General features: G+C 40.1%; 3 protein-coding genes and 1 long non-coding RNA gene across 12 annotated transcripts in view; 2 read left to right on the forward strand and 2 right to left on the reverse strand.

Moving 5' to 3' along the window:
* Positions 1 to 4,911: 4,911 nt before the first annotated feature.
* PLK2 (polo like kinase 2) lies at positions 4,912 to 16,486 on the reverse strand. 2 transcript variants are annotated; one of them, XM_027634908.1, is made up of 14 exons: positions 16,374 to 16,486; positions 10,038 to 10,145; positions 9,767 to 9,883; positions 9,447 to 9,576; positions 9,079 to 9,166; positions 8,584 to 8,679; positions 8,160 to 8,358; positions 7,927 to 8,074; positions 7,407 to 7,504; positions 6,644 to 6,767; positions 6,210 to 6,450; positions 5,985 to 6,114; positions 5,788 to 5,898; positions 4,912 to 5,669 (listed from the first exon to the last, which is right to left on the reverse strand). In XM_027634908.1, exons 2-14 carry the CDS (start codon positions 10,119 to 10,121, stop codon positions 5,478 to 5,480), a joined length of 1,758 nt encoding a protein of 585 aa, XP_027490709.1. In that variant the 5' UTR covers positions 10,122 to 10,145; positions 16,374 to 16,486; the 3' UTR covers positions 4,912 to 5,477. The 2 variants fall into 2 exon arrangements, with proteins under 2 accessions (XP_027490709.1, XP_027490707.1); XM_027634906.1 differs by lacking the exon at positions 16,374 to 16,486 and adding an exon at positions 10,581 to 10,897.
* LOC113943305 lies at positions 15,579 to 16,706 on the forward strand. Its single transcript, XR_003526278.1, has 2 exons — positions 15,579 to 16,298; positions 16,398 to 16,706. It is a non-coding gene; the product is annotated as an uncharacterized LOC113943305 (long non-coding RNA).
* Positions 16,707 to 66,048: 49,342 nt separating this feature from the next.
* RAB3C (RAB3C, member RAS oncogene family) lies at positions 66,049 to 189,717 on the forward strand. 2 transcript variants are annotated; one of them, XM_027634918.1, is made up of 6 exons: positions 66,056 to 66,176; positions 71,995 to 72,097; positions 74,877 to 75,104; positions 122,005 to 122,123; positions 171,120 to 171,244; positions 181,529 to 189,717. In XM_027634918.1, the coding sequence occupies exons 3-6, from the start codon at positions 74,877 to 74,879 to the stop codon at positions 181,714 to 181,716; spliced, it is 660 nt and encodes a 219-aa protein (XP_027490719.1). In that variant the 5' UTR covers positions 66,056 to 66,176; positions 71,995 to 72,097; the 3' UTR covers positions 181,717 to 189,717. The 2 variants fall into 2 exon arrangements, with proteins under 2 accessions (XP_027490718.1, XP_027490719.1); XM_027634917.1 differs by lacking the exon at positions 71,995 to 72,097 and having other exon boundaries at positions 66,049 to 66,176.
* A 25,711-nt stretch (positions 189,718 to 215,428) lies between these two features.
* The window catches only part of LOC113943298 (cAMP-specific 3',5'-cyclic phosphodiesterase 4D), a 387,554-nt gene continuing 314,624 nt past the window's right edge, over positions 215,429 to 288,358 (reverse strand). For 5 of the 7 annotated variants that reach the window (XM_027634899.1, XM_027634900.1, XM_027634903.1 and 2 more), the window contains 10 exons: positions 268,371 to 268,483; positions 232,685 to 232,778; positions 228,991 to 229,163; positions 227,925 to 228,023; positions 227,672 to 227,836; positions 225,863 to 225,962; positions 222,029 to 222,183; positions 221,366 to 221,488; positions 220,712 to 220,894; positions 215,429 to 220,146 (listed from right to left, as the gene is read on the reverse strand). In XM_027634899.1, the coding sequence (XP_027490700.1) occupies positions 219,736 to 220,146; positions 220,712 to 220,894; positions 221,366 to 221,488; positions 222,029 to 222,183; positions 225,863 to 225,962; positions 227,672 to 227,836; positions 227,925 to 228,023; positions 228,991 to 229,163; positions 232,685 to 232,778; positions 268,371 to 268,483 (1,616 nt within the window). In that variant the 3' untranslated portion in view covers positions 215,429 to 219,735. Of the gene's footprint in view, positions 220,147 to 220,711; positions 220,895 to 221,365; positions 221,489 to 222,028; positions 222,184 to 225,862; positions 225,963 to 227,671; positions 227,837 to 227,924; positions 228,024 to 228,990; positions 229,164 to 232,684; positions 232,779 to 239,320; positions 240,469 to 243,976; positions 244,244 to 268,370; positions 268,484 to 288,358 lie in introns of those variants that run through there. The other 2 variants (XM_027634904.1, XM_027634905.1) reach the window with 2 other exon arrangements.

Here is a 288,358-nt window from a genome sequence, read left to right on the forward strand (position 1 = left end):
TCAAACTAGGTTTTTAAATTTTCTATGTAAAACAACATCAAACATAACTGTTGCAGCCTGTGCTAATCTATAATACAAGGCTTTTAAATCACCTTGGGCTTGTCTCAGCTTCCTTGGATTCCCTATACTAAAAAGTCCAGCCTTTCCTGTTCTACCCACTTGTTGCACCTCTCATACATCTTTTACTGCAACTATCTGTGACTTAATGTAATGGCAGACATGAGAATCTGGCCTTGAGGAAGATATGCAAATTGCTTTTTTTTTCCATAGAAGATTAAACTTGCTTTGATGGCACAACTTGCTTCCTTTTTCCTGCTCTCATTGACTTTCCTCCTCTGCCACAGTCTACTCCATAATGCAATATACTTTCCCCTTCTTCTGTCATAGTTCTGTTGTCTTAATCCAGTGGAACCAGAATACCACTATAAAGGCCCTGTCACTTTCACTTCTCCGATAAAGGGCATTCCAAACTCATAAAATTTCTTTGAAATTTATTTATTTATAAGAAAGAAGGAAAAAGTCTTATCATAATAAGCTATAAATTACAGAGGTGACTTTTATCAGCAGAAAATTTTATATGTGTAGAATTATCATGAATAGTCAGAGTTTACTATTAATTTGATTCTAATTCTTCTCTGCAAAATCAGTGAGACATGACCAGAAGCAGGTAAGGCCTCCTGGAGCTGGAAATAAGATTGAAAAAGTGACATCAAAGCTTCTTTTATTCATCTTATTAACACTGTTGCTGTGGTGGTCATTTGATGTGAAATACTGTGAACTGAGTCCTTCTGAAGAAAGGTCCACCAGAATGTCCAAGGTGTCTGAGACGACCAGGTTTTAAAGAGGTTATTTGTATCACCATAGCTCTTTGGAGCATTTTGTCTAGGAAGAACTAGTTCTGTGATGGGTTATCAGCCCCAAAGTCCTTAAATCCAGGTAAACAATTTACATGACCTGGTATTTATTCCCCAGTGTGGGGAATGAGACAAAAACCAGTCCACCTCAGCCTAAGATTCTCAGTATGGAGAGACATCCATGCACCCATTCACTCACCCCTGGAGAACACTTGTCCCACATTTTCCTTTATCTGACTTTTTTAACAATCAACAGAAAATAAGCAGTCATTTTCATGATCACTCAATATATGTAAGGGAGGCAGAGTGTGGATTAATCTTCATTTCTGGCCTGCCACATAAGAAGTCAGCCCCACAATCTGGCAAAATCTGGGTGAGTTCATTCAATTCTTCCACTCAGAATCTTTAGTGAAGGTAACCATGAAATACCTTATTGCTTTCTAACCTCTGAAAAAGAAAGTTTAGAAACTGCTAAGCTGGGACAGTTTAGTACTAATAATGCCTCTGTGTAAGGTACTGTGTTCATTAACTCTTGTATGTTTTCTTCATGACAGATCAAGGTGTTTCTTCAAACAGTAAGTAGGAAAGGGCATTAAAATGAACCATAAAAATGATCAATCAGGATAATACCTTCCTCCTGTTCAGATCACATCTACTTGAGATAGATGATGGAAAATGTTTTTTTTCCCCATGATTTCACAGTAGAGGAAAAAACAATTTCAAATGTAGCCTAGTGCTATGTCAGTATGACAGAATCTTTCAAATCAATTTTGTTTCCATACTGAAGCTAATTTACATGGATAAATCCCAGAGGCTAAATCTTTACTTTCTATTATACTAATTTCCAAATACTCATGATCCATGATATTTGTCTCCAAATTTAAATGGATTTAAATATGTGTATTTTAAGGGAGTTTAACCTCTTGATTTGCATGTATTGGTCTAACATTGTGGCAATTCAATCAAAGATATGTCTGCCACTATTGATATTACTAAGGCATAGAGAGAATAAAACCAGACCAAAACAAAAAAAGCTGTGGTCTATGCCATGAATGATTCTAGTTGAATCCCTGAGTATGCATGTAGCTGGAGGTTCATAATTACTTATAAGAATCTGTAATTTTTTTTAATTCACATTTACATTTAGAATCCACTTAATCAGGCACAAAATTCCCTATTATTGATGGGCAGCTGAAGGATCAATATGACTGTTTGCAGAAGTAACAAAATAGCTTTAAAGTGACAGAATCTTTTTGTAGTTTCCTAAGTAACTTGGAGAACATTGGAAACTTTTTTCAATATTGCAAAGTACTGTATACCTGAGCTCTTTTTATTTTTCTTATATACATTTCAAATGTGATTTCATTAAATGGAATAATTTCAGAACCCTTAAAAGGATTACAGAATGCCCTAGAATATCTGAGTGATTAGTGGCATCACTGGGTCATATATTTTGTTAATGTTGAATCATGACCTATTTGAATAATTTTCTTGACTTATTTGCTACTGGCAAGTTAGTGCACTGGGTCGTACAAGTATGTATGTATATTTGCAAAAATATATTTTAAAACTTGATAAAGACATTTTGATAAGAAAGATTTGATAAGAGACTGTTTTTTCTTTTTTTTTTTTAATTTGGCCATGTTATTTCCTGTGCCCACCACTCACACCAGAGAAATGTGTGTGCTTTTACCTAATCTTTTAATCCCCACATTTCCATTCAAGTACATGTGATCCTGAGCTAAAGTTTTATGCTGTATTTTCTCTTGGTTTCAAAAGAAAAGATTAGAAGAATTGCCTGACAAGCAGAAAATGCTGACCATATAACTGTCTTTCAAGAGGAAGTAGGACATTTGTTATACAGAGGATGCAGACAAGTACTTTTCTAATATTAATCTTCCAATATGCAGAATTACAACAGGGATGTTATGTGTTTAAGTACACCACAGTGTCTTATTTAAGACAGGATCCAACCTGGGAAAGAATTGGAGAATATTTGTTCCTGATAGAAGTTCTCATACTAAGAATTATTAAGTGGCTTTCCCTCCTTGGGCTCAGAGTCTAGGGCAAAGGTGTACTTTCAAATGGGTGTTTCTCCTTAATCCGATCTAAACGTCTTATTTTGCAATATGAAAATAAAAAGTGAGGTGAGAATACAGAGCAGAAGCTGCACTAAGCAGCACTAAGCATAAGTTACATAAGGATTTAGAAACCACCCAGCATCCTGGTACCACACATAAACGCTGCATACAAATAGCTGTTCATTTAACTTATTTTAGTGAGGAGTACTTCAACTGTCCACAAACACCTAGCATTCTACAATAGGATTTGGGGCCTTTACATTCAGTTTTAAAAATCCTACTTTTAAAGTCAGTTTATTTGCTTACACCAGCCTCAATTACAGTAACGCAAACATGATTTTGGTACCCAAAGAAATTACAGTAGCTGAAATAAAGGTTCATACTTTTTCCAGCACATAGACAGTCAAACTAAAAGTGCTTTTTCCATTTCAGGAAGTATTATAGCTGAAGTAAATTTTGTGTTTCAAATGGACATAAACTGTATGCTTATTGGTGTCATAAACAAAAAGGGACATCTTACTTTGTAAGAGAAAAGCAGCTGGTAGCTGTACTGTATGTGTGCAGGAGAATTAGGTAAGTCATGGCCCCCCAGGAATAAAATCAGCCATTATCCCTTTAAGAAAGTAGACAGCTGGGATGCTGAATCCTGCTCACTATAGCAAGTATATATTTAACTTCACTGAACTGCCTAAAGTTACATTAATGAATCCATCTGAAGAACTCAATTGGGTCTTCCTGTCTAGACTTGAAAAGTAAATAAATATTACCTAATGCACCGTATTCAATACACCACCACCAGTCACATTTATAGACCCTTGCTGCAAGATCAAGCAAGCCAGTGATAACTGCTCTGCTCACTATTTTGGGTTGACATCTGTACTTTGTTTAGTCTGCATTTTATTACTCTGACTGCCCATTCCTTGCATTCAGCTGATTTGATTGATACACTGATGGCAACTGATGTCTGCATTTAAAAACAGACCTTCATTCTAGGTCGAGTAAGCCACTGAGCCACTACTTAGTGTTGCATCAGAAGTTACTTGAAGACTGTTATGTGCTTACATATATCTAGGAGCTATGTAGTATCTAAAGACAATGAAGTCCAGCTCCACAAGTAAGACCTTTTGTCCTCACATGAAGTCATGAGTCTTCCACAGTCTCACCTCTTTGCATGGTTTTAACTGACAAATGGCATTGCCTTCAGTTTTGGAAAGCAATTACTCTTTTAAGTGTATTACTAGTAGCAGTGGGATGGCAGAAAACAGCAGGCTATCCCTATGTTGTTCACAGCTGTTTTGAGCTACTTTACAGAAAACTTACTGCGTACCATGAATCTTACTTGCGGTTGTTTAATGTTATCAGTTGGGTAGAATAAGCCCAAAGTTGACACTAAATCACCCTTTAATCTTATCACCCTTTTGATTTACTTTACTGGGTTTACCATTTGACACAGTAAAGCACAATAGAGGGGCAGTGATAGCTATAGTCAATCCATTGTACCTTGGAAGTATCAGGATACTCACTCCCTTGGTGGGTAAGAGCAGTGTTTCCACAGCAAGTAGAAGAGAAAGCTTATACAGCTCGTTATCATAGCTACTGCATGCACCAAGTATTATCCTGAAGTAAGTTCTTTTCAGTCAGTATAAAAACACAAATGCTGAGATGTAGCACTTCAGAGAAATCCATATTTTTGTTTTTAGCCTCCAGGACCATAACTAAGTGTCAAGGCCTACATCATTACCCTAGCAAGATCCATGAGCAGTTCCTTTAGGGGTGCAGCTAGAATTAACAGCAGTGTTCAGAGTGCAAGTGGGCATAGAAACAGACAAGGTCTTCAGCATTAGCACCTGTCATCCATACCCTGAGCTGTAGCAGACTTCTAAGAGAGAGCATAAAGAAAGCAAACCTGCAAGATTTTTTGTTCTTCAAAAGCACAGTATGTTGTGTTATAGTGTAGAAAGAGCAGAGAACGCTGCTTCAGATTTCCATTCTCTTTATTGCCAACAGATATTTAAAATGCCAAGGTCCAAAAAACATGTAATAAATACTTCACTTTAGGCTGTAATAAATTAAAAAAAATTAACAAGGAATGCACTTTGCCAGCCACAAGTGTAGGTATTTTTGAAAAATAAAGGGGAAAAAAAAAGTATGGCCGTAGTTCACAGTTAAGCAACCAGAAGCTGCTTGTTACAATTATCCCCAACAACAGAGCTCTCCCTTCCCTGCCTTTCCAGAGGTGTATTTCACAGTTTTAATCCATCAGAGATGCTCTTTTACAGAGCAAGTAGACACACTCTGCTCTGAGTTCAAGTCAAATATATCTTTAACACACATGAAGGAAAATTATGATCCGAAGAACTCCTTGTCACAATAGTTTAGTCCAAAAGTAGGTTTAGGCTTCCAATAGATGTGTGCCCAGCACACTAGGACAGTCAAGTTTTCGTACCACCACACATCTATCAGTATAGTAGTTGCTCCATCATCTCCACTGTAGATTCACAGTGAACAAGAGGGTCCATTTGGTTTAACTGAGCCAGTGCCTTCAGTTATATCGCTGCAGCAGCATGTTCAAAGCATATTCCATTCTGTGTTTTAGTTCCAATGAACATCCAGAAACCAGAAGAGTTGTCAGATGAAACGTTGTTGACATCCTGTCTTCATTGATGTATGTAAGGAGATACTCCTCATTCTGATTGCAAATTATGACTTTTGTGTGATCATGATAGAAATTCACCTGCAAAAGAGAAGTGAGTTCCTGTTTGTATACTTTCTCCTCTCATTTTGAGACTTAGCCAGTTTTATTGCTAAAGTATTTCAAGAAACATTTTCTACAGTGATGCTACCAAACTTACTTGAAACGTGCCATCATTGAAGAGCATCATTAATGCTTTATCAGATTTGAGCCACTGTAAGAGATAAAGCCTAGGCCTGCGTACATCTGTTAGGCTGGGCAAGTCTCCTCCCTAGGAAAGGGAACAGACTGTGTTAAGTACTCCGTTCACATTTAGTGTATTTTTACAGCTCAAGACCCTGAAAGTGCTGAACTTACATCCATGAGGTTCTCCTCCATATAGTGAGAGAAATACTTCAGTACAGTTACTTGGCTAATGAACTGTTCAGGAGCCTCTGTGGTTGAGAAGACAGAGCATTGGCCCAGCTCAGCATAGTAGTGCACTGTTCTGGAAGAGAAGAAAATAAAGAGGTTAGTGATGAAAAACAAGTATTTCATGTTTAAACTGCCATACTGAGTTGCTGGCTTTGTAATGATTCTTACTTTTTATCTGGCAGAAGGCTCATATGCACCCCATTGTTGAAAAGGACACCAACAGTGTGGTCTGACAGCTGGTACCCAAAGCCATACTTGTTAGAGTAGTCCACCCATTTTGTAACCCACTGGAAGGATGCTGTCAGCTGTTCTTTGGGAATGCTGTCTGCTTCTGGCATGTTCTCCAGACATCCTCGCAATACCCTTGCGACTGTATCAGCAACACTTCCCATGGTACTGTCTTCCAGACCTGAAAAGGAATGATTAAATATTAGACTGACAAGACCACTTAGCTTTGCAATTTTAATTTTTCAAAAATTTGGCTGTAAAATTTAAAGCATAAAAAAATAGGTGATGAAAGCAGATGTTTGTTTCAAGTGTTAGAAGCATGAAGAAAATAAAAGTGTGATTCAGAATTAGAGATTATATATTGTTGCATTTACATTCACTGCTACTGCTGCAGCTTCCCAAAGTTCCTCTGACTATCATCCGAATAGAGTCTCCAATCTGCTTAGTTTCTGGCAATGCTCCTGGCTTTGCTACTGTTGTGATAAGAGGCTGGATCTCCTAGAAGAGATGTCAGACGCATAAACATGAAACATAACACAAGGCAAGGCTTATGCACAAGTTTTGCATGGCTCTCCTATTTCTCAACAAATGATAAATTATAGGGAAACTAGTATTAATGTTTCCAGCACGTACAAAGAGCTGCTGTTAGACTGAGCTTAGACTAGCATGCCAGGTCCTTCCATTCTTTAGATCTTCAATTTGCATCTCACAGGCTATTAATCAGTTCTCTGCTCTCCTGTCCTAGCAAGGGAACAGCTGTGTGCAGGTCTGAACACCAAATGGCAAGAGCTACATCTCAGCAATTTATTCTTTTAAGAAGTCCTAGTTAATCATGAACTGAAGCCCTGTATTTGGAATATTGAGAAAGAGCACCTGGCAGACAAGTTACCACATAGCCAACAATGGAGTCTAGGCAGATACTATAATTACTCAAAAGACAAAATTTATAGTCTCCCTACAAAGGCTACCATACCTTGGTGATGCTTGGTTAAGCCCTCTTAAAGCACCTCAGTTAATCATTTAAGCTTGATTATACTGTGTACAGTCCCAGCTCTGATATTCAAGTCAAATATAATTTAATTATAGCTACTCCACCCAACTGTTACTGGATTTGAATTGAACTGAACTTGCATATACCTCATCTGTTCTGTGTTTGGGGGGCTGCTGAGTTATTGAGGTCTTCTTCAAATCATGCCTGAGCCTGTAGATTTCTTCGTCTTCTTTAGCTAGTTTGTCTGCAATACAGGAAAAAGATACTTCACACTGAATCTGGAAATGTTGTTCAGTTACAGAAAGCATAACAAATTAGCTGCAGAAAGCACACCGTCCCCCTTCAGTAGCTTCTTCTAAACACGCAACAGTCTCCAAGAAGAGTGATGCCATTATACACAAGTTACTAAGAGAATAAATTTCAATAAACAGTACAAACTAACAGATGATCAATGTAAATTGTCAGTACGCCATAAGAAACATTCACTTACGTAAGCTGGCGTGGGTGGGCAGGCTACCATCTATACTTATGAAGAAAGAGGTCAAAATAACCCAGGGAAGCTCTGAGACAAGTATATGTGCTGAAGCGCTATCTCATAGATGTATATTACCAACACAATACTGATGCAATAGAGATAAGTTTTAAGTCTAACTACAATCCACTTACTATGTGTGTCGAAGTATCTGGCTTTATCCTTTTTACCACCAAAGAGAGCAGCAGCTGCTTTTTTGAAGAAATTTTTAGCAGGACTTGACAAATGGAAATCAGGAATGGTGTGACAACAGCTAGCAGAGAGTCTATCGGGTGTAAAGCCCTGTGGAAATGCAACAGAAAAAAATTTTAGAACAGTGCATCTTTGTGTGGATACTTCTTCAGCTAGAACACTAAAAAGTACAAACCTGTAAGAAGAAGTCATGTCGAATTATTTCATCTAAACTGGGCCGATCTTCAGGGTTTTTTGACAACATGCTAGCTATTAAGTGTTTTGCAGGTGCCAAGAGAGACGAAGGCAGGCTGTATCTTGCTTCCCTTATACATCTGTACGTTTCTTTAAGATTTGTAGTCTCAAATGGGGGTCTTCCCAACAGCATTGTGTACCTGTTTAAAAGCAAAGGAAAATAATTTTATTTTACACACCCACAGTACTTATGTACAACTAAAAAAAAGGCTTCATCTGTCTCCTAACATGAAAGGAAATTTCTGTACTTAGGCTACACATGTATAGAGGGCTGCAAATGGATGCAGTACTGCATTCCCTTTGAACTCTTAAAAGCCTAAGCCAGTGATAGAAATATTTCATTTCAAAGGCAGTGAAGTACTTACATTACACAGCCTAAGGCCCAGATATCAGATTCACAGCCATGCCCTTGTTTGTTGAGGACTTCTGGAGAGAGGTAATTTGGTGTGCCACATATTGTTCTGAAAAAAATCAAAGAGGCCACAGAGCTGGTTAGTATTTCCAACAGAAAGAGGAGAGAAGCTATTTTTCATACAGCAGGTTTTCCTCTCAAGTTCAGACACGAATTTAAGAAACACCTAAAGAGGAGCTGTAGGAACTTTGATAGCATATGTGTTTCCCATTGTGCTTTTATGATACAGGAGGGACAGACTCATGCCTGTGCTATTTGTCAGTCAGTACACCCAGCCTCTGGCATTTGCTACTACTCAACAGCAGAAGTCAAAGCATAGCAGCCCATTTTCTAGAAGCTAAAGTCTTAATCTCAGAAATAATTCATTTTTGCTATGGAATAGGACTTTTCCTTTCTAACTGAATTTGGTTTCATTTACTACTAGACTACACAGTTTTGATGCTCCTACCTTCTTCTGTGCTCTAGTGGTTCCAGTCTAGCTGCCAAGCCGAAGTCACCCAGTTTCAGTTCCATGTTCTCATTGATGAAGAAGTTACCTAGTAGACAGAGAAATACCAGTTAGTCCATTACTTGCAACGTAGTAATGCATTTGCCACAGGTGCTGAGTCATACTTTGTTCAAAGCCAGAAGCTAGCCAAGATTTTTTTTTTTTTCATTAGGAATGCTTAGTGTCATCCCTTAAGCACTCCATGTTTCCACTGTAAAGACAGACTGCACTGATTCTACTAATTAAGTTATCAGCATACAAGGGTAAATGGTATAATGCTGACAGGGCTGGAGGAGTGTGTTTTGAAGTTGGCAATGTGCAGAACTTACCTAGTTTAAGATCCCTGTGTAAGATTTCCTGTTCGTGAAGATACTTTAGCCCTGACACAATTTGCCTGAGGTAGTATCGTACTTCTGGTTCTGTCAATACCTTCCTTGCTTTTAAGATGTGAGCCATTGACTGCAGAGGAAAAACAAAGGTAGAAATGTCATTGAACATTCATGCACAAGATTCTCCTTAAGTAAAAGTAAATTAATACATGGAGAAACAACAACTAAAGTCACAAAAAATACCTTTTACACATCACAGATATAAATTAGTTGCAGATTCCATGTAAGTAAATACTGAATTTTTCCTGGTTGATGCTCACCCTTCTACTGCAGTATTCCAGAAGAATGTAAATATTCTCTCTGTCTTCAAAATAATGGTAAAACTGCACAACATGTCTATGATTAAGCATTCTGTGCAGCTCAATCTCTTTATCAATCTGAAAAGACAAGAGAGGGTGAACAAAAAAAAGTGTTAGCCTTACTTCCACAACGTTGAGCAGACTAGCTCTATCAGAACCATTTCAGGGAAAGGGCTAGGCAATCCAGCACACCAAGAGTTGGAGAGAAACAAAAGCACTCATGCATACACACCTTCTCCCTTTGATGAGGTTTTGATACTCTGCTGTGAGGAATGATTTTTGCAGCATAAACTTTATTTGTTGTTAAATCTGTCATCTCATAACACTTGGCAAATCCACCCTAGAAAGACACAGGAGAAAAAGGCAATTAGAGCAGGTATGAAAGCATTCCTACACTTAGTCATTCACCAGCTCATGTATTAGTCAAGCAGGGCAACTTCCTTCGCAAAGGGCAATTTGCTAAGGACAGGTCCGGGGTTCATCACCTATCGGAAGGTTCGCGCTCCCCACTCCCCGCATGCAACACCTAAGTCATTCCCGCGGGCTCGCCCGAGCCGAAGGCACGATCCCGCTAGTATTTCGAGGCAGAGACGAATCGGGGGCAGGAAGGGCGCTCGGACCGAGCAGGTCGGGGGCAGCAGGTCGGCTCACTCCCGCTTGCAGGGGAAGCGCAGCCCCGCAGGGACAGGAGAGCGCCCTCCCCGCTGAGAAGGGCGGCGAGCCGGACTCAGCGGCCGCCGCCCCGGGACGGCTCCGGGCCCGCCGCGGCCATTACCTTTCCGAGCACCTTGCCGCGGCAGTAGCGCTTCCCCGTCGTGGGGTCGGTAATAATCCGGGAGACCTCGGCGGCGGGGTGGCCGTGCTGGTGCGGCTCCTCTGCCTTCTTCCTTCGCGACTCGCCGCCAGCCGCCCTGCCCGCCGCTGCCTCGCAGCACTTGGCACCGCCGCCGCCCGGCGTGTGCGCGATAGTCCGTAGCAGCTCCATCACCGCGCCTCGCCTCCGTCCGTCCTGCCTGTCCGTCTGCTTCTACCCTGCTTCACCCGCCGTGCCCTTCCCACCGCTCTCTGCCGTTTTCCTATAAACCCGCACCGCTCCCCCACCGCTCCGCTCACAACTGAGCGCAATTCCCCGGCTCGCCTTTATAAAGCGGGTGGCGGCTCCGCCCCGGTGCTGCAGGACGGCCCCCTCTGGGGCTCCGCTCCGCCCGCTCGGCTCGGCGGCCCGCCCCCGGGACGGCCCGAGGAGAGTGGGGCCAGAGCGGGCTGTCGTGCTTTGCCTTCTCTTCCCCAGCCGTACAGCAGGAGTGGAGCGCTGTAGCTGGCAGGAGCTCTTGTCCCCTTGCAGCTGCGGAGGCTCCTTTGACCACGGCCGTCCCGGAAGGGGAGCTGGGCAAGGGGAGCTACATCACAAGTTGTGTTTTTCTTCACTGGAGGATTGCACCGTGCGGGAGTTGGTGATGGGCGACCCGAGCTGTGGCCTGCAGGAGCAGCACCCTACCGCGTGCAGCGTGTTGCTGCACGTGAGGAGGGGAAGGAGTTTTTCCCACCTGTGCCAAAGCAGCTCCATCACAGCAGAGAGACGGGGCCAGCATGGAGCTGAGGCCCATGGACTTGCTTGGACGATGCAAGTGATTGGGGCACATGCCACAGGGGCTATCGTGTCCCTCCTTTAGCAAGGAGAACCCATGCCTAGGGACACTCCCTCCCACCCCCCCCCACCTCTCTGACAACAGTCAGGTCTAAAATCTTCATAAGCAGAAACATCTCAAATGCAAATCAAGTTTGAGGATACCTGAAGACAATTGCAGTACTAGACCTCTGATCTAGGTGTTTGCATACAGACAACTGTTGAAGAGTGAAGTGTGTGTCTGGGAGAAAAAGTAATGAAATGTGAAACAGTCTTGTGTTTCTCCATTCTGGAGAGGCAAAAATGCTGGAATTCATTGCTTTCTTTGTGTGTTACGCATTTCTGAAGTAGTATTTGCTTTTTAGCATGCACTAAGAACTTCTACCTACTTTCATTGTTGGTAAAAGTCAAAGACTAGTTGATTTATTAGGAATGACTCTCAGAACATATAAGTGTATAAATTATTTGAGTGTCGGTCTCTGAAAAACCCTAATTTCAGATCTTAAAAGAACAGAAAAATATACTTATTTTACAGTGTCAACATCAGGATGCATGCCTTATCAGAACACACACACTCCCCCCAGCCAAAACCAGCAAAAGACTGAATAGCAGTGTTTGATTCCCTCTACTGGTATTGCAGTATGAAGGTGACAGTGCTCAAGGGTTAAATATACCAAACTGCGTACACTCTACTTCTACCCATCTGCAGTCTTTTACTGCTCATGTGCTTCTGCATTCAAGTATCTTCCTGTCTCACTCTGCAAAGTCTAGTCAAGTTATATTAGTATAACCAGTGATTAGCCATTGGGGTAGAGGTAAAAATAATAAGAACATAAAATTAGGATACACAGACACTGCTCAGTCCTGTCCCCCCTCACTCCTTAGCCTTACAAACATTGACTTCCTAGACAAATGTTTTTTTCCCTTACGCATCTTTAAGTTTTTCCAAATTAGTACCAGTCATTGCAAAATAAGTTACTTAATGTAAACATGATTTCTCGATGCTTTGTTTACTGTCAGTACGTTCCAACAGAAAAGCTTATAGGGAGAGTGGAAAATAAGCAGAATAGAAGGACAAGTTTTCCCTCCGCTGGAAAGAAGTGGTATTGCACATGGTAAAAAGTAAATGTAAGAAAAACAAGCTTTGTCTGGTAAAGGTTTACAAAAAATTGTTAAGCTTGACTTTAAGAGGACACAAGCACTTGGTTAAAGCTAAGTATACCAAGTGTTCTGCTAAGCAGGAGTGGGACTATTTGTTCTCACCTACATTATGTTCTCACCTACTATTTGTTCTCACCTACTTTGCTGAAGCAAAGTCTCTAAGCCATGTTCCCTTTGAGTTACAAGAGGCTGCCAGACTGCCCCATGCAACAGTTACTCTGAGATTACTTCTCCCACTTTTGCATAGGGAGCATATATTTATTTCAAAATGCCAAGGTTAGGATACCGTTTATTGTGAGGTTTTACAAAGCAAACTTTTTTTCTTCTACAGGTGATCTCTTGGATAAAATAACAGTACTGTAAAGGCTTGAAAATGACCCTTTTAAGTCTTCCAAGGGAAAGCTATTCTAGTCAGTGCTCTGTAATATCACACTTTTTCTTCCAAGTTACATTAACAAAGTGCTGAAGCTTACCTGCAGAATGCAGAAGCAGCTCATCTCTAAGCTAGCTAAGACAGCAGAAGGTCTATAGCCAAATCAGCATGCACCAATGCAGCTACCCTGCCAAGAAACAGGGCAAGCCTAGCCCAAAATTCAGCTTCAGGCATATGTTCTGTCTCTGTCTCCAGATGAAAATAATCACTTAACCCTACCGCTTCATTTTGACACAAGTGTACAGCTTTTCATAAAAGCCTTATTATTGAGGGTCTGGGAAGCCTGGGTGTGCATAAATCCCTGATTTAGGTGAGGAATGGCAATTTGACAGAATCATAAGCTGCTTAATTACAGGCTTGTGGGAAGAAAGTCTTGGCAGGAACCACATTTTCTTACCCTAACATAGGGAAAGTATGCTAGTTCAAAGATGTAGATCTCCAAAAAGAAGTGCATTAAATCCTAGATGTCCAACTCCCTGCATACTACAGAGGCTTGGCACTGTGTTCATGGCCATGATTTTGCCAGGGCTTTATGTGAAATCAGGATCAACACCATCTACCTGGCTTCCAGACTGACTCTCAGCTGACCTTCCTGAATATTTGGTGCAATGAATATGCTTTTCCCTCCCCAGTATGCCAATCTGAGCCAATTCACTATGCTTCTACAGGTATACACAGCAATAACCCTGCAGTCCATAATGGGCTCAGGTGTCAGTCCACACAGGTTTGGCAGGCAGCCCTGACCTTTTACCTGGCTGACCTCATCCTTTGCTTTCTGCTATCAGAACATCTCTCTCCTGCTTCCTGTTAGCTTTTGATAGTACTCTGTTTTTCATTTAGCTGATCATGGAGTGCCCTTAGTTGCTGAAGTGATGTTAGTTTGTCCAAAAAGAAGCATATTCTACTTAGAGATGGGACAGACTAATGGGTTCCCCAAATAGCATCTCACTATAATATGTGTCAATGTATATGGGTGATAAAAAATAAGAAGCTTACTTCTAGAACATCAGCCTACAGAAACTGTGTTATGAAAAGTGTGGCTTTTACACAAAGTGTCTCATGATCTTTAGTGACTTGTCTTGAGAAACTGTTGGTAATCTTATTGTGCTTTAGATATTGACTAAGTTTCATTTCTCCCCTTGGCTTCTTCCCTGACTTTTCCTCTTCATTTCCACTTCCCCACCAGTCTTTTCTCACCACCCAACGTGGATCTGTACTTTCTCTGTTTTTGTTTTCCACATTTTCCATGTTCTCCTGTGTTTCCCTGTGTTTCCAGTAAAGTACTGGAAACACATAGTCATCCTTAACAAAAAAAGTATAATGCACATAAAAGCTGGACTAGATATAGAACTAAACATTTGCTCTGATGCTGCCATGCAGTTTCAGTGTGTCACTTCCCTTGTGGGATTTTATTGTCATAGATTGTCCTTATACACAGGCATGATACCATTTGTTCTCCCTAAATCATTGCAGAGCTAATGCGAAGCAGTTGTTTCTGCAATAATTCATGTATTTTAATTTCCTTTGATTGAAGCTTGGTGAACTTTCCAAAGACATAAATTCTTTTGCAGTTTCATTTGAAGTGATCTACTAATTAAAAAACAGGCAGATTACCAAGAGCTTAAGGCAATCATATGTTTTCCCAGAAAGATCTCCAAAAAAAAGAAGAGGATGCCTAGCCCAGTGGTCACATAGGCTGTGCCAGCTTTTGGTTCCTTCTGGAGTGATGTCAAGGTCTGTTCCAACCCTGCCTATCTGGTATGGGTTTCCTGGGGTAGGAAGGCAGGGTTGCACTTGTGGTAGTTATTGATCCTGTATTAGGTCCCCAAAGACCCAAAACTCAATTTCCTGGATTTTAATGTGTACTTACACACTTGGAATTGATGGATGGCTCTGAAATGTGTTTCCCCAGTGCAATGATAGTGTATGGAAAATAATATAGCTCCAGTCAAGTGTCAGTGTCAAGTGAAGACAGTGTCAGAGAGACTCAGTTTTGTCTTATCACTCACTACTCTCACACTCCTTTCCTGTGCTTCTTGGGTTGAGTAATGTCTCACAGCTTTATTTCAGGCAGTAGCCCCTGCACTCAGAAAGTGCAGTCACACGTTCATACAGCACCTGCTTCTAAAAGTGAAGTCAGACCACAGGTTTGCACATTGTGTTATTTTTCTCATTTTGTTTTTTCATAGCTTGACTTGTTTTTCTTTCATATGCCAAAACAAAGGTTATACTAACCTCAAAGTGAAGAGTACTGCAAAAGTAAAGACTCTAAAGCCTTTCCCTTTACCTTTAAAATTGACAATGTGTTTGCACAGAGAGTACTGTCAGATACGTAATTTCCTTCAATGAAAATCTCTATGGCCTCTACTTGCCCCATTGCAATGCACTGAGGAGAAAAAAGAGTAACAATTGTATTAACTATCCATAAGAAACAGTTAAACCTTCACATGCAAATACTTCATATAGTGTCCTGTAGGAACCACAATTACTCTGCCTCTGCCTGCAATGTGACTGCTCCTAAGTGCTCACTTAGTCAAAGAGCATCTGTCCACAAGATATTTAGGGAGATATCCTGGTACCACCCGATCTGCCAGAAGCAGCTTTTTCCAGATTCTGCCACTGCTTCTGGTGATTTTTGGTATTCTGTTTAAGGTGGTTGGAACTTTGTGAGACCGACTTGAGACACCGTGTGCCAGTGATATAGTTGTTATGTCCAGAACTAGCCTGCCTCCCACATAAATGACTGCTAGACCCATTATGCAACTGCATCAGTCATGTAGAAGGAACAAAGATCTGTGTGATGGTTAAGCATCATGCCCAGTATCAGAGACACTTAGCTTCAAACCTGAGGAACAATCATAGTGTTTTGTACGCCAAAAGAACTGTCTAGCTTCTTTTGCGGGTTTTTAATTTTTGTTAGTTTGGTTTTGGTTTGGTTTGTTTTTTCTTTATTTAGCCTTTCTAAATGGCCATATAAATGCCCTCACATATAAACCTCTTTGTTAAAGGGAGCAGTGCCAAAGGGTAGTCAAAATCCTCTAAACAGAACAAAGAAGTCAGTACTTCAGTCAGCATGTTTCCCTTCCTGCTGTGGGAAATAATTAAGACGGTTTTATTACAAGCAGGGGCTACCTTGTGCCGGGGCACCTGGGGGCAATTTTGTTTAAAGGACTGGGGAGCCATTTTGTGGTTGGGGACTGGTGGACTGCTTGTGGTTCTGCTTGAAGTTGCTTATTGCTGCTGCCTACCTGCTACACATAGTTCTGCTTGAGGTTACCTATTGCTGCTAATTGTTGCCTACTGCTGCTTATAGTTCTGCCTGCTTACTGCTACTTATTGTTACTTACAGTTCTGCTTGCTTACTGCTACAGTGGGAAGGAAAGCCAGGAAGAATATAAGGTGGTGAGACCAGCCTGGGCTCCCTGTCAGGGAACCATGCAGCCAGCGGCAGGGAAACAACCTGATAGGTGGATGAGGACAACCAATGAACCGCACCAGAAGGCAAAGATCACCTTTTAAAGAAGAAAAGAGAGAGGCCCGGCATGGGAGGAGCGAGGGAGTGCTTATGCAAATCGAAGGGTTTTAAAAGGGCTCATCCCTCCCATTTGGGGTGTGCTCGAACCAAGTCCTGAGTTAGGTGCACCCAGCACACTGTTAATAAAGTTCTTTGTTTCACTCTATTTGGCCGTCTCTGAAATTTTAATTGGAGGTATTTCTCACACTGCTCTTCTTTCCCCCGTCCATTTTCAGTCTTCAGCTACTGCAGGAACAGAGCAGGAAGGTTTCCTACTGCCTAGGTTAAGTGCTTATTTTCTTTCTGTGGATGGGAGTGTAGTTTCCTGAATCTTCTGAGCAGAAGTCAGTTTTAATGGTGCTCTGATAACAGACAATGCAGGAACAGAGTTATGAGATATATGATGCTCATGTTAAAAGGTTATCTATCTCCATTACACTCCTGTAGGAAATGAAGAAGATGGTTTTATTACAAGCAGGGGTTTCCATGGTTGCCTTGTGCCGAGATACCTGGAGGTCATTGGATCTGGGGAGTTGGGGAGCCATTTTGTGCCTGAGGACTGGTGGGCTGCTTACTGTTCTGCTTACAAGGTTGCTTACAGTTACTTACTGTTACTTACAGTGTGAAGGTGTGTGGTAGTTTTAGACTGAGCCTTCCTTGGTGACCAGTTTGTAACCAAGGAAGTGGCCATATTACCCAGTATTCCCTACAATTTTTACGTAAGCTGGGGTATAAAGAGGAAGGGAGGAGAGGCCTTCGCCCTCTTCCCTTCCGGTGGCTCTGGAGGTGTGGGTTGCCTGCTGTCAGTTCTGCCGTGTTGGGGAGTGAGGCCTGGTGAGGCCTTGTCAACCTTGGGACGTGGAGGTTGCCAGCAGTCGTTCCAGCACGATTTCTGTTGTCCCAAGAAGAGTAGTAAGATATTCTTGTGCTAATTCTTTAGTTACTAGATCTTGAGTTATTGATCGTGTATATTTTATTTTGTTTTGTGTTCCCTTTTTCCTTCCCCCCTTCCCTTTCCCTTTTTCCTTGGAATTGTACATAGTGTTTCAACTGTATATAACTGTATATAACGTAAATACATTTATTTTCATATAAGTTTGGCTAGTCTGGATTTTTCATAGTTTTTTTCCTTAGCTCTTTGCCTGAGGTATCTTTTTGTGTTGGATCTGGGGAGTTGGGGGGGAGCCAAGTAAAACTTAGACAAGGTGGGCCAGAAAGTATGTAAGGCAGTAAGGCAAGTCCAGGCTCACTGCCAAGGGACCATGCAGCCAGGGGCAGGGAAACAACTTGATAGGTTTGTTAAAATAACCAATGGACTGCAAGAAGAAGATTATATCACCTTTTAAGGAAGAAAAGAGTGAGGCTTGGCATGGGAGGAGTGAGGGAGTGGTTGTGTAAATCAAAGGGTCTTAAAAGGGCTCGCCCCTCTCATTCGGTGTGTGCTCAGACCTGGTCACGAGTCTGGTGCACCCAGCACGCTGTTAATAAAGTTCTTTGTTTCAATTTATTTGACCATCTCTGAAATTTTAATCAGAGATATTTCTCACACTCCTTTCTGTCAAGAGCAACTGTATCTGGTTTTCATACACATACTGCCAGTAATTAGACATGCATAGGCCAGTTCTGACTATGTATTATAAACATGAAGCACAAAAGAAGAGAGCAAGTATTTAGGAGATTGAAAGCATTTGTTGTCTTGTGTTCTGTAATTAACCATGATTGTAGAACAAAACAGCTACAAAGAAATAAATGTTCTGGCAAACAGAAGTACAGATCATTATTCCTAATCCTCAATAATTGCAACTAATGTTCAAACTAAGCACGACAATTATGCATATCTTAAGCATGTTTAGATTTAGAGGAACCCTGGGGAGTTAGAGTTGAAGATAGGAGAGTATGTGGTCTACAGAAAACTGAGTTACTGAGGAATTAGGTATAAGCCAGGACTTCCTTTCAGTGCTGTAGGTACAACAGAAGCTCATTGCTACCAAAGCAAGATGTGCCAGAAGCAACCCTGATTAGAGCAGAAGAGAGAGTCTGCTGAGGGAAGGAAAGTGTGCTGAAAGCTGCTGCTATCAAAGGCAAGTGAAGCAACCACCTCATCTATGAAAGAGGGGCATCCTGTGCTCTTTTGCTCATTGAGATTAGATTAAACCCAGTTAACATTTATTATCTTTCCTAGATTCTTTTCTATGCTCAATCATCATGGCTAGGCTTCGCAAATGAAGATTTGGGAAGGGCTCTACCCATGTTTGTTACAAGCACGTTGGTGGCTAAAAAGGCCAATACGAGACAGGCATGTCCGATTGCAAAAGGCACAGCAGAAAGACTCCTTAGGTGGTATATTCTACAAGGCACGATCCTTTCTGCGTTGCCTTTTCTCCTCAAGGGTGATCCTGCGTGCTTTCTCAAAAGCATTAGCAGCGTTATAGATGGTGTGTCTCCAGACCTCCCAGTTGGAGGCCAGAGTAGACCAGTTATGTTGATCAATATGGCCAAGGCTGAGATGTTGTTTCAGGGAGTCCTTGTATCTTTTCTTTGGGGCTCCTTTCTTGCGGCAGCCGGTGGCAAGTTCACCATAAAGCAGGATCTTAGGGAGGTGGTGATCCTTAACATCAAAACAGTAGGATTAAAAAGAACACATAGAAAAGACTTAACTGCATATGTTACTATCAAAGTCGCTGTTCATCAGACTTGACATGACAGAGGCATGTGTTCAGAGATTCTGGGGAAAGCTGAGAACCAGACTTTTCAACAAGGTTTTTTTCTGTCTGACATAAATTAGAAGGGTTTTTTTAACCCTAAGAAGTGTTTCTTACCTTGTTTTATTCATAGGTCACTACCATTTTTCCAGGTAAGAGTACTTTCTACATTTATGTAAATATTTAAAACTGACTGGCACTACATTTAGTTTAATAGAGTTACACTTGTCCTGACTGCTAATCTGAAGAGTTGATGCATGTCATTACTAAAGCTAGTGTACCAAGTAAAAACAGATCACAGGCAAAAAATGGCCTCTAAGAAAACTAAAGGTATCTAGGAAACAGAGACATATAAAATCTGGTCTGCTGGCCTCTTTAAGAATAGAAATGAAAGCAGGTGGTAGATAAGACAGGATAGATAAAAGAAAAGATGAGCAAAAGGATGCCTTAAATAGATAATTGTGAAAGTGAAAATCCACACTAGATTTTTTTTCCAGCAACTCACTTTTATCCTTTTATTCTAGCATCCTTCTCTGATTAAAGCTATTTTTAATGACAGCCACCCAGAGAAGGTAGGTAGGCCAGTACTGTAGTTTTCTTATCCTGAGTTTCGCAGCATGGTCCATCAGTGACCATAGATCTTAAGCAGTTATTGGACATCTGCTTTTTAAACTAGGGAAGCCAGTACCTTGAATGAAGCTACTCATCAGGGCAAAATAAAAAAGCAGGGGAATGTGTTTGACAAGTGCAAACAAAACCAGAACTATGACAAAAAAACCTTCTGGCAAAATGATAAATGCACTAGCCAGAAGAGTAAATGTTGCCCTCTGAACATGGAATGTCTGCCTGGGTGCAGTCACTGCCCCCCCAGACTGGACACACACTGAGAAGTGAAAAATCTATATGCCTCTGAGCACCATAGCAGATGCTTTTCTGCACATCTGTGCTAAGAGAAGAGAGTCAGGAGTACCCAAAGTGATCACAAGAATTTGGTTACACAGCTACAGACTAACCCAGGAATTTTGTCCAGTATAAAGGGAACATTTGGGGATAATTTTAGTTCTATTTCAAATTGATGTTTTAAGCAGGTTTGGGTTGTGAGTTCTCAGTTGTCCTTTATTGTTTTGTATTACTTGACATGAGGCAGTTGTTTTCAATATAGAGAGCAGTTCCTATTGGCTCAGATCAACTACAGTATTATGTAACAAGTACACCACACTTTCATGTCTAAAGTGCCCAGATAAAAGCAAAATAATGAAGAAAGATAAGACTCAACAGAACTTACAACAAGGTAAAAACGTGAACATAAATAGTTATTGCAGCTCTGCAATGCAAAGAGGAGTTGTAGCACTGGGAAAAGGGGGAGCCTAGGAAAGGAAGTAAAACACTGCAAATACAAGTTTAGCAACAGCCTACAACATGGATTATTGGACTTTTGAGATGAGGCTGAGCTAATTTTAGGTCTCATTTCAAGTAAAGCAGAGCACTTCTTTCAGTGAAAGAGTAGCAGTGACCTTCACAGTGAACTGTGAGGTTTCTCCTATAAAAGTCTTCATTTAGCTTTAGAAGTTTCTGCTTCTATTTTAGACTTCCAGAAGGGCTGGTGTGCTGAAAGAACTGTCTCTTTTTTTAGATACATCAACTCAAATATATGAAAAATATTACCTCTCCCTTGCCTGGTTTATATATTTCAATTCTCATGGCAGAGAATTCGTAGTTAAATAACTAAGTTACTGTTAGCCTTAAATTACAGATTTAAGATTAGTAGAATCAGCAGACTCCTGACTTTAAGAGACATGGACAGTTTTCACTCATCTGTCAAGCAGTGAAAAGGACTGATGGTTAGCATTCCAAATAATACCCACTTGGTAAGTAAAATGTATGAAGGAAATTCTCCAGTACTAACTTGCACAAAATATACCTATTTTTAAAAATTAGAACTTATTTTTCCTGTCCTTTGGCTCCTTGGTGATGGTATTTCTGGTTAGAAGTAAAGTGCTTAAGGAAACATGGCTGCTTCTAGAAAAGCAATACTGATTGAGAGAAGCAGAAATCTCCTGCCCTTTCAGCAGTAAGACAGGCTGTTCACACTTGTATGTGGTTTGCAAGAAAACAGGAAAAGGTCACCTAAGTAGAAAACAATGTGGTGAGTGTTATTTTTTAACTATCTTAGAGTGCTTTAAAAAGTGCCTTTATGGTTGGAACAAATGTTTTCAAACCCCGTGCATCACTACAGGTCTGGGGAGGAGTGGCTTGAGAGCTGTTCAGCAGAAAGGGACTTGGTGGTGGTGGCTGACAGCTAGCTGAATATGAACCGGTGTGCCCAGGTGGCCAAGAAGGCCAATGGCATCTTGGCCTGTACCAAGAATAGTGTGGCCATCAAGATTAGGGTAGTAGTCATCACCCTGTACTTGGCACTGGCAAGGCCTCACCTCGACCACTGTGTTCAGTTTTGAGCCCCCCACTTCAAAAAGGGCATTGGGGTGCTGGAGCCTGTCCAGAGAAGGGCAACAAGGCTTGAGAAGGGTCTAGAAAACCAATCTTATGAGGAACAGCTGAGGGAGCTGGGTTTGTTCAGTCTGAAGGAGAGGAGGCTCCAGGGGAACTCATCAGTCTCTACGACTACCTGAAAGGAAGTGGTAGTGAGGTGAGGGCTGGTCTGTTCTGCCATGTCTACAGCAAGAGGACATGAGGAAATGACCTTAATCTGAGACAGGGGAGATTCAGATTAGGTGTCAGGAAATTTTTTTCCACTGTTAGGGTGGTCAGGCATTGGAATAAGTTGCCCAGGGAGGTGGTGGAGTCACCATCTGTAGAGGTGTTCAAAAAGCATCTGGAAATTTGCATTGGACTGACATACATTCATTCCTGGTTGAGAAAGAGACTTAGCTGTTAAAAATTCTTTGCTAAAACTAGTGGAAGAAAACTTCTGGAATAATGATTCTGCCACCTATTTTTTCCCTCCTTCCACCATCCTTTATTGCCTTTTTTGGGGAATGTTCTTTGGGTCTTGTTGGTTTGGGTTTGGGGTTTTTGGGGGTTTTTTTGGTTGTTTGGTTTTGTGCGTCTCTATGTGTGTGTCTGTGTCATTTACTTTTGGGGATTTTTTGTTTGGAGATTTGGTTTTGGTTTTTTTTTCTGATTGGTTGTTTGGGTTTTTTAATTTTTTTTTCCTACTTTTAATTTGGTTTACCTTCTCTTAGCCACTGTGTCCCTCTTATGATTTTTAGTTGGGTAATATTGTCTTCTTCCCTGATTTCTTAGCTAAGATGGCCTCCACGGGTCAGTCTCTCAGGTAGCTCTCAGATCCTCCTCTCCAGCCTAAACTTTTCCCAACAGCTGCCTGGAGGTCTCTCTTGCTTATGTTAATTCAACATGTTCACTTTGCTCTGGGGCAAAGTTTGAAAAGAAGCATCATCTTTTAGTGGAAAGATGTCACACTCAGAAAAGTCTTGGGAAAAATCTCAAAACTGACTTTCCAAACATCCATAATTCTGATGTAATTATGTCCTTAACAGACATAATTTTCACAACTGAATATGTTTTCTTGAGACATATTTACCCACAGGTAAAAGAGATTCCAGTCGTCTCTGCTGAAGAGTTGGTTCCACCTCACCTCTCCTACCCACAAAGGATCCTAACCTTTTCTCACATTTGAAAGAAAATATAGAGAAAGGTACAGTACTACAAAGAATTCCCATAGAAGTTTCATGTTTTCATAGCCTCCCCAACTTTTTAGTGTGGTGCCTTCCACACCTTTATACTGATCACTCAACACAATTATTTTTATATAGGTAAACTACAGCTGTAATAAGTAATAACATCTCTATATGTTTTAAGAAGGTAAACATTAAAATATTACCACAGATGAATATTAATTTTTAATTAAGCTATACTCATCACAGAGAGGGTGTTGCCCTAATATGGCAGGTGTATGCCCTAAACCAAAGGAGAAGAAAACATGGCAGCTATTTATTTAGCAGCTGATTGATTATTCTTTTCCATTCAAATAAGAAACCAGTTAATTGTTTTGAGTATGTCTGTGCAAGGCTGTTTTTCTTAATGACAACTCTATTACACTCATATTGCATGTCTTGACTTGTCACATCACTGTTTGTAGGTAATAATATGTGTTTCACTTTTCCATACTTTTGAAGGAAGGACTTAATGAAAAACAAATATTTACACTCAAATCATACATACATCCCACAAGCAAGATGCAAAAGATTAATAGCCCTATTAAGAAGGCTATTAACCGTTAGTTCCACACTGTGTACATTATATCACTTTCTGATTTCAGCTTATTCGGTCTTTCAAGATTGTGGATTTTTCCAGCAGTATGCAACTATATACATTTTAATTATATATGAAAACATGTATTTTCCTCTTTATCCTTAACAGTATTTCCAAGTCACAACCACACTGTTCAAGCCTCTTTAAGATGTGTCATTGTTAATAAATAGGAAATTCTCAGTAAAAGCAGGAAGAGCCTTTTTTTTTCTTGCTCTCCTACACTGCCCACAATTTAAAGCAGAGCATTAAATGCTGTCATTGTTGAGTTCAGCATTTTCAGACATCCCAGAAGTCTGATGGACTGTGGTGACAGACATTTTGGAATAATTACAGAATTACAGAATGGGTCAGGTTGGAAGGTACCACAGTGGGTCATCTGGTCCAACCTCCCTGCTCAAGCAGGGTCATTCTAGAGCACATGGCACAGGATTATGTCCAGATGGTTCTTGAATACCTCCAGTGAGGGAGATTCCACGCCCTCTCTGGTCAGTCTGTTCCAGTGCTTAGTCACTAGCACAGCAAAGTTCTTCCCCATGTTCAGATGAGCCATAGTTCTCAACTCACTCATTATCCTCACCAAGATATAGCTTGATACATTCTAAGGATTGTCTCACAGAGAGGGCAACTCTAGCACGGTGCCTTCTTGATGTGTCTCTCCTAAACAGCATGTAGCCCTTCAAGACAACATTTCAGTCATGTGAGCTATCCCACTGCAGAGGGCATGGATGAAGAGAGAGAGAAGTTTATGAGATGGAAGAAGTAGCTGCGAGAGGTTATGGCTGAGGCAGCAACAGAGGAGGACGTGCTTTGAAGACATTCAGCACTGATTCATGAGAACAGAGACTGTTGACTTAAAGGAGACTGATTCAAGTTAATACAAGCTAAATGTTTATCATACCCCAGTTTATACCAAACGTTATAATACTTTTCCCCTCACATTTACCCCCTATTTTTTTATTGGTTGTAATTCGCTGCATTGCAGATACTCCCCTCATTGGCTCTCGCTAACCCTTCGTTCTCTCCTTCCTCTCCTTGGCTGTTGTTCCTGCCTGTCCCATGCTCCTCCCCAGTCTCTAGAACCTTCCTATGTGACCCTCTAAATAGAGCTAGCCCCCAGAATAAAGGTGTGATAGCTTTGAGCTACCACTCTGTTCAAACCCCCGGCTGTCACATCTTCCTTTCCTTGACAACTGTGGCATCCCACCATATCCACATAATAGCAATGAGCTCAAAGCCCTACAACTGCCCACAGATCTCTGGTTCCTCCTGTTTGTTCCCCATGCTTCATGCATTGGTGGACAGGCACTTAATAGAAGTATTTGATGGTGTGAGTATCACAGTAGGGGCTCAAAGTGATGTCCCACAGTCCTGTCTAGTGGTTGCATCTTTGGCTGCTTCCCTCTTAGGCCTTCTTTTGCTATTAGAGTGTTCCTCTGGTGTTTCCTTATTGGCTTCTATTATCTCAGGAGTCTGTGGCTTGTCTCTCTAAGCTGCAGGTGGGCTCCAGTGTGGCTATTACATCTCAGAGTCACCTGCAGAGGGCCTTCACAAGTAACTTTTTCATACTATCCCACAGTTTGCCAGGAACAAACCTGATACTGTCCCCCTCCCCTATCATATCTAGTTTAAAGCTCTGCAAGTCCCTGGGCCTCACCAGATTTTCCTGGTGACATCCTTAACCCGGGTCCCAGGGGGGCCCCTAAGGGTTGGGCCCAGTTGGCATATTGGGTCCTCTGTTCCCTTTAGCCTGGAATCTCCTACAGCTAAACCCCATCTTTTCTTTCTCTTGGAAGAGATTATAATATAATGGGTGATTACTGATTTGGTAGTGCCTCCGGCATGATGGAACCTTCATCCTCTTCATCCTTAGTCTAGCCTTCCACATACAAAGCCTCATACCTATTGTGTGGAGGCACGTGGGGGAGTGAGGTGGGCAAAGAAGGGTCTCACTTGCCTCCCTGAGTATGGACTACTTATTACTCTCTTCTTGCTTCCTAACTGGTATCTGCTTCTTGCCTGGGGGATGGATAGATCCTAAATTATTTCTGTTGGCTGCTCATGTCTCAGGGAAGCCAGAGCATGGTCCCACCAGTCTACCTTCCTCTCTGATTCTCTAATGCTTCTCTACCTTTCTATTTTGTCTTGTAACTCTGCTAGCAGGCTGATCAGGTCATCCAGCTGGTCACATCTGATAAAACTGCCATCACTGCTACAATCCACTGAGAAACTCAGGCATTCACTACAGCCCGAAGCCTGGACAGTTGCATGGGTTTTTTGGGAGCTCTGTCTGGGTTGTGGCATTTTTTTTTGTGAGCTTAGATGACTTGGCTCCCCACCAAGTGGACACCGTATTTGAACACTCTCAGTGAATGTAATGACCAGCAACTGAGCTAGCTGCCTGTGCTGCAGTGCCTCAGCCTTGATCTGACACTCACCCCTGGACTTCTGTTGCTGCTACTGCCACCTTGCCAACTGACTGAGTATCAACACTATTAAAGTATTGGATCAGCAGTACTAAATGAGTATCCAGAGTTACAGTAGGATGTTACTGTGGGAAAAAATAGTTGCCTTAAATAAGTGGGGAAAAGAATATTCAGCTGAATGACCCTGCTCTGTACATGGAAGCAGTGTGCTGGCTGGGCCTCGTCTGGACAAGATGAGCCAGGGAAAGCAGTAGAAGTAGTTTTCTAGACTTCTCCTCTGGAGAAGGACAGTGGATTTAGAGATCCCTTGTCTTGACTCTCTATGTAAAACTGGAGTAGGTGGCATTGGTAAGGGATTACCTTTTAATCTGTGCCCAATACAATCATAGCAGTCACAACAACAACCCCTACACTTAATCACCTTAAGAGCTTTTTTTCACCAGTGTTCTCCAACACTTTCATAAACATTATTGTACACTTGCAATGTTCATGCATTATCCCCTGCTCATCAAAACACAGAGCAATTTCAATACTCATTATTAAACAGGTGCTGAGTAGATTATCACAGTTTGACATGTGCAGTTCTGCTTATTGTGGCAGATTATAAATGAGAATGAGGTCTGGAGCATAAACATCTGCTTTTGGGTGCCCAGTTTTGCTGACCTATTGAATGTTTTGCCTCATACAAACATTAAACAAAGCTCCAGACCTCTGATTTTTAATTTTTTTTATTTGATCAAAAATTTAATCGCAAAAGTGATGCCATTTTAGAGAGACTTCTACTGATCCCAGTATGACAGACCCACTGAGAAGTCCATCTTTCCTGTGAGGATGAGCAGAGCAAGCTCCACTTGTCAGGACCTTCTGGGAACTGCCACTGCCTTCCTTCCCTCCCTGTGCACCTGATGCAGCCAGCAGAGACTGTCCAGATGGCAGACCTGTGAAGGAAATTCTGCTACATCAGTGGCAGAAGAAGAAAAGGAAAATTAAAGAAAAATTCTTTGTGTTATCAGAAAGCTAAGGCAGAAGACTATCTTTAGCAGACAAACATTTGGACACTGACATGAGAAGCTGTTCTTGCAAGATATGCACTAATATGAATAGTACAGCTTATCAGGCTTCACATTGTTTAATATCTGCCGTTTAAAATAACATTTTCCAGGTTGTTTACTCAGCTCTTTGTTTCCCCATTTTATCTGTTTTTATTTACAATTGGAAGTGATAATGCAAAGAGCACTTTGCAGCAGCTAGCCACCCTCCTGTCAACAGCATTTACCCTTACATTGCATGGCTGCAGCTTGCTGTTACACAAAAATAAGGAATCAAACAGGCTTAAGTAGAATCAATGTCTTATCACTGAAGACTACAGCTTGCCATGTTAAGAAAGAAGGAATATAAATCCCTTTCTGATGTAATTTACAGCAGAAAAGGCAGTTTAGATGAAGCTTCAGAAGTACAGTATGTACTACACAGATAATCTGTGTTGCCTCTGTACAGAACCACAGAACGTGTGAGGTTGGAAAGGGACCACTGGAGGTCATCTGGACCACTGGAGGTCATCCTGCTCAAACAGGGTCCCCTAGAGAATGTGACTCAGAAATGCATCCAGATGTTTTTTGAATATCTCCAGGGAAGGAGACCCCACCAGCTCTCTGGGCAATCTGTTACAGTGCTCGGTCAACCTCACAGTAAAGGTCTCCTTATATTCAGGTGGAACTCTCTGTGTTCCAGTTTCTGCACATTGCCTCTTGTTCTATTGCTGCACACCACTGGGAAGAGCCTGGCTCCATCCTCTTGACACCCTCCCTTCAGATACTTGTATTGATGTGATCCCTCTTCATCCTTTTCCAGTCTAAACAGGCCCTGCTCCTTCAACCAGTCCTCATTAATGAGGTGATCCAGTCCCCTGATCATATTTATAGCCCTCCACTGGACCTGCTTCAGAAGCTCCATGTCTCTCTTGTCCTAAGGAGCCCAGAACTGGACATAGCACTCTGTGTGAGGCCCCACCAGGGCTGAGCAGAGATGGAGGATCACCTCCCTCAACCTGCTGGCAATGTTCTTCCTAATGCACCCCAGGATACTGCTGGCTTTCTTGACCACATGAACACACTGCTCAATCATGGACAGCTGTTTTCCACCAGGACCTCCAGGTTCTGGTGTTTTCCAGTAGGTCAGTTCCCATCTGTACTGGTGGCACGGGGTTATTCTTCCACAGGTGTAGGACCCTGCATTTACCCTTGCTCAATTTCAGACAGTTTTCTCTGCCTATCTCTCCAACCTGCCAAGGTCCTTCTGAAGGGCTACATGGGCCTCTAGGGTATTGGCCACTCTTCCCAACTTTGTGTCATCAGTGAACTTGCTGAGGAGGCATCTGCACCTTCATCCAAGTCACTGATGAATAATTAAAAATAGTTATTTATTTAAACAATATTAGTCCCCGTATTGAATCCTGGAGGACACCACTAGTGACAGGCCTCCAACTAGATCCTGTGCCAGTGATTACAGCCCTCTGGGATCTGCTGGTCAGCCAGTTTTCAGTCCACCTCACCATAAGCTGTGCTTCCACGTTGTCATAGGTTTACTTGTTCTAAAAATCCAAGCAGAAATTTTTCTTTCCCCTGTCCCACTGTAAAAAGAAGGATGTTGAACAAGGGAGGGGGAAGGGGTAGTTTACCCATACAAAAGAACTAACTGGGAGACCTGCATTCCAAGCTGATGGCCCTTCCTAAAACTGCAGAGAAGGGTGATGAATTTTTTTTTCTTTCTCTCCTAGGAAACGGGACACTTCACTTTTTGCTTTAACTCAGGCAAGGTGTGTTTTTGAGGAGTCAGAGGTTCACTCTGTTTTCAGCCTGGTCATCTGACTGTTTTTCTGGCCTTGGCTTGCCTACACCCTGCTCTGTCCCTAGCTCAGACCTGCTCGGATTTCATCGGAGAGCTTTGGCCCACCTGCAGAGGAATTTTTTGGAGGGGGATCGCCTTTTCCCTCCTCTGCTCCCATGCTTTTTGGCAGCTGTTTGTGCTCATCGACGAAGGAAGGGGGGGTCCTGGACACAGCCAGCTGCAGACAGTATGAGTTTCATGGGAAGAAACTGCCATTCTTTCCCCTTTTCCCCTTCCCCTCCTCGGAGTGTGGGGGGAAATCGGCATTGCGGCTTCTCTCGCGTACTGGGGATCCAACAGCGCCCCCTGCTGGCCAACACCGAGCACTGCAGGCTCTGCTCCTCCAGTGATCCAACAGCGCCCCCTGCTCACCATGGTTAGAATTGCGCCAGAGGATGGGAAGTACCGAACTGTTTCCTTTTTGAAGAAGACTTTTGGGTACAGGATTATTGTTTAGTTGTTTTTGTGTTCTTTTGTTGTTCTGCCAATACACATTTATCCTTTAATATTTTTCTTTCTCCATACTTCCTCGATTGGAGCCTCTCAATTTCAGGTTTACAATTGCTGAGAGAGAGGAGTTTAGTCTACCCCATAATTCATCCTCCTTAGCAAAACACTTCAGTCTCATTAAACTGAGACACATGTCTATGAGGAAATCATGGGACACAGTGTCAGTGGCCTTGCTGAAGTCCACTGGTCTACCCTCATCTATACAATTAGTCGGTTGTCTCATCATAGAAGGCAATCAAGTTGGTCAAGCATGACTTCCCTTTGATGAACTACTCCTGACCACCTTTTTATCTTGCATGTGCTTAGAGATAGTGGCTAGGGGGAACCACTCCATTACCTTTACAGGGATTGAAGTGAGACTGACTGGCTTGTAGTTCCCTGGGTCCTCCTTCTTGCCGTTTTTGAAGGCTAGAGTGACATTTACTTTTTTACAGTCATCAGGCATCTCTCCTGACTACTATGACCTTTCAAAGTTGATTGAGAATGATCTAGCAATGACACTCATGGATGTATCCCATCAGGGCTCATGGACTTGTGGATGTCAGGTTTAACTAAATGGACTCTAACCCAATCTTACCCAACAAAGGGCAAGTCTTCCTTGCTCCAGACCTTTTCCCTCGTTTTCTGTGAAAAGGGTCAGGGACTCCCAGGGACTAGCCTTGGCAATGAAAACTGAACCAAGGAAGGTGTTCAGTATCTCAGCCTTCTCTGGGACTTCTGTTGAGAGGGACCATGTTCCATTCAGTTGTGAGCCACATTTTCCCTGGTATGCTTTTTGTTATTGATGTATTGGTAAGGGAATTTGGGGCACCCGTTATGTTATGCTCTGTATTTTCAAATTGAAGGCAGCAAGATAGGAAGAAACACGTGGGCTGAATCTATTAATATCTGGTTCCATGGCCAGTGTCACCATCAAAATTTTGGGGTTTTCAAGAACTTTCACCTTTTTTTTTTTTTTGTTCTTCAAAAACTTTTACTTTTCTCACTGAGGAAGAAGAGTCTTTGCTCAGGAGCTAGTGGGACTCATTGGCAGATCTTTAAACCAGATGGAGGAGGGAGAAAATATCAGTCTTGTCCTTGGCAAACTGTGGGATGATATGCAAAAGTTAGAGGGAGAGGGTCCTAGCAAGGGTCCTCTGTCTGACTGTGAAATGTGCTGGCCACACTGGAACACACTTGGAGTCTTACAGAGACAAGCCAGCAACTCCTGAGGTAGCAGATGCCAACAGAGAAACATCAGGGAAATATCTCAAAGGAATTCTTCTCTAAGAAGGTGACACGGTCGACAGCCCAGCTGAGATGTCTTTAAACAAATGCACACAGCACAGCAACAAACAGGAGGCCGCCATTCTGCTTATGCCCTTCTTGCCATTACAGAAAGTTGGAGGGATGAATCTCATGACTGGAGTGTGACTATTGATGGCTACAGGCTGTTCTGAGGAGACAGGGGAGAAAGGAGAGGTGGAGGGCTTACCCTCTTCATTAAAAGTTGGATTGAGCGGGAAGAGTTGTTTCTGAAGAACAGAAGAGCAGATCAAGAGCTTGTGGTAAGAATTAGAGAAAAAGGCAGCAAAGGAAACCTTGTGGTTGGTGTCTACTACAGAGGAACCTACTGATGAAGCTCCAGCTACAGGAGGCATTGTGCTTACAGACCCTTGTCCTGCTGGGGGGACTTCAACTACCCTGGTGAGCTGTAGGCAAGCCAGGAGACTCCTGGAATGAATAGAAGATAAATTCCTGGTTCAGGGAATAGGCAGCTCTACCAGAGAGGATGTGTTACTGGATCTGTTGGTCACCAATGCAAGCGAGCTAATTGGGGATATCAAGATTGGAGGCAGCCTGGGCTGCAGTGATCATACACTGGTGGAATCCGCATGCACTGGTGGAGTCCTGAGGGATGTGGGTCAAATAAGGAGTAAAGTTAGGCCCTTAAACTTTAGGAAAGTAAACTTGCAGCTCTTCAGGGAGATAGTAAATGGGATCCCCTGGGAGACTGCCTGTAGCAGTAAACCTGCATTATATGGAAAAACTGTTGTTTAAACATGTTTCAAAATGGCGTTTTGTAGTCTCTTTGCAAACACATGCTTCTTCTTCCCAAGGCGCCCCACGACAAGTGTTATCCCATGCAGGAATGTCCTGAGAAGATATCCTGAGGTGTTCTCATTGGCCCCTTTTAGCCCCTTCCTATTGGTTGTTAACCCCTTCCTGCGACCTGTAATTGGTTTCCCTGTGAATCCTCCTAACCCTATAAATGTAACCCCCCAACAATAAACTTGCCTCCTCTCCACCCTGGTGTGCTGTCTCTGTGCCTGCCATGGAGCCACGTGGGTGGGGGGAGGGGAGAGCACCTCTCCCCTCCAGGCTCAAGACCTGGAGAAACCCCTGGTGCTGGAGTCTCCCCCCCCATCCACATTAAGCCGTCAGAAATGGTTCCTCAGATGGAAATGGAACTAGAACTGGGCCACCCCACGCCATGGGGGAAAAGAGATCCAGAACTGGTGCCCCGTGTGAGGAAACAAATCTTACTGAACTCTTCTATGAAGATAGGTTGATTCACAGGCACAGAAGGGGATGATTCTGCGTTTCCTGGTGGCCCGAAGTTTAAGCAGTTCAGAGTGTTAGCAGACAGCAGCTGTTTTGAACACTTCATCAACCTTCCTGAGGCAGGTAGGAGCAAACTTCGGCAAATTCCGTAAACCTTTCCCCCTGTAAACCTGTAACTACAAGAAGCGTGCATGCCTTTTTGAGAGAGAAAAAGAAAGCTTAAAGAACATATTTAATTCCATCGGCAAGTCATTTAATAAGACTGCTTTGCTAACCTGAAAGATAGTTCCGTTTCCAACAAGGGACTCAGACCACTCCAGTATGGCAAAAAAAGGGTTAAAGCTGCTCGAAACAGCTCTGCAGCAATCGCGGCTCCCGGCCCCATGCTAATCCAGGGAAGCCCCAACATCAGCCAGCCCCTCCTCTTACGGAGCGCAGAGACTTTCTTTTTCTCAGCTGACGAGGGAACCAGCTGCCGCGACCTCTGCCTACCTTCACCAAGCCCAGCCCCGCTCCCGCCGTGCTGCCCGGGGGAGGGCCCCCGCCCCGCCCCGCAACGAACCGGACCGGACACCTGCGGTGCTGCTGCCGCCCTGCCGAGACCCCGGTGCCGCTGGCGGCCCTGGCCGAGCACGCTGATCCCACCTATCCCTCCTCCACCCTGCTCCTGCCGCACACAGCACCACCCCCCCGTCCCACCATGTGGCCGAGGCGGCCGCTGCAGATCCCCGCTCTGGATGCCGGGACTGCCTCTGAGAAACAGAAGAAAAGAACCATTTGGACTTAAGTGAAACTAAATTAACATCAATAAGTAGTTTGTTTGTTTGTTTCAGCAGTAAATTGAAGGTTTGTGTAAGTGAAAAACTTGTTTATATAATACATCAATAAAAACCTTTTTAAATTCTGTTTTATAGGGACACCTTCAAACACTACGAGAATGGGGTAAATTCAAAAATCCATATAAAGGCATATTCAGCTTTAAGAAATAATAACGGGTGAGATGTAGCAGTAAACCTGCATTATATGGGAAAACTGTTGTTTAAACATGTTTCAAAATGGCGTTTTGTAGTCTCTTTGCAAACACATGCTTCTTCTTCCCAAGGCGCCCCACGACAAGTGTTATCCCATGCAGGAATGTCCTGAGAAGATATCCTGAGGTGTTCTCATTGGCCCCTTTTAGCCCCTTCCTACTGGTTGTTAACCCCTTCCTGCGACCTGTAATTGGTTTCCCTGTGAATCCTCCTAACCCTATAAATGTAACCCCCCAACAATAAACTTGCCTCCTCTCCACCCCGGTGTGCTGTCTCTGTGCCTGCCATGGAGCCACGTGGGTGGGGGAGGGGAGAGCACCTCTCCCCTCCAGGCTCAAGACCTGGAGAAACCCCTGGTGCTGGAGTTTCTTCCCCCTATCCACATTAAGCTGACGGAAATGGTTCCTCAGATGGAGATGGAACTAGAACTGGGCCGCCCCACGCCATGGGGGGAAAGAGATCCAGAACTGCCCTTTGCGGCAAAGGAGTGGAACAGAGCAGGCAGATCTTTAAGGAATTCTTCCATAAAGAGCAATAGCTAACAATAGCCAGGAGCAAGAAACTGGGCAAGAAAGGTAAGAGACAAGCATGGCTGAGGATGGAGCTACCGGCGAAACTAAACAGAAAGAAGCAAATGCACAGGCAATTGTAGCTAGGACAGGTAATGGGTAACCTGGGAAGAGTATAGAGATGAAGTCCGGTTGAGTAGGGATGGGTCAAGAAGACCAAGGTGCAGCTGGAGCCGAACTTGTCAAGGAATGCAAAGAATAACAAGAAAGGCTGTAGCAGGAAGAAATGTAGCAAAGGATTTTGGGACTTGTAGTTTTCCGGGCTCTCACACATGTTCTGTGAAATACTTTAATGTCATTGGTTGAGAAATCATGTGACACGTTTTAAGCACTGTGTTTAAACCGGTGTTCTTTGCAATAAAGGCTAATTCAGAGTGCACCCGCATGCAGCTCTCGGTTTCCTGCAACAACGAGCACCTCAAATGGCTGCCCGAAAAGGGAATTCAACAGGCACTGGATACCACGAGCAGTAAAGCTGTAGGGTGCCTGCTGGGGGTGCTCCATCTCACTAGAATCAAAAGGAAAAAGGAAGAATTCAGCACGCTGGGTTACCTCTGCAAAACTGGTCAAAAAAGGAAGAAAAAATGGTGAAAAAGGAGAACAGAAGAAAGCTTCAGCACACAGAGGTAACCTAAAAAAATCTAGCAAGATGGGAGGGAAGTGTTCCCAAAAGGAGAGGATTTCTCCAGAAATTAAACAGACAGCTGAAAGAATTAACCACTTTTTACAAGAACAGAACAGAAACATTAAAAAAAGTAAATTATGGGACTTATTATATTGGATTTCCATAAATGAACTGGCTCTACCTTTAACTGGAACTCACCAAGTATTATCTTGAAAAAAAATAGGGAGCAGACTAATTGAAAAAGCCAATGAAAGAGACATAGATGCTCTCAGGAACTTAGCTGCATGGAAAGAAATTATGATAGCCTTAAACGCACGTTACAAGAAACCAAAAACGGCCGGGACTCTGGATCCTTTTCCCCACCCACGACGTGGGGCGGCCCAGTTCTAGTTCCATCTCCATCTGAGGAACCATTCCAACGTCTTGAAGGATGGGGAAAGGGAACTCCAGGGGTTTCTTCAGGGGTTTCTTCTGGCTCTGAGCCTGGAGGGGAGAGGTGCCCTCCCCTCCCCCCACGCACGTGGCTCCATGGCCGGCACAGAGACAGCACACTGGGCGTGGAGAGGAGGCAAGAGAGAGTTTATGGTTGGGGATGTTACATTTATAGAGTTTAGGAGGATTCACAGAGTAACCAATTAGAAGTCTCAAGGGGCTTACAGGAACACCCAATCACAGAAAGGGGTTAACAAGGACTAATGAAAAACACCTCAGGACACCTTCCCAGGACATTCCTGAGATAACACTACCGTGGGGGGTGTTGGGAAGAAGAAGCATGTGTTTGCAAAGAGACTACAAAAAGCCATTTTAAGACATGTTTAAACAACAGTTTTCCCATATAATGCAGGTTTAGTGCCACATGGGACAATGGACTTTTTCCCTCCTAGCCCTGCTGAAGCCCGAGCCCCCCGCTCGACCGCATGGTGTGGGAACAATGGTGTGGGGATGCATGGCACTGACTTTACGTTGGAGCCATGTGCTCCACTTTCCACCCCCTCCCTGGCCACTGCCGCGACTCTGTGGCCATGCATGAGGTCGGGTGCGGTGCTTACCGCGGGCAGTGCCCCCCCCCCCCCCCACGCGACCGCTTGGTCTCCCGTTGCAGTGAGCCCGGTCCTGGCAGCGGGGGTTCAGTCGCCAACCGGAGCTGCCACGAGACTGCGCGCCGGGTGGCGTGGGGCCGCCGACGTGGTCCTGGCGGCTGTGCAGCCAACCGTGCCAGTGCTCGCCACCGCTGCGGCAGCTGGAGTCACTGTGGAGCCGCATGTGGCCATGCCCCCCCACCTTGGGCGCCACGGCGGGATGCAGCATGGGGGGGTGGCACGGGCTCAACAGGAGCCCCTTTCGCAGCACCGACCATGCCGCTGCCAAACGGAGCAGTGGTAGCATCAGTCACAGCGCTGCTTGTGGTGGGTGTGGCGCCGTGAAGAAACAGAGCTGTGGCAGCACTGCTCATGGCGATGGCCGAGCCGCAGCTGAGCAGGGCACTGGTGGGGGTGCATGCTGCCGGCGCCAGTGCTGCCAGGGCTGCAGCGGGGGGGCAGCGAAGAAGCTGCTGTCACCGGGGCCAGAGGAGTCCACTAGCTCCCTTTGACTGCGCAGCGGCCATGGGAAGTGACCATGCAGCAAAATGTATGCAGCCGTCTTGCTCCTGCCACAGGGCAAAAGTGGAGGTATCTTTCCTACCCCCACCGGTTATGCAATGAAACACAGCCCCCACCGGCCTTGGAGCAAATGCAATCACCACCAAAGTCAGAGCAGCTTCTATGCCAGAGACAGCCTGATGGAGGAAAAAGAGGAGATCTTAACTCCCCAGAGATCCTGGCCGAGCTATGGCAGCTCGGGCTCGGCGGGACAGAAAAACCGACAAAAAGACAGGCTATCAACTCTAACAGCCCTTGGTTTTGTGCTGTGAGAATCTCACCTGGGACATCACAAACCACTAACCAACACAGCTAACAATCCAAAGGTGACACTGCAAAGCACAGCAGACGCACAGCTGTCAGCTGCTATATTTAACTTTCTAAGTCACAGAAAGGCAACTTTACTAATTAAAAAATTATCTGCAATTGTAAAAAGTTCTTTTGTGTGGCTGGGGGGAAAGATAAACATGCTTGGAGGGGCCCTAAATCAAGTGTTTGCTTCTCACAAATCTACAATGCTGTTTCATGTAAAGAAAATTGATATGCAATGCACAACATGGGAAGCCAAACCAAAACAAGTAGCAAAGAAACAACCAGTTACAATTTCTGCTGTGTGCAGAAACCTTTTGCACACAGTCACTGCAAAAGCTTTGATAAAGCAAAGCAGACAAGTCCCTCATACAATACAAGCCCAAAGATGCCCCGCTGGGCTGCAACAAACAACCCAGTTAGACATACACACCTCTAAATCCATTCAGGACACAAACACACACGAATTGCCTTTTACCCAAATTAAGCAACTAAAACAGGAAGCAAAGAGAGAAATATCAAACATTTTTAACAACAGAACAGAGGTAACAATCATATCTACCTCACCATGGCCCTTGAAAAACATCCAAACCTGTTTAACAAGTATTCCTAAACTAACATCCCCGAAACAAAGCAGAGATGTCATAGCCACCGAGACATTAACTCTGTTTCCATTAGACCCACTGAAATCACTCATTCTGTAGAGCAGAGATTGCTTCAGTCAAGGGGAGGGTAAATTAACAACACATTTTTCCTAAAAGCAGCTCTATTGCAACTAAATCCACAGGCAACCCAAGAAACAGATAGCCCTAAATCAGTGAAACAGCAGCCTTTCCTTAGGACAGAGCTGATGCATTTACATACACTACTAGAGGACCATATAAACACAGCCCCCCTATTAACAAAAAGCCTTTTACTAATCTATCAGTCTCTCAAAGCTAAAGAAAGATGGATTTTCATACTTTCTACCCCTGTCTCAGAGTGGGAAAGAATTAAGAGTTTTGGAAAACCGAGATTTTACAACTTACTTTTTGATTAAAGAAAAAGGTAAAAAACACTTCTTACATAATTGCTTTGTAAAGAAAGATAATATGTTACCCCTCAAACATAATAATAATTAATTGCTTAGCAACTGGGTGGAATTAGATTTTATCATTTCCTACCCTATCCCTGTTCCTATAAAAACTTTCCTACTAACTTTTTGGATAGACAAATAGGTAGTTTGTCTTTTAGTGAGGGGGACAGCAAACAAATCCCTCTCATCCCTCACTCAGAATCTCCCTTCCTACATAATGTGAGAGAAAGAAAGCAAAACATAGCGAGCTGAAACTTTATTAACTGTTCGCTCACACCATTGTGAGGGAGAAAAATTCTCTTTATTGTCTAAAAGTCCTCCCGATTACCTTTCACTATGTAAATTGGTGTCATTTTAACTAAGAATGTTTATCTCCACCAAACCAGAACACTGATGCTTCAGAAGTTTTTTTCCTATTTTTTCAGTAGTTTTCCAGTGGCTTTATTTGAATTGTTAAAGATAAAAGTTGTTAGAAGTTGAAGTTATTAGATTCTCAAATACATCCACATACATACAGTTATTGTAACAATGTTATTCAAATAACGAGTTTAGAATCTTAAATATCCCCATATTTTTGAATTAATACATTCATACCTTCTCAAAATATTTTGCTATCACAGAACAGTGTGCATAACGTCAACAAAAGTGCAAAATAGCTGCTTGTAAATCACAACTACCTAAGAGACTGAATTAAAACTGATTATAGTTGCTATAACTGATATTATTAAGAAATAGGACTGTAAAACGTTCCAGAAAAAGTTCAACAGACCCAACAATGGAACAAATCTCCGATAGAGAAGACTACACAATGAAAGATTGTCCCTAAACCTTCAACTTTAAGGTAAAAGACACTATAATATAAAATAACTTACCACTCTTGCTTCAAAAACTACAGATTCACCTGATCCTCACATCTGTTCCTGCCCATTTTTCATCTAAAACTGAGTATACTGTGATTAACATGTTTACCAAGATTGTTTTTAAAGGTAAAGAACAACTAAAAGAAATTAATGAACAGGACACCGAAACCATCTGCTTCTGGACAAACAAAAAAGGACAATGGAACAATAAGGTTCCAGACCTTGGACCAAGTTAGTTTTAGGATAGCAGTGGTTTGAGTAGCATCTTGCATGCCTGGCAGCATTTGTCTGATGTCTTCCAGTTCACCTCATAAAAAGTCACATATAAACAATCTACTGCTTCATACTGGATCCATTATACTGGATTTGATGTTTTGGGCCTGTATAGGTGAAATTTGTTCAACCTAGGGCTTTTAGAGTCAAATCATATCAGGTAGGCACACATTTATTTCAAAAACAAGGCAGGCTAATGCTGAAGGGAAGAAAAAAGGGTTGTCTCACTGAATATTGTACCTCACAAAGCATGGTGTTTGAATACAATAAACAAATCAGGGAAGAGAAGAAGAAATAACAAATTAATCTAGAAAGTTAAGTTTCACTATGATGCTAAAATTTTGTTACCTAGTTCATGTAGGGGACGCAAGTCCTTATATAATAAGGAAAAATAGCTCCTTGTGAGGTGGTGAAACAAAGAGTGTTTATTTCAAATTCAGCGCGGTTTTATCCTTTAACACCATCTGACTTCTTTAACCAATAAAGTCACCTATGTCGGCGCATGCTCCCCTGGACTCTTCTGCCCCGGCATGTACCCTGTGCCTTGGACACACCTCCCACAAGTTCAGACTTCTACATGCATGTCATAGTTTGAGATCCCCAAAATCTACTTCCCTAGCTCCACTCTCCCTCCCACATCTCAACCTAGTGTGAGATGTGTTTTCCAGACAATCACACGGACTCAGAATGGGGGAAAGGGAATATATTACAATGACTGTACAAATAAATACTATAATACATGATACACACGATCTCAACTATCTCTACCATGACATAAGTATTTATAATGGATCAGATCTCTTCTCCCCTCCAAATAAAAGTCCAGGAGGGAAGGACAGATCCCTTCTTCAGAGCAGCAATGTCTCTAAGGCAGCAGGTCTCTCTGTGTCTTCTATGCAGCAGTTGGAGCTGGATCTCTGCCAGCACACACGAGGGAGGTCTCCAAGCCCCTTGCGGCCCCTTGACACAGGCAAAGGGGTCTTCCGTGGGCTACGTTCACCCCAGACAAAGGTCGCTATCACCACAGTCATATCACGAAGCACAGGGGGTCTTCGTGATGGTCTGGTATCTTTAGGGGACTCAAGTCCCTTGCAGAGCTTCTGTGCCCTGCCTCAAGATGGCTATGAGCTTCTTTGTAGCTTGCAGCAAGGGAGGGTCCCAAGGCCAACCTCCTACACACCATCCTGGCTGAGCTCTCAGGACAACCGAGCTTCTTAGCTCTTCTCTGCAGTGCATGTCGCACTTCACCCCTCCCATCGTCTAGGACCTGAGGGGTTTCCAAGGAGTTTGGGGGGTCTGGTTCAGTTCTTACCACCAAAACTCTGTCTCCCAGCTGCTGGCTCTCTCTCCTCAGACAACTTTGTATCTTCCTTGGCTGCACGCTGTTTTACTGCTGCTACAGTTCAGTTCTTGTCTGTTGGCTTTTAGCCATAGTCTCTGGACGGTGCCACTGCTTCTGCTGCTGCTCTGTCTCTGCTCACTGACGGTGGAGAAAACTTCCTTAGCTTCCAGCTACGGGCATCTAGCCCAGCTTTATGCTGTTCCAGGTCCCCGCAGCCCCACATTGGGACTGGGGGGGCCCAGCCCCCAGTGGGCTGCTGCTGCTGTTTCTTCTCGTGGCTTCAGAACACGGCTACCACTTCTTCTACAACAAAACTACAACTTTTCTCTTCCGGTCTGCTTGTGGTATGTTTATATTTCGCAGGAGCGCAGATTGGTTCAAATCTCAAGTGTCACCACCCCCCAGGGGTTACCACTTTCTTAGCTTCAGGGGGAAAACCTGGTTCAAACCACTACAGTGCATAATAACTTAGGTCCCAGATTAAGAGATATCAAAGAGTTGTGTCCATAAGGCCCCTCCCCCTGTATGGAACAAAAACCTCTGCTTGGGAAAAGCAGTCTACCTGAATGGTCTTAATTAAGTAGATAATGAAAGCTCCATTATTTGCTCATAACACAAGTTGCAGTGTACTTTAGTCAGGCATCATGTTTCATTTAGCAGAATTAGTAAGTACCTTACTTAAACTTGTATTACTTAATTAAAGAAATAGGTACATTATCAGGGAAAGATTTGCTAGAAGGTTCTGAAGTCTAATCTATTTCAAAATATAGGGCAGTTCTCAAAGGGGGCTAACTGGAAAATTAAAGGGTAGAATACATGTGCTGCTGTAACCCTTTCAATGCTTCAGTTCTCCCCCATGCCCCTTTTTTAGGAATTGCATCACTTGATACTTCTCCTGAAGCCCTTCAATGGCAACAGGCCTCTTAAGAGAACTGTCACCTTTCCTGCACCTCGGCTCCCTCCCAACTCCTGTTTCTAACATTCCTCAGCACTCCGATCTTGCCGAATACGAGCCTTTCACAGCCAATCAGCTTATAAAAGAAAAAAATTTTCTTTCACAGTGCCTGGTGATTCAGTTACCTACTCAAATCACACAGGTGCTGATCATCAGTGGTATCTCTATTGTTAGTCCTTTCCTAATGGTGGGAACTGGCTGTTTTGCCACTTCCTGCCGTTCCTTCTAAAACACCCAGCACGCAAACCCCAAATCTCCTTTCTGATATACTCTCATGCTATACACTTAGCAGGCTGATCTGCAGCTCTTATGAAGAAAGTTTCTTCTTTTCTCCTTAAAGAACTTTGTTTAAATATTTATGTCTGAGCTTTATTTGAAAGGACAAGCTCTCTTCTGAGCCCAGAAGAATTGGTGGCTTTGCTGATACAAGATGGACTCCTGATGCAGGGCTCTGTGGCTTTCCATGGCTTAGTTGTTTATTCACAAGCAGCTTCCAAATTTTAGATTACTTTGAAGTTATTGACAACTATGAAACACAATTAGAGTGTATGAAATATTCAGATCTTTTATTTCCATTGGGATTTTTTTTTTTAACTAAACCCAGCAATGACCCAGATTCCTCATCGGATTTAGGTTTGCTTTTGTTGCCTGGGAGCTGGAATAAAAATTGCAGTTGTCTGGTGCAAATCATGAGCCCTTTGCCCTGATTCTAGATGTCTAAAAAAATTCTCACATCTTACAGGAGCACTTTTGCAAATAGTGGGCAGTATAAGTATGCCAGTTCCATTCTTTGGTTTTCCTCGGCATATGGAGAAGAGCCAGTGATATTAAAATGCGCTTCCATTTATTTACCCTGAATATTCCCCAGGCTTTCCTACATTTACATCTGCAGGTGGTACATGTTTGTTGTGCTGCTGAAAGACGTAAATGAGATTTTTTTCTCCTCTTCTTATGGAAATGTACAAAGAAATATTGGACAAAGGGGTATTACTTGCTTTTGCTAGATAGAAATTTCAATAGAGCATTTGAAGACTGTCCCAACTGTTTTGGTTTTTTTCTCAGTTTTTAATAAGATTATGAAGAGATTCTGATTTAAAATTATGACAAGGGCAGATCTTCATATTCTTTATCAAACTGTGATATAAAATTTGAGCTCCATCTTGGATCATATACTTCAGCTGTGTGGCTCCAATTATTCTTTTTTTGTGTGCCCTCCTTCAGGGTAAGGGAAAAATGGAGTGAGTTTGTTCAAGCTTCAGAAACCTTGACAGTGACAAAAAGCTACTTTAATAAGCAGAGTTTTCCAAGCTTTAATATCTTAGGCAAACTGCACATAGGAAGACATTTCAGAAGATTATAATGCTAAAGAATAAAGCAACAGAGTAAAATGGGGGTAGAGGGACATAAAGAAAAGAAAAAAAAAAGAAGTAACTGACTACCAAAAGCAAATATGAATTTATATCCTTTCTCGCTCGTGTCCTAATATAAGACCAATTAAATAAACATCCACCATAGTTTCATTTTCTGGTTTCAGAAAATGTATGTGTAGTATGAAAATCACAAAAAAAGGCATTTTAGCCTGAAGACCAGGGACTGAAAGAATGATCCATTACATATCTTTCACGGAACCCTTCACTGCATGACAAGAGCAATCCTGACTGAACTCTGTGCTTTAGCAATTCTTCCCTTCCAGTCTCAATTGGTGAGTCACCCTTCTGAGAAATACAGACATCTTTTTCCATGGTCTGTTTCCAGGGTATGAAATGCTGGGTGAAATGGAGGATAAAGGAGGCAAGTAGTGATATTTTTAGTGTGAATGTATTCACACTATCCATCTACCCATTTCAAACTTGTGCTTTATGGAAGAGGTGTAGTTGGTAACATTGAACTAGAATTTGTTGCAATTAGGAAGAGGATCAATAACACTAAGGCTATTCTTTGCAGGTCACTGTCCATGCTATTCACAGACAGATATCGCTAATGATTAGCCTTCATATTACAGCTGTCCTTGTGGTCAGAATTTTGCTGCAGTATAAGCCTATCATTCCCAATCCCATTTCTGGTGAATACAGAGGATTTTTAATTTTTCTCTTTTTCATATATTCGAAGACTGTTGTATTGTTTCTCAGTCTTCTTGGTTAAATGAACCCAATTTTTTTCCCCTTCCTCACAAAATTTCTATACCTCTGCCTGTATTTCCTGTCTAGACTCCCCTGAATTCTTCCCCATTTACCCAAGAAGCAGGATCATCATGTCAGGACTGCAACCAAAGCAGTCCTGAAAATGTAGTATGCAATGGGAAGACAACGTGATATGTCACCCCAACTGTGTTCTAGATTTCATGTTTGAGCTGATCCCTCTTCCTTCCTTAGAGCTCAGTGACTCAAAATATCATTCTGTTTTTTTGGTGGTAATCACTTTGTACTCTTTATGCTCTGGATGCTCTTCGGCAGCATGCACCATAGTCAGTTCCACAATAAAGAGCCAATGCTCTTTATTGCTTCTATTTCCAAGTGTGGAAATTACTGCTTTCCATTTACTCATTTAATCTTATTTTTCAGTTGACTCAATCCTATTTGGTTTGAGATGTAGAGCAGAGAGAGGGGGAAAAACTTGAACAGTTTTCACAGCTGATATTTTCAACAGTTTAATTGGGGAAAAAGTCCTCTTTCGTAACTTTGTTTTCTCACATTAGGGCAATATGTGGTAAATGCTAGAGAATTTATCACATGGGGAAAACTTGAGTAATATCAAGGAAAAGGCAGGAAAAGACACACACACTGTTAGCTATATCTGTGATGATGTTCCACACACAAACATGGAGATCACATCTCCAGTTTAGATAGGATCTTTATATTTCAAAAATCCCATCCCACCAGTGAAAGCACATGGCCTTCGGTATATAGCCGTTTATGAAGAGTCCCAATCCTATGGCTTTCCCAAGACTTTGCCTGGGCACTGCCTTAAGGCTGCAGACTGGCTGTACTGGGGAACATGCTAATACTTACGCACTTAGGATGGTCAGACCCCGTTCTTATGCTCAAGACCATGCTCTAACCTAGTTAGGTCTGTTGCAAATATGTAGTTGCAGATTCCTTTGGTGTTTGCTACCTTACTTGCTATTGCGGTGCTGACTTATCATTCAACCTCCCTAATATGACAAAGGAGCTGAACAGCTCTGAATCCTAGTTTTGGAAGGATAATATTTATCCACAGTGCAAACTCTTGTAGATAAAGATGTGGTTAAATCTGGCTTATAAAGTCAGCTTACTACCCTGGGCTAGCTCGACTGAAACTGACAGTGACCTACAATGTGATAGCACCGGATAGATGTCTGCTTTGTTCTTAAATCAATTTAAAGGTTCAACGTCAATTCCCCTGGCACCAGACTATTATAGGACATGCTTTTCCTTGCATTTGCAGGTGGTGAAAATAGCCCAGAGTGACTTGCTGAAACAGTGCACTTAGCAACCTTTAGCCATTTAAAATCCCAGGAATAGGTATAGGGTTATTATATCCCCTATCCTTTGCCAATTACTGTCACTCCCACTAAGAGCCATGATAGTCATTTAGGTTCAATAAAGGACACTGTTAATTCAGCAGACCTGCAGGAAAAAAGTCCAAAAAAAATGTACTCTGAAATGATAAAAATGTCATGACAGACAGAGCTACCAGATTGGAAAACCAGAATTTATTTAAATATATATATACACATAAATCCTTCACATCATTTTGCTTGTGTTTTTTGGAAAGTAATTGTATTCATGAATAAGACAATTGTATTGATATCCTCAGGGTTTCACATGGCCACCATAGTACCTTATTCATCTGCAAAGCATACGCTGGTTTTTATCAATAGTTACTTCATTCAACAGGATTCTTTTTCTCCTTAAGAGTAGTCCTGAACAAGACTGACCAAAACATTTGATCAGGAACAAAAAATAATGGTTAAAATTAGCTTAACCTTTTTACCAAAAAACCTTTTCCATCGGGGAGAACATTTAAAACAAAGTTATCCTGAAAGAGTGTAGTGGCTCAGAGCTGGTTGTTGTTTTCTTGTTGGGTATTGTTTCTTCATACAGTTTTTGGGTACCTTGTCCAAAGGCTTTCCAAGAACAGCTGTTAAGTAAGATCATCATGTGTTAGAGTTTTCATTTATATTCCTTCTACTAATATCAATAGTAATGACAAGAGATGAGCTCTAATTCTACACTTTGACCTACAAGACATTTACATCAGACTTTTTGACTTTTGTGTTTTGGGATGATGGATCCTATGGGTTGTCTTAAAGTGAAGTGAATGCCATTCTCCCATCATATAACGATGTGTACCATCCGGTAATAGCAGTTCACCTCCTGAAGTCATCCTCAGATAGATAAGCTCATGGTTAATCTGCTTTTTGTCCCTTGTGTTTTCAATTTTTCCTAATTGTCTTCCCTTCCTGCTACTGGTCTCATATATCAACATTTTCTTAGTGTTTTTTAGCCCGAAGAATGTAATTTAGTGTCTTCTCTCCTAAAAATAAAGATCAGAAAATTTTGCCTAGTGACATTTCATTTAGCCCTAACTAACTTTTGCTTGACCTACTGGTTTTCAGTTAATTTGGAAAGTCAACAGATGTTGATGCTTGTTTTCCAGCACTTGGAATTCTTTGTATCTTGTTATCACTTTAAATGCTTAATTGTTCTTTCTTGCATTATCTGCAGTTTGAGCTTTGATGACTTCTGCTTCAAACTTCTTATGTCTTGCCTTTCTCTGCTATACTGAAATAATGCACTACCATCAGCTGTCAGCAACATCTGCAGAGTGCAATGAAAACATTCTTACCCTCTTTCTCCCAAGCTAAATCAATTAGGAATCTGTCAACGGTTAAAGATAAACAAACAAACAAACAAAAACAAACCAAAAAACCCACCGAGAACAAAAAATTACCAACTGAAAAAAAAAATCACCCACAAACAGCACATTTTTTTGACATTTCTAAAAAGAAAGGTCTTCTAACTCCAGTGCAGTTCAGAGATATTAAGGATACAGGAATAAGGAAGACCCGTATGTATAAAGTACTTTGGTGATGTTAAATGGCATGACTCAGTCTCTGACCTTCCATATTACTCTGTCACATGTGGAATAGCATCAGCATCCTGTGTTACAGTACCCTTGTGCCAAAGGCTTCTTTGTTTGTTAAGACTGTATAAAAGACAATAGGCGAAGTGTCACCTTAAAAAGCCTGATGTTTTAATACTTTGAAAACCTGAGTTATGAGTTATTTTTAATATAATGAGAGCATCTGCCACTAGAGGCCCTTCGCGTCTAGGAGACTGGCTGTGCCAAGGTACTATATACTATCCTTCTGATTTGATTTAGCACACCCAAAGGGGAAATATCAAAATGATAAACCACCCAGCTGAGATGCAGCATTCAGAGTGTCAGTGTTAGATACCTCTCAGAGGATTTGATCTCTTCTCAGCTGTTGTGTTACTCCAAAACCACCATTGATATTGAAGTCCCTTACTCAGGCGCATCTTTTCATTTCCATCTCTTCATCTTATTTTCTCAGTTGCTTAAATTGAAGTGTAATTGCTGATCTTTTATACTGTTTCTAATGTTAGTCCTCAAGGCACCTTATCTTGGAGGTAGTAGGGGACCCTGGGACCCAGGTGGGAGAAGCAGCATCTGGGCCCATGCCACACTGCTGTATGTATATCCTTCCCCAGCAAAAAAAGACAAAGTAAATTAGGTTGGATTTGATACAAAATGGGGACTGACACCTGCAAATATTTGTTGTGAATGCTTAGATGGAAGCATAAGAGTCATGTCATGGCTCTTTCTGATGTACTCTTGGAAAAGGGAATTCATTGTGAATTAAAATTCTTTATGTTACTACTGTGCCAGAGCTTCAATAGGAATTGAGTTTTTTTTCATACTGGATGCTTTTCAAATAATAACCTGCTTTGTTGGCATGTGATGCTGGTCCAATTTTAGCTCTGGAGGGCAGGGCTTGGGATGTACAGATATATTGAAAAAAGCGTTTGCCAGAAGAAAAATGATTTTTTGCCTTGTAAAAGGACTAATTCATTCTCCAGATCTACTTCCTGAAGGCAAGTAGTTATGCCTGGTCCACTGCCTCTTTCACAACAACACACAAGTGACAAAGGAAAACCTAGTGTGTCTCAGCTGCCATCTGTTAGGTTTTTTACTGTGTTTACCTCTATGGCAATTATTTATCATTGCTGTGGTCTCTAGTGTTGTTACAGTATTCACGTAAAAAATTAAAATAGGATCCCAGTTGGAGAATAAATGACTTTTCAAGATTGTATTTAAGTGAAAAAGAAGTTCTTTCAAATGACTCCCACCTTTCTCAGGATCAAAATAACCCTTTAAAATAGCCCAGCAAAACTTTGAAAAACTGGTAGACCAGAAGAGTTGTCAAGCTAGTCAGACCAACAATAAGAAGCGGAAGATCTATGTTATTGGGAATGCTATAACATATGAATGATGGAGTCATGTCTCATCATGCTAACATCACCACAAAAGAAAGCAGATCTGTGTGAGAGGACACCAAGCTTCAGAAGGACTAGAAAAACATTACTCAGTAACATTCTAAAAAGTTGTAAGGAGTCAACAATCCTGTTAAGGGTGGACAGACTGTGTGCTGTAAACAGTGTGATTACTATGGAGGGCCTGGTAGAGATTACCAGCCTTAGAGCTTTTTTATCACAAACCATTCTGTGATGAATATGTGCCCATCTTTGTGTTGTTCATTAGTCTATATTCCTTACTTATACTTTTCAAAAGAGTGTATTTTAAAAAGAACCTTTTCTTGTACTTGGCTATGAATGTGACACCAGCTGCTGAATGATTAGCTAAGAAGATAAAATGTTTACTACTTTTGCAGGACAGAGTGGTAGGAAGAAAACAGAAGCCACAGAATGGACTTTGACTTGCCTGGAAATACTCACTGACTGAATGGAAAGCAGATTGCAAGTGATGACATGTAGATGTGGGGGGACGAAAAAAAAAATAAGAAGAGGCTTGTACTACTTTAAACTTCCTAAAATTACAAGTAAAAATCATGGTGGAGGATATCTATCAGCATTTTGATTTTACTGCAATATGCATGTATTCAGTGCAGATCTACCTTATTCTTTCTTGTCCCTTTCCTTTATTATTCTTCTCTTTACATTTTTCTCCCAGATTAGTATGACAGGGCATAATCAGAAGGAGGGCATGAAAGGGTTGAAGGAGTACCAGCACTACTGCTTCAGCCTTGCCAGACAAAGCCCATGGGTACTAAGTGTAGGTGCTGTGGCACATCAGCTTTAATGACCACACATGGCAGGACCTGCATGTGAAATATATCACTAGCTGAGAAATGTCTGAAGGGGAGTCAGCAGACCCCCAGAAGGGTCCTGAGGTTTGCATTGCAATGAAGGCAGGGGCAGCTCTGGTGTTTATTCTTTGCTTTATTTAGCTGTGACCTTCTGAGAGACATTTTCCTGGAATGTGACCTGATGAAAATTCAGGCCTCTAGGAGATGGAGTGGACTTCATTTCTTTCTGTGTCGTGATAAAATCTACCTGTGTCTTGTCTCTGCCATGATTTTTCCACTGCAGGCAGACATGGTGCTGTGAAAGAAAGCCTGAGATAATTTTATTCAGTCCTTTCCATCTATGTCTTTATGTCCAACCTATGAATGAGCACAAGTTAAGGGAGTTTGAGGTCTTGGGCAAATCTCCTCGTTCCTTTGGACTCTGCTTTTTCAACACAAGTTGAGGTGAGGCACGTTAATGTTGAGGAGAAGAACTGGGAAAACTACAGCTCTTGCTCTGACAGGATGTCCTAGAACAGAGATGACGGTATCTCATATAACATTTGCAGGAAACATAGTCATCATCATGAACAAGTGGAAAAGACCAAGCTTCACTCTCTGGAAATATGAATCTGTTTGGAGATCCAGTGTTTTTGTCGATTTTATTCTTCCAGATCTGTTTGTACAAATATATATGTTTTTTACATATATAAATTTTTACAATATCAAACTGCATAGAATGAGTACCAGAAAACATTATTAATAATACATGTCATATACCTCAAAATTATAAAAGTGAGGCTGCCTATGCAATATAATTCAATCTCTTTGCATGGCTGTATTTTGCTAATCTTCTCCATTTCAGATTGTGAGTGTTTTTTCTACTCTCCTTGCATGGGATAGGCATAGGCAGCACTCAGTTATTTTGAGCTTACATTTAGTAATTATTTCCCATTGCCATGAGGATAATATTAAGAATTTTCTCCTTGGTTTTCAGTAGTTCTTGTCAAATGCATAAACCGAGAAACTGGAAAAAAAAAAAAAAAAGCTGAGTTTACTCATTCCCACTTTATAGCTAGTAGCAGAAAGTTTTGGACAAGAGAATACTCACTTTTTTCTTTTTCTTGTATGCTCAACCCCAGATGTCTTAGATGTAACCTAGAGAAAAGTAGCACCATTCAGTTCTTGTGACCTAGGTAGTTTCCTCTTGGGTCAGCTCTGCTGCTAAGCAGATCCTATATTCATGAACTTAACAGATAGCCCTATTAGTAGATGACATTCAGTTTTGACAAAATCAGTGTGTTACTGGAGGACACTGGATTTTTAATCACATTTCAACAGGAAAGTGTAAAATAATTTTGAGATATTTTCTGCCCACAGAAATGGAAAATTTTAGCAGAATTTCACAAAAATTAGAAGCTGATGACAACTGTCCAAAAATGGTGGGTGTCTGGCAGTGCTGGAGTAAGCTGTCAGTCCCATCTTCTGCAAATGCAGGACTTGCTGTGAAGCAAAATGAAGGTAGCTTCTTCCCTCCTCTCATTTTTTTTGTCATTATAAGAAAAATAAAGAATAGAAAACGGGAAAAAAAATCAAGAGTCTGATCATAAAAATTCATTACACTTTTATAAAATGTTGCCAAACCCTTTATGAATAATTCACACTTTGGACTTGTTGCCTTTTGTCTAATCTATGACTGTTAGGAAGGAAAGAATAGAAAGGGTTTTACTTACAAGCTCCCAGTCTTCATCTCTTGAAATTGCTATAGCTGCTAGAACTGAACTTTGGAAACTCATGTCAGGCTCTTCAGCTTTTGTTGATGTCTTATCTTAAAAGCATTTCTTTTAAAAGCAATTTTCTTTACTTTATTGTACTTTCCCCCAGGGCTCAAATGTACATAAGTTAACAATTACTGAGGATGGTTTAATACACAGCTGTGTTCCTGCATTCAGTAACAACAACATTACACCTAGTCTTTGTTGATAAAGCTATCATTTAATTGAACAATCTTTTAAGCAACATATTTAATCCTGTTGCCAGGATGCAAGCTGGAAAACAAGACCAACCATTGCTTTGAAAAATTGTATGAAATGAATTAGGCTTGAATTCTTTTAGATAAAAAGAAAAAAGAATCTTTTTAGCCTATCTTTTAGTTGTCTTAGTCTTCTGGCTTGCTAAAATTATATATTCTGGAGTGTTCTTTGTTTTCTTTTGTGAGTAAATTCCTTGTCTTAAATTAATAATTCTTCATTAGCGTAAGGAAAAAAACCCAGGATTATCCACATGGAATACAGCTGATCACCTTTACCTTTCAAATTTTTTATGTCTGAGACCATCTCAGGATTGTTTAGTGGATGGACAGACTGCCTAACAGGGAGTTAAAGTCTGCTGATAATTAAGCTTTTGAATAACTGAAAAAGAATAAAGATAGTATGGGCTAGGCAAGATTGGCATTTTTTAACTTATTAGATTAATTTTGCTGAGGAAATTAGGATGCAAAAAAAAGCTTAATAAAAGGTATATTTACCTCCCCTGAAGGACAGACACAAAAGACAGTAGGAAGATTAGGTCTGTAAATTAACAGAACTAAAAATATTAAATTATATCAGTGTATGAAGAATGGACATATGAAGAACATATGAATGTGGTCAGCACTGGAAAATTAAAGAAGTGATTGCAGTCAGTGCAACCTGGACTGACACCTCAGAAAAGGACAGTATTTAAAAAAAAGAAATTGTCTGCATGTCTGTAAAGAAAGGGTAGTGACAGGAGGGAGAGCTGCCTGGATGAGGGTGTCTGTGCATATGTTGGCATGAAAAGCATTCTCCTCCTCCGAGAGACTGTTATGCCAAGCCAAATTTCAGTTCTTTGTTTTGTGATTAATCCAGAAGATGGAGTAATATTTTAGCAAGTATTGTACTGGCAAAGTTCCTTGTGCACACTTAACTTCCAGTAAGAAATTAATAAACCCAGAAATTACTTGCTAATAGATTTGTGAAAAATTGATCTCCTAACTAAGGATTCAGCAGAACAATGATTACTGACAAAGGAGAAATGAGACACCAGACCACCTGCAAGAGGAGAAATAGCAAATAGCTACGTAGGTATCAGATTGCTGCAAAACTAGACAGTTAAAAATAAATTAAGAAATGCAGAAACACACCAGTATAGTCTTGGCTGATATGTTACCATATTTTCCCAGTTTGGAATTTCATGCCACTGATTTTTTTACACATAAAATTTCTGTGTTGAGATTCCTTTCTTGCTTCCATTTAGCTAAAGCAACACAGCCACTGGAAAGGAGAACTCAGAAACACTGACAAATTGGTCTCAGGGCATAAAACGCATACAAAGCCAAGAACTCTTAACTCTTAAAATTGCATGGGATCTGAATTTGATGATCTGATGAAAAAATATTATGATGTGAAACATCTATGAATAAGACCTTCAGGTGAAATGTTAATGTGTCAAAGAGATCAAAGATACAAGTGGTATGGATGTCCACCTCATCTGATTTTTACCTGACTGCATAGTGTGGGATGGAGGAAGAGATTCTGCTTAGGGCTTTCCATCACTAAACTTGGGAAAAAGTGTAGCAAAGTTAAAAAACTGCCTGGGTGTATATTTAAAATGTGATGTGGTGTCACAATACTAATATTAATATTTTCATTAGCTCATAACAAAGAACTCTAAATGAGAATATTGGAAAACAGTCTAAGTAAATACTGAGGAATATTCTGAAGAAGAAGCAATATAAGTATTTGAAGAGTGCAAATGGTACAAAGCTGTTCATGATCTTACTTAATTGTCATCAGACCTAAGTGTTTTGAGGGTAAATTTTCAAGAGAAGAACATTTGTTGAGTAGCTAAATGCAGTGAACACTACCAAATACACTAAAATTGTTTTGGAGATTAAGCTTTCATTTAGCAAGTGTTTAATTTGAAACTATGTAAACAAGTTGGATAATGACATTGAGTCAAATATAACGGGAGGCTGTGGGAAGCATTTATTTTCCTTTCTGTACATTTGGGGATTTCTATACAGTAGCTAACTCGTGTAAAGCCACAGAATGAGTTAGATATGAATCCCTTGTGAACCAAATCCCTGTGATTTCAAAAGGCAAACAACATCACAGAATCACAGAACCACAGAATCAGCTAAATTGGAAAAGACCTCTGATATCGTCATATCCAGCTTATGAACTAACATCACCTTGTCAACTAGACCATGGGACTAAGTGCCACATCCAGTCTTTTCTTAAACACCTTCAGGGACAGCGACTCCACCACTTCCCTGGGCAGCCCATTCCAATGCCCAATCACGCTTTCTGTGAAGAAATTCTTTCTAATGTCCAATCTAAACCTTCCCTGGCACAATGTAAGACTGTGTCCTCTTGTTTCCTGGGAGAAGAGACCGACCTACACCTGGCTATGACCTCCTTTCAGGTAGTTGTATAAAGCAATAAGGTCACCCCTGAGCCTCCTCTTCTCCAGGCTGAACAACCCCAGCTCCCTCAGCCTCTCCTCATAGTACTTGTGCTCCAGACCCTTCACCAGCCTCGTTGCTCTTCTTTGGACCCACTCCAGCACCTCAGTATCCTTCCTGAACTGAGGGGCCTGGAACTCGATACAGCACTTGATGCAGGGCCTCACCAGTGCCAGATAAAGGGGAAGAATTACTTCCCTTGTCCTGTTGGCCACTATTCCTGATCCTGAAGGCCAGGATGCCATTGGTCTTCTTGGCCACCTGGGCACGCTGCTGACCCATGTTCAGCCTGCTGTTAATCAGTACCCCCAGGTCCCTCTCTGCCTGGCTGCTCTCCAGCCACTCTGTCCCCAGCCTGTAGCACTGCATGGGGTTGTTGCCAAAGTGCAGGACCTGGCACTTGGCCTTGTTGAACCCCATACTGTTGGATTTGGCCCATCTATCCAGCTTATCCAGGTCCCTCTGCAGAGCCCTCCTACCCTCCAGCAGATCAAAACTCCCCCCAGCTTGGTGTCATCTGCAAATTTGCTAAGGGTAGACTCAATCCCCTCATCCAGATCATCAGTAAAGATATTAAACAGGACTGGGCCCAACACCGATCCCTGGGATACACTACCAATTGGATGCAGCCCCGTTCACCACCACTCTCTGGGCCCAGCCATCCAGCCAGTTCTTAACCCAGCAGAGAGTGCATCTGTCCAAGCCATGGGCTGCCAGCTTTTCCAGGAGAATGCTGTGGGAATATATGTTCATGAACATGAACAATGTGAATTCTATAAAATTATTCTGCAGTGCTGATTAGAAGTAAAAAAAAAGAGATTCTGAATCCATTTCAAAAGGTGCTGTTCAGTAGCAAAGACATGCTGACCTCATGGAAATTAGTGGAAAAACTATTGACTTTTATTGGTCTGAAATTAATTCACCTGCCTATCTGAAGTAATTCTTGAACTAGTTTTAGCAGGGAGAATGCCGAAACGGAACCCAGTACACTGTTGAAAGCTCAACTAAACAATATTCATTACAAAGAAGTAGCCAACAAAATGAGAAGCCAAGAGACAGGAAAGAGAAGGGAAATAAGCCCTCAAGATAACCCCCTCACTCACTCAGAGGTTATATATGAGGTTGTCTTACCAACCCTGGAATGCTTAAAATTACCCATAGCAGCATCCCCATAGCGTTGGCAGACTCACAAAATGGCATTCTGTCCCTGCAGAGGTAACATTGTCCTCCATGTGAAGTGTGAGTTCTGCTCCCAGCAAGAGCTATCTGCTTTTATACAATTAACATATGATGCCTACCTGGGCAGGTGTGGCCAGCACCACCCAGCTAGAGGCCTTTGTTATGTAAGTGGTACCCTTTCTGCACATGCTTGTGTACATTGGAATTTCCCTGCTCCTGCGTGTTGCACATTGGGGGTCTTTTCTAAATGAGTCTGGGGGCTTACTTCATCCTCCTCCTCTTCACTTTGACCTTCAAATGCCCCTGTAGGGCCGTCGGCCAACAGTCAGGCCCCAATGAATTTCAGTTTATACAAGATGCTCCCTTCAAGGATGAAGATCTTGTTTATCAGTGCTTGTTTCTCATAACTAGACAGAAAAAGAACAGACTCTCACAGGTGGCTGGGCCAAATACAGACCAAAAGTAACAGCATCTAATTAAGCACAAATACACTAGTTCACAAGCAGAATGCCATCTGCTTTTTAACACACTTTGTTAAGGGCGTAATCTCTGCAATACAAGCAAACCAAGGGAACTGCGACATCTGAAAAGTCAAGGGACCAATTACACTAAAGGCATCTCCAATTACACTAAAGGCATCTGCACAATCATTGGCACTGATGATTAAGATTCTGACAAATCTTGTTCAAAAAGTATTTCTGGAAGAGCCTCTGACAAAAGAGAAAACTAGTAGCACGAGGAAGCAGTGCAAACTTTTAAAGTTCCAGATAACTTAGTCTAAATAGTGAAAAGTCATTACTTCATTTAAATATGCGATGCTAGCCATCGCAACAGGACAGTCAGGTTGCAAATTGAGAGCATCTGGATATTATGTTTAACTGCACAGTCTGAAGCTGAGGAAAGACTTAGCTTATGCTAGCTTGTGCAAACCAGTCATAGAATGGTTTGAGTAGGAAGAGACCTTTAAAGGTCATACAGTCCAACTCCACTGCAATAAGTGGAGCCATCTTCCACTAGATCAGGTTGCTGAGAGGCCCATTGAACCTGACCTTGGGTGTTTCCAGGGATGAGACATCTGTCACTGTTCTGGGTAGCAAAGTGTTTCATCATTAGATAGCCAAGCCAATATAGTTTAGCCTGTATAAACTAAGCATTCACTCAGCTTATAGAGGTAGGATTCCTCGGGTAGAAATGTGCAAGCAAAGAAAAAAAAAGTTGTGTCTGAAAATCATAGTTGCACAGCAATTGAACATCATTTTCAGGATTCTAGGAAGAAGAAATTGGAGGAGGTCATTATTGAAGGATAATGAGATTAAAATACTCCTGGATTTTTTCCTCCATTAATCTCAATTGCTGGAGGAGAAATCTTCAATAGAGGACATTTTGCAATGGCGTAAATAATATCTGTTAATACAAGCCAAGAGCTTACTTTAGCTGCTTATTATTTTCTTGTTCACTGGTTCAACCTATTTCCTTCTGTCATTTACCAGAGAGTCCACTAAAGAAGATAGAGCAGTAGAGGTTGAATTGCAACCATCCAAGGCTCAGTACAGATAAATATATTTGCTGGACATAATTACATGTGAGAAGTCAATTCTGATTGCTTGGGGTAAATTATAGGTGGATGTAGTCATGATCTTCCTTGGTAGTTTGCTGACAGTTAAGGTAATGCAGATTCAGACAAAATCACATAGTGTTCAAGAATGACAACATTAAGCTACATTCTCATTTCCTGCTGGGTAAGGACATTTAAAGAAGCAGCATACATGATCCACTATTGTCAAATTCCAATCTTTTTTTTTTCTGTACATGGGGAGACCTATGCTGTTGATACTGTTTCTCCAGAGAAAGTCAATGAGAAAGGACTTGCCAGCTTTTCCAGCATCCATTTGAAAGTAAACACAAATGTTTTCTATTAGTAAATGGAGGAAGAGACAGTAGAGGAAATGGAGTAATGAATCTGAGAGCTACCTAAAAGAGCTATATCCTTATATTAGCTAGCTCAGATGTGACATCAGCCCTTATCAGGATTCTAGGAAAGAGCTGGCAGGAAGGGAATGTGTAGGATAAAGACTGTATTTTAAAGTATTTAAAAAAATTTTTTTTTGGCAATCCCTTCATGAGGCTTAAATAATCTTCAATCTCTCTTTTCCGAAACAAGTAGGTTTTATATAAAAAAATATACTGAAACCACTCACACATTTATCACAGCATAATGGCTTGACTGACTCAAAATAAACACCCATTTCCTGAGTCATCTATAATTATAACCTTAGTCAAAGTAATTCCAAAAGATTGGAAACATATATTTTATTGGTGTTCATAGTAATTAAACATTGGCTTGCCTTAAACTGAAGTCAGTTTAAATTATACATAGTTAATGGTACAGTCTTTCTTATACCAAGGATACCAGCCAAAATAAAAAAAAGAGAGAAATATCCTATGATAACTACACATCTATTTAGAAAGATTAAGAAAAAAAAATTGCTGACTTGATGCTAATAATAATCAAAATTTTACTAATTTATACTAATAAATAAGTATAAGCACTTATTTATTACCTTAAAACACAGACTTTTTCCATGCTTGTTTCTTGTGTATGCAAGAGAAGATTTTTGATGCTCTTAATAGTTTGATCTTTGTCTTCAAGCAGTTGATATTGCAATGGATATACAATATGCCTATATAATTATCACTATCACATAGGAAAATTATCAATGTACAGTTAAATGTTATTAATCGCCTTTTTTACTTCTGATTCTAGCATGGATGCTACAACCTAATACAGCTTAATACAGTACAGTTACTAGTATTGTATAATAAAGAGCAGCCAACTCTCAACTTCTGTTACTTAAACTGATAACTGCAATACTCAGTTATGCAATATGAATGTAAAGTAAAACCTCTATTGTGTCTGTTCAAAATAATGTATGTGTGATTTAAGTGCAATTCTGGTTAGCACAGAGAAAAGTCTCCCAGATTAAGTATGCCTTTAGAGCTTAATTCTCTCCCTACTCAGTGCTTTTACCAAGAAGTTGATTATTAGGGAGAGATGACCTAGAGAAAATCATGAGGAAAGCTGAGAGACCACAGCTGGAGTTTAACATCATATAGGTCAAAGCTGCTGGAGGACAGTATTCACTCATTCTTCCTTTGCTGCAACAGTAAATATCTTCTATTACTAAATGCACTCAACAAGGTTGTCTACACTGCCCAGGGCCTGACACGTTGCTGTAGACTACATATTAAAACCCTATAGTGCAGAGCTAGGGACTAGGGAAAAGCAGAAGTAATTTTGCAGGAGCAAAAGAAGCACATGCTATATAACTAGATTTGTTTTCTTATGAGAAGGTATTGTAAAGTAGATGGCACTAGTGTCAGTATTTGGATTTGAATCCGAGATGGTTTTGCTTATGATGTGTGGCACTTAAAAAACTATGTTTGTTCTCAGAATCAGCTGGTCTTTTTTTTTTTTCCAGAAAACATTAAAAATTCTTCTAAAGAAGGATCCTGGGGTCATGAAGAGTTTGTAAGAACTCCTCTCTTCTGGGAGTATGTGCAAAGTGCTCACCAGTCTCTGGGCAGTAATGTTTATTTCCTTTGCGTTATCCCACCATCTCCCACTGGGATGCAGAAAGGCAAACACAATCAACTTCTGCATGAAGTCATTACAGAAAATCCATTTCCCCTGATTGTCCACTTTTACATGAATTTCCAGTGCCTCAGTTGCTGAAGTGTTGAAATATGTGTTTCTAATTCTCTTGTTCATTGAGAGCCTGAGCACTGCACTAGTGTACTTTTGTGAAATGTGGAGGCAGCTCAGGTAGGCTTCTTGAAATTCTTCCCTATGACAACCCTCTCTTTTGGTAAATGCTGTTGTTGCAAATCAAATAGAATATATTGCAGCTTTCCACTGAAGAATAAGAGCAGGCTGTGATAAACTTGTTTTTGTCCTTATTTGTAAGTAACTCTCTTTTGCTGGATCATATCAAACACCATTTTCAAAGAACATAGTCTAATTAATTTCCTCAAGATATTTATTTTCTTCCAACTTCTGGTTTTTTTCCTTCCCAACACCCCCAAAACCAGCATCAACTAAGATAACAATATATCTTACTTTATGGAAAAGAAAATGGAGACAGAGGGAATTCCTTAAAGCCACACGATGAACCAGTGGTAGAGGCAGAATCCAAACCTACTTTCAAAAAAATTTCTGACCACATTCGTTGTTCCAGAACATGCAGTTTAGCATTTTGATTGCACTTGTGAGAACTAAACATGTATGCAGATTAGACTTCAATTAGGTACCCTAATAATGAGGAACAGGGAAGCTGACTGTGCTGAGAGCTTCTCTGCAGCGTGGCACTCTAAATGATCCTTCCCTGAGGATTGCCTGTTACTCCACCTTGACAGAGGCTTCTACTGCAGAGGAACAGATAACGAAATTACTTGTGTAAGCACTCATCATCAACCATGGTCAGAAATTGGCCTGTTCCATGCAATGTCTTAAACTGACGCAATGTTTTCTGCAGTGAATGTCTATCTGTGGACTCTCTTGTCAGCTGCCAGAATTTTGCTTGGTACCTTACACAGAAATCATGATGACAGAACTGGGTTCATTTGCAAAACATTAATCCAACATATCCCATCTTTATATACCTGCCTTTATGCTCTCACTTTCTACATAATTTTCAGGCTCTAAAGCACTTGGGACAGCCTGTGCAAAGCGACTGATTAATTCCATTCCTGATTAATTCCTCCGCACCCTCAGTCCTGTACGCCAAATGAGCATATCCATGGGATTGCCAGCCAAAATGAGCTAAACCATGACACTATGGATAAACTTGCCCTTAGGTTCAGATAGTCACATTCAGTTATTATTTTGGTGAGATGTATAATTTTGCAATGAGCAAAAGCAAAAGAAGGAATCAGACATTCAAAATAGGAACATACCAAACAGATTAAGAGGCAGTTGCAGATAGTACAGATAGGATGCGATGATTTCTCTGGAACAATGAAAATGCTTTCCTTTAACGGAAAATAATGGTGACCAAATGCTAGAGGCTACTGCCAGCTGCCTAGCGTATTAATGTACTGCATGTATAACAAGGAAGACAGGGATCTGTGGAAGTACTTAACTTGTAAATAAGGAATAAAATGGAGGTAGACAATATGTCATTAATCATGTATGGAAACTGCCAACCACTCAACATCCTTACTCTGGTGAACAAATTACTAACTGCTTTTAAAGACTCCAAATATGTTTATGAAGTTGATCTGACATTTAAAGCTGAGTTGGGGCTCCTTTCTTGATTTTGATTTTCAGTCTAAATTCTCAGACCTGAGAGAAGGTGGATGCCTCTAAATGAAAGCTAATGAGATCTACAGCATCTCACAGAATTACAACCTCACATCTGACCTCCAGAGGCTTATGTTTCATATCCCTGAAAAATAGGGCTGCTGTCTGAGTAGGCCTAGTGATTGGTGTTTGAAGTACTTATGCAGAATAGAAAATCAAGCAATGATTCTTATTCTTCCTGAGTCATGCATAGCTAAGGGACCCAAAAATAGCTACTAGGTTGTTTCCTGCCACAACAGCCTCTTCTAACACAGCTGCAGAATATTCATGGGAAGTACTTGATAAAATCACCACGATAACATTAGCAGCAACTGTGTTTCTATCTCAAAAAGATTCTCAGATGAAAAAAAGCAAGCAAAATTAAATTATATTAGAGCTAGATGTGAATATATTCATTTCCTCCATTTTTACATTTCTGGCTGAAAACTATACAATCTGACTATATGCAGTTCTTTTAACTAAATGTTTCTTCTTTTCCCTTTTTTTTTTTACTTCAGTCTACAGTTACAATAGCAGAAACTTTGAAAATAAAATCTAGTGAACTGTAGAAGAATTAGTGAAATGTAGCAATATCTGTTTCTGTAATTTCCATTAATTATTGGAAGCTTTATGCTAACATCATACTGAGGGAAGACAGACAAGTCAGATGCAAAATGAATGAACACAGCACTCCTAGAAGTCTCACTAATTGTGTGTATATCTGATAAAATAGATAAAATTCTTGCTTTAACCAACCAGACTGTCATCAAGAGTAGAAAAAAAAAATCAGACCCCTTGGTCTGAGAGCCTAAACTCCATTGTTTATGGCTTCTGCCATTCTGCAGAACTTTAAGCAGATTACTTAATTACACAGCATTTGCCGCTATGATATTTTAACAACTATTTTGGCAGTGCACAAATGATTTGACAGAGGAATGGTGTGAAAATTCCTACCAGAGCAGTAGTCCCAGAACCCCTCTTTCTTGATCATCTGATTGATCTGAATTGTTGTCAGCACTGAGCTGTCATGTGGTGTGTCAGAAACCTGACAAAATTCTATTTTGTTGGTCATGTTTAAAAATTTTCATGCTTGATAGAAATTAATGCATGCTCTTTTCTGCCATCAGAGCTTCCTTTTGTCTAGGACAGATCTTATGATTAGTGGTATAGAAACGCATGGACAATAAAAGAACCATTTTTTTGGCATACAGAAAGCTAAGGATGATGACATTTCACCATGAACAAAAGGCCTGTTGCAAAAGCATTACACAAGCAGTGCATTTGATATGTAATGAAAGGGCATTTTTTAATTTGACAATGCATGCACTACTAGTAAATATCTCTACAGATGTATGCACAGTTCCAAGACAACATTTTAATTCCATGAGCTCTATAATTCTTATAACCTGCCCACTGTGATGAATATACACCACTTTGAAATCCTCTTGAATGGTTTGCAGGCTCTGAGTGTAAAGCTCTTGTTCAGAAAACAGCTGAGCAGACATTTGAAAAATTTGGGAGTTACAGCTCGTAGCAAAACCTGTGCCAGAAGACATAGTACTGCCACTTTCAGCTCCAGCTGGCATTTTCTCCCTTACCTGAACAGGTTGCTGGACATGCAGATGCATAGTGGTGTGAGTGCTCAGATCAGGTGGTGATGCATCAAGAGTAAGAGGTTTTTGTTCTTCAGCCCCAGGACACATAGTATAAGGAGATGCCTTCAAAGGGAGGTGTGTGAAATGCCTGTTTGATCTCCACAGACTTGTGTGACCTTACTGCAGACAGGAGTATTGAGCTATGCAATAGAAAATGAAAATCACAGCACAAGTTTTCCCTTTTCTATATGCCAGTGAAACCATTGTAGACTATGAGGATGCAGGAAATATGATGGTGTATCTGGTGCTGTGACTCAGTAGCCATGGCAACAACAGATTACCTCAGTGCTCATTTCCATCAATGGCAAGTGATGCAGTGATTTATGCTGGTCTCTCATCCTCAAAATGAAAAGCGGTATTTCTGTTTTATGTTACAATTCTAGCGGTAGCAAAGTTAAACAGGGAAGAAACCAATGAATCCAAGAAATCTGGAATAATGAACTGCCCAGAGGCTTTTGGTCTTTGAACAGCAAAGGTATTTACTGACAATGCTGGGAGCAAGCCAGCTATTGCTGGAAAAACTTGCTCAAAGGCTTCACACAAAATCAGCAGTTTTTATACAATTTTCGTATATGATTAAGTGCATATTCAAGTGATTACAACATCTATCTATACATATTAATAACAGGTGGAGTATAGGTGGAGCTCAGGCAGGGCTTGGGGCAGTGCTTCTCTTGGCCCTCAATTTTGGGGGTAGTTCCGTTCTTCCTCCCTGGGTCTAGGGGCTTAACCTCATCTTCCTCAGCTTGACCCCTCTTCTTCTCTGTTGTTCTCGACCTGCTCACTGAAGCTGGGAAAAAGCCTTGGCTCCCAGCCTGTTTCTTCTATTCAAATATCTACCTTATCCTACTGCATCTTAATTTACTACCTCTAGGCCTATTACATGTTCTTTTACCATTCTCTTAAGTTTTGGTCCAGTAAGTAGAACAGAACAAGCACAGATATTAGTAGCTTGTTAGCAGGCCCAGATTTCTTAGTTAACTCTTCTGGGCCTGACCTCCTGTTTCACCAACAGTATCTGAGAATCAGAAGAAAAAAACCAACATCACTGACAGGAACCGTTTGCTTGTCTTTCATTGTAATGCAGACCAGTCAAGTCTCATGTGATGAGCATCAGACCTGTTCTTTTAGCAACTCATTCCATACTGTGGCATCTCAAGTTCATGCATCAGCAGCATGCTGTCATGTGGCCTGATATGTGAGTGTTGTCTGCTGGGATTTTAAGGATTTGCAGAATCTGTCTAGGTCACAAACCCAAGTATCTATACAGCAGTGAAGCATCTTCATCTGTTGCAACTACAACTTCCATGGTATACCCCATGACAAGATTCTCTGTACTCTATGTCTTCTAGCCTAAAAAGAAGTCCCCACAGATGTTTCTCAATGGGTGTGTGTCTGAGATCTGTGCTTGAGACAGATCTTGTCTTGTTTCAGTGCCACATCTGCTATCAACAGAATTCCTAGCTTAATTTTAGAACAGTATTTTGTTAATTTATGCTTGCCTTCTTGATGAAATAATATTTAAAACTGGAAAGAAGCTTTCCTGAGATCTTTAATCACCATTTTCTTGCTTCCTACATTTCCTGTTTACCTAGTCAAAAGATCTCATACTTTTTTTTTTAAAAAAAGAAAAATATAACGAAGGCATATCTCAATATTTACATTTTAAAATCATAATCTGGATTTGACAACATGGTAGACTGAGTCAAGGTAAATGGCCTTTATTCTTCATGAAAGACTTGTGACTCTCTTTTTTTTTTATGACCTCTGCATCCAAAGTCCAATTTCAAGATAAGTCAAATGGCATGCAGGAATAAAAGAAATATTGTTTTCTAAAATGTCAGCAGGAAAAAGAAAGCTATATGACATTGAGGAAGAGAACATGAGAGAAAGCATTGTCAAGGGGTATAGATATTTCAAAATGGCTGGATTTTTTTTTTTTTGTATCTAGCAAGCACGTTTATTTTCTTAAATTAAAAATAGTATGGATTTGTAAGTTAATCTAAGAATTACAAGAAAGGAACTCTGATCATTATTTAACTGTTTTTGTCTTATTATTCTCCATATTAACTCAGGTTTCTTCTACTTCTGAATCTTACTTACTTGTTAATTTAATATAGCATGGCCTACACTTTGAAAGTTTTGAAAGCACAGAAAATATTTGCTCCTGATACATGCACTGAACTTGTGAAGTAAAAGTTACATAGCATTTGCATTATCTTTACTTATGCAAACTTCCAGTGCAAACCTGAGAAACAGCCTTGTTAACATCTCCATCATTCCAGAATTCATGCATACAAAACAACTCTCTTGGTCACAAACCAACTGTCTCCTGGTAGCTTTATTAATACAAGTTTTCTTATATTTCATATGCAGCTCTGAAAGTTATTGCTGTGTACTGCAGAATTAGTGAATTAGTTTTGGGCAAAAAACAAGCTGTGTTACAAAGATTGAAAAGTGTCCTAAAATCAGACTGTTCTACATCTGTATAAGACAGATTGACTGTACTATCTCACAGGCAGCATGTTCATTCTAGGTTAGCTTTTCTGATGACTTACATTATTTGAATGACTATTTGCCACCACCTAAGAAGAATACGTATTTCTTTTATTTTCTTTTGTTTGAATTAGTAAATAGTAACTAACTTGTTCTGTGAATCGAATGATCCAGCATTTGGTATGAAAAAGAAAAAAAATCAGTCCTGTGAGTGTTAGCAAATTAAAAAGAGGTAGTATAATCAATACAGCTAAAAATCAGATGTTCATGACTACTTCTGTGGTGTTCCTACTAATCTTGGTTAAAAAAATTAGATATTATACTAAACTGGGTCCCTTGTATGTTAAAATTTGGTGAAAATAGCTAGCTCATACTAATTATGTTTAAAAGGGAGCTTCAAGTACACCATGCTCCAAAAATGTTAACATATTGTGACTCAGTGACTAGTAATCAACGGAAACTCCTGCCCGATGGAAACAGTGCTCTGTGGACAGGATTATCACCACAGCACGACACTGGACTAAGATACTTGAGGTACAAAAGGTTACTTGTGTCTAGGACCATACTATTTAATTCCAATTAATTTCTTTCCGATGCCCTCTTCAAAAGCCTCTGAAGAAGACAGAAAGAAAAGGACAAAGTTGCTGCCAGACAACAAATGGTAGACAAAAACTGAGTAATAAAAAAAACACCCCAGTATCATCTCTTCAATTAACACACAAAGACAAATAACAGGGCCAGGCTGGATGGAGCCCAGAGCACACTGGTCTAGTTACTGGCATCCCTGCCCATGGCAGGGGTGTTGAAACTAGGTGATATCTAAGGGCCCTTCCAACACAAACCACTCTATGATTCTATGAAATTTCAGTGTTAATTGTGCGTTCTTATGACTTCACAAATTAAAGAAAGAAACAGAAAAGTATTGTTTATGCTGTTTAACATTTTCAGTATAAAAAAAAATCCCATGCTTTACAGAAAGACATAAGACAACATAAAAGCAACATAGCTTTATGTTCTATTGATAGTTCCCTGTATGGAGATTTTAGGTGAGAGATTGCTTCAAAACTTCAATGCTAAGATAAATGCCAATATAATTATAAAATCTTCATCTTGGGATAAATTTGGGAACCTGGTATCTTTTAAGTCTTGTAATTTCTAATGTACCTGCAGTAAACCTACTGTAAAATTTTAATAGAATAATAAATCCATAGTATCCATTTTCTAAATTCTATAATCAAAAAGTTCTCAGAATACTTGAATCTACTATTTCAAATATCTATTCATCTAAGATTTAAAATGACATTCCAAAATATGAAATGTTTTATGGAAAGCTATAGTTTAATATATATTTAGGATTGTTATATATTTATAATACTTTCTAGAAACAAAACCCCATAAAACAAAGCTTTCATAGGAGAAGCTCTCTGTTTTTCCCTAACTGATTGATAACACATATAACATGCCATGTTTTCAGAGGGAAATGGGTTGTTACTCATAATTTTTTGGTAGGTATTCACCTAAAATCAATAGTAAGGATAAATTGCATGCATTAGAAAATAAATCAACTCTTAGCTGTTCATACATGCATGCACAAATACAGATAGCCTCAAATGCTGAGCAAATTCATGATGTTTACATGCCCACAATGTAAAGAGCAGAAAGAGCAACATTTCATGTTTCATGCAGGAAAGAGGAGTGAGCTGCAAAAAAATGCACAATGTCTTTGAAAAATACTCCACTTATTTCCTATTTTCATATTATAGTGGGATAGGTATAAATAGCTGCAAATGAAATTAAAAACTTGCAGAGCTAGAATGGAATTCCTTCTGGCATCCATATTCATGTCTCTATTAGGCCCACATCACAGCTCCTGTGGGTGATTCATTTTATGCAATATCATGTATGTAGAAGTGGGTAAACCACAGGGCAAACTGCTGTTCCCGTGCTGCCTCAGCTACTGTCCCTGCCCTTTCCTCTGCCTGAGATGTGACCAGCTTTCAAACCTTGGGCAGCCATCTCCAGAGAGAGTCACCCGTGGCTCATCTTTACCCTTTCATTAGAGCAGAACATGCCAATCTTTAATCTGGCTGCAACACCCTTTACCCTCTATGGACCTGTACATTTGGGCCTGAGATAAGTATAGGTTTTGCATTAGAGGATGGGGTTACACTAGGAGTGTCAAGAAGAGATTTAAAGCATCCTCTTGGACAATACAAATCACCACTTCATAATGACCTTGCTATAGACATCAAAACCGACTATTATCACCCAGAAGCAATGTCCCCATGTCCACGGGGTACTACTGCCATAGCACAGCAGCACGGCCCGGCCCTGCCTGCTCCTGTTTGTTCACGACCGCAGAAAATCCAAGCGAGGCAACAGACAGCAAGACATCGGGGTGCGATGAGGAGTACGAGCAGGGTCTGTCACTGTGCCCAGCGAGGACACTGACCAGCCTAAGGGCGCTCGGCCTCGCACGTCCCCAGTGCCGGTGGCGGGTCATAAGGCGCGGCCGGGGGAACGGGACCAGTCCGAGTGCGGGAGCCGGGATAAAGGGCCGGCAGCGGCCCCGCGGCGCGGGCACTGCCAGCTCTCCCCTCCCCCGCCCGCAGAGGGCGCTGTGCAGCGCCGCGCCCGGGCCCGGCTGTGCCCGCCCCACTCCACAGAGCGCCTCCAGCAGCCCCCGAGTGCCTCCGCCAGCGCTGCCCCGGGGGCAGCAGCCGGGCCGGAAAGGCAGCGGGACCGGCTCCACCACCAGCTCCTTCTACGCTCTCCGCCGTAGCACGGACACAGCGCGACGCCCGTTCCCCAGCCGCGGTCCAGCTCGCAAAGAGCCACGCGCGCCCCGCCGCCCCGCCCGCCCCTTGGCCGAGCGCTGAGCACCCCGGGAGCTGTAGTCCCGCCTCCCGCTCCGGCAGTGGCGGAGCCGGGCAGGGGGACTACGACTCCCGGGGGCGCAAAGGAGGGAGGGCGGGGCGGGCCGGGGGCGCAGCGGGGACAGCTCCGGTGCTGATCGCGATGCGGGTTTGCCGGCAGAGCCCAGACGGGCGGCGGCGGCTGTCGGCGTGCGGGTGCGAGAGGCGGCGGGCGGGCGGCGGGGCCGCGCCCGGTGATGAGGCACGAGGCGCCCATGCAGGTCGGTGCCCGGGCCGGAGCCGAGCGAGGGGAGCGGCGGGACGGGACGGGCGCCTCTTCTGCCGGGGGGAGAGGACGAGGACACCCCTGGCGTGCAGGGGGCCCGCAGTCTGTGCGAGGGGCCGTGTCCCCATGAGGGGTCTGCCCGCCGCGGCGCAGGGGGGCGGTGGGTCTCCGGGCGGCACAGCCCTGCCGTGGCCACCACCCCGCCGCCCTGGCCGCGGGCGGATTTCGAGGCACATTGGGGCACATTGGGCTCGCAGCTGTCCTGGGAGTGACTGGGTGTCAGTTGCTGGGTGTATCGGGGCCCCACTGGGATGTGCAGGAAGTTGTCACGATCCCTCCATCTGTTTATTCGAGGAGCAGTTAGTTATCCATCTGCAGAGGTGGCTCTTGGCTAGAGCAGGGGGTAGCAAAGAGGTGGCCCCTTTTCAGCAGTTTTTTAATGTATGGAAAGATAAAATGCCCCACAGCACTGGAGTAGAAGGTGCTGTACAGATACAAGTTACATCACGCAGAGTTTTTAGCAGTTTCTAGGTTGTTTACTCAAAACAGTTTATGCTGGTGAACTGTACTTCAGTTATGAATTAGGACCTAGTTTGTAATCATATGCAGAAGCTCTGGAGCCCCTAGACTATACATGACTGTTTTTAAGTAGAAAAGTGGATTGGTAACCATCACTTTGCAATCAAGTACAAAGAGCACTTTTGCAGTCTGCTGTGATTTAGGTGATGAACTGCAGCCCTGTTAGCTAATGTTTTCATGCTGAATATCTACTCTGACAGTAATAAAATTTCAGTCTAAAGGGAAGATCTGCATCCTTTTGCATGCTACACGCATATGTCAGAACTGTTTATGTGGTATTTTCCATTTATTCACACATGTTTATTGAGCTACTGAAGTCATGTGTACTATGTATTGGTTTTGGAGAGCATTTCATTGAATGGAAATTTTGCTAGTAAAGGGTGACAACTGTAGATTGGTCTCTACTGTATCTGACATTTTTGACAGGTTGTTGAATTCACTGAAGTTCTTATGTAGTTGTGGAAACAAAATGGTGGTGCAACACTAAAACAGAATCTATGGAAAGGAGAGTCCAGATATAAAAAAAAAATAAAATAAAAATTGTACTTGACAATCAGAGAATGGCTTCTTGGTTTTTTCACAGATTGTCAGAAAAAGTGAAATTGTTGAGTAAAAGTCAGTAGAAAACACAGCCTCAGTATAAAAAGAGACAGCAGAATGCTATAAACCCCCCTGTAAATTCTGTTTTTTCAAGACTGCTGACATGGTAAATCAGTGTCTATTTTTAAGTATATTTCATCCAAAATTATAATCATGTGCATCTGGATTTTTCCAGAATGTGATAATGCAGTCTGGCAGACAGAGTTTGCTTTTCAGTTGTGATTTTGAGGGTTTTATTTTCTTTCTACTACTTACTCTATTCCCAGCATACTCAAATATTATTCCCATAAAAGATTCCAGTAAGACAATTTTCTTTTGTGGATTCTTCTTCTTAAGAATGTTGTTTTCCAGCATTAGGCTAATATGGTTGAACCTTTTTCAAATGTGGTTTAGACTGGCTGAACTAATTGTTTGATTTATCTCTTTTAGCTATGGGATTTCCTATTGCATGCAACAAATGTAGTTGCTTCTTTGCACACAACAACTTTATGGAACAGTCTGTTACAGAGTTATCGTCTCTGAATTGTAGAGCAAAAGAAAAAGTGATCAAGTATATGTCTTTTGATCATGACAAAAACAACTTGGAGGAGAGTGTAAGCATTTTTTTCCATTTTCACCAAGCAATAATTTAAAAGAAATCTAAAATGTTAAAATATTTTAGCAGGATAAAAAAAAAAAAAAAAAAACACAAACAGAATGAGCACTTCCTATATTTGTGAATTCTTTCTTTCAGTTGCAAGCTCATGCCATTTCTCTGAAGACAGGAAGGGCCAACAATTACCACAAAGACAGTCCTTCCAGGAAAGAGTGGCCTGGTGTGAAAGTTTTCTGTTGTCATCTGCTGCATGTAACTGGATCTGGGTCACAGTTTGTGACTACTTTTCATTTTTCTAGCCATGTTTTAAGAACAGATATCAGTCTTAGTAGTGCTTATGGCTGTGGAGAAGTCTTAAGTTCAGAAGTCAAAAGTAATGAGTTCTCTTTTCTGTGAAAGATTGAATTCTGTATGGTTTCTGCTTATTCTTCCAAGAGTTGGTCTGAATTACTTGAAATGTATACGTATCTCTTAGTAGTTTCCCTAAGGGTGTCATGGTACTTTCAAAGGTGAAGGTTCAGTGGGAAACTCTCAGTGATTCATACACCCATTCCCTCGCTTCTAGTTTCACTCCTTATCTGATTGTAGCAGGCAGATTTCCCACATACCTACGCTTTACCAAAATACAAAAAGAACTGTAGTTTGGATAACATGTTCTTAGTGTTTATTAGTGCATATGGACATTAATGATGGCAGTTTGTAGAAAATACTAGATCTCTAGAGACACTCTTTTTTGCTTACCAGGACATCAGGTATTTTTTTTCCTTAGCTTTTCATATCCTGTTGTCACTGGCAGTGGTTATGTCCAGACAAGATAGATTTATAACAGACACATGCAAACACAGTGGAGAAGGGCAATAGCAAGCAAAAAGGCTGCTTACAGATATTGAAGAAGTATTATAAAATTATGATGAGAAAAGCCCAGTCAAATCTGTTAGATGCAGGAGTTTGCATGGCAGTTCAGCTCCCATCACTCAGCAAAATTATTAGATATGTCAGTCTCAATTCAGATTAGAAGCACTGGAGTACAAGAGCCTGCCAAGCCACTGACTTCACAGAGAAACTTATAAGCACCTTTTTGTTAACTGACTAAGCTACATCTGGAGTTTGTAGTCCCCTTTCTGTCATTACCTGCTTTTGGAAGTGTACTGTAGAAACTCACTCCCATGCTGGTTAGATACTTACTAATATCCAGCACAGAGGCACTCAGGGCTAGTTTATACTCACTTGTTAATGTCCAGTGTCTGCTCCAGTTTACATCAGTCTAAATAGTTCTCATTGCATGATGGCCAGATTACTATCTAGCGAAACAAGCTCATGTTTTGCTTACTGTTTTTTGTGCCTTTTGTTTCATTTGGTTTTGATTTTTTAAATTTTTTTGTCATAAAATAAACTCTTCCTTCTTGTAATCTTCCTAATAAACTTTCTGTGTATTTTCCTCTTTGAACACAGGTTTCGTAAACACCCTTGACCAGAATTGTCACTAATGGTGTCTCAACAGGGCCCTAGACAGTGGCATTAGTATTTCACTTTGTCTCTTGGCCTGATGCAACTGCTCTGGCAAATGAGAAGTTGCACAGTCTTTCCTAGTCTCATGCCCCTGAGTGCTGTACTAACCAGAACAAATAGCAGAAACCTTTAGCTGTCTCATCTTCATTCTCTTTCATACCCCCTGGTAAATCCAAATTCATTTTTCCTGGAGTGCCTGGGCTGACACAGCTTTTATTTTTTCTTGTCAGAGCTGCACTATTTTGGTGGCCTCTTAACAGCCTGTGTTAGATCAACCTACTTAGGACTGTATCTCTGATTTTGCCACTATTTAGAGAAAGAGATTTTAATGTACTATCTAGACTGGTAACTAGAAATATGTTTCTTAAGCTACCCTTTTCATGGAGAAAGTAAATTTCCAGAACTGTTTTTTACCTACCCTAAATTCTTCTGTCCTGGACAGCTGCTACCAGTGTGGCCACAGTCATGATAGTTCTGTTGATATGAGGCAAATAGAGCTTCTTTGAAGTGTTTTAGACCTCACCTTTCAGTATCTTTTTGATATTTCCCAACTTGGCATTTCAGTGTGCTGCTTAAAAAAAACTTTGCATTTCTAGCTACATGTTTCAGACTGTAGTTAGGTCGTGATATATTTACAGATATACGTGACTCTAACCTCATAATACCTTGAAGCAGATAAGCTTCTCCTGATGCTGCCAAGTACATTAGTTTACAAGCTGTGCTCTGCAGATGGCTGGCAATCAGTAAATTCCAAATAAGTGGCCAGTGCATTGTTTACTGAACTCAGTTAAGCCTTATTAATTGGTCAGTTAAAAAATAGATGATAAGGATTTGTGAGAATTAGCTGTGGTCTGCGTCTGTGGAAACTGATGTATTCGTTGAGATCCCACCAAAAGCACAGGAGGTTAAGCAACTTGCCCAAGATGTAGGAAAGAAGAAAACAACAGTCATAGGATGCCTCTGAAAGAGTTAAAAATAAAATCCAATATCTAGATTATTAGTCTGATATTTTACCTAGAAAATAATTAATTTCTTCATGACTGGGTTATATTGCCACAATGTATATATATATATATATACACACACACATATATATATAAGTGCGTTGTGGTAACATTTTAACTACTTTAATGATGTAATTTGATCTACCCATGAAAGACAACTAATGTGCAGTGTCACTCACTTGCACATCCTGTGTACAGTTTGATGAATTACAGTCATTGCATTTTTCCATTGTATTCCCTTGTTTCAATATCCAGTTGTTATGTTTGACTAATCATATTTTACAAAGGCAGAAAGATCACCTTGCAAAAGGCTACATGTACAGGGAACTCTGTTTTTATTAAAATATCAACTGAATTCAGTTTCTTTTTAGAAAGCAATAGAAATGTATGTATTTCTACCCTGTATCTAGAAAAGGACTGTTGCTCTTTCCATTGAGACCAAATTGTTCTAAAATAAACCTACCATTTGTGTCTGGTCAGTGTCATTTCACTTCAATCCGATTCAAAGGATCTGTTAAAATGAACCTCAGTTACCCCTCCTTCAGGGGTGGGTTGTAACTGTTTATAGAAAAGCGGTCTTGCTCTTTGAAAGAACTGTAAATTAGCTAGTCAGTGTCTGTCTATCCTTATTGTAGATAGAAACAAGGCATTTTCCCTGGGCTTAATATTGATCTTTTCCTTTAAGACATGCCTGTTATTAGAGTTGTTAAAAGATAACAGTATATTTGTGAAAGGAATATAGGAATGAATTTCAGTATTTTCAGTCTCAGGTTTTCTTGCCTTTTGCATCATATTTTCCATGGGCAATTCATTCTGTGTTAAGCATCCAGAGTGGGGTGCACATAAAAGTGCAAACCGAAGTCATGTGCAGGCCAAGGAGGTCACAGCATGCTGCTCTGCTGAAAAGTTGTTCAAATTCTATCAAAGAATGAGGTCCTCGAAGGCATAAAGAATAACAGAGCCAAATGATTTGTCATTATCATGAAGGTGGCAGGTAAACACAGAGTTTTTCAGACATTTTTTCTCAACCCTGCTGTGTTTTCACCTGTTCTTTTGGGATCGAGGAAACAGCTGAACATGAGACTTGAAAAGTATCTGGATCTGATATAGAAAACTCTGCTTAATGATTAAACTTGCTTAAGCCCCTAAATAATACTCGTTTAAGGAATTTAGAGATGTGCTGTAAGCAGGGAAGCACACAAAGCCATCCTTTTTTGTTCTTGCACCGTATTCAAGCTGGCAACATAGCTCCTTCCAGCTTCGATAAGGAACAGGCATGTGAGACTTCTTGACTATAGGTTTTCTGTTCGTTGTCTTGAGATTAGATTTCCCCGTGGGCTTTCAAGTCTGTCCTAAGTCCTCTAGGAGGTAGCTTGAGACTGCCTTTGGTGCTAACACCCTAATGCATGTAGGGATACGAATAGGGACTCATTCTACAAAAAACCCCAAAACAAACCAAACAACCAAGTTTGCAATTTGCTTATGAAAATAACCTTATAAATTTTCTCTTCGATTTTACTAATAAGGGCCAAACTGTACTGAAGAGAGAACTCAATGTGTTTCGTTGGAAGTGATGCTTGTTTAATATATCCATTTAATACTTGAGAAAAGAACTTTGTCAAAATAAAGGTAAGAGTTTTGCTTTATGGAAACAGAATATCATAACATTAGAGAGGTTTATTTGGTTCTCATCTGTGTATGTAGTGTTTAATTAAAGATCGGAACAGGGCTTTCCTAGTGATTGTTTCCAGCATTGTTTCCAAAGGAGGAACGTATCATCAGCACTAGCTTCTTCACATTTCTTTTACAGATGCCTCTAGTAGTAGGGACAAATACTGTTAGGAGTGAACTGAAATATTAATACCTCAGGAAGTGGACTACAGTGCATTCCATATTTACTTTAAGTCAGCAACTTGCATTTAAGAAGGAGAAGCACTTCAGGCTTATTCACAAGGCTGGAGAGGACCAAGCATGTAGATTTCCCTTACAGCAGAAAAATAGAGATTCCTCTAGAGAATCATTTAGAAGAGGAGCCTAATGTAAATTGTGCTTGGAAGAATCTATCTCTTTGTTTACTACAAAATGAATGAGTTTTGGAAGTAATGGCAAAGCCTTAGCACCTATGCTGAGTTTAATGTATCTTCACACTAGTGTAGGCACTAGTACTTTTCTAAAACTCATTTGGGTTTTGGACACAAGAAAGGATCATTACCAGCAGTCTAGGGAGACTGGCTCTCTAGGCTAAAGTTAGTCTCTCCAAACAGTTTGAATTGCTAATGATACCTCACTAATCCTATTGGAGAAATTAGTCCTTTCCTCTGCCTTTTTTTAAAGACATTTTAATCAAACTATTGCATGGATAGTGCACATAACCATGTTAATTTAGAGGAGCACTGGAATTTCTCTGTGGGTGGAGTCTATGTTTAAAACTATCCATGTGAAACACACGCAGGAAGGCTACACAATGTGCGAGGTTTAGGAGGACTATTATTAGATTCCAGGTCTCCCGATTTCTCTGCTCACTGAATCATACTGTTAATCAAGTGTTAGGCATTAAAGTAAGTGTGGATGAATTGTAAGCCACATAGGACTGAGGGCAGCAAATGGAATGAAAGATAAGACCTCTTTTTGTAAATCTTAAGCAAATTGAAGAAGCTACATGGAAGTCTTCTTAGGAGATAAAATCAAGAAAGAATATGATGCTCCTTCTTGCAACAAGTGGTGACTACTGGCTTCAGCTGCTGCATAGCAGAGGGAAGCCAGAACAGTGATGAAACAGGCTGGTGGGGCAAGGGCACAGGTTACACACTGGCATCTGCAACCACTGCAGTCTTTTGCAGTCTGATGGACTTCATTGACTTGTCATTGCAAATTGTACACAACATTAGCATGGCCTTTACTGCTTTATAGCCAGTTGTGATTAGACTGGTATAGACAGCATTTGATTTTCTTTTTCTCACATTCTAAGCAAAATATCTCCAAATAGTTATACAATAAGGGAGAGTAGGGAAGGTTTTTGTCTTTCCTATAGAAATCAGAAAGCTGAAAAATTAGTAATGTGCATGTTTGGTAATATTTAGGGTTTTGAACTAAAGCTTCTTTGTTGCATGCCTGTGGAAGAAGTGATTAAATTTCAAGGCCAATGCAAATACTTAGGTTGCAAGCATGTAGGTACCCAAGGCTACATTTAGTGAAGAAGGTAATTCTGAAATCAAATTCTGAAATCAAATGGTCACTACTATATTATATATTAAATATATATCTTACACTGAATTTTCTTTTAAAAGCTTCCTACTTCCATTGTCTTCTTTGGGACTTTTTGTCTCCATTCCTATAAGCCTCTTCAGTAGCCCAAAGAAGCTGGCATACTGTTATTTGTGCTATGAAACAGCAGAATTAGCTCAGAAAATTTATGCACTAATTAAAATTCTGCTGAGAAGGTGGGTCAGTGTACAGCCCTCACCCTGATTCCAGCTGTCCTTTCTGATTGCCCAAATGCACTCTCAGATGCCTGACTTAGAAAGCTTTTACATGACCTGCTTTTCTGTAAACCTTCTTGTTTGGATATGGTGTCTGTCCTTCTGTCTCAAATCTGTATGCAAAAGTGTTGCCCTGAGAATAATCACATTCAAAAAACTTAAGGTCTGCCACAGGCTCTCAAAATAATTGAGGTTTTTTTTTAGAAACCATGTGAGGTGTCCCTGCACATAGCTGCCACTTATGATAATGTTGCATTAACAGTGGAAATTCAAAAAAATATAAAATATACTAGTACTAGAATAAAATCAAGACCTTATTTTAGAGGTATATACCCAACTCACTGTTTAATCGTATAATAACTAAAATCTGGTAAAGGCAAAATACTTTGGGTGAGTTTATAGCCATGGCAAAAGACAAAAACATATTTAGAGTAAAATAAATGGTTCAAGAATTTTATTAGGTGTAAAAGTTACTCAGCTTTTGCTTGGAAATATACCTACTGTATCATAAAGCAGCACTGATGTCTTATATCCTTCTTGTACAAGTGAAATATCTTCATCTATATTCTGACCGTCAGTTTCATTCATCACATTTTCTGAAGTCAGATCTTTTTAGTTGTGTACTGAGAAACTGCCCTGGATTTTTAGTATTTTTGCTTTTTGTTTTGGTACTAGTCACCAGTGATGCTTACATCCTCTTTTGCTTCCAGAACTATTACTAGATAAATTAATCATAAAAAAAGAGTTAGATCTCTGTGAACTTCTTCTCGAAGTTCACACTGAAGCGTACACATTAGTAATATTTCAAGTAGGTGTTCTTCTTGAACTTCATTGATACATGGTATGAAAAACTCCAATAAAATCTAAATGTTTCGAGTTTTGTATGATACAAGAAACCATAAACTATTTCTTTTTATTTTGAATTACAGATGTCATCCGTTCAAGATTCCAAATATGGCCAGAAAGATACATCTGACCAGAACTTTGATTACATGTTCAAACTGCTTATTATCGGCAACAGCAGTGTTGGGAAAACCTCATTTTTGTTTCGATATGCTGATGATTCCTTTACGTCTGCATTTGTAAGCACGGTTGGGATCGATTTCAAAGTAAAAACAGTTTTCAAAAATGAAAAAAGAATTAAGCTACAGATTTGGGTAAGCTAAAAATAATAATTCTGTGAATTAAGCAAGCTGTAGCAGTTTGATAGCATTTACAGTACTACAGGTTTACATTGAATGTCATGACCCTTGGAGAGAGAGAGAGAGAGAGCGCACAGTAATGAAAAAGCATTTAATTATTTCTTGTGTAATTTTTCTGTCTTGAATAATAGAATGGAGACAGTATTTTTAAGGTATTGAAGTACAGTGGTTATATATTCTGAATTGAATTCCTTTAGGAAATAATACAGGTTAACACAAATTGATATCTGTGCAGTGAGATATAAACAGCTTTGCAATATATAGGCTATTGAAAGTGATAAATGTTACATCAAAGTACCTTGAAATATCAGTTTTAGGGTCTGGTGTATTCCCATAACAAATTATGAATTCATGTAGAAGCTGTGATAGTGAATGCATAACAGAAGGTATAACTTTTTACTCTGTTAGTTATGTTTGTCATCCTGATCACCTGAAACATCTTCCTTCTTCTACTGAGGAATACTGCAAAGGTATAGTGTTGCTAAGGCATTCCTTGCCTACACCCTAGAGATAATAGAACAATGCCTAATGTAGAAAAGTGTGATGCCAGGGAATAGATGAAACAAAATGATATCCAAAACTTATTTCATAAAATCATAGAATATTCTGAGTTGGTTAGGACCCACAAGGATCATTGAACACCTCACCTGGTCCTGCACAGGACAGCCCCAAGAATCACACTTTGTGCCAGAACACATTATCTAAACACTTCTTGCACTCAGACGGGCTTGGTGTTGTGACTGCTTTCCTGGGGAGCCTGTTCCAATGCTCAACCACCCTCAGGGTGAAGAACCTTTTCCTAACATCCAACCTAACCCAACCGACTCATCTTCAGGCCATTCCCTCAAGTCCTGTTACTGGTCACCACAGAGGAGAGATCAGTGCCTGCCCCTCCACTTCCCTTCATGAGGAAGTTGTAGACTGCAATGAGGTTTCCCCTCAGTCTCCTCTTCTCCGGGCTGAACACACCAAGTGCCCTCAACCACTCCTCATATGTCTTCTCCTCTAATAGCTTGATGACCTTCTTATATGGAGGCATCCAAAACTACACACAAAACTACACCAGTGCAGAGCAGAGCAGGACAATCCCCTTGTCTTGCCAGTGATGCTGCACCTGATGCACCCTGGATTTGGGTGGATTTATGACAGATTTGTTGATGCTTGCATCTGCTAGTTCTTGGGTGTTACACACTAAAAGGAGAGGGAGGAATAGCAGGACATTTAATAATGTGAGATCTGGAGTTAACGCTTCAGGTCTTCGCTATCTTCCTGGGGTGCTTGAAGATTTTGAGCAGTCTTTCCTTGGTGAGACATTCGTAACAGTTGAGGTTTTTTTGGTTCATGAATACAAGTAATTTAAAATTCATTTAATGATGGGCAGTCATTAAATCTCAGAAAACCTTAGATCAAATCTGAGCAGTTGTTTGAACATTATTTGAACAGCAGATAAATTGAGTATCTTTTCAATGTGGCACAAAGGAGAATTTTCCAGAGCTTCCTAGGGCCTATCTCATTCAGGTTTTTTTAGATAGGCTTCAGCCCTTGATATATCAATTTGTGCCCTCTAGGAACATACATGTTTTGCTTCTCAATTGTTTTAAGCTTAGGTTATTGCTATTATCATTAGTGAAATAGTACTACATACTAGGTAACTGTATATCATATGCATGCTTTCACTTAGTAACATGCTGGTTTCATTGTAGTAATGTTGGAGATCACATCAACATTGCCTTTCTTTTTAATAATGGAGAAATTGAATTGTGTTCATATTATAGTCTTTACACAGTTCTTATTTTAATCATCAAGTATCCACTACAATAGATTTTATTGTTCATGTCTCTCCTAGCAAAAGCAGCAGTGCCAGTTTATGATGTTGTAGTAATGTGATTAGCATATTTTTCGTCTCTTCACATCAGAGTACAAATATGTGCTTGGCTCAAAGTTGTCCAGTGATCTAGGTGTGTTCAGGTCTATCCACAGCATAGAGGGGATGTAGCAGTAGAAATCTTTCAGCTGGAATGAACTTCCAGTTCTAGCAAAATCTGCATTTTGTTGTTCTTTGTATGGCATTAGCATTCGGAGTCCAAACATGCTCTGACAGTCCTTGCCTGAAAAAACCTGCAACCAAAATGAGTGAAACAAACCCAAGAGCTCCATGTGCCTTACAGAAGAGGAAAGAGAGGCACAGAGCATAGAAGCGACCTTCCTGCTTCAACTTTAGGTGAAGAGTCACATGCCAGGATGTAGGCACATGAGTAGGATTGGAGAGAAGACTTCAGATTCATGCTAAAGGTTTTTATCCTAGCCAGCATTGCATCTTTCTTTGTGGTAGTGTGTTTTTTTTCCCAACTAATTTTTTAATGCCAGTTCTTAAAAGGTCTTGTCATTGCCAAATCAGCTCAAATTGCACAGCTCACTATAGCTGTTTAGATGGAGTATTTTGCATTGAAGCATTGCTTTACAGTTAACCTTGCTAGTAAATTGGTTGACTGTTGCATTTATGGGACCTTCAATAAAGTCAGTAAACAAGTAAAGAGTCTCAGAAAGCTATTCTAGTGCACAAAATCTGAAGTAGAGCACTGTTACCCCTTCTCATAAGCTATATCAACAGCAGTATTGTTCTTAACATGTAGTATCTATATATGTAACTTGTGTCTATATTATGTTATATTATTATTTTTCTTGTGTTATGCAGATATCTTTCTAAAATGAAGAGTACTCCTGCAATATCCATTTGAATTTCAAACTGCACATATGAAAGACTATTTATATTAGATGAAATATAAAATTGAGCGAGTCATACCGAGTGTGATTTGATGTTAATACTGAGTAGAACATGCATGAGGTTATAACACTTCCTTCAAAATCAGTGGCAAGAATTTGATGACATCATGTGATAACATATTCAGCATAAATGAAATAAAATATTATCAAAAATCTCAGTTTTGTATAGTCAGAAGAAGCTGGAAGTGCGACTTTAAAATGTGTTCTGAATGACAAGATCAGAACTGAATTACTTTGCCATGCACTTAACTGAAGGAATACCTGGAATGATGCTGCTCTGGCAGTAAAGTGCAGAAAGTGTAAATAGTAATGCTGTTAAGCCACTAAAATTCCCTAGCTAGAGCATGGTTAATCCAGCATTTGTCCTGTTACAATTTTGTACACATTCCCCTAGGGTAGACATTTAAACTTCCTGTTTAATAGTGCTTTTAGCATGATACTTTGTGTTCAACTTGGAGTATGTTGGAGCTTGCTGATTTCCAGAGAGTAAGATTTTCATATGCTTACGAGGGAAGGATACAAGTTTGTTGAAAAGTCGATACGGGCATTGAAGGAAGCAGAGTCACTACTTATTAATAAAATTCACTGTGTGATTATCACAGATGAACTAGGAAGGGTTAACAGGTTGAAGGCGGTACTGTCTTCCATATTCGGATGCCCTGCAGGTCTTTAGTTTGTTTGAGGTTTTTCTTGCTTGGAGGGAATGGTATCTTATTCTTGAATAAGATTTGAAAGAAGAATTGTGTTCTTTCGTAGTTCAAGTCAGAGAGGATGGGGCTCAGTCTAGTCCTTATTGTTACATCTATTTCATGTGGTAAGAAAGAGCCTGCTGGAAGCACTGTAACATTTGCTTGTTTTCCTCCTGAGCCAAACACCTTCTTTCAAGCAATATTTATTACTGGGTTTGAGAGAGGTTCAGAGTTCAAGTGCTATATTCATTAATGATAGCACATTACGATGTCATAGGACCATGAGCAGGCTCTGAAATTTTGTTTCATTGCATATTATAAATATGACAACCTGGTATGGATGTTAGGAAGACATAATATTAACATGTTTCTTACATGAGAGAGTGTGTGTGTGTGTGTGTGTGTGTGTGTGTTAGAAGGGTGTGTAGGAGTACCAGTTTGCATGAAAATTACCTTGGTATTGAAGTTTGTAGGGGTATCCTAAAAGTATGTTACAAGTAAGCTACAAGTGTGGAGGCAGTAAAATATTGCAGAAATACCTTGTAACAATGACTGGCTATAAGCATTAGTGCAAGAATCACTAAATACACTGGTTGAGTAGAAAAGTGGTGAAAACTGAAGCAATAAAAGTGGAGATAAGAGTAGCATGTGGAGACAATGGATAAAGAATGTAGCAAATGCTTCATCTCCGGATTTTCAGATCCTGACTTTGACATATCTGACTCATGTAAGTGTTTTTAATTGGTATGACAGCCACTGCAAAGTGTATTGCATGATTTCTTTCTCAGCTGCTGATGCAAATCTGTAGCTGCTGCTTTGAATACTTAGCCTTTTTAGATGAGGATAGTAAATATCTAATATAAGAAATAAAATTTCCTCATCTCAGCTAGAAAATCCAATGTGTATATTGTAATAGACAAAGTAATTCGAAGTAGTGCATAATCTACAGTAATGTAGAATTATAGAATCAGGGAGTATGCTGAGTTGGAAAGGACCCATGAAGATCATCTATTCCAACTCCTGGCCCTGCACAGGACAACCCAATTATCACACCATGGGCCTGAGAGTGTTGTCAAAATGATTCTTGAACTCAGACAGGCTTGGTGCTGTGACCGCTTCCCTGCAGAGCCTGTTCCAATGCTGAAAACTGCAGGGATTTGGGATTTCTTTGGATCCAGCTATATTAGTAAATTGAGCATACCAAAACTGTCTTTTGGCGTTGAATCCAGCTGGCATGGAATAGCTTTTGTTCATATGTTTAAACTCTTTCAGTCTCTGAAAGAGAATGGACACATCCAAATCTGTCCTTAGCTAAGCCCTAGTCCCTGCCCAGGAACTGTTAGGTGTGGTGCTAGCAAGCCTGGGTCAAAACCATGCCAGAAAACATGCTAGCAGTATGACAGAATAGACAAATTCAATAGCCTTGAGATGCTACTTGGCACAACTTGTAACTTTGCTGTTACAGACATGGCCTGAAAGGCAGCAGGTCCAGCCAGCCATGGGTAAGGCTGACCTGTTTGTTGTTTGATAAGCAATGCAATGTGTTCACAAATATCAATCTGTCACAAGGCCCTAAAGGAACCATTCCTGAGAAAAGATCATTAGTGAAGAATTTAGTTACAACAGACAGAACGGAATCTCTTTCTGGACTTTTCCTGTTAGCTGAAACAAGGTGAAATTCTGGGAAGCTTTTGTTTAGTTCTAAGCTGCCCTTCAAGAGACCAGTGTTACCCTAGTTGTAGTTAGATATGGTTTGCCTAAATTATTTCCTTTCTTTTCCTTTGCTTATTTCTACACAATACAAATCTTTAAAGAGCCTGAAAGTTTTGAGATAGGACCCTATTTTCATACTGCTGTATTATTTAATATGGTGCTTCTTGTATATTCATTGCAAGCAGTTCCACTTATGTGTAAGTCATATTTCTCATACTTTATTTCTCAGAAATATTGGCATTCATTAATCATTATTTTTCCATAATTGTTTTTTTCCTATTTCTCATAGCATCTGCAGATTTAAACAACAGATATTGAAGATTTGTACAGCCAAGGGACAGCCTATTATAATATAGACAGTACTATTTTGTTCAGATCTCAGTCAGAGAACTGCCATGAGCTTTTAACCTTTGTAAGCTTGAGGGGGGTCTTAGTTACTTCCAGAAGTTGTATATTTCCTGAATTTAGGGATTCTTAGTGCTCTCTTTACCTTACCCTGTTTATTCTGTATTCTGTTTCCTCTGCTTGTTTTTCCGTTTATATTAACGTTGCACGCATGAGTCCGATTCAGCTCAGATTTCCCTTGTTTTACATAAGTAGCCAAGAAAAAAAATGGTTGAATGGTTCATTCTCAGCTATTCAAGTGGGAATGAACAGGTAAAAAAGGGAGATACTGCTTACCTAAAAAGTAGAAAAGACTGCTTGTCTTTTCTCTAAACTTTAGTAGATGCTAATAATTTATATAATCTATATAATGTATAAAAATGTAAATAATTTATATAGCTTGGACGTTAAAAGCATCAGAGCATAGGGAAATATAAGCAGAGACTGGAAGACAATACATGCACTGCTATGTGAAGTTTGACTGAAATTGCTCATATCAACGAGGCATGATGTGAAACAGCACTGAAGAGTGTGAGTGAAAAGAGTTTGTGAGACAGGGCACCATAAATGGTGTAAAAATCAGGAAAAAACTGGAAATAGTGAAAAAAATACAGGAAAAAAATGCACTCATTAAAAGTTTTTTGCAAGAAATGCTGCCTTGTCATCTACTCAATGTGTAAAATATAGATGCATCTGCTATAAACAATACATGTCTTGTAAAACTAGTTGTATTTCTTATATAGAACCAGGGCTCAGTCTACAGTGCCAAAGATTTTGTAAATGTAAAAGACATGTTCATCTCAGACAGACTTCAGAGCAAAGAGTGCATGCTTTGTGAAACAGGCCATGCTGGCCAGTGATGCCACTGTTAAAATTGGTATGCTTTTAGTTGAGGTCTAGCACTGGTTGTTCAAATATTGATGAGATATTATGATTTTACTGCTATAAAAAGCACCTGTCTTGCGGGTTTCATAACCGACTCTAAATCCAACTCAGAAAAAAGGGTGGTGCCTATTAATTCAGCACCCTGTCAAGAGAGCCCTCTGTCCTGATCCTCTGTGCTTGCTCTAAAATACACACCAAAGTGGTTGCAAACTCCTGGCCTCACATAGTTTGGAGAGAAAATGAGAGGTAAATGTCAATTCTCTAACTGCAGCCAGCGTTAAATTCCCCTATTTTCCCCAATATTCCAATGGTTTTTTTAAAGCCTTCTAGAATTTTGGGTCAAACTTTTCACTCTTTTTTCAAGTTCTGTGCTTTACAGAACCCTCCATTGCCTATTTAAACAATTTTGCCGCATAGCTTTGCTTGCAGCATAGAAATCAGGTCCCTGTGACCAGCTGAACAGTATATATATCATTGCGGGACTTTAAATATTCTCTGACAAAGACTTCTGTTATCAGTAAAATGACACATCTATATTCAAAGGCAAATATTAATTGGAAAGAAAACGTGGCATTTAGCATAATTGAGATTCTACATAAGGCTTATCTCACTGTTCAAGTGGAAGCTTCCATGGGAATTCTTTAAGAGAAACTGAGCTAGTGTAAGACACTTTCTAGAACACTTTTCTATAGTGTGTCTTAGGCAGTTTTCTTCATTGGACTCCTGGGAAATGCATACTGCCATGGTTTAGGGCAACAAATTATCAGACTGCCAGATCTCAGATAATTGCAGCTCTCCCCAACCTGTGACCAGGCAGTCTGGTATAACATTTTTTCAGCTGCCTTTGTCTTCCACATTGTTTTTCCTCATTGTTCCACGATGATTCACGTTGCCTTCCGCATTCCACTTTGGCAAGTCACCAGCTTTTCCCATGTCAGGAAGCATATACCAGTGGAAGAACTGTAATAAACCAGCACTTACATGAGTGCAAACATCATATGAATGCTACACAGGCTTCCTAAAACCTGGCGATGAGAAATGGAAAGATATTATAGAATGTTTTGTACATGTGTACCTGAAGATCAAGATCTTTGATTTCGCTTGATGAGATTTTCCTTCTCATCCTTCCTAGTCTGGATGGGAAGGAAATAAGGAACAGAATGAGTTTTCTGTGACAGGGGTCTGAGTTAAGAACAATAACATTGTACTAAATATGAAAAACAATTCAGCTATTTTAGTTGTTCAGGCTCTATAAAATCCAGAGAAATCTGACAGTATACTTTAAACTGTTGGTGTAGCTAATACTTACTAAGCTATTATTTTAAGAAGCAAAACTAAGCCTATTTCTAAAATTAAATTCAGGTTGACAGCATTCCTTAAAGTGCAATCACCTGTGCTGCCAGTTCCCCTGAATGTGAGTTATGATTTCTATACAGCTGCAGTGAATCAACAAAGAAAAAAAATAAAGTCCATACAGGCTCCTTGCTGAATTTTAATATCATTCATGTTGTAGATTAGAGCAAAATGTTGCACTCTTACTGTGCAGTTGCTGCTTTGAAATCACAGGACCAGAGCCTTGGCCAGGAGCCATAATGTAAATACCATGAAAATAGGAGTGTAGAAATTGTATTTAAAGCTCACTTTTGCCTTCTCCTGCTGCTCAGTGCAAGCTGTTTCCCTGGGCTATGTTAGAACAGCTTGAAGTCAGTCTGAAATTATGCTGGGTTGAAAGGGGCAGGAGTGACTGAGGGAGGATGGGGGGGGTCACATGAAAGCGACTCTTTTGTATTTAATGCTACTCAATTTGCATTATGTTCTGGAAGTAAGCTTAAGTGCATTTTGTAAGAACTCAGAGCCATAAGGGGCTCTATGTTACATCAGGGTGTTTTTAGTAGCTTACATATTATGGGCAGTGCACCCATATTTTACACATGAAATTATGATATTAAACAAAACAACATCCCTGGACAATTTAGCTCTGTATTGACATTTCTATTTCTTGATTCAGCTGAGAAAAATCAATTGGGATATTGGTTGTGTTTTTTTTCTAGTAGAGAAGTTGCTTTTTCCATTTTACTTTCTTTTCAGTGTCCTTGAAGGCTAATCTCCTTCAGTCTTTTCTGAATAAATATACCGGGTTTTTGTAATCATCTAGGTATTTTCTGGTTGAATCCAGACTGTTTTATTACTCACTGCTCATAAACAAATTCTTTCCACAGTTTTTACCTGTTATGACTGTATTTATTCATTAATTGCTATTTCAGAAATACAGAAAATTTTACCTCAATTAATTCAATCAGTAACTCAAATGGAACTTGTCAGTGGTGTAATTTGCTCACTTGTTTACTCTTAAATTAGCATGGTACCTATATAGAGAGAGTTCTTACTTTTCTACCCATTAGGTTATTATTTATGTGTATTTATAAAAAGAAAAAGGAATTTCCTGTCTCGGGAAATCAGTTGTTCTGTTCTGACAGCAAGAATGATACTTGGTGGGCATTTTTTGCCCTGTGTAGATTGGATACTATTGAGTTTGGTTTATTTTATTTGGAAATAAAGCCAACTCCGCAGAAAGGAATATGAAGTAAACTCTCACAGGGGTTTCTGGTTTTCCTTTCTAGATGATTTGTTTTGCCACACTGACTAGCATGGCCTATATTCAGCTTAATGAATGATTCTAGAATGAGCTGAGCTAAAAAAAAAAGACCTGGATGTATAGTATTTCATAATTCTGTATTCACCTGTAATTAGGACATGTACTTTCTGCAGTGTCTTGAAATATTCTGGGACTGCTTATTTCTGATGTGTTCTCCAAAACATATTCAAATTCTAGTCACCTTACAAGACTTCCTAACAGCCATTAGTGCAATTTACCTCAAATATAATTTTCTTGGAGAAATCTGTGATTAGAGTTTCTTGACTTTAGTGGATATGATCACACATGAGATGGCATCACCTATGCTAACACTGAACTAAAATGGTAAGAGTAAAGTGTGGAAGCATCCCAGTTGGCTGGAATTCTTTAACTGTAGGAACAAAAGGAATCAAGGTAATTTCCTGGAGAAGACTGAGTTTAGTAATGGAAAGAAGGGTGGGTAAGGACCTAATGATAAGCTGTTTTGAAAGGAGAGGACATCAGAATTAGGATGCATTGTGAAAAAGTTTTAGGACTCAAATAGCTAGTAAACTTAATAAATAGAAGGTATATGCTAATAAAAGTTGTTAATGCTGAGAAGTCAGGAAGTTTTACCAATATAGAAGAGGGTTGGTATATGATATATAAAAAAAAATACTAACTTTCAAGTGTCAGGTAATAGGAATGGAATTTAATTGAATGGTGCGAAATTGGATTCTTTGGGAACAACAATAAGAAATTACTTTTAAAATTAGAGGTTATTTAGTTAGTAACAACTGAATAAAGGCACATCTGGATATATGAGAAAACAAAAGGATTCTTACTAACCATCCAAGGAAAAACAGTTAATATGGCTCTTGCATCTGCCTGATGAAATATTTTTAGAGGAAATAGGACTATTAATTACATTACCTACTGCACTGGAGTTATTTCGTATGCAGAAAGGAACTCCAACTGAAGACAGGTGCAGAAAAACCCTATTGTATTGCGTAGAGGAACTAAAGGAAATAGAAGGAAACAAATAATGTGAGTTTTTTACTCTAGAAAACAAAGGCAAGACTAGTGCTTTGCTTTTTGATAAAGTTCTTTTTTTCCCCAGTAAACACATTAATTTTGTCCAAAATGCACAATCCTCCTTTGAGAAACAGTTTGGATGAGAAAAAAATGTGTAGACAGTCTTGTTATTTACCTGACATCAGTGTGCTGAAGAAACCTGTAGCAAGTGAAGAGGATGGTCTGTTTAACAGACAAAGGTGTTCATGGATTGACTTAGAAAGCATGTTTGGAGTTGGCCATGGACCATTAACCTCTTGTTTAAACCAATTTCCTTTCAGAATGTCCATCCTTACAGTTACTAGTAATGGTTTTTTTCACAGCACTTCTTCCTTCAGGAATTTTGGTGAATTGAGGGGGTCTGAAGAGTGGCTGGTTGCATGCCATAAGATAGAGCTGGTGGCATGTAGAGGAGTCATGACAGAAGCATGACTCAAGGGTGATCAAAAGAAAATCAGTTAGGTTGCTGGACATGGAGGTCTGGTGGACAAAGAAGCTCCCTAGACAGTAGCTGAGTGTGAACATGTCTATCTATTGCAGGGAGGATGGATCTATTAAGGCAGAAAGACATTTAAAAGATCATATAATGTCAAGGAGGTTATAGTGCCTTTGGCTGGGAAATGGGAAGGCTGAGAAAGCCAGTATTGTGCTAATTAGAGGGGAAGAGAGGAAATGTGAAAATGAATGTCAACCTGAAGCAAGATAGTAATTAGCGGTCTGAAGGATAAAAAGACCTTACGGAAAAGTCAGGTAGTTCAGGAGAAATGCCTCTATGCTGAAGATAATGAATGCCATTATGATTGTGCAGGAACAGGAATCTTAAAAGCTAAATGGAAGAAGCAATGATAGAAGATGGAATTTGTGTATAACACTCTTAATTGGACATCAGTCTGGGGCTTAAACTCACATATATTTAGAGCTAAAATGAAGAGCACTTCTTGCTTTATTTGAAAGGCTAAGCCTCCTGAAATAAATTTCCTGTTGTAAACCAGCCATCATAAGGGCTGGTCTGTATGAGAATAATAAGCCTGTGATTTTAAATGGATAGAAAGAAGAAAAGTTGGAATTCTTCATACATTCTGTCAGTCCCATACATGTAGATAAGCAATGGAAGTTCTTGATAGAAGTTTACATGAATTAAGAGAAGTCTGGGCAAACTCAGTGAGATAATTAAGAGATATTCACTGAGCATATTTATTAGACATAGAAACTACTTCTAGCTCAGGAAACCACAGAACTGCATATGGTTGGAGGCTGGGGGTATGTTTAAAAGGATGATCATATGTATCCACCTTGTTGCGATTTTCTCTAAATATTTAATCAACACTGTTGCAGAGGATATCAACTAGCTATATTATTTTTTATCTGACCCAGCAAGACTGTCCATACATATATGTTTATTTACCTGTAAAACAGATCAGTTCTTTGCCTTCTTCCAGGAAGAGCTTCGCTGCTTTTTATGAAGCTGTATTTCCTAGCTAGAAAAGTGCAAGAAAGTCAGTCACAGCCATTTTAGTACTCAGGCCTCTGTCATGTACAAATGAGTCTTAATACTTTGAAAATAACAGGATCCAGGGAAGTAGGAATTTTACCCGCCTGTCTCTTACAACAAGATTTTTTGAGAGCTGTGTGGTAGTAGTACACAAGTAATCACAGAAGAGGTTGAAGGTGAGGCAGGGCAGGACTGTAGTCTCCCTGTTTCACCGTGGTGAAGGATGCAGAGTTGGGAATTGGGTGGATTCCAGGAAATCTCATGGTAATACTTATGCTTTGAGTCCCATTTTTAAATATTGCTAAGAGGCTAAATTTTGTATAAGTATCTTGTAGTTCCTTATAGATTACATAGTAGCTTCTTTTTTGCTAAATTATAAAATTTCTTTACTTCTTTTGAGGTCTCAGATATCCCAGTCTATTTCTATCTGAACTCCTTTAGAAACCTTAGGCCCCAGTGCACTGGTTCTTAGCCATTCGTATTTGGGGAAAGCCATACATGATCTGTGAAAGGACTGCAGATATAAAATACATTCTCACACATGTAAGCATGGAAACAAAATGAGGGAAAATTAGTAGTTTACCTTATCAGCCCAAATAATACACAAATAGATAACACACTAGCCTAGTGTATTTGGTGAGAAATAAAACCTCTTGTGGGGCATCTCACAAAAATAAGTTGAGCAGCCTTGACTTAGAAAGCCCTGTTTTTCCTCTGCAAACATAGGAGCACTACTGCCTCCTACCTGACTTGCAGTGGCCATTCTCTCTTGAGCTCACTCTTTCTTTTTTCCTTCTTCCTTTGTATAAACTATGGCGTTCACTCTGACCAGAGCACAGCCCTTGGGACTTAGTTCTTTAATATTTTCTGTTTTGTGTTGCCAGTTAGGAAGTGAAATAACACTGCATAACTTTTCTGTGTGTAAAATAAGTAAATAGGTACACCTTCTTTAAGGGTGGGAGATATTCAGGGAAGACTGGCTTAGGTGTGGATTAGGAGATTGTTGTATTTTGAACGTGTTCTGACAAGGTACTGGTGGCTATCTCTGTTGGCAATGATGAAGACACATTCATCTAATACATCTTTCGTCTCGGTGCAAAGCAATGTTTTCAGCTCACGTTGTGCTACCACAGAAAGGGTCTCAAACATGAAGCAATGACACGGGAGCACGGCATGACAGTCCTCCCTCTTACCATGGCACTTCATTTGGAAGCACATAGTTAAATCCACAGGTACAGTCCAGTAACACAGGAACATCTTCTTTAGTGGAGTTATAGACATGGCCTACATAGAATGGAAATGCTGGAAGTTTCTTTTATTTTACATATTTTTAAAAAAATGGGTAGGATCACCCACGTAAAATGTCCCTTAGTATATTTTCCATTGTTTTGTCTCATTAAATATAACTACAAACCTAAGTAATACAGGAATTTTTTTCTGACTGTCATATGGATTTTGTCAGTGGTGTATGAACAAGGGTTTTAAACGTTATTGACTGTTTCATAGTTTTTTATCATGTATATCTTTTAATAATAGAACAAATTTTCCTCTGTGGCAAATCACTTCCAAGTCTGAAAGAACCAATGTTGTTGGATTACTGTGATTCATCCCCTTGGTAACCCAAACTGTATCTCAAGGGCTGCCAGACTTCTAGCATTTTGGAGACTAATAGGCTCTGGTTTCTGTTTCTGAAAGGGATTTTGTAGTCTGACTTTGAGTAGGTTAGGGAGGAAAGAAACAAGTTTAATAGCTTTTAATGCCCTTGAAAGTCTCAATTCAAGTGATTGACTGAACCAAATGACCTGTATATCTAGCTTAGCCTTTACCTTATACTTTGCACATCTTGTACAGTCAAATTCCTTAAAATGAAATAAGAATTCAGGAAATATTTTAGCCTAATTACAGCAAGTAAACAGGTGAATTTGACAACCTTCTCTTATGTTCAAGATATAACAGTTTTATCAGGTGCTGTGTCAATTGAGTTAACAGCTACATTATATCAAAGATGACCTCTGACTATTGTATCAGAAGGATTTTCCCTTACAACTAAATTGAGTGATGTTTCTGGACCAATCCTGAAGAGATTTCCGCTCAGATTTCTAAATCTGGTAACCTTATGGACAGAACTTCCAAACCTGATGATATATGTTTCTGAGTAATTCAAACAAAAAAGCTGTCAGAGAAGTATACAGTAGCATCTTCTCATTTCATCTGTCCTGGAATTGTAAGTTGCTGTTACACTTAGGAACAAGTTGTCAATTGGTATAAATCAGTGTTCCTCCAAGGTGAAAAGAGCCAAATTAGCAAGCTTCATAAAATGGAGATATAGATTTAAGATCAGAACATGGGGGAGAGGGAGGTAACATAGAAGTGGAATCAGAAACTTAAGGTCTTAGTAAACTAAGAAGTTAGAAATCTACCATGGCTCTATAATTGGTCATCAGAAAGTACTTAATTCTGTACTAAAATGCATGTCTAAAACAAAAGTTCAGTGTAAAAATTTCCTTTCTGGAAATTAAACAGAGAAAGAAGTAGGAATAAATAAAGTAAAATAGATGCCATTTTCGATAGCTGGATCCCACCCTTATCAGACAAAAAAAAAAAGGGAAGACCGTTGAAAACAAGAACAGCCAGTGGGTGAGAGATTAATCTCATTTTAGTCATGGCTTTTCATAATTTTTGCAAAAATCTGTATGCTGTAAATTGATGACCACTAGAGCACTTTGGGCAGGTTATGAGTAGCACAAATTATATTAACGGTTCTGGGGGGGAAAACAGTTTTCCTCCTGGAGTTAAAAAAAATGGTAACCCCCAAGGGGCTTGTTACCCTTGGGATTGAGCCAACCAGCGCTCCTGCAAAATGTCAACATATCAACAAACAGACCAGAAAAGAAGAGTAGTAGTAGTTGTTGTTGGAGAAGAATGGCCATGTTGTAAAGCCATGAGGAAGGGGCCTGGAGCCCCGTTGGGGGCTATGGCCCCCCCCCCCCCCCCCCCCCCCCGGGGGGGGGGGGGGGATAAAAGAGTGAGACTGGGGGGGGAATCTGTGGGTAGGAGCTGGGGGAAGTTTCTCCACTGTAAGCAGCAGCAGAAGCAGCGACAGAGACAGCAGTGTATGGGGAACAGTGGCAGAGAGCCAGAAGGAGATAAGGAGCAGCAGAAACAAGCATGCAGCTGAGCAGAGAGGCAGAGGTCTCTAATGGAGAGAGAGAGCCAGCAACAGAGCAAGACTAAGCTCTACAGAGACAGAGTTTTGGGGTAAGAACTGAACCAAACCCCCAAACTCCTTTTGAGATCCCTTCTAAGTGGAGGGGGTAGACTCCTACTGGATGGAAGTCATAAAATGCAGCATGCACTGCAAAGAGAGAGAGCTGAGAAGCTCAAGGCGTCCTGGAGCTGGATGGGGATTGCCAGAAGGAATGCGGAGGAGGGCTTTGCCCCCCCCACTGCTCAGAGCACGGGAGCTCTGCAAGGGAGTTTGAATCCCCTTCACGAAGTCTCCTGCACTTTGTGATATGACGTGGTGAAGCGACCTTTGTCCCAGTGAGCACAGCCCACGGAAGAGAAAGACCCTCTCTTGGAGTCAAAGGGCCGAGAGGGGCTTGGAGACCCCCCTCCTGTGTACTGGCAGAGATCCAGCTACAGCGGCTGGACTTTTATTTGGAGGGAGAAGAGATTTGATCCATTGTAAATACTGCTTTATCATAGAAAAGACAGTTATGATTGTATACGATGTATTGTAATATTTATTTGTGCGGTCATTGTAATATATTTCCCTTTCCTCCCATATTGAGTCTCGTGTGTTGTCTGGAGAACCCATCTCACACTGAGTTGAGATGAGGGAAGGGGGGCTTGGACTTAAGAATTGGATTTTGGGGCTCTCAAAATACTACAACGAGACACACATGAACCAATGTATTAGTGTTATGCATGCAGAAGTCTCCTTTATCTGGCTGCCATTGGTGAGATAATGGCAATATTAAGGCATTTTTTTTGTGTATTAGAACCAGGTGCCTTTCTTCACATTCTGAATTTCATTGTCTATTAAAGAAAAGGATTTGCCAGAAGGAATATTAAGATGGATGCTAATAATTATTAATCAGGAAAGTTTAGAACTTAAAGACATGAATATGCCATCTTTCTTAAATTTTTGAGAAATTTTGAATGGGAAAAAGAGTAGCCATGGAGATGGAAATTTTAAGGAAAACAATAAGTCTTTCTAATCACATTGTGTATATATAGACTCTTGCATCCATTTTTTTTGGAAAAAAAGATAAATTCTTTATTAGATCTGATGTCTCCATGGAGACTAAATGATTGTCTGAATTTTATTGTAATTGTGGGTGTATCTTGAAAAACATTTGTGGCAGAATCAAGAATAGTCTAGAAAGTGTATACTTTTTTTGGTCCAAAAAACGGTGCTGGTGCTATATTTTTACGAAAAGGTGAAGAACTGAGAATAGAGGTACCACAGCTTGTTTTGGTGTAAGGTTATATTTTTTAGTCCTTTGAAGACGTCATAATACATGTTTCAGGTAGCTTTAAGATCCTCTGTACACCACTAACAGTTTTCAGAGGTGTTTATAAAATCATAGAATGGTTTGGGTTGAAAGAGACCAGAAAGATCATCTAGTTTGAACACCCCTTCCATAGATAGAGACACCTTCCACTAGATTGGGCTGCTCAAAGAACCATCCAGCCTGTCCTGCTTCCGGGGATGGGGCATACACAACTACTCCAGGCAGCCTGTTCAAGTGCCTCACCATCGTCTTTCCAAAGTAAAGAATTTCTTCCTAATATCGAATTTAAACTTATGCTCCTTCAGTTTAAAGCCATTCTCCCTTGTCCTATCACTTAATACCATTGTAAAAAGTCCCTCTCCAGCTCTCTTGTAGATTTGCCTTTAGGTACTGGAAAGTGCTGTAAGGTCATCCCAAAGTCTTCTCCAGGCTCAACAATCCCAACTGTCTCAGCCTTTCCTTATAGGAGATGTACTTGAGATCTCTGATCATTTTCCTTCATCTTGCTTCAACAGATCATTTTCCTTGACTTGCTTCAACAGATCCGTGTCCTTATTATGTTGGGGACCCCAAGGGGGCCTGCTGAACACACTTCTTTTGATACAGCCCAGGATAGGGTTGGCTTTCTGGGCTGCGAGCACACATTGCTGGGTCATATCCAGCTTTTCATCCACCAGCACCCCCAAGTCTTTCTCCTCAGGGTTGCTCTCAATTAATTCACTACCCAGCCTGTATTTGTGCTTAGGATTGCCCTGACCCAGGCAGAGCACTTTGCACTTTGACCTTGTTGAACTTCATGTGATCCCCATAGGCCCACCTCTCAAGCCTGTCCAGGTCCCTCTGAACGGCATCACATCCTTCAGGTGCATCAACCAAACCACGCAGCTTGGTCTCATGGGCAAACTTGCTGAGGGTGCACTTGATCCCAACATGCATGCTATAGTGTGTTGTTTGTGCTGAATGCTTCCCACGGAGAAAGAGGTTGTACTTCCTTAAATTTGATATTTTATAAACATTTCTGGGCATGATTTTTCATCAGCAAAAGCTACCTTTGTTATGGTCGGTGACATAGTGCCTTATAAACAACTTGCAAAGGCGGTTGCACAATTTCTTAAGTCTCTTAGAATTTTTGATTGGTCATTTTTTAAACTGCTTTTAATAGCCATCTTCTTTTACCCAAATCTTCTACAATTGTGTATGTTTTCACGTTTGGAAAAGGATCACGTACCCTTTCCCGATGGGACGTGGGCCAGTCAGTGAAAGGCCTCCTGGGGCGATAAATTAGATCAAGAAAGAACTTTAGAACAACCTGGCAAGAATTGTTTTGTTTTCGCGTGTTATCTGTGAGAGTGAGCAGGAATCTGTGCTTCATAACCATAGCTTAGGAAGAAGATATATAATTAATTTTCTCAGTAGTGAGTTCTGCTCAGCAATCCATTTTCTGATTTGTTTATATTTGTCAGAAAATGCTGTGTAATGCTTGCTGCCATTCCTCTTACTGATAATTATCTGGACTGTAATTTAATTTTCCTTTCTAATGTTTGGTATTAGAAACACTTTTTTTTTTTTTTCTCCCTAAAAGCCAGACATTTCCCTTGAACAGAAGCCAAGACTTTGCAGCATATGATTTAATGAGCTGCATGTGATACTAATAATTTTGGGTTTGTCTTTTTCGGTCTCTAATAGGCTTTGACACAAATCTGTAGTTTTCCATGTCTTTTCAAAATTATTTCTGGGGCTCTTCAAAGGGAGGGAGTCATGAGTCATTTAGTGATTTGGCCTCCATGCCAGTATGCTGCTCATGTGCGTGAAAATAACATGCTTGTCTCTACCATCCTTAAGTACCATTCAGAAGAAAGTATGTTCTTTGTCTTTACACTCCCTCCTGCTGTCAGGAGCTTCCAGAATCAAAATCATTTGCAAGTGAAAAATCTTAATTATCGGTTTTAGGTCTCAGTTCTGCATCCTCTATGACAGTGATTCCTGCTTCCACAAATTGGACTATTGCAAATAAAGAGTTAACTTGGGAAAATAAAGGCTGAAAGAGAGGTCCATATTACTTACCCCCTAGAGGTCTGCAAATTTTAACATCGGTTTATCTCAGTCAATTCATGGCTAAATATATTTCTGTTTGCAATTCCTGGTGGCAGCTACTGTTCTCAAATCACATTTTGCACCCATGTGCCTGTAACACATGTAGTTAATTATGACAGAGGACCTGGAAATGTTATTAGGGTCCAACCACTTAGAGATCCTCACTAATTTCATGCAGGGCTACCTGTGATGAGTTACAATGGCCATTGAATATGATCTGTCTAGTATTGAGTCTGCATAGAGAAAAGTCAAGAGAATTAAAACGGAGAAAAGAAGTATCTACTTTTTACTCTGTGAAGGAGAAGAATGCCTAAGGATCTTGAAAAATAAGGAAAAAATCATATTTATATTTCTGGAGTGTCTAATTTGTGATGGAATATCTGAAATACTGATGTTAGATGAATGCATGCGTTCCTTTCTCCTTGTTATAGAGTTACTGTGTCATAAAAAATTACTATGTTTTGTGAGGAATAGTAGTGCTCTTTGGGCTCCCTACTGAGTTTTTGAGAAAGGAAGGAGCGGGAATAACATTAGGTGAGAGATGCACTTACATACTCAAGAAGCCTCCTGCTTTTCACAGCCGAATATCGTATCTTCAGGACTTCTTAGTCTTCTAGTTTGTGCACACATCACCTGTTTATGTAGAGTATGACTAGGGTGACACCTTCTTTTTGCAGAAAAAGGGTAAAGAAATTCAGAATAGCAGCTAGGTGGGATGAAATAAGAGAGAAAAAAACATATTTAGGTGTAGAATTACGCTATGGAATTTTTCCCCCCTCTTATAGTATTCTCAAATATTGAACTATCTCCTCTCTCATTACCATTTCTTTCTGTCAGTGTAACCTCATGTTACACTGGATAAGCAGATTTAGTTGCTGGGAATGGGCTTTTGGCAATAAGGTGAATAGTGGTCTCTTCCCCACAATATTTTCAAACAACTGAGGCACAGAAGATTGTCCACAACTTACTCAGAATTACAGATCAAAGCTGTAATCTTTTGCTTTTTTAGGCTGTTTCCAAACATTACCATTATAACCTCTCAGAACATCTGTGAAGAAATCAGCATATGGCCTTCCTATGTGATTGCTAATGAGCTTATTAAAGCTACAGCACAAAATTACAGTTGCATGTGATTTTTGCCTTACTTTACACTGGGCTTTTAATAACTATATTTCATAGCTTAATAACTTTGCTGTGTTATTCCCTAACATTATTTGAAAATAGGGAATTAAGTGTGCAGGGTGTACTTAGCTTGACAAAGAAGTCTGATAACTCTTACGTAAAGCAGCATTTCTCCCCAGACTTTTGCTATAGAGAAATACTAGATGACAATCCTAAGAATAAAACAATGGATTGGGTTGTTGGGTGTACCAAAAGAGTGTGTATATCTTGTCTTATTTCTTTGCATAAATAAATATCATTCTTAATCTTTAAATGACAGCTTGATATCAGAGCATATTCAGAGACTATTTAAATAGTGAAGAATTTCTAGCAAAATTCCCAAGGATTTTCCACAGACTAGCAAAAGTCACTGAACTGTTTTTATGCTAAAATAAAAACCAAATTTTAATGTCTGCCATACTTGAGAAAAAAGGGCAACCAAGAAACTGTAAAAACTTATGCTTTCAGAAAAAAGTAATTCTGCATTTATGTGTTTTGTTTGGATTTTTTTCCCTGATGCCTCTCAAGACTTCATAATGTGTGATTCAGTTTAATTTGGCATGCTTACTGTAAGCCAAACATGATGTTTGTGCCTCATGTTTTTCCTTCTTAAGGGTCAAACTCTGCAATGGTAGAAATTAGCTGGAACTAACAGCATTAATTATTCCCCTTGGATGGATACCAGGAGTAGCTGATTTAGTCTGCTCCATTTTCAGTAATTAGCTCATTAGGTTCCTCTTCCTATCATTGTTGTGATATTCTTCAGATCTCTCTGTTTGCAGTGACTGGATTTTAAATAGGGAACTTAGAACAGATAAAAAGTCATAGCTGTTCATTTTAAAATTATCTCAATTTTTAAGCACAGCTTTCTTCGTTTTTTTATAAAACCTTTCTATTTTTGGGACAGTTTGTGTTAACTGTGAATGACACGGGTACATTTTTGTGTTCACTGTCTTCAAGGAAGCAGCAACCGGAACAAACCTGGTATGCAGATGCTTCAGTGGAACTGGCACCTCAGGACATCTTTATGGCAATCTTGAGCTTGGTACAGCACTGTGCAGAGATTAGTGCAAAGCTACTGATAGCTGGGAAATAGTTATTTTTATCACCTGAAATAAAGAAATATCCCTTTTGTGTGGGGTAGATAAGAGACACATACTAAAGTCCCTATGGCATCACAGATCCCTTACAAACTTCCAAATTAATCAGTGTGGCATGAGTATCACTGTTTATTCTGTCAAAGAAATTTAAGCTTATTCTGTCAGAGGAATATTGCATGTTCCTAGCAAACAAATAGGGTATTAGTGACATTCCTGCCAAAACAAATCAATCTGGAAAAACAGATTCATTATTCATTCATTATTCACATAGAGTTGTAAATGGTTTGGGGTTACTACCTAATTATTATAAAATCTGTCCAGCCTTGCTCTTTCTAGACCTTTTCAAGGCATTTTAGTTGCAGCTTTATTATAGAAACTCTTTCTTGGTGTTTCCAAATTCTTTCATCAGTTGTCCAAGTGTGACTCAGATTAGGACTGCTTTTTTGATTTCATGCCACAAACATCTAATATGACCAGCTGAGATAAGTCTGTGTTATTTTTGGCTTTTGTGGAACTACCCTGACCTACATGAGAACAAGATCTAGTCCAGTAGAATAAAAATCTACTTGAAAATTATGTTCCTTATTCCTCCTTAACTCAGAGTCATTCCAAATACTGTGAAAGTTAAAGTTGATACTTCTTTCTAATGGAACAATGTGTATTATTTGCTCATGAAGCAGCTTCAGATTTTGATAGAGTTTCTGAAGGGCTGATTTATTCTAGACATAATTACTAGACTCAAGAAAAAACCACACAAATGCCATGGAAAGAATGAATTGCTCACCAGCTCAAATTATGTTAACGAAACAAGGAAAGGTAATTTTTTTTCTATTAGTAGGCTAATGAAAGGGCTCACTTCTTGTATACATGTTTAAATCACTGTATTTTGTCAGGCTAAAGAAGTTTAGCACTTGTTTCCGCCTTCGCTGGTCAGGCTCAAGTGTGACTGGCAAACCTTGCAGAGTCAGATTCTGTGCTGGCAATCTTGAAACCACAAAGATGGCAGTCCTAAACAGGATTAGTGATGTGATTATTATGGTGATCAGTTATATGTGACCATGGACAACACAAGTTGTTTTGCGCTGTAACACAGTCCAGAGTTGGTCAATATTGAAAGGAAAGTGTCTTGACCTTGGCTTTCTACTGGCATTGCTCATAAGCCCTGATTCATTGAAATTTACTTCTGTTAGACTGCTTTGGGCAAACCTAAGCTACTTCTCTCAGTCATTTGTTAGAGCCTGAGTGACTTATTCAAAGCTATATATTTTGTTACCATGTTAAATGTTTAGTGAAACATTTGAACTTCTGTTTTGCCCATAGCCACTGCCATGGAACTCTTTTGATCAAGGAGAGGCAACCATGTAATAATAAAAGGCAACTGGTCTCAACAGAACATCATTTAAACTTTTAGAATCATGACAGCTCTTCCTGTTCTGTTTCTTTTCTGCTTAGAAACTTCTGAAATCCTGCAAAACACTGGCTTTCTGCATCAAAACCTGAGAGCGTACAGATATATTAGTTGTAGAGTAAATGACAGGGATTCAGGACAAAACATAGCTACTGAAGAGCATTTTCTGACGAAAGTTTCTGTGGTTCTGCATAGTAATTTTGTCTGTAATCCAAAAGTGGTAGATTCCAAAGCAGGCAGTATGTAGCTGGGACTGTCTGAAATAGAATCATAGAATCATAGAATCAACCGGGTTGGAAGGGACCTCCGAGATCATCAAGTCCAACCCTTGGTCCACTACCACTGTGGTTGCTAGACCATGGCACTAAGTGCCACATCCAGTCTCATCTTAAAAACCTCCAAGGGCAGAGAATCCACCACTTCCCTGGGCAGCCCATTCCAATGTCTGATTACTCTCTCTGTAAAGAATTTCTTCCTAATATCTAACCTAAACCTCCCCTGGCACAGCTTAAGACTATGCCCTCTTGTCTTACTGATAGTTGCCTGGGAAAAGAGACCAACCCCCACCTGGCTACAACCTCCTTTCAGGTCCTTGTAGAGAGTGATGAGGTCTCCCCTGAGCCTTCTCTTCTCCAGGATAAACAACTCCAGCTCCATCAGCCTCTCCTCATAGGACTTGTTTTTCAGTCCCTTCACCAGCCTAGTTACTGCTCTCTGGACCTGCTCCAGCACCTCAATATCCTTCCTGAACTGAGGGGCCCAGAACTGGACACAGTACTCCAAGTGTGGCCTCACCAGTGCTGAGTACAGGGCAAGGATCACTTCCCTGATCCTGCTGGCCGCACTGTTCCTGATCCTGGCCAGGATGTCATTGGCCTTCTTGGCCACCTGGGTACACTGCTGGCTCATGTTCAACTTCCTGTCAATCCAAACTCCCAGGTCCTTCTCTGCCTGGCTACTCTCCAGCCACTCTGTGCCCAGCCTGTAGCGCTGCTTGGGGTTGTTGTGGCCTAAGTGCAGGACCCAGCACTTGGCCTTGTTGTACCTCATCCCATTGGAATCATCCCATCTCTCCAGCTTGTCCATGTCCCTGTGGAGAACCCTCCTGCCTTCCAGCAGATCAACACTCCCCCCCAATTTAGTGTCATCTGCAAATTTGCTAATGGTACACTCAATCCCCCCATCCAGATCATCAGTGAAGATATTAAACAGAACTGGGCCCAACGCTGATTCCTGGAGGACACCACTAGTGACCGGCCGCCAACTGGATGCAGCCCCGTTCACCACCACTCTCTGGGCCCGGCCCTCCAGTCAGTTCCTAACCCAGCACAGAGTGCCCCTGTCCAAGCCGTGGGCTGCCAGCTTTTTCAGGAGCATGCTGTGGGAGACGGTGTCAAAGGCCTTGCTGAAGTCCAGACAGACCACATCCACAGCCTTACCCCCCCATCCACCAGGCGGGTCCACCCGCTCATAAAAGGAGATCAGGCTGGTCAGACAGGACCTGTCCTTCCTAAACCTGTGCTGACTTGGTCTGATCCCTTGTCTATCCTCTATGTATTGTGTGATTGCATTTAGGATGATCTGCTCCATAACCTTGTCAGGCACTGAGGTCAGGCTGACAGGCCTGTAGTTTCCCGGGTCCTCCTTCCAGCCCTTTTTGTGGATGGGCATGACATTCGCCAACTTCCAATCATTTGGGACCTCCCCCAGTGAGCCAGGACTGTTGGTAGATGATGGAAAGCAGCTTGGCAAGCTCTTCCACCAGCTCCCTCATCACCCTTGGATGGATCCCATCTGGTCCCATAGACTTGTGAGGATCCAAGTGGCTCAGCAGGTCCCTAACTGTTTCCTCCTGGATTACAGGGGGGCTATTCAGTTTCTTATCTCTGTCTACAAGCTCCAGAAGCCGGCTGTCCCAAGGACAACCTGTCTTACTGTTGAAAACTGAGATAAAGAAGGTATTAAATACCTCAGCCTTTTCCTCATCTTTGGTGACTATGTTCCCTGCCATCTCCAACAAAGTATGGAGCTTTTCCTCACCCCTCCTTTTGTTACTGATGTATCTGTAGAAGGACTTCTTGTTACCCTTCACAGAAGCGACGAGATTAAGTTCAAGTTGTGCCATTGTCTCTCTAATTTTCTTTTTACATGACCTAACTGTATTCCTAAACTCTTCATGAGTAGCCAGCCCTTTTTTCCATAGTCTGTTAGCTCTCTTTTTTCCCCTAATTTCCTTTAAAATCTCCCTGTTCAGCCAGACTGGTCATCTTCCCCGCCCGCTTGCTTTTTGGCAGACTGGGACAGACTGTGCTTTCACGACTTCCTTCTTGAAGCATGTCCATCCCTCCTGGACCCCTTTGTTTTCAAGGGTTGTTTCCCAAGGTACCCTCTGAACCAGTCTTCTGAATAGGCCAAAACCTGCCCTCTGGAAGTCCAGCACAGAAGTTTTATTGATGGGAAGATAGATGTCATGAACTGAGACAGATTGAATTTCTAATTAAAAGGCAGCCTGGCCAGTGCAGCGAGGTTGAAGGGAGTCCAAGAAAATTTATGTGGAGATTAGAATAAAAGTCAAACCAATTTACAAGCTGGAGAAGACAACAGATGGGGGTACTTGTATCAGTCTCATATGGAGCACACACAGTGAAGAGAGGAAAATCATGGAATAGTGTTGCTGAGTATAGTGGTGGAAAAGCCTTGTCTAGTACGGGTTACCTTTTACTGGTGAGGACAGTCCTTGGGGGCTCAAGTGGAACTGGATTCCTTAGTAATCTTCAATTATTTATTTATTTGTTTGTTTACGTGTTATTTATTTAACAACTAAAAATAATTTTATCTTTCTCAAATTACTGTACACAAACCTGTACCATACATGTTGTATGGTCTTTAATAATAAGCATACTATATTCACCATTGGTGCTGCTGGCAAATTTATAGAAGAATTCTGTAGCACTGGGGATTCTGTTAGCAGGAGCACAACCCTTCTTGTTAAACTGAACCCGTCATATTGTGTTGTTTCCCCCACCCTCCCCACTTCTCCAAGCATACAAGAATGATATCAACATACTGGAGCAAGTTCACAGAATCACAGAATATGCTGACTTGGAAGGGACCCAGAAGGACCATCGAGTCCAGCTCTTAGCCCTGCACAGGTCCATCCCCAACAGTCACATCATGTGCCTCAGAGTATCATTCAAACGCTTCTTAAACTCTGTCAGGCTTGGTGCTGTGACCACTTCCCTGGGAAGCCTGTTCCAGTGCTCAACCACCCTCAGGGTGAAGAACCCTCAGGGTGAAGAACCTTTATTGGTATAGTTCTGTTGGCTGAGGAAGAAATTAGTTATGTAAGATCATGCTCCCAGCTAACATCAATATCCCAGCAGTACTCTTGTATATGGTTATGCTATATGGAGAGTTTTCCTTTGGATAAGGTATAGGTATGCTATTGGATAAGCCCCTTTGTTTCTTATGTGCTGTGTCATGTAAAGCAGCTCTATCATGGTATTTTCCCCCTTTGGAAATCAGACCAAAATTGGTAAATGAAGAGGGGTAAGGCCTATTTCTTTTACTGTCTGACGGGTCCAATTAAGTTTGCACAGACAGGATACACAAGAGAGATGAAACTATGCTTTCTGTGATTATATTCCTGCATATACTTCTGATACCTGTGGAATAGGCACTGGTGAGGCTGCACCTTTAATTCTGTGTTCAGTTCTGGGCCCCTCACTACAAGGATATTGAGGTGGTGGAGCAAGTCCAGAGAAGGGCAACAGAAGCATAAGTCTTATGAGGAGCAGCTGAGGGAGCTAGGGGTATTCACCTTGAAGAAAAGGAGGTGCAGGGGAGACTACCATTTCCTACAATTGCCTGAAAGGAGGTTGCAGCCAGGTAGGGATCGGTCTCTTCTCCCAAGTAACAAGTAATAGGATGAAAGTAAATGGCCTCAAGTTCCACTGGGGAGGTTTATATTGGATATTAGGAAAAGATTCTTCGTAGAAAGGGTTGTCGAACATGGAACAGGCTGCTCAGGGAACTGGTTGAGTCAACATCCCATGAGGTATTTAAAAGACATGTAGATGTGACCCTGGGGGATATGGTTTAGTGGTGTACTTGGCAGTGCTGGGTTAGTGGTTGAACTCAATGAGCTTCAGCATCTTTTCCAATCTAAATGATTCTATGATTCTGTGGTGCTATGAGAGGGGCCAGAAGTACATTACCAGTTATTAAAGAATTCAAATAAATTTTTGAGTTGTTTTTTTCAGCAGTGATGCCTCATGGAATGATGTTTGCCAAACAGAGAGTGGACTTCACTAAGAATATATCTGAGATGTTTGAAAAGCAGATAGCATCAGTCAAGGAATGAGATTTAATGTAGCCTTTAGCATCTTTCTACTCACAGTGAATTAAGAACATCAATTTCACTAAGTATCCAGAATGTATTTCACTTACTTAAGAACAGGGTTTTTGCAGAATATATTTCTGGATCTACAAATTAATAAAAAATATACCTTTTGAAAGATATCACTGGTTTGTATTGTTAGTGGTTTTGGGAACATTCAGTTGGGAATAGTACTGGGGATTCTTATTTCCCTGATCCTGCTGACCACACTAATTTTGATACAGGTCAGGGTGCCATTAGCCTTCTTGCCCACGTGGGCACACTGCTGGCTCATGTTCAGCAGCTGTTGACCATCATTCTGTCTCAGTTTAAGGAGACTGAAGTGTTTTGCTAAGGAGAATGAGTTATGAGGTAGACCAAACTCCTCTGTCTCAGCAATTGTAAATCCAAAATTAAGAGGCTCCAATTGAGGAAGTATGGAAAAAGGAAAAAACCAACCTTTTATTAAAGGATATATGTGTATTGGCAGAACAACAAAAGAACACAAAAACAACTAAACAATAATCCTGTATCCAAAAGTCCCCTTCAAAAAGGAAACAGTTCGGTACTTCCCATCCTCTGGCGCAATTCTAACCATGGTGAGCAGGGGGCGCTATTGGGTCACTGGAGGAGCAGAGCCTGCAGTGCTCGGTGTTGGCCAGCAGGGGGCGCTGTTGGGCTCTGATGGTCCCCTCATGGAGCCCCAGTTCACAGGAGAAACCAATGGAGATTCCCCCCCACCAAGGAGGGGAAGGGGAAAAGGGGAAAGAATGGCAGTTCTTCCCACGAAACTCATGCTGTCTGCAGCTGGCTGTGGCCAGGACTCCCCCCTTTCGTCGACGAGCACAAATGGCTGCCAAAACATGGGATCAGAGGAGGGAAAAAAAATCCCTACCCCCTCCCCAAAGGTTCCTCTGCAGGATGGGCCAAAGCTCTCTGACAAAATCTGAGCAGGTCTGGGCTGGGGACAGAACAGAGCATAGGCAAGCTGAGGCCAGAGAACAGCCAGATGACTAGATCGAGAGCAAAACGACCTCAGAGCTTTTCCAACACATGCACCTTGCCTCTGTTAAGGCAAAAAGTGAAGTGTGTCCCGATTCCAAGAAGAGGAGGGAAAAAACTCATTACCACCCCGCTCCCCCCACCCCAGCCTTAGAGAGGGCCATCAGCCTGGAATGCAGTTCTGCCAGCTAGCTCTTTTGTGTAGGTCAATCACTCAAGGCAAAAAAAATTGCCCTCCCCCATTCAACATCTTTCTCTTGGGGGGAGGTGCCAGGGGAAAGAAAATTCGTGTTTGGTTTTTTAGAACGAGTAAACTTATGACAATTCCCAGGTCCTTTTCCACTAGGCAGCTTTCCAGTCACTCTTCCCCCAAGCTGTAGCGCTACTTGGGGTTGTTGTGACCCAAGGGCAGGATCTGGCACTTGACCTTGTTGAACCTCAGTACCGATGGCCTCATCCCTTTGATCCTGCCTGTCCAGATCAGTGCTTGAAATCAGTAATCTGGTGCATCTTCTTTCCCTGAGCCTGTCCTTCTTTGTTTGCTTAGTTTTGGAGTTTGGTTTCTTTGGTGGCTTTTTTGCCTTTTTTTCAGAGGTACTGAAAGTACTGCTTAAAGTTCTGCTTTCCCCAAATGGTCTTTTTTTAATGAGGACGTGACTGAAGACACAAAGATAGCTGAGCAAGCAGTACCATATTTCAAATATAAGCAATCTTTCCTCACGCATGTTCTTATGATACTGCATTGTTTTCATAGCAGTGACATTTCTTCCCCCTCAAAAAATGTAGTTCAAGGACATTTGTGGAAGAGGCAGTAAAAGTCTCTGCATTCCAACCAGATTCAATTTAACTTGTTTATGAGTAACTGTTTTCACTATTGTTCTGGATCTGCTCCTCAGGAATTAAAACTGAGGAAATTCCTAATATTTTAATTAGGAATTAATTATGAATATATGAATATAATATATGAATTAATATATGAATTATATATGAATTAATTAATATATGAATATATTACAGAGTTGAATACTAGTTCTGCATGTGCAGATGGCCATCTCCACTGTGAACTGTTATGCTTTAGTTGAAACGGAAAAATACAGGATACCTCTCCTAGATTATAAATGTCTCTGTGGGCAATGAGCTTACAAGAAATAGTTGTCTGTTCTGGTAGAAAGAAAGGTAAAACTGATTATTCATGTCCTGTGAGTGGCTGAGATGAATGGGAAGCAGAAGATCCTGAAAATTCTGATGATGATGGAGACTGAAAGTCTCAGAGTTCAACTGATGTTTCTGTTAGACTTAGTTTGGAAACCAACCAAAAATAACAGGAGCTGGGGTTGGGATTTCCTAACACTAACTAGATGTAGAGCCCAACATGTCTTGTAGCGGTGGGTTTGACTCTGCTGTCATCAGTGCAAATGTCCTTCCTGTGTAGTGCAGAGAAGGAAGGGTTTTGTCTCACAGTAATGGCTTCCTGCAGGATGCACTAAGAGAAAGATCACAAATCAACTGGATTATAGCTAGAAGATTAAGGGGGAAAATATTTCAAGGAAAATAACATCACTACTCTTCTGAGATAGCAAATCTGATTCAAACCACAGGAACTCCTAAGTTTAATAAAGGATAGATTCCTATCGACATATTTGTATCAGAATTTCCATATTCTGTTTTGTCTGTCCTGTCTCTCCTTAAGTCATAGGAGGTAAATACTTTGCCTTACTAAAGAACCCTCAGTAGATTCTTTCATCCCATTTCTATGTTAACTTTCAGGTTTTTTTCTACACAGCATATAAAGGGATATGACTTAGACCAGTTAAAAAAAATCCTACATTTTAGAACTGCAGTATTTATTAGAATTCTTCATTTCTTTTGATTCTGTAGGACAGGAGCAATGAGAATCTAGATTTATGAAACACTTTTTATCTTTATACTTCTGTAATTTCAGAATTTTAATGTTCTAGCTCTCAAATGGTACATGAATGAACAGGATCATAAATACAAGAGTGTAATTCTCACAATTAACTGTATTTAATAGCTGATGATTGAATGAAAGTAACAGACTTTTCTAACTGGGAGAAATCACGTGAGAGTCATGGCAGTTTTTCCTTTCTTTTCTTGATAATGAACACTTTAGGAATTTAGCCATTTTCCATATTATGAAGTATTGCTTTGCCTTTGCTGCTGCCTGACTGCCATAACTTTTAATCTACTATGCACCCATCATATCCAATACTATCTGGATATTTCCTGTCCAACAGTTTTTCAATTACATCATGGCCTGTGCCACTCTTTTTCACAGATGAGTTAATCAGCAAGGCATAAGCCTAAACTTTAAAGTCAGTGGAAACTTTGCCTTTATTTCTATGGACAGAATTTCTCTGCAGACTTCCTGATGCCAGATATCCCAATGAAGCAGGAGCTTCTTTGCTCCTATCTTTTGTGTACGATAGTCCAAAGATCCTTTTGAATGAGTAGTTAATATGAGGCCTTTTTTTTTCTCATAAAGAAGCCAGTGTATGGACCTTAATAGGAAACAGCATCATACTTTGCAGTGAGTTTAATAATAGGATATGATGTTCTGTTTATAAAGTATCCTTGTTTTATTACAGTACTAAAAAGAAGCTCTCAGAAGAATAATTCTGCAACACATTGTGGGACATGAAAGGTGTGTGCCATTTAAAGACTCTCTATCAGGCTTTAACTCAACTGCCAGCCTTTCAGATAGCTTCAGTTGGCAACCTTAGCAGCTGACAGTCTAGCAAAATTCCTCCCAGTTGAGGACTGGTTTATACACCTGACTTTGTCTTCCTGCAAATGTATAAGTTATTTCACATTGTTATTCAGCCAGTTTCTGGATTATGTTTTTTTCAGCTTTTATTTTATTGCACCTGTCTTTGGCTCTGTACTGATCTGTATATCAGCTTCTGCACTATGTTCTCCCAACCAACTTAGTTCTTACCTTCATCCTTGTTCCTAATCTTGTTTTCTGTTACACTGATGGTGATCCATCTTTCTGACTGACTTTCTTAGCCTTTATTCTGTCATGCCTGATTCAAGCTGAGGGACCCTGTGGCATTCCTCTCATTTTACCTGCCTTCAAACTGTATCTGGCCTTGCCACATGTATTCACCTCTGCTTGTGCACTTTAGCCAGACCTTTCATAACTCTTTTTCTTGACCTTTCGGCTTTTCCTTTTAATTTGGTCACAATTTTACTCCTGCTTCTTCTCTCTAGGGCTTCTATTCAAGTTGGAGAACACTAACACTAAAAATTTCCCATCCCAAGTGCTAGCTTACTTTGTGTTGTTAGTTAGCCTACAAGTTCCAACTCCAACTGTAACTGAGGATGAAAATCATAGGATGCCAGTGTTTAAAAGATAAAACAAGAAGTTCAGCAAATTTGTGTGGAGTGGACTGTTTACGTGCATATATCTATGAATTGACTAGATATTATCAGATCTTCTTCTGGTCTTTATATTTTCCTAACAGGAAGTCCAGAAGTGTTCTCAATATTTTTTCTACAGCTTAATTTTTCGGGCCCAGCGGATTCTGTACAAGAGAGTTTTTTAATGTGGATGAGCTCTCAAGTATTTTCTTTCCACTTCAGAGCTTATTTTCTGTCCCCTTCAGAGCTTATTTTAGACCTTATTTAGACTTTAAGTGGAACATCCAGTTCTGGTGAATTGGAGAAATGCTTCAGGCATTGTGGATTTCTGAGAAAACAATGCTGTGTGTAAAAGCACTGAGTATTGAATTACAGTTACAACCACGCCATTGCGTATAGAAAGCACTGATCTTGTATAAACCTTTGTGGTATCAAATTGGTTTGATAAATGTTTGAGATCCTTTTGTATGAGACAGTTTTATGTCATATTTACCCCAGTTACTCTAAATTAAATCAATAGTGTCTCTCATTCTGCAAATTGCATACAATCATGATATCAAATTGATTTCTGTAAAGGTTCATTCTGGATATTTCAGTTGTGTTGAGGTGCCTGTTCAGGGTCTGAATAAATTGTATACTTCCATGTGTTCTCCTATACTTGTGGAAGCATAAATGTCATTAGCAAATAATTCAGAAGTTCCTAAAAATGTAGCTGAAAAAGAAAAATTTCTAGCAGACTCCAGTTCCTCTGATAACTGCATGTATTTCCACAAGTTGTGACAAAACAAACTTTATATAAAGGTCAAACTATAATACACCAAAAGACTACCTTTGTATATTTAAGATCACTAAGTAAAGCAGTGGAAATGCATTAATTTCTTACTATCCTTGGGACACAGACAGATGCAGACAGGATGGATATTTTCAATACGAAAGTATAAATGCAAATATAAGCAAATTGTTTATCACCTTCAGGGGTTTTGTCTACAACAAAAACAAACCACAAAGAAACAAAAAACCCGAAACAAACAAAGCAAAACAAAAAGGCTCCAAATGCGTATTATTATTTTAATATTCCTTAAACATAGCTTTCATTCATAAAAGGAAATATGGAACTTCAATATTTCAGTAGAGTACCCATAGTAGATTGAATTAATATAGCGTGCATTTTTATATACTAAATGACAGAGGATATTATCTATGCTGTTGTGTCCTAATGACACAGATCTAATCTGTAAGTTTATTCTGTATGGTAAATAACATACAAAACGCAGGGGAATACAAGATACCTATTAGAAAAAGTTATCTATATTTACAGAAGTAGATATTTTTAATTGTATCTTTCTTAAAATTCAGTCCTTAGCCCTGTGTCAAGTAATTTTTAATAATGCTATCAAATTTTGTCATGTATCCAGTGAAATACCCCTTACACATCTCTGAGAATAAATATAAGTAATATAATAATGGGAATAATCTTTTTTTTTCTGCAGTCAGGCATTGTGTTGCAAATGTTTTCTTTATTAGAGGAAAGATATGTAATGGTAGTGTACAGAAGATTTTACTGCTTTAGGAGCAAATGAACTCTGTACTAAGGATTTAGTCACTCTCCTCAGCAAGAGAAAGAGTTGGAAGGGAAGAGAAAAGCTGACACAGTTATAAGAGGTCTTGTATTTAATATTCTATGCCACTATACATGGATAATTCACTCAAGCTATTCTGTGTTTCAGGCACTCCACCTGGGAGGTATTCAGCTTGCTTGTACTATAGAGATGAACACTTTATATGTGCACAAAGGAGCTCTAAGAGTCAGAAAGAAGACAGAGAGGAAAACATGTAATGTTTAAAATGCAAAGTATAGCTGTTGTATTGAGCACTGAGAAAGAAAAAAAATGTGCCCTACCAAGATTTTTCTTGCATTAGTCTTCAGCATTCTGTTATACTAACTACTGAATTAAAATATAAACAAAGAAACAAACCCCAGCCAATTCTTTACATTCTAACTTAAGTGAGGTTTTAATAAGCCACCACAATGGAGTATGAATGATCTTAGGTCATCAGTCAAGACCAATGTTCATTTATTGTCACTGGTGCCTCATGATGTGAGACCCTTGCCCATGTCTCATGCTGCATTTGAGTCAGTTCAAACGTCATAGCTCTGATCATTTTGCATGGATCCTGGGGTGATGGTCAGCAGAGAAGATACATATTTGTTTGGACCTCATAGATTGGAAGTAGATCACCTATCTTAGACACTATATTTCTTCTCTGTCTCCCTTTCTTTGGTAAGATTTAGCTTATATTATTCTATATTAAAATGAAACTGACAATTTTATGTTTAAACTTGTATAGTTCTTTATTTTTTTTGTTTTTGAAGAAGGGCTTATATATAATATATAATTATATATAATAGATCTGTTACTAAGCACTTTTCTACTTGCTATATCAATTGGGATTGATATAATGGGTTATTTTCAGCAGTGTTTCCAAAGACTTGTTAATTCACAGTATTTTCTGACAAAATACAGGGTGACTCTGACATTCCAATTATTCTATTTTAGATAAGCATATGGTAAGTCTATTAAAAGATTCAAGAGCAGAGAATCATTTTTGTGGTTAGTAATTTTGATCCAAGTTCAGTTAAATTGAGCTGTGAGATTAAGATCATTCTTGGCTATATGAAGTGACTAAATTGAGTGTATTTTGCTTAAATTTGTGAATATAAGAGTATTAATTCATCGTCACCGTGGCTAGGCTTCGTGAATGAAGATTTGAGAAGGGCTCTACCCACATTTGCTACAAGCACGCTGGTGGCTAAAAAGGCCAATGCGCGATAGACAAGTCTGGTTGCAATAGGCACAGCAGAAAGACTCCTTAGGTGGTATCGGCAAGACACAGTTCTTTGTGCATTGTCTTTTCTCCTCGTGCATTCTCCATGTGATCCTGCGTGCGTTCTCAAGGAAGCAGCAGCGTTATAGATGGTGTGTCTCCAGACCTCCTGATTGGAGGCCAGAGTAGACCAGTTATGGTGATCAATATGGCCAAGGCTGAGATGTTCTTTCAGGGAGTCCTTGTATCTTCTCTTCGGGGCTCCTCTCTTGCGGCAGCCAGTGGCAAGTTCACCATAAAGCAAGATCTTAGGGAGGTGGTGGTCCTTCATCCTTGAGATGTGCCCTGCCCAGTGCAGCTGTGTTCTCAGCAACATGGCCTCAGTACTTGTGACTGCTGCTTGTTCTGGAACAGATGTATTGGTCACATAATCTGACCAGTGGATGTTTAGGATTGTATGGAGGCAGCGTTGATGGAAGCATTCTAGGAGTCGCAGCTGGTGGCGGTAGATGACCCATGATTCGGATCCATATAAAAGAGTAGACAGCACTATGGCTCTGTAAACACTGATCTTGGTACTTTTCTTCAGGTGTTTATTCCGCCAAACTCTTTTGTGGAGTTTTCCAAAAGCACTATATGCCTTTGCTAACCTGTTGTCTACCTCTTTGTCTATCTTACCATCTGAGGAGATGAGGCTACCTAGGTAATTAAACTGCTGGAGTGATTTGAGCACTGATTCGCCAATGGTGATATGAGGATGGTAGAAGACTTCCTGAGGTGCAGGTTGATAGAGAACTTCTGTCTTCTTTAAGCTAACTTCCAGCCCCAAAAAGCTCAACAGCGTCTGCAAAGCAGGATGTTAAATGCTGCAGAGCTGCTTCTGTGTGGGCAACAAGGGCGGCTGTCTCAGTCTGAGGAGACTGGAATGTTTGCTAAAGAGGATGAGTTATGAGATAGATCAAACTCCTCTCTCTCAGCAATTGTAAATTCAAAATTAAGGGGCTTTAATTGAGGAAGTATGGAAAAAACCAGAAGAAATAACAACCCTTTATTAAAAGATATATGTATGTTGGCAAAAACAGTAATAGAACACAAAAAAACTAGACAGTAGTCCTAGGAAAAAGAAAATCTGAATGCATACTTCTCTGTCCTTTAGCGCAGTCCTAATCATGGCCTGCAGGGGGCGCTGTTGGCTCTGGCAGTCACCACACGGGCAGAGGGGTCTTTGTCTTGGTCTGGGGTCGTGGGAGAAGCCGAAAAGAAGATAGGGGACCCTTCCCCCAATGGAAGGAAGGGGTAAGGAAAGCAGTTCACCCCCAACAGGACTCATTGTTCTCAGCTGATGGCTCCCCAAAAGCTCCTCCTTTTCTCCCAGCAAGCACAGAGACTCTCCGATGAAAACACAGCAGGTCCAGGCTGGAGACAAAAGACAGCTTGCAGGCAAGTTGAGGCCAGCAGCCAGGGCTGACCAGGACGGGAAACCAGACAAACAGGCTTCCAGGCCTTCTCTCCAAATGCACCGAACACAGACCCTGTCTCCATCCTCCAAAGAGAACCCAGCAGTCTCAATCTCTCCCCTCTGAGCAGACCCAGCCTCTGATAGGCCTAGTCTAGCTAGTTCTTTTGTAAGGCTAATTAACTCCCTTCCCCCTTTCCATTCAAACTCTGTCTTTCCTACAGTGATGGGCCAGGGGAAAGAAAAATTCTCCTGAATTTCTAACCTATAACAGTGGCAGTGTCAGCGTAAAGCAGCTCCCGGACAAGATGATTTAAAATCTTAGTGTGGGCCTTCCATCACCTTAGATTGAATAGGCTTCCATCAGCGTGATATAGAATGTAGATACCATCTTCATCATCGAGGTCTGCTGTGGCCCTTTGGAGCATCATGCTGAAAAAGATTGTGAATAGGGTTGGTGCAAGAACGCAGCCTGGTTTCACACCATTAGTTATTCGAAAGGGCTCAGAAAGTGCATTGCCATATCTGACTTGGCCACGCTGATCCTCAAGAAGTAAGATGATAATTTTAAGGAGCTTGGGGGGACATCCTAAATGTTCCAAAATCTGCTATAGACCTTTTCTCCTCACAGTATCAAAAGCCTTGGTGAGATCAACAAAAGTTACATAGAGACCTTTGTTCTGTTCCCTACACTTCTCTTGCAGTTGTCTGAGAACAAATACCATGTCTGTGGTACTCCTGTTGGCTCTGAAACCACACTGACTTTCAGGTAGAATTCCCTCTGCTGTAGCGGGTATTAGTCTGTTCAAGAGTATTCTTGCCAGGATTTTACCAACAATGGAAAGCAGAGTAATACCATGGTAATTTGAGTAATCTGATTTAATTCCTTTCTTCTTATACAAAGTGATGATGACTGCATCATGAAAGTCTGATGGTAGTTCACCTAGTTCCCAACAGCACACCTCAAACTCATGAAATTTAGCATGGAGTGCTTGGTCCCCATGTTTCCAGACTTCAGGTGGAATTCCATCAACCCAGCTGCCCTGCCAGTTTTCACCTGCTGTATGGTCTTGAGAGTTTCTCCCAAAGTGGGGGCAATATCCAATTCAGTCTTCACCGGTTGTTGTGGGATTGAAGACTGAATTGCTGAGTCTTGGACTATATGGTTGGTACTGAAAAGAGTCTGAAAGTGTTCAGACCATCAATTCAGAATGGAGGTTTTATCTGTCAGAAGCATTTGACCATCAGCGCTGAGTAGAGGGCTTTGGACCTGGTATGTAGGCCCGTATGCTGTTTTCAAAGCCTCATAGAATCCTCTGTGATCACCTGTATCTGTGCATAATTGATTTTTTTCAGCTAGATTGATCCACCACTCGATCTGGATGTCACGGAGTTTCTGTTGGAGCTTGCTGCATGCAAGACAAAAGGTTGCTTTTCTTACATGATAAGATGGCTGTGCAAGGTGTGCTTGGTGAGCAGTTCTTTTCTTCCTCAACAATTCCTGGATCTCTTGATTGTTTTCATCAAACCAGTCCTTGTTCTTCTTGAAGGAGAACCCTAAGGATTCTTCAGAAGACTGCAGGATGCTGTTTTTAATATGTTGCCAAAGTGTTCCAGGAGAGGGATCTATGGAATGATTTTTGAGCCTAGTTTGAAGATTTGCCTAAAATCTGTGTCTCACTGTAGCTGTTTGAAGGTTGTTAATTTGGAGTCTCCTCCTTGGAATACTGCCCCTTTTACGTTTGAACTTAAGGTTAAAGTTAAGTTTACAGCGCACAAGCCAATGATCTGGCTTTCTGCACTAGGCATCATGCGGATATGATGGACATCGTGAACGTCTCTCTGTTGCACTAAGACATAATCAATGAGATGCCAGTGCTTAGATCTAGGATACATCCAGATTGTCTTCAGACTGTTTTTCTGCTGAAAGATAGTATTAGTGATGGTGAGCTCTTGCTCTGCATGGAATTCTAGCAGAAGTCGACCATTATCGTTGCAGTTTCCAACACCATGCTTGCCTGATACTCCTTTCCAGGCTTCAAAGTTCTTTCCTACTCTGGCGTTGAAATCACCAAGGATAATGATCTTATCATCTGTGAGAATCTTTTGGGTAAGGCAGCACAGGTCGGTATAAAATTTATCTTTTTCGGCAGGGTCAGCTTGGAGAGTTGGGGCATATATACTAAAGAGGACAACGTGTTGCTTGTTGTGTAGTGGAAGGCGTAAGGAGATAATGCGGTCAGAGTGACCTGTTGGCAGATTTTCAAGTTTAGGGACAATAGAGTTTTTAATCATGAAGCCAACTCCTGAAAGATGCCTTTCAGTTCTAGGTTTACCTGACCAGAATAGTGTGTAACCGGCACCATGTTCTCTAAGGCTGCCTTCCTCGTGGAGACGAACTTCACTGAGAGCAGCAATGTCGATGTTGAGAGGTGACAGTTCGTGGACAATTAGGGCAGAATGGTGCTCAGGACATCCACTATCCGCAGTATCAAGCATGGTTCTGATGTTCCAGCATGCGAGTCTCAATTTGGGTACCCCTTTGAAGACAGGTGTATGCCTTTGTTTCTTAGACTTTGTTTGATCACATCAGAAGATGCCCGTTGGCTGCAGTTAACCAACCGGGTGAAGGGTAGAGGTGAGCTTTGGTTTGGCCACCTTTTCTAGGCCCCTCTCCAAGTGGAGCAAGCAGTGCTGTCCTTGAAAAAGGCTGCTTAGACATTCAGGATGCTGCCAAAAGAGACTGTCATCTCTGGGGTCAGTCTCAAGCAACCAATGTCCTGAACTGCCTGCATGCAGGGTTGGGTCTGTGGCTTCCAGTGCACCTTTCACCTGCCGTTTCGACTCTAGCCCATCGCTACAGGGCTTTACAGATGTGGGTATCACCCTCGAGCCTGCGCAGTGGATTTTTCAGGTGAGATGCAGTGTGCGCAGAACTGGTCCCACCCTTTACTCCTAGGGTTCATCTGCCAGGGCCAAGCGAGCTTGGACAGTGGCAGTGAGGTCCTCAGGACGTAGGTTTAATTAGAGTGTCCTTCTCTTAGATGGATGGCCTTACAGGACTAAGCGAGCTCCATCTGCTCGGGTTTGGAATTAGAGTTGTCCTTTTCGAAGAATGACTGCCAGATGGCTAGTGAGCCCATCCTGCCCATATGACCTTTCAGTTTTGCCCTGTCTGGTATGGGAGACCCTGCCGAAGGCATGTACCATTGCCAGCACAGCTTGCAACCTGATAGGGGCACACAAGCTACTTCCCCATTAAAATGGTTAGGGCAAGGCTTTCACTCCCTACTTTTCTCCCAGCCACCTATACTCAGACCCAGGGATATTCCCAGGGACATTCCCTTGCCCTGAGCACCCTTTCCGGATGCTAAAATTCCAAAGCAAACTGTTTCGGGGCAGTAGCCGCAGGTGAGCCAAAAGCAAAAGCAACCCGTTCCGCTTCCCTCACCCACCTGGGGCTCAGGTACCTCCCATGGCCCCAGCCCAGCCTAAACTCCTTAGCCCCCCAGAAGAACCCACTATCTACACAAGAATATTAATTAGTTATTGGTTAAATCTACTATTTCCGTATATTACATTATAAAGTACGTCACACTTTATTCTGAAACATCCACACTGGAATTACTTGAACCTTTACTATATTCTGTCTGGTGATGAGTCAATGGTTTGTTTAATCTTTCTGTAAACACTTGAGTTGTTTTTGTTCCTGGTATATCTGCTTTGGAAAAGGTCTGACCTGAAATAGCCTCCTTAAAACAAACAAAATAAACCCCAAGCACCACATAATTTGGACTTGGAACTTAATATAATTATAACATAGAAGCACATAAATACAACACTACATTATACATTATATATTATATAAAAGGAAAAATGTTATGATGAGTCCATCATCAGTGGGAATAAATTACTCAAAATTTTAATTCTTTCATTTTTGAGATCTTCAGTTTGCATCAGTCTAGGTTTCATTGAGCTCTATATGTTTGTTTAATTATTTTGTGTAACTAAGAACAGAATTAGGCCTCCTTCCTTTTGGATTTCAAATCCTATTAATCATTGATAATTCTTTAGTTTCAGTCTTGCTGAACACCTAATGATGACTTACGGAGCTGTTCTCATTCACAGTTTTGAAGACTGTGTACCTAAATACTCAGAAACCCCTGTACATAAGTGACATTTTATTTTTATAAGTTTGGAGAACATGTAACTTCCTGCAGCACCCAGTAATTTTGATGCTACTTGGCATCAGAGCAAATGTAGTACAAAACAAAAGACTGTACTACATCCATCTTAGCCAAAATTATGTGTCATACAGATCACATTTTCATCATACTGAAGATTGAAAGGGAAAAAATGGGAGAAAAATCATGTCTTCCCCACATTTATTTGTTGCCTCTCCTCATTGGTAGGTGACTTAAATCCTAAGCACATTTCAATGCTTCTAGAACTGAATATAATTTCCAGGTTTAAGAACGGAATTCTGTCATCCTCTAGGATTGCTGTTTGTGATGCAGGTGTTTGGAAAGGGCTATTTCTTCTCCCTCCCCAATTGCTAGCAGCAGTTAGACTTAGCAAAATCAACAACTTCTATTTGAGCTGTGTGCTGCAGGCAGAAACACAAACCTCTGGGTGCCTATATGGAGCTGACTAATAAACAACCCTGGCAAATTATCCTCAAAGCAGCAGTCTTTGATCACGCTTACATGTGAAATGAAGAGAATTAAGATTTTGAGGTTTTTTTCCCCTCACAGTATATTAGAAACTATATATTAAAAAAAAAACCCAAACCTCCTTTCTGGGGTCCGTTCTCACTTTGATCTTTATTCAAGTCTCCGCTTCTGCTGTCAGTCTGCCTTGTCAGTCACAGTAGCATTTTGTCAGCTGATGGAGGATAATTCAGTTATATCTGCACACTAAAAGAACATGTCCCACAGTTTAATCAAATCCGGGTAGAAATAATCTTCAGTTTTTATCTAGGATCAAAGAACGCATTGTTAAATGTCTAATAATGCAATTTCCTGTTAATATGCTGGTCACTATGTTATAGTCAGTGACCAGATTACTGGGCTTTCTATTAAGGTTGCAGCTGGCAAATGTAGAGTTTGCATGAAGGAAAAACAGATGTCTGCCTAAAAGATGTCTTTTGCAGTAAAAGAAGCCAGGGGAGATGTTGTTAAAGAACTTGAATTATGTTAGCTCTGCTATGTACTTGATAGCTCCTCAATGTCTTTTGCAGTAAAAGAAGCCAGGGGAGGTGTTGTTAAAGAACTTGAATTATGTTAACTCTGCTATGTACTTGATAGCTCCTCAACCAAGGGATTTCTTAGTATGGCTTTTGAAACTAATTTTATCTAATCTATATTTGAAAAAGACTAATTTGATTTGCTATCATTTACATTTAATTTTATGTTTTATTTTCTTTGATAAATAATATATGAATCCAAAAAATTTGCAATGTCTTAGTATGCTTGCATATCCAATTCACACTCCTGAGTATAGCTCTCCAGTAAGATAACTCTCCTCTTTGTTTATAATTAATGAAATGTGAATGTATATAGGAACAATTATGCGATGGTATATTTTCTTCTTCTCATGCTTTGATAAGGTCAGTAAGAATTCTGGGACTGTAGACACAAACTTGCCCTGTGAAAAATTTTCTTTTTTATTCCCTGACATAAAGACATAATACTTAGGTCAAGATTACGAAAAGAATCTTTATATCACAATAAAAATAGAGTAATATATATATATATCTTTTGTTTGTGTTACATACATATTGTCATATGATATACATATATACTTACAAATTTCTGTATATACACAGAAAAATGCACCTTTGGCCTATTGTTAACAAGTTAAGGAACCCTACTACTACTGTAAAACCACTATTATGTGACAATTAGAAGACTGGGAAGGAGTGAGATAGAGATGCAGTGGAATATGGTGGCTTCCAGGAAGCTGTGTCTTAGTTTTACTGATTTTTGAAATTACAGAAGAAATACCACAGCATATAAATAAAAGTAGAATTGTTGTGATGAAACATCCACTACTTCAATGTAGTCAGCGCTGCACTGTAGGCAGCGAATCTCTTTGGAAGTTATTTTACACTCAATTTGCTTTTAGACTCTTCTTTGACTGTATGTAAGCCTAGTGTCTGGTTTTGTAGTAGCTAGTGCTTTAATATAGCTCTGATTATAATTATACTTGCTACAGATTTCACAGCTGGTCACTTTTCTGCTTCCATTAGATGGTGATTTCCTATTCCTTTAAGACAGAATAACTCTGATTTCTGGAAGAACACCTGTAGTCTGAGAATCACAGCTGAAGAATAACACTGATTATAGTTCATCACATGTGATATAAATCCTACCTCTAGAAATTATTTATTCCAGCACATTTTATTTTATTGAAATATTTGCATTCAAAACTTTAAATAAATTCTGGCAATCATTCTGCCTGCTAATACAAATAAGAATTATATAATTTTATATAAAATGATATAATTTTTTGGAAGGAATTGTGCATTTCAGTCAGGCCTTCTATCCTAACAAGTCTAAATCTCTTCACTGTGTTTTGCTTTGGTATTCGATTTCATTTATGACGTTGCAGTTTCAGGACTGATAGAATTGTACTCCTTTAATCAGCATAAATGTTTTTGGATCTTCTTAAAAGGTTAATTAATCTAGTAATATAATGGTGTAGGTTTTTTGTCTTTAAATATATATTTTGTTACTAAAAGTAAAATTAGTGTGAATATAATGTACTTATTACAGCTATGGAACCAAGAAGACTTTTTTCTCTAATTGTATTATGCTTGAAAATTTCATGTTAATTGATCCCATAATTCACTTGCTTAAAATGTAAGACAAAAGGAGGTAAAATCATCACTGTGAAATTGGAAATTTTGTGAGTTCCTCAGAAAACTAAGAAATCTATCTGCTTGGATTCAAAAAGGATCAGTTGTTTTTGGGCAATGTAACAAAAGTGAGTTGTCAAAATAATTGCATAAATTCTCAGGTGTAAGTGATAGGGCATCTCTTGGGCCTTTGTGGATATTGTTCTGTACAAGCCTGTAAATGTGAACTAGAAAACAGACTGGTATAGTTATATCTGCCATGTCCAATAGTAAATGTTTTTCTGATTCTGCTACTCCATGGATCTCTACAACCTATGACCTATTTCTGGAAGGAGTTATTTTATGGTTTTGGCCAGTAATTCCTTGATGCACTGGATTTGATCCAATTACCTGCTGTAATGAAATTTTTCACACAAACATAAACTTAGCAAAAGTTAATTTGAATAGTCCAGCATTTTTCAGTGAAATAATCCTGCATCAAAATCCAAAGGGCCAGTATTATTTCTTCAGTCAATTTATCACTAAAACAATGAGGATTTTTAGTCAAAATTTTATTTGATTTTTTTTTTCTTTCCATAGGCTCTTGTTATTTGCTGTCTATGAGTCACAGCAAACTAGTCATCACTTCTATGTGATTGGCAATTTCACATTCTTTTTCTGAATTTCTAAATACTAAGTATTAGTTTTACAAATCATGTTAACCCTCATCCCTGTTTCTTTTCTTATGCCTAAAAACCCAGATTTTCAAAAAATCCGAGAAGTGCTGTTTATTCATCTAAGATTTGATCCCAGAATACGATTATTGTTTTAGTCATCATCTAGCAAAGCACCTGAAAGCTTGAATTCCTTACAGAAGTTACTTCTCTTCACTGAGACTTCTGGACATGTCTCTTTCTCAAAGTGCATCAGCATCAGCATTTATAAAGTTTATCATACACTTTTGTTAAGAACTGATTCTAGATTCTGTTGCCAAGTTCCAGAGACACTTGTAAAATTTCAAATATTTTTCCTTGAACTGTAGAAATTTTGCTGCTTTGTTTGCCTAATACTTTTGAAATATAAGAGGAAAATTTCCTAGTTAATAACTTCATCCTTTAATACCTGTTCTTTGCTTAACTTGTTGCTCTACTTGTTGAAGAAATAAATATTTTTTCTCTGAACTTTTGTTGAAACAACTATAGTTCATCTCTCTTTGCAGAAAAAAAAATAAAATCAGACTTTCTAGCAAGATTTTGATAATAACTGGTGCTAAATACTAGTTTTGAGCCTTCTTGAATATTTTTAAGATCATAAGAATAACTATAGTGTCAGACTAAAGGTCCAGTTAGTCCAGTACTTCCTCTATGGTGTTTGCCAGTAATGGATGCTTAAGAAAAATGACTGAAGAACAGTCATTTCTACATAAATAGACTTTAAAAGCTACCTGTCTTCTAGTAGTCCAGAGATGTGAATTTGTATACTCACACCTACCTACATGCTTATGTTTTTCTCACAAAGGTTATAGTTTGCACAGGAAAGTGTTGACAAATGTACTGAAGTTGTATTGGCTTCAGAAGGCTGGAAAGTAAATGGCCAAATATTTAAGTCCAAGTATGCAAATTATTTAGACATTTAAAAGCATGGCTTATCCAGTAAATCCTACTAAAAATATTTCATATCTTTATATGCTTGTTATTTGATAAAAACAGAATCCAACTTTAATGACCACTTTTTTTTGAAGAATATTGCCAATGGTGGTTACAGCTGGAGTCAAATCCTTAGGAAATGAAATGAAATGAAATGAAATAAAATGAAATGAAATGAAAGCTTATATAGCATTTTTAATACGAATGTGATTTTATAATGCTTTTAAAAAAGAAAAATAAACATCCGAAGTAATAAAATAAATTTGCAGTGATCACGAAAGTAACACCACTGTATTTCCTCTACTGCTGGATTATGAACTTTGTGTTAGTGGGTGTGTTCAATGTTCTTCTTACAAAGATACAGGGAACTTACTTGTTAAATAAAATTTGCTAATTTTTTCAGGATTTCTTTGGATGAAAACCTAAAGGACAAAAAAAGTTACTGTTTCTGAGAGAGCAATTGAATGAGATAATACATTTTTTATTCTGCTTTATATATAAGCATATGTGCCTGTAATGGTGGTACTAATACCAGTTACTGTACTACCATCTATTGCACAGTGACCAGGGCTCCAAAATAGCTTCCATATTTAAAATCACTTAATCTAAGCTACAAAAATAACTCTTTCCTCATGACAAGGAAGTATGACCGATAGTACCAAAATAAAGCAAGAAATGTAAATACTTTATTTTCTTGTATTTATATTTTATTAAAGTTTATAATTATTGATATTTATTAATAAATATATCCATTTTTACAGGAAATTAAGGCATTAGAATACATCCACAGGAGAGCAACAAAATTACTGAAAGGGCTAGAAGGAAGCCCTATGAAGAGCTGCTGAGGACGTGGGTTTGTCTAGTTTGGGGAGAAGCAGGCTTGAGGGGCAACCTGATTGCTCTCTGCAGCTTCCTGAGGAGGGGAAGTGGAGAGAGAGCTGCTGGTCTTCTCTCTCTGGTATCCAGTGATATGACACATAGGACTTGTTCAAAACTGAGCCAGGGAAGGTTTAGACTGTATTTTAGGAAGCATTTCTTTACTGAGATGGTGGTCAAACACTGGAACAGGCTTCCAAGAGAGATGGTTGATGCCCCCAGCCTGGCAGTGTTTAAGAGGCATTTCAGCAATGCCCTTAACCAAGCTGTAGCTTTTGGTCACCCCTGAAGCAGTCAGGCAGTTGGACAAGCCTTTCCAACTGAAATTTCATTTCCCTTTCCCTTTCCCTTTCCCTTTCCCTTTCCCTTTCCCTTTCCCTTTCCCTTTCCCTTTCCCTTTCCCTTTCCCTGTCCCTGTCCCTTTTCCCTTTCCTTTCCCTTTCCCTGTCCCTTTTCCCTTTTCCCTTTCCCTTTCCCCTTTTCCTTTTCCCTTTTCCCTTTCCTTTCTCTTTCCATCTATTCATAGTTCTGGCAATTATGCTTTCTGATGAGACTGTTTTTCTCCAAAAGTCACTAGAATCACTAAAAATGCTTATACATATGCTAGACATACAGCTCTCAAACAGTCTGACCTAAAAGAGACCAGTGGGCAAATTAAACAGCAATTTAAATTAAATCTAATTTAATTATGCTACTTTATGCCAGAACTCCCCACAAAGTTTAGGTCTGTCTGGCCTTCTTACAAAGACATAACCTAACTTCCTGTGAGACCTGTTAGAGTCTAACTTCTATTTTAGCTTTTCATCTTGAATCACTGAAACCACTTCAAAGTAGCAGCTGCTGTAATCCAAGATGAACAGCAATCATATATTTCACCTTGTTTTGATTCACTAAACACCTTGGATATTTTTTGTTTAATCTGAAAAATTTCTGTTGTATGTAAAATTTCCTTTTATTTTATTAGTTTATGAGATGAATGATATATGTGTAAAGAAGGAGGCCTGCTTAATCTATTTTTCTGTTTTTCACAAGGGAGTACTACTAGCCTAGGACCTATTTCAGAAAACACAGCAAATGTTTGTCACTTTTTATTATTTTTTTCTCTGTAGGAAGGTCAATTTAATAAATTTACTTGTTTTGTTAACTAAACTATTTCCTATCTACTAAAACATTCAGAAATAATGATATTAATTTTCAGTTTGTTAAAATTAAATATGCACACATAGAAATATGTGAGTTACAGGATTGCACTGAAATGTTACATATATCTCACCTAAAGCTTTTAATGTTATGGCTTAAAAATACTAAATAGGTGTGCTGGAAATAGTTATGTGTTTCCTGTATTTCAGTTATTGCTGTTTCTCAATTTTTGTGCAGACATGGGTGATGGTATCACAGAATTGCAGAATTGTTAGGGTTGGATGGGACCTCTGGAGCTCATATGGTCCAACCCCCCTGCCAAGGCAGAGTCACCTAGAGCAGGTGACACAGAAACATGTCCAGGTGGGTTTTGAATGTCTCTAGAGACAGAGATTCCACAACATCCCCAGGCAACCTGTTCCAGTGCTCTGCCACCCTCAATGCAAAGTTCTTTCTCATGTTGAGATGAAACTTCTCGTGTTTTAGTCTACGGCCATTGCTCCACATCCTGTCAGTGGGCACCACCGAAAAGAGTGTGGCACCATCCTCTTGATACCCACCTTGAGATATTTATATACATTAATGAGATCCCCTCTCAGTCTTTTCTTCTGTAGATTAAAAATTATGCTAGGCACTGCATATAGATGTATTAACAGGTAGTCCCTATCCTGAAACACTTTTAAAGGTAGTAAGTAACACACAGAGTAGGAGAAAGGAAAACTTATATTTCTTTAAAGTCAATTGATGGAGTTGCAAAGACTGAGGAAGAAAAGTGGTTTGAGGTAAGGGACTGATAGCATACTCCTTTCTTTTCAGTCAGATATCATCCTCATTTTAAAAACACTGCCATACAGTCTTTTTTTTTTTTTTTTTTTTTTTTTAAGTAAGGAAAAAGCTGTATTGGTGCTAAAGTTGACATGAGAACCACTGGCTTAAAATCACAAGAACAGAACAATCAGACATTGCCTTTTTGGTCAAGATGTTTCCTGATTTCAGGAACCATCCTGGTCTTATAATGAAGATCTTAAGGGTGCTATTTTGTTCCAGCATTTTATCCAGAACATGAGATTTTACCTCTGTCAGACTGGGAAGGTACAGGGCAGGAACAGGAGAGGAGGTTCTTACCTGACTTTCAGACTGATTAACATGAATCAGTGATGACTCAGGATATATGGCCTGACAGGGGGCCATGCCTTTCTGCTTCTCTCCACTCTCACCTCATGACATAATCAATGTGTCCCTCCTATTATGATCCAATGCAGAATTCTTTTTGTTGTTTTTCTCAGGATTGCACAGCTGTACAATAACTTTTCTCAGTTTTATTTCTATTAAAGCAAAAAATAATTTTTCAATTTATTTGCAATGTGTAAAAATTTTGTTTGTTATTGTTTCAGGACACAGCAGGACAGGAGAGATACAGAACAATTACCACAGCTTACTACCGGGGTGCAATGGGCTTCATTTTAATGTATGACATCACAAATGAAGACTCTTTCAATGCTGTGCAGGATTGGTAAGTAAAACTTGGAATTCATAGTAGATATCAGAGAGAATACGTGCTATCACTTTTCTGCTGTGACAGTATAAATTATTTTGGAAAACTTATTTCCAAATACAGTGCTCGAGCATTCCTATACCCAAATAGGGGCATAGGAATATTGGGATTTTTTTAATTCAGGAAAGACAATGAACACTTTAAAATATGTTACATATAATTAATTGTAATAATTGTGTTTGCTGTGATTTCAGTGTAATTTACATTATTCATACCACTTAAACCAGCAACATGCTAATGTGGAGGGTAACTTCTAAGATACCAGAAAGTGTTTCCATATTTCATGAAAAAATTGATATACCATGTGTGAAGGTCATCTTTTAATTTTTCATCATGTTGCTTTTAACCACAGCTAGATATACATTATGTTGTATACATTATGTCAGTCTTGTGCCTCAAGTGTTAAAATGAGCAAACTTTATCACAGTAGCAGAACCTGGAATGGCTGAAACTTACATTACCTTCTGTTATGTGAATGTCCAGTTGTCTCCATAAAAGTATTTTTTAATCACACATGGGCTTTTTTAAGTAAAGCTAATCTAAAAGGAAAGGCAGAGTTTACCTCAGTGATTTCTTCCTTAACAAGTTATTTTAATATATGAGAGCCTTCCAGCAGTGCTCTGAGTGATATGAATAACATTTGCCATGTGTGGTCCACATGCTCTCTTGCATGCAGTTCCCATGAGAAAACTGTGTTTGAGAGAGGATTTTGTTCAATTTGTGTGATTTGTTCAGTATGTTTCTTAGGCTTTTTTAAAATTTATTTTAAGATATGCTCTACTGTGGACTTCTGTCAGGACAGACAAGGTCAGAAACATGTTGCACACTTAAAGAGTAGTGATACTATCGTGCCTTTTTCTCTTTCACATTCTTCTGCTTACCATTGTTGTAGAAAGTGTCATGGAGCCCACAGAGCACCTTCCCTCTCAACAACTGGAGTTTATTGCTCTGTATAAGCTGAGGCTGACCATTTATCACTCTGAAAGTAATAACTGAGAACCTTAGGTTGATTCTGCTCTAAATGGGATCTTGATTTGCCTAACATTTGCTTTGTAAGCATTAAGGATGTAGTCATTCACAGTCCTCCAGGGAAAAGAGGCAACTCCAGATTGTGTCCCACCTTTTTACATCAAGTTATCTGCAGGACTCTACACCAAATTGCTCTTACGAGCAAATCTTTCTATTTATGAGAGAATCAATAAGCTTACCTGACTAGTACAGACTGGACAGCTGTCTTTTGGACAAATGAATATATCTAAGTGGAGTCTCTGCTTGATACTACAAGAAGAAGGCACGTTTGCTCCATGTTATTTGTTATGCCAAAGGGATGTTCTGCCCATGTTGTACAAAAGCTGGAAGCATCATGCTGAGTACTTGCTGTAACACGTTTGTGAGAACCGCCTCTGTTCAACAGCATGAGTCAGAATCTCCTACCTAACAGAAGGTAGCTGAAAGTGTTATTCATAGATGCTTCTATGAAAGTTTAGCAAAAACAGGGAATCAAGCAGTACACCAAAATCCTAGCTGAACCTGCAGATGTGACTACCAGCACCACTGCTTCCTGGCCCTGCCAGCTGAAGCACCGTCTTGCTTTGCCTCTGCTTTTCATTGTCCATGGGCTGACTCTGCTCAAGCACTGGGTTAAATGGGTGATAATAGCTGTCTAGGACGAGCTGTGATCTGCAAATCTCATTGTCCCATCTCTAGGCAAACCAGATGGCATGCCATATATTATCTAGCTTCCTCCAACACAAAGAATTCTTTTATAGCAAGTGTAAATATGAATTCTTATTATTAGTTTTTCCACCTGTTTGTTTTCCAGTCTCCTAGATCTGATATGTTTGGCACTCTTTTTCTCCTGGTGAAGGAACAGGGCTTCATACTAATTAAAAAGAAAAAAGTCACTGTAAAACGAAGCAAGAAAATATTTAAAAGCTATGGAGTTCTTAAGTAGGTTTATGAAATATGAGTTTTTCATCATTTTTATTTAGAACCTTTATGAACTGTTGGCAGATATTATAGAAATTTGGTGGAAAGATGTGGTTGCAGTATTATGTGTCAAGATCTACAATCATCTGCAAGATGAAAGGAATGACGGATATGCTGAGTGCCTCACTTGTCAGAATGAGACATAGATTTGCCTGTTATAGATTTTTAATATCATAAGCCCAGTTGCTGCTCTGTTGTTCTTCCTCTGTTTTATTCCTCCCATCTCAGAGCTGATAATTGATTTTGATTAGCCTTGGCTTCAATTCTGATAGTAATTACAAAACCAAAGCTTGCTTCTGAATGTGAGAAAAGTTAAGAAAAACTCACAAATACCAATGCTGCAGAAGAGCAGGCATGGCTATGTGCAGGTATCTGTGTCTTTCTGAAAGATATGGGATAGGGAGTGAGAACTTTTAAGCCTCTCTGGGGTTTAAAATGCATTTCTCTGTGATAAATATACCCCTCTAAGCAGTACTGCCACTTCATGTACATGAACAATGGGCCAAATCCAAGCTCAAATCATATCAACTTCAAGACTTGATCTAGAACTGCTCTGCAGTCCGAACAGTGAATCTACAGGTACCTTTTAGAACTGGATAAATGACTTTGGTTTAAAATGATTCTTTATATTAAAAATCATTTTTTTGAGTCTGAAATCTGACTGACATTTCTCCTTTACAGCTACAGATACAGATGAATAATAGTTGTATCTCTAGATGCTAATGCTGCAAGCTGTGTACCTTGAAGTAGTTTGATGTACATTTATCATGCCCCCCTAAAAAGACACAGATTTGGGGAATAGTTTTATTTCTTATAAGGAGGAAGCCATTGTAGAGCATCATTTTCTGCTTGCCTGAGTTCTAAATGAGAAAGTGGATATAATCAAATAACCAAATCTTCCCATTTAGCTGAATTTTTTAGACAGTGTCCACATGTTTTAAGTAATTGGCCTAGTGGAATCTATTTTCTTTAAAAATTCCTTCTTATTAAATCTGAGGGGGAAATGAGTGTTGAGAGTGGCACTGTACCACTTCAATGCTTATTTTTTTACTTCAGTTGTAATGTCCAGTGCATAAAAATTCCTGTTTTATGCTACCACCTGTAGCATCTCTGTAGCTTATCCATCTCTCATTTCACTAGCAGCTGTTATGTCCCTTTTCCTTTTAGTGGTTCAATCCACATAAGGTGTGACCTTTATGGCGGTGGTACCTTGTGGTAGGAAGGAGAGGGCTTTTTACTGTCTTTCCAAATCAACTTTGCTATCAACTCAATATGCTGAGTTCTAGGACAATAAATGCCTCTGAGTTGAAGTTAAACCTGTTTTTACAAATACGACTTTTCTATACTTCTAATGACTGAATTGGAAGGAATTGAAATATCCTTATACTCAGGTTATTTCTAATGCAATATCTCCACCTAGGTCAGAAACAGCTGGTATGTAAACCATGATCTAAAAGCCTGAGGGGTTTTTTTCCAGGTTGAAAGCCTAGACTTGAAATTTCTCTAGGTCTGAAAGCTAGACAAGGATAGAGCACATTGTATATATTTGTTTACGCAAGTTGCTCCTCTGCACCTGAAAACGTCCCAGCTACAAGTGTTTGTCTGGCAATATCTTTATCACTGTCTGGTGACTGCTAAAGGCACTGTTGTGAAGGGCTTCCCTCTGCAGGAATTCAGTATTTGAGAACTCCACATTGCTGAAGTCTCAGATTCAGGAATGCTTCCTCAGGAAACACATAAGGCTGAAGGAGCCTAAGAGGCTTTGAATTATTGAAGTTTTTAGATTATTTGTGTTTTGTAAGCCTGTCAAGGTCTACAGAATCAGTTCTTCCTCCATTTTTGGCTGACGCTTATGGGAGCAGGGAAGACAGTATTCTAGGAAACACTTTGATTGCCCTCACCCTTTAAAAAATAATGTTTTTACCAAAAATGTTATGATAATTTTTTTAATGCCCGATGGAAAGACTATGGTTACACATCTTCTTAAGAAATTCAGAGACTCCTCCATGCAAGATACTTCTCTTTCCTCTTTTTCTCTAAATATTTAACTTAGTTCTATCATTTAAGAAAAATCCATTATTTGCTGTATGTCAGGGAACAAATCTAGAAAGTGCTTCTAGGCTAATTTAGCCTCCACCTCTCGTTGCTAAAACATATGACATGCCATGCAGCACAGTCCACGTGGTTCTGCTGCACAGAGCACAGGCACATGCCATGTGTGCCATTGCCCATGCGTGTTCCTGGGATCCCTGTCCTGAGGGACTCTCTCTGGACATAAGCTGCACTGTGTACAGCAGTGATCTACGCACAAACTGAGTGTCTGCCGTGTCGAGCAACCTCAGCACAGCAATACAGCTTAGAGCCAGCTGTAAAAATATTCTGACCAATCATGCTGATGTTAAAGGTATACATAGCTTAATTTATATCTATCTATCTATAGATAGATATATATGTACACACACACACATGAGTTATATATAAGGGGGTGGAGCTGAGGTCATTTCCAGGAGATTTAAACTGCTGCAGGGAGCATGGCAAACAGGGGCATGGCACGTCAGTGAGAATGTGGCACAGCAGTTTGCATGGCAGTTGGCACAGGCAGGGTGAGCAGGATGGGCACAGCCACCCTCCCAGCTCTCTCTGGTGGGTTGTGAGATAGGTGTGTGGCTGTCAGTTTTTGGGTTGTTGTTGTGGTTTTTTTTCTCCCAATCCAGTAATGGTTTCCAAACATCAAAAGCCTGCTGCTCAGGGGGAGTGTGCTAACCCAGACAGAACCCCCTAGGAAAGATGCAGCTGTTCAGGTCACCGGCTGCACAGTGTCTGAGCCTGGTGTCAGTACCAGAGGACAGTGTGAGAGATGCCTGCAACAATGCAAGCAGGTGAATGATTTGCTGTGCCTAGTGGCAGAGCTCAAGGAAGAAGTGGAGAGGCTAAGAAGTATTAGGGAGAGTGAAAGGGAAACAGTCTGGTGGAGTCATACCCTTTTGACCCCAAAAGAAGGGTCCAGCAGGAGATGGTGAAGCCTTGCCCCTCCTGCCATCAGGCAGATGGAGCAAACCAAGTAGATGGGGGGGAATGGAAACAGGTCCCCGATCGAAGAGGTAAAAGAATCCCCTCCGACCCCCAACAACTCCCACGGTGCCACGGTCCGAGGGGGGATAGGGCCGTGACACAGCACGGATGGGTTCGGAGACAAGTTACCGGTGCAGATGGAATGCTTTATTGAGGCGTGCACGGGACTTTTTATCAGTTCAGGCGGGGACAGGGCCAGAACATGGCGTGAACCATGAGATAGACAAACGGGGGAACAAATCGGGATAGGGACACAGGCAATTAGGTGGGGGGGGGGGGGGGGACCGTGGGAGGAGCCAGGGAAGGAAAGGGCGAATGGTTACTGTCTCCTCTCTGGAGCTTCTCCGGCCAATCAGAGAGGGAAGCAGGGAAGTGAGCATGCTTGGGCATGCCCGGGAAATATAAGGGCAACATACAGTGTGTATATAAACACATAAAAACTGTATAAAGTCCGTATAATAAAGTCCTGTCAATTGCTGTATATCTTCCTCCATGCCTGAAACTGTTCCCATCCTGAATCTTGTTCCTTCACACCACGGTGCCCTTAAAGAACAGGTATGAGGCCCTGGACCCAGAGAGTCAGGCAGAGGGCAGTCAAGAAGAGGATCTCTCCGGAGGGTCTCCCAGTTGCACCCCATCTACCTGACAGATTACAACCACAGCTATAAAGAAAAAAAGAAGGGTAGTTGTAGTTGGTGACTCCCTTCTGAGGGGAACTGAAGCCCCTGTATGCCAACTGGACCCATCCCACAGGGAAGTCTGCTGCCTTCCCAGAGCCTGGGTGAGGGATATTAGTAGGAGACTCCCTGAGCTAATCCAGCCCTCTGATTATTATCCACTGCCGGTGGTCCAGGCTGGCAGTGATGACATTAGTGAAAGAGGCACCAGGCTAATTAAAAAGGACTTCAAGGAGCTCGGTCGATTAGTTAATGGGACAGGAGCACAGGTGGTATCCACCTCAGTTCCTGCAGTAGCAAGGTGAATGAGGAGAGGAGTAGGAAAACCCGTCTTATCAATATGTGGCTGAAGGATTGGTGCCACTGGCAGAATTTTGGTTTTTTTGACCATGGGGCAAATTCTATGGTACCTAGCCTGCTAGAGTCAGATGCGCTTCATCTATCTAGCAAGGGTAAAAGGACTCTAGCCTGTAAGTTGTTGGGACTTATCAGGAGGGCTTTAATGTAGGTTTGAAGGGGGAATGGGTTGAAACCAGGCTCTTCAGAGATGAGCCTCAGGGTGGAAAGCCAGAGTTAGAAGTGAAATCAGCAGCCCAGCTGAAGTGCATGTACACCAATGCACATAACATGGGTAACAAACAAGAGGAGCTGGAAGCCATTGTGCAGCAGGAAAGCTATGATGTAGTTGCCATCACAGGAACGTGGTGGGATGACTCACATGACTGGAGTGCTGCCATGGATGGCTACAGGCTCTTCAGAAGGGACAGGCAAGGTAGGAGAGGTATATAGAGGTAATATAGGCTCTATATGTTAGAGAGTCTCTTGACTGTAGAACTCGAAGTCAGTAATGATAAGGTTGAGTGCCTGTGGATCAGAATCAGGGGAAGGCCAACAAGGCTGATATCCTGGTGGGAGTCTGTTATAGACCACCCAATCAGGATGATGAGGGTGATGAATTATTCTACAAGCAGCTGGCAGATGTCTCAAAATTGCCAGCCCTTGTTCTTGTGGGTGACTTTAACCTGCTAGATGTCTGCTGGAAATTCAACAGCACAGAAGAGGCAGTCTAGGAGAATCCTAGAGTGTATAGAGGATAATTTCTTGCTCCAGCTGGTAAATGAGCCTACTAGACCTACTGTTCATAAACAGAGAGGGACTGGTGGGAGATGTGGTGATCGGAGGCCGTCTGGGGCACAGTGACCATGAAATAATAGAGTTTTCAATACTCAGGGATGCAAAGAGGGCCATCAATAAAACTTCTACTCTGGACTTCCGGAGGGCAGATTTCAGCCTATTCAGAAAATTGGTTCAGAGGGTACCTTGGGAAACAGCCCATGAAAACAAAGGGTTCCAGGAGGGGTGGACATGCTTCAAGAAGCAAGTCTTGAACGCACAGGAGCAGGCTGTCCCAGTGTGCTGAAAGGTGAGCTGGAGGGGAAGACAACCAGCCTGGCTGAACAGGGAGAATTTGAAGGAAATTAGGGGAAAAAAGAGAGCCTACTGTTTATGGAAAAAAGACCTGGCTGCTCATGAAGAGTTTAGGAATATAGTTAGGTGATGTAAAAAGAAAAATAGAATGACAAAGGCACACTTTGAACTCAGTCTAGCCACTTGTATTAGGGATAACAAGAAGTGCTTCTACAAATACATCAATAGCAAAAGGAGGGGTGAGGAAAAGCTCCATACTTTGTTGGAGATGGCAGGGAACATAGTCACCAAAGATGAGGAAAAGGCTGAGGTACTTAACACCTTCTTTGCCTCAGTTTTCAACAGTAAGACAGGTTGTCTTCAGCACAACTGGCTTCTGGAGATGGTAGACAGAGACAGGAAGCCAAATAGCCCCCCTGTAATCCAGGAGGAAACAGTTAGCGACCTGCTGACCTGGATCCTCACAAGTCTGTGAGACTAGATGGGATCCACACAAGGGTGATGAGGGAGCTGGTGGAAGAGCTCACCAAGCCGCTCTCCATCATTTAGCAACAGTCCTGGCTCACTGGGGAGGTCCCAAATGATTGGAAGTTGGCAAATGTCACGCCCATCCACGAAAAGAGCTGCAAGGAGGACCCGGGAAACTACAGGCCTGTCAGCCTGACCTCAGTGCCTGCCAAGGTTATGGAGCAGATCATCCTAAGTGCAATCACACAACACATAGAGGATAGACAAGGGATCAGACCCAGCCAGCACGGATTTAGGAAGGACAGGTCCTGTCTGACCAGCCTGATCTCCTTTTATGAGCAGGTGACCTGCCTGGTGGATGAGGGGAAGGCTGTGGTTGTGGTCTGTCTGGACTTCAACAAAGCCTTTGACACCATCTCCCACAGCATGCTCCTGAAAAAGCTGGCAACCCACAGCTTGGACAGGGGCACTCTGTGCTGGGTTAGGAACTGACTGGAGGGCCGGGCCCAGAGAGTGGTGGTGAATGGTGCTGCATCCAGTTGGCAGCCGGTCACTAGTGGTGTCCCCCAGGAATCAGCGTTGGGCCCGGTTCTGTTTAATATCTTCACTGATGATCTGGATGGGGGGATTGAGTGTACCATTAGCAAATTTGCAGATGACACTAAACTGGGGGGGAGTGTTGATCTGCTGGAAGGCAGGAGGGCTCTGCAGAGGGACCTGGACAAGCTGAAGAGATGGTTTGATTCCAGTGGGATGAGGTACAACAAGGCCAAGTGCCAGGTCCTGCACTTTGGTCACAACAACCCCATGCAGCGCTACAGGCTGGGGACAGAGTGGCTGGAGAGCAGCCAGGCAGAGAGGGACCTGGGAGTTTGGATTGACAGGAAGCTGAACATGAGCCAGCAGTGTGCCCAGGTGGCCAAGAAGGCCAATGGCATCCTGGCCTGTATCAGGTACAGCGTGGCCAGCAGGACCAGGGAAGTGATTCTTGCCCTGTACTCAGCGCTGGTGAGGCCACACCTTGAGTACTGTGTTCAGCTCTGGGCCCCTCAGTTCAGGAAGGATATTGAGGTGCTGGAGCAGGTCCAGAGAAGAGCAACAAGGCTGGTGAAGGGACTGGAAAACAAGTCCTATGAGGAGAGGCTGAGGGAGCTGGGGTTGTTTATCCTGGAGAAGAGGAGGCTCAGGGGAGACCTCATCACTCTCTACAATTCCCTGAAAGGAGGTTGTAGCTGGGTGGAGGTTGGTCTCTTCTCCCAGGCAACCAGCAGTAAGATGAGAAGGCACGATCTTAAGCTCTGCCAGGGGAAGTTTAGGTTGGACATTGTGACAGGGAGATTGCTAAAGTGAAACCAGTACACCACTGAAAGTTCAACGAAACAACATTTATTACAAAGAAGTAGCAAAGAAAATAAAAAACCAAGAGACAGGAAAAAGAAGGGAAACGAGCCCACAAGACAACCCACCACTCACTCAGATGTTACTTACAAGGTTGTCATATATACTGAGCCCAGGATTCTTAGAATTCCCCATAGCAGAAGCTGCATCTCAGAGCATCAGCAGGCTCACATGATAACACACGTCCCTGCAGAGGTAACATTGTCCTCCATGTGAAGCTTACATCCAGATAGCAAGAGCTATCTGCTTTTATACAATTAACCTATGATGCCTACCTGGGCAGGTGTGGCCAGCACTACCCAGCTAGAGGCCTTCAGTCCCTCCTCTCGTTATGTAAGTGGAACCCCTTCTGCACATGCTTGTGTACATTAGAAATTTCCCTGCTCCTGCGTGCTGCACATTGGGGGTCTTTTCTAAATGAATCTGGGGGCTTACTTCATCCTCCTCCTCTTCACTTTGACCTTCAAATGCCCTTGGAGGGCCGTCGGCCAACAGTCAGACCCCAAATCAGTTTATACAAGATGCTCCCTTCAAGGATGAAGTTCTCATTTATCAGTGCTTGTTTTCTCATAACTTGGCAGGAAAAGAACAGACTCTCAATGGTGGCTGGGCCAAACACAACCAAAAATTAACGGCGCCTAATTAAGCATGAATACAGATATTAGGAAGAAATTTTTTACAGAGAGAGTAATCAGACATTGGAATGGGCTGCCCAGGGAGGTAGTGGATTGTCCATCCCTGGAGGTTTTTAAATTGAGACTGGATGTGGCACTTAGTGCCATGGTCTAATAACCATGGTGGTGTTGGATCAAGGGCTGGACTTGATGATCTCAGAGATCTTTTCCAACACAGTTGATTCTATGATTCTATGATTATATATATAATAACTTGTGCTTGATATTAATGCAAGCAAATTCCCTGGGATTGTTTTTGACATATTTGTAGTTTTCAGCCAAGTGGGAGCAAGAAGTTGCATACTGGTAGATAGTTTCATTCTCCCATTTAACATGAAAGAATGAAACACTAGTATTTCACAAATTCTATGCTGTGGAAAAAAAAGAGTGAAATTTAAGGATGAATATTTCAAAAGAATCACAGTTAGATTTTCATTTTTTTCTAAGTCTTTTTTCTGTACAATGGATAAGGGGAAAGGGAAATGGGATTTATAGACTTAAATATAGGGAGCAAAAATGTATTTTACAATTTGAAATATTGTTAGTTGCAATTACACAAAATTGACAATTTTTCCTTTTAATGCTGACTATTGGATGTGGTCTGTCTGGACTTCAACAAAGCCTTTGACACTGTCTCCCACAGTTCTATAATTTTCAGCAGATCACTCATGACAGGCCAGCAAAAAATATTCAGTGTCATCCAAAGTATTTCATAGCATCGTAGAATCACAGAATATGCTGTGTTGGAAGGCATCCACGAGATCATCAAGTCCAGCTCCCAGCCCTGCACAGGACTATATTCAAGAGTCGCACCATGTGCCTGAGAGTATTGTCCAAACACTTCTTGAACTCTGTCAGGCTTGGAGCTGTGACCACTGCACTGGGGAGCCTGTTCCAGCACCCAACCACCCTCTGGGTGAAAAACTTCTTCCTGATATCCAACCTAAACCTCCCCCAGTTTAGTTTCATGCTATTCCCTCATGTCCTGTCACTGGTTACAAGAGTGAAGAGATCAGTACTTACCCCTCCACTTCCCCTCATAAGGATGCTGAAGACTGCAATGAGGCCTCCCCTCAGTCTCCTCTGCTCCAGACCGAGCAGACCAAGTGACCTCAGCCACTCCTTATAAAGCTTCCCTTCCAGACCTTCCAGCATCCTCATGGCCCTTCTTTGGATGCTCTTTAGTAGCTTAATATCTTTTTTACATTTTTTACATTAAGCAACACTGCACACAGTATTCAAGGTGAGGCCGCACCAGAGCAGGACAATCAGGATGCAGAGCACAGCAGGATAATCACCTCCCTCAGCCAGCTGGTGATACTTTGCCTGATGGCCCCCAGACATGGTTGGCCCTCCTGGCTGCCAGGGTATATTGCTGACTCAAGAGGTTTGGATGTGCCAGAAAGTTATGTGTTAGTCTCTTATCACTGATATTGCCAATATATGGCTTTAGGAAAACTCTTAGTAGAAAAAAGGGCAATCGGATGGCTGCTTTTCTAAAGACTTTTCTTGATAACATTAGATGTTAGGATTAAGCAGCATAGTAGCCTGAACAACATTGCTTTCATGAAGATACTTTCTTATTTTTTTTTTCTACTAATCCCTGAATTTGAATATGCATATTACCCATGGGAACTTATGCAAATCCTTATAGAAGTGGAGTTTTTGTTTTGAACATAGTAAATCTTTGACTTAAAAGTTAAAACCTCGTCAGAAAGTGTTTTCCATCCAAAAAATAATTCATGCATTATAGCAGTTAATCAGGAGAGACAGCTGTTAATTTTTCATGGCATTTTTCATTCTTTCCTATCTTTATGTCCTTAAACCATAGAACGAGACACTCTTATGGAACAGAAATTTTCCTTATATGGTTCTCGGTTCTTGCTCCTTTCATTCATTTTTGGGGGGGACTTAGGGCTTCTGCTGAAGGTCCTACACCCCTCCCTTGAACCTACTTCACTGTAGATACGGCACTTTCTTAGGTTGTAAGCAGCCAGCCAGTATCAGGGTGTCCAGTCAACTGCCTTCAGCTACATCAAACCATATTAATGCTGCCAGTGATAAGTCTAATAAGAAGATTAGACTGGACGAAATTCTCTCACCATGCTCCATGTCTTTCTTATCCCTCAAATATGAGATAGGGCAGTACAGTCATTAAGTCACTAACAGTGATCATGCACCCAGGTCCTGCTCAGTCATTGGTTGGTGAATGCAGCTCAGTGATCCTCAGGGGATCTACCCTTGGTAATATGCTTCAGAAACTCACTAGCAAGATTAAGTCACTTTTGACTTCCACTGGACCTGGTTGGCCTAGTGAGTGGCTTAAATTAATTGTCTTTTTTTTATTCCTTATTTCAGCTGACATGGTAGTTGGTTAGGACAGCTGTTTGCCATGACTACACGTAAGTTATTAGCATCACACATTGCAGCTTCCCTGTGAGCACCAGCTGCAGACTGGCAACTATATCATGAGTGTGGCTGCACCTCCTCTACAGCTCCTACCCCTGCAACTAAGGGCTGAAGTTCTGGGGGTCAATTTCTTCTCTTCTTGTTAGAGCTGGTCAGTAATAAGGCAGGCTGCATCATTCCTTTCCTAGGACCTTTTTCCTCAGTCATAAAAATGCGACAGTCTGTCTGATGTGAAGCAACCAAAACTGGGAAAACATGACAAACTAGCAAACCATGCCTGGCTGCCACCTACATTTGGCAAGAACTATTCCCATAAACTCATTTTGTTGGACTGGAGATTTCACAGTGGAGTTTCATTGCAGAGCTGATGAGGCAAAATAACTACTCAACCATTCAGAGAACTGATGTTTATGGGCGCTGAGAGGAATGGAGCTGCATACCACAAAGAGTTCAGTTTTGGTATTTGACCACCAATCCTTTCCAGTCTTCCCCTTTTTATTCATATTCTCTTGTAAACAGCACCTGGTGTTTTTCTTTAGTTAACCACAGTTCCTAGGATCATCCTAAACCGGTGCCTTGATCCCACACATCCACCTTGCATCATGTGGTGGCTGTGTTCAGCCATGAGAGAAAAACCCATGCTGTCATGCAGACTGTTCAAAGTGGTTTTCCACTTTGAGAAACACAACATTTTCAAAGCACTTAGCCAAGATCGGTCCTCCATTTTTATTCCAATTAACTAAATGCAGGTGCAGAGTGACTCAGCTTGTTCCCACATTGTTTAAAAAAGGAGGTATCTTCCAATCTGTACAACATCCTGCTCTTCAGCACTGAGGGTTACGCTGAGGTACATGAAAGCAAACCAGGTGATGAGATTAAGTGCTGCTGTGCTGAACTGCTATCCACTAATTAGACTATGCTAATACTATACTCTTAATGAGATTTTCAGTTTTGTCTGTTTTTTCCTATGATAACTCATTTATTTTTCAAAAGGTAAATTGGAAAATGCCTCTGACAGGCTACTGGTGAGCTGCTGGAGTTAATTAGAAAGATAAACTTTGAGTTGGTAATATATAACTGTATGCTAAAGTAGGTATGAGAAAGACTGAGTCCAATATTTAGCTAGTGTGTCTATTTTATAGATAGACACAGTCAGTAGTAAAAGAGATTAAACCTAGCATGTTATAATCAACGGACAATGTTTATTTTTGTAGTAATAAATGTCATAAAATCTTGTGTCAATAATAGTTTTTATTGGCTGAACAGTGACTAGTATAGTCCTTTTATCTCCCTGTAAAATCTATGTTGATGGTTACACTGTTGCTCAGTATTCCCAAATGAAAGCTGTCAGCCAACAACGTGAGTCCAGTCAGTGACTTAGTAATGTCTCTAAACAGTTTGCACTCTCAGTTCAAGCTGCAGATTATTTACTTTTCTCAGTACTCTAATACTCTGAATCTGTTATGCTTAACTTCAGGGGAATATCGTAGTACCTGTTGGACCTTGAGATGGAGCTGTTGAACCTTGATGATGGAGCTGTTCCTTTGAGGATTTCACTTTTGCAGATATCTTCTGTGGGTTGGGATGTATCTGAGTAGCACTAAGGTCTGCAGTTTTAGTCATGCAGTTTGGATGATTTTTGTTCAAAAGTTCAACAAAACTAAGACTGTGTGAGTCAGCAGAAAAGCAGTGTACAGTCTCATGGACAGTATGAAGTTTAAGTAAGACCCTCTCCCTCATGAACTTTCTCACCTCTGTTCCCCTCTTACCTCCTTTCTTATACACCTGATTTCAAGATGCCGTGGTTTGAGTTTCTAGCATTGAAAGTTTTACAACTGTCATAGTAGTTTTGCAACTCACATATTAGCTATGTGACATACAAGCTGTATGTGGGTGAGTACAAAAGGTTTTACTCAAATTCATTCCTCTGATCAAGCAGGAAAAGTGCCATCAGTGTTCTTATATTGAAACATGAACTGCAAAGTGACAAGGCAATGTAACCCAGTAGTAGTCATTATTTCCAAAGCATAACTTAATGATATTTAGGTCTGACCTGCAAGTGAAGCAACCTTTAGGATTTCTTGCATCAGAATATTGCAAGGCTTTAACCATTAAACTAGGACATTTGTAGTGAATGCTTAATAATGAATGTTTTCATATTTTTCTGTTTTTTTAAGTCCATTTTTTCCAATGCAATTTTTTCTTTTATGTTATACTAATCATAAAATTCTGTTAAGAAAATAAAGCTTAAATTATAACCACAATTCTGCCAAGAATCCCTAGAAGAAATTGTCTGTTCCCTTAGTGTCAGGTGACAGTGTGTTAAAGACAAATAAAAATTTCTGATTTTGTAGGTTTGTGAATACAGAGTTATTATAAATAAGTAACAAGAAGGAAAAATGTCTTTTTAATCCAAATGAGAGGGTTTTAACTTCTATCCAGCATTCACTTATGTTTCCCACAATACAAGCAGCATTAGAGCCTTTATCTTTCTGGAGAATAAGTAGGACAGAGAAGCCTGCCTGCTACTTGGGACAAGTTTTTGTGTATTTATTAAATACATGTTAGTGAAAAACATACTTCAACAGTACTGAATTTCTTCAGACTTTGTGAGATACTCTTGCAGAACTGGCAGTGAAAGCAGTGCACCTTGGAGGCCACCAGCTGCTGATAAAACGTCCCAGAGGGACCAGAAGAAGGGTTGTCTTTCTACTTTAATCCTTCTCTGTGCTGGCCACCAAGCAACAGGACATTGTGGTGGCTGAATATTTTGCTGTCGCCTTTGGGGTATAATGCAGCACTGCACAGAAAGATGCAAGCTAGCTGAGATGGCCCAGTGAGATTCTGGGATAACACTGTTTCCAATATGTAAGTTAAATTGCATCACCCAAACTTGGATATCACTGTGCAGTGCTCAGTTCTGCAATACAGACTTTGAATACAAGTTATTGCTGCAAAGTTATTGCAGTTTTCCCCGAGATTAAAACCAGCATAAGTTGCTTCAGCAGTTTAGGAGTGACTATCTAAGGAGTCAAACAGTGACAGCTCATTAGTTATGTGTGACAAGTATTTAATCACTACATCATTGCTTCAGAAGAGATTGTGAACTATGGTTTTATTGGAGATGGGGAGAGGGAAGTAGAAGGCAGTGGTCTGTGAATAAGTCCTGGAAACAGCAAGCAAAGTGTGGAAACACAGATGCTGCTACATAGCAGGTTAGTTCTAACTCTACCAAGGGCACTAGGGACCTCAGTCTATCCTTTCCTCTTTCTTGATACCATTGGAATTTTAAAAAATGAAGCTAAAAGTTGATTCTCACGTGAAATCAAGAGCAGAGTTGTAGCTGTCCAATGTTCACACCAGGGAACACTCTCATAAGGTCTCCACTTCCCTCCACTTCTAGCAAACATGCTCTGCCATAAGTTCACATCCTGAGGAACTCCAAGGGGAAGAATAAGTCAATGTTTTTTGTCTTAAATTGCATCCTGTATAAATCTCCATGTACAGTGCTTTGTTCGCACAGGTGAAATGAAAGTGTTATATCAATTAAAAAACAATTCACAGTGAATGGCTCCCTTCGAAAACCATAATACTGACAAAACTGGTTTCAGGCCCAGTTTGACAGACAAATCAGCATGAAGTTTCCAATTTTTCCATATCTGCATGAAATCCCTAGTTTTGTTTTTAAAATGTGCCTTTCAGACCTTCAAACACTAAACAAGAAAACTAGCATCTGTCATGTGAGGTTATGAGGTGGTTGTTTTTCCTGTTATTCCTGGAGGGAAAAACTCTGTAGCAAATCCACATTAATTGAACACATGAAATTCACACTTAGATATGTGTGTACATTAGCAGAGGCAAAGTGTACTAAAGGAAGCAAAAAATAAAGAAGAAACAGCCAAAGTAAATTCTGTTTCAAAACAATTCTGAAGAAAGAACAAGACTCTAGCAGTTTCTTTTGCTGGTCAGTGAGAGGAGCCTGTGTATTACAGCTCACTTGCTACAAGCAAGGAAGTAACAAAGCTGAGTGTTACAGCTTCAAAATATGAACCAGCCAGAATGGATGGGAACACAAACCTTCCTTTGATGTAATATTTAGCATCCGTCCTTTCAGTATAACAGAGCTGAATGTTACAGCCTCTGGGAAAAAGGAAGAGAACAAAATATGAACCAGTCAGAATGGATGGGAATGCAAACCTTCCTTTGATGTAATATTTAGTATCAGTCCTTTCAGTTTTGGTTACTGAGGGAGAATCAGCAAACACATCATTAAGACCCAAAGACAAGTCATGCACAAGAAACCTGCATCTGCAATTAAAAGAAAAAAAGAAACACATAGATTAAAAATATATATGTAAGCTGTGGAAAAGTTGAAAGAAATAATCAGTATCAATTTTGTCTTGTATCTTTAGATTCCCAAATTGAAATTAGCCATTTTAACTTCTCTCCTTATTTAGTACAGCCTTTTTAGTCTACATATTTTCCGAACTTTTAAAGCACAAATGCTTAACACTTTGCATAGCAGTTATATTTCTGAGCAGATTTAAAGACATTTCCTTCACAGATCAAGGAAAATCAGTATTGGTAGTTCATCTTAAATACAAACACTTATTAATTTTTTATAACCTTCAGAGAATTTTGTTATCTATGTGTGTATTTGAGTGAGTATATTACAAAAAATACAATAGTAACTAAGAATTATTAGGAAATGTTGCCTTAAGCTGAAAATTCATACAATATCTGTTAGGAGAGATCTTTATTCTGAAAGTCATGGGTGTTTAAAATGACTTTTCAGTCTCCATGGAAACTCTTCACTGGGTTAGTTACTGCAATCACAACTTATATATATATAAACAAAAGAACAAAAGAATGGGTACTATGGCTAGAGGGAAAGTCTGGGTTTATGTGAGGTTTTTAAAGGCCTTTTCGTACTGGCTGCTGTAGTAAACCAGTCTTCCAGAGCCAGTGTGCTACTAAGAAAACAAAAACTATTATTTTCCTCACATTTAAGTTAAGGTTTTAAAATTTTGCCTTCCCAAAGGAGAGAACTCCCAGGGCTCATATTTTCAAGGAGTTTGGGATATGTTACAAGCTCTTTTATGAGGCTGTCTAAACTGCAAGCTTTGAGTTAAAGCTTAATTTGTTTTAATTCCAGTTCTGTTCTTAAAAAGTTCTCTCTTTCCCAATAAAATCACACAACAAAAATCCAGTCAGAGCTTACAAGTGCTGTTTTGTCAGCTTTATGTGAAATGTCCCAGGAGGCAGAAGGGAACTGTGGGAGGGGATGACAAAATTGTCATTCTCTTTAAGATACTAAAAGGTTCTACTGATCCGCTTAGCACAGGGAGTGCAGGCAGAGAGAATGAATGGTCTGAGGAACTGTCTCCATTTTGGAGAAGGTGGCAAAATCTCAAATGAACAGAAAGGAAGTTTTTAAAGGAGGCGTCTGATAAAGGTAATAGGTCCTTCAAGTCAGCCAAGGAGAAGCAAAGATGTTTGTCAAGAGTGGCAGTTATGCTGAAGAGTAGTTATATTCTAGTAGTGAAGGACTGGAATGTGATTAGACATCCTTCAGAGCTTTCCTCAAGCCAGCTTCTGCAGTAGGTAAAGGGCAGAAGCTCTTGCTGAGGAACACAGCACTCGCAGTGGAATGGAAATCACAGGACTGTGGGAGATATCACAGGGACCTGCAGGAACCAGAAAACGCCATTAATCAGAGGGAGCTGAGTGAGAGCTATAGAATAGGGCACCTTGGATCATACCCCACATCTTGAGCACCTGTCTTTAGCCTGTGACAGGGTTGAAACAGGTGGGCTCACACATCAAAATCACTGGGGAATGGCTGCTGGAAACATGTTTTTATTAGGTATTTCTGTTATTTATCTTTATTTAATTCATACTTCCCCTCATGCTGATTTCCCTCCTTAGTCTCTACTGCATCACCTTAAAAATAATTTCTCACTACTTTCTGGCTGTCTTCCATATCCTCTGTTTATTTTGGTGTTCTTAGTTTTTCTCCTGAGTCCAGAACATAGAATCGTAGAATCAGCCAGCTTGGAAGGGACCTCTGGGATCATCAAGTCCAAACTTTGATCCACTACTGCCACGGTTACTAGACCATGGCACTAAGTGCTACATCCAATTTCATCTTAAAAACCTCTAGGGACAGAGAATCCACCACTTCCCTGGGCAGCCTGGTTACCAATGTCTGATTACCCTCTCTGTGAAGAATTTCTTCCTAATATCTAAACTAAACCTCCCCTGGCACAACTTGAGACCATGCCCTCTTGTCTTACTGATAGTTGCCTGGGAGAAGAGACCAACCCCTACCTGGCTACAACCTCCTTTCAGGTCCTTGTAGAGGGTGATGAGGTCTTCCCTGAGCCTCCTCTTCTCCAGGCTGAACAACCCCAGCTCCCTCAGTCTCTCCTCATAGGACTTGTGCTCCAGTCCCTTCACCAGCCTTGTTGCTCTTCTCTGGACCTGCTCCAGCACCTCAATATCCTTCCTGAACTGAGGGGCCCAGAGCTGAACACAGTACTCCAGGTGTGGCCTCACCAGCGCTGAGTACAGGACAAGAATCACTTCCCTGGTCCTGCTGGCCACACTGTTCCTGATCCTGGCTAGGATGCCATTTGCCTTCTTGGCCACCTGGGCACACTGCTGGCTCATGTTCAGCTTCCTGTCAATCCAAACTCCCAGCTCCCTCTCTGCCTGGCTGCTCTCCAGCCACTCTGTCCCCAGCCTGTAGCGCTGCATGGGGTTGTTGTGGCCAAAGTGCAGGACCCAGCACTTGGCCTTGTTGTACCTCATCTTTTGGAATCCAACGTTCCAACATCATCACATTCTTGAGAATCCACTTCCAAAAATTGGGTTTATCTGCTCCTCACTTATCTGGTGAAAGACTTCATGGGAAGGTACAAAGGAGGAAGGAAAAAGGCTTTTGTTAGCAAGAAGGACAACACTGCAGACTGAGAGCAGTTTATAAAGTAGAAGGAAGTTTGTAAAATATATTTAAACAAGTCTTGGAATTGTTCTGTTTTCACTTCGGGTCTGAGAGAACCCACTCCTGAACATATGTATTGCTGAAAAGTCTCTGACACAGGTATTTTGCATTTCAGTCTGATTTTTTATAATAAATTGTTAAAATTGACTTTTCTGACTTCAAAGGTTATCTTGAAAACAGTGCAGCAAAAGACTAAACAAAGGTGTTTCAATATTGATCTGGTATATTCATACCACAAAGCTGAAACTGATGATGACTGTCTTTTCTCCACAAAATCATTTCATGAGCAGTAGTAGCTAGCATGCATTTTCAAAGCACACTCAACTCCAAACAGCAGACGACTGTGTTATCCCAGAAGTGCAAGGATGGCTTAGACTCTTATGGGCAGCTCTCTGCTATAACAACATTATCAGCTTTTCTCCCTGAGCGTGAATGATAACCCACACTGCTTTCTGAAGGAAGAGTTCAAGTACTAGAGTTCATCTCATGAGTTACTGAAAGGTGATGAAAGCAAAGGCTTATGTTAAATAGCGAGTAGGTTAATGCAGTTTATAGTTCCATGAGATGTGCAAAGTGAGGACAGCTGGACACTTTCTCCTGTGGTCCTCTGACCCATTATCCTATACAGAGGAAATGTTTGAGTTTGCTTTTATGGCTTCTAGCCTAAAGCTCCCTCATATGCAGCCAACTTATTCCCCTGCCACACACAGACCTTGCTGGCTTCTGATGCCCAGCCAGCCAGGCAGAACTGGGGCAGTGTTCTGAAGTGTAAAGTTGTACTGTATGCACATGTTGGATTAGAATGTTGTTGTAATATCCCACAGACTGCATGGGTCCCTGTCATAGCTTTATTTCCTGCAGGTGGTTTTTGCCTTTGTAAAGGCAAAGGTCTTCTAATGTGCAGCAGTCTCACCAAAATGCAATATATTGAAACCAAGTTCTAGGTTTCATTTTCTTTAATAAAATGTTGGAGGAAATTAATAAAAATTAAGCTTTACAAGCTGCAAGACCTGTCAAGGCAAATTAAAATGTAGGCTCCTTCTTAGCAGAATACTCGAATACTTGTCTTGTTTTCATGATGCATGTATACATCTAATATGTTTCTATGTTTCCTACACTTATTCACCCTGCTAATAGTCCAGTGCAGTCAACGCTGATCTCTCCTAGACTTGGATTGAGTTGGACTAAAGGTCTTGATTTTAATTTTGTGAAAAAGAATTTTTTTTCCCAGCAGTAAAAGCCATAAAGAGGTGAATGACATGCTAAAGTAACTATTTTTGATATTTGATTATATTTAAGCTTTTTTTTTTATTAGGGATTACTAATATTACTGTTAATTAAAAACTCCCAGAAAAGAAGCACTCCTTTCTTCTGTGGTAAGATTTGAACATAAAAACAAACTCAATACGTTCTACATGAGAATCTTGAGAAGGGAAGTGCTCAGAAACACAAGTGTTTGGATGCATTTTTCAGCATTATTAAGTCAATCAGTCAATACAGATTTCATTACCTTCATTTTTATTGTATTGCTTTTTGGAGCTTTTTGTTTATGCTGAAGGCACTATCATACTTCCCTAGGTAGTTTTAATTGAAAACTATTGATTCATTGCATTGGATGCTCTCCTTTTTGATTTTTTTCCTTTTTACAGCCATGACCAGTTCCATACACATAAGAACCTGCTGTTCTTAGAGAATTTCTATAAAGGCTATATACATACCTTATCATGAAGTACATCGTTTGCTTCTGAGCCTTAGCAATGAAGTCTGCTGGGAATGTCTTCCCATTTTGATTAGGATTTAAATTGTGGGGAAGTGAGGGTGAGGTGGGGGCAAGCAAAACGCATGAAGAAAATGAGATGGAATCTTTGTTGTTTTATCAAGACTAATTATTTTGTTGTGTTTTTCTACTTGATCTCTGCTCACATAAAGATGTAAATCAGGTTATTTGGTGGATGTGAATTGTTTGTTTGGGCTTTGGCTTTTGCGAAGGTGACTATATAATAAAGAAGAAAAAAGTATGGATGCAAAATAAGAGGCCCAAATAAAATGGTAAAAAGAACAGGGCAGGGGTAGGGTGAGAGATGTGTTAAGAGTGTGAGTAGGGAGAACTGTCCTTAAGAAGGATAGGAAAAAATGTTAAGAATCACTTTTTTGAAGAAAAATAATTGAGAAATAAAGTGGTTCTGATGGGTTTTCATCAAGTCAGCAGCATTGTCTTTTCTATTCCAGCCGTTTTCCATTTTTGGGAACTCCCTGCATCCCCACTGAAGGCTGACAAACAGTGCATATTTTGTGCTAGCTCACCATGATGGGAGAGGGCAGTGTTGCTCAGCCTGCTGGCCAGGGACAATTTAAAGCCAGAGAAGGCTGTATTTAGAAGCCACAAGATTTTTTTCTGCTCAGCCAAGGTATATGCCAAGGCTGGCCAAGCTTCCTGGATTTACCAGCGTTCTTGATGCCATCTTTAGAGCTTTAGACCTCCATGGAGTGGGTTTCAAGAATGTAAGCCTATCAACTTTTAGACAAATTCCAGACAAATTATAAGGCAAAATGGAATGTTCACAGAAAAGATTATGTAAAAATGCATACCTCCTGACATATGTAAAACTGTGGAGATGAAAAAGGAAAACAAAATACAGATCTCACCAAAGTGAGATCTGAAGGTGGGAGTGGGGGTTGGAGGTGAGCTGAAATATCAGAGTGAAGTAAAGATTTTGTTCTCTCTTAAAACTGGAAACACTTTGTGGTGAAAGGGACTGTGTGGCTTGCCAAGGGCTCCATTTTGTTTTGTTTCCATAGCTTGAGGTTCTGCGGTACCTTTACACCTTTTTTTGGTGTTTTCAGACCTTTAACCTACGACAAAAAAATGCATGTTCTCCCTGGAAATTACTAAAAAATGTATAGCTTCAGAAAATATGACATGCAATGACCTAAGAATGGTTCTAAAGATCGTTAGTTGTGGTGATGTGAAGTAACTGTATGTTAGGAATGCAGTCCAATTATATTTTTACAGTATCACCTTATATAGTTTGCAACTATTTTCTTCCATCATCAGGTTCAGTTGAATTTCAGTTGGTGAGTTTTTTTGCTTTCCTTTCTTTCCACTTTTTCCCTTAGTTGGAATGCTTGGGCTTTCCATGATGCCAAGGAATAAATACACCCAAAATAGTTCAGACCAGATCATAGTTGGTATATGCACCAGTGAAGCAACCTGACTGCTTCTGGGATTTGATGTCACGTCTCTGTGTGATGCTGCATTGCACTGTATAATTTAGACATCCAGACTACCTAGGAGGTTCCCTAAATTAGTAACACGTGGTGCTGAACACATGCTCTCTATCTGCATTTGTGTGTGTATTAATATTCCTTTCTTCTTTCCCTTTCCTGTATCCTGAAGTTTAATAGGATTTGATGAGAAAGGTAGATTGATTTAGTTACAGTTACCTTTCTACCATTAATGCACTCAATAAAGGTCTTCGCAGAACTGGCATCCAGTTATAATAGGCTTCATGCAAAAATGCCATGAAAAATGTCAGCTCTTACAAAAATAAAACAAACCTTTGGAGTTGAGGTGATGGAAGACAAAATTATCCTAAATATCTGTATTTATCTCAGGAACTATCTCAGATTTAAAGTTTTGTAATAGGATGTGGAGTACCTGTTTCCATTAAAAAATTATATCTATATTAATTAAATAGTTATTGTAAAGAAGATAATATATTAACCAAAACGGTTTCATTGTTCACAAGTGCTTCAAATACATTGGAAATTAATTATTGTTGAAGATATTATGACATCTTTCTTCACTGTTGCTTTTCTGTTCACGACTATCTGTCTCACTTCAAAGGCTTAAAGTATAGAGGAAAAGGAGTAATGCATTTAAAGAGTAAACAAATACTCAGTGTTGATGAGAAGACCTTTTTCTATAAACTTTGCAAATAGTTCCAACTTAAATCCATATGCAACAATTGGAAATAGGTCAACACTGAGCATCTTGCTGTTTGATGAAAGAATTCAGACCCGTTTCCAAGGTAACCAATCGCATCCTCTATAAATCTCTGCTGTGCTTCTACCTGTTTTCTAAAGCTGAATGCTTTCTTCATTTCCTGAGGCATAGCTTGAACTTTAACACACACATGTACATACACACCACATGCTGCTTTGTTTCCATTGTGGTGAAGGAGACAACAAAAGTAAATAGGAGTTGGTTAATATTTAAACTGTTAATGCAGGTGTCTCAGTAGCACATTTGTAGAGCTATTGTAAGTGATGCCAAGCAGCCCTTGAACAAATAGCTTTTACAGGAACGGCAGATTAAATTTGGATTAATTCCTAGGTACCTGGACATCAGGTCATTATAGTCTCCTTTGTTCTCTGCTCTCTACACAGACTTGGAAGAATACTCTGTTTTATAGAGAGTAATGAGAATTTGCCAGTAGAGACAAATGATATTGAGGGGTAAAATGCCATCTCTCTATTGCATTAAGTAGTTGCTTCACACATCTGATAACAGCATATAAAGGCAAAACACTTACTTTAGCGAGTTTTCTTTGCACATTCCACACTCTTCTGTACACATTGAAATATTTTCTTCAAAAGTTAAAAAAGATCATTCTTTTTTTCTTAAAGTTATTTTTTCTTTTGAGACAGTAAGCTCTTTGCTCTATGGAGAGCATAGAAGAGTGCAGAGTAAAGAAGACACTCTTGCAAAAATATCTTCTTTTATCTCAAAAAAAGTGTGAACATGATACCTGATTAAGGACATCCCGAATGTTCCCACTATTTTCTAGAAAGCATATTCAATTACAATGTTTTGGTTCTCTTTATTTAAATATTAACCACACAGCAATTTAGAATTTCTTAAACAGGTCACAGAGTAAAGTAAAACAAAGTAATTGCTGCAAGATGAAAATTGCTCCTGTTCTGATGCAATAGGAGATGTATCAAATCTACAGCTGACTTTTAATAGAGGACTTGATAATTATATAAAACATTGTCAATGTACTAATCTAATAATCATATCATACACTAGTATTAATCAAAGAACGTCTAGCTCTCTAAAGTCATTGCAAATACATTTCCCTGAAGTCTGATACACACTTATGGTTTAGCTTTTGGAAATTTAATTTATTATCTGACAAGTTGTATCACCTAGATAAATCAAGTGTCTCAAATGAAAGAAAGAGGTGATTCACTAAATTGAATTTTACAACTATATATGCATGAATATGGTGTTGTTCTATGCCTTGCATTTAATTTGTAACACCAAGGGTCATCTTCAGTTTCAGGGTGTTGTGGTTCCATCCAGGACAGGGTTAATTTTTTGCAGTAGCTGGAGATGTCATGGCCAGGACATTGAAATTATCCTGTACCACCTCAGTCATTGCTGGGGACAAGAGAAGGGACTCTCTCTCTTCCAGGGAGAAGGGGTTCCTCCAGTCCAGAAAACGTGGTGGAGGGAGCCTACTGGTACTGTCTATTATCCACTTTTTTTCTCTGTGTGAATTGTTTCTTTTCTTATACGTCCTGTCATTATTATTGTTGCTGTTGCCATTTGTTTTCTTATTTCATTGCTTTTTCCAGTAAATTGTTCTTAATCCATGATCTTTGCCTTTGTTTCCCCAATTCTCAACTCCATCCCATTGCAGCACAGAGGTGGAGGGGAAGGGGGAACAAGAGCCTGTGGTTTTGGAGAGTCTCACTGGGGGCTCTGAACTTGGGGGTCCCTTTCATAAACCTCAACAAGGAGAAAGTTGTAATTAGTTTTTTATTGGTAGAATTAGGAGAAGAAAGCCACTGGCATAAGTAAACATCAAATCTTGAGGTTGCTTTGGGTAACTCTAATGAAGGTGACTTTCAGAAGCATTTGCATCTGTAGTGCAACTTCTGCAGAGTTTCAGTGCAGGGTGCACAGTTCAAGGAGAGGCAGTAAAGTGAATTCAGAAATTGTAAAACATGTATTTCATGTTCAGTAAATTCCTACTTTGGGAAAGTTTTTGTTGGTAATTACTCAGGTCACTGCTGGATTTTTTTTTGCTTTTGATGTCTCTTTACATTTCTAGTTAACTCTCTACGTTTCCAAAGTTAATTTTTTATCTCCTCATATCTAGCATCTTAAAACTCTTAAAGTCCTGCTTACTTTCTCTATGTGTTGCATAATAATCAATGTTTATTTGTCTTTGACCCTTCATATCTGTGTAAATTTCGATAATTAAGCTTATAGTATGCTATTCATTATAATAGAATCAATCTCTCTTAGCTTTACATTAGGTTTTAGTCCAAGCCTGTCACCAAAGCTGTATTTATAATCAGACAAGAGAAATAAGAATCCGGGAGGGGAAATTCACTTTCAAGTCATTATACAGTGAAATGAACCACTGTCTGCCATGTCCCATGCCTTTGCTTTGACTATGGTAGGAATCACAGCATCTGAATTAGATTGGATGTCTAGGCTTTCAGAGGCTGAAGTTGAAAGTGTTGAATGCTAGCCTTGCTGTATTTTGTTTGGGACTTGGGATTGCTCACTGTTCCATGAAGAAGCCATGTAAAAAAGCTGTAGACATTCAGGATGAAAATGTCCCATCTGAGGTTAATAATTTATTTTTCTTCCTATGTGGTTTGAAGTTTTTTTACAGAATTAGAGTACTGTCATTATTTAGCTTCTTCTACCAAGCTTTCTAAATTAAAATTATAATACTTTATTATTTGTTCACAAATTGCTAAACGTTTGATCTGTCTTGTTTCTGTCCTCTCTAATCTCCTTATTTGTCTCAAAAGTGTAGCATGAAAATGTAGCAGAAGTCCTGCAAATGCAGGATAGAATGAATAACCCTTGTTCTTTATAGTACCTTCTAACTCTGCCAGGGCATCATATTTGTTTTGTCACTGTGTAACCTGCATTCAGTTTTTGGTTGCTGCAGCCCCAGTCTCCTTTTCTTTAGAAACACCATCTTGTCAGTTATCTCAAAGTTCATACTTATGCATTTGCTCTTTTGTTCCAGCAGGTACCAAGCATATTGTACTCATCTGTATTATATTCCATCTCACTGATTTCAGAGTGCTCCATCAAGTCTAACAAAACCACTTAAAATTCTGATCCCAATCTCTGAAGCTCTTGCAAATGCTTCCCTCCTTCTTGGTGTCTACAGAACTGATCAGTGTTTTCCTTATTCTGTCATCCAAGTCATTAATACAGCAGTAAATAGAACCTCGTTGACAGCCCTTGTTCAGCGTGCCTTTCTAGTTTCAGTGAATCATTCAGAGCTAACCTTAGAGCAAATTTTATTTTTTTTTCAGTATCTCCTCTGCATATTTCCTTTACTGCTGTATAGAAAATTCCCGTTACACGTTAACCTTACTAAAATCAAGAGGATTCTCATTCATTTTCTCCCTATACCTGCCAGGTTATTTAAACTATCAATGAAGACAAACAAATTGGCTTGACAGTCTTTGTTATTGATGTAGCAATGTCAGTAGCATATCTAAGGTGGCTAAGTCACCTGAACTTGTTATATCTAAGGAGCCAGGAAACTGTTCCGATATTTCCAGGCATTAAGTGGATTTATTGGTCTCTAATTTCTCAGCTTCTGCTTTTAATTTTTTTTTTAAACGTATTCTAAGCTTTCCTGTTTTTAAGCTCTTGTGTGCCTTCTCCACAGCTGCTCAAAGATAATCACTAATAGTTTAGAGATTACTTCAACAGGCTCCTTAACGCCTTAGAAAGAATCAGGCTCTGCTGAGTTTAATATGTCTGTAAATTTCCTGAAAATTCATTAATATCTTTGCTATTTTGACACACATTTTTCTCTGTTATGAATCTTCCCTTATGCAAAAAAGTAGTCCTTATTTATAAAGAACAAATAAGGTATGAAATATGGGCTATCGAACACCTGGACTTCGTCAGGCCATCAGCCCAGATGAGTTCCAGCTTATTTTTAATGCATATATAGAATTTTTATTTGAACATTCTTATTTTTATATCCCCCAAAATTGTGGGAGATGAAACTCTTGCTCCCTGTAAGAATCAGGTTCCTACTGAACCAGAAGGTACTCATAGCTTTGTTCCATGAAAAACAGCTTCCTGCTGGGTTTTTTCCAGACACTCAAAGGCATTTATGCAAGTACGGTTACTGTGTGGGTATATTCTCCTACCTTTTGGCTACTCTGGAAAACAAACTGGGGAGCTAAGCACTTCTTTAAGCTACACCAGAATCCCCATGATGCAATACCTAAATTAGGGACAAATTTATGTCTTCAGAGACACAAAAACCAACTCTGTGCTGTATTTGATTTGCCAACTAACAACTGTTTGCCTGAGTGACTGAGAGTCACTTTATCTGGTATTTTGTGAAAAAAATTGCAATTTTTACTGTAAAAAGATCCTATCCACTAAATCTTATCATAGAATGGTTTAGGTTGGAATGGACCTTAAGGACCATCTAGTTCACACCCTCCTGCTGTGGACAGGGACACCTTTCACAAGACCAGATTGCTCAGAGCTCCATTTAACCTGGCCTTAAACATTTCCAGGGATAGAACATCCGCAACTTCTCTGGGCAACCTGTTCCAGTGCCTCACCACCCTCATGGTAAAGAATTTTTTCCCCAACACCTAATCTAAACCTACTCTCTTCTAATTTGAAGCCATTCCCCCTTGTCCTGTCACTACACTCCTCTTGTAAAAAAGTCTCTCTCCATCTTCCTTTTAGGATCCCTTCAGGTACTGGATGCCACAATTAGGACATCATGAAGGTTTCTCTTTTCCAGGCTGAAGAAACCCAACTCTCTTAGCCTTTCCTCACAGTAGAGGTGCTCCATCCCTCTAATCATCTTGGTGGCCCTCCTCTGGAGTTGCTCCAACAGGTCCACGTCCTTTGTGTTCTGGGGACCCCAGAGCTGGAGCAGTAGTCCAGGTGGTATCTCACCAGAGCAGAGCAGAGGGGCAGAATCACCTCCCTCGACCTGCTGGCTGCACTGCTTTTGTTGCAGCCCAGGATACAATTGGTTTTCTGGGCTGTGAGTGCACACTACTGGGTCATGTCCAACCTCTCATCCACCAGCAACCCCAAGTCCTTCTCATCGCAGCTGCTCTTGAGCTGTTCATCCCCCAGCCTGTATTAACACCAGACATTCCTCCGACCCAGGTGCAGCACCTTGCACTTGGTCTTATTAAACCTCATGATATTCCTATCTGCCCACTTCTTGAGCTTTTCTCAGGTCCTTCTGGATGGCATCCTGTCTTTCAGGTGTGTCAGCTGCACCACTCAGCTTCAGGTCATCTTCAAATTTGCTGAGGGTGCACTCAATCCCTTTGTCTATGTCATTAATGAAGATGTTAAATAGCACTGGTCCCAGTATTGATCCCTGAGGGAAACCACTTTTCACTGATGTCCACTGGCCATTGAGCATTGACTAAGCCATTGACCACTAACTGCTGAATGTGATCATCCAGCAAATTTCTTATCCGTCTAACTCATCAGATCCATCCAGTTTAGAGAGACTTATTTTTTAATATTAACAGAAAAGTATGAATGGGCTAACTGCATTTGATAAAAATGGAATTTGACTGAGATTAGACAAATGGTCATACTTTGTACATAAATTCTCGGCACAATGTTAAAACTCTGAGGTGATTGACTTTGAAGGCTCTTGCCATAAAATAATGATGTGTGGGCAGAACAACAATGCCTTGACTACTGTCCACTGCTCTCTCCTCTGAGCAATTCTCTGGAGGTCTGCCAAGAAGAAATTTGGGATTCTGGTGGATGAAAAGCTGGACATGAGCCAGCAATGTGCACTCACAGTCCAGAAAGCTAAACGTGGCCTGGGCTGTATCAAAAGCAGCATGGCCAGTGGGTTGAGGGAGGGGATTCTGCCCCTCTACTCTGCCCTCATGAGGACCACAAAGATGAGCAGGAGGCTGGAGCACCTCAGCTGTGAGGAAAGGCTAAGAGCTGCAGTTGTTCATCCTGGAGATCCTGGAGAAGAGGAGGCTCCAGCAAGACCTTTCAGCAGCTTTTCAGTACATAGAAAGGGCTTACTAAAAAGCAGAAGAACAACTTTTTACATGGACAGATAATAACAGGACAAGGGGAAATGATTCTAAAATAAAGAGGGAGATTTAGATTAGATATTAGGAGGAAATTCTTTACTGTGAGCTTGGTGAGACACTGGAAGAGGTTGCCCAGGGATGTTGTGGATGTCCCATCTTTGGAAGTGTTCAGAACCAGGTTGGATGAGGCTTTGAGCAACCTGATCTAGTGGAAGGTGTCCCTGCCCATGGCAGGGGAGTTGCAACTATGGGATCTTTAAGGTGGCTTCCAACCCAACCCATTTTATGATTCTTTGCATAATTAGAAGAATCATTTGTAGTATCCAAACTGAAAAACACAGAGATCTGAGCAAATCCTTCATTTTTATACACAAATCAAACCTCCAAATTTCCAGCATACACAGGGAATGGTACAAGTGTTGTTGTAACTGGTAGTCTAAAGGCTTAAGTACATGCCATCAATATACAACGGTATTAATTTTATTGAGTCAGTGTATTTAAAAATGCAGAGAAGGCTTTGGATTGCCTTGAATACTCTAAAGTCAAGCCACAGTAAGGCAGAATAAAAATAGGTTTGTTTAAAATGCCCAGTGTTTTTACAAATATTTATAAAGGGAAGGGCTGTCAAGCTGAAAAAACCCCAAATATACTTGGTCTGGTTACATGATAATTTAATCAAAAAGACCTGCTCCCACTACATAATTTGTCCACTGTAAACCACCCTAAAAGTGCTCTGGCACTGAAAAAGTCCCTGCAGGATGTATTTTGCTGTTTTTCTCTGACTCCATAGTTATCTATGTAAGGCAGCTGAAGAAGGCACTGACTAACTTCATGATGTCTATCCCTTTTATCATGCAAAGTTGTTCAAGCTCTCCTTCCTAACATCTTCAGAGAATATCATGTTTCTGACATGAATGGATTTGAAGATTGTTAAACAGCCTTTTCTATTAATCTACAATTATTTGCAAACTTGTCCCTTCAGAGTTTTTTTTTCTGTAAGAACTACTTGGCTATGGGAGGGGTTTAAAAAACTCCCTATTACCTGTACTTATCAAAAGACCTTGATTTACTTAACACTGTGCCCAAGCAGATTTCTCCACTTTTTGTATGACAATTTTTATCAGATTTAATGGGAAAAATTACATGTTGAACATGAATAAAAGAATTAATTTCATGTAAAAGGCTAAGGTGAGGAAAAAATATTTTTAAATACTCTTTTTTTTTGAGGTCTACAATTTTGTCTTGTATGTGTTTCTCAGATAAAATTATTATTGTTTGGCTTCCATCTGCTACATATTAAATGAAGATTCTTTTTTTTTTTGTTATTTGCATCCATCAGTTACAACAAACTGAATGAAGACTTTTGGCTTATGTGTCTGTGCCCAACACTGGTCTTAACTCTGGCTTGCCACCTGAAGCCTCAGGACAGGCTTTCATCCGAGTACCAGGCAGTTGTAGTCTACTCAGTTATTCAGTCCACTATAAGGCAACAAAATAATTTTTAGTACATTTTGAGAAATTGAAAAATATCTGAACAGTTTTGCAGAATTAATATGACATGCTTCTGTCAGGGAAACTAATAAATTCATTTGTTTGAACCAAAAATAAAGGTGAATGTAGCAATTATTTGGTTAATGTATGTAAGACACTGACAGTTCACAGGACATAAAAATTCCAGTTTCTGTGTCATACAGTAATACAGTGTGCTTTTTCTCAAGTCTTGTTTATATCTCAAGGCTGGTTTTATTTATACATTTCTATGCCAGAGGAACTGGAACTGAGCATCTTGTTCCGAAAAAGCTTCTGCAAAAAATTTATGTATTGGAGTTATTGGGCTTTTACGTTGTAAATGCCTCAGTTTGAGTAACATGAAGCCTATTCTACGTATTTAAAGACAGAAGACAGACAAACAGCCAAAACAAACAGAAATAACTCCTCCAAACATGAAGTATGCTCCTCCAAGAAAATGCAAGGAGTTCTTTGTCTAGGGATTTCTTTTGGGAATAGGCTGGTTTAAGACATTTGGGAACTGTGAGAAAAATTAATACCTCTTATTTAATTCCTATTGTGATCTCAGCTTTGAACACATTTTTGTGTGTAAAGAAGCTGCATCCAAGGTATGTATGGTACTCTCCCACAAAAATGAAAAAGTGAATAGACCAACAGAAACCTTCCAGAAGAACCTTGCCTACAAAACTGTGAAATTAGCTAATGACCTTGGGCAAGAGGATTTTTTCAGTATTCTTCTCAACTGTGTTATGAATGCAGCCAACATTTTGCTTGGTTATTTAACTATTGCAGCACATTGAGCACTGGTTTTCATTAAGCAGCTTGTGATGACACTTAAGGTTTTATCTAAGTGATTGTAGTTCATTTAGACTTCATTAGAGAAGATGAGTAGTACAGATTATCACTTTCAATGAGCATGTTTTAAATTTATCAACACTAAATTTTAGGAACCGTGACTGTCCATTCATTTTGATTCCTTTACTCCTGCAGAATTTTTTTAATCATCTTCCATCCTGACTACCTAACATGGATTTTCCATGTGTTCTCATTTTACTTTGTTTTTCAGAATGTTATTTTTACTGTTTCAAAGTAAAATTGGAGGCAGTGCTGCTCTTATTTCACCAAATTAAGTGTTGGTTTTCTTTTCCTCACCAGCTCTTATTCTATAATGACATTTTAAGGCTTGTACTTTACTGAACTACTAGTGTTTACTACACAAACATCTGCAACAGGCTGAGATGCTACTTCACTGCATCATCTATCTTTAACTGCTCTTCCTTCATATTACTGCTGTGCGCAACTCAGCAGAACAAAACAGCAGCCCAGCTCACAGCCTAGAACCATAGTTCACCATCAGATAAGTCCATATATTACTTTGTGAGTAAATATCTGAGAGATATCACTTTTAAGCTGTTCAACTAGACCTCCAGAGGGAAAAGTAGTGAGATGACTGGGATTTCACATGTACAAATCCTCAAACTTCTTTTAACGTTTTCAAAATTTTAGCAGTCCAACTGCTGGGATGATTTAGTGTTTGAATCCATTTAATATATCTGTGAGAGGTCAAGCAGAGAATAACTCTAACCATTATGTGAGTATTCTAATTGACACTCTGAAAATAGACTCGTAAATCCAAAATTGAGGCATTTGAACCAAACTAGTTTAGTAAAACTGAACACCGAAATTCACAGCTCAGGACAGCATGACTCCAAATTCTAAATGTCCGTTCTTTGAAAATGTCATCAACTTTGAAGGGCCACAGCAAACAAACAAAACCAAACAAAAATCTTCTAGGATGCTACAGTTAGCATCCTGTCAGTGATTTATATAGCAATACTTCAGATTAAAAAAAACCCCACAAACTTCTCTTCCTCTTGTCCTAAGTCTGAGAATTAGAACTTATGATGTGTTTGCTTTTCCTTTGACCTCTCTGATCAAAGGCATTAGACCTCCTGCTCCTCATAATGAATCCTTGGGACCACCTCTACCACGGTCCTCCCTGCTATGGATTTGCAGTCAGCAGTAAGACTTTTACAATCAGGATTAGAGTCCAAGTGTCCTACTGCTTGCAGATTTACACTTAGCAAGGCAAGCAACACTGACTGTTTTACCATGAATTCCTTAGCTAAAGATCTGCTTACAAGGAATGAGAATGCTGCATGTCTGAGGTATAATTTGGGGGAAAAACTGTTTGTACTGTCTTTCAGGGGTCAGGATAGAGAGCATTGTTCTCAGTTTCCTTCTACAGTGCTGTAGTGGAGGATCTGTCTCTTGCCCTAGCCTTCAGCATTTATACCTGCATTAAGAAGTATTACATATTCCTTTTAAAACTCCAAATAAAGGTGAGGGATGGATGCCTATAGAGATCAATTTTGCATTGCCTATTGTTTGTCTGCATGAGGGTTTTATAGCATGTAATTTATTTGATTACTAGGTATGCTTAAAGTGGCTGGCTAGAAAGCTTTGAACTTCAGTGAAGTACAAAAAGCAAGCTGTTCATTTAATCAGCACATTTAATTCATCCTGCTTTGCATGCTGTGCCACACTGTCTTCTTTCCATATAAGGATTCTGTGCTATCTTCCTGCAGCATCCCTGCCTCTCCTCTGCACACAGCCAAAGATGGCTTTGTGCATATTGCTTATATATGCTATAGGCCCAACTCCTTTTTGGTGTGCAATGTAGCAGCTATCTCCTTCTCGTATATCTGATCTCTTCAGGTGAGGTTTTTTCATATTCAAGGGCTTTTTTTTTTTTTTCCTTCACACTGATTGAGAGCATGTTCCTAATTTATCTTGCTTTAAAATATTTATCTTTGCACTGTGTGACTAAGTGGGAAGTGAATCAGCAAACTGAGTTTTGATTATATTAAGAATTTATATCATTGTTAGATGCGTTCTGCCTTTCGATATTTCTTTTAGTTTGTTACTGGTCATTCATCATATTTCTCTTTAAGCAGCCATTGTTTAGAATGCAATGTAGGTTTTCTAATGCTATGCAAAAATTTTAGTAAAACCTTCAAAGAAAGGTTGAGGAGAGGGAGGAAAGATTTTCTAATTTAGCAATCATATTATATTAAGAAAAAATATAGCATATTTTTTCTGGGATTTATTAAGATTAGGGCTAGTTGTCTTTTTTCTCGGACTCGTTCACTCACACATGATACATAAATATGTAACATGCAATTTGCACAAATAAATAGGACCTTTTTTGTCACATTCAGTAGTCTCTCTTTTTTTTTTAATCTGTTTTACCTTCCTACTCTAAATTGTCTAAGAACAGTGAGGCACTTCAGCCTTCACAGTGTGTCTACCACAAATGTTAGAAAAGGTATTGATTATTACTTAGCATCTGTTCATGCATACCTCTCTTTACTCAACTGGACAGCTTTCAGATAACTCATAATTTCCTTCTCAGTCATATCCTCTCTTCCATTCTGAGTCCTTCCCCTGCCAGATGTCCAGAGTGTCCATATCATTTTTTTAAGGAAATAGTTGATCGATGCAGCAGTGGTGTGCCAAATGGGGAAAGAGAATATGGATTTAAACCTAGTTGTCCAACGTATCTTTTCTACTTCCACTGGAAGACTGAAGCTATCAATACTCACCTGGAGGTCATGGGATTGCCATGGGAAGCGCCAGGTCGATGGGACAAGCCCTGTTTCTCTGAATGTGCTCTTCATGTTCCCCAGGGGCTCTGTGGGTCTCAGGAAAAGAAAGTAGTTCAGTTGCATTCTGCTTACCCTCCCAAACCTCCCACATCTGTGCTTCAGGTTGGCCTTGGATTACATAAATTTTTTTATATGGATTGTCTGTCTGGGAGGTAGTCATTATTTGTGTTTTTGAACACAAGCCCTGATGAGACTGAACTCTCTGACTGAAATTTTTTCTGTTTTTTGACTGGGATTCTTTGTGTTAAAAGAGTACCACTGATCTTTGCCCCTTGATGAGTCCCACTCGCAGTTCCCCCGGTCTAGAAATCCATGATCCTTGTGGGTCCCTTCCAACTCAGCATATTGTGATTCTGTAATCCATCACATAAATGCCTACTCATGGAGAGCACTTATGTCTGTAAGCAGAGTTGCCAATAAAGCCTTATTTTAGAGAATAATCTGGAGATGACCTTTTAGCTCTCTTGGGTAACTCTTGAAAAGATGGATTTACCCTCTCACTGCAGTAAAATCTGGTAGAGGCAGAAACTATTTCAATTCCATTCTCTATCTGTGGTCTGCAACCCCCATGTCTATAGGGTTAAATGAGCTCAAAGCAGCACACACTGCTAAGAAGACAGTGAGGGCTTGCTGAAGTTTCTGAGGTGTGAAGGTTTTACATCCAATGATTTCTTACACTAATCCCATCAGATGCTGACAAAGATACGTATAAATGAAGCCAGGTTTGCTGTAACCTCCCATTGGTCTGTGAACAGCTGAGACCTCACTTTCAAATGTTGCTATGCAGAATTTAGCTTCAGTGAAATCCAGGAATTTTCCTAGATTAAATCAGCCAGAGCCTCTCTTTGAAAGTTGTGGGACCTGGTGGTTAATACCATCAGGTTTTTTCAGATATCTTGCTTCCTCCCTTTCAGTCTTTCTTAGCTCTGCTGGTCAGTGTAGGAAAACACACAATTACCCGCCAAATACACTCACTGTGACTGAGGTGCTGTTTATGAACAAAGAGATCAGATGATGAAAGGAAGCTGGATGGCAGGAGGTGGTGCCGTCTTGCCCCAGATTGTACCCCTTCCACTGTTCTGCCATGCACATAGAAGTGTACTTAGCTGACCTTGGAGTCTGTAACAAGCCAAGCCCTTCTTGAATTTTTCTTTAATTTCCTTCTTGAATTATAGATACTGAACATACCTTAGGGGATTAGCCTTCCCTGGAAATGTTTCATAACAGCAAAGCATGTATCAGTTCATTAGCTAAACCATCTCCTGAATTATTTGCAGAAATCTTTCTCTGGTATGAGACAAATCATCTTGGACGTTTGCTACTTTATATCTGTGGAGGATATATGGGGAACCTTCACCTATTACTGTTGTTCTCTAGAAAAATTTTGTAATCTATTTGTGAGCTCTGTAACCCTGAAGACCTTGACAACATCCCAAGCTGTGAGTGAGACCCCTTGGAAAAAATTTATCTGATATGTTGCAGATTTCCCTATCCAAATTAAATGCATGAAGATCCCTTCTGATCAGTGGCTAAACAGCCATTTTTCGCTCATTATTCATCTCGTTCTAAATTACTGTCTAGAATGACCAGATGAACTGCACCCAAAAGACTTGTGCCAACCCATCTGTGTCAGAGCCTTGAAGAGTTTTGACTCTTAAGCTGTCTAGCTCTGCCAAGAGAAATCTAATAGAGATGTGGTTATATGGGCAAAAGTTTTACTGTTTTATTTTGATTTATTATAGGATCATAGTTGGTAGTGCATGATAGCTTATTATGTTCCAGGACAATACATAATTTTGTTGATTTAGTTACATGATGCCACATTGGAAACACCTTCTGGTAGAACACATACATTCCCGTACCTAATAAAGACCTGGTCACCAACTAATTTATTCACAATTACTTGTTTACAGTTGTAGGTTTTCATTTCTGGACAGTGCATAGGAAATGTTTTATTCTTCTGATTTTTCAGTACATTACTTCCCTCTACTCCACAATACACAGCAATTTCACTGAAGAACTTTTGATTTTCTGATGCTTGTCCTTATAATCATTCCATACAAAGATTACTGTCTACCCGAGCATCTGTTTGGGTCCTCTGAGAGGGGTCTCCACCCACTGAAGTCAGTGACAAAGTGTGGTGGGGGGAAACAGTTTTCCCCCCGCAGTTATAAAATGGTAAAACCCCAGGGTGTGATGACCCTTGAAGTTTTGAGGTTTTAGCCAGTGAGCGCTTCTGCAAAATATAAACATATCACAACCAGAACGGAAGAGAAAGTAGTTGTACTTTGGGGTAGAAGAAGTAGCCATGTTGTGAAAGTCATGAGGAGAAGGGGCAAGAGCCCCTCTGGAGGGCCACGGCCCCCCAGCCCCTGGTTGGGGTCATAGAAACTCAGAAACAGTGTTAAACTGAACTGAGCTCTGTGACTGGGAGGTTGGAAGTTTTTTTCCCTCCACCGTGAGCAGCAGAAGCGGTGGCAAAAAAACCAACACCGGCCGGAGAAGGTGGCAGAGAGCCAGGAGAGATAAGACCGAACAACAACGACAGGCGTGCAGCACGCAGAGAGAACTCCTGGAAGGAGAGAGAGAGAGAGAACGAGAGCCGGCAGCAGAGAGAGAGAGAGAGAGAGAGGAAGTTGGGGTAAGAACTGAAATAAAAACCCCAAACCCCTCTGAGACCTCCAAGAAAGGAGGAAGATGATGGGGTCCTACTTGAAGGAGTCTTAAAGTGCTACAGCACTGCAGAAAGGAGCTGAAAAGCTCCGAGAAGAATGCGGAGGGGGTGATCTTGGCCCCCCACTACTTGATGCAGAGCACAGAGCTCTGCAAAGGGGAACTTGAATCCCCTGACGATAAGGACCATCATGAAGACCCCTGAGCTTCATGATATGACGTAGTGAAGTGACCCTTGTCCTGGTGAACACAGCCTACGGAAGAAGACCCTCGCTTGAAATGAGTGGCCGAGGAGGCTTGGATACCCCCTCGTGAGTACTGGCAGAGATCCAGCTGCTGTGTAGAAGAAGAAAACCTGCTGCCTTAGAGACATTGCTGCTCTGAAGAAGGATCTTTCCTTCTTCCCTCCTGGACTTTTATTTGGAGGGGAGAAGAGATTTGATCCATTGTAAAATACTTATGTCATGGTAGAGATAACTAAGATTGTATATAATATATTGTAGTATTTATTTGTACAGTCATTGTAATATATTCCCTTTCCCCCATTCTGAGTCTCGTGTGGTTGTCTGGAAAACTAATCTCACACTGGGTTGAGATGTGGGAGGGGGCTTGGACTAGGGAATTAGATTTTGGAGCTCTCAAACCATGACACAAAGTCTCAATAAGACAACACTAAACACTTACTTTTTTATTACCAGAGAAGCTGTAAACTTAAAAATGTGTTACTTAACATGGTTTAAACAGTATGCTTTAAAGACATCACAGGCAGAGTGAGATAAACTTTAATTTTTGATAGTTCAACATGGGCCCTAGGAGACATTAGGCTGTAACTTACTTAAATGCCCTGTTCAGTTTTCAAAAGTGTTAGAAAGTTTTATATCTAATCTCCAAATTTTTTACTAAAAAGTTGTATTTATGCCTTCATATGTTGCTTACAAGTTCTGCAATACTCAGGATTTCCTTTTAAATCTGGCTTCTGGGGTCAGGGAGAAGCACTATACTTTTGTTTACAGAACTGTGATGGAGAAAAATTTCAAATATATACTAGCCGGGCCTTGAGAGACAAATAGATACTATATATATATATATATGTACACATGTATCTATAAACAGAGTTTTTTGATTTGTGAATCAATTAGCATTGCTAATGACATTCTGAATAAATACACAACTCTCTCACTTTTTTTTTTAATCTTGCTTTATTTTTAAGCCTAGAAATAATATTTGAAGTCTAAATCCTCCCTGAATCTTCTGTGAGTCAGCAGGAATAAGCCTTGTTTACTTGCTTGCAGGGTGAGTCACCAAGACAATCCTGCCACCCTGTGCCAGGCAGGATGTAGACAGGGAAATGGTTTTTACTGTTGTCTTTGGCTACTGGCAGCCCTCACAAAATGAATTTTGATCAGCAGTACCCCAAAAGCAAAGTGTGATCAGGCTAATGAAAAATTTACTCTCAGGGCCACAAAGGAAAAAAAAGAAAAAATGGAACAAACCCAGTGCAATTATATAACTCATACTCATCTGGTTAACCAGCATCAGTTAACAGTGGGATTAAGGTAGTTGCCATTTTGCCAATCCAGTTTCAGATGTCTGTGGAAAAAGGCAGAAGCTCATGTGCTCAGATGAAAACTAGGACATGTATTCTGACTCTCAATTTCAGACCTCAAATCCCTTGTGCTTGCAAGTGTACAGCCACATAGGGAAATTACTTCCAAAAAGGTATAGGTACAAGGACACAGTAGCAGAATCAAAATTTAAAGCCTACGGCTGGAGTATAGTTCTAAATGTTTCATTTGCTCTACTTCCAGAAGATAACGAGCTAAGTAAATTAGAAGACAAAATGCTGATAGGATTTATATCCGTTCTGGTGTAAAATAGTATTAACAGAAGAAACATATCCTTGATGTTTTAGTAAAACAATGCTTTCTGTCTTATCAGGAAGTAAAATAATGCACTGTTATCCTGACACTTCCTGCAGGAATCCTTAACAAAGATAGTTCATGATAATTTATAACAGGTGGTTTCAATGACCTAGTAAACTTTTTTCAGTGATTAAAATTAGGTCTCACTTGTTTTAACCCCTTCACTAATACTTAAACACAAGCATTTCAGAACACATATGTGTTCAGAACACTTTATGTGCATATAAGACTGAGTTGATTATGAAAGAGTTCATGAAAAATAACAAATGAGAAAAATAATCCAAAATTATCTAAAAAGACTGGACGTAAGAGAAGCAATAGCAGAATTCTTTTAAACTTGATAAAATGAAAGCTAAAACATTAGAGGAAATAAAATCCAAACCAGTGAATTTGAGAACAGTGAGAAATCTCAAACCCACTCACTCCTGGTGAAATGGGTAGAAAAGGATTAATAGCCATAAATTGGCAAGGAATTTCATAATGAGATTTGACAGTAAAAAGTCAGGGTAAACCACAGTTTTTTTCAGCAGAAGTTCCTTAAAATTAGGGTGTCCTGTTGCCATATACTTGCCATATATATTATAAATATCAGTCTGGATTTGCTATTTGAAAGAAATGAAGGAAAAATAACTCTGTGTGATCCAGCTCGATAGTATAAAACTCTCAGTGTTGTTAAAAAAACCCCAAACTTGGCTGTGCCTTTAAGAACTTTGCTACTTCCAAAATGCCACCGTTGTGCAGGTGCTTTTGGGGGCTGGAGGTTACAGGCTTATAAGTAAGCCCAGAAGTGCAAGATCCTCTTTGATAGACAATGCAGTCCAGGGTTAAGAGACTGTTGCTGGTGCAGTGAAGAGGGAAGTATTAGATTAGTATTAGAAGCATTAGTATTAGTATTAGTATTAGAAGTATGTAGGACCAAAAAGACTTGCTCAGCATCAGTATTACTTGCTTAACTATATATACATTTTTTTTTAATTATCAAAAGCCCATCACTAAGAAAAACAGCAAATGAGGACACATACATGTGTCTGTGTCTGATTCCTTACATGTTGTCATGGTTTGAGATAGCCCCAAAATCCAATTCCCTAGCTCCATCCCCCTCCCACATCTCAACCTAATGTGAGATGGGTTTTTCTAGACAAAACACAACCACACTCAGAATGGGGAAAAGGGAAGATATTACAATGACTGTAAAATAAATACTATAACACATTATACACATGATCACAACTATCTCTACCATGACATATAGTATTTACAATGGATCAGATCTCTTCTCCCCTCCAAATAAAAGTCCAGGAGGGAAAGAAGGACAGATCCCTTCCAGTCCCAAAGCAGGAGTCTCTTCTAAGGCAGCAGGTCTCCTCATCTCATGCATGCAGCAGTAACTGGATTGTTGTAGCTGGATCTCTGTTCAGTACACACAAGGGGGTCTCCAAGCCCCTCACCTCTCCTTCGGTCCAAGCGAAGGCCTCACCTGTGGGCTGCCAGCAGGGACCAGACTCGCGTCACCACAGGTATATCACGAAATGCAGGGGCATCTTCGTGAAAGTCCCTTCCTCAGGGGATTCAAATTCCCCTTTGCAGAGCTCCGTGCTCTGTCTCAAGGCTGCTAGCTTAGCAGCAGCAGCGAGGGGGGCCAAGGTCAACCCCCCCGCATTCCTTCTCTGTCCCGGTCCAGCTTCAGGACGCCTTTGAGCTTCTCAGCTCCTCTCTGCAGTGCATGCTGCACTTCAAGGCTCTTTCAAGCAAGAGTCCATCATCTTCCTCCTTTCCAGGAGGTCTCAAAAGAGTTTTGGGGGCTCTGGTATCAGTTCTTATCCCCAGAACTCCGTAACTCTGCTGCAGGCTCTCTTTTCCTCTGCTCTCCTTCCAGGAGTCTTCTCTGCGGTGCTGCATGTTGTTCCTGCTGCTCTTTCGGTTCAGGTCTTATCAGTTGGCTTTTAGCCATAACTTCTGGACGCTGCTGCTGCTTCTGCTCTGTCTCTGCTCACTCACGATGGAAAACATCTCCCATCTCACAACTGCAGGGACCTAGCCCAGCTTTATGCTGTTCCAGGTCCCTGCAGCTCCCCAGCCCGGGGCTGGGAGGCCTCAGAGGCCCCGAGGGGCTCAGAACCCCTGTCCTCATGGCTCCTACAACATGGCCACTTCTTCCTACCAAACTACAACTCTTCTCTTCCGGTGCTTTTGATATGTTTACATTTCGGCAGGAGCGCTCATTGGACAGAACTTCAAAACTTCCAGGGGTTTCCACCCCTGGGGGTTACCACTTTTCTTAGCCTCTGGGGGAAAACAAGGTTCAAACCACTACACATGTATATTCTAATATATAGCAACAAAAATGGCAAGCAAAAGATATTGTTCAGTGACAGTGAATTGCTTATTTACTTGAAAGTGTAATATAGTCAAAGAAATGCTGTAGTTGCTTTAGTGAATTAATTCCGAACTCCCTTGTTTTACAGCTCTGTTTTTCAAATTCCAGAATTAGGATCAGCTGTATTGATTAGGGTCATTACTCGGAATTCCAGCAACAGTCTATGCAATCAACATAAATTGGTTGTAAATAGGATCATTCATTTCGAAGCATTTGGAACATGAAAACATGGGAATAATCAAAAGATGTGCAAGCGCAGAGTGTATCTTGCCTTTTATTAATTCCATGAATGTTATTTTCCTATAAATGCTTTTTTCCCTCTACTTTCAAACCCTAATATTTTTTTGGACTGTGTTCACTGTATGTGTGTGGTAGTAGCTTTGAAGGATGATAATTTACTGGTGGGTTTTACAGTGGTGAGAAAATTAAAATGTACAGCCTTTTGTCTGTGTGGTGAGTTGTTAAATCACTTGCCACAGTATGACACAGCTTGTGGCATTATACATGGCATAAAACCTCTTCATTAACATGTGTCCCACTGTGAAAAATGTGCTATATTAGTTGGTCTGCCCATAAGTAAACCTTGTTGTAGGAGAGGATTTTGTACTCCTGTGAATAAAAATTAAATATTGATATGTATTTTACAGTTTTATCTTGACAAAAACCTAGGAAGTAGGTGGAAGATGTCTCTGCCCTCAGTGTCTAGCATAGTACTGTCTATTCATCACTGTTTGTGTAAATATCCATTCAACTTTTCTAAACAAAACACCTGGAAAAACAGTATATCCTACACACCAGAAAAGGAAAGAAATACAGTTGACTTTGACAGGCAATTTACTCTCTTTTATGAATTCTGCATACCTTCTACCAAAGTCCACCTTGCCTAGGAGTAGATCAGGAACCTGCCCACGAATTCTCTGTTATCTGTCTCCATGATAAAACAGCAGGATAAAACAGCACACTTCCAGTCTGTGCAATGTCAGGGTGACGTACTGTGTGTGGTGACCTTACTCTACCTAGGACTGTTCTTAGACCTGCTGCCAGCTGTGGTCTGCTGGCTCTGCAGGTACAGGAAAGTACCACACCTGGTGGGTTATTCTTCTAAAGAGATGGCCAGCTCAACTCAACCACAGGAGGTACTGGGGAGGAGGGATGCAGAGTACAGTACTAACTTTGAGCACAGGCATTTTTTATTTTTATTTTTTATTTATATTTTTGTATCTTAAGTTCATAATTGGGCTCCTGCTACACTGGTACTGGAAAACAGTTTCAAGGTATATTTCACAGCTGAAAAGAAAGCAAGATGTAAAGATTGTGTCAAAGATGCAAAAACTAAGGACATCTGCAATCTGATTAACACAAATTGAGTATGCCCCTTATGCTTCTGACCCTTCATTGTAACTCCAACTAAAGACACAGCCATAAAAACTAGAGTTTGAGCACAAGTCTTTTGCCAACAATTCATTTGATACCACAGACAATTATACAGTGGATTTGTATTTTAGTGTCAGAAAATAATCTTCAGAGAGCAACAGACACTCCGTACTCTTATTTAAAACAGCACTCTACAGAAAAGGCAACAAAGCTAATACATGAACTATTAAGAAAAATAATTGTATATTACATTAAGGATGGAATATAACTCAATAAAGTCCTCAGCAGAGGATTCTGGATGGGAAGGCACTTCTAAGTGCATAGTAGGAACAACAAGAAATAGTTGATTAGAAAGAAAGACACTTCTGATTGATGAACCTCTGTGATGCCTACACCTCATCTTAATTACCACACAGAATTTTGTAGTTATTAATGCCATGTTAGTTCTTATTGCATTGTGTTAAATGCAGGCCCAGAGTGGACGTCACTGAGCAAGAATATAATTCCTCATTATGATTATGGTAATGGAATATCACTAAGAATAAATACGAATAAATGTCATAAACACACTGAGAACATCAACTCTTACATCTTCAGCTGTTATCTCACCTTTTTTATTTTCTTTTTTTTTTGCTTTTGAGTAATTATCTTTTTGCAAAATATGTCATATTTGCTTCCATAATGTTATAAAAATGCACATATTAAAGATTAGCTCAGTTTTATCTCCGAAGAACTGGATTCATTGTGATTATCTTTATTTCAGGTCAAACCTGAAATGTAGCAGTGGATTTCTAAAATGAAGTTATGGCCTCAGAAGCTTGGAGATTTTTTTCCTTGAGGCAGATGCAATTCCTACTAAAACAATGAAAACCTGTCAGGTTCTGGGTAATGTGCATTTTGACTAGCTCTCTGGCTGACAATGAACTAGAAATTTGTTAGTGTCACACCCATCGTGCAGCTTCTGCATCATCGATGTATCTTCCTCCAAGGAAAGGTTAAACATGCAGCCTTTCATTGCATGGTGTGCAGTCTTTGGCTCTGCACAAGGAAGATAAAGCCTGTCAGAAGTGGTGAGTCATTGGTATTCTTGTAGTTTCTTCAATATCAGAGTTTTCTCACAAATAAGGCATTTTTCTATTAATTTGCCCTTCAATCCAGACAGAAAACACAGTATTGCATAAACAATAACTGGCATATCAAATACAGTCAGTCTTGGCCAATATTCATATATCCTGCTCTGTTGAAAGCATAGAAGGGTTGATATCTCTCATTTTTGTTATTACACCTCCTAAGGAAACTTTCCTGTCTGACCCTTCGGGAGCCACTTCAGCAGTCACATTCACATTGCCTGAGCTGGGACCGAGGCCCCTTTACAGAGGGAGGCTCCTGCTTGATTCCATGCACCCCCCACATTCATGCAGTCAAACAAGGTTTCCTCACCTGCCTGAGCCTAGGTTTCCCATAGCAGAGTCTCAGGTATCTGGATCCTTAAAATAAATCAGTCGTGGTGCAATAACAAATTAACAGCAAGATGATGCCTTTGAGGAGGGACCCTGGGCTTTTATGCCCTCTTTGTTGCCCTTCTCCATCCATTTCCAATACTCCTATGTTGCTGAACGTCTTAGCCTATTCTCTATCATATGTTAATAAGCGCTTGCAGTCAGCAGGTGCCAGTACCATCACTGAAAATAAACATCACAAAGTCAGTATACATCATGTATTCTGAATGGAGATGCTACAATGTCCACTAGATTTAAATCCTCGATGAGAAGGACTGAGGTGCAATTTTCCCATTCCTGTCACATGTTCATCTACATCAGATTTGCATTTTGATAATTATTTCCTTTATCAATTGCTTTTCTTGGTTTTCACTAATTACTTCAATAATTTTATAAAAGGGTTCATAAATGCAAGAGGTAAAAGAATTTGTATTAGCCACAATCATTGAGCTTTTATACCCTCAGATAAAGCACACCAGAATGATGAAATGAGTAGTAATAGTTCAAAAGTTCCAAGTATCCAGATCTTCCTTGTCAGTAAAGGAGGAAGCTTGAGCTGTTTTTCAAAGATAGTTTTATTTCTTGGGATCGTGTATGGCCCCAGCTATCAGTTCAGTTAAAATCTGGTAAATGTTAGCATCTTCTTTTTATTATTACTGACATTATTACTAATTATTTCTAATACATTTCTACTATGCCAGGAACCATGGCCACAATCAGTCTAGTATTCAAGTCCTCCGGGACCCTTCCCTCCTGTTGTTGCTAAGACTGCTTCAAATTTTTAACCTCAGTACTGTCTTCAAAATTCCAATCAGAAAGTGGAATTGGTGTTTTTGGTTGGTAGGTTTATACACTTTGAGTGGTTTGTCTCCCACTAACTACATTTTTTACTGCAGAACAGATGAAAGGCCTGAGACAACACAAAGAGCATCAGTATCCTCACCCTGCTCCTCTCAGCAGAGCAGCATCGAAGTCCACTAGTGAGGATGTATATCTGTATAGACATGTACCTTGTGGCTCCCTCCATCAGCTGAGCTCATACACTCAATCTGCCCAGTAGCTGCCCCTGGATCCCAGTCTCCTCAGTTTCTGGCATCTGGACATGTAAGGCTGCAGTTTTGACCTGCATTGATGGGTTTCACACATGGACAGTAGGAGTGAGGGTCTCCTAGAACAACCCTGGAAGGAACCTGGATATGGTGTGCCTTTTTGAATCCATAATTTGGGAACATGCCTTAGTGCAGCTCTGCTCCTCAAGGCCATTAGACATGGGCCTTGGACAGTCTGATGGCTCCTGCAATAGGCCTGGAAGCAGCCAAGGCCAGGATATTATTTGGGCTCTCCCACCTGCCTTCATCTCTCTGTTCTCCTTGTGGATGTATGGATGAGCTTTTATCACATAATTTAATGTGAACAGTCTGGTTTCCACAGTGGTAACATCACAGCAACTCTCCTGTATTGCCCTATGCTATCTACCTTGGCTTTCAGCATCTCAGCTGCCTCAGCCAACTGGGGCTGTATGTTCCTGAACCCCATTCTATATTTGTGCAACACTCCTTGTAAGCTGTCCAAGAGCACACACAGGCACCTGGCCATTATTTCCTGGGCAGTTATTTGAAGATTTCATTGCTTTAAGATGAAACAATAGCATTGCTTTCATTTGCATTCAGCAAATGTTTTTTTCTGACAAGGAGTATAGCAGAATTGCAGTACAGAGAGAACGTCTTGTGTTGATCATAGAAAGTAATGGATCATTGAACTCCCCCATTTATCTGCCCCTCTGGAGACTATACATTATAAAAATTCTAGTACGATGCAGATACCTGCCTACTATACAATTAGAATGTGAAAGATTTATAGGGTAAATAACTACTGACATACACCAGGTCACTGAGAGTGAATAAGAACTGTTGTATTCAGCCTACTGCAAACATCAGCTTTGCCTTTTCATGTCTTGAGTCTTCCTGAGGATAAAGTTCTTTCCAAGGACAAATGTTTGTCTCGTGGATTAATCAGAAGCCTCAGTTATTCAAAAGATCGTGTATGCAAGGAACAGTAAAATCTCTTTTTTTAGATATCTGTTGTGTTGGCTTTGATGGAGAATTGTAGGAATCAAAATCTACAGAAACAGTGGAAATCTATGTCTAATAGGAAACGTAACAGTGATGAGCCTATTATATTCTTTGAATCAAGCTCCTGATGTGGGGCTGGGTGGGGATATATTTGATTTTCACAGTTGTATTTTTGCACTACAGAGTCTTTTGCAAAACATAAGCTTTTGGATTTGTTATGAAGGACAAGATCTCTCGTTATTTTAAAAAAAATATAACTAGAAGATGAGACATAAGCAGCAGGATAAAAAAGTCTCAGAATAAAATGAGTTGCTTTGGTAATGAGAAGCATTTGAATGCATAGATTCATAGTTCATAGATTGAAAATTCACATCTGACTGCAGTTAAAATGAAGGGAGCTTACATTCTTAATCAAAGAAACTGGAGCAAAAGGCTCTGGAGCAAAAGTCTGTAAAACAAGGCTGAATGTGATATTTCTCCAAGTTGTATTTCTTCATCAGTTTCTTCTGTTTCACCTTTGCAGATTATTTAAGTAATTCCTTCTGTAAACTTACTATTGTTACTGTATATTTTGCTTTTCAAATGTCTCCAATTTCCTGCTGACATAAAGAGGATAAATTGACCCCAACTAATAATTGTTCAACAGTAAGCTCTTTTAGAGCCCTTAATGGACTAACATCCTCTGACATTTTAGCTACTAGTATTTGCAAAATTGCTATGGTGACACATATAGTTCTATTTTGCTTAACCACTCAGCATGGTTTCAAAAGAACATTTTTGCCAAAGGCAATGCACAGTGCCCTTTTCTCTGAGTAATGGTATCTGTAGTAAAACGTAAGTGTACAGGGAAGTCTGACCTGTCTTTGATCACAGTACCTTGTGAACACCTACTCAAATTACTATTAAAACAGATTTGGAGTAGCATAGTGTCCACTTACTGAAGAAAAGATGAGGGCAGGCCCAAGGGAACAATCTGTAGCACAAAATGCCTGAGGCTTGCTTCATCTTCTTTTTGGTCATTGTGATGAAGTAAAGCATTCCTAAAGGCAGTGTGATGTCTCCCCTTAAATTCCTCTGCCCAGCAGTGCAAACCCATCAGACATGGCCTAGAGCTGCTTTGACTCATGTAGAGAACCTATGGGCAATGGCATTGGACCTAAGGTCCCAAAGGTAGCTATAGCAGCTTTTGACTGTGTCCATCCCTCTGGTTTTGCAATAAGCAAAGCTAGATGGGAAGATTCAAATCATTTTTTGTCTTTCACTGGAACCAGTTGTCAGACTACATCATAATCTTTTTTGTGCATGTAACAGTTTTCAGACAGGGATCTGAATATGTAGAGACAATGGCTGTGTTATGAGAAGGGGTTGCTAGTAAACTTAGCACCCATGCAGACCAGCTTCCAAAAGATTTAGGTGACAGATTTTTTTAAGATATTTCTTTTCTCAAAGAGACTTAAATCCCTGATATGCCACAGGATTCCCTTCCAGGGCATCCTCTCATAAATGTGTAGTTATAGAAGTTAGTTTCTATTCTAGTTCTGTTTTCGTAATCACCCTGTAGTGTCCAAGCAGAGAGAGATAGGAGGGAGGGAGAGAGGGAGAAAGGGAGGAACGGAGGAAATGGTGTGGGAAGGGATGGGGGAGAGAAAGATGCTCTCCATCTTTTCTCTCTCTCCATTGATCGTATGGAGACAGATGAGATATTAATATCCTACCAAACACTTGATTTAGATCCTATAGCCAGATATAGTCACAAGTCCAAGTCAAAGGGTAAGTGCTTAGACTGAGCTTGCTGCATCCTCCATTACTTTCCAGAGCAGGCACTGCTCTGACAGAAGGTAGTACCTAGTAGCATCACCCTTGGCTGAGCTTGGAGCCAGCTGTGGAGCTTTCCTTCCTACAGAGCAGGTCTGAGTATCACTAGGATGGTGGCAGTCAGCAACTGAGAGGTACTGTTGAGTGTTGCTCCTAAGTTCCCCATTAGCTGCATCAAATTCAAATTGCAGAAGAGAGCATTTTTAGCATAAGCTGTTTCACCACCAGCGCTCAAGGTCCCACGATGTTTCAAGGCCTCAGATACTCTCATTCAGATGCAGTTATGGTTAAGGCTTTTATAATTTAAATGGAAGTTAAATCAGAGTTCAAACTCAGCTCTTGTCAATGGCTTAATGCACAGTGTAAATGTTACTGCACTTCTGCTAGGTCAAAGACCTGTAGAGGAATGTGGTGGAGAGAAATAACAGAAGGAAGAGAGACTGGCTTTGATGTTTTGCTGCTAAATTTACATCCTGTTTTAGAAGCTGAAAGATAAGAAACGAACAAGCTGGTGATTTTGTTTCAGAGGTCTGTTTTTGCATTATAAGGTTTGCATTAAATGTGAAAATACTTTTTTAATTGTGTGGGAGAAAGTGTCATCTTTTCTTCATAAAAATATAGGAAGAATGTTGATGGCAGGGAAAATATTTTTTTAACAAGCAAAAGTCAAGCTTGTGTTGATATTTTTCATGTAATAATAATACCTGATAGATAATCCTTAGTTTACTTGAAATCCATAATTAAACAGCATCATGTTACCCTAGTTGTCAAAATCATTTATTGTCTCTTGCCTTGTTGCAATTCTGTTTGAAATTGGTCAGAGGGGAATTTGCTTTGCTTTGACTCTTCTCTCTCTCTCTCTTTTTCTTTTAAGGTCAACTCAAATCAAAACATACTCTTGGGACAATGCTCAGGTTATTTTGGTTGGCAACAAATGTGACATGGAGGATGAACGAGTAATCTTCACTGAGAGGGGCCAACATTTAGCAGAGCAACTTGGTAAGAAAAGACATGACAAAAGCTTTATGATTGCTTGTAAGAATGCACAAATTAATTTCATTAATTGCTACAGTACTTGAAGTGTTCGTGACACATTCACTGTAAAGGAATAGTCACACACTGCCTCCCTTTTCTTTCGGCATATCATTTGTGATATGGAGCAACATTTGTCATGTGTCTGTATATACACAGTATGTTTAGGTAGTTATAGCTAAAGGCAGAAAGGAAAAAAAATTAAAAAAATCAAAAAAACCCAACAACAACAAAAAGAGGAAAGGAGAGATTGAAGAAACAGCTTACTCAAAATGTGAACTAGATCTTTTTGCAAGCTGAGAACATTTGGTTTATGATTACCACTACCAATAATCCAAACCAAAAAGATACTGATGTCTAACTCTCACTGCTAACACTTCATCTGCTGTACATTCACATACTATTCATAGAAAATATGATCCTCTATTTCATAAAGTCTCCCTCTGGGAGGCAAATGTTATACACAGAGGAAATTACAGAGCTGCGAACAGCTCTATTCTTTCTGTTTCTACCCAACACTGTTATTCTTTCATGCCATGAAATGAAATATTTTTTAAATGACTACCCAGCCTTTTTTGTTCCTTCAGATTTGTTGATCTCTGCAGAGCAAGTTCAGAAGGTGTGCAAATCAAACTCTGGCATCATTGGAGATCAGTTTATGTGCTAGGGTACATAAACTATTGACATACATTTGTTATTATTTTTGAAACTGAGTGAGGTAAAAGCTCAGTCTGATCAAAATATGTCTAATGAGGATCTCCTTGTCACTATTCCTATATAGGTTCTTAGATGAAAGGATGTTTTAAGAGTGCATCTAGTCTCATGCTGGTGGTTCTTAACTTATGTATATTCATAGGTCGCTAATCTTATTTTTTTAAAAATATTTTTTCTAGTGGTGCAATTGTTTTTCCTGGTAAACAGTTTCATCAGAATAACATATCTTCCTATTGCATCTGTCTAAGTAAGTGTTACATATATGTAAAAGCACTTCTCCAAAGTGTACTTTAAAAATTACTATAAATTAATCCTTGAAAGGTGACAGAAAATATTTAACAGCAGGTTAAGTCCAGAGAACTTTGCAACATTTGTGAAGAACTGAGTTTCTAAAACTGTTTGTAACAAAACCATAACAATTACCTTTGCACTTGCTTTAATAGAGGATATTTTTCTTTGCAGAAATACCTGGCATATTATATATATTTCTATAATCTGTTCTTCCCATTTCTAGTATTTACTAATTTTACTAAGAGCTAGGAAAATGTATTCAGTGGAGAAAAAGATCCCAAAAATACAACTGTATACTCTTACCACGAATTTAGACCAGGCACTAAAAAGTCTGACAATAACCATAAATTTACACTATTGAGTTTGAAGAGTTGGGGTTTTTTAACTCACATAATTAATCTGAATTTCTTCTCCTTGAACTATTTTCTTGTAAAAAGTTAATGTAGGGAATTGGCAAGGAATCCCCAGGGTCATGAATTCAGCAAGATTGGAAGGAACTTCGCATGTTGTACAGCCAAGAATCCTCAGCTGTAACAACCAATGCTTGAAAAAAAAGAAAAAGAGTAATGAGATAGATATCAAAACTCATGTTTCAGGCTTTAAAGCAAAATCCAGCTCCTGGGATTTAAAATTCAATCTTTATGGAAGCAGAGTATCTTCTATTTCCATATTTATGTACTCAGGGGGTTTCCTTTCTCAGGTACACAGCTTGTGACTATCTCAAGGGCAGATGATTGTACTGGATAACTTTTGTCTCTGATCTAGTCATTTACTGTAGTCAGAGTGCACACACAAATATTTACATGTTTCTTGTACAGCTGCAATCATTTCTTAAATCTACTTAGAGACTGTGGGACGTGGTGGCAGGAAAAGCAGAAGAATGACTTTCCCTTAACTGTAGTAGGTGCTCTGGCCTTCTGACTAGTCTGAAGGACACACATTGAGCCAAACACATGGGACTATCTTGTCTTTCTCTGACAGTGGGTTGATAACATGGCTTACGGGCAAGTTTTAAAAATAACAATATAGATTTTAGTGTCTAGCAAGACAGTTTAAAACTGAGGGCCCTTTGAATGCCATGATCTGCAATCTTGATTGCAGCCACAATTACAAGCAAATACAACTCACGCGTGCTGTACAAAGAACATATTGTGACACCCTCTGTTCTAAAGTGCGATTTTATTTTCAGGGCTAGTTTATTTGAAATCACTGAGAAAATGAATACATGCACATTTTGGGGTGGATTTTCAAAAGATCAAAAAGAGCAATGGGCATTCAATCCTTCAGGGAAACAAGGTGTTCTGTTAAGGACAGCTTTACCAGAAAATTTAGTCTTCATGTGGCTTCTGACCTTTCTGAAAACTGTGGCCTTGAATTTTATTTACAAGGTGTAATCATTAATTTCTTTAAATTTCAGTGCTGGTTTATTTCTCAAGTGTAACTCAAACAAGTGGTTTAGATCAACCACCAATAGGTCTCATTCCTGGTGGAGGAGGTCTGGCTGAACTAGTCAAGTATCCTGTGGTAGCTCCAAGCACCTTTCTCATGACACTATTCAAAGTTCACAAAAGAAAGAAGGAATAGTTCAGAATCCAGATCTGACCTTGAAGAAAAATTAACAGAATGCTTATGAGGTCAGAATCTGTTTTGTTTCCATCAAAGATTTTTTTTAAGTTTGTTGATTATGACCTTACACTGGCAATACTACTATGGATCATAGCTACAAGCAGTATACTAATTTACCTATGGTAATGACCATAAGTAGGTCTCTTATGCCAACATATAAATTGGCAAACATATAGTGATACTTTCCCAGACTGTAGCAAATTATATTTGTGGGTCTCATGAACCAAATGCAGTACATTTATATTCAATAGCCCTTTCACGATTTTTTTCCATGGACTTTGATGTCTTTGAAACCATAAAAAGTCTTGCTATCCACAACATCCTTTAAAAATGCATAGTTTGTCTGTTATCCCCTTCTGCTTTGAATTGGCCCCCAATAGTTTTATTTTATGTTTCTTCACTGTTACATTCTGAAAAGCAATGAACAACTGTTTGCTGCTACCTGTTCTCTAACACTCTAGGTTTCAGAGAGCTCTGTCATACTCCTTTTTTCCATGCTGAAATTCCCAGAATTGTTCCACACGCAAAGACCATCTCACACCTTAGTCATTCCTTATCACCCTATTCAGTAATTTTTTGTAAGTGGTACAGCCTTCTGTCAGAAATTAGTTCATGGTTGTTTAACACAATAGCATCATTAAAAGACTAATGTTAGAATGAGATGAAAATAGATGGGTTCAGATAAAGTTGTGTAACTTTAACTTATAGAGAGATCATTCTAAGAAAATACAGAAATGTGACAAACTGGCCAACAGAGAGAACTAATTAATGTAATGTTAATACTGACATGGGGATCACAGCAAACACAACCAAAGAAGTTTATTTGCTAATCATTACAAAAAAGGGTATGGAATATAATTCTTATATTTTGTATCTTCATGAATGTTTGCTGTAAGCACTACATGCATTGGCTGTTGAGTGAAATCCCAATATAACTTACATGCTTTAAATCCAAAACACTTACATGTTTTGAAGCATTTTAGTAAAACAGGCTGGGAACTTCTTACAAGCAAAATGTACACTTGGCAGTGAATTGGTAGCACAGCTTTTCTGAGATATTAGTCTTGTGCATTTCAGCTGAATTCATACATTCCTAAAAGTTTGGTGTCTATTCTCAGAAGAGAAATAAAAAGAGTGATTTGCAAATGGCATAGGTTTCTTGGTTCTTCTACTTGTGGTCTGTACCATACATTGCACTTGTTATCAACATTCCAGCAAAGGATTAGCAGGTAGGGTGTACACAGAGCTTTGAATAGAGTCCGAGTAACTGTACATGGAAATGGACAGTCACATATGAAATTTGAAATACACTTTCTCCATTTATTTCGGACATTCTGCTGTGCATGCAAATTAGGTACGTAAGTTTTTTTGAGTTCTTTGGTTTCTCAGGTGCTTCTGTACAAACTCTTGTTTGCTATCTCTGTGTTACAAATGCTTTCAACAATCAGCAGTTTTAATTGCAAATACTGTGAATACAAAATATCTTGAAGTCCTAGGCCCCTATGGTTGCTGCAAAAGTACAATCCTGCCACAGGTCAAAACTATGCTGATTGTGTTGATGTTGCACCAGATACTAGGGGAATACTACAAGACCTGCCCCAAATGTCTGACCACCTTTTCTGTAAGATTTTGTTTGTTCTATCCCCCCTTTTTGTCTTAGATTGGCTAAGGCTTTGGGAAACTGAGTGGTTTTATCATAGAAGTGTTGGTTGGAAGGGAATTCTGGTGATCACCTAGTATGATGACCGACTAAAATATACCCCTGGCTCTATATTCCATCCAGCAGTTTTCAGAGCAGTGCCCTTCCCTTCAGATTTTCTGTGCCTCCATATTTCTTATGCTCTGCCACCCAGGATCACCCATGGCTGGGGGTCATTCTGCATGTCTGAGCATGACCTGGGGTGCACTTGCCTGTTTTCTAAATTTACCCTGGCATGCTGTCTCCCCTAGAGGTCAACAACTGACGTTAGAAAACAAAATGAAGCAGGCCCTTTTGGGTGAGCTCTCACATTCCCTTCTGCAAGGAATGGCAGAAGTCAGCCCTGATACTGCACTCAGGGCACCTGCACAGGGCTCTGAATATTATGTGCCCAGGGTCAGCAGTGACTGCGACGTCAGTGCACCTTCACAGCTTGTTACTCAGAGAGACAGTCATTTTACCCCTCAGATATAAGCACATACCTCATCTTTTATATTTTGGTGTGCTTTTCCTCTCTCCATCCTTTCTCTTTGCATCTTTTGGGCCATTTCTCCCCTAAAGTCAGTCTGTCTTTCTTTCTTGCTTGCTTGCTTGCTTTCTCTCTCTTTCTTTCTTACTTACTTTCTTTCTCTTTCTTTCTTTTTTTCTCTTTCTTTCTTTTTTTCTCTTTCTTTCTTTCTCTCTCTTTCTTTCTCTCTTTCTTTCTCTTCCCTCTTTTTCTCTGTCTCTTTCTCTCTCTCTCTTTTTCTCTGTCTCTTTCTCTCTCTCTCTCTCTTTCTCTCTCTCTCTGTTTTGCTCCTTCTCGTGATTTCCCATGCTTTGAAAATAAATTTCACTGAAAACAAGAAGAAAAATTCTCACTTTAAACCAAAATCATCCTTCCCTGCCTGTTTTATTTTCATTTTGTTCTTGGCTCAGATATTTATGTACATAACAGTCATGCTGAGGAGACACTGGAGACCCAATTGAGCAGTGATTAGATTTCTTCAAATTAAATTAATTTAGCACACCACTAAGCCTGAAAATGGAGCATTTGTCAGTGTCATGTGTTATGCAGGGTGCAATTCTATGTGATCTGACCCAGCTGCTGAGATGGGGCAGGAACATGACTGGTTTCTGAATCTTGTCAGGGCTGGGGCAAAAGGCAGCAGGTCCCCAGCATCAGGACTGGAGTGCATATTCACTTGCCTTGTGGCATGAGCCCTTGGGGGATAATGTGCACTTTAAGCATCCATGGGTACACGGGGGGTACTTGGCAGCTGTGAGTTTAGGCATTGAGCTGAAGGGGCATTTTTAGAGCTGTACATTTGGCATCTAAATCAGGAACCATGGGGGTTGACACATCAGCACACAGCTTGCTAGAGCAGCTAGTTCTGTTTTGCCTCTATGGCTTACTGGAGGCTTTGGTGCACAAGGCAGGGTCACCCACAACTTAGAGAGCATGGACATATGGCTGCATCTAATTTTACATTAAAAATGAAAATAATTGGGTTATGCAGGAACATGCCTGTTCATACTTGCATCCTTCATTGTTTTTTAGCTCTTTTTAAAGGGCAACTGTTAGTGCCAAAGAGACAGACTGACAGCACTGACAAATACCAGTCTTCTGTTTAGTTACAACACACATAGAGTATTGGCAGAGCAATTAAAGGCTCCTTTTATGTTTTTTAACTGGGAGAAATGTCAATCTACCATTCCTTTCACATACTGGGAACTGCATTACAGCAAAGTTACTTAACGACACTGAGAAGCACGTGTTTGCTCAACCAATGTCTCCTATAAACAACCGAAAAAATTCTTTGCCAGAAATCTAATTTATTGCCCAAATGCACTCATTTAAAGTGTATCTGGAAACTGCACTCAAAATTAATACAACTGGAATTCATATAAAACCTTCTGTTCTGAAAAGACTAGAAAAAAAGGTGTTTGCTAGAGCATGACTAGTAATCGTCCCTCAGGTCTGTCTGTTCTGTCATAGCTGATAGTCCCCCTTTAGCTTCAATTTTGTTAATAAATTTGGGTATCCAAATACAAAGATTGGATAAATACCTTAGCATTTCTGTTAATAGTCTTTACACTAACTCTATCTAGAATGGTGCTAAAGCACTGCTCTTCACTGACTTACTTCACTGCTCGTGTAGGAGATACTCTGAAGAACAGCAGTGGTCACCATCTACTTCTAGTCCAGTTTCCTAGGAGAGATGACCTTTGCAGTCATGCATGTGTGTCTGTCTCTCTTTGTCTAAAAGATATTGACAGTTCTGAGGAAGTGGATATCGGAGCACAGGAGGAAGGTCTTGCAGTTGCCTTGACTGGCAGTCTGCAATGTGAATGTGTCTCAGTTTGAAGAGACTGGAATGTTTGCTAAAGAGGAGGAGTTATGAGACAAACCAAACTCCTCTCTCTCAGCAATTGTAAATTCAAAATTAGGGGCTTTAATCAAGGAAGTGTGGAAAAAAACAGAAGAAATAACAACCCTTTGTTAAAAGATATATGTATGTTGGCAAGAACAGTAACAGAACACACAAAAAAATAGTCCTGTACCCAAAAAGTCCCCTTCAAACAAAAGAAAAAGTCTGAATACTTCTCTGTCCTTCAGCGCAGTTCTAATCACGGTCGGCAGGGGGCGCTGTTGGGTCACTGGAGGTGCAGAGCCTGCAGTACCCTGTGTTGACCTGCAGGGGGCGCTGTTGGGCTCTGGCGGTCACCGCACAGGGAGGGGTCTGGGGGTTGGTCTCGGATCGCGGGAGAAGCCGAAAAGAAAATGGGGACCCTTCCCCCAATGGAAGAAGGGGAAAAGGAAAGCAGTCCACCCCCACGGAACTCACTGTTGTCCTCAGATGACAGTGTCTCAAGGCTCCTCCTTTTTTCTCCCAGTGAGCACAAAAACTCTTCGATGAAAACGCAGCAGGTTCAACCTGGAGACAAAGACAGCTACCCCGTCTCCGTCCCAGAGAGAGAACCCAGAAACTGACTTCTCCTGTCTGTTAGCCAGGCCAGCTACCCAAAAAATCCCAAACTTCTCTACCCCACACTCCAGCCTTCAATGGGCCATTAGCTTCAGCTTTGCCAGATCTTTTGTAAAGCTAACTGACCCCCTTCCCCCTACCCCCTTCCCTTTTGAACTCCATTTTTCTTACAGTGGAGCAGGGGAAGGAAAAATTCCCTTCTGGGATTTAGAGCCTATAACAGAATGCAAACCTTATTAGATACTATTCATAGCAGGCAAGAAGGTAAGTGCCTGCCAGTGCCCCCTGCTGAACTGCTCACAGGATGCAAATCCAAGAAAATAAGGCCTTATTAACTCCTCTCCTTTATACACTATAACACTGTTAAATTATTCATTCCCATGAGTACCTAGACTTTGCCTTTTATATAACACTGTTACAAAGGGAGCAGCTTCCTGCAGCCATTTCTTGCTCTGTTGTTGCAGTCTTCTACTACTCCTCACAATACTGGATTGAAATAGGCACTAAGATTGAAGACCAGCACTAAGGATCACAGTTCAAGCTTGTCCTCATGGAATGATAGTTATTGCAGGAACACACCCGTGAGGACATCTGTAAAACATAACATAACATTGAGAGTGGTAAATGAAATTGTCTTGGTTGTGAACAAACACTCTGAAATCAAAATGTCTTCCTGATCAACTGGTGAAACATTAACATATCTCTTCTCTGTGTTGTCTGTGGAATTGCTCTTAAAATTTGCTATCTAGTGTGTCCTTTTGATGTCACATTTTCTTAGGAAGATGAGACAGTGCAGAATGTTCTAGCCTTTGCATATGACTGCTTTCTAGGCTTTTTGCTTCCTTATGTTTTAAAAGCAAACATAAACCAGGTGTTAATGAGCAGTCATGAAGGAGCCTGTGAAGAACCAGCACAAGTGTGAGGCAGAGAGGGAACAAAGTCAGGTATTCTAGGTGTTTGTATGCTTCACAGAAGCTATCTAAACTGGTCTGTGTGCATTATAGATCACTAGGTGAGCAACAGCAAGGGAAAGAGTCAGCAAGGGAAAACTGAATTAAACACAAAAGATGCATTTAAATTAGAATATCCTGATGCATGTTCCACACACTTTGTACAAATGTTCAGACAACACTGTGATGTTTTGGATTTTCTTAGTTTCAGCTCTGTTCTGCATTACCTACCTACTTGCCTCTTGGGCTTTGTCATGTCTTTGCAATAGTCTGCTCTATCTAGTCTCATCCACATCAGCAGTACTGATCATCACAGGTGGTGAGAACATGGTGTTCTTTGAGCTATGCTTCTCTAAATGTCACCAGATAGTTGCCTCACTTCACATTTATACTCACATGGAAAATCTCTTCTCTCCATCAATAATGAGCAGAGAAAGAAAATCCTGAAGAAAATATTAAAAGCTACAGAACTGAGGCCTCATACACAGGGATTTTAGAAGTTTAGGATGTCTAAGCACTCTTAGTAATAATAAATGCAAGATGAGTCAGGAGGGAAGGAGAGGTCATGGGAAAAAAGGTCTGCAAAATATTCCATAACGAAATGCAAACAACCAAAATTCAGGTGTTTATTACAGGCACACTCCACTAGGAAAAATGCTCTATGTCTCTTAGGAACTTTTCCACAGACAGTGTTTCAGTTAAACAAACAAACAAAAAGAACCAATCTAATTTATAGGGAAGTTTTGTTTAAGTTAATTTCCAAGGCTGTCCAAAATTCCCACCTGTAGAGTTCCTGTAAAGAATAGTGTTTCCTTTGTTGTGGAGGCAGCTGGGAGTTTAGCCACTCTCTCACAGGTCAGTGCATGGTCTATTCTATGCAGATGAGTCTAGCTGGGAAGTTCCAGGCAATTAATGTCTAAGGTGATGGAATACCATCATAGCCTGATAACCAGTTACACTACTACTGTGATTGCAATTTCTTTCTTATATCAAAATTGTATCTAAAATTTCATAGAAATCACCATGCTGTAGTGTCTATTTTTATTTTCTTTGAATAAATTAGTTTGTGCTAATTGTACCCTTTATTTGACTTGGAGAATGCCTCTAAAGTTTTTTATGATGTTCTTAATGCAAAACATCCTCACCATGACAGTGGGCCTGTTTTCTCAATCCTATCCATGTTATAGTGTTCCCTGAAATGGGTCTCCTCTCTTCTTTGTGACTCTTTTCCTTTCACTTTCTGCTCTCCTCTGTCCAGATCTCTTACCTAGATATGATATTTGACCATTTCATGATCATCTCATGTTCCAGTTATTGTCTTCTTAACTATAAAAACTGCTTCACTTATAAATGTCCTTAAGATTTATTCTTCCTATCGTCTTCTCCAAGGCTGGACCCAAACTGGACCCAAAGCCACCAAAATTCTCCATGAGAATGTGGGTGCCATTTCTCAGGCATCCTCTCATTGTCACTGAACCCTTCTGCTCCAAGCATTCATGTCTAACCTTAGCAAATATCAAATTGCAAAAATTTTTCCTTGTCTTGCTTGTTTTTTACCTGTACTTTTCCAAATGTAGTTTTCTATTTTGGCATCAGCTTGATAACACCATGAAAGTGGCTGTTTCTAGCTGAATAATGCTCCAAGGAACATAATAGTTAAGAGATGGAGCAGCAGATTATTCCTTCCCAATGTCTGCATATATAGGGTGTTTCTAAAATAATACATCCAAAACGGTATCAATTTTTAGATTAGAATGTTTTAAAGTAGAGTTTGATTGAGGGAATATATTCAGAACAGTCCTGACTTTATCTGGCTTTATATAAAGCAAATAGTGTATTTAATCTGATTGTGTTAAAATTTTAATTGCTCTTCTTGTATGTGTCCTTTCACATGTTTCCTTTCTGAGTGTCTCTCAACGCTTCCTTGGCCAAGAGAAGTTTGTATATTTGTCGGAGAAACTGAAATATGCATAGAACATAAATGTGTTGTTTATTTTCTTAGGGTTTGAATTTTTTGAAACAAGTGCCAAGGAAAACATTAATGTCAAGCAGACATTTGAGCGACTTGTGGATATCATCTGTGACAAAATGTCAGAAAGTCTGGAGATGAATCCCACCATTGCTACCAGCAACCAGAATACACGGCTAAAGGACACCCCTGCTCCACAGCAGCCCAACTGCAGCTGTTAATGCAGCTATCAGCAAAGGCTCCAGTGTGTTCCGTTGCCAACAGAGTTTTTCAGAATGTTTATGAATAGTCTATATGCCTTTATTTATACTGTCTTATTAATTTATTTGGGAAAACAGTCTTATTTTATGTCAGCAGCAGTTTGAGTATGCATATAGAGATGGAGCAATTATTTGTCTGAAAGGATGATCCATATTTTAGCATCTGGCTTTTGCATGCAGCCTGGCTATTAATTTCTCTTTTCCTTTTAGTGTTTTACGTAACAATTACTTCAGCTGGTGCCATGTCCTCAGACCACATTTGCCTAGAATTTTCTCTCACTTCATCACTTTCAAGTTATATAATGAAATCCATAGGGTAGTGGCCAGGGAGTTTTAGAATAAGCCTCCCGATGCCACTTATATATTCTCCTGACTGAAAATTAATTTAGAAGTATCCTTGTAGTGAGACAATCCCTCATTCTGTCCAGGTCATTTGTATAAGTGACACTTCCTGTAGCACATTACCTTGGCAAATCTATATTCAATATGTTACACATCCTGGCTGACTGGAAACTGCAGAAGTTAGAAAGAAGTTAGTTCCTGGACCCAAAGCCACCAAAATTCTCTGTGAATTTCCAGTTGGACAGTAATCAGTCCAGACCTTCAGAGATAATAGGTACTTTATCCTGCCTGGATAGCTAGTGTGTTTACTTTTCCATAGCAGCTGCATGTCTATCTAAAAACTTTCTGAAACTAGACTTAATTTCTCATTCCATCATTATGGAGATCCCAGTCTTACCTACCCCTATAGTGGAGGGCTGGTTAACTCTTTCCATTTCTGTATGTCAGATATTAACCACAAAGTTCTATATTATCCCTGACAGAGCCAAATCCATTGTGCTTGGTTGTTCATAGCCAAGAACTTTCGTATCATGTTGCTGTCAAACCCCCATGCTTTGATTTTCAGGAATTTAATCTCCCGTTCAGTCACTGAGACAGCCACCACTGGCTACAAACACCTGTATTTTACTTAGACCTATTGCAGACCTGCTGATGGTGTCAGTGAACTGAAGTTTGACCTAATTTTTTCCATCTATTTTGGCAAGAGAATTGGAATTTTTAAAAGTGTAGGAGTAATAAAAAATTGTCAAGAACATTTCTAGTCTTAGGCTGAATACATTAATAAGATGAGCAGAAGGCTGTGAAGATAGCAGAATAAAGTACACAAATTATTTTTAATAAAGTGTTAAAATAGTCATATTTCACAGTTTTTACTCCTTTAAGTAATTGCTTACATCTGTGCCCTGGAGTACTTTGTACAACTGCTTTACTTGCATTACAATGACATTTTTTAACTAAACAGTATAATTTAAGAAGCATTGACTATTTTATTATTCCAGTTAGACAGAATTTAGGACAAGGCTGACATTTCTTAAACTGTCTGCAATGGGAAAATGAAAACATATAAAAAAACCCAGAAGTAACACATGGTACTTGAAATGGCTCACAACTGCAAAGAAATCCCTCTACACACTTTACGTCATTTGAAGGTAATTTATGTAACTCCTGATACACAATAAGAGAAAATGGTCCCTTTTTTTTAACTGATTAAATAATCTACATACACTTTGACAGAGTAAAAATTCCTCCCAAACAAGGCATATAGACACATGTAAAATGGGTATGCCATGAGGGTGCCTACATTGGCTGCATAACTTAAATGAGTAAAAGTTCTTTGTTTAGTCTGGGGTTTTAAACCTGTTACCTAGTTTACTTAAGCACTTTTTTCCTAGTAGACTTGGAGACCATGAAGAGAAAGCACTATCCTCTTTAGGGCCAATGAGCAGTCAGGTGGAAGAGGCATGTGCTATCCAAACCACAGTCCTGTATCTCTCCGGGGTGCTGCTTTTCCCTCTTTCCTCTAAGGCAGTGTGTTGCTAAATGTCCTGAGAGACTTTCATTAGGACCTCTTTACCCACTAGGTGCCAGCTGATTTGAAAAAAAAGGAAACAATGCAAAGTTGAGGAAGCTTAGTTTGAAACAGTGGGCAGTTTTCCGTGCTTTTATTGTTAATGTGCAGTTGTTCCTGCTGGAAAAAAAGGATCAGGAGAGCCTTGAGACAGAATTCAGCTTCAGGTCTCAAGTGATTTAGAAAAATTTTAGGTTGTATTATTAGTCTGAACCATCTCAGGCAAGGTGAGGAGAGAGAAGGACATAATCACATCATTCATGAACCTGGGCATATCCTGCAGATGGCTAAAAGTGCAAGTATTCTTCCAGCTTTGCTCTGGGATGCTTGCTGCAAAACTGCAATGAAACAAGGAAAAAAAGACTTCAAGATGCCCCTTACTAAAGCCACAGATGCTTGTATTCCATTGCAATGAATTTAAGACCCTCCCTGCCTCAGTATAACCATGTAGACTCATTATATACATTATTAGCATATATATTTTTTTAAAATTTGAGTGGTAGATAAAGAGTTCTTTACATAAATGGGATTAATTAATTGCTTTTCATTTTGCATGGGCAGAAGAGTAACCGCAAACTCAGAGGGAAAATCTCTGCTTCATGCTTCTGAGATAACTAACCTCCCAGGCCTCCAGGCCATTTGGCCTTCTCCATGGGATGGGGAGGAAGGGGGAAGCAGCTGCCAGAGTAATGTGGTTCCTTAGAGTACCAAAAATGTCATAAAAGTTAAAAACTCATCTAAAATACAGCAGCAGAGTCAGTATTTGAAATCTAGGAAATTTGTGTTGGCACTCAGACACTTTTGTGAAGTTCAGAATTAGATTAATTTTTAAAATTTTCTACTTGAAGTTTTTCAAAACTTCAAGTTTTGAAGTTGTTTAAAACCCTAGGCAAACTGCTCAGACTTGTCAGTTGATACTGTTTTGAGTAGAAGGTTGGGAGGTGTGACCTGCTGAAGTCCCATCAAACCCAATTTATGCTATCATGACTTTCTCTGAAATTGAAAATGTCTGGAAGTTCAAGTAAACCTTTTCTTAACAATTTGGGTTACCTACTTTTGGAAAAGTAGGCTTTGATTTTCTATCACAGGTTGGCTTTTGCAGCCACATGCTTTACAGAAATATTGAGTTTTCTGCTATAAAATTTGGTCACATATAGATGATGAGCATTATGGTCTCAGTACATCTCTCAGCTGGAACTTGCCTATTGTAGAGAAACACTAAAGACAGAAAAGCTTTTGAAAAGTAACTTTCTATACCTTCCCCAAACATTTTAAGAATTCCGAGGGGACTAGCAATATTGGAATTTTTATTCTATTTAAAATTATGCCTTGGTTTGTTATAGGATAGGGCATCCAAAAGCAGTCTGTGTCAATCTGGCTTGGATCCTCTTGACTTATGTGGTAGTAGTGCAGTTTCTCTTAAATTTAAGTAGGCTGAACATTTTGGGAAAACCCATCACAACTTAATCAAGGGCCTAAATTTAAGCAATCAATGTCTTGTTCTTCACACATATCTAATAGTCACAGACTATGAGTTGTTGGAAGAGACAAGCAGGTTTTGATTATATCCTTAAACCACTACACCTATCCACTAGCGTAGCGAATTCCATCTAGAGCAATTACCAGGCTACAAAGCACCACATTTTAGTGATGGAAGAGGGTATAGATTATTAAACTGAAGCCTGGGACAACAGATCCCAAACTACTTTCAGCCTCATCACAAATCTTGGTGAAAAAGTACTTGCACACCTTGCACCAATTTGTTGTCACTCTCAGCACAGAAACAGAACTGATTGTCACAGCCTAGTCACAGATACCCCCTTCAGATGAGATTTATCCATCTGATGAGATACAGCAGTTGACACACAGAGCATGTTAAATTTCCAAGAGATTAGATACCTTTAGACAGAGAGTCCTGAGCTCCATAGTGCCAGCTGAACTAATACTACAGAACCCATTTTCCAAGTTATGATCTAGATTAAAGCTTATAGAAGCAGGATAATTCTGTGCATGGCACCAGCCTTATCATGCTCTGATAGAGTGTTGCTTGTCATACCTTCAAACTAGTACTCAGAAAATGCCTTGGGAGCACACAGGAGCATGGGATTGAGTGATTCCTGCAGTGTCTCCTGGTACCAGCCTGCCGAACAGCTACCAAGGCCTGCTGGCTTGAACCTTCAGACGCATGTTTTTGTTTATTTTAAGAGTTCATATTCATAAGGTCTAAGTGCAACTAACTTAATGCTGTATTTTTTATTTTTATTGTTGGTGAGTAGACCAATTTATTTAGACTTTATTAATACTTGTTCATTTGCTGGTTTAAGTGCATGTGAACTAGCCTGATTTTTTGTCAAAAAATACTCTTTCTCTCTGAACAGTTGTGTAAGTGTCTGTTACCTGGAACTGTTTGTTCCTTTGTGCTTATACTTAATGTAATGCCTAGAGAAACTACCTGAGTGACTACAACTATGTGGCCTTTTCCAGAGCACCAGTCTGTACCACCTGCACCTTCTTTATTTTAGAAATGAAGTGCTATTTCAGGATGCACAAAATCTGCTGGAGTTTGATGCTAACTTTGAGAATGCTTTGAGTTTGCCATTTTTAAGAAAAAAATGGTCACAAAAATTCTACATTTGATGTGGATGCGTTTGTTTCATCTGTAGCAGATAAATGATGCTGCAATTGCATTCAAAAATAATCCCTCTCCCAAACTCCACTCCTCCCCAACTACTCTTTTTTATATTTGTTTGTGAGAGGTAAGTTTTATTATTTGCATTTTTACAGCATCAACTAAATTTCTGTTCTGCTGACCGACTGATTCCTTCTTGGCCTGTTTTATATGGACACACAGTGTATAAGCCTAATTCTTGTTTAGGATGACAGATATGTGAGATCGGGAGTTTGAATCCTCATAGATAAGCCCTCAGGGGTGTAAAGCAACGTGTCTTTACCTACGCCAACAGGGGAGTAGATTGTGTTAGTTTACACCATTTAATCTGTACATTCTCATTCCAGACTCTCCAAGGTTCATTATTTGTCAAGTCCCATTTAAAGAGGCAACTCATTTCAATTATTTGAATGAATTCTACCAGTTTTATTTATTTAGGGGTACATGTAGTTCACCTCCGCAAATTAAGCTTTTTTTCTTTTTTGTTTGGTTTGGTTTGGTTTATCCATGGATGTTCAGTGAAGCAGAATTTGTAACATATAGTATGCACATATACACAGCAGTACATCTTTGATACTCATTCAGTCCCCACTGTTACTTTTTCATGTTCAGTGCCACCTTCCCTAAATGTCACAGTGGAATTTATCCATAAATTGTCATTACCACTGGAAATCAAATGTGTTACATTTGAAGACCGTACTTTTATTATCCATGGTTCCAGCAGAGGTAGATGGCTTGTCATTTGTAGAATAAGGTATTTGGTATTGATCGGGGGGGGGCAAAAATGCTAATTTTCCAATAACTTCAGGATCATGCATAACACACAGAAATGAAAGCTAGAGATTGCTCACCACTCCTGGTGATAAATTTCCTCGAGTAATTCTGACATGTACCTGCAACTAGTGATAAAAGAAATGTTTGTGCTGTAAGTCCTGTTCAGTATTTTGTCAGTAATGTCAGATACGTTGTGACTCAGTTGGACTGTCACAATGTGTAATCTATATACTAGTGTTCGTGGATTTCAAATGTCTTAAATGTTGCATGAAATTATGTTACAAAACCTAGATATGTTTTCTATTTTTGAATACCTCAAAACTGAGGGATCATGGGCCAATAAGTGCAATATTTAATTATTTACTCAGTGTATATAAACCTGTGTGAAAGGGAGAAGCATCATGTACGTGTGATAAGCTGTTGATGATGCCTTTGTGGCTTAAGATTTCCAGTAGATGTACGTGTCTTTTAGAAAAATTCTAAAGTAAACACTTTACCAGTGTAGTGTGAGGATATTGTTAAGTAACTTGAACTATTTTTCATATATGAGACAATGGTAAAAGATATTTGTATGTTTACTGCAAGTGCATGTCAAGTTTACTTTTAGAGTTGTGAGAGTCCTTTTCTGAAAATTGTCATGTTACACTAACACTAGCGGGACAGCACTTTCAGTCAGAAGATGCCTGTAACCATTGCTAGACTGTCCACCCATATTTTAAAGCATGTTCTCTAGAAGCATTAAAAGAACTTAAGAACTCAGCAGTTACGTTGAGTTATTTAGAGTCAGTTACATGCTCTGTCTGCCTGTATTGTATAATATCATGTGAGCATGTTTTCTTTAATCTGATACTGTTAACTCAATACCTACCTGAAATACTAAATAGGAGTACCCAATATGCTTGCAGATGACTTGTCAAACTTCAGTTGATGCCCTGGGTTAACACTTTTGGGAACAGCTTGAAGGTCACACTCAGCAGCACAGCACAGTGGATGCTGACTTTAATTAGTCACTTCTGACATTTAAGTTTCTTAACTTCTCTAGATTCTAAAGATGGAAGACACATCCTTAAATATATTGACCCACGTTCTTCACTCCACTGTTACATGTCACTCAAAATTCAACAACTCCACTGTTAGGAGTAAAGCTGAGGCACAAATGGAAACAAAATGCAGGTCAAAATCTAACCATGAAATTAACAGGAGACATCCAATAATTTATTTTTCTAGCTTTTTTTCTTTCTTTTTTTTTTTTTTTTTTGCTAGCCTTGCATATTTCTAGTAGTTCTCAAAGACCATGAGCAAGGCCAACACTAGTTAGCAACACCCTTGGGTACATTTGGGACCTTAAACCCTCAATCACCGGTCCTGGTCCGCCATGGGTTCACAGCGATGCCCACAGAGTCTGTTAATTCTTGCTACATCTCTGGTTTCAAAGGAATGTGTCTTCTGTCTTGGGAATTTGCTAAATATATATATGTATAAGCCACTGTATCTGGGCCATGGGAGGTACTGGTTTTGCTGAACAGATTTCATTAAAAAGTATATTCATTAGTACCATACTAAAGTACATAAGTAGACTTTTAGTTTGTTCTGATGCATTTTTGTGACAATGTATGAGGTAGATTTAGGTTTTGGGGTTTAGTTGGGTTTTGATTGGTTGGTTTTTTGTTTGTTTGTTTTTTAATTAGCTTGATCAGGAAAATAATGAAACTCTTAAGACCTGCTGGAAACCAGTAAATATCAAGGTTTTCCTTTCCTATGCCATCAAGTAGTTTCTCTGAGATAGCCAGATTGCATTAAGTAGCACAGGACAGTACTTGTAATGACCTGAAAAGTCCTTAAAATTCTCATTTTCTTTGTACCTTCTGCTATTAAAACTTCTGCAAAATTATACAGAAGACCAGAGTGAAATGAAAATGTATATGGAGAAAAATATGGGGATTATTAATCGAAAAAAGAAAATTCTCAGCATCAGTGTAGCTGAGCAAGAGACAAAGTAGCAGTCATAATATGAGGTACCACTTTATAAATAGAGATATACAATATACAGACTGCTACAGGACTATGTAAACTTTTTATTGCTAAGTGACCTGACAGTTCAAGGGCTGGCAGATAATTTTACCTAGATTTTTTATTATTCCTCATAGGCATGTGATTACATGCACAAAGATAAATGCTTACCTTGAAAATATGTAGTTGTTCTGGTTAACTCAAACTAACTTGTTAACTGAATTATTCTTAAAGAAAAGTTGAAGTACTTGCTTAGGATACCTTTGTGAGGGGGTGAGACTCAATCTGTGCCTTCTCCCCTGACTCTTATTGCAATATAGTTACTGTGGTTTTAAAAAATATATTAGTTAGAATGCTGCTGGGTGTCAAATTTTGTGAATCTTCTGCATACGTCCACAGGAGCTCTTTCTGAATGTGAAGTACAAGTTTTATCTATGTGGAGAGTTTTAATTCTGTGAGGACATAGAGACCATGTGTATTCCATTGGGTATTGTGTTTGTATGTGACTTCTGTATACCAAGTGGATTTTGTTTAATTTTTTTCTGGATTTTTTTTTCCCTTTTGCAATTACAATAAATATTCAAGAGTCTATATTCATGAATATCTCAGCTGTGGTGACATGGTCTTACACCCCACGCCATGTTTATTTTCATTCACCTACTAAGACTGGGAGAGAATCACTTCATTTTTGACAAAATGACAGACAAAATACCACATCTGCAATAATTAATTTCATTAATATCCTCTCAGTAGTACTGGTGATTGTAGTTCTGTGTGAATTCCACAGAATTCACTGGAGACTTTGCCCTAGTAGTCTGAAGGAGAAAGGTATTTCCTTAGAAAAGGCATGCTGCTGTCTCAGCCTATATGCTGACCATTTAAAATAGGGCAAAGTTTTTTTCTTTTGATGTTTCAATATCTAAACTGTTAAATAGTATATGTACTTTTTGGATGCTGTTATTAGTTGGTCAGGTAATCTTTGTCCAAATGAACCATCTCAGATGTGGTGGGTGGTTATTTCACACAAATTGTGATATATAGCTGTCCAGTTATACGTTTCTCGTACATAAATGTGCGCGCGCGCACACACACACACACATACACTTGTGCTAATTTGAATTCTGCTGTGACTCCTGAATTTATCTTCCCTCCATAAAAGTCCTAATCTTCAATCAATCTGTTGAACAAGTTGCACTATCCCCTCTGTCCTCTAGCTCCTGTGATCAGGCATTGACATGCAAACTCTTTTAGCACATGCCATCTCTCATTGTTTGGCTGTGTTTAAGCCAAGTTCCCCTATTTTTCTGGTATATTTACATCTCATCTGCAAAATAAATATGATAATTTTGTAATTCCCTCTCAACATCAAGTGCTTCCTAGCTTTTTGTGATCCTGTATCTCTAGACAGGTTTCTGCTGAAGGGCCTATCCGTGCAGCTCACTGCCCTTGCTCATAGACCTTCTATTTCTAGTAGAGACACATGTCATCAAATTACTTCTGATGATACTGGCAAAATAGTGGTTTTTTCTGTCTACCTCCTTCATGCCATTGCTCCATGAGATTCACCCTAATGTACTTGCTTCACATATTTAGGGGGATTGGAAGACAAGAGAATGAAGTGTAAGAGGGGAAGGTTAACAGGGAAGAAATAGATGACTTCTGACAGATACCTTGGAATGAGAACATTTTTGAATTGCTGTTATTTTGAACATGCTGAAACTTATATAGAACTAAATTGGACAAAATCACAGATAGGTAAATGAAAAGGGTGATCGAATAAAACCTCAGCAAGAGATCTTTCATGCTCAAGGAAACCCATTTTTATCCTATTTCCAGTTAGAAGGTTGGAGACAGAAAGTTGCTAACCACCAAAAAAATGTACATCACAAATGATGATGGCAAGGGGAGATGTAAAGTGAAACAGAAAAGATTCCCAGCTTAAAGTAAGAAAGGGAAAACAAAATATCCCAGTGATGTGAGGGTGGATGACTTAGCAATGTGATCCACCAAAATCGAGAAAGAAAAACTGTGGGCTTACACCCAAACAAGGGGACTCAGCAAGGTAATGGAAAACTGAGACAGTTAAGTGCAAGGAGGGTTAGTTGATTTCTGTACAGACCTGTGCAACTCTTGAGCTGCAAAGCGAAAAACAGAGGTACCTTCAAAAATCTTTTCAATTGCCTTTCTATATCTGTGTGTCTGTTGGCACTCATGCAAGATCCTGAAGAATTAAACTATAAGACAGAAGATTTAGAAAAAAACATTGCTTTAAGTCATGGTGAACATAGGCTGTGAGCGGCAAGCACATGCAGGTAGCTGGTATGAGGTCCTGTGCTCCATGATATCCTAGCCAGAGGGTGTGCGCTTGGGTCTGGTCCCAATGCTCCACTGAGACTTGAGAATCTGGATGTGCTGAAGGAGGGGCAGGATGAAGAGACATGCCAGCCCTGGCTAACCCTAAGAGTGAGCTCAGGCAGCTCTGCAAACCACTGCAGTGCAATGAAAAATGAGACCAGAGGCAATGTAGAAAAATGCTGAGGAAGGGCCAAAGCCCACTCAAACTCTCAGTTGTTAGGAAGATAAAAGCCATCTTCTTGAAGAGTTAGAAAACCTAATATTACACTCTTTGCTTTGCAACAGCTGCCCCAGGGGAGGGTATCTGGGACCTCCACAGGCAGCATCACACTCTGCTGAGGAGATACAGCCTTTTCCTCATGCACAAGCACACATGAAGAGTGACCTTGGACTGGCAAATTATCCCCCTTAATGAGGCAGTGCAGCTTACCTGATACAGCTTGGCCAGGTGCAGACATCATCACGTTCACAGCCTCACTCTGTGGCCCCTGCAAGGTTTCCTGAGGCCCCAGGAAGTGTGTCCTCACTTGTTTCAAATCAATGCCTGTGGTTAGAAAATAAGTCTATGAATAGCTGTAGAGCATCTGGGGATGCCACACAGGATATCTGCCTCTGACCAGACTCTTGAAGTTTTAAAGTTTAGATAACATTTTAGGACCGTAAGATCAGGCAGCTATTTTTTTAAAAACTCTGCCCTGTTCTTCTTTCAAGATGTACCCTAAGAGATACAGCATATATTTGTTTTGTTATCTTTAATACTCAGCAAAGCAAGGAGAATGCTTATCCCCTGACCCCAGCCCTACCAGCCCCTGTGCAGGCCAGCAGCACGATGCACACAGCCTTCTCTGCCAGCCATGCCCTGCAGCTGCAAGGCAGCCATCAACTCAGGCAACATCTGGTGTGTTGGGTGGAACCTGCCTTTGGGTCATCTCTTTTATTCCTGTTGGGTAACAACACTAAAAATTGTGTAGAAAATAAAGCCCATTTCAAATTGCAACAGGGAACAAATGTTACCTTGTGTCTATGCAGGATGAAAATATCTGCACTAGCATTACTCACAAGCTGATTAAATAGCTTCCTTTTACCTCACAGGTGCCTCACCTTTACCTCACAGGGAATAGGGACCATCTATCAGGATGGAGGTACTTGTTGTCCATGTTAAGTCTACAGAAGGTCACGTAAGGTAGGGCACACACAGGATTTCAGACACACCCTTTCATTTCAAGAGTCCTATGCCCTTGGTCGATAGGCTGGTTGCACATTCAGGGGGTCCCACAGAGCATTTTCCTCCTTAAGAAAGAGGCATGCACGACGCCAGAGCTCCTGGAGGTGAGTGAGAGCCCGGCTGCTGCCCTGGGGAGCACCACTGCCCAGGAGGACTATTGCTCCCCGGGGTGCTGCGCTGAGCCGGAGTCGGAGGGGAGCCCCCGGCCACGCCTGGCCACCAACGGCGTCCCCTGTGAGCACCCTGGCGAGCCACAGATCCAGGAGAAGCTCAAGCAGCTGCAGCTGGGCAGGGGTCCAGCCTCCAAGGCTGGCACGGCACCCGAAGACTCCTCCTGCCTACTGACACCGCCCACTACCTCCCTGAACTTCGACTCCGGGAGCGCGGAGTCCCCACAGGGCACGGGCAAGGGGCTGCAGGACCCCCGGAGGAACGGGATGACCGACACCAAGGGCAGCACCCCCGAAGGTACAGAACGCTGGTGCTGCCCAAGGGTGGTGAGGATGGGTGTGGGCGGTGCCAGAGCCATAGGCCGGTCTCTCCGCTGCCAGGATGTTCGCCGACCCCCTGCGACTACCCCACGCCGGAGTCTTCCAGCCGCAGCTCTGCCACCGACGACTTCTGCTACGTCTTCATGGTGAAGCTGGAGAGGGGACCCAGCGGGCTGGGCATCTAATAAAAGACAGGTGCTTTCTATACCGTGTTATTAGGGGACATAAGTACCTGGCCCTGGGATGAACATTTCCATCTGGAAATGGCCTAATTCCCCTTCTGTGTGTGACTTCCAGTTTTCTTCCACTGTTTACTTTCCTGAGATGTAATAATAGAGATTCCAGAAGTATAAAGAGCAGGGATTTTTTCCTATTTCCTTAGCATATAAAATCTTCACTACTACATTTCAGAGGAAGCAAAAAGACAATTTATTAATCTGCCAAGCCTTCTCTTCTGTGTTATCAGTCTTGGCTAAAGGTAATCTGTCTGCACAGTCCTGTAATTCAGAAATCACTAACTCAGACTGGTAGGTGCCTGGCAACTGCTAACAATGAAAAATGGAGAAATCACAGAACTACATTTTGGAGATGTGCTGGCAACAGACATCCCTCCTGCAGTGGGCTAATTAGTGGATTAACCTCTTCAGCTTGGGTAAGAGGCCTTTGTGTCTCAGTGCTAAGCAAATAGATGCTTTCTCCTCCATTCACCACTTATAGTCCAAAGAGAAACTGTGACCTTTTAGTGCTGGGATTCTGGGAAATGAATTTTTTTTTTCTTTGAAAATGAGGTCTCATAACCAGAAGAACCATTCACTTTACCAGGAAAGATGTGAATAAATGCGGCACTCAAATAATAAACCATGACATACAGGCATGGTGATGATGACAGATGAGTCACAGCAGGGAAAAGGAGCTGGGCCTGGATGGTTTTGATGACCACAAAAACTGTTCAAGGCCACTTCCAACTATGAGCAATGGAAACTATGATCTTGTGGGCAGCCACTTTCCTGGTTGTCTGTTTGCCTTCAACCACTCTTCATAATCCAGCCACGAGGTTTCTGAGCTCTACATTTGCTCAGAAGGTGGTGCTTCAGCCCAGCAGTGGGGTATCACAGAGCTGATATAATAGCCTCATCTCATAGTGCTAAAAGAAAGTATAAGAAAAGGGAAAAAGGAAGGTACATCTATGAGAGTTGCACAGAATCTTGGTGTAAAGGCAATACTCTTCAGGAATAGGAGTAAAGTTGGTAAATCAGGAATTACCTAGTCCTTTTGTCCATTTTAGAGCTCCCAGGGCATTTGGCAAGTCAGAGCCCTGATATGAGCTCTTGGTAAAGCTTGCCATGGGTCTTACACCCCAGGCTATGCACACCTAAATAGAGAGATGCCACGGTTGGTCAACAGAACAGCATGCTGTAGCCCCATGCTGCCAGTCCTCAAATTAATTGTGTTATTTCAGCATAACATTGAACTGCCTGGTGTTAATGGGCTTATCTAAAAATTTTACTTTTTTCTTTCTTTTTCCTTTTTTTCATTGAAATGAAAATGAGATGCCAGAAATGTCTTTTAGCTCACTGTCATTTCTGGTCTCACAGCAAGAACATGCCAACAGCCCATACAGATTCTATGGACTAAAATTTACCCTGGCTCCCTCCTAGCCCCTTTTTCTCCTGGCCCTTCAGGAAGGAGCAGTGGATGTCTCTCTCTGTGCAGTTTATGGTTGAATTAGATAGCCCTCTAATGTGTGTGTGCCACAACTACACTGCACTATGCAGTGCAGCTGCTCTCAGCTGCCTGGGAGGGACTTGTCCTGTCTGCTGTCACCTGCCAAACAGCAAGGGAAGACACAAGAGGGGAAAAATTAACCTTTTTGTAATAAATTGCCTAAGAAAGGAAGAATCTGTAAGAGAGGGGACTTCCCTGAATACGTCTGCAGGCTGAGAGTCACAGCAGCAACTTCAACCTTCAAAGCTGGGGTTTTTAGAAACACCACAGATATCCATACTGGGAGAAATCAGGGGACAGGGCAGAGGCTGATGCAATGCATGGAGCAAGATGGGCACCAGGATGTACCCTGGGCACAGTCAAGAGGGAGGATGCAGGGAGGCAGCTTTAGGGTATGTAGCTGGAGCTGGGCAGCATCAGGGGAGATGGCATGGGCATGTAGAGGTATGAGGAGAGCTGGTAGACAGAGGGACAGAAGAATATGGACTTCAGGAAATACGTGATGAAGAGGGAGAAACTAAGCAATCCGAGGACTATGAAGAGTAGGAAAGAGATGGAGGAGCTGGCAGAACACCCTGCTAATGGGAAGCAATGGTGATGTCTCACTGCAGAGCTGCTGAGTACACCTGTGTTGCTACCAGTGGATCTGAAGCTGAGATCATGTTGAGATGTTCATAGGGGCTGGAATGGCTTATCCAATTTTTTTCAGCAAATGTGTATAAAATACTTTGATTAAGTCATGACAATTTTTTGTTTGAATTAAAAATGAGGATAAAACAAATCAAAATACTGTGATCGTTTACAAAGGCCAGATCTGGGCAATAAACAATCTGAACTTCTTTTGTTCAGTAAGGAAATCTCTTTCTCTGAAAAGCAAATTTTTTTTTAATTATTTTTTTTTAGAGCACTTTGCCTTGGGAGCAGTTTTCAGCTTTCATGGGAAAAAGTTTCCACTTTTAACACACTCACTCAACACTAAAGTGAGTGCTCAGTGAGCTTGCAATGCACTCTGCTGCACCAGGTACAGTCACTTTGACAACCTTCCCAATCCTGGTTGACAGTGGCTGAACATGAGTCAGCAGTGTGCCCATGGGGCCAAGAAGGCCAGTGGCCTCCTGGCTTAAATCAGAAACAGCGTGGTCAGCAGGACTAGGGAGGTGATCATCTCTCTACACCAGTGAGGCCACACCTCGAATCCTATGTTCAGTTCTGGGCCCTTCACTACAAGAAAGACATTGAAGTGCTAGAGCGAGACCAGAGAAGGGCAACAAAGCTGATGAAGTGCCTGGAGCACAAGTCTTATGACGAGTGGCTGAAGGACCTCAGTGTTCAGCCTGGAGCAGAGGAGGCTCCTGAAAGGAGGATGTAGCAAGGTGGGGATCAACCTCTTTTCCAAAGTAACATGCATGCAACAGGAGAAGAGGAAGAAGCCTCAAGTTGAGCCAAGGGAGGTTTAGACTGGATATTAAGAAAGATTTCTTCACTGAAAGGATGACGAGGCATTGCAACAGGCTGCTCAGGGAAGTGGTGGAAACACCATCCCTGGAAGTCTTCAAAGAACATGTGGATATGGCACTTGAGGACATAGTTTAGTGGTGAATTTTGCAGTGCTGGGTTAATGGTTAGCCTTAATAGTCTTATGAGTCTTTTCAAACCTAATGATTCTTTGACTCTATTCTGCAGTTCCTCCACCTTACCCCATAGCTGTGTGCTGGAGGACAAACTGTACAGATGAGCATCACTATATTCTCTTAACAGGGCAGCTCTAAACCCAGGTTTAAAACCACCACACCTGATGAACGTGCATTTTGTTCAAACCCTTCCCAGGTGGTTCCCCTCCCGAGTGCAGCAAGGCAGGGCATAATTCTCACCAGGAGCAGAAGCGGCGGCAGAGAGAGCAGCGGAGCCGCGCAGCGCGCCTCAGCCGCCATCTCCTCCCTCCCCCCACTGCCCCCCTATCGGCACGCAACTGGAGTTGCTGTGCCCCTTTCATACTTTGCCAGCATCTTCGTGGGTCACTCCCTGCAGCTTGCCTTTATGTGTGTGCACAAAGCTTTCCCCATTCTCCTGTTCAGAAAGAGCGGGAGGAGGGCTGTTTTCCCCACGCCAGAAATGAGCGGCCTCACTTGGCCACACTGTGGCGGCATGGCCTTTTTTTTAGCTCGGTGCTTTCTCATGGATTCCTGGCAGATGCTCTTGTCTGCTACCTTTACCTGCACGGACGTAAGTGTGAGAAAGATTTCTTCTCCACTCCAGCCCTTTCATTTTTATTCCCATATGAACCCCATCCTGCTCTGCCCACAGCACATATTTTGGCAGCAGCTAACACTTTTCAACTCTGTCCTTAATTAAAGACTTCAATAATGTCAATTCAATAATGTTCTTCTAATTTCCCATATAACATATTGGCTTCATCCCTTCTATTGTCTGGGGCATAGAGTTTCTTGTCCATACTCCACGTGTGTCTGGGTTGTGTGTTTAGTGTATTAAGAGTTTCTGCTTAGGTGAAGGACCTAAAGCGCAAGAAGGAAAAACATTTCATGCTGTCAGCTCTCAAGAAAAGGAAAAAAAAAAAGCTCTGAAGAAAAATGACCAAAGATGGTCTCACACCGTCCCTTGTGGGCTTCCACCTCCCCATTTAAGCTCAGCACTGTAGCGCTCCATCTGCTTGTGACACCTCCTACAATCAGCCTTTCTCCAAGCACCAAGGGCCAGAAATTCCCTGGAGAGCTAATGCCAAGAGACTCTTTAATCATTTCCTACCAGCTCCAAGACGAGAAACTATAGTTCCACAGCCAGAAAAAACTCAGGATTTACAAGCTTGGAGGCTTACCCAAACTTCAGCATTTTTTTCAGGCAGCAAGGAGAGTTGTGCATTTGCAAACACTTCCAGGTGGGTTCACAGGGTCACCCAAACACACTTTCCAGTTTAGGCCCTGCAATTCAGCCAGAAGCAGGAGTGCTGCTGCACAGGAGCCATAGCCTGCAGTGGCCTGGGCAGGAGGCTGGCAGACAGTCAGACCTTCCCACCCACAGCAGCTGCAGAGAGGGGGAAACACACAGCTTTAATGTAGGCCCTATGATGCACAGTGTACTGTTTTTGTGAGCAGAGGTTTCATATCTCTCCATTTCTCTACCATTTATTGCCTCCATCTTCTGACCCTAGGGATAGGAGTAGGACATAGCTGGTTTCAGGGACAAAATAAGAAACACCTTTCCCCCTTCTTTGCAACCTAATGCATCCCATTTTCCAGCAGAAAAAGTATCCTGACATGTCATGGGAAGAGGTTTTGCCAAGAGAGCAAAGCAAGGAAATTTTACTCAGTGTATAGGCAAAATGCCCTTTAGCACGCTAGGAACGATCCCCTTCTACCTTCGCTTTCCCATGTGGTTGGCATGTGATATATGAAGCTACAGTCTGCAAATATGGTGTATTCCACTGCTAGTTCCCATGATATTATTGGAGTTCACACCCTTTCCAGGATTTATCTTAAAATCCTAACTCTAATACTAACTCCTCAGAATGCTCAAAAAAATGCTGACATTTTCCAAAACACTTATTATACAGGTAAATTTTCAAACCACAGTTTTAAAGGTTACCAGACAGACCCACTAGTGAAAGGACAGGAACACTGAATGTGTTTCTTATTGACTCATTGCCCAGTAGAAGTGGGCCTGCTGCTTACTTGTGCTCTTCCACCTGGGCAGTACTCTTCATGGGATGTGGAGGGATCAGGGATAGGCTGGTCCTACTCTTCACTGGGCAGACTGTGTATCTCAGACCTCCTCATCCTTCAGTCAACCCCAGATATGAGGGCCACCAGGTTTGGAAGCCTTGGGTAGGCATTTACATTAACTGGAGTTTTATAGCTTTGAGAGAGAGCAGAGCTGGCTTCAAATTCTCAACTAACCTCCTCCTAAAATACCCGGAGACCCTGCCTCATCCCTGTATGGGAGAAGTGACTGCTTCTCTGCTCACATATAAACTATCTGTTGTAGGTTAGAAATTCAGGAGAATTTTTCTTCCCCCTGCTCCCCCACTGTAGGAAAGACGGAGTTTGAATGGAAAGGGGGAAGGGAGTTAATTAGCTTTACAAAAGAACTAGTTAGCCAGGCCACATTCCTCACAGATGGCCCATCAGAGGCTGGGGGGAGAGGAGAGGAGTTTTGGGAGGGGGTGGCTGGCTCTGCTCAGAGGGGAGAGATTCAGACTGCTGGGTTCTCTTTGGAGGACGGAGACAGGGTCTGTGTTCGGTGCATTTGGAGAGAAGGCCTGGAAGCCTGTTTGTCTGGCTTCCCATCCTGGTCAGCCCTGACTGCTGGCCTCAACTTGCCTGCGAGCTGTCTTTTGTCTCCAGCCCAGACCTGCTGTGTTTTCATTGGAGAGTCTCTGTGCTTGCTGGGAGAATAGGAGGAGCTTTTGGGGCGCCATCAACTGAGAAGAACAGTGAGTCCTGTTGGGGGTGAACTGCTCTCCTTTCCCTTTCCTTCCATTGGGGGAAGGGGCCCCGATCTTCTTTTCGGCTTCTCCCGCGACCCGAGACCAACCCCTCCCCCCCAGACCCCTCTGCCCGCGCGGTGACTGCCAGTGATCCAATAGCACCCTCTGCAGGCCATGATTAGGACTGCGCTAAAGACAGAGAAGTATCCAGACTTTTTTCTTTTATTTGAAGGGAACTTCTGGGTACAGGACTATTGTTTAGCTGGTTTTATGTTCTGTTAGTGTTCTTGCCAATATACATATATCTTTTAATAAAGGGTTGTTATTTCTTCTGTTTTTTTCCACACTTCCTCGATTAAAGCCCCTTAATTTTTGAATTTACAATTGCTGAGAGAGAGGAGTTTGGTCTGTCTCATAACTCCTCCTCTTTAACAAACGTTCCAATCTCTTCAAACTGAGACATACCACAACCTACTGATCTGTCCCCAGCCAACCACAAGGCAGGGTAAGAGTACACTCAGCTGAGACAGATGATGCACAACACTCCTGCCCTCACCAGGGAGCCATACAAGTTTCCTGACCCCAGCCTCATGGTGTCAGCAGGGCAGGTGGCTGAGAACACAAAGGCTTCATGCAGTGCCTGGTGCTGTGACCTCTTAACCTCTATTGCATACAACGCCAAAATATTTCTCATCAGGGCTTCCCACAAGGTGTGAATCCCAGTGCTGCTTTCCAGACTCTGGAAAGGATGCCAGTCTGATTTTTTAAGGCTCTGGGGGAAGAAACATGTGTTCTTGCCCCTTGTGTACCCCACAAGAAGGATAGCTGAGGGAAAGGCCACTGCCAGTGCTGCTACCCAAAAATGTGCTCACTGAGCAGGGAGGGAGGGCAGGATTTATGTTCCATGTAAAATCTACTAAAGCTGTGGTTTTCCACCTCCCAGTCTTCCCCATCACTTCTCTTACATATGTGACTCCTTCTATAATCCCTTTTTTCCCCAGGGGAGGCATCCTGGCCCAGCCCACAGCTTCAAACAGCTCTTCTGTGCTGGGGCTGTGTTCTCAGATCACAGTATTCTTACTTAATGTGCCTGCAGAAAGCAATTAGGAGAAGTAGTTCAGGTGTAATTTATATAGCAATGGCAGTGATCATTGCCCACAAGAGCATAAAGCATTAAAAACAGGAAAATAAAAACCCTGATGTGATGCTGAGACTGAGCAATTCATTTGAGGCAGGAGTTCGCTGTGCACTGGCTTTTTCTGGAGAGGGCTGCTATGACCTGCCAAGGGACTTGCCATGCCCCTCTTCTGCCCCTGCTTTGTCTTGACCATCAGTTGCTTGCTTTGAAGGCAAAGGCTTTGTCTCTGAACGGTGTCTCTAGTAGACGGAGCTGTGTTGTAAGAATCATGCTTTCCTAGTGGGGCAAGAGCAACCTGGGAGAGCTCATCCCTACTCCCAGCACCGTCCTGGTTCTTGCCTCACATACAGTTTCCACCCTCTTTCAATTTCTCTGCTTAAACTAAGATGACTGGTGAGGTCTCACAGCAGAGCTGAGAAGGTCTGTCATTGTGATGACTATCTCTGGATTGAGTTCACAGTGTGTAACATTTTCTCCTTTCAGCAAAGCAAAAGAACCTCCTCGGAGGGTCAGCCTCCTCTATGCTATGCTCCTCTAGCTCATCAAACTTTTCATAAGGTCATGGGGGAAATAGAAGTCTCCAGAAAAATGCAATTTTTCATGTAATTCAACTAAATGAAGACAAGCACTTCCCAAAGTTTTTACATCGCTACATGACTTTTTTGTTCAGTTTTTTTGGGTTTTAAAAATAGTTTTGCATTGACAGGAAAACAAAAATTGAGGTCTGCTGTTATGTGCTAACAAAGGTCACCTTGCTCCTACAAAAAGGTCAGAATTTACACAGAAAGAAAGGAAAAACAGAAGCATGTATAAATAGAGGTGTTCAACACAAGACAATAGTAATTAACACAGCATAGAACATGAGTGCATAGTAAATGTGTGAAATCTGATTCACCTTCTAAACAATGTTAAACATGAGTTTCTCAATAAAACTTGAAAAAATTAGCTACTGCACCGTTACCAGTTCAGAGTGTTTTATTTTCAAAAAAGGCATTTTAGTGCTGTTGCATATAGAATGAAATACAGGGTGTAGGTGTGTTACTTGCTTTAGGATATGGTAGTGATATAATGCCTAACCACAAAATCCTTTGTTACAAGTTAAAAATCCAAGAGGGGGAATTTTTCTTCCACCTGCCCCCACAGTAGGAGAGACGAAGTTTGAATGGAAAGGGGGAGTGATTACCTTTACAAAAGAACCTTGCTGGCTGAACCGCATTCCTAACGGATGGCCCGTCAGAGGCTGGGGGGAGAGGGGAGGAGTTTTAGGGGAGGGGTGGGCTGGCTCTTATTGTAAGGGAGAGGGCAGTTTGCTGGGTTCTCTCTCTGGGATGGAGACGTAGCTGTCTTTGTCTCCAGCTTGGACCTGATGCGTTTTCACTGGAGAGTTTTTGTGCGAGACACCGTCATCTGAGGACAACAGTGAGTTCCGTGGGGGTGGACTGCTTTCCTTTTCCCCTTCTTCCATTGGGGGAAGGGTCCCCATTTTCTTTTTCGGCTTCTCCCGCGATCCGAGACCAACCCCCCAGACCCCTCCCTGTGCGGTGACCACCAGAGCCCAACAGCGCCCCCTGCAGGTCAACACAGGGTACTGCAGGCTCTGCACCTCCAGTGACCCAACAGCGCCCCCTGCCGACCGTGATTAGAACTGCGCTGAAGGACAGAGAAGTATCCAGACTTTTTCTTTTGTTTGAAGGGGACTTTTGGGTACAGGACTATTTTCTAACTTTTTGTGTGTTCTGTTACTGTTCTTGCCAACATACATATATCTTTTAATAAAAGGTTGTTATTTCTTCTGGTTTTTTCCACACTTCCTCGATTAAAGCCCCTTAATTTTGAATTTACAATTGCTGAGAGAGAGGAGTTTGGTCTGTCTCATAACTCATCCTCTTTAGCAAACATTCCAGTCTCTTCAAACTGAGACATCCTTATTCATTTAAATGCTGAAGATTACTCTCAGTTTGCTATTTATATGCATTGAGATCTGTGGGTGTGCCTCAGGTGCATATTTGTTTAAGATTTAGGAAACCATATGTGTACAGTAGAGAGAAAAGAGGATCAAAAGCTGAACTCTAAGGAAGAAGTGCTGCCAAAGTCTGTGCAAAACCAAAGGACACACAGAGAGTGTGTGTCCTATATCAGACCTACCATGCAGATTAATTTTGACTTGGTTTTGAGAGGAAGGGAGACTTCAGTAATAGTCAGGAATCACTGCGAGAAGTAATTTATATACTTCATACTCCTGTACCTATTCAGTCTTCAGCTACTCCTGCCTTGACAAAGACATTGATATCAGGTCTACAGCTATCCAGACAGGTGTCCATGTATGATAATTTCATAAAAAGCTGAAGCTATTGGTGGTCTCATGTTATCTCTCTGGTCAGACAGAAACAACCACATTGGTATTATTTTTAAAAGGCCTGCTTGGTGTATCAGCTCTCCTTTCTCATATAGCATAGGATCAGGATACCTGCACTATCCACGTCCTTCTTTCTACAAGACCATTTGCACCAAAGCATTACCTGTACATGCTTTGCCGTGTCCCTTTGTGCACTCCAATGAGGCTTTCTATGAATTCACATTGTCTCTGTACCATTACGTACTGTAGGGTTCTCAGAGATCCCTCTCTTTCCCCCACAAAGATGCTCTGTCAGATTTAGGCAGGGTGTTGACCATGCTCATATTCATTTTATACAAACAAATCCTGCTCTAATCACGCACTGCTCAGCAGCACTGTGACAGCTGCACTGATTGATTCCTCAGTCAGCATGGAAACTTAGACAATGTGTAATGTAGAGACTTGAAGTGGGACTTCCTAGTCCTCAGTAACATCCTTGTGCCCTTGCTCAGACATCAAGGAGCTGTCTTGCCAGCTCAGACAAAGCTTCAGCATATAAGCGAATTTCACTTTTGAAGATAATGATTAGTAAAAGAATGAATCATAGTGCAGCTGGGAAGCCTGTGAGTCCTGCTCTGACAAAAATTACCCTCTAGATAAAGAAGTCTCTTCAGAAGAGAAGGAAGTCTCTTCAGAAGAAGCAGTTTCTCCAAAAGAAAGATAAAGCACTTTGTAATAAGAGCTTAAAAGAAAAGTATTCCAGCTACTTGAACATAATAGTGGAATACTTTCTTTTTTTTAGTCAAACACTGCTTTATGTATAAGTAAATGAGGGGGGAACTGGGGATTTTGGCTCTTCTTAGCTTAATCACACCAAAGTCAAAGCTGCAAAGAATTCCTGCCTCCACTTTCAGTATCTGTGGTGTTTCCATCACCAGGATTGACAGTTTCTTCCACACCAGATCATGTCATGGCTTTCACCAGTGGATTCACATGTTGCCTGGTTTGTATAGGACATGCTAACTAGAGAGCATCTTTAAAACAGGCATTTATGAGTCACTTGCTATTCAACCATGCTGTCAAAAAACCACCCTTTGAATACATAAGGCCATGAAAGAAACACTCTTAAAACCTTGAATCATTTTCCATGACACCATCTTTCTCAAGCACTCTGAAAATGCTGCATGTTCCTGGAGCAGTACAGCCTGGTTTTATCACAGCAAGCACATCTGAACATAGGTCAGGGCTATTTTATATTCCTCAGGATGACAACTTTGACTGGTACCTCTGGAAACACGAATCAAATCTCAAGGCAACGTGCCCAGCTTCCCTGTGCTGCCTGCTGGGCTGGGAAGCTTTTCATGTTTTCCAACTGCAGGAGCTGCTAAAAGCTGGAAATATCAGAGAAAAACAAAAAAAAAGGAAGATTGAAAAAACCTCACGTGCCTACAAATGTGCATACTTTTGGCTTTCAACTTGTTTTCACATGGTGACATATTAGAGCATGCATTTTCAGTACTTAGAGAAAATAATTTCATGAATTAATTTACTGCTGTCAGCTTCCTGAAAGTAAGCTTTAATCAGTTTTCCATGGCAGGCATTTAAAATTCTCCATATTTCTAAGCCTACATAGCTTCAGATGGAAGAAAAAAACATCCTTTAGGTATGTAACTCTTTCTGTGTGCCCCATGAGGTTTTTACTTTCAGTTGACTGAATTACATTATGATCAGGTGACAGTGTAATCCTAAATGCAACATATGATGCTGGTTGTGTTGGAGGTGATTCCATAGAGACAATGAGTTAAATTATAAAACGCACTCTCTAGTTCCCGTTGTGCTCATTAGGAGCCTGAATTTCCAAGGTACATTTATGGCTCTAGTTACAAGACAGCTAGGTGAAATTTACACCTACTCAGGAGATCCAGGAAGAAGAGTGCTCCACTTACATCTCATTTTTAAGCAGTGTTTTGAACAGTTTATTGGTTTGTAGTGATTCTTGTAAAGAATTCCATCCATTTTTGATATCAGAAGTGAAGCCACTGCATGCATGGTGGTTTACAATGGTGGTTTACAATGGTTCTGCCAGGTCACAACACAGATTCAGACCTAACCATGACCTCCTCAGGCAAAGATGTTATCCTCAGCTCTGTGTTCTGTTCCAAACATCCCAAATTGCTGGGAGGACAGGGTGCTGACCAAGCTAGACCTCGAGCTTCTGCAGGGTATTGAGAAAAATGGACACATCGAGCCAAAATATCTGCTTCCTTATGCTTGTTCACAACATTAAATCATGAAGGGAGCAGGGAATGGTTGCTTTGTGCTGGCCTTCCAAGTACTCTAAGAGTACATTGTAAATAAAACTTCTCCTGGCACAATTTTTTGCTTTTATACCAGGGTATCTTCTGTGTGGTTGAATTAAAAGCCTGAGTTAAGATGCAATACTGCTATGGGAAGTGAAGTCTGAGGCTGTCATGGAAAAGCAATTTGGAAAGTTGGGTAATGGATATCAGTCCAGAGGGACCTTGGCAAAAAGCTTTTCCCCAAAGCACAAGGAAGCTGGGTCTGGCCATCAGCATGAGCTGGACACAAGCAGCCCAAGGTAAAGCTCTGCCATGGTCAAACTGATGCTGCAGAAAAATGGGGAAAGGAGGTGATGTAATTTTACCTTGGACAGGTTGGCACAGCTCTCACTACTTTAATGGGTATTGCACGCATTCACGAGAGCCCTGCACCTGAGACCTGGTTCAGGCTAACAAAGTTATGCGTGTTTGCCTTGACCTGCCACTGCTGCTTCTATGCAGGTACCTGGAATCATCAGATGTCACAATGAGAAAGCAGAAAATGGAAAACTACCTTGTTTTTCCTACCTATAAAAACTCATCAGTTGGTTATCCTCGCTTCATTCCCCCATTTCTTGGCAAGCTACATATACCTATTCAGAAGACAGAGGCAAGAAAAGAGAGTGGGAGATATCAGTTGTCACTTCAAATGGTTTGGCATTAGCATGTCACCAGTGTGTCGGGGGGGGGTGTTCAACAAAGGAATAGTAGGTGACTCACAGGCAGTGTGTCTATGCTTGTGTACATCCCTGGTTCAGGTAGCATATTTATTCATTGGATTTTATGTGTCATGCAGGTGAAATGGGGGATTTGTCAAGGCTGAATGCACCTGGGGTTGGCTGTCAGAGCAGAAAGGCTCCTGGTGGTGCAGCTCCCTGAAATGGTGGGTCCCTATGGCACGTATCCTACTTGCAGTTCTGAACGGCTACATCCATGACACAGAAGGGCACAGTGTGCATCACCCCAGGAGGAGCACCCATGCCTGCATAGGTGCTCACTGCACACACACGCATATCCTCAGAGCTTGTTCAATGGCCCGTGCTGCACAGTTCCCATCGTAATACATGGACTCTGATCTAGGTCATCAAACTTGCTTAGTACAGTGGTAGCTGGCAGAGGCTGTGGGAAAAACTGCCTTGCAGCCATTGCTTTTCTTAATCCCTAAAGGAAAATGGGTCTTATGAGCATCTTTTCTCTCACCTGCCCCCTATCTCTTCTGCTTTTTTCTCCAGTGTGGCAGATGGAATCCTTTCAGAGACAGATGGCATTTCCCAAGGAGTGCCTTGCTCTATGTCAGGTGTGAGTTATGAGTGTCCTGGGGACCTTGTGGCATGATCTTTGCTGGCTCTGCTGGCTCTGTTCATAGCAGCAGAGAACAGCATGCTATTTTCATTACTGTCTCTAATTAAATACTGTGAGGGTGACCAGGACTAGCACTAAGGCACCCAGCCACAATACGGCTGCTACCACATGTCCCCATGCTCCAGGTGGTATCTAGGCTTCAGAGGAACTTCCTTTGGCTGGGAGATCCCTCCGTGGGATAGGGCAAAGCCCTGGTCTGTCTCCAGGAGCCAGAGGAAGCCAGGGTGCATAGCACTGCCCTTCATTCTCTTTCAGTTTTCTAGAGCCTTGTAGGACTTCTTCCCTTGGAACACAGACAGGGGCTCTTAGAACCTGATGCCCTATGTCCAGGCCAGCCACTACCCTCAGACGCTGTTCTCTGCTTGAAGCATTCCTGAGGAGTGCTCTCTGCAGTTAGTCAGCTGGCCCTATCCACATTTTATCTTGGTGACCACATGAAATCCCTTCCTCAGACCCAGTCAATGGACCATTGTGCCAGGGTGCACCTGGGATTGGCTGCTCGTATACAACACCTTCCCCCTAAAAGGACACCAAGTGACCTGCCTTAGTCCCCAAATACCTACCTGGTTCTGGGGGGTCCAGGCACAGCGCTCTTAACTAGAGAGCCCATAGTAAGGCATGGTGTGGGCACCAACACCTCCTCCTTTTCCATTCAGCTCCGTTTCTGGTTGTAGCTATCTCTCCAAATGCAGTATGAGAGGTAGAAGCAAGCAGAGCTTTGTAGCATGGTCCAAGTCATACAACCTTAGATTCAACAAGTACCCTTGCAGTTAATGGTAAACTTCTGCCTGGCCCAGGCTCTGCCTTGCCATGTCTTCCAGACATGCCCTCTTCCAGACATAGGCAAACAGCTTCAGTGCAGGCAGAAGATGATCTTTCCCCCACCAAACCGATGCAGCTCAGAATATGAGCTTTAGCCCAGGTTTCATCCCTTTCTAAGTGGATCACCAGCTTTTCTGCACTGAGAGCTAGGCTTTACAAGTTTTTACACTACTGGGTTTCCTTCATCCATCCCACAGTTATACCTGGGCACTCAACTTATATTTTCCTTTTCAATTTTTTCTTTGTTTGTTTGTTTTTACCTTTCTATTATGCTGATGTCTGCCAAGCTCAGCTTTTTACCTTCATTTTTTTTTCATTCTTGCCACAATTCTCCAGGCAGAGAAGGCTGCTGAGTGCTTCAGTGCAAGATGTCATCCTTGTACTGATGGACCACAGCCTTCTGCTCAGTGAGCAGCAGAGAGGCTGTGTGCATGCAGTGACCTGTCCCAGTCTGTGCTGTAGAAAGATGTGGATGGCATCACTGTGAACACAGATACTCCTATCTGCGTGGGCAGAAGTGTATGTTGACAGCATGACATCAGCACTGGGCTGGCTGCTACACTGTCTGATGAGTGTCATCTCCACTGTTTGAGGAGCTGCCTGCGCATTTCCTTTACAAAGACACAGTAAGGGAACAGGCACCCAAACATTAGTTGCTTCAGTGCGCATTTCCATGTCTTTGCACAACTCCACATTCGGTGGCAGTGTAATCAGTGATGCTTGGGCTTTGTGTGGTAATGGTTGAGTCATGGGCAATGTTCCCTGTGGGTGACTGTGCTGTGGGAGAAGTACCTTTCCCAGGGGTATAGGAGACAGGTCAGAGATCCCACATGCTCTGTGTGTACTTCATCCAGAGTCACCGGAGGAAACGTCGCACCTGCTGGTAGCTGGAATGAGACAGCTTATGCTTTGATGAGAGAACAGAGCCAAAATCCTTTTGAATAAATGCTATAAGGGTTCATTTGTAACTCAGCATCAAAGATACACTTCATGGTTGAAAAAATTTGTTGTTGAATGATGTTTACTAGGCAGGAACATCAGAGGAGGTTGTTTCCAAGAGACTCAGAGACATGAGAAAAATGTTTGTCCATTATGTACCTATTTACCAGTATCACTTACTATAGGTATCCATTCCAAACAACATAATATGGTAGAGGTGAGCTGTCCCATCCTAGCAATAGCAAAGAGAGCAGAACAATAACTTTCACACTGCCTAACCAAGGAATTTGAAGGTGTGAGAATATTGAGATGATGACATACAAAGTACAAAGAAAGAAATCTTGTGGGACCAGGCAAAGCAATGGTGACTGAATGACCCAGCCTAAAGGGAAACAACCTACGCATGTAGCAAAATTTAGAGAATACAGAGAGTTACTGAAAGATGTGAGCAGTGATAACAAAATGTGGTGAATATGATGAACTGCAGTTAAAATACAGTGGACAAGTGGTTTAGTTCTGCAGAGCTGTGAAAGAAGTGGGTTTGGAGGGAGGTCAGACTGAGGCTATAGCCCCCTCCTCCAACTCTGCACCCACTTCTAGCTCCTTCCCTCCCACCAGAGGGTGAGCACTGCTTTGAGAAGCGATTTTGTTGCAGCCTAACTACTGGAAGATGAGAAGATTTTTGATTCCTCTTCCAGTGCCTGACAGATAAAGGATGTAACATGTCTGGGAATGGGAGAGCAGAAGCTAACACAGTCACAGTGACAGCCCTTTACCCTCTTCTCATAGCGTAAGATTGGCAGGACAAAAAGAGCACTCTGTTATTAAAAGTACCCGGGTTAATGTGCATTATATATATAGAGAGACATATATATATATATATATGCTTTATCACACCAAACATAAATTATTTCATATGCCTTTCAATGATAGAAACATAATAACCTTTCCAAAGGTACCAGTTTCAAAAGCTCACTTAAATAATAGTGATTTTTGTACTGTAAAAGTTTTTTGGAAGGCCTTAACTTGCAGATGTGCAACCAACTCTGTGCTGAACTAAAGCTTGTTAACTCATGTCGAACACTAACGCACCATCTTGATATGGACAATAGCTCAAAGTAATCAGACAGTAATTTCCCTCTGTATCAGAGGAAGTTGCTACTTTATTCTTGGTGAGAAGAGATGATAAACTAATGTGTAGAGGGACTAGAATAGGATCCTAATCTGCCATGCCCATGGTTAAGCTGTTCACCACAGCTGTTTTCCAGGGCCTGACTTACTCCACACGAACTATCCTTTAGACATTCCTCCAAGGACTTTCCCCCCCCACCTTCACGCTGCAGGACCGTAAAAGCAGGAGGTCCCTCCCTCACCTTGTAAATAAGCTGTGGCCTCTCTCTCTCTACACTTGCTGGATGTGGAGCTTGACCACTACCCTAAAGGTGCTCTCAGCATCCTTTTATCCACCATCCCCCTCTGTGCTCAGATGTGCACTATGAAATAATTCCTCAGCAAGAATTATGCTCCCCTGTACTTCCCTGCACCAGCCCTCCCTGAGAGATGCCCAGGTGGGAGTTTGGGGCCAGGCAAGCAGCAGAGCACTTTGCAGAGTGGGTTCAAGAGGCTGGGAGGCACCAAAGGCTGGGCAGCCCTTATCCTGCTGCAACCTGCCTCATGAACAAAATCAGGCTTTTTTAGCTGTTAATTAAGAGATTCTCAGAGGTCTTGTGCTTCCCTCTCCTTTAACAGGTTGTGCTGCTGTGTGAACTATGCTGCAGATGTCAAGGTTGTGTTTTCTATTGTGTGCTTGTTTTCTCCCCCTGGGGAATGTTCACTTCACTTTGTATGGTTCGTTCACCTTTTGTCACCTGCCACTGCTAGCTACAGCAAGAGGCACAGATTTTTGTTCACTTCTCTTACACACTCAGCTGTCCTTTCCAGAACCTTGATGTAAGAGCAGCTGTGCGGATCTGCAGACATCCTCTCTCTCTGCTTTGGCTGTGACAGAAGACAATGTGGCTGAGCCCCACTTCTCCACTGTATTAATGAAGCTGAACCTAAGAGTAGTTCATCTGAAGCAGCACGAAGGAGAAAGGAGTGATTCATTCCCACTCTTGCTAATGCTTTCAGATTCGCTGGATTTGCAGTGACCCACAATTAAATCCCCCCCTTTTTATTTTCCTAGATCAGGTACAAAGCTCTACCCTGCTAGATGAAATTTCAGTTTATCAGAGGCAGACTGGTCTGTATATGACACCATCAGGTCATGTACAAACCAGTCCAATAACAATACCTGAAAAGCAAGATGGGGTCTTGGATATGAAACCTACTTCAAAGGGTTTTCTGATCTATTTTTCACAGTAATATGTTCTGTACTGCACTGAATGTGTAGATAGTAGCATGTGCCTAAAGCAGTGTTTTCCTTCTGCCATGAACACAAAAAATCCTATCATGTCAGGCAGCAGCTGGCCCAGCTGCTCCTTTGCAGTGCCATGCCAGCAGCACAGCACCAGGTTGTGCAGCCCAGGGTTGCAGCACAGCTGGCAGCACCCCTCCATCGCGAGTCCCTGCGAGGGCATGTCCTGTCCCCAGAAAGCAGTGGGAATGCATTACCTGCTACAGGGTAGGGGGAAGGGAGACACTGAAAGGGTAAGGGGAGGAACTGGGATTTCATCTCCATTTTCCCTGAATCCAGTGCACCAGAAGAAAGCATGGGTACCACCATGAGGATACCTTTTGCTAAAAGGAGCCAAATTCAATACTAATGGTGCTTGTTCCCCAAGCATCATTAGTAATGCCAAGGAGGGCTGCAGGATTTCGCAGAAAGCAGATACAGCAGAAAGTTGTTCAAATCTATTTAAAAAAAAAAAGCCCTCCAAGCTTTTAAGGTTGGTTGGGGGTAAATAACAGTACAGGTATCCCAAAACACGACTTACCATGTCACCTCCCACTCATCCCCACAAAATAGTACCATTGCACTCGGTTGTGATTTTCACCAGTCTCCAAGCACAAAACCTGAGGATTTGTCAGCATATCAAACCTGCCAGAGAAGCATCCCACACCACTAGCCATGCTTCCTCCCACCCGGAAGCTTGTGCAAACAGCCCATCTGCAGCAAGGACTGCTGCCAAGCCATCCCATGAGAGAATGGTGCCGGCACTTCCCACCATTCCTGGCTGGCAGAGCACTGGAACAAGAAAACCCAGCAGACCAGAGGATCTGAGGCTTGAAGCCACCCTAATCAAACACAAGGGCCGAATGGTTCTGCAACAACATATTTTAAAAGGGAGTCACCACTAGTGTCTATGGACAGATACAGACTAGTGAGAAACACCAGTGGGTATTAATGTTTATGAAGGGAATTCTTGTTGGGAAAAAATGGACAATGATATCAAATATTTCTAATAAAGCATGAACTTGAGAGTTACTTTGCTTACCTGCAGGGAAAAGAAACCAAACCAGGACCAGCTCAGTTACAAGTCATGCTGCTGAAGCCTTTTTCAATTTGGACAATCTAATGGATAAATTGAATACTAATGGTGTTCATTATTACTAATTACTGACTGTGGAGGAGGGCACTAGGAGGCAGCCTGGGTCTTTTGGCCCTTCTGGGCACACTGCCTGTGGTATCATATCTTCCCCGACTTTGCTGTGCAGTTGAGTGTTGCAGATCAGAGGCCGTAGTTCACTCCAGACACACCCATTTTGGGAGATAGGATTTAAAGATCTTTTAAATTTACAGACTGCTCCAGCCAGTGCTGGTTGGCTCCAAGTGAGGAGGCAGTGGGAGCAGCAATGCTCCATGGCAACCCACAGGAGCACAGCAATTTTCGCTCCACTGTGGCAGCACTTGGGAGACTTTTGGTTCCCCAGAGAAATGGTCACAGCACCAAGACTGACAGGGTTCAAGAAGCACTTGGACAATGCTCTCGGATACATGGTGTGACTCTTGGGGATGGCCCTGTGCAGGGCCAGGAATTGAACTCGACGATCCCTGTAGGTCCCTTCCAACATGGCATGTTCTGTGATTCTGTGATTGAGCCACTCCTTGAGTGAGGGCTTTTTTTTCACTTTCCTCCCATTTCTCCTCCTCTGTCCACAGCACACCAGCCCCTCCATTGCTTTTCAGCACAAAGCCCCCGGTGCCTACTGCACAGGGGGACTTCAGAGGACACAGCTGGAGGTTGTATCCCTGCTAAGAAATGTCAAAACTCTGAGCCAGATCGCAATAATCTCTTTTCCAAACTTTTTTCCCTTTTTTTCTCTACATTTGCTTGAAATAGTTTCCCTTTCTCTCTCCTCCCTTGTGTATTTCCCTGAAGGTTTCATACTCCAAGGCAATCTCAGACAGACCACTTTTGATAGGTTTCAATGAAATCTTGTCATTGTTTAACCCCAGCCATCAACCAAGTACCACACAGCCACTCACTCACTCCTCCACCAGTGGGATCAAGAAGAGAATCAGAAGGGTAAAAGCTGGAAAACTCATAGGTTGAGGTATAGACAGTTTAATAGGGAAAGCAAAAGCTGCACAAGCAAGCAAAGAAAAACAAGGAATTCACTGCTTCTGATGGGCTGGAAGGTGTTCAGCCATCTCCAGGAGAGCAGGACCCTGTCATGCGTAATGGTGACTTGACAAGCAAAGGGCTGTCTGTGCACAGGTCTTAGTTTGATCAGTGCTGCAGTCAAGGTTTTGAAGACTTAAGTTCTTAAGAGATTTGGCTATCAGTTTTGTGGAGTTTCAGCCATCTGAAGATACTGCAGTTTTTAAGCCACTTCTGTCTCTGCCTAGCCCCCATGTAACGATGGTTTACAGGCATTCGTTATAAGCCACGTCCTACAGATGTACAATGCACGTGCCCACTGTACTTTGACTACTCGATGCTGCACAACCTGTATTTTATTTTCCAGACTTCTTCAGATTAAAAAAACAATGGTCTCTACTGCGTATTTGAGATGCTGATACTGTATGCATCTGAACTCAACGGATATTGGAGGAGGGCAGGCTGGAGGTAAGTGTGAAACATGACTGATGAGTCTCTGATCTTCATTTGCTGTCTGCACAGCTTATCAGCATTAGGCAATTAATGCTATCTGGTCTCCTGTATTTCTCCTTGCTCTCACTAAGGGCTGCTTACTCAGGTATGATGTCTCTCACATTTGGTTGGATTTAGGAAGAAATTTTTTACAGAGCGGGTAGTCAGACAATGGAATGGGCTGCCCAGGGAGGTGGTGGATTCACCGTCCCTGGACGGTTTTAAGATGAGATGGGATATGGCACTTACTGCCATGGTGTAGTAACCACAGTGGTGTTGGATCAAGAGTTGGACTTGATGATCTCAGAGGTTTTTCCTAACCCAGTTGATTCTATGATTCTATGTTAAAGGCTTGTTTATTTGAGGCAGTCATCCCACCTTTTTAGTCTTTAAAGCTGAGCTAAACTCTGCATTGTATCAAACAATTTTTTACTTTTTAAATGTACATCTTAACTAGAGATATAGTTCTTACCACCACCACAAAAAGCCCAAGGACCTCAAAATATTTGCTTTGCAAGAAGGCAAAAAATACAGCTTTGCACCCAGGGAACTGAGACAAAAATCAAACTCAAACTCAGTTGTCCTAATGTCCATATTCAAGCTATGGGATGTCTTTGACAGGATGGGATTATTTTAGTTGGAGGGTATTCCTTCCTGCCCAAGTTTTGCTCCCAGTTTGTCACTGATTTCTATTTGGACCTATCCCCCTTTATTACTCTTGCAGATTTCTCAACCAGTTTGACAGAAATAAGCTAGATACTGTCTTTATCTTGTAGGATAAACTAAATTGAACTAACTAAAGGGTTACTTCATCTTTGAACTTCTGTGGTTTTTTCCCCTGGAGAAACTAAGCAAAATCAATCACACCGGGTAGAGAAATTGGACTGATCATTCCAGTAAACAGTACATGTGCTAGTAGCTGTAACTTTCATTTTCCAAGCAGCAGAGAGATTAAGCAAACAAAGCTGCAGCTATTCAGACTGTTTGTCTCATCAGGAAAGAGAACAGTCATTTGTTAAAAAATATATTGAACTTCTACAGCAGCAGCTGTCTGCAGTGAAACATGGGATACATTTTGCTTTTGCTCTGAAACTTGCCTATTCTGATTCATAATTTCCATGCACAGAGTGACAAAGTGCTGACAGAGGATGCAGGAAGTAGTGGGCTAACGCTGCCAGCTTCATGCTTACCACGTGCATGGCTGTGGTACCTGACCTGCTTACTGAAAAGGTTTCAGTAGTGCTAATGATAATTTGGGACTCCTTCTTCCTTATTGTAATAGCCGTGATGTATGCATTTCTCATTAAGGCTGCTGGGAATATGTGAGGAGGATGCTGACGGGAGTGACAGTTTTATTTGCCCACTGCTCAGTGCAGCATTCTTCATCTTCCCAACACAGCCCTTTTCAGGCTTTTCTGCCACAAAAGTGTGACTGAAAAGGAATCCTAAGGAATTGGTTCTCCTTGCAAACTAACCCCCCAAAACCAAAGAAGGATCTAAGGACTTAAGAAAAAAATGAACACAGACTTCTTTTGCATTCAACCAGAAACTGTTTTCAGTTATGTAAATAACCCCACAGAACAACAGAGACTGACACTATCATGAAAACCAGTTCAGAAGTTGAACCTCCATTAAGACCATATTTCTTCCTCGAGAAAAAAGCTGCAATTTATGAATTTTATTTTTAAGAGTAATTTCTTTTTATGATCCACTTGGGGCAGAAATTATGACAATATTTAACTGATACCTTTTTTTTTTCCCCTTTGTGGTATCCCAGCATATTGCTCCTCTAGACAATCTCTAGACTTGTAGTTTCTTTAAAGACATTGAAGTCAGTGGTAAAACTTCCTGAAAACCTATAGAACGCCTTTCTAAAATAACTGTATGTCACACCTTTGTGGATTAGACTCCTGTATGAAATACCATATTTGACTGACTTTTACAATTTGCTCACGTTTATTTTGTATTATCTATGCAAAACAATATTGTGACAAAAAATGTGGTAATGAAATTATTCTGGAAATAGATTTTCTCTTAAGATGTCAAAACTATGGGATATATGTAAACAAAGTTAACTTGCAAAAAAACCATCAAATACAGTAACTAGGCAGAATCAACACATGCTTTTATTTCCATTGCATATAAAATTTCATATGAAGGTATCGATGTACAGTACTATCCCATAGGCTGTAAAGAGAGACTAAGAAACCAGTGAAAGAATAGCTATGTGCAATGTTCACACAAGTTGCCACTCTCAAGACATCCCCAAAGAAAATATTGAATTAAAACAGTAACAACAAATTGTTCAAGATTTCTGTTGTTATAGTGTCCCTTTTATACCATATAAAACAAAAGCATTCGATTTCCTTTGGGCCAGGGCTGCTAAAATCTACAGTTTGTGTCAAAAAAGAGATTCTGTTTTTCCTTGAAAAGGAATCTCTCCTTTCATGAAGAAGTCACAAGTTATGAGGGCTGGGCATCACTGGAATGGAGGAGAGGTATTTACCTTACTCTGGCAAATTCAGTGATACCAGCTCTAAATAGCCTGGAGCAATGTGACAAGTCAAACAGCAAGAGATGCTCAGTCCAACCTGCAAATCTAATAGTAGTGTTATTAAAACATCTAACTGTTTACCGCTCTTCTGCAGAGCTAGTGCATTATGCTATACACACCTGTACAAAGCCTTAGCTACACCTATATAAAATAAAACTTTGGCTACTAGTAACACTAATATTGGTGTTGGAAAGCATTTCCAAGACTGAAACTGTCTTTTGTGCTACTTTATGGACTCTGCTTATACAGTGATAATTTGTGCTACTAAAGAAGAGACATTACAGACAATTGTAAAAGTGTATGAGTTATACCCTTTTAATTCTCATTATTCCATTTCCCAATATGCATTGAAATCAAACGCTTATCAGAGATGCTTTCCAAAGCTGTTTCAGTGCAACCCAGTACTGAAATGCAGCATCATTTATTTTTTTAGGAACAAAAAACATCTGCAATAATCCCCAATGACAGGCTGTATAAAGATAATAAGAGAGACAATACAATTACATTACCAGAAGTCTGGAAAAGCTCGACCTTCCAGCAGGGTCAAGAATGAACGTTTATTGTAGTATCACATATATTAGCTCATAAGAGTATCCCCCATCAGTTAGCAACTAAAAATATGGTAGAAATGCCCAGCCCTAGCCCCAAGGCTACCTTACTTTCAAATGCAGCAAAACAAGAAAATATTGTTTAAAGTTAAGGCACAGCCCTGGGACCAAAGACCTGAAGCTTTTTAAATTTATATATCTTTACGTATTTTATACTTTTCGTGAATCTTCCATAAATGAGCTCTATGGTGACATTGAATATATTACAGGAGAAAAAAATGTACAAGGAATATGTATACACAATAATCATTCTCTCACCAAGAGTTTCCAAATACAGCAACACCACCCTGACACGGATGATGTTATAATAAGAACTGATAATTTACAATTAACATTACAGTATGTACATTACAATAAATACATGGTTGTAAACAGAGACAAACAAGACTGTATTACAGGTAAGGTCATTTGGTGAGAAAAATGCATGGCACAGAAAATAAATAATGCATTTTAAAGAACTGTCAAAGCTTTCTATAAAATCTACCTCATTCAAGTTTTTTAAACTTCTGAATGCTATTTGTTCTATTGATACTCTTTCATTATCATTTTTAATGACACAAAACAATTTAAGAATTTAAATACAGCATTACTGAGTACAGCAACTTGCAAGCTAAAGTGTACTGTTATAAACAAGGTGATTTTTCTTTTTTCCTCCCACTCATTACTCACCCACAGCATTTTCTTATGGCAAAATATTCACAACACATAAAGCCACTCGTAAATTGTACTGTTTTAAAGCAGTGTACAATGCTAAAACACACTTTGGCAAAAGAGAAAAAAAAAGATTGTACAGTGCATTATATCCCCAACTCTAAGAAATGATATAATTTTCTATGATTTGATTGTCCACATGTATAGGTGTATACGTCACAATATGGTCTTATGTCTATTTACTTTCAATTAGTGCAGTTACAAAACCTTCCAGGTCCTACGGGTTATTCTGGAATTTATATTGCTTTTGCATTACTGAGGTTCCAGGCACTCTAGGGGACTGAAAGGAGTTTTAGATGGATCAGGTTCAGGAAGAAATAACAAAGAAAAAAGATTTAAAAAAAAAAAAAGCCAAAGCATGAAAGAAGCCCCATGAATTATCTTCATTCTTTTTCCTCCTTCAGCATCTTCTGTGCTAAGGCCCTGTGAGGGCTAATGGTAGAAAAAACTATGACCTGGACATAGAAGAATGCAAAATGCATTTAACAGCTGAATTACTAGTATTTTGAAAGATGCTTTTATTCTAGATCTCTGACACCTTAAAACCCCTGTATTCATATCTGCAAATTTGCTACAAAATGAATCCAAAGGGAAAATAATGGCTGTTGCTATCATCTTTTGTTAAGAGATTATCTTGTTAGTGTCATTTTAACAGAATTTTACAGTGTTGGAGTTTGCTTGCCTCCCTATGCAACTATTTCCCATCTTCTACACTCAAAACTACAATTTCAACCAAGAGTAAAGTGTAGGAAATAAATTTTTTTCTTCTTTTATGTGAAGAAGCAACAGGACTGGAAAATGACAAATACGAACTCCTACCTCCCTTTAGCTTCCCAAGTTATGAAAGCTTTTAGTACCAATCAAACTGAAAGGCAGGATTCCCTTAGCACAAGTTGGATAAAGGTTGAAAATATTTAAGATTGAAATAATATGGCATAAACTACAACTCTAATGATGCATTGCTCATTTACTTAAAATATAAAAAGACAAGACTGGCATGGCTCTTTTTGCAACAAAGACATGACAAAATAATACTAATTTTTATGTTTACACGTCTCAGATTAGCAAATGATTTAACTAGATAGATACCCAGATTAAGTTACTAAGTCAAAATCTGAAATATTACACTAATGCTTTTTTCACCAGAACAAATATTCCGTACATTGTAATAGCCTGTTCTGATTTAGCAGTCTGTCTTTCCCAGGTAAAAATAGTCTGAAACCCCATGTTTCAGGGGAAAAAATTTATCAGTATAGCAAGAGAGCTGCTTTTGTACTGATGACAATTCATTACTCTTTCTACAGGCTCAGGTTCTGTAAATCATAACGTTAGTGGCTGTAGTTGGTATCAACAGGACCACTTCTTGTGTTAAGACAGAACTGGCAGGATCAGGCCATAGCACTATGTAAGGGCAATAGCACTATGTAAGTCCATTAATACGTTTGGGAAAATTGTGATGAAAAACAAATAAACAAACAAAAAAAAGCTATTATACAAAAAAATGTAACACAAAGGACTCCTGGAACTCACTAATATATAAAATAGACTTTTACAACTCAATAATACCACAAGATTCTAAAAGGTAAAAAAACCAACAAAACCAAACCAACCAGCCAAACAAAAAAACCCCAAACAAAACAAAAAAACGAACAAAAAAACAACCAACCAAAACCCCAAACAAACAAAAACCACAAAACCAAACAACAAACAAACAAACAAAAAATCCCAAGCAAAAAAAAAACAAACTAGAAGTATTATCCAGTGTAGCACAGATCTGTATTGAAAACTTGCAAGTTCCTCTTTGGAAAAAAATAACCATTGGCAGATGAAAGTGGGGTTTTTTTTTAATATAATACCTTGGTACATTTAATAAAAGTAAGCTCTACAAAAGATCTCTCACATATTATACAAAATGGAGAGGTTAGTGCAACCCACTGGGTCACACTTTTTTCAGTCATGTCTCAGGAAGACTTGAAATTAGATAATTATGCAATTTTCACAGCTCATCTTCCTGTTGGTAACAATCATGTTGTGTCCCATCATTTACATGAATTTGTTTTCCAGTAGGAACCTCAATTTGTTTTCTGTCTGTTTCCTCTCAAGATGAACATTACGCAATGCTTTGCTTGCAAAATACAATGAATTCAAAAACTATCAAAGTACACCAGCACTTGGTTGGCAGGTGGTACTCCTCTGAAAATATTTGCTTTATTTAACTGAATCTGCCAAATGCAGAGCTTATTAAAATGTAGTTTACGGATGTTCTCCCCCCTGCTTTCTGATGCCATTGAGGTGAAAATTCTGGTTACGATATTCCTGAGTGCCAAACTGAGTCATCAATGTCAGTTTTGATCAACAATTGTCCTGGCAGATGACAGCAAGTTGTGACCATGGTTGTAGTATATGACACACACTTTGGAAACCATTACCTAAATTAAAAAAAAAATAAAATATCCAAAACAAAACAAAAAAAACTCAGAGAGAAAGAGGAAAAGAAAGGGAGAGAGTATAAGAGAGAAAGAGACTGGATTTTCATTGTTATGTGTCAGGAGAATGATCTTCGACCACACAGGGTTCTGTTTGGTTCTCCTCCTCTTCTACTTCTTCCCCTACTTGCTCATCAAGAGGAATTTCAGTGGATTCTGAATCCTGGGTGCAAAGAGTCTTGGAGTCACTGAAGCTGGTGTCTTCTTCTACTTGACTTCCACTGTCCTTTTCAGTGTCTGACTCACCATCTTCCTCCAGTGTTAGTTCAAACTGGAATTTTTCAGTTTGACCCTGCCTTCCCTCTTCCTGGTCATCAGGTGCAGGAGAGGGACTTCGAGGGATTGTGCTCTGGTACCATTCTCGATTGTCCTCCAGTGTATCTAGGATATCCTGGGCATCTGGGTGAACAAGATCTGCCCACGTCTCCCACAAAGGATGAACAATGTAGTCTATAAAACCCACCTGTTTCAAATAATAATAAAAAAATAATTATTCATAAATAATTATGCTTATAAGTCATGTGAAGTATGAGAAATAGAATGCTATTAAGAGACACTATATGCATCACCCTTAAAGTTGGCTGACAGGAAACCATACCAGTTTATGTAGTAAATAAAGTCTTTTACATTTCAAAAGTCTGATTCAGGATATTGGATAAGAGCTTGGAAAGGATCTGTTTTCAAGTGAACTGTTCAATACAAATAACTGTACTGCATCTAGTCAGCCAAACAGCTGCTTTATACATAATTCCCATCTTGAAGGAAACCCTAAAGAGCAGCTGTACAATAATCTCTTTTGATGCGTATGCTGCACTGAAAGTCATGACACTGATGGAATCCCTTCAGCAAATACAGAGACGCACTATGTTTTCACAGTAAAAATCTCAGTTCCCCGCACTTACTACTCAGGAGCTGAATTAATTAACTCAGTAGAAAAAAGGAAATAGTGCATTCAGAAATTATTCAAAACACGGCTATGTACCATCCTTTTCTGTCAAAATGTTTATGTGCCTACTCAAATCAATTACCTGTGATTTTTCTACAGACGCATTGTGCTTATCACACATGGGACTTATCTCCATTCCCCTCTCTCTTTCCCGATCTCCCTGACGGAAAAATTCCTCCATTATTCTGTCTGTCCATTGGCGGTAGAGATGGAGTGGCTTGGTTGGATTGCTAAGATCTGCACAGTGCACCATATTCTGAAGAACCTGAAATAGATTGAACACATTGTGGTGTTATTACACTGCAGAATAGCAGCTCCCTTTCCACCTACACTTCTGGTGACTGTGAAACCATCTTGAAAATGTAGTAAAAGATTTATTCTAAACAGCAAAACCTTATGTGCTTGGGTGTTTCCACAATTGCAGTAATAGCCATGAATTACCTTGCTTCTGCTGCTTCTGCCTGTATAAAGGCCAGGATATCTTTCTGAGAAAGACAATCACATGCTGATAATTTGAAGGTAAGGCTAAAATCTCATTTAGCCCAAAACCTCTCTAGCACTTCATTATTCTCTGAGAGTGTCACTCAGACCATGTCATAGTTAGGAAACAGAGGGAAGTAGCGAGTCATGGTGTGAGAGCACATAGCTTATCTAATTCATGCTGGAGAATGGGGAAACCAGTGTTATTAAGTATGTAAATTAATACAAATGAGCAATTGCAGATGAATTTTCTTACCTGAATCCTGTCTGAATAGTTATCAAGAAGCAGAACACCAGAACTGGTCACTTTTTTAGTTTCAACCATAGTTTTTAGATCAGCCAGTAGATTCATATGCTTAGACATATCTGTTGCAAGGACCTTGAATGAAACAAACAAAAAATGAACACTATGTAAATTATTCTACTGTGTTTTTTGGTATTTTTTTTTTTTTTTTAAAAACCTTTGAACATTTAAACAAACAGTCTTTGGAGGAACCCATAACTTCTGTGTCTGAACACAAGCTAAAAGGCTGAGCCATGTAAGTCAGTAATGTCCATAATAGTAAGTTTTCCTTTTAGTTATTTTAAGACTTTGATAAAATGATTGTTCAGAATTGTTCAAAATGATCTGGTCAGCCTAGATTCACCATCAATTCAGTATCAAATTTCTTACTGTGATGGTGGAATGACATACATGTCAGTAGAAAACCAGCCTGAAACAGAATAGTATACCTTCTAAAAATATTATTCGATGATTATTGAAACTTAAAGGAACCCACTATTCATGTTTGGATATCACATGATAAAAATTCAAACTTTTACTTCATTGTTTACATGTTTAATTTATCATAATATGCTTCTGCACTTTATTATTCAATTTACTAGCTCTATGGAAGATGGCATCTCAAGCAGAACTCACAATATCAATGACCATTTTCCTCAATGACTGCCTTTGTTTTTTGGTCAAATTCTGGAAAATGTCACAATTTTCTTCTTGCAGCAGCTTGAAACCCACAGCTAGGTGATGATTCTCCAGTACTGATGAGTCATTATACATCAACGCAAGTTCAGAATCTGCAATAACAATTGCCGGCCAGAACGTTACCAAAGCCTATGCTTCTACAAAATCCCTTAAGATTTTATTTTAAATTCATTTTCATTCATAGTAAGATTTACAGATAATCTTTTAGAAATAGCCTTCCTGTAGTTCACACTGTATCTAAAGTTACTGAATTTATGACTGAACATCTTAACAGGTCGAGGCAAAGCACATTGAGAAAAACAAAGAAAATGCTTTGCAGTGATGCATGTACATGTGCCTTGAGTGGAAAGCTAGAAAAAAACCCCAAGAAAGTAATTTTCAGAATACCTTTTCATATCTGCATGTAGTCACTTGGAAAATATTACATGCATGATATATGCATAACCACACCTCAACTAAAACACACTCTGATGTGTTCTCATGCCTCCATCCAACACGACAACTAAAATTCTATTGTTAGTCAAGTTTCAGCTTTCCAGCACTCAGACCTGGAAATACACAGCTGAGGCTTTGTTGCTGGTCTGTTGCAGCTAGCACACATCTTGGTTTTCAAATTATTTCTTTCTGCAGTTAGCTAAGACACTCAGATGCCTACCAAACTAGGCCTACAGTCATTAGTCCATGACAACTGGGTATGTTGAGAGGAGGCTCGTTAGGATGGTAACAGCTATGCTTCTGGTCTTGTAACATCACGTGGCTGGAAAATCCATGCAGTGGCCTTGCCTGCAGCCTCATAGTCGAGGCACGGTCAGTGCCTGATGCTGGTTGTAATGCTGCCTTTGCCAACAGAAGTATTGTTAACTCTGTCACCCCATACGGTTGTGAGAATAATGTACACCTGCACAGCTATGCCTGTTCTAAGGCACACGGATAAGGTCTACATTTGTCTGCTTAGATCTGCTGAACAGACAGCTCTGACAAAAGCAGTTACTAAAACTTTCTACACAGCTTTGTGTGTGCAGCTTTAGCTTCTACCCAGGAATACCATGCAGTCAGCTTGCATATGCCTTAAGACTTGTAAATAAATGTGTCATAAAAATCCCTAATACTTTTTATGCAATCATACTTGTCATGGGCAATATTAACTTAATATTAACTATTTATTACAGCTGTTCTATCCTAAGTCTAACCACACATCAGCCTATTCTACTTTTTTCCTCTTTATTTCTTTTAAGACAGCTATGTTTTTAAATGCCTCTGGCTCAATGGGAGGCCTCTAAAAGCTCTGGATCTTCACATTTCAGTAATCTCATTATCTATTATCCTGCTCTCTTTCTATCCTGTCTTGAATAAATCCATCTGTTGAATCAGGAAACTCTTCCTCTGTCTTTCCTTATCCCAATGGCAGCAAAACTATAACAGCAGAAGTAGAAAGAAAGCAAGTTTGTAAAATGATCTCTCATCTTTCACAGAACACATACAAAGCTTGCCTACTTATTTTTGTTACAAAGGTGACTTTCCTTTCAAAGCCTTCTGATGAACCACAACTGCAAAACACTCAACATTGTCAAAATACTTTGGATTTGCTGGAGCTACACACAGAGCTCAAATGTACTCAGCTTTGAAACAGATGTGAAAATGAAAGAAAGTTCCCCCTTGGTAACCTCTGTAACACATTATAAGTTTCAAGAATATTTTTCTGGAAAGACAGAGTTGCAGTCATCAAATAAGCATCTCTGCTGATGCTAATGCAATTCATTTTTTTTTTATTCTTTAATAGCATTCAAGAGGGTCAGTTTCTTCGACAATTCTGTAATAGACTTTAAATAGGAAAATAATATGCAGAAAAATCATGATACTCATTATAAAGAATAAGCCAAAAATATGGCAAATATGTACATACTTTAAATAACTAAGTCTATTATGGTTTTTTTAAAATGTATTCTTATACTTCTTAGTGAAATCTTAATACATTTTAAGGTTCACTGGAAAAAAAAACTAGAGGTTAGGAAAATTTTGGATTTGAGAGACCTATATTAGATGGTCTTTTTCTGTCTCTGTCCCTACAGTTTATTCCCTGTACACTGTCCCTACAGTTTATTCCCTTTGTTTCTTCCAGCTTGGCAACAGCTGTTCCAATTAATTAGGTTAGCTGACTGACAAAGGAGCTTCCTCTGTCAAAACCTGAACTGAGAAAAACAAGAGATTTCTTCTACGTATCAGCATCAGAATGACTATCTTAGCTGAATTTTAACTGTCTGCCTGAGCGTGAAAGCTTTATGTACCACCACTCTCCCTTCAACTAGCCAGTCATCCCACTTAAACCTGAACAACTCTGTTATTTCCTCATAAAACCTCAGAGATACTAATATATCCTGATACTCAATATCAGATTAAGCAAGCGAAGAAAAACTTTATTTACATATGTTCACTCTTAAAAATTCAGGTATTATACATTGTTTTGTGCCCAAAGTTTGATTCACTCTCTGCCTATCCTATGTTGCTGAACTGTACTAGTTACCAATAAAGCACACACAAAAAAAAAAAAAATAAAAAATCAAGAGTCAATCCCAATCCTCCTCCATGCAGATGAGTCATCAAATTCGATTTCATTATAGGGTGGCCCTCAGGCCATTAAGACAAACAAAACTGGATGAAGACTAAACTGGAATGAACATCTTTGAATATACAGCAGCAATGAGCCAGAGGAGGAGCTCCCTTCTTAAAACTGTACTGCTGATTTGGGGTCATTCTATTTTAGCATCAGTGCAATATATATATATATATATATATATATATATATATACACCCATATCTATAGATGTGCAACCAAATGGGTAAAAGACACAACCCTAGGAAAGTTTCCATTTCTGTTGCTTTTTTTTCTTCTATGCTTGGACTGTCATCACTATTTCAACTCTAAACTTCTGGGTCAGTTACCATAAAAGAAGTCAGACAGCAAAAGAAATAACAGTATGATGTACTGACCTATGAAGTACTACACACTGATGATAGTGACATATGCCAATGAAATCAAAGCAGGTTACACTGGGGCAACAAGCCGTTCAGTAAATGTGTCACAATCAGGTTCAATGAAGCTAACAGTGTCTTTCAGTAAAAGACTAAAAAGTGGAGAGAGGTTCAACAATGCTGCAGACAACAGCCTTGAGAAATGCAGAACAAGTAAACTGGGTTTCAAATTTGTAAATTACACTAGGGTCAAAAAAAAAGAACAAACAGATTTGCCAGAGTCTTCAGGAACAGGCTGAGAAAATTCAGTCCACTATGCATGAGAGATGAAAAGCCAAGTACAGCATCCAAGCAGAGAGAGAGACAGGTCTGACAGTTAGTCTGCAAAAAAGAAACTTGTTTTCTGAATTTCTATCATTAGTCATATGATATGCTTCCAATAAAAACAAGTAATCTATTGTCTTCCTTTTTAAATTTTTTTATTTAATCTTCCTTCATTTTTCTCCTACAAGTTTATTCATTTAATGTAAATCAAATATTTTCTGGGAGAGACCACATCCAATAAATTGAAAGAATACCAGGTTTATAGTTCTTAGTAAGTCTTGCTAGAGGGTACTATGTAGAGTATTTCTAAAGTTACAAGAAATGCAAAATAACATCCAGTTTAAAATACAAATACTTGTCTATTTACTGAGAAAAGTTACAGATAGAAGCAAACAAGGAATGAACTGTGTATTTTTCAGGTCCTATGTGCAGATCTTGCAGCAAATTTTTGAAAAAACCACTGAACATCAGACTTACTTGTGTTGATAAGAAACTGGTTTGAAACCCCAGGATGATCTACATCATGTATGGCACTGGCAAAAATTGCTGCAAGAATTTCCAAATCAGTGAACACTGCCTAGAAAATCATGAAACAGAAATGACAATCACTAATCAGTGAGAAAGGGTTTTCAATATAAAGGACCCTACTTTGAATCTAGATCAGAACAAGCAAAAAAAATCTGAAATATACTACAACCTCTAGAGACTTTATACATACACTTTCACAACCTTTTGTAAAATCATCAGATATGTACAATCTCATAAATATTTTGAGTTTCACCGAAGTAAAGTGAACTGTATTTCATACTGAAAGCATCACTAAATTCTGCCACAACTGAAGTATTTCCAGCTTCAGTCTGTAAATAAATCCACTTTTATTAGACAATTAAGGACAGTTTTCTAACTTACAGAACAAATTGAATTTAAATATTTCAGCTTGACTCCTATGTATTGTCCTGTACTTGAAATATGCACATCTCTGGCATGATGCTAAAGAAAATAGTGACAGCCTACAAGACATCTTACTTAACAGTTAGTGATTTTTCCATTTGCATGAGATTATTAGGAACACAGGAAGAGAGCACTGAAATGGACTTGGAATGTCAGTGAGCCCAGTCTCCTGTTGTCAGAAGCACCCACATTATATAACTGCTTTCATAAATGATCAAGAACAGCTCAGGAGTGTGTAGAGCAGCAGTGGCACTGGGCAGACATCACCATTTTACCAGCTAAAGCTCTGCTGAAAAAAAGGCCATGAGGAAAAAAACCTGATGTAGAAAAAAACCCCAAAAATGTTACTAATGACTAGTCCAGCTGTTTGGTGAAGCCAGTGGTGTTTTAAGAACATTATCTATCTTCCTTCTCATGAGCAAGAAAATTCCCAAGTCTCTGAGGATCAAAACCTTCCAACAGTCCTGATGTCCATTTATAACCCTCTTTTTAAGAAGAAAGCAGATGTATCAGTAACATGAAAGACTGGTCATTATGAAAAACAGACAAAACACAGACCTCCTTGAAAATGAAGGCAAATCTTTTTGAATTACTAAAATCTCAACAGCTTGCTTTACCAGCCTTTTCCCAACAGTATGCTGGAATATATCGATGTTTGCTATAGTAAAATCTGAACTGTACTTAAAAAAGGGAAAATCTCCCTTTTGTCCTACTTCAGAGATTTAAGAACTTTCAACAAGAGAATTACTACAAGAAGAACATATGATTTTTTCTAAACAATTTAAAAATATTTAAGGAAAGCAAAAAAAGAGATAGTCTAGTGAAAATTTAGTACATGTTCCAATCTGCCTTAGAAATAAATAAAAAATTAGTCTTTTAGGACCAGAATAAATATGCAAAAGTAAAAAATACCCTGAAAAATAAACAAAAAAACCTCAAAAGGCCCTACTGAGGAAACCCTGTTTTATCACTATCTTTCCTAAGCAATTCCACTCACTGTGGTTAGTGAGAATCCCACATGGGTAATAACGATAGAACAGGATGCAGTATTAATAATGTGATGGTGGAAACAAGATATGCGTTGTGTTATAATGAAAAAGGTTATGACAGCACAAATCTGCATGATTTAAAAGAAAAATATGTGATGTTTTTTGACCAATATTTACATGTAAATAAACTTTGATCCTCACAAAGTATCTTTAAAAAAAAGATACTCATGGAAAAAACGTTAAGATTTCTTTTAAAAATATGGCCAAAACTAAGATTTAGTTTAGAAGACTCTCAGGATGTCCTCTTCTCTCATGACTACCACTTTTTCTCCTCAGTGTAGTTTACCTCTAACGCTGGCGTTGATAGTAGCACATGGGTTGACTGAACAACATCTGCAGCATGTATGTTATTGTGATATGCCACATCTGCATGGTAATGGTCTTCAAGGGTCATCAAGTAAGTTATTAAAGTATCTACTGGAATCTTAAAAGTTTTTAACAAGTCCCGTTCCTTTAAAAGCAAAAGAAAAACAATTAGATTACAAAGCACAGAAAAATCTCCAAGACAAGCAAAAACCCTCATGGCTGCTCCTACTTGCCTGAAAAATAGTGTGCATGATGACAGTCAAAGGTCTGTTTCCAGATAACTCTGCTACTCTGAAAACCTGAAGGCCCCACTTGTTCACATCTTCTAGTTCCTAGAGTAGAATCAAGCAATAAACAGGTCAAAACCTAACACACAAATTCCAGCAATTTTTAACTGAAACAATTGCAAACAGTATTCATGAAGATTCAAACCTTCCACTGAGAAAGTTACATGCTAAACTTTGGAATGGCTAAACTCTGGTGCTGCTACTAATCTTGAAACTGGAATTTGTATCTAGCAACTTTTCAGATTTTAATTCCCTAAGCAGGAAAGAGTGCCTTTTAAGTGGATTGCTCCAGAGGGAAACATACTACAGTATCTTGAATGAGTTTAACACACTTTGCTATCTCATTGCCCAATGACAACAAAGTTCAGTGAGGAGAAAACCTCCAGAGATGCTACAATTCTGCTGCTCTCTCCTCAGAAACACTCTTCAAAAATAAGATTCCTGAAAATGTAAGGATAGGCATATTTTAAAATGCAAAACTCAATAAAAAATGCCTTCATACCAATTTTCTATTATTGCCAAGTAGTTAGCTGCTCATGCAAAAACATCAGAGGAAATTTCACTTAAAAAAAAAACCAAACCACTAAGGATGTACATAAAATGATACAACTAAAAATAGGAAGGATAGCTCTAGTGCTATATACCAGTTGTGCATATTTAAAAATTAGGGTTGTTATATATTTTCATTCCTGTGACAGCACATGGTATATTTGCTTTTCATTTTTCAGATACTATTTACAAAAAAGCAGCTTTATTAATGCATACACAAATGCTAATTTACATTCCATCTCAAAATGAAATCCTGTTCATGCTGAAATTAACCCTTATGGCTTGATTCTAATTTTACTTGCTATTCTTCCACTTCAGCAAATTTGGATTATTTCAAGTGAGACCAGCACTTGGTGCTACAGCTTGAAATCAGTGTTTATAAGCAGAGGATGGAATAAGACTGACAAGTCCATGCTCTCTTTTAATTCAATGGTTTAGATTCAAGAAATTGTATATTCTCTACCTTGGCAAGGATATCTTCTTGGTCTGTTTTAACTCCAAATCTGGGAATACTGGAATTAGTTAGGCTAGAGCTGTGCATGAGTTTTTTGACTCCACTGATCTGGGACATCGGCCTCTTCTTTTTCTCTTTCTCTTTCTGTGTTGGAGAAGGGATTTCAACTTCATGTTGTTTGTCTTCAAAAGAATTAATAAAAAGATAATTATTAAAAGAATTACAATTATTATAAAATTCACTGTTGAGTTGCATTGTATAGATATTGTAACTCTTTACAAAACCTTTTTAATGTTAGAAGATTTTGCAACAGATACTTTATATCAAGAGTGGTGAAAACATGAAAAGATAAACACAGACCTATACTTCATTACAAGCAGATCTCTATTACTCAAATTGCCTTATTATCTCTGGACTGGTTTTAAAAGCAACTTGTCTCTGTCTGATTACAACTTCTCCCGCACCCCTCGTGCTGTAAAAAGGGTCAATCTTTTAGTTTTAAAAGTGTTATACTCAACAGGAATCCATTTTGCAAGAAAATTTAATTTTTTTTTCTTTTCCAGGAAAAATACTCTCTAAAATTGTATTTCAAAAACAATCCAAACAGTGTCTTCGTGCAAATCTTTAAAATCTTTTTCAGGATTCAAAGGACCTAATATTTAGGGACTGGTCCTGTCTACTAAGGACCACAGGACTTAATAACTTAGAAAGCCTTTTGTCAGCCACATCTACTGCACTTTGTAGAGGCAGTTCATGTCAGCAACGCAGCGTGTTTCTGCACCTCCAAACCAGAGTCAATAACGACAACAAAACAACAGCTTTGCTAAACCCCTGATTTTTTTGGTGGGCTTTTGCCTCTATAGCAGTATCAGTAGCATCTCTTCATATAACTCATCAGCATATGTGCCAGCGAAACTTTAGACAAGGATTAAACTGAGAGTAAGGTATATTTAGTAAACTGCAAGATGATTGCTGTAGAAGAAGTATGGGGTCGTGGAGCATTGAAGACATCTGTGGTCCCTGAAAAAAACCAAGTTAGTTCAACGAAGGACTCTCTTGCCAAAACAGTTAGGAACTTGTATTATTTTTTGTTCCTTTTATTTATACTGTATTTCAATGTAGACTTTTAATTATTCCCTTTAAATTATCTCTTCTTCGCTGAAATGTACCTCCACCTATTCTAGCCCTTAAGGAACATACCAGTAAAACCACGAAAACCCAGAAAAGATGTTTTTAACACAGGAGGTGAGCCAAAACAAATTTAAAAAACCCTTAAATTTTAAAAACGAAAATAAGAAAATTTGGGCTTTTTAAAATACATCTGGGTTTTTTTTCCTGCAATATTAATTTTCACTATAGAGTTTGAAACCAGATGAGGTCAGCAAGTCCATTTCTAGTTACCAGCTTGTTAAGTGTTTGCTTCTTCACTTTTCTTCCTCTTTTTTTTTAATTACCCTTTAGCAGCCACATTTAATAGACATCTCACAGAAATGTCACCAAGTTTTAGCCTGCAGCTCCAAGTTACCTGATTGCCCCGATTCTTCACCATTCTCCTCAAAAGGAGAAAAGGGGAGGTGGAGCACTGCAGCCTTTGTCTGGTGCAAACTAACAACAGATGAGGAGCAGTGACTCGTGTTTGTGCTTTGATGTTTATGGTTTTGGTCATATGCACAGATTTTAGACCCATCTAAGAAAGGTTCGTAAGCTAAGCTGTCAGACTAACTCAAGTGGAAGGAAGTGTCTGTCTGAATGACTTCAAATCTCCAGAGAAATTAGACAGGACTTTTGCTTTTGTAACTGTGAGTACATGGGGCTGTGCCCATCTGAACATCCAGAGAAGACAGCTTGCCATTTTGACCCTGTTTGTGCTGTTCTCAGTGACTGGTTCTCAAACATTTTCCATTCATAGAAAACAGGTTAATGATGCTGCAAAAGAAAAACCTCACATATTATTATAAGCAATGTAGGAGCCTTAATTCTTACACATAGAATGTATTTGTTGCCATTATAAATAGCTTCACACGTGTCATATAGCCCCATGGGAAACAGACCTTTTTTTTTTTTTTTTTTAAAGTATAAGAAGAACAGAAAACACTGTTTTCTCATGACACGTTCCTAGCTTACAAATGTGAGAAAGTCTGTAGATATTCAGGAAATAGATTATATATTAAAAAAAATAAATTAGACAATAACTAATAAGTAGAGTTACTAGTCTGTATTTAATGCATCTAATAACTAGAATGACTAAATTCTTCTATGGAGAGAATGTTTTTCCTCTTTACGTAGTTGCTCACAACCTATAAACTTAGACTACATATTTTGAAAATACTCTATTTAAGCAATGCATCTGTAAATGAGGTGTTTCCACCACTGCTCTTAGGTCTACAATTTCAAGTATCCAGGTTTTTCATGAAGACGCAAAACAGTACCCATGGCTCAGTAACTTAGAAGCGATTGCCTTTCCAGCCCTCTTGCTGCTCACGAGCTCATGCGAAAGGCTGCCAGATGCATCTCCTTACCCTGTCAAAGTAAGTCTTAAGTTTTCAAGTAAAAGCAAGCAGAAGCTGGCATCTCAGTCTTTTCAACCTAAGTGGGTCATCCTCTCAGGCAACTGTACAATGTGACTTTCAGGTCTTCTGAAGCTGGGCAGTATTGCCTCTTCTCCATGACAAAGGCTCATCTCCCCTTCTCACTATCTGTAACCCTGCTGTGCCGCAGCTCTCGGCCACTCCTGCAACTGTAGGCCAACTGAACAGACACTAAGCAATTAATTTAGGACATGGTGAGAGTTTAAAATGTACTTTAAAAAACTCCGCTTCTTTAAAAAAAAACAAAACACATGAAAAGCATCAGCTATTGTATCTCACACAGAACAAGATGGATCTTAACATATAGGACTGGCACTTTGTAAAGGACTTGTTATCCTAATTGAGATGTATTCAGCTGTGCCTCTCCTTATATGCACAGCCTTTATGAATAAATGGTATTTTGCTCACAGCATGTTTGAGATTGGTGTAGTATCTTTATCTTCATATTCAAAATCAACACTATGGAATGAAGTTTTATTGATTTTCATGAATTTTAGGAAAGAAAAAAAACCATAGAGGAGGAACCACACTCTGCACTACTGCGCTGGGCTTTTGTTAATGCTCACATCCCACCAGATCAGGCTCTTCTCAGCTGCACAAATTTTCCTGGCAAAAGTTTGTTTGGATGCTGACTTAGTTATTCATCTACCCATGCATGTGCAGGCAGGGAATACCAAAGTATCTTAACTGCATGCTATGAGGTTTTGTGAGGTTATTTGTTCTTGCATGCTTCTAGCACACTGAAACCTCTGCTGCAATTCCTGTAAGGAAAATATAGGGGAAGACTTCTTTTTAACATATAATTAGTTCATTATGTATTACTTTCTTAATATGGTAGCAATATAGTAGTTGTAATGTTACAGGAAAATATATATATATGAATATTTATCTGTAATTACATACACAGGGAAATTACATACACACACTAACTGAGCTGTGAGGAAATGGATCTAAACTGATTTCTCTGCACAAACACTGAACAATGAGATGCTAAATGCACAGTTTCTGAAAGCAGAAATTAATATGGAAGGCCACTTGCTTTTAAGCTCTAAAACAGCCCAGAGAGATATAAAAAACATCCACAAGGCAAAGAAGTTAACTCTTCATAGTCTTACCTAAGAATGTGTTTGATATATATTCTGAGACCTGATTGCCTGACCTGCTCATTTCAGATAGGTGGGTTAGCTCCCGGTTGAGCATTCTTTTAAACTGGAAAACAAAACAAAAAAAAGCATAAAGTCAGTGATTAAGATGTAGGTTAGGACAAGAAAATGCAATCAATTTATAACTGGGGAAAGGACATGATGTTATGAATATATACTACAGTAAGATAACTCTGAAGGTAGAAATCCATGTAACGTCGCTATACCTACCAACTTATTCATGGGTTGGACAACATCAGTCATCATTCTTAACCTCCTAAAATACACCACAGGGATTCAATGTCCTACTAGTAACTGAAAACTCTAAGATATACGTATACACACAAATAATGTTACTGTCTTTCCAATTTTTTTATTTTCATTTCAAAACTAAATACAAAGGTATTTATGTATAACCTGTTCGCTACCAGCTTTCTCATCATATTTCTAAATTAATCTATTTTTGCATTTTTTTGCAATTCATGTGGTAATATTTCAGTTTTATCTTACCTCTCCTCATTAATCTACTCAAATGTATTTGACAGCATTGCTCAAAACAACCAAAATATCATACTGATTTCCTACAAGCCAATATAAATAGATATATATGTTGTCTCTGACCTAAAATTATTATACCTGATTACCCCAATGATTTGACTTTAGAAAACTATATTCATCTCTATGAAACACTGGTGTAGAAAACACCCACCTGTGGAAACACCTTCCACTTCCCTCTAAGCTAGCAATTCACTCTAGGCACTTCATAGGGTATAAGTGGACACTAATATTCCAGGAAACGTATAATTGATTAAGTACTCATCACTGAGCCTCTCTTGATTCCTTTTAGACTCCAGGGTGAAATGATACACTGTGTCATTATGCTTGACAGGTTACTAGCATAATACAGCTCTTGCTATCCTAGATGCATTTTCACTGACTATAGCTCTGCGCTGATACAGTCAACAAAGAGAACTCAGCAATACTGTTAACAATTGCAACAACTCTTGCCAGTGCAAATTAGCATGCATCTGTCACTACTAAATTTTGCCTCCTATTGTGTCACCCTTTCATTTTGTTGTTAAGATTTCTTGGTCATCTTTTTTCTTAACAAAGCCAAATGATTTGTGCCATTTTTGGAATAATCTTTCACCTTGTTCAGCCAGTTATGAATATTTATTACATCAAGCAATAACTATCCTTAGTATACATACCTTAAAACATTCATCTATGTTGAAAACTGGTAATTTATAATTTATTCTTCTTCAAAGCAGATAAACCACTGGAGTAAACATCAACCACTGCCTTTCCATTCTACTGGAATTATCAAAGCCCTCTCTTCAAAGAGGTCTTGCATAGTGAAAGGTGTTATTTTCTTCAAAATATCTTTGTAACTCACCAATTACTGTATTGCTTACACTGTACAAAATAAAAATTACCTTTAATATAACACTCTAACCATTAGCCACTGCATTTTCCTGCCATCTTGACATGCCATCAGCTCAGGAAGTTCCAGAGCCACAAAGACTGAATCCTACTTTAGTCACAAGCCAAAGGCTCAGCTTTGATCTCAGATACAGTTGTGTGCTAGCAAGTGCTCAACACATGTCCGAAAATTAGGACCATACTGCAAATACAGCTACACACACTGTGAGCTACAGACCTACACATTCTGGACAAAAACAGTGTCAGCCTCTTTAGCAATGTTTAATGTTTGTCACCACCACCGTCAAATGTTGAAAAAAAGAAGCCAAGTTTGCCAAGCAGTAAAATGACTGGTCCAAAAATCCTAAGACCATTTTTAAAAGTCTATCTTTAAAATTTTAACACATTTAAGTCATGCTTGCACACTTTATCTTCTGTTCTCACAAAGGTGAGAAATGGAATTGAGGAAAAAACTGAAGATCTCATGGATTAGCTTGTCTCCAGATGGCATTCAGAAACTGTTGCTTCAGTATTTATTGTATAGATGTCCGCAGCAACTGGAAGGTACGTAACAGTCTTTTCTAATGCTGTGTTCCCCATTAGTTTGATACAAACCCTCATCTTCCCACCTTCCATCACCCCACAAGTCAGTAGAACATAAAAGCTCAACCATCTGCATGAGAACTGCAGAACAGTCTATGTTACTGCTGAACACGGGTGTACAGTAAAATAAGTCCCTCAGCTTCTGCAAGGCCCTCCTGCTAAGAGCAAATTCAATTGGAGAAGCCTTTGGCTTTGAAGAGCTGTAGCTGCGTGATTTCCTCATAGTCTTTCATATATTACTGACACCACAGCAACAAAACTTTGACATTTTTTTGCAATCTTCTGGACTAAGCAAAAGTTTAGAGAACTGTTCTGAATTTCTCATTATATGACAAAGCCTTACAGCCCTCATCACTACTGGATCAGATAAAGTTGTAGACCATATGCAGACCACAGTTCCTGATGCACAACAATAATGGGTCTTTGAGAACACTATAAAAACAGAAAACCAAACCAAAACCATAAGAGATAAACAGTGATCAAGATATTCAGGCATTTTTATTCGTTATACCCTGTTTCAGTATATCTGTATGTTACTTAATCCTCTGATTAATAACTTGCCTTTTAGGAAAAAAAAAATGCTCTTTCTAAGAAAAAAAACCCCAAAACCAAATCTCCCACTTTTTCCTGATTTTACCTATTTCTCAAAGATTTCAGTGGGCCCAAGTGCACCCATACATAGTTGCTCCTTCAATGATCCACATATTTATACAGCACTGCACAAGTATTTTATAATAAAATTCTGCCTCTGACATGGCTCCCACAAGATCCTATCGCCAGTCAGCGAAGTTTGTTACATCCATGAGCCAACACTTTTTCAGTCATCCAGCAGACACCCCTAGGTGCTTAAAAAAAGCACTTAAAAAAAGCACATAATTTGTCTTCCTGGAAACAACACTTTGCATGTTATTCAAAACAATTCAAACAAGACATGAAACCATCTTGTCCCTAATAGTAGTAAATCTTAAGGATAATATCTTAAATAAGAATTTTAAAAATCTGAATGCCATATACTTTCCCAGTTGATGAAAATAAATCAGAGTGATCCAAGCTCTTGTTATGAATAAACATTTACACCATGCACTTCAATTATGATAGTGTCAGCTCAGCATGGGGAGGAAGCAGAGGTTTTTGACTGATCTATGCATATATTGTATTCTTCCTCAGACAGAAAGATTTTCTGGCATTGATAGATTGGAAAAATGACATCCTTTTGGACTACCACACTCCTTGACTAGAGTCTTACTAATTCCCCCTAGAAATGGAGATACGCAGATATAAAATGTGCATTAATATACAGTTCTACACTGCTGAATACTGATGTCACAGCAACAAAGCCATAAAAAATTGTCTAAAAATATCCTAAAAATATTCTCTTAAGCAGAATTTGTAAAATTTCATTTGTTCCTATTGATGTTAGTGATTTTTATCTCAGTTGAGGTGTGTGGTGGGGGAGAGAGGATAAGAATGTGCAGAAACCTCAACACAGATACAGACAGAGCGTTCAAATAACTTTACAAGTCTCTCTGAAGTGACAAAAGTACATATGCAATTTTATCTCCATTTAAAATCCTAGGAAGTCTGTTGGAGTGAAAACTAATACATTAGAATAGAAGTGCACACATTGATGATAATGAACTGAGCTGAAGCCCAGTGTGTGCGTATCTCTGCTTATATATATTACTGCTGTCAACCTAGGATAAATATACGTCTTTTGGAAAAAATAAGGTACTTTTCTGATGGCAGCAAAGACATGCAAAAAAAAGAAAGACAAATATTTGCAGTAACCATTTTCCCATATGGCAGCAAGAGCACTGGTACATTTTTGGGAAGACTTCGCATGCATAGTATAAAGAAATTATCAATTCTAGATCTAACTAGAGTCAATACATGACATGAAAGAGTTTGGGCTGCATGCTTAATATATATAGGGGTTATATATATATAGGGGTTATTTACACCTAAGGACATTTTATAAATTTTGTATAAAGTTCTTGACTCAATAACAAAAAGTTTAAGTCAAACAATCAGCCAGCTGTATTGAGAAAGGAAGCACAAAGAACCACTCTCAGGGCAGATACCCTGTTCTGGTATTGTCTTTTCCATGCAGACCTTCTGTTCCTCAACAAAAACCTGCACTATCCGAAGGACTGTAAGAGGCTGTCACCACCACAGCCTACAGCACCAGTACTGAAGGCGAAGCTAGGGCTAACTAGGCAGTCCATGGACCAAAAAGCTCCATCTTGTCCTTCAGTCTGAGCATTAATCAAGCTCCAACTCCAGTGAAGGCTGAAACAAAAATGGTCAAGGGCAACTGAAGACTTTCACTGCACTGGTTCCCAAACCCACATGGCAACAGACCCCAGTTTCAACCTTTCTGGCTGCCTCTTTTCTAGGTAACATTTGTAAAAGCTTACATGAATAGAATACATCCATGAAACATTCATTCAATACTTGGAACATTCAACTTACATGACTGTATTTTATTTCTGAAACAAAAATTTTTTTAAAAGACATTTAACTCAAAAAAGAATAAACTATACTATTTTACTGGACTTAAAAAGTCTTGTATTCTACAATAAAACAAACAATGAATTCAAAATAGGTCAGCCTTACCAATTAATCTAAGGCTTCTGTCTATATTGTTTATCAGTGCAAAATTATCTTGGATTTTAGCAGTATTCCTAATACATAAACAAAATTCTTAATAGCTACAGATTTGCGTTAAAGCACTTCATGTGTTTAACTAATATGAAGGTCAGACACTAGTTTTTATACATAAGCTATGAGAGGCTAGCATTGGGATAATATCACTATCAAGAAAAAATACTCAACAAAAACAGAGGATAAATACTCCACATGACAGCCATTATCTGAAATAAAATTCACAGGAGATAAAGTACACCCTGAAGCATAGAGAAATATATGTATAATAAGGGATGTAAACATGTACAATGACCTCTGAGAATAAGATGTTTCAATCTTTAGAATTTCATAAATACTCTGAATGATTGTTTTGAATGTCACAAGAACCAGATCATCTTTTCTTCTCAAATTTTTCCTCTGTTTGTAGCGTGAATTCAAAAAGCACTGTACTAAAAGTGTGCTCAAGACCTACTTAGCTTCTTAACTAAAATCATTGTCTATAGACAGTATAGGACACTGCCTATACAAAGAATATTTTTTTGTCACCTGTGTACTCAATTACAGCTACCATGCTCTCTCTTGAACTTCAACTAGCAAAAAAAAGTCTCACAATTTAAAGGCTAAACAGTTAAGAGTGAACATTTAAATCAGTGATTGAATTTTTCCAATTTAGCAAGGAGAAATGTGAGAGCAGCTGTTTGGAAATGCAGGAAAGACCTTCTAGTAAATTAGAATAAATACCTCACCTTTTGCTTAATGCAAAGTGATTTCATCTTATTATTTTGGTAAACAAGAAAGAAATCCACCTAGCTAGCATAATGGTATTAATTTTTTTTAACAGATGACTGACCAAAATCTTTGCAAATATATTGTAACAAGTCAGCAGTAGCTGACAATGCTCACAATTGGACATAATCATCTAATGAGGGTTTTGCATTTCCACATTAAGAAATATATATCTAACATAAAACTAGCTATTGATACAAGAAAGCTTTAAGAGATTCAGTCATGTGTGAATATAATGTTTGTGTTATTTTCAGTAATTTAATTCAATACTTGCATTATTTACTCCAGGAGAAATCAGAATTTTCTTTAAAACCAGATGATTTGGTACAGTTATTGTACATCAAGCACAGGATGATGTTTCTTCTTTTTTTTTTTTTTTTTTAACAACTTGATAATGATTATAAGAGCAGCATAATTTTTTTAAGCACAAACATAATTTTTTACGGCCATAACAAAGCTCAAGTGTAGTTTTCTATTATGTGGATTTCAGTTCTGTGTGTTGACAGGTATATTGATTTGATTCCTTGGTGCTAAACTTTTCCATAAAAAGAGATAAAATCTTATTTAATTTCATTTTCTAATAGTACTATAGTTTCAAAGCTGCCCTACATAAAATGTAGATCAGTATTAGAAGTTGGTAATTTCCAGTGTTTTAATCAATAAGATGTCACACACACATAGGCTACCACAAAATGCTGTTGAAACATACTGTTCAAAATTTCACCTTTCTTCAGCTATTAAAATCAGTATGAGTCATGCATCCACCCAGTATCCTCAGTTTCTTTACTCATACCTTCTCCCATTGTAATGGTATCGCAGTTTTGAGGGGGTATTTTTTAAATCTTTTAATGTCTGGAAATACAGTTTTGTATCAACCTTAATCTGAAAGAAAAAAAATTCTTCTGAATTTCTATGGTTTTAGATTCAGTCTGATCATTCACTGAAGGAATGTTATTTTAAAAGTCCCAGCACAGTTCTAAGAGACTGTATACTGTGCAGTTAATTCTTCTTGCTGAACAAAGGCTTATCTCATTTTTTACTTTATGTTCCTAGTGTTCATAATCATATCACCCACAAATTACCATGTTATCCAGTGATCATGCAATGACATGCCACAAATAAAGGTTCTTAAAAGGTAAAAGAAAATCCTACCTTTATGTAGCCCCAAGAAACTGAGAGTAAATAGTTTGCCTCAGGCATTTTTGGTATTTGTTTCCTATGCTACCAATCTAAGGTAGTCAGTTCTTTTTTATCTGACACTGCGAAAGACTTCCAAGAATAAAGACTCCTTCTTTCCTAATTCTTTCTGCTGATCTTCAGGTTCTCAGCAACTGTGTGCACAGGAGGCATTCTGAAATGAAATCCAAACGTGTGGTCTTCCGATTGTAGAAATGCCATTTGTGAAACTCCAAGCATTCAGAGGCAACGTTAAAGACACATATTGTACAAGCTGAAGAAATTTCTGAAGAGCTAGGGCTATGTATATTTCCTGAACACCAGGACTTAATGAATAATGTATGTCAAGATGCTCGGCTGCTCAAAGACTTGCTCTATCAACAGCTACCAAATAAGGACCTGAAGAGGAAGCCACAGACAGTGGTAGTGATCCCTCCCATAGAGGCTAACTAGCAGCCAATAGTATGTCACCCTAAAAGATATAAATCCGTAGGGCTGGTGTCATGATGTATGGTAATTTCTCATCAACCAACGCTGGGGACTCTCCTGGGCACAGGATACGTTGCTGTTTTTTTTTTTTTTTTTCCACAGCAAATGCCCTTTATTAATGGCATCCCTGCCTACAGCATTCACATGCCATTCAAAACTAATCGGACTAAAGTCTTGTCAGTTCAGCAGCATTTAACACTCTCTTCAGCGGATGCACCATCCAAGCAGTTAAAATGAGCATTGTGTATATCCATGTGGATTGCCTAGTGGTTTTAATTTTTCATATGGAAGAAAATTATATTTTGAGGGTTTCTTAAGGGGGAAAAAATTCCCAAAACAAAATCAATAGAGCTATCTGGTTTCTTGAGCAGTCTGCAATGAAATTTTTTTTTGGCTTTTATGCCATCTAGATTAAAAACTGATCCACCTCAGACTACTGAGTGAGGCTTCTAGCTTCTACTGGTTTTTTATTTTAAGAGATAAAAGCAGTTCTTATTAAGCTAAGTAAGTCACATGTCCTACAACTCCCAATGAGTATTAAGCTTCCATGGAGATGTAAGAAGTGAGTTAATAGAGTCCTCAAATTCTCACTGTATTTCTTCAACTTTTGCTCTGCCTCAGCAGATTATTATAATCAATGACAGCTATACATCACAGAAAAAAAAAAAAAGGATTAACTGGAAGAGGAGTGTGTCAGTGAGCTGACTAAGGTATTAAACAAAATATCCCACCATCTGTCACTCAAGAGACCAAAACTTGAGAGGAGGAATACATTCTGCCCACAGCAGGAGTGTCGGAACTAGATGATCTTTAAAGTCCCTTCCAACCCAAGCCATTCTATGATTCTATGATTATCTTGCACCATTCTGTGCAACACACATGCACAACTGCAGCAAGTTTCTTAGTCTTTCTTGTATCAAAAGAAGGAGGAGTTTCCCAACATGACAATGGGCAAAGCCTAAGGACAAACTGAATGAGGTTCAGCGTTCAGCCTAACTCCATACTGCTGATTCAGTGGGAGATGCTGAGAACGGTCATAGGACAGGTTTTGGTTGAAACAGTCAGCAACACTAAGTGCTTGAAAAAGAACTGAACTTGTAAAAATCAATAGGGCAAAGTATGACATAAACAAATCTCATCCTTACAGGAGAGAAATCTATAGCAACTGAATACAATCAACAGATCAGCAGCACTTAATGTATTTTCATGTGGAAAGCATACTGTTTTCCTTAAAATAGATAACATAAAACATTTCTGACACATTTTCTATTTAAAATGCACAGTTACACTTGTTCTGGATCTATGCAGCCAGATGTATATTAAGATGTAAATTAAGTTTTGAAATTAAAACTGGAGTTACTAGAGACTCAGCATGACATTAAAGAAGCCAAAAGGTACTTCTGAAAAATATTTATCCTGATTCTTCCAGCTCAGCTTTGTAACACTGCATATAAATCCTGTCTGTGGCTCTTTAGCATTGTCTTCTGATCACCCAGAAGAGAGCACTGCTGCCACCTGCCCAGCATCAACACTGAGAACTGAAAATATGCTGCCTTTCTTCAGAAGGAAATTTCAAGAATGACTTAGAAAATGGTAAAATAATAGCCACTACCCTTTTGGCTGCTTTAGGAACGAAGCATGAACTATGAAAGTTTGGTTGCAATAGGCAGTATTAGCAGACATTGGAAAGCCAAGTTTTAAATTATTTTCTCTTACTTTGCTACTTTAACGGCTATTTCCTCCTTAAATATTAACAACTGTTCCCAGTAGTGCAGAACTTGATTCAGATAGGGAATATTTAAAATGGCTGGCATGTAAATTACACTAGCTGTTTAGCAAGTACTAAAACATCTTCAATTTTTTTATCCCTCACAAATGTATGAAACAAAAGCTGCAAGAGAAACAGCTTACTGAATTTGCTGAAGTATGATGTTATATACCTAGATCCTTTTGATGTAAAAACATGAAAAAATTTTCCTCCAGTGTACATATATGCTACAACAATTTATTCTAGTTGCATATTAATTATACTAATATTAGGAAGTTACACCTGATATTGGCTGCTTACTACTAATTTGTATGATTTTTTCAAGAACCACAGTCTCAACCTTGTAAAACTACCAACTGCTGTAATATAATTTAATTTTATGACTTCACTGTCTCAGAAAGCATGCACTCTGATTTTGGCTACATGTAGAAGTAGGACCTTGGACATTTGTACTTGGGAAAGTCACACCAGCACTGATTTACAGGAATCATTTTGGCTGATTTTCATGCTCAATTCCCAGACTGCAAAGAGTGAACAATTAGCTTTGGAGGAGGTTATGGTGAATAGCTGAGCGCACAGCAAATAGCTTCCACAAACTAAATACTGAGAGGAATTCAAGTTAAGAAAAACAAAAGTCAGAGATTCTTGTTTTTATACATACATACAGCTGTGAAGATAACCCAAGGGAAGAAGGGCATAATGACATTTTCTACAATGCTTCGAATCAAGCAAAGATTATGAAAATGAGAAACGTATAATTTGAAATTACATTAAGTGAATAATAATTCGAAAAAAAAAGGGGAAGTTTTTAATGAGCATGGTTGTGTGTTTTGAAATAATTAAGACAATGACCTTGAAATGCAGAAAGATTATAAAGTCACTTAATACCTTCAGCAAATGTTAGCTATTTATTATTTAATCAACGATCCTGGACAACTTTCTCCAAAAGAGTCACAAAAAGAGGTGGTAGAGATCCCAGGAGCTGTGATGTTCAACCATAGCACACTTTTAAAGACTGTAAAAATTTTAAGTTGTGCCATTTAAAATTTGCAAGCAGGATGGATGGGTAACTTCAGGCAACTTCACAAAACACCAGTTCTGAATATAATAACAGAAAAGCTGAAATACACAAATTCTACGTATTTGCTTGATAAAGAACCAAGACACAGGAGTGTAATTAATGCCTGCCAATATCATGTATGTATTTGAATGTGTAATATTCTTGTACTATTGTAGGGCATTTGATTTGTGACTGTAAAATATTCTGCAACAACTCTCTCAGTGTTGAGAGAGGACACATTAAATAGGTTAACACTGTGATTATAGACCCATATCTAATGATTATAAACAGGCTGACTTCATTTAATGGGACTGCTTTAAAACAAGTTCTGCAAGACTTGAAACTATTTTATGATACTCAATTTCTTCGCTGGTGTCTGAAATTAAGCCACTGTCATGAAAACTTCCAGAGAAGAGAAAAACTGGGGAGAGGGGTGGTTGATGGGATGAACCAAAATGTTCACACCATTCATGTAAACTACATTTCAAAGAATTTAACTGCAAAGATACCAGCAATAAGGAGAGTGGTACATGAGTACAAAATGGTGAACTACACTGAAGAAAGCAGAAACCCTGAAGACTTCAAAGAGTCTCAACAGGACATTTCATAGTGATACTGTCACTCCCAGAAATCTGAATCTTCTAGGATACTAAATAAAAGACAGATACTCTAAATCTCCCATTCTGCCAACACTAGTGATGGAACAGTGTACAAAGCTCTAGTGCCTCTGTTTTCTTAACTGCTGTCATGTACATTGTGTAGGAAAAAAAATTACAAATATTATTCAGGGGACAGAGAAATTTTTTTTGTAATAAAGAAAAACCTCAGGTTGTTTAACCTAAAACCCCACATCTAATGTGCAGAATTACGACAATGAGAAAACATAGCACAGCAGACCTGTTTCACTAGCACTGAGGAAGCAACAAGAAGCAATGGAAGACAGCTGAAACTGCCTAAAACTTACTGAGCTGAAACCAACTCATGATACGCACAAGACATAGGGAAGGCTAACGATATCTTGGGGTGCATAAGAAAGAGCACTGCCAGCAGGTCGAGGGAAATATCCTGCCCCTCTACTCAGCCCTCCTGTGGCCTCAGCTGGAGTGCTGTGTCCAGTTTTGGGCTCCTCAAGACAAGAGAGAGAGAGTGAGCTCCTGTCCAGGAGCAGGTTCAGCAGGATGCAACAAAGATGATTAAGAGACTGAAGTACCTCTTTTACAAGAAAAGGTTGAGGGAGCTGGGCCTGTTCAGCCTCAAGAAGAGACAGCTGAGAGGGGACCTCATCAGCATATATCGATATCTGAAGGGAGAGTACCAAGAGGACGGAATCAGGCTCTTCTTGTTGCTGCCAAGCAACAGGAAAAGAGGCAATGGGCAGAAACTGATGCATGGAAGTTCCACTTGATTATGAGGAAGAACCTCTTTACTGTGGAGGTGACCATGCACTGGAACAGACTGCCCAGAGAGGTGCTGGATTCTCCCTCACTGGAGATATTCAAGAACCACCTGGACACAATCCTGTGCAATGTGCTCTGGGATGACACTGTTTGAGTAGGGAGATGGGACGAGTGACCCACTGTTGTTGCTTCCAATCTGACCCATTCTGTGATTGGGTGATTCAGTTGCAGTACCTTCCTAACTATCTCATAGGAACTCCAGCAGAAACATACTTAGCTTGGAGGCTTGTTGCAGCTCTTCACTGCAGCCCCCTGGATTGACTATGAAGTTGCACTAGGAATCTTCAGAGACATGTCTGAGCATCAGTCCTGAATACAAGTGTGCTGGATGTAGTGCATATTGTCTAGTAAGCAGCAAAAAGTAAAGCAAAAAGGAAGACAGCTAAGGGTATCACCAGTTTTAGTTTTCAAAGTTGTATGCATTACAAACAAGAACAGATAGCCTGAAGAAATCTCATAAACCAAACGAAGAGCCTGTCTAAAAATATTAAAATACAGTGCCCATGCCAGGGTGTTAAAACTAGATAATCTTTAAGGTCCCTTCCAACCCAAACCTTTCTACATTTCTACAATTTTTAGGCTGACCTCCAGATACCAGGGAACAGTGATAATTATCCATGGCAAATTCAACTCCTACTTGTCACAAATACAGCACTGTTTTCACAGCATTACTGAACTCCATCGGGGCTTATGCTGGTACAGCAGAAAGTCTCTGCACAAAATTGAAAGTCTACTCAGTGATGGAAGATCAAAGCAGAAAAGAATGGTCCTTTTATCCAGCAAGCAAGGGCATGTGGATGGACTCAATTAAGCCAAAAACTAGAGTTGGTCTGGAGAAAGCAGCAGGACAGCTGGACAAGGAAACTCCACTGAATTAGCCAGCCTCACCAAACTTCTCTGCATAAGACTCCATGACTAGAAGAAAAAAAATGTAGAATTTAAGTAAAAAATCCCAAACAAACAATCAGGAGTTTTATGAATATGAGTAAATTGTTCCAGACGCAGGAATCAGCTGCCACACACCTAGTGAGCAGCAGGGGTGGAGACAAAGCTGGGTCTTGTGCTGATATAAAGAAGGCTTGAACTGGTGGCTGAAAACCGATACCTGTAATTGGAACGAATCCCCAATTCTTCTGAAGGAGCCTCAGTTTTAAGGATGCTAAAGGTAGCACAATTATACTGCTTTAAAAAGACTTCCTTGGCAGGTTCCTGCCTGTTAGAATTACATTTATTAAAAATTATGGAATAGCCTATGCTGTATCGTTTTTATTTTCCAGATCATTTTATTAGGGAATATATAATTCTTATGGATGAAATATGAGAATTTTCTGTTGCTAAACAGATTGAGATAAAAATGTTCTTCTGAACTATTTTAGGGTAAATATGTAGTAAAACTCAAGAGCTGAGTTATTTAATAAAGCTTCTTTATAATTTTAAATAAATTAAAAAAAGAAAAAGACTTTCTGGTAAATACATAATTCATTGTTTGTATTTACTGCCCTCTAGTGATAACAAAAGCATTAGCATGAATATACAAGATGATACTAAGTTTTTTTCAGACCATAAATCTCACAATGTGAGATTTTCAGCCGTACCAGAGCAGTGTCTTTAAAGGCATTCTCTACAACAGCAGTATTTTCAATAGACACCCCTGAGCAATTGCACAACCAACAAATTACTCCCTATTTCAACCCTTTGGGGTCAATCCTTTAAAACACAATATATACCAATCATTTTCTTGAAAGTTTTCCACATAACGATGGAGTACATATGTATATCATAGCCTCTAAAAACCACCTTGTAGTAAATGGAATTTAATTTCAAAAAATATTTAGCTAAATATTGGTAACTGACAGAATCAAATGCATAACCACAACCATATTATTTTGTCCATGAAACTACTACTGTGACCAGTATCTGACATAAACAAAAGGTTTTTCAAGTTTTGCCCTAAAAACAATGTTAAAAAAAACCTTTACATGGATACACATAGATATATAATCTCACATCACAAAACCCCATTATGTATCATGTCTTTAGAGATGTGTCAATATATGGATACAAACATACGATATGTTTGCATCACAACCAAATAAGCTATGAAACAACTTGGGAGCAATGACAACTAAACAGAAAAAGTAATGCTTCACTCTTTCCCCTTATCCTTGTGGTGGCTCAAACCACCACATTTTTCCACAAGGAAAAATGCATCCTGCTTCTCCACCTTCTCTTCTCCAGACAAAGTGAAGCAAGGACCCTAGGTGGAAATCTCAGTCTCAGATATGCACAGTTTGGCTTATATCCTATTCTACGTTTCATTGAGTTGCCACTTTGCCATACTTTGAGTACGGACATTTTCCAAACAATATATTGATACCCACTCCCCAGTTCCCAAAGTGTAGCCCTAGCCGAGGATGTTTTGCCAGGGCATCTAATATATAAAATTAGCAAGTTTTGCCCTAAGTGGAGTCTCAGGGCTACTCCTATGTTCCTCAGCAGTAAGCCCCTATCCTTAACAGACACTTGCACGTGCTCTACAGAAAACAAATAAGTAAAAATAATCTAACTCAAAAGATCAGCGTGATCCTCCTATATGTACCTCCTCTGCATGGCTATGCCTAGCTGAGTTCAGCTGTCCAGGGACTTTTAGTCCACAGGCATTTAAGAGAAGAAGAGTAAACTTATCAGAGGTACTCAATGACCTTACACTTCAATAATGCACCCAAAATTATGCTATACCAACACTGAAGGAATGCAGCTGTTAATAAATATATTGTGCCATAGAGATATATAATATATATATCATATATATAATTTATATCATCCACAGACAGATATAATATATATTGTGCCTCTCACAGCTGCAGCTAAACACCAATGTCCTGCAGCACAGAAATTTCAACAACTTGAACCTGCTACCTTATCTACTGAGAATGACTTTCGACAGCTTATTCGCATAAACAAGATTTATAAGCTACATCAAAGTTAACATCATGTAAGGATACTTGTATTTTGGGAGAACACAGTGTAGCTTAAAACTTTTCTAAGACTCCCTGTACTAAATACATAAAGGTATCCACACAAGAGAAACAACAAAGGTGATTTATTCTAATATCAAAATTCTCCCCTACAAAAGAGTACTTGATCATTTAAATATTGTGAAAAGAGAAATGTTTGATTTTTTCCCTAAAACTCATCTGTAGGAAATCCTGACAGTTTCCTTTCTACCAAGTGGAAAAGATATGGCTGTAAACATGTCTGACAGGTTTTTTTCTCCTTTTCCTACCTCATATAGTTTTGCCTAAGACATAGATATGTAATAAAAGGAATATAAAACTCAGAATCATCTGAATAACTTACTTCTATTTTTATATGTATATGCACCCTTCAAGTAAAAATGCACCCCATAAATACCTACCATAGCATGCTCACAAAAAAAGTTTATATCCATATTATGCATTTTTCCAGACAGCTATATCTAGCAAACGTGCAAACGGGTGCGATGCTTCATTCAGAAAGCTGCGATGGCACACTCATCCTAAGACTAATACAGCTATGCCAGTAAAAACTAAGGGTATTCCCATTTTCACACAGAAAGCTGGCTTGCTATGTAAGGACAAAAGACAGTTTCATAGGTATTGCTAGATTAATCTTTCTTCTCTTGTAACATGACATTCTTATTTTAATAAAGCATTCCTAGTGCAGACCTCACCAAAGTCAAGCTTTTACAGTTCATCAGAAATATTGTTGAATGGTTGTAATTCAATACTAAAAGAAATGAGTCTTTCAACTGTCTTTCTGCAGTTATGAAAAACAGCAATGATTCTGGAGACAAAAGCAGAGAATTGTGGACTGTGAAGTATGTACTAACATGGCAAAAAGCTCAGTATACACACTGTAGAGACCAACATTTAGAATGCAGACTGCCAGTTGTTTCATGCAATTTTGTTGGTTATGGCTACAGATCTTACTAAACCATGGCTGTTGTACTTCTTACTGAAGTGCACGTGATAGTATCATTTTTTTTTCAAGGAAGATTATTCACTAATACTCATTGCAATGTGTCCTTCCTACCTGTCATTTGATTATTTATTTAGATGCTCTAAAAATGCTCTGCATCTATGCAGATACACAAAATAATAAAGATCTATTCATCTGGAAGAGGAGAAACAACTAATCTCACCCATTACATATGCTTGTCTCATGCATACAGGGAAACAAACAAAAATTTCATGCTTTTTTTTGTCTGAGCACTTCACCTGAATGCCTCTAGGTCAAATTAAGCAAACAAGCACAAAACCCAAGTGGTTTTCAGTCCCACAGTCAGGTGTACTGTGAGGTTGGGTTTACATGTACACATGAGAGAGACGGAGACAAGATAACATAATTAGGCCAAAGGCAGCTCTGTAGTTTCCTGAATAGCATACTTATTACCAGCATGATTTAAATCCCTCTTACAAGAAGACTAAGTATTTGCATGAGGAAGCTCATGTTATATCCATGTTTCCTTACTCCTTGTCTATCGATACCAGTAACTTGCTTCTCATTCTACATACAAAATCTGAGCACCTTTCTGGGCTCTGTCTTCTTGTGTGTTGGTGACAGCTTATAGTGGGGTGCTGCTGCATTCAGATCATGCAGACCTGGTCTGAGCTCTACTCCATTGCTTGTGCTGGGTTTGTCAGCTGTGGATGACTGCACTACCCAGCCAGCAGTTAGCAGGGTCAGACCTGCCTATATTGGGAGGTGTTGGCCAAGTGTTGATAAGGACAAGTGACACATCCATGCCTCACTGTTCATCAGAGCAGAAGAGTTCCTCTGGGTTTGGTAACCTTGTTTAACCTTGTGCTGGAGCAGAGCAGTGAGCACTCAGTCTCAGCTGAGCAGCAACCAATAGCTGAGAGGTAGCTGAAGAAATGGACTGTTAGCATTCTCCATTTTTAGCTACTAATGTTTCCATGTAGCTCACCACCTGTAATACAGACAGGAAGGAGCATACAAAGGATCAGACTGGCTCAGGAGAGAACAACTACTGAAGGTCAGGAGATGCAGCTGGATGCCTGGTTCTTCCATGAGAGCAGACTTGCAGCGTCACTCTATTCTGTGTTTTGTTCCTTCCTACTCCACAGTGTGGGCTATGAGACAGGGGCATTAACCTAGAACCACTCTTGTGCTACAAGGCCCACAGCTTGCCAGCTCAGACCCCACTACAGAGCTACAGAGACAGTTTTGCACTAGTTTTTACTTAAGATAGCTACAAATCACTCAACTGCTACATCTGTTAGTCTCCAATACTATCATCACAAAAGTTGAAATAACTTTGTAGGAGCCTCTCACCTGGGTGAATTTCACTTCTTTTTATAAAATGAAATTAACAATAAAGCAAGCACCAAGGTTATCTCAAATCACACATACATATGAGTATAAACTTATGCATTTCTCATTACCATTGTAGAATTGGATTTCATGCGAGAGGCACCCTTTCAGTCATTCTCTAGGGTTAGTTTTTTTTCAATATTTTTGCATTATTCAAAATCCATTTTCACAACTGAAAATGTTTCAAATGTTGAAAAAACTTTTATGCTAAGTTTTCTAAAAGAATAAATGTTGCTCCTGATCAATTACAGTCTGACAGAGCATCAATAAATTCATATTTACAAGTAAACAATTTTATTGCTAAATCAATATTTTCTTTGAAAATACTCAAATATGGCTTGTATTTAGCAATTTCTAGTATGTACTGTAACACTGTACAGTAATCCCCTTTTGCAAACACTGCTTTTAGCCATGGCTTATAACCAGTTAATATTTTGTATTTAATAATGGTTAAAACTAAAATCATAAATTAATATACTTTAGCATTAATAATTTAGTTCACTTATGAACTTACATAGCACGTCAAAGCCTTAAAGAAAATTTCATTTGAAATGTAAAACTTCTTTTCAATCAATGATAATTCACTATCATTTTTCTGAACATTAAACTATAATGAATCTCACCATTCATACAAAATTTGAAACAAAAGGTAGATTAAAAACATGAAAGCAGTATCACATACTGCAAATGGATTAGGTTCCCCTAACAGAAGTACATCATTAGACTGAGGTATATTCTCTGATGAACTTGCAATATGGATACAAAATATATTATTCAAGTAAAAGATTACCTATTAACATTTCATTAGTAGTAGGTATTTTATCAAGGAACAAGGTATTTTTCATATTTCAGTCCTCTTAAATAGATACTTTAAAGTTTCTGTAAAAATCATCCCTAGTTTGGTAAAGATCTTAAAATCAAACAAATGCAATAAGGTCTAAATAGATATGGCATCATCATCTTTGGCTTACATCTTTAATAATCAAAAAGAAAAAAAAAAGCTGGCAAAATTTAGCTGCTGGAAAAGCTCTCAGCAGCTCATGAAATGCTGGTAAGACCTCAGCAGATGCAGAAGGACATCAGCCTATTCATTTACGTGGGCACACATGCACAAGTCCATTTTTGCCATGACAAGGACAGAAATGTTAAAACAGCTTCAGTCTGAAACTAATTAAACTTCCTCCATCCTTCCAAAGAAGCTCCTGCTTAACAGCTGATTCTATCAACTCTTTATCAAAGCGACAACAGTGACAAATAAAAAGCAGCTTTGGGCTCCATCCATAGCCTGATAGAATAAATTTGAAGATTCTCACTAGCTCCAGCTAGCTGAATTCACATAAACTGCTCAAACGCCCCACGCAACAGGAATGATGCTCTAGTACCACCTTCCAGGTCTCCCCTTTCCAGCCCCATCCCCCAAGTCCAATGCCACACTTTTGTTCAAACTACAAACCAGAGAATAAAACTGAAAGGGTGTTAAAAGTGCAGTTCAGTTGTATAGGACTGTATAGTTAACTAGAGAGTTTACATCTTGTCTAAGGCAAATTCCATTCAAACTACGATGTAACACTTGATAACTTCAGTGAGTATTAATTTCGTACTCATTTCATGAGATTGATATACCTATTCTGTTAATTACTGCTTCATTTACTGCCACAAGTATAAAAAGCATATTCCTGGCTTTTAAAAACCAAATGTGTTTCTGATTTTCAGACTGTTTTCTCAGTTTGTATTAAGTGGTAAGACTTCCCAATATTTCCCAGTTCAGTGTAAGCACAACAAATGACTAGAACAAGCATTTGCCTTGTCTGTTATCCAGTGTATCACTATATTAATCACTTCATATCAAAATATCAGTATAAATCCACAAAGTCTCAGGTCTTGATTAGAAAATTTCCTGAGAGGAAAAGGAATTATGAAGCAAAGTAAAGCTATTTGTCCACGTCTGCTGACAGACTCCCTGAAGTCTCCTGGTAGTCAAAAAGTATAAGTCAAAATGGATCTTATCACTTCCAATGCTGTGGCCTATGAGTCCATCAGCAAGGCACTCAGCAGATACAGCAGAGGTCGGCGTGACTCCTGCCATTCCATAACATTTTGTGCATCAGCAAAGGCATTTTGTGCATCACTGCTGGGCAGGACACGGGATGAAAAGACAGACTTGAGGAACAGACAGATTTGTGTGAAGTGTGTTATTTCACAATAGCCAAGACACCGTAGAAGGAAACGAAGAAAGAAAACAAAAACAAATGCCATACAACTCCTCCCTCAAGAATAATTAAGGTACCGTTTCATACTTAGGCACACTATTCAAATGACTGAGTGCAATAAGATTTAAGACCCAACACCTGTCCTATCATCCTGCCTCTGATCAGTCAGGCAGCTTTAGTTTCCTACAACCAGAACATTTTTCAAGCTCTGATAATGATTTCGAGAACAAACTTAAACTGTCTATGTACATCAGCATGCTATTATTTAAACCACATCTAAAAGACACATAAGAACACAATATCTACCTGGAAAGACAAAATGTATAGATGTGGTATAAACAGAAGCATGCAGTTCCACTTTATCCCAACAGCATAGTTTTGTGTTGTTATCATTCCTATAACCTATCCAGCTTTCACAGCCCTGCAAAACAAAGATCAGAATATAAATGTATATTCCTGACCACCAAAAAATAAGAGAAAAATATTTATTTTAGCCCCCAAATGTCAAGATTTGTTTCTGCACAAGTTTTTCAGAGCATTTTGTCATATTGCATTTAAAATTGATCTGTTCCATTTTAAAAATCAAGGTATGTGCTGAAAGCTCTGCTAGAAATGCCAAACTCTAACCTCTAACTACACATCAAACAACTGCATCATCTTCACAGTGATGAGCTTCAAAGAGTTTTCCTATAATAAAGCCTCTGAAACTTTTTCAGCAGCCAAAATTAGCTTCACAAAATCCCTCCCAGCTAGAAAATATACATATTTGTTTTTACTGATGCTAAGAAATGGGTAAAAAATAACTACCAAATTATGAAATGCAATCTTATCTGGGTCCAATATTCAGACACACAAAACTCTGGCCATGCTCCATAGTATAGGAAAAATACATTCATTTTACTGAGAAATCTAGGTGTTGGACTTTAAGCAGCCAAAGATATATTCTATGACTGGTCAAATAATTCATCACATTAATATTTCTCAGGAGTAAACATGCTTATGAATTTTCCAGCTAAAGTTTCCACTGCAAGTGGAAAAAATAATTCATTTAAAGACACCCTTACATACTTAATTTCAGATTTTGTTTTTTTTGTAAACTGTCTTATTGCAAGTGATGTGTTTCAGAAAACCTCCAACATAACATACAGAATAACTTTGCAAATTTAGCAAAGATAATTTCTGCCTTCTTTCTGAGCCACAATAGCCTGCATTTACTCCAAAATGGCACCCTCGTCTATGCTTGTTGCCATGGCCACACCATAGGTCAGACTTCCCTTTTTCCCCCAGGACCTGTTTGTTTAAGACAGGCCTAGGCACCTCCTATTAGAGTGCCTGGATCAGCAGGGCAGGCATTCCCATCAGCAGCAGGGGCGTAAGCCAGCACCATCTGCCGAGGTGATCAGCATGCACCAGAGGGCAGAGATGCTGAGGAATCCAAACACGCTCCCTGCAACACCACACGCAAGGGCTGCTTCCAGACACCTGACAAGTCATGCAAAAAACGCATCTGGATTTGGCTGCAGCAGTACTTCTAACTCTAGTATTCTGTAACAGCAAAAGCAGAAATGGGTATGCTAAGAAAGAAGAATCCCAGGGAGCTACAAGTTTAGAAAGCAAAATAAATACTTCATTTTGCAAGATCTCAAGTACCTGTGTGTCTACCTGTTTCTGAGATGCTTCTATCGAGCTCCAAAGAAGTGAGCATTTGAAAAAATCTGCTCATCATTAACTTTCAAATGTGATTCCAGTATTTTATAGTTTGTTTCATTCATGTCAGCTACCAAACTGAAAATATTGTTTCATATGTTCCTGTAGAGGAGGTTTCTTTGTGTATCGGGAAAAGATGGCCAAAACCAAAACTTTGTCAACTCTCACACTTCTCATGCATCACACTTCTGATGTATCAGGGCTTACTCATTTTACATTAGACAACGAAGTCACCAATGCCACTATTATGGCCATAAAGCCAACAACAGCCTAAGGTGTTCCTCCTTTCTGTGTTCTGATCAGCTCTGAAAACTAACAATTGCTTCCTTGTGTCAGTAAGTACACATGAAATCATATCCTCACTAAACTGCTCTTCATTTGGACCATCCTTTGAATCGACAAAGGGGGGCTGATATATTATGAAAAATCATTGTTTCTACACAAAATAATCCTTCAGGATAAGGTACCCTTCATTTCATATTTCACAATGCTGATTATAAACTGATACCCTGAGAAAAAGAGGAAAAAATATATAGTATCTTTTCATCTAGTCTCTGCAACTAAAATAACTTTTTCAGTACCAACCAGTGCAGTGGTGCCTTCCTGAATCTATCGACTGGTATCAGTATACAAAAAGAGAACCATATTTCATTATCATCATGGCTAGGTTTCACAAATGAAGATTTGGGAAGGGCTCTACCAACATTTGTTACAAGTGTGCTGGTGGCTAAAGAGGCCGATAGGAGATAGACAAGTCTGGTTGCAAAAGGCACAGCAGAAAGACTCCTTAGGTGGTATATTCAGCAAGACACGATTCCTTCTGCATTGTCTTTTCTCCTCAAGAGTGATCCTGCATGTGTTTTCAAAGGAAGCAGCAGCGTTATAGATGGTGTGTCTCCAGACCTCCCGATTGGAGGCCAGAGTAGACCAGTTATGTTGATCAATATGGCCAAGGCTGAGATGTTGTTTCAGGAAGTCCTTGTATCTTCTCTTTGGGGCTCCTTTCTTGCGGCAGCCAGTGGCGAGTTTACCATAAAGCAAGATCTCAGGGAGGTGGTGGTCCTTCATCCTTGAGATCTGTCCTGCCCAACACAGCTGTGTTCTCATCAACATGGCCTCAATACTTGTGAATGCTGCCTGTTCTAGAACAGATGTATTAGTCACATAATCTGACCAGTGGATGTTTAGGATTGTACGGAGGCAGCGTTGATGGAAGCCTTCTAAGAGTCGCAGGTGGTGGCGGTAGATGACCCATGATTCGGATCCATATAAAAGAGTAGACAGCACTGTGGCTCTGTAAACACTGATCTTGGTACTTTTCTTCAGGTGTTTATTAAGCCATACTCTTTTATGGAGTTTTCCGAAAGCACTTTATGCCTTTGCTAACCTGTTGTCTATCTCTCTGTCAATCTTATCGTCCAAGGAGATGAGGCTACCTAGATAATTAAATTGTTGGACTGATCTGAACTCTGATTGGCCAATGGTGATATGGGGACGATGGAAGACTTCCTGAGGTGCAGGTTGATAGAGAACTTCTGTCTTCTTTAAGCTGACTTCCAGCCCAAAAAGCTCAGCAGTGTCTGCAAAGCAGGATGTTAAACGCTGCAGAGCTGCTTCTGTGTGAGCAACAGGGGTGGCGTCATCAGCATAAAGCAGCTCCCGGACAAGATGGTTTAAGGGGGTTTAATGGGCCTTCAGTCACCTTAGGTTGAAAAGGCTTTCATCAGTATGATATAGAATGTAGATACCATCTTCATCATTGAGGTCTGCCGTGGCCCTTTGGAGCATCATGCTGAAAAAGATTGTGAATAAGGTTGGTGCGAGAACACAGTCTTGTTTCACACCATTAGTTATTAGAAAGGGCTCAGAAAGTGCATTACCATATCTGACTTGGCCATGCTGATCCTCATGGAGTCAGATGATCATTTTAAGGAACTTGGGGGGACATCCTAAATGTTCCAAAATCTGCTATAGACCTTTTCTGCTCACAGTATCAAAAGCCTTGGTGAGGTCAACAAAGGTTGCACAGAGACCTTTATTCTGTTCCCTGCACTTCTCCTGCAGTTGTCTAAGAACAAATACCATGTCTGTGGTACTCCTGTTGGCTTTGAAACCACATTGGCTTTCAGGTAGAAGTTCTTCTGCTACAGTGGGTATTAATCTGTTCAGAAGTATTCTTGTGAGGATTTTGCCAGCAATGGAGAGCAGAGTAATACCACAGTAATTTGAACAGTCTGATTTATCGCCTTTCTTCTTATACAAAGTCATGATGACTGCATCACAAAGGTCTGATGGTAGTTCGCCTAGATCCCAACAGCACACCACAAACTTGTGAAATTTAGAATGGAGTGCTTGGCCCCCATGCTTCCAGACTTCAGGGTGGAATTCCATCAACCCCAGCTGCCTTGCCAATTTTCACCTGCTGTATGGCCTTAAGAGTTTCTCCCAAAGTGGGGGCAATATCCAATTCAATCTTCACCGGTTGTTGTGAGATGGACTGAATTGCTGAGTCTTGAACTACACGGTTGGTACTGAAAAGAGTCTGAAAGTGTTCAGACCATCGATTCAGAATGGAGGTTTTATCTGTCAGAAGCATTTGACCATCAGCGCTGAGTAGAGGGCTTTGGACCTGGTATGTAGGCCCGTATGCTGTTTTCAGGGCCTCATAGAATCCTCTGTGATCACCTGTATCTGCGCATAATTGTGTTTTTTCAGCTAGATCGATCCACCACTTGTTCTGGATGTCACAGAGTTTCTGTTGGAGCTTGCTGCATGCAAGACGAAAGGTTGCTTTTCTTACATGACAGGATGGCTATGCAAGGTGTGCAAGGTGGGTGGTTCTCTTCTTCCTCAACAATTCCTGGATCTCTTGGATTGTTTTCATCAAACCAGTCCTTGTTCTTCTTGAAGGAGAACCCTAAGGACTGCAGGATGCTGTTTTTTCATATGTTGCCAAAGTGTTCCAGGAGAGGGATCTATAGAATCTATAAAGTGATTTTCGAGCCTAGTTTAAAGATTTGCCTGGAACCTGTCTCACTGTAGCTGTTTAAAGATTGTTAACTTGGAGTTTCCTCCTTGGAATACTGCCCCTTTTAGGTTTGAACGTAAGGCTGAAGTTAAGTTTACAGCGCACAAGTTGATATCTGTTTGGCATTCTGCACTGGGCATCACGCAGCTTTGATGGACATCACAAGCATCTCTCTGTTGCACCAAGACATAATCAATGAGATGCCAGTGCTTAGATCTAGGATGCATCCAGGTTGTCTTCAGACTATTTTTCTGCTGAAAGATAGTATTAGTGATGGTGAGCTGTTGCTCTGCACAGAATTCTAGCAGAAGGTGACCATTATCGTTGCAGTTTCCAACACCATGCCTCCCTAAAACTCCTTTCCAGGCTTCAAAGTTCTTTCCTACTCTGGCGTTGAAATCACCAAGGATAATGATCTTATCATCTGCGGGAATCTTCTGAGTAAGGTGGCGCAGGTCAGCGTAAAATTTATCTTTTTCAGCAAGGTCAGCTTGGAGAGTTGGGGCATATATACTAAAGAGGACAACATGTTGCTTGTTGTGTAATAGAAGGCATAAGGAGATAATGCGGTCAGAGTGACCTGTCATCAGATTTTCAAGTTTAGGAACAATGGAGGTTTTAATCATAAAGCGAACTCCTGAAAGATGCCTTTTGGTTCTGGGTTTACCTGACCAGAAGAGTGTGTAACTGGCACCATGTTCTCTGAGGCTGCCTTCCTCGTGAAGGCAAACTTCACTGAGAGCAGCAATGTCGATGTTGAGACATGATAGTTTGTGGGCAATTAAGGCAGAGCAACGCTCAGGACGTCCACTATCTGCAGAATCAAGCATGGTTCTGATGTTCCAGCATGCGAGTCTCAATTTGGGTACACCTTTGAAGACAGGTGTAGATCTTTGTGTGACCGCATTAGAAGAAGATGCCTGTTGGTTGCGGTTAACCAACCAAGTGAAGGGTGGAGATCAGCTTTGGTTAGGCCACCTTTTCTAGGCCCCTCTCCAAGTGGAGCAAGCAGTGCTGTCCTTGAAAAAGGCTGCTTGGTCATTCAGGATGCTGCCAAAAGAGACTGTCATCTCTGGGGTCAGTCTCAGGCAACCAATGTCCTGAACCGCCTGCATGCAGGGTTGGGTCTGCGGCTTCCAGTGCACCTTTCACCTGCCGTTTCGACCCTTGCCCGTTGCTACAGGGCTTTGTAGATGTGGGTAAAACCTTCAAGCCTGTGCCGTGGATTTTTTAGGTGAGACACAGTATGCACAGAACTGCACCCACCCTTTAATCCTAAGGTTCACCTGCCAGGGTCGAGCGAGCTTGGACGGTGGCAGTGAGGTCCTCAGGATGTAGATTTAGTAAGAGTATCTTTCTCTTAGATGGATGGCCTTACAGGACTAAGCGAGCTCCATCTGCCCGAGTTTGGAATAAGAGTTGTCCTTCTCTTAGGATGACTGCCAGAAGGCTAACGAGCTCATCCTACCCATGGATATATTATATCTGACCTGTCTGGCATGGGAGACCCTGCCGAAGGCATGAACCATCATCAGCACAGCTCGCAACTGCACAGGGATACACAGGCTTCTTTCCTGCTAAAATGGTTAGGGCAAGCCTTTTACTCCCTACTTTTCTGCTGCCCATCTATACTCAATCCCAGGGAGATACCTAGGAACATTCCTTTGTCCTGATCACCCTTTCAGGTCACAATAAATATAACCAAAACATACCAAACTGGGGCAGTAGCCGCAGGTGAGCCAAAAACAAATCGTTCCGGCCCCCGCACCCACCCAGGACTTGGGTACCTTCCAAGGCCCCTGCCCGGCCAAGACCCCCCAACCCCCCCGGAAGAACCCATTATTCATCCTAACCTTATTCTCCCTGCACCGTGTTACTACAGATCTTCCCACACATTGCTCACCTGCAACACTCCATACAGGACTGCCCTGCCTGCTCTCCTGCCAGTCCAAGGACCCCCACAACCTGCCCGACACCTCCCCCCTCCCCTAAACCGGACCTGCAAACCTCTGTGTGCTCCTAGGTTCCCCCTCTCCTCTCCCACGAGGGCGCAGTCCCCACCAGCAAAGCTCCCCCTCTCCTTTCCCCCACCAGAGGCCATCCTGTGTGTCCGGGGGCCACGCAGCTCCACACGTCCAGCGTGCAGCCATTTCATTATAGAATTCCACCTATTCACTTTGGGGTCCTTTTCTTAGAAGCTGATTTATGGTAAAGTATCAGTATTGTTATTCATCTTGCTCTTTCCTGGACATTAGAAAAGGTATCTTTGTTACAACTTTTAATTCTGAATCACAAAAATCAAGTTTGCAAAAATGTTAGCATCTCATCTGGCAGTGTGAGGTTGTCTGTAATTCTAGGTAAAATTATTGCATTAAGTCTGTACAGTCAACCTTGACCACAAGAAGATCACATTAACACCTGCTTTTACAGCTCCCTTCAATTATGTAAACTAATTCAATTAAAAAGCACACATCATTATATCCATCAAACAATACTCCTAGTGCAAAGGTTAGGAGACTGCAGTTAACCAAATACATTTCCTGTAAGGTAAGGTTGTTTATTCCAGAATAAAATGAACATTGACTTTGTTTCAAATGCTTTATATGACTTTGAAAAACCTGCTTGTAAATTTTTTCACGAAGACAAACCAGGTAATAAGAAAATGTCACTGGTTAGCCTATGGTGCTTACGAACACAAGCAAGAAAAACCATTAACACACGTTAAACTAGTGATGGTGAATTACAGAAGAGGTGAAAACCAGCCTGGACTAGTGTACATCAATATAATTGCTGCCTCATTAACGTTTTGCCCATGTCTAGTGTTCATGAGAGGGGATTACATTCCGATGTTTGTGAAACCTGCTACTGACCTTCCTAGATGAAAAACCTAACTTCAACGTGAATGCAGCAGGGAGCACAGGGAGCCTTGCCACTGGGCTGTGCCATGCAGACACTGACTGGACAGCACACCTGAATATGTGAAAGCAAGATCCTCTGAAGTACTTCAAGTCTTGGAGTGCCACAAACACATTGTAACCACTCAGTCTCAGTTGCCCAATCTGCAGAACAGAAATATTTTTGATCTGTATATCAAGTGACGTGAATGTCATTGTGTATCACTATGTGTAGCATAGTACAGGTTTGTTTTTTTTTTTAAACATAACTTCCTGTACAAGTAGAGTTAAAAAGGACCTTAAAGATCCATGTTGTTTCACAGGTAAAAAGCTAGCTCAGATATTGGTGTTTTATACTGTAGACTGCTTTACACAGATTCATAAACTGTTTCCATACTTTCTGTAAAAATTAGAAACTATCCTTGACCAGGAAAGATGGCCTATTACTAAGCAAAACTACATACATGTATTATTTGCAAGTCTGATATTTCTTATTATAATAAAAAAGCAAAACCAATCAAATTTATCTGGAAAGTCTGCTTCCAGTATAACTTTCCTTTGTCCTCTTGCTTTCCATTCCCAAATAAAACCAATAGCAAAAATGCATAAACCAGCAGCCTTTCCTAGAGCAATTATGAGCAGTGTTTAGTTGACACTACTGTCTTGCTGTGGGATTTTACAGAAGTATTCAGCTAGCTCTCTTTCATTGTCTGATCATATTTTAGTGGGCTACAACTTAATTAATAAAAGTAGCAAGCTGTTTTAATTTTATTTGCAGATAACCTTGTAAACAAGTCCTATACACTAGCTTGATTCAGTGTTGCTCCACTGCTGGTGGTTTACAACAGATGGTACTATTGCCTATGCAGCTCCATTTCAACACCTGGAGCAAGCAAGCAGAGACAACAGGCAGAACTTTCACTAGCACAGCAGTGTCTCCCTTGGCTGGAGATACAGATGAAGCAGTAGTCCCCATCACAGCACATCCCTGCCACCAAGCACATAACAGGGGCAGCCACAGGGAAGCTGCAGCTAGAGTTAAACCCAGCTCAAGAGGTGCTCGCCATCACCCTGCTCACATGGTTTCAAGGCAGTATGAGCATGACTTTTCATCATACCTTATCTTGCCTAGATTCAGTTTTGTAGCTCCTTGCATGACTGGTTGCAAGTTAACCAGAACTGGGATCAAGTTCTACTGAAATACGCTCTATTAAAAAAAAAAAACCAAAAACCAACCAACCAAAAAATGCAGACCAAAAAATATTCATCCACAACACACTTAATTCTGTGGTAAGCCTCCTAAACATGGAAAGTTTTGGCAGATGATACCAAAACCCCTACTAATGTAACTGAAACAAAAGAACACTTTCTTAGTGCAGTTTCTTTGAGAGACAGAATCTGAACTGATATTTCAGCAAACACCACATTTATTGTAACAAAATTTCATATAATAGCAGAAGCTGCCTCTTATTGGAAACACAACGTTTACTAAAAAGGAAAAACAAAAAAAAAAGAATGGCCACTGCTTTCCAAAATGCTTCATATCTTAGTCTAAACTTGACCAAAGCAGCACACTAACACAAATACAATGCAGGAGTCCTTGGCTCTAAATACTGTCATAAAGAGCCACAAGCATTTAGATACTTATCATACCTTTCAGTTGTCACAAATATCACCTTATTACTAAGCAAGAAGTTATTAAATACTCATTCCTGTGAAGAACGTTTCCAAGTAAGACCTTCAAAAAAAAAAATAAAAGGTATTTTTTGTAAATGTCACAAAAAGCCACATTGACATTTTAACTTTAAATAATTCATTCAACTCCTGGAAAAACTTTCTAATTTTAAAATCCTTTATTATGGTAGTTGAAAGTAACATTATTTTCCCACATCAATTCTAGTTATTTACTTCATAACATTATGTTTGTATTATTCTGACCCATTATGCTTAAAGGAAAGAACCTTTCATACTGTGGCATTTCCTGTAATTGAAGAAGCTACAAAACAGAATTGTTTGTATGCTGGCATAGACTATTTGCTTATATTTATGAAAAAATGGTCAAGTTACTAGGTACTGGAAAGCTCAGCAATCCTAGAAGCAGCTAAAAAGCTGGAAAGTGTTAAATAATAGCAACCCTTGGAGAAGAATAATTCTTAGTATGCAGCTCTATCATCCAAGACCTTTCAAAGAGCACTGAATGAGAGATGCAGAAATCTATTTTTTTCTAAAATTTAAAATACAGACTGAATCTGTGACATTAAGGGTTTCTTACTTGGTTTTGAGCCTTGAAATGCCAGTGTTCTATCAACTGTTATGGGTCACCTCTAGGCTCCTTTCCACTGGCACAGAAAACAATATCCTGTGCTAGGTGTTTCTGCTTGAGAAGAGTCTTACAAAACAGCAGAAGGGGCTCACCCCAGCACACAAATAAGATGTTTCAAAATCACAAATGCCTGCTCGTCATGGCATAAGGAGGCCAGTGTTTGCCATCATGCACCCACACAAGGAGTAAGGGATGCTCACAACTCAGTTACTTTGAGCTTAACCCACCATATTTGTTTCTTTCTCAGCAAAAGACCTAGAGCTCTATCACTCTACCAAAGCCCCCACTTAACTACCCTAGCAGAAAAAATTATATTTCATGATCTTTCTCATTTGGCAGCAACCCAACAGCCCTCATGCAAACAGCATGGATTTGCACAGAAGAGATTCACCATAGCTGAATGGTGCCACTACTCCATCCACTTGTTTCTGAGAAGGTGGAAGTGTTTATAAATTATAAGGAGGGTCTGGTGGAAGCCAGCTTCATGAAAGCAGGTTCCAATATTTATTTTGCTGCAGTAAATCCTTGTGCAATACAGACAGCAAAGTGCTATCTCCTTTTCTATCTATCTATCTGTATACACACAGACACATCACTCATCACTGCAGTTACAGAAGCAGGAGTGGTCTTACACGATGACAAATAAGGTTGTGAACAGGGAACTGCACTACAGCCCAGAGGTCACAAAATCCTTTCAGGCTGGCTTCAGTGCACAGAAAAGGAGGAGTGTTCCCAGAAAAGCAGTCCTTCCTTACCTCCACAATACTCTTTACTCTTGCCCTTTTCTCTTGTTATGAAGTACAACGAAATTGGACAAGCTGCACAAATATGCATTAATTAAAATTCAGACTTACTGCCTTATCAGTATCTCTTTATTCTGTCACTGTACAAACTCAAATCCTTAATGAATAAAAGATTTCCTGACGGTGTACTCAACAAGCATTTTCTTGCTAAGAGCTGCCCCTTAATCGTAATCTGTATCACAAGTAGCATTCTAAAGAGCTAACCAAATCCTCAGATTTCCTAGAAGGATGTGAGCACATAAGACCCAATTAAGCTATCATGTCAGCCAGCCAAGCGCAGTGGCATTGCAGACATTATATAAGAGGACTGTCACATAACAAACCCCATGTTTAGTCATGACAACAACAGATTTCTTTTCTACTGTTACGTTTCCAACACCTATTTTTCATGTGCAATATTTGAAACCCAAGAGCATGACTGATGTTTAAATCCTCTTAAGTGGATGTGGCAAATTATCCTGTCCCTCAACTGGAAACAGGTCACTCTAAACTGCAGCTGTGACAGAAGAGATTACAATTTTACTCTGGCTGAGCTTCCACATTTGAAAAAATCATTGCAAAAAAATTATACTCTCACAAACAAGAGGTAACTTCTGAAGACAAACTCCTAATGGTGCCACGAACCTGGCAAAGCTGGCAGCAAGAATCCAAAAAAGACAACACTAAAAGCTAGCCCCTTAATGAACAACTGATCCATATTTATTAGTTCTTGACAAAGCCTATCTAGGACCATACAACAGTACTGATCACCCCAGCACTTAAGCTTTTCCACAAAATAAGACAAAGATAAAACTGATTAACTGATTAAATCTGGAGTCACAGCCTGTCTGTCATCAGCTCCATATATTCCAGGCACAGGTAAACCCAGAGAGTTGCTGTCAGCCTATATCACAGTGATGCTTCTCCATCCAGTGGGCATCACTCACAAAAGTGAAGTGCTGCCAAGAGGCTAGAGGCACTTTATGACCCTGCTCTTTTCACCCCAGCAATGCCAGAACGCAGGCAACAGGGCTCTTCTGGGAAAACACAATGAAGGTAACACAGCACTCTTTGAAGCATTTCAGGGCTTACACACGGGCCTTTATTTGACCTAAGTAATAAGTTTAGCCTCAGTCCTTCCTCAGATATTATATTAGTCAGCTCCCCGTTGCCTGTGTGAGCTTTTCTGTGCTGAAAACATGAAAGGAAAAATACATTTTAGTAGCAAGAAAATGTGATTATAAACCAGCTCAAATTGGCAGGGAACTTTAGGAGGGAAAGTAACTGAACAAATTTCAAGTTGTCTTTGTTTCCTTCAAGTATAATTCTGGTTTACATTAAATATTTGCAGGTAGATAATATTTTAAAATAAAGTATCATTAAGATTACTATTTGAGTGTACGCAGTGGGTGTCAAATGCACAGCTATAAACATAAACTAAAATCCCACTAATCTTTGTGCTATATCACATTGTGTTATACTAGGGTAGTTTTTCAGTGTTAGCTGGTTGATAACATTGATGCTTCGGGCATCTTCAAAGTACTCCAAAAAAAAAAAATCCTGGAAAGTATTTTTTTTAATAGTAACTAGCAGTGTAAATAGAGTTCTAACCTGTAAGCATTTGCACATACTGGTATACCAGCTAGAAAACTGTGAAGTAGTCTACACTTTAAAATTATATAGTAGTTAACGTGGTCCAACCAAATGAAACCTAAATCTTCTCAGCTTTGACACCTAAGACTGTAGAGGGAAAGAAGTTCCCCATGAATGACATTTTCCAGACTCTTGATCATTACCCTTAGCAAATCCTGCAAAAAACATCATCTGCAGGAGACTTAAAACTGAAACAAAACCGACATGAATTGAAACCTTTTCCATGTCTCAATTCATAAGCTCAGACACACAAAAGGAATAAGCATGAGATGTTTGCAAAATCATGAGTGCAAAAGCGAAAATATGCTTTTGCATACAAGTTTCATTATAGGTATTCCTTCCCATTTGACTAATCTACAAATAATACTGTCTAACAAAGTGGTTGCTCCATCTTTATTACTGGAATTCTTAATTTGTTTACTGTCTATCACAGAATAACTCTCGGATCCAGAATCAGGACTTTACTCTAGGTACTGCCAAACTGTGTACTGAAAGAGGATAGTTCTTCTCCCAGAGAACTTAAAACCTATTAAATCTTGCTTTAGTATTGTTTGGCAGAGAAAAAGAACAAGGCATTACTCATCAAAAAAACCCCAAACAAACACTTAATTATTTTTAAAAAAATAATTAAAAAAGAAAAAAATCACTCTGCTACCTGGAAATTTTTAAAACTATTATTGGCTTGTACGTATGTATAAAAGTACAGCTGTAAATAAAGTTAGAAATCACAATCATCAAGTTGGTAGCCTCCTAAAAACTACATTTTTCAAGAGATATTACTCACAATTTGGCTTAGCAGAAACTGATATGGGTTAGGATCTTTGGAAATCAGCCAGCAACATCTAATTATGCTTTAGGATCCTATCTTTATGATCCAGATTTGTAAACTATTTCCTAAAATTAATTTAGATCTGTTCAAGAAAGCATGGTGCAGGAAAACACAATAGTACAACCACAGTCCACTGATGCTAGGCAATATTAAAGAGTATAGAAAATCAGCAATAGTTCTCCAAAAATGCAAGATATTTTAGTCAATTTTCTAAATTTAAGGTGTCGCTCTATGTTTTCTCACCTTTCAAAACTTCAAAGGGCTTCTAAAAGACTACAATGATAAACTTCTTATGCTTTTAAAAACTGGCTTTGTCTTGCTAGTACCTAATTTCAGAAGCTAGAAATTTAAGAAAACACCAAGTGTAAGATTCATAACAACATAATGACAATTGACAATACATCTAAATACCGTGTCCTTCTGAAATCACATTTATTTACAAACTATGCCTATGGGTGCATCATGGATGTATCGATCAGTTACTTCATGAGCAATGCCTGCAGGCACTTGGAAATCTGCTTTTCAGAAGGATGGCTGAGAAATGAGACATCATCTGGATATTACAGTCATACTGGTGTAACTTGGGCAGCCAAGCATGGCTAGCTTCCTACAGAATAGACCTGTGGCACATTTTCTAAGTCTTCTGGGTAACACTTAATCCCATATGATGCAAGGGCTCATCTAGAGATCGCACATAGCACCCCGTGACTACTGCTTCAAGCAATTTTAAGCAGGGAGAAGAAGGATCTTCTTATGTATCTACGTCATTCCACTTTCAGTCATCCGAAGTTGTCACCTGGCACCTCACAGACTACTGGCTAGTATGAGGGGCAACCAGACAAAATAAATACCACTGGACTGGGATGTGCTAATGGGAGTCCTATGCAAGCATTACGATGGTTAAACGGATTCCAAACAGATGCAACCAACAGTTCAGACTGCCAACTCACTGCATAGAGAGGGACTAAAGGTATGACTTACTCCCTGGCCTAATTCAAGTATTCAGGATACTAATACCGGTTCCACCCTGGATTTTTTTCCTTTACTATGGTAGCCTTTCCACAATGTGCAAAAGCTCTTACCTGGTGCAGGGCTCAGTTCTTACGGACCCCTTACATCTCACGTGTTCCCATAAATAAGGAAAACCAGCACTGGTGAAATTGCTGTTATATGCAAAATAAAGAGAAAATAAAGGATGCCGGGGGGTGGGGAGGGGGAAAAGACACACAACCACCACGAATCAATCAATCTTTTGGGTTGGTTTGTAGAGAAACCCAGAGAAAAAAAAGAGATAAACACAGTGAGAAACCATGTTCTGTACCAACGACATTTCCTTTCCTGCTTTTCTCTTCTGATTTTACAGGACCTACATTTCAGATAGAGAACAGGGTACTCTTGGATATTCATTGCTGTACTAAAGTCTGTCCTCAGCCTTGAGCAAAGCTTTTCTACTTCAGTTTCTCCATAACCTAAAATAGTATAATTTACTAGTATGCTTCACTGAGATGTCACAGTTTGCAGTTATATTACAATAGGAGTTATTGTATAAATTCTGGATATGTTGTAGTAATCAAAAGTAAAATGATTCTTTAGAACAACCTGATATACACCTGAAATTAAAATCCTTCTGCACTAAATTTTCTCAAACTATTATATGGGCTTGCTCTTTTATATTCAAAACTGTTCACTTTATAGTTAGTGGCACAGATTTACTTTTCAAAAGTTTCTTAAGAAACAAAACAGAACAAACACTGAAGGGTGACACAAATTTCTATACAAGACTTCCCCAAAAAGAATGACAAAGCTTACTAATTCAAACAAATACAAACAGAACATAGTAACAAATGTAGCTAGCATGTCTGTGTCTACTTATAAATGCAAAGCAATTGTCAAATTTTATTTTAAAACTGTTCTTCAGTAAAAATTTGTATATACTAGGCAAAACTTAAAGACACATTGATTTGCAGTTAGTTTTATCTTAAAAACAGTTTGCCCTTATTGTTCATAAATTATGTTTGCATATCTGATCTATTATAGGGATGTAATAAATAAATACTCAAAGAAAGCTGAGCATCTTATGAAAGCGTGGCTATACAGACATCAGAAGTCAGGAAACTGATAGGTGTTAAAACTAGTTATCAACAGGTTCTCCAAAACTCTTGACTTTGTCATTTGTGGATACATACACAATACATACTCAGTAACAAAACCTTTCAAATGGCAGTAAAACTTAAAATGAAGTTCTGAGAACAGCAAAATGCCAGGCAGATAACTTTTAAAAAGAAATTAAATTCACACTACGAGTCTCTAAAGCCAAGAAAAGCACATGACATTGTGGGCCTAATACTTCACACTTGACACACAGCAGAGTTGAAGAGGGACTTAAAACCAGCCAATAACAAACAGCAGATACTTGGTAAGGGCAGCCAGAGCAAGACAGTATAATTTTAAGAAGGCATAAGCATTATTTAGGAAGGCATAACTATTTTCTGAATTAAAAAAAAATTACTAATTGCAACCAAAATCATTAGAAGGCAGTAAAATGTCTACCAGCTGCTTTTGAAGACATAAGAGATGGAAGACTCTTCAAATTAAAGCTTCTTTCCTATTTCTAATTGTATATGTAGCTGGCCAAATATTCAGATAATGACAAATATAAAAAAAAATTTTGAAGCAAGACAGAAGACTTATTAATTAGTCTGTAAAAATTAACTCCAGAAATCTAACTGCATATTCTTTGCAAACTAAAATTAAGGAAGAAAGTGCATTTATGAATAGGGAACTTGGAAACTCGATTTCAAATTGCAAAAAAAATGCACATACAGACCACAGCAGATCCCAGCACACAGTTCTCAGATAATGTGCATCCTCAGCTTCCAGGACGGGAAGGAAGTGTGCACTCTGTCTCAGAAACACACCTCGAGAGGTAGTGTCTATTGTGACGGCACCTCGGTTCCGAGCATGTTCTTTCATAACAAACAGCGTTATGAGAGCTGTCAGCATTACTGTTTACAAACAGAATCCAGCATACAGCTCCCTCGGGATCAAGAACTACCTTTATCACCTTTTCATGCTACTTTATACACCATCTCCAGGAAAGATCCCTAGTTCTGTACGGGATGCTGTGAAAAGAAAGAGCAACCGAAGGGATTATCGCCAGAAGCTCTAAACAATCTCTTTTTGTTTTTAAGCAGATACACAGAGAAGCAGTGTAGCTTTCCAAGACCTGCATCACTTTCGCAACTTACCCTGAAATTTCAGGAAACGGTGTACAAAACCACAACAGAAGCCGCTCCCGCACCCAAACCCGCGTACGGAGACTGCTCGCCTACGGCAAGTTCCTCCAGCCCCCTGGACCCTCCGGCCGCCCCGGCTGCGGCGACCCCCGGCCCTGCGGCCGCCCGCGCGAAGGGAGAGCGGGGCGGGGGTGCCGAGACCACGGGCTCCTACCTTGTTCGAGGCCATTTCGCTGACGGAGTGCCTGGTCTGCAGGGTCTCCAGCTGGTCCAGGCACCAGTCCAGCTCCTCCATGGTCTCGCTAGCCAGTTTTTGATAGGCCTCCTCTGCGAAGAGACAGGGAAAGGCGCGCTCAGTTCGCAAGCGTTTCACAGGGCTACCGGCGAGCTCCAACACGCCCATCCTGCTGCCCTGCACGGTGCCCAGGCATGGGTGCTGCTCCCTCATAGTGCCAGCGAGGGCAGCGGCCGCCGCAGCTCTGCCCCTCCGCAGGGCAGCGCTTCTCTGCGGGACACCGGGGCGGCGAGCAGCCAAAAACTTCAGTCCGGCCGGGCTGCTCGCTCGCCTCGGCTCTGCCGCCCGCCCCGGAGCCGCGGCCAACCGCGGATCCGCCCCCTCGCGGCCGGTATCGAGCTCGGCGGGCGCGGCGCGGCACCGCGGCGGCGATGGGACCCGCCGGTGCCCCCTCCATACACACAGCCCTACACCGCCGCGAGCCGCGCCGAGCCACCCTCCCCGTCCGCTCTCACCTATCCACCGGGGCACCATCAGAAATTAACCAGCTGGTATTTACTGAAGGGCAGGGAGGAGGGAAGAGCACGTGTAAGCGCTCCGAACAATGATGAGCCGCCGAAGCACCAGCTGTTTAAAGGAGCGCTCAAATAACTGCAATCTTGTTTGCGCTGACCTGTATGTATTTGTGTGTGTGGGAGTGCTCAAATGACTGCAGTCTTCTTTGCTCTAACCTGAAGCCTCTCTAGGGGGGGTGTGTGTTTGCGTGCACAAAGTACCACATGTCTGTAAGCAAAGAAAGGACTGATGGACAAGTCTTGGAACTGGACCCAGCAACACAGCACGGGAAATGGACCCCATAACATTATGGAAAACTATAGTTTAACCAAAATTATTGAATGTTCCATTGGAACTAATTGTCTTGTGGAAGTTTCAGTTACATACAGGAAGATGTTCCCTTCTTCCTGTATGTAACTCCCCAACAACAGGAGATCGGTTGGTATGCAAATAATGTCAGAAAAAGAACCCTATATGTAGGGTGCAAGCCTCACCTACAAAGCCTGGCTATTTTTTTTCAATGTAGATCTTAGGGGGAGAGTGCTTCTCCACACTGAAGTCGGAGCTGAGTGAGTTTTAGGCCAGGCATGCTGTCTGTCTTGCAAGCTGTGTACCTGAAACATCAAGTTTTGAAACAGCTGGCACACGTGTTTGAATAAGCTACATGCAAACATAACTCCATGGTAGAGAAATGTTTATTCGGTGGGCTTGTTATTGCCATCTATAATGTCTTCCTTAACCTATTTCACATCAAATTTACCTTATTTTCAAAATGTCAGACAAATAAAGATATCAGGCAAACAAGCTAACTAAAACTCTTTTTCAAATAAAACACCCCAGCATGGGGTGAGCCAAATAGCTCATTAGTGCATTACTGTTCGACATCTTGGATACTAGATTCATATTTTTTTACATTTTTGAGCACATGCTCAAAAACTTCAGGCTCCTTCATAGTTGTTAAACTCACATATATGTGGCTATTGCACTAACACTCCACCATTTCGAATAATGTCCATTTACCTCTGGAAAAAGTAATGCAAGAGAAATTGTTTGAATTGAGATTAACTGACAGAACCATTTAAAGAAAATTTTACAGTGTAACCACCTCAGTAAACACATTAACCAACACTGAACAAAAATTCCTATTAAATTGTAGACACTGTCTTTCAGATGTATATTACTGTAAATGCTATCTGATTTAAGGAATTCTCAGGCAAATAAAGTCAGGATTTTCCAGCCTGTTTATCTGTCAAATACAACAGACATCACAGCTCGCTACTTCTTGAACACGACTGTTTTACTGATCTCACAGTATAGATTTCAGCAAGACTGCTACTGAAAATAGAAATAGCTTTGTTTATAACATGTTTGTAAGTGTACTGGATTAAATGCTTTTAAGGAAGCAGAGATTTTGTTAACATATGCAAAGTTATCTGATGACCTCATACAATGATTGCCTTGAGGATTCAATGGACAATGAAGTGAGGTAAAATGAATTTGTATGATGATACTTTGCTGCTAGCCTGTGGCCTGCCCATCAGCAGTTCTTGAAAATCAAATACTAGGAACCATGTTTTTCTTAACAAGATTATCCCTTCTAATGCTTCAGAGAGTATGCAGGTAACGTTTTTCCAAGAAGTATGAGAACAACAGAATAAACCGAAGGGATGAAATATTTAGGTAAAAGTAATAAAACGCTCAGTTTGTTATGCAATAATATATATCACCAACAGCACCTTACATTCAGGATTCTTTATCTACAACTCACCTTCCCAGTATATCTCAAAGCACATTAGAAAGCAGAATCCATCACTCACAAGGAAGTCCCATCACCCCATCTCATGACCTCTCATTTCAGGCTGCCACACTTCAAGAGTTTGTGACTGGTGTTGGGACCTGACTGACCACTCAGAGTAAGTAAAATTCTGATGGACAACGCTAGGCTAAAGACTTGCTGAACTCAGCACGTTCTGACAGATCTCAGAGCTGTCAAGCCCATCCTGATATCTTAAATGGAAATAAAAGATTTCCTAAATGATTACAAAGTACTTTCTAAACAAGCACACCTGCAGTTCTGAAGGGCAGAACAACCACAGGAAATGTTTTTTCTGAATGCTACTAAAGCTCTAAATTTGGCCCACACTATTGTTGATATACAATGTGGTGGAAAATGTAGTGGTTAACAGCTTTTCAAGTATAACACCTCAGTACCACTAAGCTAAGAATAAAAAAATAATTATCACCTGTGCAGCTTTGAGAGCCTCACAACACTGTTTCTGACTTCTGTGTTACCTCTAAGATATCACCCTGAAATTATTCCCATCCAGGACTGATCTACTAGTCAGGTTTTTTGGAATAGACACATAATCAAGTTTCCCCACACAGACCATGAAGTCCTAAAACAGATTAACTTCTGTGGATGAGAGGCATCTTGAAATTTCAAAAGTTATTTTTATGTTTCATTAGGCTTTAATATGAGGGAGAGAAGTACAGTTGAACACCAACTGCATTAAGAATTTGCATGTTATTTTGTAAATGCTTTTAGAAAAAAGGAAGTGACAGCAAGTGTTCTCTTTTCAATTCACAGATTACAAGCAATTCCACTATGTGTAGCTTTTAGTATGGTACACTGAAAAAAAAAAGAAACCAAACCTAATGAAAGGGTAGCAGAAAGAAAAAGCTCAGCCATAATCATTTAGCACTGCACAGTTGATTTTTTTTTTCAGGGTGTTCTACTGTATGGTTTTATAAAGACTTGATTCTTAGCACAGCTCTAACACACCACCAGAGAGAGCTGCACTTGTATTCATGTCATTATTCGGGAACAATTTCTGTTCAAAATTTTCAAAGGGAAAAAATTACTATATGGCAACACTTAAGTAGACTGTCCACTTTACTTAATGGTTCTTCATAATTTTCATGTAAGTTGTTCTATTATACCTGAAGAACAAAAAGCAATACTAGACTTTCCTACTAGTGCTCAATTGTATTTGTACTAACCTTTCTAGTAATTTAATGAATTTTAGAACAGAGGAAGGAAAAGGTGAGTACAGATTCTTCATTGTCTGATCAGTTGAAATCAACTGAGTGATGCAAAGAGGCTGGAAAGAAGTTGGCTCAGCAAGCACACATCCAAGGGCTTTGACCACTGTGTTGCCTTAAGATGGGAGTGTGTTCAAGGCAAGAGAAGGACGCTGCTGAGCAGCGGTGTGATCCAGATAGTCTTGGCATGTGTATTGTTTTTTGGACCTGCAGGCAGCTGGAAGCTCTGAAAACCTCCAGACTATACTAAATGAGGATGAGCTGAAGATATAACCAGAAAAGGAAGGTCAAAGAAGGTGTATACCCCCTGCTAAACAATGCTGGTTAATTGCTAACAACAGATGGAGAGAAAACTGACGTACTCAACTTTTTTTTCACTAGTAACTTCTCTTTCCACACCTCTTGAGTAGATGGACAGCAGGACGGGGACTAGGAGAGAAAAGTCCCTTCCACTTTAAGAGAAGATCGGGTTTGTGACCTTAACCTGATGAGATGCATCCCAGAGTCCTGAGGGAATTGGCTGATGTAGCTGTCAGGCGACTCTCCAGGATATTTGAAAAGTCATGGTAGTCAGAAGAAGTCCCAGGTGACTGGAAAAGGGGAAACACTGTACCCATCTTTAAAAAGGGTAGAAGGGCGGACCCTGGGAACTACTGAGCTGTCAGCCTCACCACTTTGCCTGGGAAGATCATGGAATAGATCTTCGGAGAAGCTGTGCTAAGGCACATCGAGGATGCAGGGGTGATTCAAGACAGCCAGCATGGCTTCAGCAAGGGAAGTCCTGTCTGACCCATCCAACGGCCCTCTATGATGGAGCAACTACTGGACAAGGAAGGGTCTACAGATGGCATTTATCTAGACTTCTGTAAAGCGTTTGACTGGTCCCCCGCAACACCTTTCTCTCTAAATTGGATTTGATGGACTTGATGAGTGGACTTTTAGATGGATAAGAAAGTTGCATCTAGAGGGTACTGGTCAATGGTTCAGTGTCCCAATGGACATCAGTGACAAGTGATGTCCCTCAGGGGTCAATACTGGGACCAGATGAAGGGATTAAGGGCACCCTCAGCAAATTTGCTGATGACCACAAGCTGAGTGGTGCAGTTAACATACCTGAAGGACCAAATTCCATCCAGAAGGACCTAGACAATCTGGAAAGTAGATCCATGTGATTCTCATGAGGTTTAATAAGACTAATTGCAAGGTGCTGTACCTGGGATGGGGCAACCCCTAGTGTCAATACATGCTGGGGGATGAACAGATCAAGAGCGCCCTGATGAGAAGGACTTGGGAGTGTTGATGGATGAGAGGCTGGATGTGACCCAGCAGTGTGTGTTCACAGCCCAGAAAGCCACTTGTACTTTGGACTGCATCAAAAGAAGCATGACCAGGAAGTCAAGGGAGGTTATTCTGCCTCTCTACTCTGCTCGGTGAGACCCACGTGGAGTGTTGCATCCAGCTCTGGCGTCCCCAGAGGAAGGAGGTCCACAGGAAGGACGTGGAACTGTTAGAGCGACTCCAGAGGAGGGCTGCCAAGATGATTAGAGGAATGGAGCACCTCTCATACGAGGAAAGGCTGAGACAGTTGTGTTTTTTCAGACTGGGAAAGAGAAGTGGACCTGGACTGAACCTAATTGCAGCCTTCCTAGTACCTGAAGGGAGCCTACAAGGAAGATGGAGAGAGACTTTTTACCAGAGCATGTAAAGGATGAGGAGGAATGCATTCAAACTAAAAGAAAGGTTTAGATTAAATATTAGGAGTAGGTTCTTTACTGTGAGGCTGGTGAGGCACTGGAACAGGTTGCCCAGAGTTGTGGATACCCTGCCCCTGGAAGTGTTCAAGGCCAGGTTGGATGGGGTCTGAGCAACCTGGTCTAGTGAAAGGTGTCCCTGACCATTTCAGGGGGGTAGGAAATAGATGATCTTCCAACATAAACCATTTTTGTGGTTCTATGATACTGTGAGACTCAGACCCTGGAAATCTTCCATGAATTTTTTCATAATCTTTTTGCTCTTCAACCTAGTGTAAGTTGAGTTTGGAGCAACAGAATTGCAGGGCCAAGCATTTCAGTTTCTCTTACAACTAACCTATAGCATTTCAAAAAAGTCCTCAGAGTTTCAAATTAAAAACTTTTCTGTAAATGAGGATGTTTGTACTTAAAGCCTTAACTGAGAGCCTAAAATTGAAGTGACTGATATTTTAGTCAATATTGAGACTTTCTATTAAATACAGACGTTAACACTTATTCAGCGTACAAATAACATTTTCTTACCATTTTAAAAAATAATTTTTTTATATTTTACTGAGAAAATCCTATACATTGTGACTTAAAAGTCTATCTTTGTGGAGTGTTCATATTTCTTACTGTTGATAAAATGTAATTATAAAACATTTTTTTTAACATATAAAAATCTGTGGACATCTCTCCACAATCACAAGGTAAAACAAAGTACTCTTGAACAGATTTTGGAATGAGCATCTGGGAAAACTACTCAGTTGCAGCAGGCTTCTCAGAAAGTCTTTTTATGATCCCACTCAGAACACTCATTTTCTTACATGCCAGGAATCTCTCCAAGTTTCCCCTGTAGTAAAGGAAAATTCTTTGTACCAGTTAGTAGCATTATGTATAGGCAGACTGTGTCCAAATGACCAGCACATACTGCTTTATACAAGTAGATCTAACCTTAGGCTATGGAAACTGCCTTGTCTCCTTGAATGGAGTAACCTCCAGGAAATGATAGGAGCAAAATTAAAAAGTCAAGTTATGCACAACTTGTATAAATACTTGATTATAGTTATATGATAAAAAAGGAGGGCATAAAGAGATGCACGAACAAAACATTCAATAAGAATCTAGGAAAAAAAGCGTTGGGGTTTTTTTCCTGAAATATTTTTTATTTCTCCCATGTAACAATATCTCAATGCCCTAAGAGTTTATGTCAAGGGCAAAAGTATGAAGAATATATTCTTACAAAACCAGGTAACAGGAACACTGCAGATATCTAGGAAAAAGTTATCAGGCTCTTGGAACAGGCCTATTACAGTTAGTTGAGAGTAAATAAAACACTTTTGATTCTTATAAACATAGAAGAACTGTATCATTAGGCTTTCACTATGTATTCCAGTTTGTCTGTGTAGGAAAGAGGATGATAACTTGTGCTGGCTTCCTCTTTTTTTCTGTTAATCATTTTATGTACTTCTTGGAAAAAAGCTTTAGAATGAAGTTACTCATACAGATATAATCCCAAAGTCTAGAAGAATTTCTGTATTAGGGCTTTGCAAATTCATCCTAACAGTCTTGAGATGCCATAGTAGTAAATCAGACTACTGAAAAGTATCTCTCTTGAAGCCAAGAAGGAAAACCCACAAATTAATAGAGATTTAAATAACTGACTGCTTTAATGCTGGAGCACATTAAAATTTTGCAGTGTGAGTGCTTAAATCCACTCTTTGCTGTCATCAAATATCCAACAAGGCCAAATGAATGTTCTTCTGTTACCATAAATCCCTAGCCAGTGCTCCCTTCCCCTTTTACCAGTTTGGCAAAGTACTAATACATTCCTTACTCCACTGCCTGTAAGAATGTGCCAGAAGGACCACTGTCACTCACTCACTGGTGAAAAGAAGTAAGCCCTTCCATCAACCAATCAGCCTTTCTCAAAATAAAGAAAAAGAGAGAACCTCTTGATTTTCAAGGAGCACAATGTCCTTTTCTTTTTATGTATTTTTATTGCTTTCTTTTCATGAACAAACTGCATTTTGAGAAAAGGTCTGTTTCTTTTTTAAATCTCTTTTTCTCCCAACAGTTGTAATTGTGTCAATTCTGTACTCTGAGATGTGTGGACAAGGAGTTTAATAATGCTTTCATTGCTTAAGCTGCTTTCATATCCTATTTCCTGTATCGCACAAAGAATATTTCTTCTAGGTGAGAGTGTGTATTCTTAAGATCAGTTCCCCTTGTAGCTGTAAAACCATTTGTTTCTGAGGAGAATACTGCTGTTGATTCAACATTAATGAGAAAAGTGAGAGATTTTCAAAGTAGAACAAAATTAAAGGCAGTGGGCACAAACTAAAACACAGGGCATTCCCTCTGAATATTAGGAAACACTTTTTACTGCAAGGGTGACTGAGCAGTAGCACAGGTTGTTCTGTGAAGTCTCCATGCTCAGAAATCTTCAAAAGCCATCAGGATGCGCTTCTGGACAACCTGCTCTAGATGGCACTGCCTGCACAGGGGGGATTGGACTATGTGGCCTCCAGAAGTCCCTTCCATCTTCAACCATTCTGTGAATCTGTGATTAAATCAGCAGTTGGAAAAACAAAAACCATTTTAGCAAAAAGTAGGTGGCTCAAATAGCCATGCTGTCATGTTTGCAGTTCTACATAATAGTCTTTGACCCTACTAGGAGGGATCAAAGGATATTACACTGTCTCCATCAGGATTTTGCTGAAGAGCTCAATCACATATACTATCTGTTTTCTTTTAAAAGTGTGAGTAAAGTTGGGTTTTTTTATTCTATCATTTCATGTGGTCATTGGAGTTTTTTCAATGTCATAATAAGAATTTTGGATAGTTTTTTATTTTTCCTGAATGAAATCAATTAGAGTCCTGAATAAACTTTTACTTTCTTCCCCTTATGAAATAGTTTCAGTGTTCTGCTTGGATAAGGTTCTGTGATAATACTGAACATGGTGGTGATACACACATAGAAGGTACCCAGCTTTACTCTGAGCTCTCACAGAGACTTCCCTCACAAGAGAGGAAAACCAGTTTGGAGGATAGGTAATCTTTTTATTTATATGGTAAAGGCCAATGTGAGAAAATATGGGACAAAGCACCAGCATTTATATTTCCATGAGGAAAGTAATTCCAAAGTAGATAAGGTATTTTATCCAAGTACTAATGCATTTAGTGTTGGAGATTTGCAATTATGACATAACTCAATTATTTCAAGAAAATAAGAAAATGCCGGACTTGGTTGTACTTTCTCTACAAAACCGACCACCTCACCCATTTTTGTGGTATTAGTGCTGAGAAGTCAAGAACCAGTGGTAAAGAACAGGAACTAGAGCCTATGTTTCAAAAAACAAACTCAAATACCTAATTCAAATCTATATTGAAGATATGACCGGAGTTTCTAAAGTATGTTCTCATAAGACAAAGAAAGTAGAGTAACTTGACAAAAAGTATTTGTAATTTTCAAAACAGTTGTGAGAGGCAAAGAGGAAGCCTCTGTGCCTTTCCAAGCAGTTACAGGAGCTATTTTGCCTGTGATGGTAACCGGTGAGTGATCTTTCCCTGTCCTTATCTCGACCCATGAACCTTTTGTTATATTTTCTCTCCTCTGTCCAGTTGAGAAGGGGAGTGATAGAACAGCTTTGGTGGGCACCTGCTGTCCAGCAGCATACACATCAAGCTGGAAGCAAGCCCCCCACATGAGGAGTTAAAAAATACCAAATATAGTATATGAAGATTTTCTCTGACAGTTTTCAAAGTCATTGTAGCTAATGAAATTCAATGAAGAATATATGAGCTGATTGAAAAAGAATAAGATTAGCTATAAAACAAGAAGAGATACTCAACTTGGTCAGACTCCAGAATGAGAAAATGAATTTTCCAAAAGGGAAAAAGTTACAAACTGGAAAATTGCCATTAGATCATAAAACCTATCAATAGGAAAAAAGCAGTAATTAAAGCCCCAGCTCCAATGACTTCTTGTGCAAAAGCCCCACTGACTGTAACAGACCAGAATTTCACTGAAGAGCCATTCCACAGAGTTGTCTGGAGTGACAGCAGGAGTGATGAAAAGAGGTCATAAAATGACAGTGGTGATTGTGTTTTCTTTCCTTTAAGTATTTAAAAAATAAACATCTACTATATGATAATTTGTTTATACCTCAAATGACCTATTTTTAACTAAGAGTTTCCAACAATTGCTATCCAACAGGCAACTGATGTTAGCTCTAGTTGACTGCAACATTTTTTGTCTTAAAAAATACTGAAATATTACTGCTCCTTTTGGAAAATTTCCCATGAGAAATACAGTGTACAGTGCCCATTAGTGTGCAGAGCTGCTTTTTCTACCATTTGAAAAATTGCACATTATACCTCTTGTGGAGGAGTTTTGGACTTATGACATTCACAGAATGTCACAGAATCATTTAGCTTGAATAAGACCTCTAACATCACTAGTCCAGTCTTTGACTAATCACCACCCTGTCAAATAGATCATATCAATAACGTCCAGTCGTTCTTTGAATACCTACAGGGTATTCAAGGTGACTCTACCACCTCCCTGGGCAGTCCATTCCAATGTTGAACAACCCTTTCAGTGAAGAAATTCTTTCTGATGTTCCATCTGAACCTCCCCTGGTGCAGCTTGAGGCCATTTCCTCTTTTCCTGTCACTAGCTGCCTGGGAGAAGAGGGCAACACCCACCTGGCTACAACTTCTTTTCATGGAGTTGTAGAGAGTGACAGGGTCTCCCCTAGGCCTTCTTTTCTCCAGGCTTAAACAAGGCCAGTTCCCTCAGCTGCTCCTCTTTGGACTTACACTCTAGACTCTTCACCAGATCAGTTGCCCTTGTCTGGACACGCTCCAGCACCTCAATGTCTCACTTGTAGTGAGGGGCCCAGAATTGGCCACAGGACTTGAGCTGCAGCTTCACCAATGCCAAGTACAAAGAAACAATCACTGCCCTAGTCCTTGCCACCCTTTCTGATATAAGCCAGGATGCTGCTGGCCTTCTGGGCCACCTTGGGCTGTTGACCAGCACTCCCAGGTCCTTTTCCACCAGGCAGCTTTCCAGTCACTGTGCTCCAAGCCTGTAGTGCTACAGGGGGTTGTTGTGACTCAAGTGCGAGATCTGGCACTTCACCTTGTTGAACTTCATAAAATTGGCCTCAGGCAATGATCAGTGGCCTGAGCCATTGATCCAGCCTATCCAAATCCCTTTGCAGAGCCTTCCCACTCTCCAGCAGATCAACACTCCCACCCAACTTAATAGGGTCCACAAACTTACTTAGGGTACACTAGATCCCCTCATTCGCATCATCAGTAAATATATTGAACAGGACTGAGACCAATACTGAGTCCTGGGGAGCACCACTAGTGACAACAATCAGTTCAAAATTGATTATTTTAAAATGAACATTTACTCATTGGGAACAAACTCATAGCAAGCTAGTACAAGGAAAGTAGCTGAACCTTCTGCCATAAGGAGCACTAAATCAGGTTTTGATTATAAGGCTAACTCCCTTAATCTCTGTGGCATAACTAAGGTTGTACTCTAAATTGCATCTTTATCTTAAGGGGTTTCATAACCTGTTTTAACCTTAAATATGGAAGAGGGCTCTGCTTTGAATTCTATTTGGTCTAGTGTAAAGAAGGTCATTGGTGTTTTTAAGGCAAGCAGAGTGTTGTCATCAGAGGTACAGTTTTAACACCTTATTCTCTAAAACACACTACATCTCTGCAATAGTAAGTATAGAAAAATAAAGAGCTGTAGCTTAGCCAAGAGGTAGACATCAGTAATTTTAATAGTGGCATACTGATTTACTGCAGCTGAGAATGTGGCCCATAGCTTGCATTTGTTTACACAAATGAATTCAAACTCATGAGTAAGAAGATAAATACATAAAATTAGTCAAGTAAACAGGAAAAGCCATTTGTTCCCATTAGATTAGACAAGTGGTCAAGGTAATGAAATGTGAAAGGCAAAAATGAGTGTTTCACATAACCTACAAAGTTATCTCATAATAGCACAAGCCTTAAAACAGTTTATTGTCAACACGGAATTGGTTTCACAAAGAGAAGTAACAGAATTTTGTTTTTTTTTTAAATGGGAATCATAATATACTTATTCAAATTGTATTATTTCCTTAAGAAATAATTTAATCCTACAAAATTTAGTTCTATTTTTTCTTTTTTTTCTTTTTTAAATAAAATCCACCAAACTAATCAGAGCAAGGGAATCAGTTCCCTAAAGCAGATTGCTCAATGTCTGAGTGCTAGAGGCACCAACTTATTCCAGCTTAAATAAGGCTGCAACTTTAAAATTTAAAAAAAAAAAAAAGTAAATCTTGTGTACATCAAGCTTTAACACTTTAGGTATTGTAAAGATTCTATCTTCCTGCTTTCTGAAAAGCCTTGCAATGGATTATGCACTGATTCTTCCTGTGAGAAGAGTACATCCAGCATGCTGGGGCACACAAAAACCACATCCTTGCACCTTATTTTTGGCATGTCCAGATATATAATTGGGAAGGACAGATGGGAATTCTGCCACCAGCTTGTCAGAATCCCTGACCTTGGTTTAGCATTCATGGCCCTGCTTGCCAGGTGCAGGTGGGCAGTGAAGTGCAGGCTGGGCTGCTCTGGTGCCTCTAACATCTACAGTCACAGGATGAGACTGTGGTGGTGTATTCTGTGCTGGAGAGCTCACAGTAGGAAGGTGTGTCCTGGGAACAAAATCTAATTTCCTTCTCTGGTCCTGTTCAGTGAAGTCAGATCACTTTCAGTCATCAGAGTTGTGCATTTTTTACCTCCTGCCAGAGCTGTTTCATAGATTCACAGATGTGGAATTCTGTTGAATAGTTTGAGTTGGAAGGGACCTTTTAAAGGTCATGTAGTACAAGCCCCTTACAATGAACAGAGGTATCTTCAACTAGATCAGGTTGCTCAGAGTCCTGACCAACCTGAATTTTTCCTACAAAAATTCTGTCCTGTAGAACTCTGGTACAGTTCTCAACTTCTTTTGTGATCCAGGTGATCTCTGCCTTGACTGTGGATAGGTAAAAATCTAAGTAGTTTGAAGCCTTTGAGCTCTTTCTTGAGGACTAGGAGAACTACACTCTCAATCTCTTCCGTGCCTCCAAGTTGAAGGAGAAAAATATCAGAGCACAGTCTAAAAGAATATGTATAGATTAAGAGTTGAAGAAGCACATAAAAAGTATTTCAAGACAAGAAAAAAAGACAGATTCAACTGACCAAAGAACTCTAATGTCTCTACATGTTACAGAGGACAAATCTGAACTGCTTTTTTGAAAGTTTAATAAATAGAATGTATATCAGGATCTAACAATTCTTTTAGCAATCCACACAGAGCACCACAACTACTCTTGCTGTTAACTTCCATGTCCCAGCACAGAGGCTTCTAGATTTAACAGAAAGCCACAAACATGATTGGCGGAATATGACAGTCATTAGAATGCACAGAAAAAAATGCATAGAAAAATGACTCAGATTATTTTCTATCTATTTCAAAGAAAGCCCTGCCTGTAGCTGGAAATGACAGTCCCTTTCTCAAGTGCTGCATGTACCTTTCTGTATAAACACGTAAGGAACCAGCCAAAAGGGAGCTCAGCTTGCCACTGCAGACTAATGAAATGCTTTGAACTGCAGGCAATATACACACCCAGATTACATACTGTAATACAGTATTTGAGCTGCTCCACAATGCAGAAGCCAATTATTCTTGGCAACCATCCTCACCATGCTTTCCAGCTCCCTATCATTAACATGTGGAGTAGTGCCACATGAAAAGAACCCAGACATAAATTCTATAATTCCTTACAGATAAAGATCAAGTGGAAAAAATATTCAACCTTTGGGAGTAAGATTTCAAATAGAGTAGCATTCATCTGCTCACAAGTGTTATCAGTATAGCTCTTTGCAGGAAAGAAAAATAGCTAAAAATTCAATTTAGATAAACGTACGATGCTTATCAGCCTAATGACTTTTTGTTACACTACAGAAGAATAAAGCAAGGCAATGAATTACATGAAAAAATAAAATAAATATCCTTCTTTTTATGGACTTGTACATTTCTATAGAGCTTTGGTCACTAGTTGGTGCAATATGGATTAATTATACACACTGCAATAATAATAAAGAAATTAAAAACTGAACTTCAAGCCTTTATAGCTACTTACTGCAGAACATTGCACTGAGACAGTCCATGAACCAAAGTATCTGTATTCCAACAGAGAGTCACAGGGTGAAAATTAGTAGTCAAGTCTATACCACATACCTTGTTTCTCCGCAACTGTGACTAGAAGGCATATCTCTGAAATTCAGACCAGGATTCCACCTAGGAATCACACTTACCAGTAAAAATGAAGGTACCCTGTTATTTTCAAAATCTTCTATTTTTCTTCATGAAACAAGAATCATTTTGGGGCAAAATTTGACTTGCAGTTCAAGTTAATAGAGTAGTGACAACAAGCTCTCAGAGAAAAGAAAAGACATCTAACTCAACTGTTCCATAACACTGCACCACCAAGGGCTGTGATACAGTCTTCAGTGTACCCTAAAGAGCAAAATGTCGGGAAGGGAGCAAGTGTTCCATTTGTATCTGCTGCAGTAAGAGTATAGGAACTTTCCATTTGAGTCTTCCATGGAATCAAACAAAAAAATAAGGATCTGATTGCTTATCATAAGAAAAATTTTACCGTTAGCAAAACCGTTAGATGGAAGAAAGTATTCATGATGGAAGAGAATGTGAGAAGAAATGCAATCTCTATAGCATTCAGAAGGAATATGATACACTCGTGGGAGACTTTGTGCTAACAAACGTAACAATTTGGTAAATATAGAACAAATATACTCTTCTGATTCCACATGGTACCTCCTTCCTTAAACAAACGATTCCTAACAGAGCGGTGCATACTACGATATAATTAAAATTTAAAATCCCACAACAACTATTACAACACTAATGAGGTAAAAAAATAATGTCAGCCAACATCCTCTGGCAAGAAGGTTGAAAGAGTAAGGGATAATAGATGCCAATAGACTTCAAAGACAGTGCCAAATTCAAATGTAAACAAATGTAAAGAACTAGTAATAAAATATAAATTAGTGGTTTGCAGTGATGTCATCTGGCAGTCTAATGTCAGGCCTGAAGAAAACAAGGTACACGTAGCAGAGTGAAGCACATTTGTCCGAAGTCCACAAGAAAAGCCTGTATTTTCCCCATAAAAAAATGCCTATTACTTTTTTAAAAAAAGCTATTACTCTGTAAGTGGCAGTGTATCCAATTTTTTTTGTTCTTCTTTGTCTATAGGAACTCGCTGATACAAAAGGGACATTTTTGTTACAGTTAATGCAACAGTTACACTACAGTTCCATGCACATATTGTGAAGGAAATGAAGAGATGTTATTGATTTTATGGTTTCTTTCCAGTTGCAGTTTTGATGTTCAGATAGAGCATCCAGAAAAAAAAGGGGATTATTCTTTTATCAGCAAGATAAACACAAGTGTGGCATTTAAGAAACTCTCCATAACAACTTCAGTGGATGCCTAACCTTTTTTATTGTTGAACATTTTCTGAGCTTTTTCATTTTCTTACTCTAAACACTTAAAAAACCTGTATATTATGTTTTTATTTCATACCCTGTTTTGCTATTGTTTCCCTTACTAGAAATTATGCAAAACTCAGAATGATTTATAAGGAATTCCTGTATTATTCCACTATCAGAAGTCACAAATAAACATCAAGCATGCAGTTTTATTCTCACAGTTTCCTTGAATTCAAGATAAGCACCATTTAATAACAACACACAGCTCCATTCATTATTAGTCTTTAAACAAAGTCACCAAAGAACTTTCAATTGTACAACTGGCTAATGATGAGGCATGGGCTTTCTAATTTTTCTCAAGATATTGCCAAAACCCCTATGGGATTTTATCGTTTATATTGATTAAGTGTAACTTACTTCATGCTTTAAAACACATTGTTTTTGCTTCTCATGTTGTTAGCATTGATTTGCAGAACCTAATAGTTCAGGCTTTCACAGACAAATCTAGAAAATAAATAGCTGCTGTAATGAGCTATTACCTGTGTTAACCTAATCAGGGAACATCTGTGGCATATAACTTGCCTACTTGGCCTTCAGTCAGTAGGAGAGACATCAATGCAATTCAGTAAAAGTAACAAAAGCATCATTAAAGTACAAAGAAACATGCCTATTAGGTGCTTCTTAGAAACAATTTCAGAGTTTGAGAAAGAGCAGGTGCTTCATGGCAGTAGGATCTGGCAATAGGCATGACCCAAGTCGTGACTTCCATCAAGACAACAGACAACACAGTTGATGTAAAACTCCATGAAAACAGGAATTACTCATTCACTCTCCGTATGTTCACATTATTCATGACACCTCTCTTCTGGCTGCTTCTTTTCCAGTGTGCCGTAAGTTTGCATTAGGGTTTAAGTACTTTACAAGCTTTCTCCTCCTGATCTCATTCCTGATTCAGCCCTGAGATTGTTTTCCCTCACTGATCAGCACTACACCTTTTAACTGAAACATTTGCAGTTCCCCTATCTTACTTTCACACGTCCAGAGGATCTCGCCTATATGTTAGCAAAGCTACCTCATTTTTATTGAAATTATGCCCCATTGTGATGCATTTAAAACCTTGCTAAAAATGAAGACTGCTGCTGTGCTGGGTCCATTGTTTCTCATACCAAATAATATTGTTAATATTTGTTTTCCTTCTTCTGAATCTACGCATCTCTAGCCTTCTGCCTTTACAGTAGAAATAAAAACCTCTTTGAGACACAGACTAGCAGCTACAGCTTATGAGAACAAACCTTAGCCTAGGCCTGAAACTCCTTACTGGTAAAGTGGTACTGACACTGAAATGCTGCCATTTTCCTTACATTTGGAAATGTTTGGATTAGCTCATCATCTTTAACCCAGAAAATGAGGCTTCTCTTTCTTGTTATTAAATCAGTGATGACAACACTCAAAAACATCAGAGTGCAGACTCAAACATCTTCAGCAATACTGAAAAATCCCATTTTAAAAAGTTGATTAAGCTGCAACTCATAAATTCTTCCAATACTAAAATATTTACTTTTTTCAGACTTTAGTCAGCATGAGTTAGTCCTGACCGTGCAAATTATAATCAAGTGACAAAAATACATCAGCTTAAGTTTACTATTTTGACATATTTACACAGAAGGTCCACATAATCTCATTGCCTCTATTACTGCCTTCCTAACTCTCATTGTGTAACAGAGGATAAATATTCAACACCCAGATTTAAATCTAAATTTTCTAGCACACTTTACTGAGTGTTAACCATGTTCTAGAATTAACAGTCTGCACAGGGCAGGACTGGTGGAGGGAACAACGTACAGAAATTACATTGTGCTCATTATTTGCCAAAGTTGACTATATCAACAATATTTTTTTACAGGGTACTAAAAAAAAAAAAAAAGTAAAACTTTCATGATAAATGCTAATCTTTAAGTAAAACTTACAATTCAAGGCAGAGTCACAACTTATTTCAAGGACAGCTCAATTACAATAAAGCTACTGTAACAAATAATGTACATTGAAATAGTTCTGATACAGTCCAAGGATTTTACATGGTAAATGAAATCAGGTCTCGCACCAAATAAAGTACTATGCGTAATACCACTTGCCTTGTCCTTAGCCCAGTTATTTCACAGAGCAAAGTATGTATATGCAGGAAATTTATCACTAAAGGGATTTGGAAAATTCCTTTGGTGAAAAACAGAAAGTATAGCTGTTTATTATCTATCTTATTTCTGAGAGATTTTATGGATTACTGAGCAAATAGGTGTGATATTCATGCAGTATCAGATACATGAAGTATAAAGTTAGGCTGAAGAAAACTATAAAAGCAACTAGGAAAATTAAATAGGAGCTAAGTAAGCTCAGAATATTTTACAATGGGTCATGTGTACTTAGCAAATAGAGGCATTCTAATTTCAGGGCAACCACTGCTCTCTGAGAAATTAGTTTAAAAGTGTTTCATTTAAATGAATTCACCTCCACATCCATAAGGCTATGGGAAACTTAGCCAATTTAAGCAGTATTCAGTTATAATGCAGTTATAGGTTGCCACAGCTAGACCAGGCACAGACTGTTTCTTTTAGCTACGTTTTCTAGACTATCTCATAAAGTGTCTACTTTTAAAACACATGGATTTTCAGAGGTCACAGAGACACATCCAAAGTCAACAGAGGGAAAGGCACCTGGACTTAAAACATCCTTTAAGCAGATTGTCCTAGGCATAGGAGGAAAGTTTTTTTTGATCATGTGTTGATGTTGATGTTCTAGGTAATGGAAATTTGCCTCTTTCCTGACACTATTGCTGTAAACACCCTAATTAATGGCTCTCAGGTGGACTTAAAGGACAGAATTCTCACTCATTACACAGTCCCACAAGATCTTTAGAAATCTACAACACTTCTGTATGTCTTAAGTGCAGTACATGACCACAGCCTAAAAGAAAGAAAGTGTCATCCTACTGATGCTATATCTTTTTAAACCTGGTTTAAGCACGTATTGAGTGATAGGGACACTACAATTATCCAATATCGAAATAAGATTAAATGGAATGGCTACAAATTTGATGAGGTTAAATCAGAGATATTGAGATTTAATTGCAAATTGAAAAGCACATCTAATTTTGATTTGACACTTCATACAGAAATCACTGATGACTCGACTTTACAGGGATACTGATAAGTTAGGGAAGATTCAATCATAAAAATTCAGGGAAATAAAAAATTATTTCTACAGTGTGTGGAAGTGCATGTTACTACTACAGTCTATTTTTACAGTGACTCCAGTTAATAGACTTTGCTTTCTTCCCCACCAGAAACACATATTTACAGGAGTGTCTAATCGTTCTCTCTTTCAGAGATTCAAGTAAGGCATTGTTCAATCTGGAGAAGAAAAGGCTCCAGGGTGATCTTATTGCAGCCTTTCAGTACATAAAGGCAGCTTACAAGAGAACTGAAGAGGGGCATTTTATATGGGCAAGAAAGGCTTTAAACAAAACGGAGAGAGGTTTAAGTCAGATGTTAGGAAGCAACTCTTTACTGTGAGGGTGGTGAGGCCCTGGCACAGGTTGCCCAAGGAAGCTGTGTCTGCCCCACCCCTGGAAGTGCGTTCAAGGCCGAGCTGGACGAGGCTCTGAGTAACCTGGTCTAGTGGAAGGTCTACCTGCTCAAGACAAAGGTGGGGGGGGGAACTAGATGATCCTTCATATCGCTTCTAACCAAAACTCTTCTACGGTTCCATTAAAAACAGTCCACCAAGGTGACTACACAGATTTCAGACACTCCCCGTGCGCTCCCCGCCTAGAGCGTCCCCGGGCACCGCCCGCTCCAGGAGAGGCACAGGAGCAGGATGGCCGTCCGGAGCTCCCTCTCGGCCCCGGCCAGGCCTCCCGCTCCTGCTCACGGCAGTGGCATCGCTTATCTCACCGCCGGCCCCAGGGCCGCCCCAACCCTCGAAGCGGAGCCGGCGGCGGAGAGGGCGACTGCGCCTCCCGCTTCCCGGGCCGGGAGGTGACTGCCCTCCTCCCGGCGTCCAGCAGTGTCCCAGCTTCCCGGCAGCGCCCGTCCTCAGGACAGCTTGCGTGTCTTTCACACATGCTCACGGCCCGCCGCCGGGTCTCCAACCCGGCGCTCGGCGGAGCCTGAGCCTGTGCCGTCGGAGCAGGGACTGAGGAGCCTCCTGCTTGCTGCCCCACGGGTGCGCAGTCGTGAGCCGGGGAAAAGTTGTTTTCCTAAACGCACTGAGGGTCTGAAAAATGCGGCTTCCAGCCGAAGTGCCTAAAAATTAAGCCCCGAGGGGTCAAGTCCCTTCCCCTTCCATGACTGTTTCATGTCACCCCTACCACCTGTTTTCCGGAGTAATTACGGTAATTACGGCAGCAAGAGGGTGCTTCTCACCCATTCCTGGCGCCCTATGGTTATTTTGGCACTATAGGTGGTGGAGTTTGAGAACTGGCCTCCCTTCTGGAGCACTTCTGGACGCTTGGACGTTCAACGTGACACTGGGAAAACTGCGGAAAGAACAGGCATTTAGAAGTGCCTGTGGCAGCAGGGAGTTCAAGACCACTGATACGCAGGCAGGATATTGCATCAAACTGCAGACGCTGCGTTGTAGAAGACAAAAAAAGGACAAAACCTTCAAGGATTTTACGAGAGAAAATACATTTCAGCCTGAGCTGGTGCGAAAGCTGTGGGAGAGGATGACAGCGATTAGTTTGTCAGACTGGTTTGATGATGGCAAGTCTAATGGGATTTACATTGAAATCTGCAGCATCCATATCATGTGTAGTCTGATTTGCAGCTTGCAACATATGGCTCAGCTGATTACCAGTTGTTACTGTAGATGTCCCAAAATGTCTGTTTGTACAAGCCCTCCTCTCTTACATGAACCTCTGCTAAATATCCATGCCTTTATGTGTTTTCTATACATATTCACAGCCCTTGACCTATTCTATATATATGCATATGTATAAAATCCAACAAATTCAATTTTATAAAATTACCACAGTTTATGTCCTTGTCTCTAAAGCAAAATTCCTCTTTGAAT

Source organism: Corapipo altera, unplaced genomic scaffold, assembly GCF_003945725.1.
Source record: "Corapipo altera isolate COAL_440 unplaced genomic scaffold, ASM394572v1 61411, whole genome shotgun sequence".
Classification (NCBI taxonomy): domain Eukaryota; kingdom Metazoa; phylum Chordata; class Aves; order Passeriformes; family Pipridae; genus Corapipo; species Corapipo altera.

Bases quoted from the DNA above. Each gene is read 5' to 3' on its own strand.
- RAB3C (XM_027634917.1), top strand. From the start codon at position 66,153: ATGAGGCACGAGGCGCCCATGCAG. The intron at 66,177-74,876 runs GTCGGTGCCCGG...TTTGAATTACAG, and splicing joins GGCACGAGGCGCCCATGCAG to ATGTCATCCGTTCAAGATTC. The intron at 171,245-181,528 runs GTAAGAAAAGAC...TTATTTTCTTAG, and splicing joins ACATTTAGCAGAGCAACTTG to GGTTTGAATTTTTTGAAACA.
- PLK2 (XM_027634906.1), bottom strand. From the start codon at position 10,790: ATGGAGCTGCTACGGACTATCGCGCACACGCCGGGCGGCGGCGGTGCC. The intron at 9,884-10,037 runs GTGTGTATGCAT...TTGTCTTTTCAG, and splicing joins AACCTCATCAAAGGGAGAAG to ATTGATAAAGAGATTGAGCT. The intron at 8,075-8,159 runs GTTTGTACTTTT...GCATTTCCACAG, and splicing joins GACATGACTTCTTCTTACAG to GGCTTTACACCCGATAGACT.